A 261393-nucleotide genomic window follows, 5' to 3' on the forward strand; every position below is an offset into this window, starting at 1 on the left:
CTGGGCTTTGACTAGGCCATTCCAAGACATTTAAATGTTTCCCCTTAAACCACTCGAGTGTTGCTTTAGCAGTATGCTTAGGGTCAATGTCCTGCTGGAAGGTGAACCTCCGTCCCAGTCTCAAATCTCTGGAAGACTGAAACAGGTTTCCCTCAAGAATTTCCCTGTATTTAGCGCCATCCATCATTCCTTCAATTCTGACCAGTTTCCCAGTACCTGCCGATGAAAAACATCCCCACAGCATGATGCTGCCACCACCATGCTTCACTGTGGGGATTATGTTCTTTCTCGGGGTGATGAGAGGTGTTGGGTTTGCGCCAGACATAGTGTTTTCCTTGATGGCGAAAAAGCTCAATTATAGTCTCATCTGACCAGAGTACCTTCTTCCATATGTTTGGGGAGTCTCCCACATGCCTTTTGGCAAACACCAAACGTGTTTGCTTATTTTGTTCTTTAAGAAATTGCTTTTTTTCTGGCCACTCTTCCATAAAGCCCAGCTCTGTGGAGTGTACGGCTTAAAGTGGTCCTATAGACAGATACTCCAATCTCTGCTCTTTAGTCTCTTTGTTACCCCTCTGATTAATGCCCTCCTTGCCTGGTCTATGAGATTTGGTGGGCAGCTCTCTCTTGGCAGGTAGGTTGTGGTGCCATATTCTTTCCATTTTTTAATAATGCATTTAATGGTGCTCCGTGGGATGTTCAAAGTTTCTGATATTTTTTATAACCCAACCTTGATCTGAAATTCTCCACAACTTTGTCCCTGACCTGTTTGGAGAGCTCCTTGGTCTTCATGGTGTCGCTTGCTTGGTAGTGGTAGTGGTGTTGCAGACTCTGGGGCCTTTCAGAACAGGTGTATATATACCGAGATCATGTGACAGATCATGTGACACTTAGATTGCACACAGGTGGACTTTATTTAACTAATTATGTGACTTCTGAAGGTAATTGGTTGCACCAGATCTTATTTATGGGCTTCATAGCAAAGGGGGGGCACGCACCACTTTTCTGTTTTTTATTTTATGTTATTTTTCTCATTTCACTTCACCAATTTTGACTATTGTGTGTCTGTCCATTACATGAAATCCAAATAAAAATCAATTTAAATTACAGGTTGTAATGCAACAAAATAGGAAAAACACCAAGGGGGATGAATAGTCGCTCTGGATAAGAGCGTCTGCTAAATGACTTAAATGTAAATGTAAATACTTTTGCAAGGCACTGTATGATACAAAATGCAGATTTTGTATTTATTTTGATTGCACTGGGTTTTTAAGCATCCTGACCTTTAATTCATAAATAATCTCATATCTATTTTCATCATATGGATGGTAATAAACAAAGGAAAGTGTTGTTTTCCAAAGCCTATTGGTAATTTCATAAAATACAAGCAGCTATTGACAATTCATCTTCAAAAAAATATATATATCTTTGAATAACAATGATGCAGACATTTCAGCAGTTTAATGAAATATTCTGTGAAAATAGCATTTGTGCATGACCTGAAAAACAAATAAAAAAGAACAACAAGCAATACTATTGCTCTGTGTTGTAACTGCAAAAAGATTTTCATTCATGTAGTTTTGCTATTTAGGTTTGTATGCAGTGCTGAACATGTTTGTACTTCTGACTAAATGTGTTGTCATTTTTAAATGTTAATTTATGCATATAACATCGTTTGAAAGAGAAGTCATTCCTACAGGGTTGTTTATGTCTGATCAGATACCTATAAAGGGACAAAAACAAAGACTGATGCATGCTCCCCTGCTTTGATTGCAAGATGCAATGCCACAGTCCTGTACCCTCCCTCCCTCAGACAGAATCACTCAGCAAACGTCTCAAACATTGACCACAATGATGAGTCAAAAACCTAGGGCTTGTCTTCATCACAAATGCCTTGTCTTGTAACCATAAAAGCAACACAAGCGTTCATTGTTACAGGCTATGTGTGATTTTAATATGCAGCACGGTGAGGAGCTGATAGCCAAGAGCAGGGAGAAAAGATGGCTACCGTTCACACACTCCACTTCCCCTGCTGCTGAGTGAAAAACACTGATTACTGATGGCATCTGTCATGAAGAAAGATAGGCGTCTTCTCTTGTAACAAATTAGATTAAATCATTATAAAAAAAACAACTGCCTATGTAGGTTGGGACTTTGTGGTGTCCCTACTAAGCTATTTAAAATAAATCAAATCAAAAGACTCAGGTAAAAATTTACGAGAGTGTGGGACTGTTCCCTGAGAACAATAAATGGTGGGCAACAGCCTCCAATAGCATTAACATTAACCATAAATTACAGAAACTGTAAAATGATAAGCATAAGAAATTAGTACCTGAAAAAACTTCCCTTCCTTATGCTGTGGAGTTTCAGTTATATTATAAACAAAATAGAGGACATGCTAATAAGATAAACTAATCGGGTTAGGATACAACTGATGGGTCTGAGATGATGGTGATTACATCTGGTTATAGCCTTTCATATGTCACAGCTATGCAAAACCTCTCTGCTTGCATGCTTGCTTGTGTGCTTAGGGTACCTTGTCATTATAATAATAATTAAATCATTGTCCATATTGTAAATAACATCATATATTGTAAATAATAGTGTGGTAGTGTTTTGTAGCCACATCACTGTACATTATATATTCGTTTGTCATTCTTAGCCTATATTTTGGGGGGGGGGGATGTTCTGGCCTGGGCCCTTGGAACTGCATTCTTGAACAGCTGTGTGTATTCTGTGCACATAAAGGATTACCATGATAGAACAGTATCTCTATTAGGCTGCTACCTTATTCATGCATAAAACATCTGCCAAGTAATCCTGTTAGGCTACCTTTCTTATGAAAAAAATATTCCACGGCAATTAAGCTAATAAGATAATGATTGGTAGCCTGCATGTTTTAAAACGTGCATTAAGCTTACCTTTTCTGTTCTCAGTTTCTTTGCCGTTGTGACAGTGTCGTCATTCTTCCTCACAACAATAGCGCTGCCCTTTATTCCACAATCCAAACCGTTTTGGGTAATGTCTTCCATTCTGCCCCCTGCACAATGACACGGATTCGCTTTGCTTCCGAGGGTGCACAAATGGTCAGGTACAGAATTTAAGACGGGACTTCTTTGACCATCATGTTTCTCTTTCCTCGTCCTGAAAGCATCCCTCTCCCTTTTCCAGCCTCTGATTAGATTTTTTCCCTTTTTTTCCTCTTTGCCTTTGGCGCATGAAACGGTTACATCACTCGACTTTGGGTTGCTGACCGCCTGGCCCAGTGCTGAATTCATTTCAAATGCCTCTATGGGGCGTCCTCTCAGCGATACCACACAGTGCGAGGACCGACGGCTCAAAACCCTTAGAAGTTTTGCTTCTTTTGAATCTATATTTCCTCGATTCCTTGCTGAAGTGTCCCTGGATTTGAACGGAGGGAATTGTTAGTCTGTCTGATAAAGCAGGTGCGTTTGAACAATTGGACAGCTCCTCACAATCCGTCATCGTCCCATTTTTCCTTTAAAAAATCCACTAATCTCCTGTCTTTGTCGATCTCTCCTCAAATCAGCATTCAAGTCAATTCTCAAATTGCCAACCGCAGTCACTGACGGGAGTAGTAGGCTGCGTGTCAGCCTAGCTGGTTAACAGTCTATTCTATTGTGAAATTGACTGACTTGAATTATGACAGAAAAACGGTGATACCCCCTGACTTCACAAAAGGAAGTCATAGTCAGATGCCTTCTATCCTGTATAAATTGTCAATAGGCTACCTTTGGTTCAGTGTAGACCTACAGTATATCTCATTTAATGAATAGAATATTTAAAAAACATCCAAAAGTACTGTGGTGTAATATACCCCATAGGGGTTATGAGGACACCTCCTGTTGTGCAAAATTGCTCAATGTATCCTGCCATAGCCCGATTGGGTCTCAAACCTGCTCATAATTCATAAAGATCGATTCAATACACCTGTGTCGTTCAGTCTAGTTGCTAGTTGGGCTCTGTGCCTTCTGTCAGACCTTTGCCATGCTTTGCTATTGTTCCCTATCCCCTGAATTAGAAATGTGAACTAATAGTGAATAAAAGTGGAAGATTATTGCTCAATATCTCCCCCCATAAGCCTGGGTTTGCCTGGGTAAGCGTATTTGGGGGGTATCCTGACTGGGACTTGAAACTGGGTGTCCTGCAACTGTCAGTCAAACACCTTAGCCATTACATCAAGAAGTCCTAACCTCTTGACAAGGACACTGGGGGTTGTGATAGGGCCGCTACAATTGTAACACATATGATTTCACACTGTTGACACTGACATGCAAAGAATTCTGTTTGTGAGATTTCTATACATTGACTTATAGCTTATTAGCTACCAACATGGCCAAATGAGTATTCTACAGAAAAAAGGGTTTGACCTCTCCCTAGTGTGCCTCATGGAATTGTCATATTGAGTCTACCATATTGCCCGGCCAACCACTTGACAAGAATTCCCCTCTGTCTACCAAGCCTCGCATCCAAGCAACTGTGTCAAACCACTTCTAAACTATAGATATTTTTCTTCTCTTTAAGCCCATCACGCTCTAGAATAAAGCTCAACAGTCAACAGCTAGCAAACCGTTAGATTCACCGCTCAAATAGGGAAGTATCCAGGGATGCCTAACAAAACAATACCTGTCAATAGTCACCCCTGTTGTCCCTATAGCAGGGATTTTAAGTACTGATTCAATATTGACTGTGTGTAGATATGGCTGTTCTAACATTACTGTACAGAGGAAACCACAATTGACTGAATTGATGTATAAACTGTTTTAGCACAATTACACTTCGCTTTTGGTATTTATTACTTACAGTGAAGTGAAAAGGCTTTACTCCATTCCATTTAAAACAATTATTCTAATTTATCATTATGTTGGTTGTCACTGTAGTCCTTTCCTAAACATTGATAACTATATTAATGAAATGCCAGTAAATCATTGAAGTTAACATCTTCAAATTGCCTTTGTCTGAGACCAGGTGTACATGAACCTGTTAACATTTCCAATGCTGCCTATGAGTGGTCAATCACTTACTAACTTATAACAAATATGGAGCAAGACTCAGTGGTTTTAGTTCAGTTGTAAGATCACTTATGCAGAAGCCCATCCGAGCAGTCTTTGAATTGCAACCTCCTATCTCTTCAATGGAGAAATATCTTAACTAAGATAAGATAATATCTTATCTTAACCCTTGCCTGTCCGCCTACCCCTGGGTTGGTGTTGTAACGGTATGTTATTTGACCTTTTTCAGTGTGTCTGTTTGATGTTTTACATCTAACATAAGAAAACCCGTAACATCATGCTACGTTTCTGAGATGATCATCCCTTTCCTCCACATGTTTGTATGTGCTAAATGGCGAGATTATCAAAACTGGAAGTCTTCTGTATGATTTGTATGCACATCAGCATAATGCCAATACGAAACTATACAGAGGGTTATTTGTATTTCAAAGTACAATGGGTCAGCCTGCCATCTACTGTAGGTTTACACAATACACACTAGTTGAAGGGACTTTGTCTTCCATCTCAGTTCAGTAAGCAAATATCACGGTAGTCTAGGCCTACTTATTAGGCATATTGTGTTGGGTCAGCTATAAAACGATCTTATGCATTTTCAATATGGCCAAAATACTTTCATGGGGCAGGTGTGATACAGTATGAAACCCACACTGATGCAAACATTATTTTGTATCACATAGTTTGAACTTAGATAATGACCTAAAAACATGATCGACTTTGACCCAAGATAGGCTACCATATTCCATTGGATATTGTAGCCTCTGCTACCTTATTGGTGCTGAGGTGGCTTTCATCTCAATGGTCACTTGCTCAGATAGGGCAGGTGAAATATGCCTAAGGTGCAGGTCAGCAGTAGACCTATCTCTTGAAGCGAACAATGATAACCAAACAACCTCAAAACTATTTAGCGGCACCCGAGGAAGTTAGAAAACGTACTAAAGGAAACCTCAAGAATGACGCAAGAGATTATTAGTACGTTTATGTTTCCATCATTTTAGCTAAAAAATAGGCTACCTTATTTCGATCAATTTTACAATGTAGTCAAATCAATTTTTACGTGGTTTTAATGTTTTATTTTGATTTCGAACAATGATATTAAGAATAACTGAATGAACCTTTCCATATTTGTATGTCATTTACTTCCCATTGAGATTGTGGTGATGAGCTAATTGTCAAATATGGAACAATATGCGCAGGATAGCCTACAACGTGGTAACAACAACTCTTATCATTGTAATAGCCTACTCTTTATTGACTTCATTAATATCTTACAGTGCAGATGCAGAAAATGTGGGAGAGGACAAACATAGCAGAAATGGGAAACCTGCTTCTGGTCAAACACTGACAATAGACATTGAATCTGGAAGAAGAAAACGAGCACTTGGGAGGTATGAAAACTGCTCAGATCTTTATTTTAACACTTGCCACAACTTGTTTTTACAACTGTCAGTTTATTTTGGAGTTGTAGTATGGGCTGCTGCATAAATACTACCAATAAGTTACACATTTATATCTAAGTATAACTGTAACACTTGAGCCATAGGATATCATTTCTTATCAGAGCAATGTCACATACTCTGTATAGTTCTCTTTATTAGACCGAAGACATTCGACCACTCACTACTGTCACAAATCAAAGTGATGATGAGGACGAAGTCTCAGTATAATCAGTTTAGCTCTCCATGATTATTACACTGGGGTGAAGTTTCCCCTAGGTACAGATTCATGGGGAGCTTCACTCTCGACCAATTATCACAGGAAGTCATCTTTCACTAACAATGGTAGTGAAGGAATTAGAGAGAATTGTCCTCGTTGTTAGTAATGCCACTTCTTGAACTGAAGATAATGTAGCATTCTAATAGTGTTGGTCCTATTTCAGCTCTCCAAGACCATTGGTGACCTGTCGTTCAGGGCAGGTGAGGCAGAGCCCCACTTGTTTTGAGCCCCACCTGTTTGGGGGGTTGCCTGTTTTGCATTTTATTTTTACGTGTCACATATCAGTTTGCAACCAATGTAAAAAAATTATAATAATTGAGTTAATAAAGCTGCATACAATCATTTTCTATTTTTTGCTTTCTTGAGTAAGGCAGGTGTTTCAGCCTAGCTCAGTGCTTTCTGTGGCGGTGGGGCAGCCAGCGGAAAATAAGGAGCGTAGGGGTTGGTAATGTTCTCTAGTTGCGTCAGTGATTGGCTCAGTGTTCTGTCACTCATGGGGACACTACGTCACCGCAAAATCTACAGGGAGATCTCGAAAATTCTAGCCCCTGGGTGCTGCCATAGATTTACATTAGAAGTACCCATCCAAGAAGGCTCAGGGTCATTGGCCACAGATAAAATGACGTCAAATCACGTAGCTTTGATCAGACTGATCATGTCAATATCATACTTTCAAAATCTTAGCTAGCAAGCTAGACAAGCAGTCATCATCATGAGTCAAGTTGACAATCTACTGGCAAATCCTTTTCACCCCTTGTCATATGAAGAGAAATTATAGAAAATGTATCGTGCTTATCGGCCATTGGACATAAACATTAACACAACAAGTTGGAAATCGCAAATTCAACAATGAGGAATCAGCGGCTAACTGCAAGCGTTGCTAAGCAATCACTAGCCTGCTATTCAGTGAAGTGGGTGTGTGGTCCAAGTCTGGGTTTAAGGGTCTCTTTTCCAAGCTTAAAAGAATAAACATTCACATACAACACCATGGGTCAGAAAAGGTTGAATACATTGGCCATGCTGTCAACCCAGCATGATTTCTGCCGCGTTCAAAACAACTGGAAACTCGGAACTGGGAAAAAAACTGTCATCCAACTCGGAATTCCAAATGGGGAACTCTGGCCTCTTTCTAGAGCGCCGACCTGAAGATCACTGACGTCATGATTCAACCTTTCAACCGAGTTCCCAGTTGTCTTGAAAGCACCATAAATCCAGAGAATGCCAAACTTTGATTAGAAAGTTTGATGAGAAAATTTGCTGCGCCACCTTCCTGTTCAAGTGAGCACAGGCAGAGTTGCAAAGAAAAAGCCATATCTCAGACTGACCAATAAAAATAAAAGATTAAGATGGGCAAAAGAACACAGACACTGGAAAGAGGAACTCTGCCTAGAAGGCCAGCATCCCGGAGTTGCCTCTTCAATGTTGACGTTGAGCAAGTAGCTCAGTGTCTCATGAAACACATTCCAGACACTGGTTATTGCTAGCATTATCAAACTGTGATTTGACAGAGAAATATCAGCTAACTGTAACAGGAACAGAAACAATAACACCTAGGGAAAGAACCGAAGGGAGTGACATATATAGGGAAGGTAATCAGGAAGGTGATGAGGTGCTGGAACCTGACAAGCCGGCCGAGGCGCGGGAGCCTGCCGAGCCGGCTGAGTCGCAGGAGCCTGCTGAACTGGCTGAGGCGTGGGAGCCTGCCGAACCTACCGAGTCTTGTGAACCTGTCGAGCCAGCTGAGGCATGGAACTTGACGTTCCGGCTGAGGCATGGAAACCTGACGAGCCAGCTGAGGTATCTACGGTTGCTACGGCAGCGACACTCGGACCCAACATCTCCTACACTAACAAAAAAAAAGAAAACACTCCCTGATGCTTCCTTTTGGTGAGGCGTTATTCTGTAATGTGTATGCTGAGAGTCGGGAAGAAAGTTCAGGGAGGGAATAATTTAATAAATAAACGAACTTGGACAAAACAAGAAACACGAGTAACGTACAGACATGAAATAACGGAACAGAAACAATAACGCCTAGGGGAAGAACCAAAGGGAGTGACATATATAGGGAAGGTAATCAGGCAGGTGATGGCGTCCAAGTGAGTCTGATGAGGCACTGGTGCGTGTAACAATGGTGACAGGTTTGCGTAATAATGAACAGCCTGGTGACCTCGAGCGCCAGAGAGGGAGTATACGTGTGTCACGACTTCCGCCGAAGTCGGTCCCTCTCCTTGTTTGGGCGGCGTTCGGCGGTCGACGTCACCGGCTTTCTAGCCACCGCCGATCGACTTTTCATTTTCCATTTGTTTTGTCTTTGTTTTACACACCTGATTTCAATCCCACAATTACTGTGTCATTATTTAACCCTCTGTTCCCCCCTGGGTTTTTGGGAGTGATTGTTTATTGTATTTTCAGTCTGTCATGGTGTGTGTGTATTTGTTACTTTATATATTTGACATTTTGAGTAAAAGTACGTTAATTACTCATATCTGCTGTCCTGCGCCTGACTCTCTACACCAGCCACACATAGGACCCATTACAGAATCCCTCACCACATGAAAACAAACATCCACAGCATTCGACCAAAATATAAGAACCTCACAAAAACCCATGGGGGAACAGAGGGTTAAATAATGGATTGAAATCAGGTGTGTAAAACAAATTAGTGCAGTCAAATCGACATTACAAACATACCTCTGGAACTTGGAGTTCCAGAGGTTCTCAAACTTGGAGACATGTCCACCTGCAGGGGATATGATATGTGTAGCTCTGGGATTAGTCACCCTCTACAGATCTAACAGCAGATAACAGATAAGGTTGCATCTACTTTTGTTTTGGAGCAAGTTGTTGTTGCAAACGAGTGTCATGAAACACATGCAAACATTGGCTCTTGCTATCTTCAGCACAACTGTCATTTAATAGAGAAATATCAGCTAGCTAGTCTAGCTAACTGCAGCTATCCCGGCTATGGCTAGCTATATAGCCCTGAATCAGGACGAGTGGTGGTTTATTATTCAGTTCTGCCTGCTTTGACGTTCTTTAGAACTGAATAATAGACCACCACTCATCCTGATTCAGGGCTATATAGCCTAAGCCTACACAGCTATTTCGCCGACTAACATGCGGGCGACTATAAATATCTATGGATTAAAATACAACAGCTCTCTAACAGAGGCCCAGGTTCATATTCAACTTTATTGTGTAGATAAAGACATGTCAACATTTCCTACCACGCTAGTTTATTCAGCTACAATTCCTTCACATCCCCAGTCCTCTCACTCAGTTCGTCAACAGCCACCGGTTCCTTATGGGGGCCTGGGGCAGCCAATGGCTCAAACATATAGGGCCGGGGGGAGATGTCCTCAACTTCAAAACCTCTCTCCTTAGCAAAGCTAGCTTCACTGACATGACATCACTACTGCTACTCTCCATGATTGTTTGTGGGGTGGCAAGGACACACCCAAGAAACACCCACATCAAACCGCACCCCCAATGCAAATCTCGTTTGGCTCCTGTCATGGCCGACAGCATTTCTTGAGGAGCAAGCAAAAAAATGTGGCCAAATCAGCAGGTGCAGTTCCCCTTTAATGAGCATTGGCGAAAAGCAAGGCCAAATCAGGAACTGTAGTTCTCCTTTAAAACCAGAGGAATGATAGGGCAAAATCTAAATAGACATACAAAATGTAATTATTTTTTCATGAGGTGGCCATAAACAATAACTGGTAATGTTTCATCTGGAACTCAACTTTCTGGTAAAATAGTAATAAATTGCTGAGATATACCAACTTTTGAGGACACAAGCTCAAGTACATTGCCTTCAGATAGTATTTACACCCCTCTACTTTGTCAACATTTTGTTGTGTTACAAAGTGGGATTAAAATGGATTTCATTGCACTTTTTTGTCAATGATCTACACAAAATACTCTGTAACGTCAAAGTGGAGAAAAAAATCTAACATTTGGAAAAATATTATGAAAAACAAAACACTAATATATCTTGATTACATACAGTTGAAGTTGGAAGTTTACATACAATTAGGTTGGAGTTATTCAAACTCGTTTTTCAACCACTCCACAAATTTCTTGTTAACAAACTATAGTTTTGGCAAGTCGGTTAGGACATCTACTTTGTGCATGACACAAGTAATTTTTCCAACAATTGTTTACAGACAGATTATTTCACTTATAATTCACTGCATCACAATTCCAATGGGTCAGAAGTTCACATACACTAAGTTGACTGTGCCTTTAAACCACTCAGATAATTCCAGAAAATTATGTCATGGCTTTAGAAGCTTCTGATAGGCTAATTGACATCATTTGAGTCAATTGGAGATGTACCTGTGGATATATTTCAAGGCCTACCTTCAAACCCAGTGCCTCTTTGCTTGACATCATGGGAAAATCAAAATAAATCAGCCAAGACCTCAGATAAAGAATTGTAAACCTCCAAAAGTCTAGTTCATCCTTGGGAGCAATTTCCAAATGCCTGAAGGTACCATGTGCATCTGTACAAAATATAGTATGCAAGTATAAACACCATGGGACCACGCAGCCATCATACCACTCAGGAAGGAGACACGTTCTGTCTCCTAGAGATTAACGTACTTTGGTGCGAAAAGTGCAAATCAATCCCAGAACAACAGCAAAGGACCTTGTGAAGATGCTGGAGGAAACAGGTACAAAAGTATCTATATCCAGAGTAAAACGAGTCCTATATCGACATAACCAGAAAGGTGTGAGAGACAAGAACAAAAATCACTATGCTCTCTCTCATCCCAAAGCTAACCTCAAATCAGCTGATCACACAAGAAGGCGTCAACAGAAGAGTAACTGCCAAAAGAGCGCAGCCCAAATAGGGCTTGCCTATAGCATATTATATTTTAAATATTTGCATGTAGTCTATCTAGGTCTTTAATGTCCTCGTTTTAATATAACAATCCTGTATATTTTGAAGCCACTGCTCCAAAACCGCCATAAAAAAGCCAGACTACGGTTTGCAACTGCACATGGGGATAAATATTGTACTTTCTGGAGAAATGTCCGCTGGTTATGTTTGGAGGAAAATAGGGGAGGCTTGCAAGCCGAAGAACACCATCCCAACCGAGAAGCACGGGGGTGTCAGCATCATGTTGTGGGGGTGCGTTGCTGCAGGAGGGACTGGTGCACTTCACAAAATAGATGGCATCATGAGGGAGGAAAATTATGTGGATATACTGAAGCAACATCTCAAGACATCATTCAGGAAGTTAAAGCTTGGTCACAAATGGGTCTTCCAAATGGACAATGACCCCAAGCATACTTCCAAAGTTGTGGCAAAATGGCTTAAGGACAACAAAGTCAAGGTATTGGAATGGCCATCACAAAGCCCTGACCTCCCATAGAAAATGTGTGGGCAGAACTGAAAAAGCGTGTGTGAGCAAGGAGGCCTACAAACCTGACTCACTTACACCAGCTTTGTCAGGAGGAATAGGCCAAATTCGCCCAACTTATTGTGGGAAGCTTGTGGAAGGCTACCCGTAACGTTTGACCCAAGTTAAACAATTTAAAGGCAATACTACCAAATACTAATTGAGTGTATGTAAACTTCTGACCCACTGGAAATGTGATGAAAGAAATAAAGGCTGAAATAAATAATTCTCTCTACTATTATTCTGACATTTCACAATCTTAAAATAAAGTGGTGATCCTAACTGGCCTAAGACAGGGAATTTTTACTAGGATAAAATGTCAGGAATTGTGAAAAACTGAGTTTAAATGTATTTGGCTAAGGTGTATGTAACTTCCAACTTCACCTGTAAGTGAGATAAGGAAACATTTGTTATTTAAAACAATGTATTTGACCCCTTATTTTTGGCACCAAACAGTCTCCATATATACTTCTATACATTTTTAAACTTGTACCGGGGGACCTTTAGACCAGTCCATTAGAATCTCACCTTTCCACAGAGGGATCATATTAGTGTCTAGCCCAAACTGTTTGGACGCTACAGACAGAAATTGGTAGATCGGCTGTACCGACTTCAGAGGAGTCCCAACATGCTTGTGGGAATCATAGAGCAAAATGTAAAACACCATTGTGTTCGTGAGAGTCTCATCTTTGCACAGAGTCTGATCTTTTCATAGTAGTTTGTAGGCCAAACCGTTCAGACGCGACAGGCGAATTTGTGAGAAGACAGATTTTTGGGATGTCTCAAGCTCTGTCACCTTTCATTGCAGATGCGGAAGTACGACATCGGCGGATGAGGTAGATTGAGACGCATCCAACGCAAAAAAAACAGATACACTATAGATACAAAAGTATGTGGACACCCCTTCAAATTAGTGGATTCGGCTATTTCAGCCACACCCATTGCTGACAGGTGTATAAAATCGAGCACACAGCCATGCAATCTCCATAGACAAACATTGGCAGTATACTGGCCTTACTGAAGAGACTTTCAACGTGAAAAATTCATAGTATGCCAACTTTCCAACAAGTCAGTTCATCAGATTTCTGCCCTGCTAGAGCTACCCAGGTCAACTGTAAGTGCTGTTACTGTGAAGTGGAAACGTCTAGGAGCAACAACGCCTCAGCCACAAAGTGGTAGGCCACAGAAGCTCACAGAATGGGACCGCCGAGCGCGGAAGTGCCTAGCGCGTAAAAATAGTCTGTCCTCGGTTGTTTGCAACACTCACTACCGAGTTCCAAACTGCCTCTGGAAGCAAAGAGCATAAGAACTGTTCATTGGGAGCTTCATGAAATGGGTTTCCATGGCCAAGCAGCCACACACAAGCCTAAGATAACCATGCATAAGGTCAAGCATCGGCTGGAGTGGTGTAAATATTGCCACCAGTGGAAACGCTCTCTCTGGAGTGCGTTTCCGAATCACTCTTCACCATCTGGCAGTCCGACGGACAAATCTGGATTTTGCGGATGCCAGGAGAACGCTACCTGCCCCGATGCATAGTGCCAACTGTAAAGTTTGGCTGAGGAGGAATAATGGTCTGGTGCTGTTTTTCATGGTTCGGGTTAGGCCCCTTAGTTCCAGTGAAGGGAAATCTTAACTCTACAGCATACAATCACATTCCAGACTATTCTGTGCTTCCAACTTTGTGGCAACAGTTTGGGGAAGACCCTTTCCTGTTTCAGCAGGACAATGCCCCTTGCACCAACCGAGGTCCATACAGAAATGGTTTGTCGAGATTGGTGTGGAAGAACTCGACTGGCCTGCACAGAGCCCTGACCTCAACCCCATGGAACACCTTTGGGATGAATTGGAATGTTGACTGTGAGCCAGGCCTAATCGCCCAACATCAGTGCCCGACCTCACTAATGCTCTTGTGACTGAATGGAAGCAAGTCCCTGCAGCAATGTTCCAACATCTTGTGGAAAGCCTTCCCAGAAGAGTGAAGGCAGCCAAGGAGGGACCAACTCCATATGTATGTAGGCCAGCCCATGATTTTGTAATGAGATGTTCGACAAGCAAACTTTTGGTCATGTAGTGTATCTCTAGTTTAAACTGATGGATTTTTATGGGGATTTTTTTATTTTGCTAATTCGATTTCCTGCGGGGCGCAGGCATCGACTCTATGACACTATTATTGCGAACAGAGTAAGCACATGCAATTAATTATGTTTTACTCCTGAAATGATTTAGGCTTGCCATAAAAATGGGTTTGAAGACTTATTCACTCAATACATTTCAGCTTTTCATTTTGTATTCATTTGTAAACATTTCAAAAAACACAATTCCACTTTGCCATTATGGGGTATTGTGTGTAGGCCAGTGTCACAAAATCTCAATTTAATCCATTTAAAATGCAGGCTGTAACACAACAAAATGTTGTTATCATCTATGCATAGTCACTTTAATAACTCTACCTACATGTACATATTACCTCAATTACCTCGACTAATCGGTGCCCCCGCACATTGACTCTGTACCGGTACCCCCCTGTATATAGTCTCACTGTTGTTATTTTACTGCTGCTCTTTAATTACTTGTTGCTTTTATTTATCATTTTTATTCATATTTTTTTTCTTTTATTTAAACTGCATTGTTGGTTAGGGGCTCGTAAGTAAGCACTTCACTGTAAGGTCTACACCGGTTGTATTCGGCGCATGTTGACTAATACAATTTGATTTGATTTGAAAAGGTCAGAGGGTTTGAATACTTTCTGAAGGCAAATATTACGAATGTGAAAATATGAAACATAGGGCTTGAAATGACTGAAACGCTTTATAAATATATTAACAATCAAATTATAAACAACTTACTATAAAATATCACCTTTTTTATAACTGTAAAATAAATATGATTATACTTCGTCACAGTTATACTTCATATAACAAGACGACAGAGAATTTTCTTCTAAACGTTCACTGAGCGGTGCAGAGATGCCATTCAAATGTGTTATCTTCAGCTTGAAGCACTAAATGATTTTGTCTGTCTGTGACCGAGAGAAAATGGTATTGTTTTAATTCTATACAATTATTTAGTATTTTTCAATTTTGAGAGCTCTAAATCTGGCTGAGAATATCACAGCAAGATGAAACCACAACGGTTGGTTTTGCTAGACTGTCACCTTTCATACAGTATGCCATCTCCCAGGCTGGGTGACAAGAGTTCAGAGGAAGAACAAATCAATTCTTTGTCTAGATAGGCCAGAAAATGTGACACATCCCTCCCTATGCAAATGTATGGTCTGAAACCTGACACTTCAAGTTATCTCCGCTGAGAGAGTGGAAGCGGAGACTAAACAGATGGGGCTTTCTGGCACTATAAAGCATGGGGCCCAGAGCCTGAGGAGGCAGATATGGAGCTTGGAAGGATGGAAAAAGTGAAAGTTTTGTTTTTATTTTTGTTCATGTATTTTTTGTTGTGTGGATTAAGTTAGTTTTCCTACACCATGTATGGATTTTATTTTTACCTTGTTTTTTCAACCCCGTCCAATTGGTGGAGTCAGTACACCCTTTTGGTATGTAGTCTGCCATAAAACCCACAGAACAAGAAGCTGCTCATGTTTCAAATGCATGAAAGCCAGTGAGGGTAGTGGGAGTTCTTCAAAAAAATAAAATAATTAATGGCTAGATCAGTGGTTCTTAACCTTGTTGGAGGTACTGACCCCCACCAGTTTCATATGCGCATTCACCGAACCCTTCTTAATTGGAAAAATGGCTCTCTTCACCTTGAATTCAGCGAGCGTTGTGTTCTTGTATTGTCCATCTCCATGCAGCTTAAGGAAGTGTTCTCTTAGTTTTGCTGGTGCTAGACTAGAATTGCTCAACTTGGCATTGCAAATCATGCAGTTAGGACGCTGACTCTCATCACGTTCCGTTATACATGTGAATCCATATTGTAGATATTCGTCCGACCACTTTCTTTTTTTGCTCGACATAGTTAGTATGAAGGGATTAAAATATTAAGAAAGAAATCACACGACGTACCATCACGACAGTCACAATTCGACTACTGAGCGCGCCAAATTCCCTGCAGCACAGATAGGCCAAGCGATGTTGCGTGATCACCTGCAGCCAATGATGGCGAAGCGGGGCGTGTCATCACGAATCATATGAGTCGGGTGTGTGTCTTGACCTCCGCCGAACCCCTGAGACTGACTCACCGAACCCCTGGGGTTCGATCGAACCCAGGTTAAGAACCACTGGGCTAGATGATTGAACAGTGCACCAAAAGTACTAGCTACTGTGATTTCTGAAATGCAGAGCCTGTTGATGGAGCATTTTTTAAATCCCTAAATTATACTTTTGTTACATTGTTTGCTATCTCAGTTGGTTAGCTAGCTCTGTTTATTGACCACCACACATTGCTAGTGCTAGCTAGCCACTTAATTTAACTTGTTTTCTCAAAATGTATGTTAGCTAGCTAAGTTAGACATGTTATGAATACAACTGCTGTCGACATCAGGATAATAGATTTGAGAGCAATAGTTAGTTCAAAAAGTGGTAGATACCCAGCCATCACCATGTCTTGAGACATCTTATGACATATTAATGAAGATGTCTTGAGACGTGTTAGAAAATGAAGACGTCTTTGAGACAGTTTACAGACAAGTATTGGAGATACCAATGTACTGAGACATCTGTCTTAAGACGTCTCAAGATATGTATAGTTGTTTTATTAGTCAGTAATACTAATCATTCATTCTAGAACCCTCATGCACATTCATATAACACATTGTACTGCACACCAAGTGTAAGTTAAAAATGTATTGACCAAAATTACAATTTCAGCAGCAACAAAATAACATGTGGTAAATGGGGTAACGTATAGAGCTCCAAACAACACCTTTAAGTCTGTACAGACAGAACACAGCAATAACAATACCACATATACCCTGCTATTTTCTTGTACTTGAATTATGAATAGCTCATCTGAAGCAGAAAGCTGGAAACAGGAGACAAAGGTCTGTGAGACATAGATTTAATCCAAGACACATGAAAAGTGGGATGTAAAAGGAGGGTACGGGGCAAAAGAAGAGGAACAGCAGAGGGGCCAAGAATCTTGGAGATGGGGAAAGGGACGATAAAACAGGGGGTGAAAGTTTGCTGGACTTCACCCGGAGGGGCAGATCCCGAGTGGCCAGCCATACCCTCTGCCCGAGACGATACCAGGGAGCCAGGGTCCGGTGGCGGTCCGTCTGTCATCGATACCTGGAGGTCGTCTTGAGAAGAGCTGACGAGCTCTCTTCCAGGTCCGGCGACAGCGACGGATAAACATCTGGGCAGAGGGTATGCCAACCTCTTCAGAGGGTATGCTGCACCTTACAGACTTGATTCTCTATTCCCCAACTGAGTGCCGTCGCCAGACATGAAGTGGGAAGGTCTCAGGGTTCGAGGGAGTAGCCGCGGGGCTATAGCGGCGTGAAAGTGCATCTGGCTTGACATGGTGCTGTCACACCCTGATCTGTTTCACCTGTATTTGTGCTTGTCTCCACCCCCCTCCAGGTGTCACCCATCTTCCCCGGTGCATTTATACCTGTGTTCTCGGTGTGTGGCCAGCTCAGGATAAGACCCAGATGCAGACAGTTCGAAATAACAAATGTTTATTTAGAAAACAGGGGGCAGAAAAATGACAGGTCAATGACAGGCAGAGGTCAGTAATCCAGGGCAGAGTCCGTAGGGTACAGAACGGCAGGCAGGCTCAGGGCAGGCAGGGGTCAGTAATCCAGGGTAGTGTTAAGAGGTACAGAACCGCAGGCAGGCAGGCAGGCAAAATGGTCAAAAACCGGGAGAACTAGGCTTGACGAGACAAGACGAACTGGAAACAGACAAACAGAGAACACAGGTGTAATACACCGGGATAATGTGGAAGATGAGCGACACCTGGAGGGGTGTGGAGACCAGCACAGAGACAGGGGAAACAGCTCAGGTGTGACAAACATATGAGGTTGGCATCCCTGATCAATAAAACAAATCAATAAAATATATTTAGTTGTAATTTATTTAAAGGATATATTTGATGTAATATTTAAATGTATTCTCTATTTAATAAAACTGCACAGAAAATACCAGAATTGCAGTCACCTGTTAACAACTTTATGTCTCATGAATTCTTCAGACATCTTAAAGGTCCAATGCTGCCGTTTTATCTCAATATCAAATCATTTCTGGGTAACAATTAAGTACCTTACTGTGATTGTTTTCAATTAAAATGGCCAAAAAGAAAGAAAAATAGCTCCTTGGCAAAACGTTATTTCTCAAGCAAAAGGGCTGGAACTTTCTTTCTCATTGGTCTATTAACTAGTTTACTGCCTGGTGATATCAACAGGCAGGTCAAAATTCCATCCCACCACAATAGGCATAAATTTCAGGCAGCAGTTTTAGAGAGCATACCCATAGAGATACTAATAGAAGCGCACGAGCATTCTACCAATTCAGCTCGAATATGGGAAATGCTAATCTAAATAGAAAATTTAGGGATGCAATTGTGTCTTGGCACAATGATATAGAAGAAGAATCGTTAGCTCAATACACCAGCGTATTGATGTTAGCGTTCTATCAGCGTAATCACACTAACAGTAATATTTGTGAAGTAATTTGAGTATGTAGTATTCTTATTGGTCTTAAATTGTAAATTATTTGTTTTAACTAAGTATGACAAATGTGTTGCTTGCGCTATCTTTATGAACGCCATAGTATATCATTGCATCGAGCTAGTATATGAACTATATGCTATTCAACTACCCAGTGTTTGTTGACTTGTTCTATTCACGTCAATCTTAGCTAAATGTGTTCTCAATGGGCATTGTTAAATGGGGGCATGGAAAATTCGCTCAGGCTATTTTGTTCGGATTCCAGAGCACTGGTTTGAATGTACCAGAGCGCAGAATAACTTATGCATTTACGAATGCTCAACACCGGTTGAATATGGCTGGTGTCAGTAGACATTAGGGAAATAACGTAATTTAAATTATTGCCAGCAGCACAGTTAGTCACCAATGTTTTGAATAAACATGAAAAAATCCTAACCAGCTCTGCTAGGTGAGTAGAATGGAAAGTGAAACTGTATTCTATTTCTTGTTTGTGTCTGGAAATACTGTAGCGTTAGCTAGCAAGCTAGCCCACTTTAGCCAGTTTGGGTGCTTGACTGCTTTGTGGCAAGAAAAGTAGTATATTTTATGAATCAGAGAGTTTGGATCAACCCTGCTCCTTAGCAGATGTTGGGGTTGAATAATCCTTGTGAGAATCAAGGACAGTGGATATTACATAACATATTACAATTGGCAGTATATATGGGCAAGAGCACGAATGATGTTTACAAATAGTCAAACTTTGTATCACACCGGTGAAAGAGTAGATTTGGGGTTCTGGGATTCTCTGCCTCAAACCCTATTACAGGGGCTGAGTCACTGGCTTACTGGTGCTTTTCCATGTCGTCCCTAGGAGGGATGCGCCACTGGAGTGGGTTGAGTCACTGACGTGATCTTCCTGTCCGGGTTGGCACCCCCTGTTGGGTTCGTGCCGTGGGGGAAATCTTTGTGGGCTATACTTGGCCTTGTCTCAGGATAGTAAGTTGGTGGTTGAAGTTATCCCTCTAGTGGTGTGGGGGCTGTGCTTTGACAAAGTGGGTGGGGTTATATCCTGCCTGTTTGACCCTGTCCGGGGGTATCGTCGGACGGGGCCATAGTGTCTCCTGACCCCTCCTGTCTCAGCCTCCAGTATTAATGCTGCAGAAGTTTATGTGTCGGGGGCTAGGGTCAGTCTGTTATATATGGAGTATTTCTCCTGTCTTGTCTGGTGTCCTGTGTGCATTTAAATATGCTCTCTTTAATTCGCTCTAATTCTCTCTCTCTCTATCTCTCTCTCTCTTGGAGGACCTGAGCCCTAGGACCATGCCTCAGGACTACCTGGCCTGATGACTCTTTGCTGTCCCCAGTCCACCTGGTCATGCTGCTGCTCCAGTTTCAACTGTTCTGCCTGCGGCTATGAAACCCTGACCTGTTCACCGGACGTGCTACCTGTCCCAGACCTGCTGTTTTCAACTTTCTAGAGACAGCAGGAGCGGTAGAGATACTCTGAATGATCGGCTATGAAAAGCCAACTGACGTTTACTCCTGAGGTGCTGATCTGTTGCACCCTCTACAACCACTGTGATTATTATTATTTGACCCTGCTGGTCATCTATGAACATTTGAACATCTTGGCCATGTTCTGTTATAATCTCCACCCGGCACAGCCAGAAGAGGACTGGCCACCCCTCATAGCTTGGTTCCTCTCTAGGTTTCTTCCTAGGTTCTGGCCTTTCTAGGGAGTTTTTCCTAGCCACTGTGCTTCTACACCTGTATTGCTTGCTGTTTTGGGGTTTTAGGCTGGGTTTCTGTACAGCACTTTGTGACATCAGCTGATGTAAGAAGGACTTTATATTACTAAATTTGATTTGATTGATGCAATATGTAGTGAATTTGTTATTGCCGTGAAACTCATATACCAAACATCGCCACATTAGTAAACTATGTGGTAGAGCAGGGTCACAAGGCATTAAATGGTAAAGTACAACCAGCGAAACAAGAAATAACATATTTTGGGGTTTCGAGAAAACCCAAGTAGATTTAATCTCATGAGTCAATTTATTTAGTTTTACTCTAAAATAGATATATTGAGAACTGAAGTTATGTTTGTTTTGACTATAATTTTTTTACATTTTGTTCACCTGGTAACGTAACATTAGACGGAAAGACAGAGGTAGAGTATAGTAAAGATTCTAGAGGGCTTTCTGAGTTTAAGGGAAGAGATGTAGACCAGTGAAGGTAACAAAGGAGAGGAAGTCAATTAGAAAGTAAGAATTTCGCATTTTAATTGTTTGGATTGATTAAGAATTGGCTGATGTATTTTCTACATTTGGCGCATTACAGGTTCATCTTAAAATAATAGATGTTTAATGAGTGTGACACAGAGGTTGTTATAAAAATATAGAGTAATATTGTTAGGGTAGACTACATGTAAACATTTTCTTTTTCTAGTAAGGAGGGAATTATCATGGTTTGGTTTCTTTTATTTTCTAAACCTTACGATGGGTGACAGTGATGAAGACATTGATATAGAGGATTGATGTAAACTTAATGAGTGTTGACATTAATTGGTCTAACAGAAAAAGTAACACTTCTTTGAAGGGTTTGAATGACCGCTGACCTCTGTCCTGACTTTCTATTGTGGTTTGATCTCCCTCACTGGAATGCCGAGTGACATTGGATGGTGATTTAAAGGTCATATTTAATACTAATTTGAAGGTAATTTGTAATACTGATAATTACGGAGAAGTTTTACAACTAATAGGACTACGAGAAGGATAGACCTGTCTCTAGTCTATTTTTCCATTTCTTGAATCAAGTTATGGGTAACATTTTTTCTTTATGGAGTTATTAAGGCTAGTAATTCGAATTGGATATGCAGAGTTGTTGTTTTTACACATTAGTCACTATGGTGAGTCATGTGTCAAAATGGGGGGAATTACACATTTATGGAGGTTTTGGATTGAAGTTTACACACCTTGAGTGATATAGGAAGGAGTGTATTTTGCATTGTTGTGTTTTTGTTTTGATAAATCTCACCAGATCGGGTCTGCTGGATGATTGGGATAATTTCCTGATCCTATGACTCTGCGATGAGGTTGACAGTATGTTAATGTGAAACGTTGTTTAAACAGAATGTGATATTTTTCACATTTTTCTTTGACATGTGCTTTAAAGATTTGCATTAAGAATATCGGTAGTAGTAATAATTTGTCATACAGTAGATCATTTGTTTGGATTTCTTGAAATGCTTGTCTGGATTTCCTGAATCAGAAATGAACTGAACTGAATTGTTGTTCTGATTTGTCCTTTCTCGAGGTTATAGTGGAGATGGTATCTAGATGCATAGGAAGAATAATTTGACCAAATGGTGTGGACCTCAAAACCCCCTCTAACCAGCTGAAGAAATGGCGTTCACTACTGCCCTGTCCTGCACCACTTCTATCGAGAGAACTGAGTCTGAGCCAGCAACCGGTGTACAGCATCCAGTTGAAGTAGTAACTGCCTTTTTCTCTCAGGAGTAAAACAGAAGTCCACTTGGAGTGAGCATGGAGAGAGAGATCTGTTCTCATATCGTTGGTATACTTGTTTGGCAACTGACAAGACATAATGAGTTGTGGTGGGGTTCAGGTGAGACATTGAAATTGGGACATTATCATGGGCCATCCACTTTGAACTGTGAAGCTGTCTGAAGAATGAAGAAATGCCAGAAGATTGAGTGCCGGAGAGGGGAGGGGGTTGGTCAACTGTGCCCGTAATTGATTTAGAGTTAATTGGGTTAATTATAAGGTGATTATATTGTATGTTAATATAAATGTATTTTTTCTGCCAGATTTGGTGTGTGTTAAGTTGTGTACTATGTTGAGACTATTCTCAGAGTGAAACTGATCCTAATCTACTTGATTTATATCCATTGCCAAATTGCAATTTTTGATGATAAAGATAATACTCAGGAACTATAGCAGGTTTATGCTAAGGTTATGATGGAATTATACATAGTGGAATCATGATGCTTGACCTGGGTCATGTTCATTAGGCACTAAATAGAATAAATGTATTTTAAAGCCTTTTAATTTTACTTTTAAGCTGAGAGAATTCTCAAATGGGGGAATGTGATAGAAAAATTACATATTTACCTGATTTGTTTAATATTAATAGTTAGCGAGTAATAAGTTAACATATAGGACATTTCTGTTCTGTTTAATTATGTTTTTGTAAAGAGATGGTTCCCACTCCAGCTTCCTGCAGTTAGTCTGCTAGAGATAGCTTGAGCTGACAATGACTTGATGATAAAAACCTAAAAGCCAGCATTCCATAGACAACTTGTGGTGTGTGTGATCCGAGATAGAGAGAGCCTGGAAGAGTTTAGAGCAATGACTCATTGTCTCATCTTCCTGGCATCTGGGAAACTAAGCCGGGTTAGGGGTAAAACACCATACTGTGTAGATAACCAAGGTGGCTTATGGGAAGGTTAGAAATGACTGACTAAGCATTTTTTAGGGCCTATATAATATCAGTTTTTTCATCTTGAGTTAGGCTCTCAGCCTAACAGTCAGTCAATACTGTTGGGCTGACGGTTTCATTATTGCAATAATTAATCGATATAAAATAATAGATGATTGTTTGAAGAAATTACCAAGTATCTCTCATTTCCACGACAGTTGTCAAACAGCTCTTATACTAAAATGGCATTATCATTATTTTCACAATTTCACACTTATTCCAACCTCATAGTGTGGAAATATACACTATGTGCACTAATTTGCTTACATCCCTGTGAGTGAGCATTTCTCCTTTGCCAAGAGAATCCATCCACCTAACAAGTGTGGCATATCAAGAAGCTGATTTAAACAGCATGATGATTACACATGTGCACCTTGTGCTGGGGACAACAAAAGGCCAATCTAAAATGTGTAGTTTTGTCACACAGCACAATTCCATAGATGCCTCAAGTTTTGAGAGAACTTGAAATTGGCATGCTGACTGCAGGAATGTCCACCAGAGCTGTTGCCAGAGAATTTAATATTAATTTCTCTGCCATAAGCAACCTCCAAAATAATTTTTGAGAATTTGGCAGTACATCCAACTGGCTTCACAACCGCAGACCACATGTAACCATGCCAGGCCAGGACCTACTCATCCAGCTTCTTCACCTGCGGGATTGTCTGAGACCAGCCAGCGGGACAGCTGATGAAACTGTGGGTTTGCACAACTGAAGAATTTCTGCAAAAACTGTCAGAAACCGTCTCAGGGAAGCTCATAGGCATGCTCGTCGTCATGCGGTTTGCTGATGTCAATGTTGTGAACAGAGTGTCCCATGGAGGCGGTGGGGTTATGGTATGGGCAGGCATAAGCTATGGACAACGAACATAATTGCATTTTATCGATGGCAATTTGAATGCACAGAGATACCGTGACAAGATCCTGAGACCCATTGTGTGCAATTCATCCACCGCCATCAACTCATGTTCCAGCATGATAATGTACAGCCCCGTGTCGCAAGAATCTGTACACAGTTCCTGGAATCTGAAAATGTCCCAGTTCTTCCATGGCTTGCATACTCACCAGACATGTCACCCATTCAGCATGTTTGGGATGCTCTGGATTGATGAGTATGACAGCGTGTTCCAGATCCTGCCAATATCCAGTAACTTCGCACAGCTATTGAAGAGGAGTGGGACAACATTCCACAGGCCACAATCAATAGCCTGATCAACTCTAAGCGAAAGAGATGTATCGTGCTGCATGAGGAAAATGGTGGTCACACCAGATACTGACTGGTTTTCTGATCCACACCCCTACTTTCTTTGTAAGGTACTGTATCTGTGGCCAACAGATGCATCTCTGTATACCCAGTCATGTGAAATCCATAGATTAGGGTCTAATGAATTTACTTAAATTGACTGATTTCCTTATATGAACTATAACTCAGTAAAATCTTTCAAATTGTTGCATGTTGCATTTATATTTTGGTTCAGTTAGATAACATATTTTTTTCTAAGTGTAGGAGAAGGAATGAGGATCACTGCTCCAACCACTATTAATTAATTTACCTGAAACTGGCCATGCAGGTCCTGATAGGCTTCAGAACTTTTTGCATGTCAGGTTGAGAAGCATCTCGACACGCTTGCAAAATTAACACAAAGAATACATTGTTATTGTTCTGTAAAGTCTGATATTTACATGAAGTGAGGCTTGTGTCACGATATTCTGGAAACATATTATTACCACAACTAATGGTGCCGCTTGTTAAAACAATTGTAACATTATGATAAGATGTATTTACGTCTTGTCGGGCTTAGGTGATACCCATCTTGTCTTTTGTGATCTCTCACCTGAAACAAACCGATAAGGAGGGAGATACCAGGCAGCAAAGTGAGGAATACCCCTCTCTCAGTCATGTCTTTGTCTGCCTTGACAACTCTCATCCTTTCCCAATCCAGAGTGTGAGATTTGAAAACCCCCACCATCTGAAGAATGTTCACCAAAAAACTCATCCTGCACAAGCCAGAGTGCTGCAATCTGTCTTTCCCTGAGATAAAGAAACCATTGTTTCTAAAGCGTACAAAACAATAATATTGTGATCATTTCCAATAAGGTCCACAAATTGAAAATGGAGACACTCACCATTTCTATCTATGCGGACTGTGTGAAGTCCATTTATTCCTAACAAAGGCCGTAATTAATTTGCCAGAACTGTACATAATTATGACATAACATTGAAGGTTGTGCAATGTAACAGGAATATTTGGACTTAGGGTTGCCACCCGTTCGATAAAATACGTAACGGTTCCGTATTTCACCGAAATATTAAACGTTTCATTTTCGAAATGATAGTTTCCGGATTTGACCATGTTAATGACCAAAGGCTCGTATTTCTGTGTGTTATTATGTTATAATTAAGTCTATGATTTGATATTTGATAGAGCAGTCTGACTGAGCGGTGGTAGGCAGCAGCAGGCTCGTAAGCATTCATTCAAACAGCACCTTCGTGTGTTTTGCCAGCAGCTCTTCGCAATTCTTCAAGCATTGCGCTGTTTATGACTTCAAGCCTATCAATTCCCAAGATTAGGCTTGTATAACCGATGTGAAATGGCTAGCTAGTTAGCGGGTGCGCGCTAATAGCGTATCAAACGTCACTCGCTCTGAGACTTGGAGTAGTTGTTCCCCTTGCTCTGCATGGGTAACGCTGCTTCGAGGGTGGCTGTTGTCGATGTGTTCCTGGTTCGAGCCCAGGTAGGAGCGAGGAGAGGGACGGAAGCTATACTGTTACACTGGCAATACTAAAGTGCCTATAAGAACATCCAATAGACAAAGGTATATGAAATACAAATTGTATAGAGAGAAATAGTCCTATAATTCCTATAATAACTACAACCTAAAACTTCTTACCTGGGAATATTGAAGACTCATGTTAAAAGGAACCACCAGCTTTCATATGTTCTCATGTTCTGAGCAAGAAACTTAAACGTTAGCTTTCTTACATGGCACTTTTACTTTCTTCTCCAACACTTTGTTTTTGCATTATTTAAACCAAATTGAATATGTTTCATTATTTATTTGTGGCTAAATTGATTTTATTGATGTATTATATTAAGTTAAAATAAGTGTTCATTCAGTATTGTTGTAATTGTCATTATTACAAATAAATTAAAAAAAATTAAAAAAGGCCGATTAATCGGTATCTGCTTTTTTGGTCCTCCGATAATCGGCATCGGCGTTGAAAAATCATAATCGGTCGACCTCTACTATGCACACTAGGTAAGACCTGGGTGGACCATCCCCTGTATTTTGGTTAGTGCGCCAGTTGGTGCTAGTTAGGTAAGTTGAAGTTAAGGTAGGAGAGGGTGCTCTAACTTTTCCTTTCTTTGCTTTGGTTCCGTCCAGCCCCTTTTCCCCAAATTACCATGTGAAGGAAATAAATTCCCTGTAAACGGTAATATATTCTACCTCTGTCATCCTTACCCGCACCTGCAGTCACATACCTCTTTCACTCCACGGGGAGTTGCGTGTAGCAGGGTGTTGCGTTCCCTCCTCCAAGAGCCGTGCGTAACATAATGGGGGCTCATCCGGGATCCATTAAACCCACCGGACCCTGCTGCTCTGTGCTCTCTGTGATTGGTGATTGAGGTGTGGTGATAGGTTGTGAGTTTGGATGACTGGTTTAGTTTGCGTGTGTTAAGTAGGCTGCTGCGTACAAAATGGCTGCCTCAGCAGTCTCACAGTTTATTGAAGTGCCCTCTGTTGATCGGTTGATGGGGTTGCGGAAAGTAGACCTTTGTGCTACAGCTGACCATTATGGCTGAGCTTTTGGTGCTAGTCAGGGAGGGTTTGGTGAGAACACATTTTCTCGTTGAAAGATGACAAGAGGGAGGCTTCAGGAGAGGAGACGGGTAGACCTTCCGATGCAAAGTCGGAGGACGACGCGGAGGAAGAGGTTGTTTGTACCCCCTTTACATTGCCCCGATTTGACCCTTTATCTTCTGCTTCAGGTCGTTCAGACGGGACCGCTACGCTTATGGTGAGGCTGGCCCGTTTGGAAATGGCACAAAAAGATAAAGAGCGAGATAGACAGATGAAGTTCGATTTAGGAAAATGGAAATCGACAAGGAGGTTAGGATCCGACAACTGGATTGGCCACTCAAGGTTTTGCCGCTCCTGTTACAATGTAAATTGCTCTCTCCCTGGAAGACAGTTTACAGGACGATGTAGTTAAAACAACCGTGTTGCGGGCTTTTGAGTTGGTGCCTGAAGCTTATAGGCAACGCTTCAGGAACCACAAAAAAAACTCTCACCGTACATTTGTTGAGTTTGCTAGGGACAAAGTGTCTCTGTTTAATCGCTGGTGTTCAGCCAGCAAAGCTAACACCTTTGCTGATATTCGGGAGTTGATGCTGTTGGAGGATTTTAAAAGCAACCTGCCTGATAGAATTGTAGTTAATTTAAATGAACAGAAAGCGGCGACATTGCTTTGACACACAAGACTGTCTTTGGTGCTCCTCGTTTTGAAGGCCGAACGATTACGTCATCAGTGCCTCGTTCGGGTCGCTTTTCCTCTGACAACCCTAAGCCTTCGCACGAAATCCGTAAATGTTTTTACTGTCACCAAAAGGGTCACGTGATTGCGGACTGCCCGGCTTTGAAAAATAAACCCGAACAGTCCCTGTCACCATCCCCTAAATTAAAAAGCGTGGGTTTAGTCCAGTCTTTGGCTCGTCCATTGGACCGAGTTATTGATTCAGCATTTGGGAAACTGGATCCTATCTATGCTCCGTTTAGCTCTGCCGGTTGTGTTTCCTTAACTGGAGAACAAGTGGCTCAAATGTCCATACAAATCTTACGAGACACCAGGACGGTGCAGTCAGTAATCATTACTGATGCTTTACCCTGGTCTCCTGAAACGTATTGTGGCTCGCATGTCATATTGCAGGGTATAGAGACAAAAAACGTACCATTACACTGGGTCCACTTAGTGTCAGACTTGGTATCAGGATGTTTCCGTGTTGGTGTAGTGTCTACACTGCCAGTAAAAGGAGTCACATTGCTACTAGGGAATGATATCGCTGGTGGTAACGTCACTCCTGTGTTAGAAGTAGTAAACAACCCAGAAATTAAAACTACAGATGATAAATTGGTTCAAGCATTTCCCCATGTTTTTCCTGCTTGTGTGTTGATGAGGGCACAATCTCGCAAGCTGGGAGATGTGGTGTATTTGTCTAGTTCCATTTTTGAGAATGTTGAGGTAGAAGACAATGTACCGAGTAATCCTTCTGCAATGCCGACTGTTTTTACCCCGTAAAAACTAGGGCAGGGGAAAGCGAAATCGCGCCCCAATTACATTAAATTATTTTGTCTGTCACCCCCGAGAAGGTGATTGAATGTCAAAAAGGAGACACCAGTCTTCGCAAGTGTTTTGCTTCGGTAATTTCTAAAACTAGGGAGACCGCCTACTTTATGGAAGCAGGAGTTTTGATGCGTAAATGGGCAGCTCATAACACAGTTAGTGACTGGAGTGAAGTGTGTCAAGTGGTTGTTCCTACACCGTTCCGACAGCAGGTGCTGTCACTCGCCCATGACCAGGCGTGGTTCGGACATTTGGGGATCATAAAGACTTATAACCGAGTCCTTCGACATTTCTTCTGGCTAGGTTTGAAGTCGGACGTGGTCCAATTTTGTAAAATATGTCATGTATGTCAACTCCCTGGGAAACCGAATCAAACAGTTCCTTGTGCGCCGCTCTGCCCGATTCCTGTGGTGGGGGAACCATTTGAACGAGTGATAATCGATTGTGTAGGTCCGTTGCCGAAAACCAGGTCAGGTAACCAGTTCTTACTAACAATAATGTGCAGTGCTACACGATACCCAGAGGCTATCCCTCTCCGTACTATAACGGCTAAGACTGTGGTGAAGGCACTAGTGAAGTTCTTCTCTACGTTTGGACTCCCTAAAGTAATCCAAACTGATCAGGGATCCAACTTTATGTCAAAACTGTTCTTGTTCTCAAATTTGTTAAAGACATTGTGTATTTCCCATCAGGTCTCTAGTCCGTATCATCCGGAGAGTCAAGGGGCCCTCGAATGCTGGCATCAGACGCTAAAGGCGATGCTACGCAAGTATTGCATGAATACCAGTACCGATTGGGATGAGGGGGTGCCCTTTGTCCTATTTGCTATCAGGGAAACAATACAAGAGTCCTTGTGTTTGAACACACCCCATGGGGTCTGCTAAAAGTATTGAAGGAGCATATCCTATCTCCTACACCCAGTAGCGCCCCTACAAATGTGTTGGATTATGTCAATAAGATGCGGGAGAGACTGCACGTCGCATGTGTGTTAGCCCAAAAGTCTCTCTCCTCGTCTCAAAAACGCATGAAATTACATAATGACAAAGAGGCTGTTGGCCGTTCTTTGGCACCGGGGGATCAAGTTTTAGTTTTGTTACCAATCCCTGGCTCATCTCTGTCGGCACGTGTTTCTGGGCCATATCTTGTGGAAAAGAAACTCCCTGACACCAATTATGTGACAAAGACCCCAAATCGTAGGGATTCTTCCCGTGTGTGTCATGTTAACATGCTGAAAGCATATTATGTGAGTGACTCTCCAGACAGCTCCTCAGATAAGCTGGTCCAGTGTGGCTGCGGTGGTGCTGAAGCCTGGCTGGGACCTAGAAGAGGATGAGTAGGACGGGTTAGAGTCCCGCCATACGTTACAGCAGTGTGAACGCTAATGTAATTCGGAGATGCTGAAAAAGTTACCCTCTCAAATGTAACATTTGGATAACGATCAAACTAATGATCTTATCCTATTGATACATTGTTTTCTCAATGTGTTTCAGGATGTTCCAAGTCGCACGTCCATCTTGGAACATGATGTGGATGTGGGGAACACTGCTCCTATACGTCAGCATCAGTACCGGGTAAATTATGGATAGGGGCAGTATTTTCACGGCCGGATAAAAAACGTACCCGATTTAATCTGATTATTACTCCTGCCCAGAAACTAGAATATGCATATAATTATTAGCTTTGGATAGAAAACACTCCAAAGTTTCTAAAACTGTTTGAATGGTGTCTGTGAGTATAACAGAACTCATTTGGCAGGCCAAAACCTGAGAAGATTCCTTACAGGAAGTGCCCTCTCTGACCATTCCTTGGCCTTCTACACTCTCTTTATTGAAAACTGAGGATCTCTGCTGTAACGTGACACTTCCTACGGCTCCCATAGGCTCTCAGAAGGCGGCAAAACGTTGAATGATGCCTTTGCAGGCCATGGCTGAAAAACATTAGCGCATTTGGATAGTGGTCGATCTGAGAACAATGAGACTGCACGAGGAGACTCCATGTTTTTATTTTCAGTCTTTGAACGAAAACAACGACTCCCGGTCGGAATATTATCGCTTTTTTACGAGAAAAATCGCATAAAAATTGATTTTAAACAGCGGTTGACATGCTTCGAAGTACGGTAATGGAATATTTTTAAATGTTTTGTCACGAAACGTGCCGGGCGCGTCACCCTTCGTCACCCTTCGGATAGTGTCTTGAACGCACAACAAAACGCCGCTATTTGGATATAACTATGGATTATTTGGAACCAAACCAACATTTGTTATTGAAGTAGAAGTCCTGGGAGTGCATTCTGACGAAGAACAGCAAAGGTAATCCAATTTTTATTATAGTAAATCGGAGTTTGGTGAGTACCAAACTTGGTGGGTGTCAAAATAGCTAGCCATAATGGCCAGGCTATCTACTCGGAATATTGCAAAATGTGCTTTCACCGAAAAGCTATTTTAAAATTGGACATAGCGATTGCATAAAGGAGTTCTGTATCTATAATTCTTAAAATAATTGTTATGCTTTTTGTGAACATTTATCGTGAGTAATTTAGTAAATTCACCGGAAGTGTTCGGTGGGAATGCTAGTTCTGAACGTCACATGCTAATGTAAAAAGCTGGTTTTTGATATAAATATGAACTTGATTGAACAAAACATGCATGTATTATATAACATAATGTCCTAGGAGTGTCATCTGATGAAGATCATCAAAGGTTAGTGCTGCATTTAGCTGTGGTTTTGTTTTTTGTGACATTATATGTTAGCTTGAAAAATGGGTGTCTGATTATTTCTGGCTGGGCACTCTGCTGACATAATCTAATGTTTTTCTTTCGCTGTAAAGCCTTTTTGAAATCGGACAGTGTGGTTAGATAAAGGAGAGTCTTGTCTTTAAAATGGTGTAAAATAGTCATATGTTTGAAAAATTGAAGTTTTTGGATTTTTGAGGAATTTGTAATTCGCGCCACGCCTATCATTGGATATTGGAGCAGGTGTTCCGCTAGCGGAACGTCTAGATGTAAGAGGTTATTAACACTAAGAAAAGGGAGGTAATGAAAAGGGAGGTAGCTTATTTATTACAGAATGACATGGCAAAACCAAGTAACAGCTCCTGGTGTTCCGTGTATTCTTGTTCCTAAACCTGACGGTACGTCCCGCTTATGTACGGACTATCGTCGCATAAATGTCATTACAAATTCTGATTCTTTTCCTCTACCTCGCTTAGATGACTGCATTGATAGAATTGGCTCTGCTGCTTACATAAGTAAGTTAGACTTGCTAAAAGGTTATTGGCAGATGCCTCTGACCTCTCGAGCTTCTGACATCTCGGCTTTCGTTACGCTTGATAACTTCGTACAATACACTTTGATGCCCTTTGGAATGTGAAATGCACCTGCTACTTTTCAGCGCCTAGTTAACATTGTGTTCGTGGATGTGCCAAATTGTACTGTTTACCTTGACGATGTGGTGACTCATTTGTCTACTTGGTCTAATCATCTCGCCACCTTGAAGTGTGTTTCAGCGGTTGGAGAATGCTTCTTTAACTTCTTTCGGATCATTGGGATGCTAGCGTCCCACCTCGACAACATCCGGTGAAATTGCAGAGCGTGAAATTCAAAAAACAAAAGTAATAAAATAAAAATACAAGTGTTATACACCATTCTTTAGCTTAGAATCTTGGTAATCGAACCGCTTTGTCCGATTTACAATAGGCTTTATGGTGAAAGCATAGCATTTGACGTCTGAGGACAGCGCCTCACCCACTTCCTGCATTAAAGTCCAATGACCTCAAAAAACAATTTTACTGGGTGGATTGTCCTCGGGGTTTCGCCTGCCAAATCAGGTCTGTTATACTCACAGACATTATTTTAACAGTTGTAGAAACTTTAGAGTTTTCTATCCAATACTACCATGCATATCCTAGCTTCTGGGCCTGAGTAACAGGCAGTTTACTTTGGGCACCTCTGTCATCCAAACTTCCGAATACTGCCCCCTAGCCTTAAAAAGTTAGCCCTCAATTTGGCCAAGTGTGAGTATGGGAAGGCTACTGTGACTTACTTAGGGAAGCAGGTGGGACGAGGTCAAGTGCACACAGTAACTGGCAAAGTGGAAGCAATTGTTGCTTTTCCTGCTCCCACGACTCACCGCCAGTTGCGCAGATTCCTGGGGATGGTAGGGTACTATCGTACGTTCTGTAATACATTTTCGACGGTAGTAGCTCCCCTTACATCTCTGCTTAGTCCCAAAGTACCATTTAAGTGGTCCCAGGAATGTAACTATGCTTTTGAGTCCGCCAAAGCGCTACTTTGTAGTGCTCCAGTGCTTGCCGCCCCCAACTTTGACAGACCTTTTAAGTTGGAGGTAGACTCTAGTATAGTGGGGGTGGGTGCAGTTATCTTGCAGGAAGATGAAGAGAGAATGGATCGGCCTGTCAGTTTCTTCTCCCATAAGTTCAACTCATGTCAGTCAAGGTACTCCACCATTGAACAAGAGACACTTTATTGCTAGCCTTACAGTTTTTTGAGGTATATGTGGACTCCAGTGCCTTGCCTGTACTGGTCTTCACGGACCATAATCCTTTGGTGTTTTTGAAGCAAATGTACAATCAGAACCGTCGCCTTATGCGGTGGGCTCTGATTGTACAAGGATACAATATACAGATTAAGTATGTGAAGGGTTCGGCGAATGTAGTTGCCAAAGCTCTATCAGGGGTTTAGTAACTGGGGATGCGTGTTGGTTTTTTATTGTTGCAAACTGGGAGTTTGCAGGTTTTGGGGTGGGCGTGTTACTTAACCTGTTTCTGTGTTTTGGGTTTGTTTGTGTATATGTACGTGTATTTCAAGAAATGGCTTCCTGGATTCAAAGCAGCTGATTGGTCGGCCCCATCGACAATTGGAGGTCTGATCCCTCCCTCTCGTTAGGGGATACAGCTGTCGGCAATTACAAACTCCTGCAGCTGGATATAAGCCACTGTTCCTTTGTTAGGGGAGAACGCTTCTGGGTATGTCCTGTATTGGTTGTTGCGCAGAGAGCTTCTGGGTATGTTCTGTATTGGTTGTTGCTCAGAGAGAGCTTCTTGGTATGTCCTGTGTTTCGTTGTTGGTCTGTATATTTTTGTAAAGTATTTTGTAGCCGGTCCTGCTGACGTTTGTGTTTGCCATAGGACTGTGTTTTTGATTAGTGAAATTGTTCACTTTAAGTTTGTATTAGTCTGATTCAGTTGTTCCCAGGGACGAAGGGGAAGGCACCTTGGGAGTACTTAGGCAAGACGCCTGCGGGCATACATATAGCCGTTGTATGTACTATGTCTATGCACACTAGGTAAGACCTGGGTGGACCATCCCCTGTATTTTGGTTAGTGCGCCAGTTGGTGCTAGTTAGGTAAGTTGTGGGTAGGTAGGTAAGGTAGGAGAGGGGGCTCTAACTTTTCCTTTCTTTGCTTTGGTTCCGTCCAGCCATTTTCCCCAAATTACCACGTGAAGGAAATAAATTCCCTGTAAACGGTAATATATGCTGCCTCTGTCATCCTTACCCGCACCTACAGTCACATACCTCTTTCACTCCACGGGGAGTTGAGTGTAGCAGGGTGTTGCATTCCCTCCTCCAAGAGGTGTGCATATCACACATTTTCCCATGCTTGTTCAATGAACCATAAACAATTAATGAACATGCACCTGTGGTACAGCTTACAGACGGTAGGCAATTAAGGTCACAGTTATGAAAACTTAGGACACTAAAGAGGACTTTCTACTGACTCTGAAAAACACCAAAAGAAAGATGCCCAGGGTCCCTGCTCATCTGCATGAACGTGCCTTAGGCATGCTGCAAGGAGGCATGAGGACCGCAGATGTGGCCAGGGCAATAAATTGCAATGTCCATACTGTGAGATGCCTAAGACAGCGATACAGAGACACAGGGCAGACAGCTGATCGTCCTCGCAGTGGCAGACCACATGTAACAACACCTGCACAGGATCGGTACATCCAAACATCACACCAGCGGGACAGGTACAGGATGGCAACAACATCTGCCTGAGTTACACAAGGAATGCACAATCCCTCCATCAGTGCTCAGACGGTCCGCAATAGGCTGAGAGAGGCTGAACTGAGGGCTTGTAGGCCTGGTGTAAGGCAGGTCCTCACCAGACATCACTGGCAACAATGTCGCCTATGGGCACAAACCACCCGTCACTGGATCAGACAGGACTGGCAAAAAGTGCTCTTCTCTGATGAGTCGCGGTTTTGTCTCACCAGGGGTGATGGTTGGATTCGTGTTTATCGTTGAAGGAATGAGCGTTACACTGAGGCCTGTACTCTGGAGCGGGATCGAGGTGGAGGGTCCATCATGGTCTGGGGCGGTGTGTCACAGCATCATCGGACTGAGCTTGTTGTCATTACAGGGAAGACATCCTCCTCGCTCATGTGATACCCTTCCTGCAGCTTCATCCTGACATGATCCTCCAGCATGACAATGCCACCAACCATACTGCTCGTTCTGTGTGTGATTTCCTGCAAGACAGGAATGTCAGTGTTCTGCCATGGCCAGCGAAGAGCCCAATCCCATTGAGCACGTCTGGGACCTGTTGGATCAGAGGGTGAGGGCTAGGGCCATTCCCCCCAGAAATGTCCGGGAACTTGCAGGTGCCTTGGTGGAAGAGTGGGGTAACATCTCACAGCAAGAACTGGCAAATCTGGTGCAGTCCATGAGGAGGAGATGCACTGCAGTACTTAATGCAGCTGGTGGCCACACCAGATACTGACTGTTACTTTTGACCCCCCACCCCCTTTGTTCAGGGACACATTATTGCATTTCTGTTAGTCACATGTCTGTGGAACTTGTTCAGTTCATGTCTCATTTGTTGAATCTTGTTATGTTCATACAAATATTTACACATGTTAAGTTTGCTGAAAATAAACACAGTTGACAGTGAGGACGTTTCTTTTTTTGCTGAGTTTACCATCAAATATATACTGCTCAAAAAAAGAAAGGGAACACTTAAACAACACATCCTAGATCTGAATGAAAGAAATAATCTTATTAAATACTTTTTTCTTTACATAGTTGAATGTGCTGACAACAAAATCACACACAAATAATCAATGGAAATCCAATTTATCAACCCATGGAGGTCTGGATTTGGAGTCACACTCAAAATTAAAGTGGAAAACCACACTACAGGCTGATCCAACTTTGATGTAATGTCCTTAAAACAAGTCAAAATGAGGCTCAGTAGTGTGTGTGGCCTCCACGTGTCTGTATGACCTCCCTACAACACCTGGGCATGCTCCTGATGAGGTGGCGGATGGTCTCCTGAGGGATCTCCTCCCAGACCTGGACTAAAGCATCCGCCAACTCCTGGACAGTCTGGTGCAACGTGGCGTTGGTGGATAGAGCGAGACATGATGTCCCAGATGTGCTCAATTGGATTCAGGTCTGGGGAACGGGCGGGCCAGTCCATAGCATCAATGCCTTCCTCTTGCAGGAACTGCTGACACACTCCAGCCACATGAGGTCTAGCATTGTCTTACATTAGGAGGAACCCAGGGCCAATCGCACCAGCATATGGTCTCACAAGGGGTCTGAGGATCTCATCTCGGTACCTAATGGCAGTCAGGCTACCTCTGGCGAGCACATGGAGGGCTGTGCGGCTCCCCAAAGAAATGCCACCCCACACCATGACTGACCCACCGCCAAACCGGTCAGGCTGGAGGATGTTGTAGGCACCAGAACGTTCTCCACGGCGTCTCCAGACTCTATCACGTCTGTCACATGTGCTCAGTGTGAACCTGCTTTCATCTGTGAAGAGCACAGGGCGCCAGTGGCGAATTTGCCAATCTTGGTGTTCTCTGGCAAATGCCAAACGTCCTGCACGGTGTTGGGCTGTAAGCACAACCCCCACCTGTGGACGTCGGGCCCTCATACTACCCTCATGGAAACTGTTTCTGACCGTTTGAGCAGACACATGCACATTTGTGGCCTGCTGGAGGTCATTTTGCAGGGCTCTGGCAGTGCTTCTCCTGCTCCTCCTTGCACAAAGGCGGAGGTAGCGGTCCTGCTGCTGGGTTGTTGCCCTCCTACGGCCTCCTCCACGTCTCCTGATGTACTGGCCTGTCTCCTGGTAGCGCCTCCATGCTCTGGACACTACGCTGACAGACACAGCAAACCTTCTTGCCACAGCTCACATTGATGTGCCATCCTGGATGAGCTGCACTACCTGAGCCACTTGTGTGGGTTGTAGACTCCGTCTCATGCTACCACTAGAGTGAAAGCACCGCCAGCATTCAAAAGTGACCAAAACATCAGCCAGGAAGCATAGGAACTGAGAAGTGGTCTGTGGTCCCCACCTGCAGAACCACTCCTTTATTGAGGGTGTCTTGCTAATTGCCTATAATTTCCACCTGTTGTCTATTCCATTTGCACAACAGCATGTGAAATTTATTGTCAATCAGTGTTGCTTCCTAAGTGGACAGTTTGATTTCACAGAAGTGTGATTCACTTGGAGTTACATTGTGTTGTTTAAGTGTTCCCTTTATTTTTTGAGCAGTGTATTATAAACCCATAAGCTCAAACATCACCATTGTTATTTAGTTTTCAAAAGTAGAGCACTCTTAGTACAAAACAAAATGTGTGATAATGAGAAATTTGCTGTGTGACGCATTCTCATAATAATGTTATTATATGTTTTTCTAATGGATTTATTTTCTCATGCCCCAAAGTTCTTCAGTAAACATCCAATGATCCCTAAACTCTATGTAATGCAATGGAAGCAAGATATGAAGAACCAGAGACTCTCGCTAAAGCTGAGGCCATCATTTCGCGAGGCATCTCCTCTCCATAATAAAAAACAACATTGTTCTTTATTGAAATTCCATACATTGTGAAAGGTAAGACGTTCAAATGTGTTACAATTTGTAAAATTACATATCATTTTTTGTAACCTAAAACATCACAAACGAATAAACACAAACAAAATATTATATTAAAATACATGTGAAAACCTTAGTATCAGTAGACTTCCTGACGTTATTCTCATAGAGCATATAATTAAGTGTTGCAAAGTCATTTAACTCTACCTAAAATATTGAGTAGGATGTATTTTTCTTTAAAAAATATATTTTTTATGGATATGTGCATAGCAGACAGGAGTATACAGTTTCCTATGGGGAAAATGAAGTTATTCTATATTTGTTTATCCCTCCCTGGGCAGAATGAGGCACTGGCTGAGGTTCCTCATGGACCACAGGAGGAAAGCCTGTGTTTTGAGGGCTGCATGCATCTGTGTCATGGCCAGGACAGAGGTGGGGTATTACAGCACTCTGCATTCAGTGCAACACAGACAGGCCTTGAGGCTCACAACGCCTCTCACTTTTTCAGGTACAACAGTTGTGGTCACAGCTCGCCAACTGTACCAGCCTCCCTAAGAGAATAGGGGAATGTTTGGAATGGAGTCAGATATTCCCTCAATAAATATGTAAGGAAATGTCATTCCCCAATGTTCTTTTCTTTAAACATCTTACAGCTTGAAATAGTTTACTCTTATGTAATGAGCTCTTTGTGGTTGCAGAATTGAATGTGTCTAAAAGTAATTATACAGATCCTTATCGTGAATACCAACCCTTATAAGAGTATCCTGTCAGACTGCTTGGGTTCCTTCAGTCTTGTACATGTTCATCCATTAGGTGGCAGTAAGCAACCACTTTGTTGGTCACAGTAGGAGGTGATGTACATCTATTGTCACTTAACCAACCATGCAGTCTTGCAAAGCAGTCCTTCTCACCTCAAAATCATGTATTGTGAGTTTCAGGACTACAGACAGCAACCTGAAATGTCATGATGATACTTCTGGGGTCGCTTCCACTTGGACAAAGCATTTCTACACTTCTGACCATGATTGAAATTGTCTGAGCTGCCACATTGTTCACTCAGAGGGTTGGACATGGTGGTATCTAGTATAGACAAATACTGGTACTGTGCCATTGTGGACTCGATGGACAGACACACTTGCTAAGAGGCATCACTTTTCACTTAATTTTTCTTTCTAAATTGATGTATGATGCAAAGGGATATAATGTCCAGAGTTCAGCTTCAGAAACAGAAAATGTATTTTAGTAAGTAAAAGTAAATTGAGGACAACTCAAAGTTATTCTTACAAGCAATTGATTGAAACATTCTAATGCTGAATTGTTAAAGTATTGAAACATTAATACAATTCTTATATGGACACTGCCCTCTTTGTTTCAGAAATATGATGGCGGTTTTTCAATCAATTTACCTGCAATGATCGACTTGCATTGTTATTACAGTAGTATTAGCCTACACAGTCATCTTCCCCCCTACTTTATTTTTCAGTTGGCTAAATAAAAATAGAGTCCTTACTTTTGTTTTATAGAATCATTGTATGGAGAGCTTTTCTATTCACAATCATCAAGTACCAGACAGTGAAAGACTGTTGTTGTTCACTATGCTAATGTGGTTGCAGTACTGACAACATTGTGTTCCATTGACTAGGGTCTGAATATGAATGCATGAGTATTTGAGAGTGTGGGGCTTGTAAGATTCCTTTGTTTTTATTGAGTATAACTCATAATTATTGAACGTAGGTCATGAACTATACATTTTTTATTTAACTCAATAATTCTACATAAATAAAAGAAATACTATGCATATCTGTCTACACTGTAAAACATAGAATTAGTTCTGCTAACTAAAAATGTTTGAGGAAAGCGATAGAACCATTCGAGCGACCCAACTCAAAATATTCGTTATGGTTATCTTTTTAAGTTGTAATTACGTAACTTTTTTTGTTTTATGAACTTTTGTACACTAATTTGCATTATGTATTCTGAATTATAACGATTGAAGTTACTTGAACATTAATATTTGTTGTCTAAAACATACACATTTAGGGTCCCTTCTACCTATTAACTTTCATTACTCATTTTTTTTCAAGTATTGTAAATTTGTTAAGTCAAGTAAGCATTTCTGATTAGTATTGTTCAGTGGCCGTGTCTTAATGTTTAACATTGTTTTATGTATTTCACGATTTGTAATTTTAACCCACCTTGCAGGCATTGTTGAGCACATTATTGAACGTCAATTTGCGCAACGGTTTTGATATCCGTTCATCATGATCCATTACACTTCATAGCGCAACGAACTGTTTAATACTATTTTAGAAATATAGTTATCTTTCTTCAAACATGCATACAACATTGAGTAAAAGTATCATAAAGTCCAAAAAATGTAATTACCCACAATCCTCTATTAAAACGAGGGAAGTTGTTGCAAGAACATAAAATTATTAAGTATTCATAATTTGCGTATCAACACAACAAAAATAAATCAAGTGTGTTTTACTCAAATATCAATGTGTCTAACTAATACTTTATCATTATAAGTAAAGACGTAAAACAATAGAATCAAGTAAGAACAACTTTTTGAATAAATGTTAAATTTACTTTAAACTATTAAATAATCCTAACTTGCAAAAATGTTCATTTTAGATTAGCAGGACAAAGATAAATAAAGTTATATAGTTACTCAATGACCTTATATTTGTTAACATTCCTCACAAAAAATGAAGTGCTAACATTTTTTATTGACATCTGAGTGAGTACCACTTATATGATTTGATTTCTACAGACAGTTGGAGATGTTTGAGTAGCCACGACTCAATTTATTTAATGAGTTAGGGAGTTATAGTAAGGTTTACAATGTAGCACTTGTTTTCTATTGGAATCAATAGTGAAATAGTTGCCTGACTAGAGTTCTGTGAATGAACAACTATACAGGATAATAAAATATTAATTTCACATACATTCAAAACTAATAATCTTAGTGGGGTGTCTGCGGTTGAAAAGCGCACACGAAAAGCGCATGGACAAATTTGCCTGTTTGCTCCCTGGTGCTGCCCTGCGACCTCTAGACCTCGTGTTGGCGGGTGACGTACTCAGAGTTGCTAATTTCTCAGAACATTCAACCCACACTCGAGGCATCACTGTTGGGGTCCAGAACAGGAGAGCGTGGATTGGGTAGATCGATGCCCACGGCGCAGCTTTGGCTTGAGTACTGATGCATACATTGCTGAAGGAAGGAATTTAAATGGTCCTTTTTAAAACAATTTTCTGCAATACATCTGATTATACAGTGATAACTACTCAGTGGACATGTCATCACCTTCAGGTCAGAAACCAGCTCTCAAGACAGCGGGTTCAGGGCAAAGCAGGTTTCAGGTGACAGAGGTAACGGAGTTAGGACCCGTCACATCTGGAGAGCGCACATCGGGAGGGACTGATGGAACTACGGGTACGACTGGTAGTAAGGGGTCGGCAGGTGGAGAGGAGTCCAAAGGGAGATTTAGCGTAGTCAAGTTTCTTGATTCAGGTGGAATAGGGACGGACGGATCTGATGTGGCTCAGAATGGTGACACTGTCAGGAGCACGGGCAGCCATCGTTCATCCGCAAGCGGTCATACTAACATTTCAGATACCCACTCAAATACGTATTATATGCGAACATTTGGCCATAACACAATTGATGCTGTCCCAAACATCGATTTCTACCGACAAACAGAAGCGCCTCTTGGAGATAAATTGATACGGCCAACTCTTTCGGAGCTACACGATGAGCTTGACAAGGTATGTAACCTGCTACCACCTTCTGTTTTGACGCGGCACTACATCGCTATTTACCAGACAGGTGGGGATTGATAGCGCACGCCTTGAGATAGCCTATATTGGTGCCAAGTGTATAAAAAAGTCTAAAAACATGGGGGTATATTGTGTAGATGGGTGAGAAAAATTATGAATTCAGGGTGTAACACATCAAAATGTGGAATACGTCAAGGGGTATGAATACTTTCTGAAAGCACTGTATGTAAATCTATAGTGCATCCTTACCAGGGGCGAAAATCTGATATCAACTTTGGAGGGGACAATTACATGAAATTTTCTCAAGACCAATTCCTGAGGGGGACACCAAAAGTAGTGCTGTAACACATAGCCTACATTGTAATATGGTAAATGTATATTGAGGAACCAAAGAAATAAGGTGTTTGCCGTACTCCTAACTACCGGTACCCAAAACTACACAACTAATCACAACAGCAATACCATTGCCTTTAACAAATCTTAGATCACTCACCAGTTTAAGTTGAGAGTGGGGGTATCCATGGCATTTTCCAATTATGTTCCTATTTTACAAGTCAAAAAAATTGAGAACCTTTCATAATGTTGCCAAACAAAGACTCAACAAACTTACCTGAGACTCCCTGTCTCTGCCAGTCTGTCCCTGCATATCTGTCCCCAACTCTGCTGTCTGTGTGCCATCTGTTGCCTGCTCTGACATCATTGTGAAACATTTCCATTAGAATTTCATTTCTTTCTTATGAACATTTTATCAACTAGTCTTTGAGATATTAGGTTACTAGGGTTCTTACTATGTGTTTTGGTGTATTGAAAAATACTCTGATGTCCGTCTTTTATTTTTCTGCCATTTTTCTACCTGGCTGGCTGGCTACACACACACACACAGTGTGTAGGTTATTTACAGTAGGAGATGGGCTTCTATCATCTTCTATCATTCTATTTGGGCTTCGATCTAAAAGGTAGCTAGCAAATGTGAAACGGATTAAAATGACAAGAGTTGACAGCTGTATGAGTTCACCATTTACACAACATATGCTGCAACCTTTTGTAATTGTAATAGTTTGTTTCATATTGGCTGGCTTCCAACAATAGCTGAATTTGCAGTTTCAGTGGTGTTTGCTATAATCTTTGCTACCCGGGTTAAATAAAGGTGAAATAAAATAAATAAATAAAAGTTCCCTTGCGACAATTTAGCTTTTGCAATGAGACCATTAAATATATTTAAGACAATGGTAGAAGAGAGTGTAGTTCTGTTCAGTTTGGACTTCAGTTTATCGCTAACCTTATCACAGGGACTTTGAAGCACTAACTTACATCATCTGCATGCTGATCTTGGAATAAATTGACGATAGCAAAGATTCCATCTTTGACGATGCCACATAAATGGAATAGGTACTAGCTAGCTTAATAGTTAATATTTGCGCGCTAGCTCTGCATATTCAGCTAGTGTGTGTGCGCGATTGACTGGATTAACCTTAAGTCAGTTACGTTCATTGAGTGCCTTTCAGACAGTAGACATGACCCCTCTGTTACCTTGCCAACTAAGGAACTGGCAGTGGATCAAACCATTGTGAGGCAAAGGGTGGGGGGATCGCAATCTTTTGAAACTTAAAAACGCGCTATTAAGTGTCTATAATCAGCACAATTGCTTTCATTGCGTATTATTAATATTATTTAAATTACATAGTTATGTTTCAGTGATATATTGGGGGGGACAAATCATATTTTTCCCAGGATGGGGGGGTCGTGTGTCCCCCGTCCCCCCCGGGATTTCCACCCCTGATCCTTACATTCAGCCTTAGTGACACTGTACCACAGGAACAGACTAGGACCTAAAATCCACCTGTGCATTTATAACACACTGGCCCATTTTTTTCCTAGAGGCCCCCATTCTGGCCCATTGTTTTCCATGAGGCCCCTCGTTATTACCCAAATAATAGCCATTCTGCACCAAAAAATCTACATTTAGACAGATACACTGGCATTTGCCAGAATGCCCTATGGCCAGTCATTCGATGCTGTATCACAACTGCCAGTGTAATGTGTCTATGCTAAGCTGAAGTGACCTCGTCTGTCACAATCACAGCATTCCCTTCCACAGGGACATTTCTTCTCCTTTGCAGTCCTTTGAATGGACAGCGTGACATCAGGGGCATGACCCACACATTTTGCTCAGACAATGCTCTCTCTGACCATGCCCAAACCCTGATCACCGGCTAATCTTGGCAACTGACAGCCTTTGCAGCCACCAACAAACAATGCTGCCGTGGTTCCCTCTCCCTTCCCTATACTCAATGGTCCAGTGTCCCAGTCTCTGGTCTCTAACACTTTATAGCCACGCTATCCTGTTGGATCACTCACATGCCTCTCATGGGGGCAGGTCACTAGTAATGGAGGACAGAGTATATACATCAGTCCATCCCACAGGCCGAAATATTGTAACATCTATTCAAACCACAGGTTCTATATCTAATATTCTAGATATTACACAATGTTTATGAATACAGTAGAAGTTGGAGTCATTAAAACTCGTTTTTCAAACACTCCTCAAATTTCTTGTTAACAAACTATAGTTTTGGCAAGTCGGTTAGGACATCTACTTTGTGAATGACACAAATAATTTTTTTCAACAATTGTTTATTTCAAGGCCTACCTTCAAACTCAGTGCCTCTTTGCTTGACATCATGAGAAAATCAAAAGAAATCAGTCAAGACCAAACATTTTTTAGACCTCCACAAGTCTGGTTCATCCTTGGGAGCAATTTCCAAACGTCTAAAAGGTACCACGTTCATCTGTACAAACTATAGTACGCAAGCATAAACACCATGGGGCCAGGCAGCCGTCATACCGCTCAGGAAGGAGACGCGTTCTGTCTCCTAGAGATGAACGTACTTGGGTGCGAAAAGTGCAAATCAATCTCAGAACAACAGCAAAGGACCTTGTGAAGATGCTGGAGAAAACAGGTACAAAAGTATCTATATCCACAGTAAAACGAGTCCTATATCAACATAACCTGAAAGGCCGCTCAGCAAGGAAGAAGCCACTGCTCCAAAACCGCCATAAAAAAGACAGACTACGGTTTGCAACTGCACATGGGGACAAAGATCGTACTTTTTGGAGAAATGTCCTCTGGTCTGATGAAACAAAAATAGAACTGTTTGGCCATAATGACCATCGTTATGTTTGGAGGAAAAAGGGGGAGGCTTGCAAGCCGAAGAACACCATCCCAACCGTGAAGCACGGGGGTGGCAGCATCATGCTGTGGGGGTGCTTTGCTGCAGGAGGGACTGGTGAACTTCACAAAATAGAAGGCATCATGAGGAAGAAAAATGATGTGGATATATTGATGCAACATCTTAAGACATCAGTCAGGTAGTTAAAGCTTGGTCGCAAATGGGTCTTCCAAATGGACAATGACCCCAAGCATACTTCCAAAGTTGTGGCAAAATGGCTTAAGGACAACAAAGTCAATTTATTGGAGTGGCCATCACAAGCCCTGACCTCAATCCTATAGAAAATGTGTGGGCAGAGCTGAAAAAGTGTGTGTGAGCAAGGAGGCCTACAAACCTGTCTCAGTTACACCAGCTCTGTCAGGAGGAATGGGCCAAAATTCACCCAACTTATTGTGGGAAGCTTGTGGAAGATACCCAAAATATTTGACCCAAGTTAAACTATTTAAAGGGAATGCTACCAAATACTAATTGAGTGTATGTAAACTTCTGACCCACTGGGAATGTGATGAAAGAAATAACAGCTGAAATAAATCATTCTCTCTACTATTATTCTGACATTTCACAATCTTAAAATAAAGTGGTGATCTTAACTGACCTAAAACAGGGAATTTTTACTAGGATTAAATGTCAGGAATTGTGGAAAACTGAGTTTAAATGTATTTGGCTAAGGTCTATGTAAACTTCCGACTTCAACTGTACATGCATACCTGCATGTCAAAGGTTCCATTTCCATTTGCAGAGGAAACAAAAACTTCCCAAGTCTGATATGGAGTGATATTAGTGCCAACGTAAGTTGAATTTGATTATTGAATTGTATTGCACAAATGGAACTGAATTGTACTTGAAAGGGGAAAACTGCAATTGCTATATCCATTTTTACACTCTTAAATTAAGGCTGAGGCTAGGAGACCGGATCGAACCGTCCCATTCCACCCTCCGTTCCCTACGTCGATTTGAATAAGCATTCCAAAAACATACAGTGTATACACTCCCGTTCAAAAGTTTGGATTCACTTCGAAATGTCCTTGTTTTTGAAAGAAAAGCACATTTTTTGTCCATTAAAATAACATGAAATTGATCAGAAATACAGTGTAGACATTGTTAATGTTGTATTGTAAATGACTATTGTAGCGGGAAATGGCTAATTTTTTGTGGAATATCTACATAGGCGTACAGAGGCCCCTTATTATCAACCATCACTCCTGTGTTCCAATGGCACGTTGTGTTAGCTAATCCAAGTTTATAATTTTAAAAGGCTAATAATGGGCCTCTGTACGCATATGTAGATATTCCATAAAAAATCTGCCGTTTCCAGGTACAATAGTCATTTACAACATTAACAATGTCTACACTGTATTTCTGATACATTTTGTGTTTATTTTAATGGACAAAAAATGTGCTTTTCTTTCAAAAACAAGGACATTTCTAAGTGACCCCAAACTCTTGAACGGTAGTGTATTTTGTAGGCTAATATAGGACTACATGATCAATATGTAGCTGCAACCTTTTCTGTCTGTTGTAACTAAGGATATTGCAGTAGCACAAACATAAGCACGAGTCAGACAAATGCATTTAGCCTACATGAAAACATCACATGTAACATGTAGCAAATTTTATTTAACCTTTAACTAGGCAAGTCAGTTAAGAACAATTTTTTAACGCTGGCCAATTGTGCGCCATCCTATGGGATTGTCAATCACAGCCGGTTGTGATACAGCCTGGAATCAAACCAGGGTCTGTAGTGACGGCTCTAGCACTGAGATGCAGTGCCTTAGACCGCTGCACCACTCGAGAGCCCTGTCTACACATTGCATTGGGGCAAAACAATCTGTGTTTTAACCATAGATGACATGCAACTGTTATTTTGCTTCTCAGTGATCATGCAACACAGAATGATTTGATAGATAGTACATCATTGAAATTCGCCCGAGTAGCCTATTCCATCTCTAGGCTGCCGAACTAGCACATGCGCAGAAGGTACGGTTGTTTAGCTATCAGAAAGAACTCCAGATAATCCAGTCATGCAGCCACTCCCTTAAATGAATGACATACCCAATGATTCTTGAAGAAGATAACTTAGAAATGCCTCATGAGCTTAGTTCAACTGTCATACCCCATCAGAACCCAAAATATAAGCTTGTTTTTCTCCATTGTTTGTAAATATGCAGACAATGCAAAACAGGGTTACAACTATTATTCTGAAAGCATTGATGGTCAGTCCTTTCATTCATAGCTATGTCTATGAATTTGAAAAGGATAAATTACATTTCTCCAGCCCCATCCCTCAGCTGTTAACCAAAACAGTGACGGGGTGCCCTTTGTTATTGTTTGAACTTCCGATTTCAGTTCAGCAGAAGATCCACATTATAGCAAATAATATGTTGCCACTTTTAGGGTTAAAGGTAATTTCCAATTGAGTTGACATATGTGACTCAACACCTGGATTCGGTTTTATGTAGCAACATTTGAAATTGTGTTGGATAAAAGTAGAGAGCAACAAAATGGGGAGGAACAATGGGAACCATTTGAGGAACAATAGGAAAGTAATTCTGCTTTGAAAGTTGATTAACTTGTAAACTCACTTTTGAGAAATTGGCCTTTGAATGTTTTGGTATCTAGCGAAGAGCTCTTCTTTGTCTACACCCATTCAGCATCGTTCACACCATCTTAAGCTTTAGCCCCTCCCAACTTGTTTCGCTCTCGTAGCGCACACTTGACGTTCTGGCTGATGATTTGTTTACCTATGGATAACATGAAAACAGCCTAAGCAGCTCTGCTGGCAACAATTTCTTTAGGCTTTTTTGCAGATGTTTACTGACACCGGCCATATTCAACGGGTGTTGTACACACATCACGTAACGTTCGCTAACAAGCCAGCCAGCTAACGTTAGCTAGTTAAACAACAATGAACAGTGCCAACAATGCAACAATACAAATAATAACGTTGGCTAGGGAGCCAGTCAGCTAACGTTAGCTAGCTAGCTAACAGTACACTTTAGCTTAAGACATATAGCTAGCTAGGTAAACAATGAACCTAGCTAGGTAAACAAAGTGTAAGTTCACACACATAACGTTAGCTAACGAGCCAGCCAGCTAACATTAGCTAGCTAGCTAACAGTACACTTTATCTTAAGACATGTAGCTAACTAGCTAAGTAAACAATGAACCTAGCTAGGTAAATAATGTTTAAGATCACACACGTCACGTAACGTTAGCTAACAAGCCAGCCAGCTAACGTTAGCTAGTTAAGCAACAATGAACACAGCTTGAAATGAAACCACTTTCTGTCGAAATTTGAAACGTGTAATATCTGAAAATGTAGCTAGCTAATGCTAGACTATCTTACGTGTATACATCATCATGCATGATGGACGCATCTCCCTGTCAAGAATGCCATACCACGGTTGTCATTAGTTTGAAGATGTAATCTGGAGACAGGTGTTTTCTCCATCTATTTAACTATCATACTCTAATTCCATTGATTTCAAAACTTGATCCTCCAGAAAGCGGAGAGCAACACTTATGCAGGTCACAATACATTTTTTTTAAAAAAGCTGCTTTCGACAGGATTACCGACACAGACTGACGAGCTCAAAATAATAGATAGAAGCCTTCTATGACAAATCAATCCGAACTCATCTCTCGGCATGTCCAGGCCACTCAATATCTTAGCCAATCATGGCTAGTGGGAAGGTTGCAAACTTTTTCTGTGGTTTAACCAACAAGGCTCGTAATTTAACAATTGTATTCGTATTTACAGATGGCATACAAGTTTGTTATGAAGGCACATGAAAGTTCATATGTTCGAGAAGGAATATCTTCCTAAAAACGCATTTTGATAAAATCAATATTTTATACGTTCATACGGCTCTCGTTTCATGAATCAGGTCACATATACAGCGAACGCAAACTTGGAAACGTTGCCTTTAAGATGATCATAGGCAATCGGATTGAATCTAGCCCTTAATGTTTGTCAGCATTTGTTATGTGTGGTATTTTTCAGGAGCCATTGGATGAGGATGGCTTTCCTATTGGGGAGGAGTCTACTCTTGCTGAGGAGGCTGCAGCCAAAGAAGGAACAAAGGAACAAGCAAAGGGAGGCACCATCAAGTTTGGCTGGGTCAAAGGTGTCCTGGTTAGTGTGACCAGAACTGGGAACTAAACAATTTGTTGTCTCTGGCCCAAACATCCCGTTTTTTTCTTTTAGAACGATTCAAACTCTACCATGTTCTCCTTATTGCTCTGTGATGAATCATTGAATTGCACATCAATGTAAATCCTTTCAAAGACATCCAACACAAATCTAAAAACAAGCTTTCAAATGAATGGTTTCCCCCCACTATAGAAGTATGTGTTGGTAACATGAATGTTGTCACCTGTGTGTCTGTGTTTTCAGATACGTTGCATGTTGAACATCTGGGGTGTGATGCTCTTTATTCGCATGTCATGGATCGTGGGACAGGCAGGCATTGGTACGTAGGTGTTGACTTATGTTCAATCAAGACCAAAATATTTAAGGTTTCAAACCTCATAGTGTTGCTTGAGCATTGGGCGCGTTAGTTTTGCATCACCAAAACCCCTTTCAGGGTTTGTTCATTTTAGACCATTCCATTGGTCTTAAAGTGAAATCTCCACCCACCTGGGGCACCAGGTGACACAAAATAAACGCACCCCTTGTTGTAAAGTTTGTTATCATAAAATTGTATACTTGCAGGTATATTATTATTATGCTTTTTGACCAAGTGGGCCTACTAACATGTTCTATAACTAGGGCTCAGAGTTTTTCCAGGTCAGGTAAAACAAATTCCTACAGGCCTTTGTCACAATCGATTTTACCTGTAAGCATGATGAGAAAGTTATCTACTAAAAGATCATTTGCTCATCTTTTTTAACAGGTCTGACATGTGTTATTATTCTGATGGCAACAGTTGTAACCACCATCACTGGACTCTCCACCTCAGCCATAGCAACCAATGGGTTTGTGCGAGGAGGTAAGGGAAAGCTTTATTCCGGATGAAATGCTAATATATTAACAATGCATTAGGATCCTGTAGCAGAATTATAAAAATGAGGTATTAGAAGAGATTTTAAGGAGTATTAATTTGGTAAAGTCATTGAGATCCTTCATGATACCGGGATTAGATCTGTAGAGCACTGTCGACAGAAGCGTCATGCCCGTACAGAAGGGCATGTGCCCCCTCAGTTGGCTTTAGCTAACCCAGAAAGGTTCCCAATCTCCCAACCTCATAACTAGTTACCAAAAGCATTTCAGCCTATCGATCAAGTTAAAGTAGCGGGCAAGGTTGGTAGACTTTCAATTTCTAGAAAAGCAAGCAATAACTAAACGTACTGAATAAGACTCACATTCCTTTCAATCTTTTACCCAGATTTCCTCTAAGATGTGAGAAGCAGAGAAGCATACAGTGAGGGAAAAAAGTATTTGATCCCCTGCTGATTTTGTACGTTTGCCACTGACAAAGAAATGATCAGTCTATAATTTTAATGGTAGGTTTATTTGAACAGTGAGAGACAGAATAACAACAAAAAAATCCAGAAAAATGCATGTGAAAAATGTTATGAATTGATTTGCATTTTAATGAGGGAAATAAGTATTTGACCCCTCTGCAAAACATGACTTAGTACTTGGTGGCAAAACCCTTGTTGGCAATCACAGAGGAGGTCAGACGTTTCTTGTAGTTGGCCACCAGGTTTGCACACATCTCAGGAGGGATTTTGTCCCACTCCTCTTTGCAGATCTTCTCCAAGTCATTAAGGTTTCGAGGCTGACATTTGGCAACTCAAACCTTCAGCTCCCTCCACAGATTTTCTATGGGATTAAGGTCTGGAGACTGGCTAGGCCACTCCAGGACCTTAATGTGCTTCTTCTTGAGCCACTCCTTTGTTGCCTTGGCCGTGTGTTTTGGGTCATTGTCATGCTGGAATACCCATCCACGACCCATTTTCAATGCCTTGGCTGAGGGAAGGAGGTTCTCACCCAAGATTTGACGGCACATGGCCCAGTCCATCGTCCCTTTGATGCGGTGAAGTTGTCCTGTCCCCTTAGCAGAAAAACACCCCCAAAGCATAATGTTTCCACCTCCATGTCTGACGGTGGGGATGGTGTTCTTGGGGTCATAGGCAGCATTCCTCCTCCTCCAAACACGGCGAGTTGAGTTGATGCCAAAGAGCTCCATTTTGGTTTCATCTGACCACAACACTTTCACCCAGTTGTCCTCTGAATCATTCAGATGTTCATTGGCAAACTTCAGACGGGCATGTATATGTGCTTTCTTGAGCAGGGGGACCTTGCGGGCGCTGCAGGATTTCAGTCCTTCACGGCGTAGTGTGTTACCAATTGTTTTCTTGGTGACTATGGTCCCAGCTGCCTTGAGATCATTGACAAGATCCTCCCATGTAGTTCTGGGCTGATTCCTCACCGTTCTCATGATCATTGTAACTCCACGAGGTGAGATCTTGCATGGAGCCCCAGGCCGAGGGAGATTGACAGTTATTTTGTGTTTCTTCCATTTGCGAATAATCGCACCAACTGTTGTCACCTTCTCACCAAGCTGCTTGGCGATGGTCTTGTAGCCCATTCCAGCCTTGTGTAGGTCTACAATCTTGTCCCTGACATCCTTGGAGAGCTCTTTGGTCTTGGCCATGGTGGAGAGTTTGGAATCTGATTGATTGAGTGCTTCTGTGGACAGGTGTCTTTTATTTAGGTAACAAGCTGAGATTAGGAGCACTCCCTTTAAGAGTGTGCTTATCTTAGGTGGTCAAATACTTATTTCCCTCATTAAAATGCCAATCAATTTATAACATTTTTGACATGCGTTTTTCTGGATTTTTTTGTTGTTATTCTGTTTCTCACTGTTCAAATAACCCTACCTTTAATATTATAGACTGATCATTTCAAGAGGTATGCAGAAAAATAGACATATTTTTTATATAGAACTAAGCAAAATGATTATGGCTCTAGATTGCAGGAAAAAGCTGTTTCAGACCACCCCCCAGCCATCCTTACGTATTTGTGCCCCCTCAGATTTTTGTGGTGCCAGACGCCCCTGGCTGTCGACACTGTGGATTTTAAAGGCAATGTTCCTGCATTCGCGGAGATCACACTCACAATAAACGTAAAAAATGTCAGCTCAATCGGAAATTACCTTTAAAGTCAGACATAGTGTGCCGAGCATTAACACGCTTGAATTGTGATTCTGGTCTAACCCTAGTGTGTTTCTGGTGTAACCCGTCTGTAATTCTTCCTCTTATCTTAGGTGGAGCATATTACCTCATATCAAGGAGTTTGGGCCCTGAATTTGGCGGCTCCATTGGTCTCATCTTCGCCTTTGCTAATGCTGTGGCTGTGGCCATGTATGTTGTGGGCTTTGCTGAAACTGTCGTTGAGATGCTTAATGTAAGGAACATTTGATATGCCTGTATAGTGAACGTTGATTGGATCGCTGTGTGCCATGTTGACATTTTACATAGCAACAACAGTAACAGCCTTGGGTGATTGTTTTCTGATTGACAGGATGTAGATGCCCTAATGACAGATGAGCTCAATGATGTCCGTATAGTGGGCACCCTCACTGTCATCCTGCTTCTGGGCATCTCAGTGGCAGGGATGGAGTGGGAGGCGAAGGTAAGACCCACAGAGCAATGCACTGTCACACATAGTAACACAAGGAACCCTTGCTTTACTTTAGACTCTTGCCGTAGTGACTTTATGGAACTTCTGGCAGATAAGCGTGTTGAAACTCTGTACCACTCATGACCCAACTTTCCCTTCCAGGCCCAGATTGTGCTGTTGGTCATTCTTTTGGCCGCCATCTTCAACTATTTCATCGGAACCGTCATCACCATGGAGTCAAAAGAGCCCAAAGGCTTCTTTGGCTACAAAGGTTTGTCTGATAGTTCAACTATGCACTCATTTCCATATCCCAAATTGTAATTCTCCTTCTGTTGAACATGCATTACATTAATCTAATCTCAGATCTGTTTGTGCTTTTGCCTACCTAGGAGTTGGCAAGAGTGCAGAAACAGACTGGCACACAGGCTAGCATTATATTTAATGGCTTACGACTGCCCCCATTGAATCAAGATGAAATTCTCACGTTGTGTTCTTTTTCATCCGAAGCGGCTATCATGATGGAGAACATGGGACCGGATTTCCGAGACGGCGAGACATTCTTTTCCATGTTTGCCATTTTCTTTCCGGCTGCAACAGGCATCCTGGCAGGTGCCAACATCTCAGGAGACCTTACAGTAAGACCTTGGCTTCTCTCAAAGGTCCAAAGCAGCCGTTTTATATCAATATCAAATCCTTTCCCAGTAACAATGAAGTACCCTACTGTGATTGTTTTCAATTAAAACGGTCAAAAAGAAACAAAAATAGCTTCTTAGTAGATAGCAATTTCTCACCCAAGAATTTTGCAAAGACTGTCTGTGAGTGGTCTGAGTAGGGTTGCAAAGGGAGGGTATTTTACTGGAAACTTTACCAGTAAACTCCTGGAATTTTGGTATATTTCAAGGATTTTATGTAATCTATCAAAATACTTCTAGTGGCCCTTTTGGGTAGATTATTTTTTATTTTTTGAAATTGAATCTTTATTAAACTTATCACGTGTCTGCAATTATCTCTGGCCCTCTCTCTGGACTTATCACATGTAAAATATATGAAATAATTAATTAAAAAATAGAATGACAAAGCTGTAAAACATTATCCTAAATATAAACCATCAACTTAGTGAATACTATTGGTGTTTGATATGAGGGTTTCAGCATTTAATATCCTTTATATTTATTTTATTATGCCAATGTTTTTCTTGTCAATGTTTTGGCGTCAAACTGGTGGCAGTTGTGGGGAAAGTAAATAGTTGGATGAGTTGCAGAGGTACAGTAATTGAAAATTGTTGTTTAGATGTTGTTTTTATTAATTAGGCTATTTTCTCTTGGACCAAATTGTCTATCTACTACAAACTCATGGACAATATGGACACAGATATATATATATAAGAATACTATATATGAATACATTTGTTTTAAGTTATTCCAGTATAAATTACCAAAGTTACAATAGATTGCCATATATTTTCTCTTAATTACCAAAATTACTGAAGATTCTGGTAACCTTGATAAATTACCGGTAGCTTTGCAACCCAGTGGCGAAAAAAGTACCCAATTGTCATACTTGAGTAAATGTAAAATACGTTAATAGAAAATGACTCAAGTAAAAGTGAAAGTCACCCAGTAAAATACTACTTGTGTAAAAGTCTAAAAGTATTTGGTTTTAAATATACTTAAGTATCAAAAGTAAATAAAATTGGTAAAATGTACTTAAGTATCAAAAGTAAAAGTATAAATTATTTCAAATTCCTTATATTAAGCAAACCAGACGGCACCATTTTCTTGTTTTTTTTAATTTACGGATAGCCAGGGGCACACTCCAACACTCAGACATAATTTACAAATGAAGCATTTGTGTTTAGTGAGTCTGCCAGATCAGAGGCAGTAGAGATGTCCAGGGATGTTCTCTTGATAAGTGCGTGAATTGGAAAAATGTCCTGTCCTGCTAAGAATTCAAAATGTAACAAGTACTTTTCAGTGTCAGGGAAAATGTATGGAGTAAAAAGTACATGATTTTCTTTAGGAATGTAGTGAAGTAAAAGTACAGCTACTCCAAAAAACAACTTAAGTAGAACTTTAAAGTATTTTTACTTAAGTACTTTACACCACTGTTGCAACCCTAGGTCTGAGTGGGGAGGAGGAAACTGAAAACTCACTGTTATTGGCAGAGGTTTGGAACTCACTTTCTTATTGGTCAAATAACTAATTTACCGCCTGGTGATGTCACCAGGCAGGCCAAAACTCCATCACACCAAAACAGGCAAAAATTTCAGGCGGTCTTTTCAAACAGCGCTTACACTAAAAGGGCATTATCATTATTTTCACAATTTCACATTATTATTTCAACCTCCATAGTGTGGTAATATATATGAAACACAGGAATATCATGTTTTTGAATTCACTGGAACTTTAAAGGAATACTACTGTACACTCAAACTACATTTTTGCATTTTGTTCATTAGTCCACTGTTAATATAATCCCTAGAAAGGGTGCATGTCAGCAGTGAAGTTTTCAAGATGGAGCACTTTCAATATAGAGCAAAAACTGTCATGCGTTTTTAATGTATTCACAACAAAACATTGAGAAATATGTTGTTCTGTCCCCCTAGGATCCTCAGTCAGCCATTCCAAAGGGCACTCTTTTGGCCATCCTTATAACTGGAATTACTTATGTGGCAGTGACTGTTTCTACTGGTAATCTTTCTCTTTATAAAATGAACATGAAGTTACAGTAGCAAGACAAGTACACTGTTTAATATTATTAAAAATTCCACAATTAGTTAATTGAAGATTCAAGTTAATATTCTCATCCTTTCTTACAGGATCTTGTATCCTTAGAGACGCCACTGGCGATCACAATGATACCTCCAGTGTCAGTGACTTGAACTGCACGGATGCTGCCTGCACACTTGGTTATGACTTCTCGATTTGTAAGGAAGGAGGCTGCAAATTTGGGCTTATGAACGATTTCCAAGTATGTCTGGGCCTGGGGTAATGTGTAGGATTATCTTAACATTGACATTAACATGTACCTCCAATAATGGTTAACCTCACATGATGTAACAAAGTTTAGCCAGAGAGCCTACAACTTAAAGGGATAGTTCACCCAAACTACAACACTGCATATTGGTTTCCTTACCCTGTAAGCAGTTTTGTTTACCTGGTCGCTGTCAGGAAGAAAACCAATACGTAATTTTGTAATTTAGGTGAACCATCCCCTTTAAAATAGTCTCACGCATTATAACCCCCACCCCGATCCTGATTGTCATTCGAACTACTGGTCGAAGCAGGTCTCCTACCTCTGCTGAAAGTTGACCTCTAGTCTAGCACAATGCTCTGCTTGGATGTTTTCAGATATGCTTTTTTCCAAAAGGAATTATTCTTTAAAATAGTCACCTGGCATAGAGCCTTATAAAAGAAGGTGTAACCTTATATGATCCTTTAACACCATGGTAGTTGTTTGATGTGGAAAGCTGAGAATTTGATTTGGGTTAGTGTTGGGCAATTTAGTGATAAAATGGGCTGCAAAAAATTATTCCATCTCTCATGGCAGTTCAGAAGCTGCATTTCCCTCACTACGCTATTCTCCTTCCTGCTTGAATTTTTGACAATAGATGTAGGGGCTTGCAGTGTTAGTTAGTGGTAAACAATGGGAGCTGGGATAATAGTGCTTGTGTTGTGAGTCACAAGGCATTCTCTAGGTCTTGAATGAGACCATTGACAGCAACCACTGTGCGTAGGCACCCACCCACTTTGTGCCACTGATATCATAGGCAAGTGGTACAGGGTTACCCAGTACCAAAGCCAAGTGCACTTACATGGCATTAATGACAAAGGCACTTGTCGATTGGTTTGCACAGCAGACATAGAGTTGAACAATACACCTTGCTGTTGTTTTTTTTTGTTTATTATGAATACACACTGCAAGCCTTTTACAAATTGGTCATGGTTAGCACTGATCTTTTTGTATTTTCTTATGCCTTGAGGTGTTTTGCCATGACTTTGCATGACTTTCTCCCCACTACCACTAATGGCTTAGCACCCCTATGGTACCCTCTATAACATGACCTTTGTTTTTGCATTTCAATCTTTTCAATAGCTGTAGTTTAATCTCAGTTCATGAGAGAATGTGTGTGTTGCCTGATATCATTGAAGGTGCCAACTAATGAAGTAACGTCTAGGCTTGTTGTTGGCTAGGTCATGAGTTTGGTGTCTGGGTTTGGACCTCTGATCACTGCTGGTATTTTCTCGGCCACGCTGTCATCAGCCCTGGCCTCTCTCGTCAGTGCCCCAAAAGTCTTCCAGGTGAGAACCCTCCTTCGGTATTTGTTATATTTCGAGTATTTTCGTGGAGTACATTTTTAGGGCCGGTTTCCCAGACACAGATTGGGCCTGGACCTAAAAGCATGCCAAAGGAGAATATACTGTATATACATTTGTTCATATGGGCAGAATATTGTATGAAATAAATAAATAAAAATGTGACAGCTGGCTGGTCGCTCTGTGATCAATAAGCTACCATTTTCTCGATATGAAAAGGAGACAAAAATATAACTGACCTGCACTGCACATAGGAGTGTCCATATGACTGTGAGATGATTGACCAGTAGGCAAAGTGCGAATGTTCTGAAAGCTTCCTTCGAATCAATCATGAATACAATAAGAAACCCATTGACCCCTTATGGAGCATCAGTTGGACAAAAGTCTTGCTGAGTCTATGAGATGGTGCACTATTAATGGCAGCAAATGTTCATATTATCAAATGTTCATAATGATCATTTAAGCCATGCCGTGAAAACAGTTTTTATGGGAACACAAATCCAAAATGATGTATGCAACTGCAAAATAGAATGCTTTAACCAAAAGTCACCTAACTTGCGTGGTTCTTCAATAGGCTATGGGTAGGCTAATTTACCTGCTTGTTAGATGTGCATTTGGTATCCAGCTGTTAAGTTAGGCCTAGTGTTATTGTCAACCATCATCAGCTGATCCAGTAAATATTTTTCTGAATGACAGTCAAGTGGCAAACAGCTGTTGTGAGATAGCATGCGATGCAAAAACAGTTATGTTGATTATCTGCTTGATTTGCAGCAGGGTCTACAAGATGTAACAGAGAAAGCATCAAGGTAATGAGTTAATGTTTTCATATGTTTCTGTGCATCGGATTGGACACTGAAGGCTATTGTGTGCAATTGTGTAAGATAGCCTAGGCAAACACCCTAGGCTATGTTGTATTTTCCTATCTATCATTCAGGACTTTTAATGAAAACAAATGAGTAGCCTAGTGGGCTTGTAAACAAACTGATTTGGTGAATTTGAATGATGTAAATAATGATAATGATGGGGAGACCCCAATAGTAGATGGACTCCGATCCCTTTAATCATAGAGGCTATTGTTACTTTGTGTCTCTAAAATCATAATGTTGCTATTGCTATTGTCATGTGACAAAGAGTATTTTTTCAATTGAAACAACCAAATATCGGCCTTTTTCACATGAACTGTTTACTGTCATAAATTCAGTAGCCTATGCTACAAAATATTATATTCTGCCCATAGCCTAAAGAACAGCTACATGATTTAATGAAAAGCAGCAAATAAACACAACATTGTTTCACATTCTTTAATAAAAGACTCAGAAACAGAAACAGGCAATAGGCTACAGCTCGCTTCACAGTTTCCCGCCAAATAGGCCTACAAGGAAACTCTATATATCTCGACGACCTTGAGTGTGCGGGGGTCTGTATGCAGCGTAGTACATTCCACAAAAAGTTTTGCTCAACAAAAAGACACGTAAGCGGCTTAATCTGTGTCCGGGAAACCGCCCCTTAGACATTATTTTAGATATCGAATATTATGTCAAAAACGAGTATACGATATGTCCTGTCAATTGAATTGGATGTTAGACCTTTCCCGCTTTATACGCTTGGATTTGGTATCTCAATGTGTATGTGTGGCTGTTTAGGCTTTGTGCAAGGACAACATCTACCCAGGCCTCCATGTCTTTGCTAAGGGATATGGAAAGAACAATGAACCTTTACGGGGCTACGTCCTCACCTTCTGTATTGGTCTGGCCTTCATTCTTATTGGTACGTTTTTTGTACATTATTGAGCATTATGGGTAATGAAGTCATTCTAGTTTCCAAATTGGCCAACAAACTGATTACTACAGTGTACAAAATGCTTGAAAAGATCCACTTCATTCTCTCCCTGTCACTCATGTATTAGTCTATTTATAGTTTTATTTGTGATTTCTCCCCTTAGCTGAGCTGAATGTCATTGCTCCCATCATTTCAAACTTCTTTCTGGCCTCATATGCCTTGATCAATTTTTCTGTGTTCCATGCATCTCTGGCCAACTCTCCAGGTAAGGATTGGTTTTGATATATGTACTCTCCGATATGCTCACTGTCTTTTCATTCAAATTAGTTGTAGCCCTTTACACTCGTAGCCATATACGGGTTGAAAATGGCAGATTTGACTGATAAAGCCTAAATTGGAATGCAGTAACATGCTATACATCATCACGGTAACCCAATTTCAACATAGACAAACCTTGTGTAAAATATGTTGAATTTGTACCTTTAAAACAATGTCAGATCTTCAACATTATATCCACTATCAGAAAAAAACAATAGGCTGGGCAGCACCTCCTACTGGAGAATTGATCTATAGTTACCCTTTGGTTTCCCATCCTGGGTTTTAATCAAGCCCTGCTATGATATTTGTCACTGATTATTACCAATGTACTATCATAAGGAATTAATTGTTTAGAGATCTCCACTTCCAAACAAATAGATTCACTGTTGCTATCGAAGTCATTCCAAAGGGTAGGTTTAACAAAGCAAATGAACCAATGTGTTTCAAGCTCTGGTTTATTTAACATGTAATGATATTTAGTGATATTGAATTGTGGTTGGTTGTCATCTACATTTTTATTTTTACGTTGTTTGCTAAACTGATATCAGACACAAATGAATGCCAGAATTACATGAAAAACATTTAAACTGGTGGAGGTCCAAACAGTTGGTGCTCTACCCTGAATGACAGGTCACCACTGAGCCACTGGCTCAGATGCAACTATCCAAGCAGTAGAAACAGCTCCTTTAAAAGCTGATACTTGGTTGTGTTGTCAACCAAACGCAATTCAATATTTTTTTTGTAATACAGTAAATAAATAGCCTAAAGTCAAAGCTATCTTACAAACTAATGTAACATTCAACCTTAAAATGAGAAAGACATTTATGGCCACATTTTCAAATCAAATTGTAATGGTCACATACACATATTTAGCAGATGTTACTGTGGATGTAGCAAAATGCTTGTGGTCCTAGCTCCAACAGTGCAGTAATATCTAACAATTCACAACAATACACACAAATCTAAAAGTAAAATAATGAAATTAAGAAATATATAAATATTAGGACGAGCAATGTCGGATTCACTAAAATGCAATGTCGGATTGACTAAAATACAGTAGAATAGAAACAGTATATACATATGAAATTAGTAAAGCAGTATGTAAACATTATTAGTGACTAGTGTTCCATTATTAAAGTGATGAGTGATTCCATGTCTATGTATATAGGGCAGCAGCCTCTAAGGTGCAGGGTTGATTAACTGGGTGATAGCTGGCTAGTGATGGCTTTTTAACTGTCTGATGGCCTTGAGATAGAAGCTGTTTTTCAGTCTCTCGGTCCCAGCTTTGATGCACCTCTACTGAACTCGCTTTCTGGATGATACTGTAGTGGGCCGTGGCTCGGGTGGTTGATGTCCTTGATGATCTTTTTGGCCTTCCTGTTACATCGGGTGCTGCAGGTGTCCTGGAGGGCAGGCAGTGTGCCTCCAATGATGCATTGGGCAGACCACACCCCCCTCTGGAGAGCCCTGCGGTTGTGGGCGGTGCAGTTGCCATACCAGGCAGTGATACACCCCGACAGGATGCTCTCAATTGTGCATCTGTAAAAGTATTTGAGGGTCTTCGGGGCTAAGCCAAATTTCTTCAGCCTCCTGACCACACTGTCTGTGTGGGTGGCCCATTTCAGATCGTCAGTGAATGTGTACGCTGAGGAACTGGAAGCTTTCCACCTTCTCCACTGCGGTCCCGTCAATGTGGAAAGGGGCGTGCTCCCTCTGCTTTTTCCTTAAGTCCACGATCAGCTCCTTCATTTTGTTGACGTTGAGGGAGAGGTTATTTTCCTGGCACCATTCCACCAGGGTAATCGTCATTTTTGGTAATCAGGCCTACTATGGTTGTGTCGTCTGCAAACTTGATGATTGAGTTGGAGGCGTGTGTGGCCACGCAGTCACAGGTGAACAGGGAGTACAGGTCGGGGCTGAGTATGCACTCTTGTGGCCCGTCAGGAAGTCCAGGACCCAGTTGCACAAGACGGGGTTCAGACCCAGGACCCCGTGCTTGATGATGAGCTTGGAGGGTACTATGTTGTTGAAGGCTGAGCTATAGTCAATGAACAGTATTCTTACATAGGTATTCCTCTAGTCCAGGTGGTATAGGGCAGTGTGCAGTGCAATGGCGATTGCATTGTCTGTGGATCTATTGGGGCAGTAAGCAAATTGAAGTGGGTCTAGGGTGTCAGGTAAGGTAGAGATGATATGATCCGTAACTAGCCTCTCAAAGCACTTCATGATGACAGAAGTGAGTGCTACAGGGTGATAGTCATTTAGTTCAGTTACCTTTGATTTCTTAGGTACAGGAGCAATGGTGGACATCTTGAAGCAAGTGGGGACAGCAGACTGGGATAGGGAGAGATTGAATATGTCCGTAAACACTCCAGCCAGCTGGTCTGCGCATGCTCTGAGAGCACGGCTAGGGATGCCGTCTGGGCCAGCAGCCTTGCGAGGGTTAACACGCTTAAATGTCTTACTCACGCCAACCACGGAGAATCAGAGCCCACAGTCCTTGGGAGAGGGCCGCGTCGATGGCACTGTGTTATCCTCAAAGAATGTGTTTAGCTTGTCTGGGAGCAAGACATCGGTGTCCGCGATGTGGCTGGTTTTCCCTTTGTAGTCCGTGATTGTCTGTAGACCCTGCCACATATGTCTCTTGTCTGAGCTGTTGAATTGCGACTCCACTTTGTCTCTGTGCTGACGTTTTGCCTGTTTGATTGCCTTACGGAGGGAATAACTACACTGTTTGTATTCAACCATTTTCCCAGTCACTTTGCCATGGTTAAATGCAGTGGTTCACGCTTTCAGCTTAGCGCGAATGCTGCCACCTATCTACGGTTTCTGGTTTGAGTAGGTTCTTATAGTCACAGTGGAAACAACATCCCCTATACACTTCCTGATGAACTCAGTCACCGTGTCCGTGTATACATCAATGTTATTTTCCGAGGCTACCCGGAACGTATCCCAGTCCGCTTGATCAAAACAATCTTGAACCATGGATTCCAATTGCTCAGACCAGCGTTGAATAGATCTTAGCACAGGCACTTCCTGCTTGAGTTTCTGCCTATAGCAAGGGAGGAGCAAAATGGAGTCGTGATCTGTGTTGCCGAAGGGAGGGCGGGGGAGGGTCTTATAGGCATCCCGGAAGAGAGAATAGCAGTGGTCGTGTGTTTTCCCAGCGCGAGTACTACAGTCAATGTGTTGATAGAACTTCGTTAGCGTTTTTCTCAAATGTGCTTTGTTAAAATCCCCAGCGACAATAAATGCGACCTCAGGATATGTGGTTTCCAGTTTGCATAAAGTCCGGTGTAGTTCCTTGAGGTCCGTCGTAGTATCGGCTTGGGGGGGAATATACACGGCTGTGACTATAACTGAAGAGAATTCTTTTGGGAGGTAATACGGTCGGCATTTGATTGTGAGTTATTCTAGGTTGGGTGAACAAAAGGACTTGAGTTTCTGTACGTTATCACAATCACACCATGAGTGGTTAATCATGAAACATACACCACCACCCTTCTTCTTCCCAGAGAGTTCTTTATTCCTGTCTGCGAGATGTACTGAGAACCCAGCTGGCTGTATGGATGGGGACAGTATATCCAGAGAGAGCCATCATTCTGTGAAACAGAGTATGTTACAGTCCCTGATGTCTCTTTGGAAGGAGATCCTCGCCCTAAGCTAGTCTACTTTATTGTCTAGAGACTGAACATTAGCAAGTAATATACTCGGAAGTGGTGGATGGTGTGCCCGCCTCTGAGTCGGACTAGAATGCCACTCCGGATACCTCTTCTCCGCCGGCAGATTCTTGGAGGAGCCTCTAGGATAAGTTCAATTGCCCTGGGGGGTGGGAACAAAGGATCCAATTCGGGAAAGTCGTATTCCTGGTCGTAGTGCTGGTGAGTTACCGGCGCTCTGATATCCAAAAGCAATTTCCGGCTGTATGTAATAACACAAAAAACGTTCTGGGATAATAGTGTAAGAAATAACATACAAAAGAAACTAAATACTGCAAAGTTGCTAAGGAGCTAGAAGCAGAGCTGCCATGTCTGGGGACACCATCTTGCTGTTTTGAAGTTGAGGTTACTGTAACTATACATTTCTTCTTATGTAATCATATACAGTGTGCATGTTCAAGATTGCATGCTAAGGTTGTGTCAGGTTTGTGGATATTTTCACAATTGCTGTAATAATCTGTGAGTAATCTCGAACAGCATTGATCCTTGCACCATGTACTTTTAATGTCCCCTCAACTGCAATCCAGGTCATTTGGTTATAAATAAACAAAATATCTGACATTGTCTTCCCATTTGAATTTTGCTGTGCTTTTAAATGGTTGAAAGCGCAGTGATAGACATTTGGGTGACAACTAAACCAAATATCTGACATTGTTTTTCCATTGGAATTTGGTTGTGCTTTTAGATGGTTCAAAGCACAGTGATAACGAGTGGCATGTATTCATGGATGCCAAGGGAACCCAGGCTTCCCCCCCCAAAATGGAATATGCTTTGTGGACTTCACTGGACAGAGGATGTTCTCTGGTTTGGTGATGAAACAAAGGTGTGGTTGAATTTATTCTGCCACTGTGTCTTCTTATTGTCTCGACCTTTAGGCCTGCAGTTTGTAACAAGTGTCGTCATGGAGAGAAGACCAAGGCGCAGCGGGAATGTGGATACTCATAGTTTAATTAAAAAAAGGAGTAAAGCATCCACCGGACAAAAACAATACACGACAGCAACAGTCTTGCAGGCACACAAAACGCAATGCAAGAACAACTACCCACAACCCCAAAGAAAAACACACACTACTATATAGGACTCCCAATCAAAGGCAACTCAACACACCTGCCTTCAATTGGGAGTCCTAATCACCAACACAACACTTAACACACAAAAACTGCCACGTCCTGACCAAAACTAATACAATTGCTCCCTCTGCTGGTCAGGACGTGACACAGTTGAAGTTGGACGTTTACATACACTTTAGCCAAATACATTTAAACTCAACATTTTATCCTAGTAAAAATTCCCTATCTTAGGTCAGTTAGGATCACCACTTTATTTTAAGAATGTGAAATGTCAGAATAATAGTAGAGACTGATTTATTTCAGCTTTTATTTATTTCATCACATTCCCAGTGGGTCAGAAGTTTACATGCACTCAATTAGTATTTGGTAGCTTCCCACAATAAGTTGGGTGAAATTTGGCCCATTCCTCCTGACAGTGCTGGTGTAACTGAGTCAGGTTTGTAGGCCTCCATGCTCGCACACACTTTTTTCAGTTCTGCCAACAAATGTTCTATAGGATTGAGGTCAGGGCTTTGTGATGGCCACTCCAATACCTTGACTTTGTTGTCCTTAAGCCATTTTGCCACAACTTTGGAAGTATGCTTGGGGTAATTGTCCATTTGGAAGACCCATTTGCGACCAAGCTTTAACTTCCTGACTGATGTCTTGAGATGTTGCTTCACTATATCCACATCAATTTTCCTGCCTCATGAAGCCATCTATTTTGTGAAGAGCACCAGTCCCTCCTGTAGCAAAGCACCCCCACAACATGATGCTGCCACCCCCGTGCTTCCCGGTTGGGATGGTGTTCTTCGGCTTGCAAGCCTCCCTCTTTTTCCTCCAAACATAACGATGGTCATTATGGCCAAACAGTTCTATTTTTGTTTCATCAGACCAGAGGACATTTCTCCAAAAAGTACGATCTTTGTCCCCATGTGCAGTTGCAAACCGAAGTCTGGCTTTTTTTATGGCGGTTTTGGAGCAGTGGCTTCTTCCTTGCTGAGCAGCCTTTCAGGTTATGTCGATACAGGACTCGTTTTATTGTGGATATAGATGTACCTGTTTCCTCCAGCATCTTCACAATTTCCTTTGCTGTTGTTCTGAGATTGATTTGCACTTTTTGCACCAAAGTATGTTAATCTCTAGGAGAACACGTCTCCTTCCTGAGCAGTATGATGGCTGCCTGGTCCCATGGTGTTTATACTTGCGTACTATTGTTTGTACAGATGAACGTGGTACCTTCAGGCATTTGAAAATTGCTCCCAAGGATGAACCAGACTTGTGGAGGTCTACAATTTTTTCTGAGGTATTGGCTGATTTCTGTTGATTTTCCCATGATGTCAAGCAAAAAGTCACTGAGTTTGAAGGTAGGCCTTGAAATACATCCACAGGTACACCTCCAATTGACTCAAATTAAGTCAATTAGCCTATCAGAAGCTTCTAAAGCCATGACATCATTTTCTGGAATTTTCCAAGCTGTTTAAAGGTACAGTCAACTTAGTGTATGTAAACTTCTGACCCACTGGAATTGTGATACAGTGAATTATAAGTGGAATAATCTGTCTGTAAACAATTGTTGGAAAAATTACTTACATGCACAAAGTAGACGTCCTAACCGACTTGCCAAAACTATAGTTTGTTAACAATAAATTTGTGGAGTGGTTGAAAAACAAGTTATAATGACTCCAACCTAAGTTTATGTAAACTTCTGATTTCAACTGTAGGTTGTAATCATATTGATCAACGTCTCAACCAAATATTACACAATTATATCCACGTTGAAATTATGTGGTGTGCCCAGTGGGCTGGCTCTTCTCTTCACAGCGCTGGATGGGTTTTGACTGACAGCCATTCTGAATTTGAGCACCTAGTGCGACAAGAGCACCTAGTGCGACCTAGTGCGACAAGAAGTTGCCCCCATAATTGCGTAACTTAAAAAAAAAGTTGTTGTCTGAGTGAGGGAAATGCTGCAAATTAAGAGGACTATGTATTTTGCTAAACACCCATGAGTCCAAATGTGCAATTCACATTTCCATATCATAAAACTCAAGTTCACCGCGGCACACACACCTGAATGCAGTCAGTCATGACTCTTTTCTATGCGCACCAAAATTATTATCTGTTTCCCTGAATTGCTTTGTGTAAGCTTAACACTGTAATATCGTATTTTATAACTTAGGCATGTTGGCAATAGAACAAGCTTTCAAATGATTCCCAACTGACCCAGATTGCGATTTATAATGGACCATTTTTGGATTGTGTAAACAACAACAGTAATTGTGTGATGGCGGGGATGCAGGGTTGTGTTCAAAACCTACAAGCGTGCTTGCTCTAGATACTCAACGGCACAGCTAGGAGTGTTCAAAAAGGCACCTTATAGTTGAAGACTCTTCTTTGAGTCATAAAAGTGCATTAAAATTACTTAGGAAATGTGCACACTTTGGAGAGGTGTTTGGCCACTTGGCGACACTAGTTCGTCTTCTCACTCAAACCTTTGTAATTTTTTGTCTTTCCAGGAATATTCTTATCATGTATCCCGAGTATTTTCAGATTTCGTTATCAACAAATGCGGTGAAAAGTACAATAAATGTAAAATGCACATAAATTCAACAGTGTAATGTTTGGATCATCATTGTATCAGGTGAACTGTCTTCACCTTTGGTCTAATCATTTTCCCATTATCTCCAAACAGTTCCCTTTCAATGGCTACCATGGTTATGCAAATGCTTTTACATTTCTTCTGTAAGAAACATTTCAATTCAGCCCTGTCCATATAGGCCAATTCCCACGAGTGTAAAGGGTTAAATGACTTTCTAACTCTGCTGTTGTTACACACTGATGTCACTACATATATATTCCCAGTACGTGTTTTGTCAATATGAATTTATTGTTAATGTTTTGTTCTACCGTACATTGTGCTCTCTCCCTTCTAAACAGGATGGAGGCCAAGCTTCAAATATTTCAATAAGTGGGTCTCGCTGGCTGGAGCCGTGCTTTGTTGTGCTGTCATGTTTGTTGTAAACTGGTGGGCCGCCCTTATGACCAATATCATTGTCTTGGCTCTCTATGTATATGTCAGCTATAAGAAACCAGGTAAATGGTCCTCTTCTCACATAGTATTTGAGTGTATCTGGGACAGAAAACTATAGCCAGTCTTTTCTCTTTGCTGTAAGAACACTGTGTTGATGTCGGCTGTTGTTACACTTCTGTTCAATATTCGTCTCTAATCTATTGTTTAATTTTTTCTTCATTCTTTTTCATTTTATTCTCGCACAGATGTTAACTGGGGCTCCTCCACTCAAGCCTTGATCTATAACCATGCCCTGACACACTGCCTCCTTCTCACTGGTGTAGAGGACCACGTCAAAAACTTCAGGTAGCACAGCAGCAGGTCCTTTAGAGGAGCATCAGCGTAACTGTTACACATCATACTGCACACTACTAAAAAATACCCACGTAATATGGAATGAACCTTACACCTTGACGTTGTGTACTTCAGCAACAACATTCAATGTTCAACATCAAGGCCCATTTATACCAAGTGTCTCAGAGTAAGAGTACTGATCTTCGATCAGGTCCCCCTGTCCATTCATTATCATCTCAAATGCAAATTCGGAATCTTAAATTACTCTTTACCTTTATCTTAAATTACTCTTTTATTTCAGTTTTTATAAATTTGAACAAAAACTATACATTGTACAATGCTCCACAATATGTGAAAGTGTATATCTTGGTATTGTGCTTCCAATGAGTGGTATTATACAGTGGATGGTTAGCGGTGTTATGGTGCGTGCATAACCATGCGGTAACTCATTTACCACATTTGGGGAAAATACACCTGAACAGCCCTACACAACTGGTAATTACGAGTTAAATCAGCCATGAATCCCATTGTGACAGGGGGAGCTTGTTGTGTGCAATTGAATGCAAGATTCACAAAAGAAAATGAACATGTATAATTTTTGTAGTAATTTAAATGCATTTAAATGCATGTTAGTGCTTTTGGTATGCCTTTAGGATGTGTCATGTACAATAAAAATGCATTCTGACTAAATATATTTTAGCGGCGGCAACCTATTAGAAGTATTGGGGGCGTGGCTTGTTGGGGGTGTAGTGCTTTTTGGCCTCCAACGAGACGGATTGTCAAGCCAGTAAAAAAAAAGCTAGAGTCTATATTTTCGCCCTGCAGAAATCTAATTAGTATAGTAAAAAAAATACCATAAAAAAATGTCAGTTTAAGTTTTTGTTGCATTTGTCGCACTTCTGCATCTGCGGTGAAAGGTGACACAGCTAGAGTGGTGTTTGTCAGACCTTGAGACATCCCAAAAATCGGTCTTCTCACAAAACTCTCACGAACACGATGGTGTTCTTCGTTTTGCTCTACGACACCCACAAGCGTCTTGAGACTTGTCTGAAGTCAGTACAGACGATCTGCCAACTTCTGTCTGTAGTGTCCGAACAGTTTGGGCTACACACTAACATGTGCAAAGGTCAGAATCTCACGAACAAGTACATGACGGTTGTTTTGCTCTAGGATGCCTACAGGCCTCACAAGACTCGTCTGAAGGTACCCCGGTACCAGTTAAAAAAATGAATGGAAGTATATGTATAAGGAGACTGTTTAGTGCTAAAAATAAGGGGTTAAATACATGTAAAAAAATATATAATAATAACTCATGTTTCCTGATCTTCTTATATCTCTCAGCAGGGACATAACTAGAGATTCATGGATAGGGGGCTAAGCCTCTTTTAGGGGGGTCTGGGCTTACTCTCACTTATACAGCTCACATGTTGATCTCTGCCTTGCACAGAAGCCTCTCTTTCTGCATGACCCTTTAAGATATCATGAACAAAATGTATTTATGCCTAACAAAAGTAAAACATATGCTGTCATATGCTGTCCAAATTTAACTGAAAGCTTAATATCTACTTGCTTTTTTTATCACTAACCTCTCTCAGCCCTGTCAGCCTCCAGCTTCTTTCCCTCATTCTTGTCTGCTGTGTTTTGACATGTATTATTATTAAACTCATATTTACAATAACTCAAGGCTTAATATGTGTTAATCAGTTTCAGTTTGAATATGTTTGTTTGAACTGGTAAAATCTTAATTTTTCACCGGATTGGCCTTCGACAGAGCTGCTGGCACTGTCGAAGGAGAATATCCGTATATCCTCGAAGAAGAATATCCGTATATCCATTTAACGTTAGTCGTTAGCTAGCCTACAGTTGAGAAATTGAGGATAATACAATGACATTGTGATCAACACTATGTCACCTTTTCTAGACATGACCTACTGATAATTGTTTTGCAATGGTCTACTGAATGAAAGCAATTGAGTATGAAAAGATATGTGCATGATGTTACGTCATCTGTCTCATTTATAGCCTGGCACAGATAGCAAAACTACATTAAATACAATGTTAATTAGATATCATCGCCACATAACTTATGTTGAATTTAAAAGACACCGTTAACAATCTCGCAACGTCTGTTACACTGTAACTTACAGGCAGCCTCACTAAATCCGTAAACATAGGCACCCTCATAGATATCATCCTGACCAACTTGCCCTCTAAATACACCTCTGCTGTCTTCAACCAGGATCTCAGCGATCACTGCCTCATTGCCTGCGTCCGTAATGGGTCCGCTGTCATGCGACCACCCCTCATCACTGTCAAACGCTCCCTAAAACACTTCAGCGAGCAGGCCTTTCTAATCGACCTGATCTGGGTATCCTGGAAGGATATTGACCTCATACCATCTGTAGAGGATGCCTGGTTGTTCTTTAAAAGTGCTTTCCTACCCATCTAAAATAAGCATGCCCCATTCAAAAAATGTAGAACTAAGAACAGATATAGCCCTTGGTTCACTCCAGACTTGACTGCCCTTGACCAGCATAAAAACATCCTGTGGCGTACTGCATCAGCATCGATTAGCCCCCGCGATATGCAACTTTTCAGGGAAGTCAGGAACCAATATACACAGTCAGTTAGGAAAGCAAAGGCTAGCTTTTTCAAACAGAAATTTGCATCCTGTAGCACTAATTCCCAAAAGTTTTGGAACACTGTAAAGTCCATGAAGAATAAGAGCACCTCCAGCACTGAGGCTAGGAAACACTGTCCCCGCTGATAAATCTACGATAATCGAGAATTTCAATAAGCATCTCAACAGCTGGCCATGCTTTCCACCTGGCTACCCCTACCCCGGCCAACAGCTCTGCACCCCCCGCAGCAACTTGCCCAAGCCCCCCACTCCCCCCGCTTCTCCTTCACCCAAAACCAGATTGCTGATGTTCTGAAAGAGCAGCAAAATCTTTACCACGACAAATCAAACGGGCTAGACAATCTGGACCCTCTCTTTCTAAAATTATCTGCCGCAATTATTGCAACCCCTATTACTAGCCTGTTCAATCTCTCTTTCGTATCGTCTGAGATCCCTAAAGATTGGAAAGCTGCCGCGGTCATCCCCCTCTTCAAAGGGGGAGACACTCCAGACCCAAACTGTTACAGACCTATATCCATCCTGCCCTGCCTTTCAAAAGTCTTCGAAAGCCAAGTGAACAAACAGATCACCGACCATTCTGAATCCCACCATACCTTCTCCGCTATGCAATCTGGTTTCCGAGCTGGTCATGGGTGCACCTCAGCCATGCTCAAGGTCCTAAACGATATCATAACCACCACCAAGAAAAGACAATACCTTGCAGCCGTCTTCATCGACCTCGCCAAGGCTTTCAACTCTGTTAATTACATTTACATTTACATTTAAGTCATTTAGCAGACGCTCTTATCCAGAGCGACTTACAAATTGGTGCATTCACCTATAATATCCAGTAGAACAACCACTTTACAATAGTGCATCTAAATCTTTTAAAGGGGGGGGGGTTAGAAGGATTACTTTATCCTATCCCAGGTATTCCTTAAAGAGGTGGGGTTTCAGGTGTCTCCGGAAGGTGGTGATTGACTCCGCTGTCCTGGCATCGTGAGGGAGCTTGTTCCACCATTGGGGTGCCAGAGCAGCGAACAGTTTTGACTGGGCTGAGCGGGAACTGTGCTTCTTCAGAGGTAGGGAGGCGAGCAGGCCAGAGGTGGATGAACGCAGTGCCCTTGTTTGGGTGTAGGGCCTGATCAGAGCCTGAAGGTACGGAGGTGCCGTTCCCCTCACAGCTCCGTAGGCAAGCACCATGGTCTTGTAGCGGATGCGAGCTTCAACTGGAAGCCAGTGGAGAGAGCGGAGGAGCGGAAGGACTGGTGCACTTAATCACCGCATTCTTATCGGCAGACTAAATAGCCTTCGTTTCTCAAATGACTGTCTCACCTGGTTCACCAACTATTTCTCAGAGTTCAGTGTGTCAAATCAGAGTGCCCGTTGTCCGGACCTCTGGCAGTCTCTATGGGGGTGCCACAGGGTTCAATTCTCGGGCCGACTCTTTTCTCTGTATATATCAATGTCGTCGCTCTTGCTGCTGGTGTTTCTCTGATCCACCTCTACGGAGACGACACAATTCTGTATACATCTGGCCCTTCTTTGGACACTGTGTTAACAAACCTCCAAACGAGCTTTAATGCCATACAACACTTCTTCTGTGGCCTACAACTGCTCTTAAATGCTAGTAAAATGAAATGCATGCTTTTCAACCGATCACTGCCCGCACCCGCCCGCCCGACTAGCATCACTACTCTGGACGGATCTGACTTAGAATAAGTGAACAACTACAAATACCTAGGTGTCTGGTTAGACTGTAAACTCTCCTTCCAGACTCACATTAAGCATCTCCAATCCAAAATTAAATCTAGAATCGGCTTCCTATTTTGCAACAAAGCCTCCTTCACTCATGTTGCCAAACATACCCTCGTAAAACTGAGTATCCTACCGATCCTTGGCTTCGGCAATGTCATTTACAGAACCGCCTCCAACACTCTACTCAGGAAATTAGATGTAGTCTATCACAGTGCCATTCGTTTTGTCACCAAAGACCCATATACTACCCACCACTGCGACCTCTATGCTCTCGTTGGCTGGCCCTCGCTACATATTCATCGCCAAACCCACTGGCTCCAGGTCATCTATAAGTCTTTGCTAGGTAAAGCCCCGCCTTATCTCAGCTCACTGGTCACCATAGCAACACCCACCCGTAGCACGCTCCAGAAGGTATATTTCAAAGGCCATCCCCAAAGCCAACACCTCCTTTGGCTGCCTTTCCTTTCAGTTCTCTGCTGCCAATGACTGGAATGAATTGCAAAATTCACTGAAGCTGGAGACTTATATCATATCTCCCTCATTAACTTTAAGCATCAGCTGTCAGAGCAGCTTACCAATCACTGTACCTGTATACAGCCCATCTGTAAATAGCCCACCCAACTACCTCATCCCCATATTGTTATTTTTTTTGTTGCTCTTTTGCACCCCAGTATCTCTACTTGCACATCATCATCTGCAAATGTATCACTCCAGTGTTAATGCTAAATTGTAATTATTTCCACTATGGCCTATTTATTGCCTTACCGCCCTAATCTTACTGTATATAGATTTTTCTATTGTGTTGACTGTACGTTTGTTTATCCCATGTGTAACTTTGTGTTGTCGTTTTTGTTGCACTGCTTTGCTTTATCTTGGCCAGGTCACAGTTGTAAATGAGAACTTGTTCTCAACAGGCCCACCTGGTTAAATAAAGGTGAAGAAAAAAAAAAAAATAATAATAATATATATATATATATATATATATTTGCGACCAAGCTTTAACTTCCTGACTGATGTCTTGAGATATTGCTTCAATATATCCACATCATTTTCCTGTCTCATGATGCCATCTATTTTGTGAAGTGCACCAGTCCTTCCTGCAGCAAAGCACCCCCACAACATGCTGCTGCCATCCCGTTCTTCACGGTTGGGATGGTGTTCGTATTCGTTGACAAAGCTTTGATTATGACCAAAGTCTATAGTAGTGAATACTCTCTCTCTCTCTCTCTCTCTCTCTCTCTCTCTCTCTCTCTCTCTGTTCAACTTACCACACATTCACAACGTAGCCTATCTGCATGAATTCGTTGTGTCAGAGCCTTTTCCTGTCCGTTTACTGTTAGCTAGCAGTCTCAAGGCACAGAAGTAGCTAACGTTAACCAAAATGTTAGCTACAACTAGGTCTAACAGTCACAAGCGCGTGCAGCAGCCTCTGCAGCAGCAGCCTCCCCCAGGCCCTAGTGCCCTCCTGATAAGTTTAAGATGTGATGGAACGGTTGACAAAACAAAAAAAATATCACAGAGAAAATATATTGACTGATATATTGATTCATTTAGGGGGGGCTAATGAACAGGCCTAGCAACATCCCTGTCTCACTTCAGAACAAATTTCCTTTAGATTTTTTGGGGGACTGTTGTAGTGAATCTGTTATTCAGTGCGTTTGTATGGACTAATAGCAGTAAGGCCCATAATTGTTTTTCATCAAACAATTTTTGGGGATATTTTTTTTATACTTCAAGCAGTCTTAAAATTCCAAATCAAAGAGCTAAATGATCCTTGGTATGACCTTCTTAAAACAGTTCCATATAGCTTAGTAGACAGGGCTTAGACTTTAGGGGGGTTTAATGTGTCATGCTGTGTTCTGTGATTTAAAGGTTAAGTTTGTACACTGCACCTACTAAAGTTTCATTGCATTTTGTTACAATATGATTTGGCACAGTTTGTATATTTGCCAATTTTTAAGTGCCTGTTGGAATATATTTCACAAAACATTTCCAAATAAATGTTTTAATATATTTACCTACTATATATGTAAAAATATATTCTAAAATACATTCTTTCATGTATTTCAGAATGTATATTTAAAAGCATTTTCTGATCCATTTAACTGATATTGAGATTTAAATTTTACACACATGTGTATATATAGATTTGACTGTAAATACAATACTTAATATTTGTTGGAATGTATTAAAATCTAGTAAATACATTTAAAAGAAATACATTATTTGGCCAATTTAAAAAATTTCACATGTATCCTGAAAAATGTATCGATTATTATTATTATTTTTTCATATGGGATAGACCCCAGTGTCTGGTGATGACTGGATACCCCAATGCCCGGCCTGCTTTACTCCATCTGGTAAACGCATTCACTAAGAACGTAGGCCTTATGGTGTGTGGCCACGTCCGCACGGTACGTATCATTACAAGCCTAGCCGCTAAGCCTTATCAACTACAAAGCATCTCTGTACATACATACACAGTATACATCTTACATATAGTTTACAGCTTACTCATATTTTGATTGTTTTCATTGTCCTAAGGTGTCCCGTCGGCCAAACTTCAAGGAGATGTCTCTTGATCATGCCCGCTACCAGCGCTGGCTGCTGAAGAACCGCATCAAGGCCTTCTACACCCCTGTGTTTGCTGAAGACCTGAGACATGGAGCTCAGTACCTTTTACAGGTGATTGTTCTGCATTGCACTGCTATAATATGTGGTGTATCCTCAGTGTGGTGTCTGCCTAGCCTGGTACCAGATCTGTTTATGCTATCATGTTAAGTCTTTTTCATGACCAGGAGTGGAAAGGAGTGGCATGATGGCACAAATGAACTGGTTCCAAGGCTCTTGTCTATCATGATCTTTGGCACATTGAAAATCACCATCTAGCCTTGATACAGGAGATATTGGCTTTGAATATCGATAATCATTGAGTATTACTGGCATTTTAATTTATTTATTTTACCAGGCAAGTCAGTTAAGATCAAATTCTAATTTACAATGACGGCATAGGAACAGTGGCTTAATCTGCCTTGTTCAGGGGCAGAACAACAGATTTTGTCAGCTCAGGGATTTGATCTTGCAACCTTTCAGTTATTGGCCCAATGCTCTAACCACTAGCCTACCTGCCGCATAAGGAGGTAGTTATGACCACACTTTGTGCACGTCGTTCAAGGGATTTTTATTGAAAGCGTCATGCCCGCTACCAGCGCTGGCTGCTGAAGAACCGCATCCATGTTGATGGAAAATTAAGTAATTTTTTTCATCTTCAAGGCTACAGGTTTGGGGCGTTTGAAGCCCAACACACTTGTAATGGGCTTTAAGAACAACTGGAGTGATGGCGAGATGAAAGATGTGGAAATGTATATCAACATCATCCAGTAAGTGTATCTAGTTTGACTGACTACATGGTTTGCTCTAGGGTGAAGTTTTCCCTAGGTACAGATCTAGGATCAGCTTCCCCTTCCCAATCCTGACCTTAACCATTAGACGGGAAAATGCTAAACCCAAGATCAGCATATAGAGGCAATTTCAACCTACATCGCATGCTTTCCTGAGGAAATCATGATTGAAATCACTTTAGCCATCTATGGTTATACTATATTCCCTCTTCAGTGTTAGTAACACGTTGTGCGAATGTGTTTCAGTGATGCCTTTGACTTGCAGCATGGTGTTGTCATCATCAGACTACAGGAGGGTCTTGATATCTCCCATATTCAAGACCCAGGTACAGTATTGTGTCATGCTGTGTTCTTCATTTGCCCAGGAACACTCATTCAACACACTCATTCCTCACAATGAAGTTTAACATTCCTTAGTAGTACAGACATAAAGTGGATAGTTTCTAGCTGTTCTATGGATTTTTTCACAGTAGTAAGGGTGCATCCGAAATGGCACCATATTCCCTGTAGTGCACTTATAAAGCGCTGAGATTTATTTCTGTTATTATTACTTCTTTTGACCAGAGGTCTATGTAATGCACTATATAGGGAATAGAGTTCCATTTCAGACGCAGCCTAAGAACTAGATAAAGTGCTCTGAGATTTGCCTGATCGCCCCTTCTCCAGATGAGCTCCTGTCATCCCATGAGAAGAAGGACGTGGGTATGAAAGATGTAGTGGTGTCTGTCAACATGGTTGGTAAAGACTCCGAGGACGGTAACTCCTTTCCTCCATCCCTGATCACCAGTGCTCAAAACAGCCCTCTCATTCTCAGAGGTAATCTTTAGACTAGAATGAGTATATAGGCACAGTGCTTCACAGGTAATGTTGTAAAACATAAATACTCAGATTAGGCCTATTCATGTCTTGAAGTCCACTTTTAGTCCTGTTGACTTATCCTGGGTTCAGGAAACCAGCTCCAAACAACCATAAACAGGCCTATCTCACACTAAAGTAATTCATGTCTACTGTTTATGCTCTGTTGAAAAGCTACAATGTGTCTTAGTCAGTCCCTCCAGGATTTTCTAAATCAACAATTCCCTGTATATTATGCAAGGGATTGCAAATTTGACCAATCACTGCACTATTTCCCGCACAAAACAGTCAAATCATCACAATATTATGTCATAAAACTGACCCATCACTGCAGTACAAAAAGAGGGCTCGCAATTTCAACCAATCACCACATTATGTGGTTCAATCAGCGACACGTCAAAAAACTTTTTCCCTTAACAGCACATTTTCCAAACAAATTTGACAAATTCAGGCCATTTGGGGGCATGTGCTCAAACAAAAAAAGAGCATCCCCCAAAATGTTTTCGCAACCATGACTCGTTGAGCCATTATTAAAAAGAGCGGAAAGCAGCACAATCTGATGAATAAAGTATTTTGCAAAACTATTTTGAACTGGAATAAATGCTGCACTTACTAACAATGACCAACACAGTTCCAGTCAAAATAGAAGATTGTATGAAATACTGCAGCCTACTATATCCAACCAAACTCCATTTGTTGCCACAACCACTATCATGTATCTTAGTGGTTTTCAAAAAAGAGTGGTACAAAACGTGCAACCCCTGCGCACGCACATGGACATGTGTACACCAGAACACACGCGCACAATCGCTGCGCAAATGTATCCTGTCAGTACTGCCATACTGACAGCATTTTCAAAAACGCAAGATAGGCTACAGAAATATACTGTGTTTTAAGCTGAAAGGAGCTGAAAGTCATTCATGTTAGCAGCCAATGTCAACTAGGGATATATCACGTCACTTCTCTGGAGTCCAGAGCAAGCAAAATCATATGGCCTACTTGTAGCAGAGATTGCAGGATCAGATGGAAAGCATGTTCTGTCTGCACTGTGCCATCACTTTGGAGGGCAGCCTCCCTGCACAGCGAAAGAAAAGGGGGATACCTAGTTAGTTGTACAACTGAATGCATTCAACTGAAATGTGTCTTCCGCATTTAACCCAACTCCTCTGAATCAAGGAGGGGCTGCCTTAATCGACATCCACGTCATCGGCGCACAGGGAGCGGTTGTTGGCCAGCTGGGTATCCCTGTTCTTCCTCACAAATATTGTAATACATTTGCCAGAATATGTTACCAGAATATGTTACATCTTCATCCCATAATATTGAAGGCAGTGCAATGTTACAGCTGCTTATCTTTAAAAATCCAAACTGTGCCTATCTGAAATATGAAAATGATCAATCGAATCAGCAGGTTAGCATATTGTTCTGGCAAAGATGAGTCAGTAGTAGATTGCTAAACTGTATTTTATTTGGATGATAAATGTAGGCCTACTCTGTTTTTGCCCAGGCAAAACTGGCTTGAGTAAATGAAACAAGTTATTTCTGGTCACTAATCTGAATATGTGCAGCGTGCCCGACTTTGCGTGCCAATGCTGAATCAAGATGTGCAACATTTTAGTTCTGAAGCATATAGGAGAATTTACCGATGACATGTAGGCAGTGGGTTCAGAGCAAGAACGACCAAAAATGTATACAAAAAAACTGGAAGGGCAAATGGGCATGTGCTCTGCACAGATAGAGCCCTCTGTGCATGTGCCTTGTTGCCATACAAAATGCCAGAATTGCCACAGCAAAATCGAACATTTTTGCCCGCAAATATCACAATAAAACTGTGAAATCATGGAGGCACTGCCTAGTATACAACTGTGCATGCCCAGCTAGTGAGACATATTTTCCTATGGGAAATTCTAACAGTCCACAGTCAATTACCATCTTTGATAATAACTGTGTGACTGCCTTTGATGTGGTTGCTCCCCAGAGACGAAGAGAAGTGCAAAGCCACTGAGCCTCACAGACCAAAGGCTTCTGGAGGCCAGCCAGCAGTTCAAGAAGAAGCAGTGCAAAGGCACAGTGGATGTGTGGTGGCTGTTTGATGATGGAGGTACCGTATGGCAAGTCAATGCTGTGATTATATTATTAAGCACCAAATGAACGAAAACTGACTAAAATAGGCATTATATCCAATAGGAAAAGCACATTTTCTGTTGCAAAACGTTTTGCTACAGTGAGCCCCAATGAATATGACCCAAGTGTCAACAATCAGATTGGACCCCAAAGAGTCGTCATTTCTTACCATCAACCCTTATTTATCTGTTCCAAATGTTACAGGCTTGGCTCTGTTGATTCCGTACTTGCTCACTGAAAAAAAGAAGTGGAAGGACTGCAAAATCCGTCTCTTTATTGGTGGGAAGATCAACAGGATTGACCATGATCGCAGGGCGTGAGTTATCGATCCTTCAGTCATGATGTGAGGTTGAGGAATCTATAATATAATATATGCCATTTAGCAGCTGCTTTTATTCAAAGCGACTTACAGTCATGCATGCATTCATTTTTTGTATGGGTGGCCCCAGCCGAAATCGAACCTCCGATCCTGGTATCGCAAGCGCCATGCTCTACCAACTGAGCCCCATAGTCTGAAAAATGTAGATTCTTTCTCCTGTTTTTTAATAGAATGGCTGCTCTACTCAGCAAGTTCAGGATAGATTTCTCTGCGATCTATGTGCTCGGGGACATCAACACCAAGCCAAAGAAACACAAGTAAGATGCCTGCTGTGTCAAGATCATGTTCTATTTACATACTGTATAAATATATATTTTTTAAATGTATTTTCAGATTTGATTGATCAGAGAGAGAGGGTAACAGTAGGGTAAGGTTGTATCATAGGGCAGTAGACCAGATTCAAACCTATGCCAACACTGTAGATATGGGGCTGGAGGATGCGGCATTACCACTAAACCAGCCAGGCCCCAAGATCATGTTCAAGATTAAGTCATTTATAGGTCACTGAGAAGCCTCCGTCAAAGAAACTGTGCAATATGTGAAGTACAAAGAAACCCATTAGCCTAGGACTATAATAACAATGTAATCATAATTATAATGCAATAATAATGACGTTCATTCTGTGTACCGTTTACCTGTCTTTTGTAGTGTGCTTAGCTTTGAGGAGATGATCGAGCCATATAAGCTAAAGGAGGACGACATGGAGCAGGATGCTGCAGAAAGGTTGAAGGCTGAGGAGCCTTGGAGGATCTCAGACAACGAGCTGGAGCTCTACAGGGCCAAGGTCTGGATCTTTAAAAAATATATATTTTTAAGTTAATTTCTGAATTTATTGAACATATATAGAGGGAGGATGACACTGGGGAAAGTTAGAGGTTGTGTCAAAGGGCAATTGGCCAGATTCTAAGCTATATTGACGTCGAAGACGTGTGTGGGAGGCTACGGCAATACCGCTAGACCAGCCCGGCCACAAAGGTCTGGATCTTACTGCCACGCAGTGGGGCAAATACAACCTGCGTCCACTGTCCTTTACTTATTACAGTGTACACCACAGGAATCTGAATAGAATTTTGAATGGAATACTTTTCTACACTTTGTAAAAATTCTTTGCTTTGATTTCTCATACAGGTTGCACAAGTAAACACATAAGCCTTGTTTTAGTCGCATAGAGCATACAGTGCTACACAGTAAGAAAGTAAGAAAGCCTACAGGGTTTGACCATATGTCGTACTACAGTCCCTAAACATTGGCAGTATAGAAAGCTATTTGAGAGGGTGCCATTGCCTAGTGTCCTAGGAAGGAACAAGATATAATTTGAGAATCTAGCCTTTGATTCAACCTCAGCTAATATATATAAATATATATAACTAATATAAGCTGAGTTGTTCTTATTTCTTTTTTTCCCAGACTAACCGACAGATCAGATTGAATGAATTGCTGAAAGAACACTCAAACTCAGCAAAACTCATCGTTATGTAAGTAGTTATATTACATTATGTCTAGAACACAAATATAAAGTGATGGTATTGAAATGGACTTTTGGATCTATTTAATACTTCTGACCGACTGACTTTCTCTCTGTCCAACAGGAGCATGCCATTGGCCCGGAAGGGAACGGTGTCCAGTGCCCTCTACATGTGCTGGTTGGAGACTCTGTCGAAAGACCTGCCTCCTATTCTCCTAGTACGAGGCAACCACCAGAGTGTCCTTACTTTTTACTCTTAAAATTCCTTGCACTCTCCATTTAACTGACCAAAACTGTTATATTAGGAATTTATAGAATGGGGTGGGGGGGTGGGGTTAAAAAGTGTGCTTAAAGTGCATGTTATGGATATTATGGAACTAATTGTGTACTAATTGCATTCGCTTTACATCAAGTATTAGTAGAAGTAGGCTAAAGTACCATAAATGGTCTGTCATAACAATTCACAAGTACAGTAGGCCTAATTGTAACGTCACATAACAATACCGTGGAGTGTCTAAATAAACACATTTTGCTAATCTATGTAGTTATACACTAGTCTGGGTACCAGTCTTTTTAGCTATCATTCCAGTCATTGCCACTCCTTTCCAGCTAAACACACCTGTACTGAGATTTGGCATATGACACAGAGTACAAAGAGTGTAATGTTACCTAAACAGACTAGTACCCAGGCTAGTTACACATGTAGAATGCAGGTCACATCCTCTTGGAGCCTCAAGACTTGTGTTCAATGCTGTGGTGAACTAAATTATTCCATGATAAAATCACACACCAGTTAGCTGACTTGAATGCAGTCAGAAGTGTTTTTATTTATATATAATGCTTCTTTGAAATTACATTTAGTCAACTAATATGTAAGGGATGGAGGGATATAACAGGCCAATGAGAAATTGTTGTGGCTGTTTGTCTTTATGTATTATTTCACACCGGTTGGTTTTCATTGCCCCCTTGATGACGATAGCTAGATTGTTAGTATTATCTGAGATTGAAATATTTTCATTTTACATTGTGTTTCTTAAAAATGTTGAATATTTGTTTGGTCAATAATTAATCTTCCATTAGATTTTTTTTGTATCTGAACAATGGTTGTTTTCTGTGTGTTGTCTTGTCTTGTCTTTTTGATGACAGTCGTTACATTTTTTATTTAAAAGGTAAAACAATCTTTAAAAGCAAAGCCTCTATATTCTTAAATAACATTGTTAAAGCCTATTTTGTACATTATGAAATTAACATCAACCACAAACAGTCAGTAGCCTATTGTGTGATTTGTAATCTGGTCAGGCCACAAAATAAATCATGCTCACTTGCAATACTAGGATTTGTGTAGTACGTCAGTCTGAAATGTATTTTGTTTCTGATGAATTTGTATCAATGAAGCATAACATTGAGTAGGCATACGCATCAAAAGCCTTGGAAAATAAGCGCACTAAGGCTTAGACTTTGGGCCAGTTGGATAGTGTTTGAGTGTAATAAGCATGTCTTGCCACCGTCGCTGTTGCATTTGCTCCTGAATCGTTTATTCAACCATTTGGGCCAGTCTCATGAGGACTACAGACCGCAGGCAGGCACGTACCAAGGTTAGTAGTTGAAAGTGCCTTATTCCGTTGGTTTTATCGAATGACACTCGATATAGGCTACATGTCGGGTGAAAGCTATAATTGTTTTGCGTGATAAGTTGCATTTGTTTATATATATTTCCTCTCGTATCGCCTATAGCTTAAACATGGAGTTGTGACATAACCGGAGTCCTGTAGCCAAAATAATAACATTTGTCAAAGGCATTATTATAGTTGTCGGACAGGCAGCAATACATTTTAATAATCTTGAAATATCCATGTGTTTAAAAGCTTGCAACATATCTTTTGAAGGGGCTATGGCTACCAAATATAAACAAAGTTACATCATGTGAAAGGGCATTATTACATTTGATTGACGTCGGATGGACCAATGAGAATGTGGAAAAACACCTACTGTAGCTGTTAGTCTGCACTTCGTTGTTTTATAGCTGAATTCTACACTTGCTACTCTGTCATGTTGTGGGGTCATAGTCCCATTCACTACGAGAGTTTGCGTTAACACAGCGTCGAGTTCTGCAGCAGACTTTTCTTAATTTCCACAGAATTACACGTGGTGGCTAGCGGAACCATTGCGGAAAATCTAGCTACAATTCGACAATAAATCTACTTTCTACTGAGCAATACATTACATGATGTAATACAAACATGAATTGTGTTATCAGATAGTAATTTTGCCCTCGTAGAACTTAGATTACAGCGGCTAGAGTTCCATGTATGGAGGTTCTGAGTACTGCTGTTTTCCCGTTCTACTTGATAATTAATGCACCCACCTGGTGTCCCAGCTCTACTAGTCCACGATGGGAAGAATGGCATAATTTTTTTTCATATACTAACTGGCCACTAGACTACAGAAACTATAGCAATGGAATAGCAATAACTAACGTTAGCAATGGGAATATGGTATGAGAGAGAGGGGGAAAAAATAACAAGTCATTGGCTGCTTAGATTTCATTTTTATACGTTTTTCCTTTAAAAACAACAAAGAACCTCTCTCCTAATATAAAGTCGAACACTCTCCACCCCATTATCTGTTTTCTCTTCACCACTCCTCTCCTACCTTCCCCTAAATGTTTTCTCTCCTTTCTCTTCTGAAAAGTAAAAAATTGTGTCTGCAGATGGATATGTTAGACCTATCCCTTATGAACTTGTGGAGATGTTTGGATAGGCTTAGGTAGTATGATAATGGCTGAAACCCTAACCCTTGTTTGATTGGCTAGTCTGTAGCAGTGGCGGTTCTAGACCATTTCAACTGGGGGGGCCAAGCTGGGGCCAGTTGAACTGTTAAAGGCGCCAGTTACGTTAGACGTTATTGTTGCCATATCGTTTTCTTCACTGCGTTGCAGGCATTAGCAGGCAAAAGACCATGTTCATAATCATTCAACAATTTATTTGCATTTCTATTATAATTTGAATTTGCATTACATATTCAGTATCAGGTCACATCAACTGTATTCTCCGTTTGTGTTTTTTTGCAAAAAGATCAGCAAATTCATCTAGACTCAAGGCCTTTGCCCTCCTTGACTCAATACTTAATAGACCTAAATTGCTTAATCTGTCATCTGACATTGTGGACCTGAGATACGTTTTCACCAGCTTTAGTACAGAAAAACTCCGTTCACAAGAAGCAGTACTAACAGGGATTGAAACAGCTATCTTGCACAGTTTAAAGAGCTCAAAGAAAACTTCTTTATAAGGCTCAATGAATAATGCCAGCTCTACTACACTGGAGAGTCTCGGCATGCCACTCTATTTTCCTTTGTAAAATTCTTCTGAACTGATGTAGTTCATGCCCCAAGTCCTCAATATTTGATTCATACATTCTAGCAAATGGAAACATGGACCTCTCTGAGAAAAACATCACTTGTAGGGTTTAGAGTTTGGATGCCATTCATTATGTCACAGTTTTTGCTAGGGAACCTTCTGTTAAGCTCATTGAGCATATGATCTAAAACAGGGTAGAAAAGGGTTGTACGAAAACGGCCTTTTTCTTGTTCTGAATCTGACCCACTGTAATGAGTACACAGTCTCCATTAAATTGAAAAAAAGCTTAGCTTTTTTTTCAGCTGTGTTCAATACTTCATTCCATAGGTCATCAAAAAATGACTCATCCCTGTAGTCATTAAAAGTTTGAAGTAAGGCTTCAACTAAATCAACAGCCTTTGACAGGTCAAGTGATGAAGACGGTAGCATATCTGATAGAAATGTTGCTTCTCCAAACACTTTATGGAGTGTAACAAGGCACACAATGAATTGTAAATCTATCTGTGCAAGCAGACCTCGTGCCTCAACAGATCTGTCACCATTGTGTTCTTGGACTATGTCTTGCAGGACTCGCTTAATGGCAGGTAATCAATCTATCCATAATAGTGTGTAGAGCCATATATCGACATGCCCAGCGAGTGTCACTTAGTCTCTGAAGCTCTCTAGGTGCACCTGGGTACATCTCTTTTTGTATGCTAAGCCATTTCTGATGCGCATATGACCTAGATGTGAAGATGTAAAGTATTTCTAGTAAGGAGAAGAACTGTCCTACCTCAGGGACAGCTTTGACTGTATCCACTAAAACTAAGTTTAGACAGTGTGCACTGCAGTGGATGTAAAAGGCATGCTTTGCTTGTTCTTTAATGCGTGCCTGGACGCCTGAATGCTCATAACGGAAGCACCGGCACATGCTTGGCCTACTCATAACGGAAGCACCGTCACATGCTTGGCCTACAAGGTTGTTTTTGTATTCAAGACCATGACTTTCTAATATGTGTATGATTTTGTCAGTAAGCCCTGCTGCATCTAGTCGATCAGCCGATTCAAAGTGGAGAAAGCTCTCATGGACAGCTCCTCTGAAATAGTACCTGAGTACTAGAGATATCTGCTCCTTTTTTTACATGTTTTGTTTCGTCTGCCATTATGCTAAAGACCTCACTGTCTTTCACTTCTTCTATAATTTTTGTTCGAACCATGTCTGCCAAACAACTCAGAACCTCATTCTGAATCCCTTTGCTTGTATATTTTGCATTATGAATGGAAGTCAACCTTTTTTTCACAGTTGTGTCATGCTTAGCTATTGTTTCTAGGATTGCCATGAAGTCCCCTTTGTTATCTGACTCTGCAGACTCATCGTGTCCTCTTTGGGCAATGTTTTGTGTGGCTGTATGTAGTAGTACTTCTATTGTTTTAATATAGTCCTGATTTTCTTGAACCTGTTTGTTGTGTTCCTTGTTTAGGGCATTTACCAGTGTTACTTTTTACAGCTTTCTGATAGCCTCTCCATGTAATCATTGCTTGTTTGTGCTGCTCAGACCTTGCATGAATTGCAAATCCCCCCTCTTTGTAAGTTGCCTTCTTCCAGTTGTTAAAACCCAATTGTGAATCAAATACAGTCTCTGAGACTTTGGGAGGGCTAAAATGCCTGCAGGCGTAACAAAACACAGAGTCAGATTTTTTTGAATATTCAAGCCAGGGGTGGATATGGCACCAGGCCGCCTTGAAGTTCCTCCTCCGGTCCCCCATCAGAGTTCTCGGGTATATGTTCATCATTGGCTGCACCGGTGGCTCCTCCAGGGATTTGCTGATATCTGCCAAAGAAAAAATATATAATTAAAAGTATCTATTAGGGTAATTTTAGATATACCATTGCCGTTAGGCAACTTCTGAAATCCATCTGATATCTATATCACAAGCCCAATAGCATGTTAAATAAGAATTCATTTCAATCACAAACCGACTAATTTCTATACACCATATAAACTGACTAATTGCACTGCACTACAAACCTGATGGTCCACTGCATGTGGACGCACAAGGCTCCTCTGTTGGTGTCTCACTCTCAGCCTCTACCTCAGCCTCTCCATCTGTCTCACTTTCCTGCTCTACTATGCCTTCAATCTGTCTCTCCAATGGACAAGTCTTCCTGCTTTTTCTCTGCAGGCTCTCTGCTCTCTTGCTCTCTCTACACCTGAACCATCTGACTCTGTCTCACTGTCTGCCTTGCCTTTTCGTTGGAAGAAGGACATGATGTCCTTCTTTCTCTTCATTTTGGTGAAAACTAAAGAGCAAAAGCAATGGGGACCACGCTTATTAATTAATTTACTTAAAATAACTGACTTGCTAGGTAACTACCCTTTATGTCTAACCGTTTTACGTTACAATGTGTTTACGGAGTGTGGTTTAAGTAAAAACACTCTGCACCATGAGTTTGTTGATCATATACTTTAACCTTTTTCATACTGCCACAAAGTAAAACGGCCAGGTTAAGATAAGCTGATCTAAAGTTACACTTCTGTAATGCATTTAATACAAATACAACATATTAACAATTTTACTCACCTCTATATTTCCTTCTTTGTGCTTGAACTATAATATTCGTGCGGAATTTCTTACAACTTCTGAATAGAAAAAAAACTTGCAGATGCATGTGGTACTATACTTTTGTGTTCCGCCTAAAGCCGTCCCTCTAGAAAATGTGTGGGTTAAATTAGTGTTCCGCGTTGCCACTGTCTAATAACGGATGTAAAAAAGAACGATAGCAAAAATCAGTTATGTAAAAATTATTTCATACTCCACATATAGGGGGGCCACAAGGGGGTCCAAAATTGTTGTCACAGGGGCACTGCCCCCCCCAGAACCGCTAGTGGTCTGTAGTCCTAGATGTGCTTTATCAGCTGTATTTAGATGTGTGGGTGGGTGTGTTAACTCCCACTGATGTTTCTTTTTTCTTTTTTTAACATTTTTGCGCTTTTTTCCTGTTCTGTAAGGGACAGACCACACCACAAATATAACAGAATTTTAACAAAGAGTTTTCTTTGCCAGAGGCCATATTGTAGAATGGAAATGTTTAATGTACCATAGATAGTTTTGTATGATTATCTTTATTTTTATAGTATTCTGGAATTATTTCATTGTCTACAGTATGGTCTGGTTTCTCGGACTCAGATTACACCTTGTCCTTGACAAAAAATCATGCTCAATATAAAATTGTTTATTTGTCCTGGACTAGGCTTAAGACAGAAGAGGAGAAGAAGAGGGTGAGATGGAATATACAGTGTTTAGCTTAGGTACAAGCATGCTAGGGGGTGCGGAGAGGGGCTAGGGGTAGGCATGCCCAAGGGTTCTCAGCCCCAGTCCAGGATCAGTAGCACGTCCAGGTAGGCTTGGGCTAGGCACATCCAGGTGTCATTAGATGTAGAAAGGGACAAAAGAAGGGGGTTAGTGGGAACATGCTTAGGTACATCAGATAAGACACAGTACACCAGCTGAGGCAAGCTGATCAAGGCCCCTAGAAAAATATAAACTATTGCAGCATAAACACCGGAGACTGGGACAGGGGGACCGAGAGACAATGTGGCCCCTTCCAACGCCACCCCTGCTTGCAACAAGCCAGGGACTCATCCCCCGTAATAGTCAGTGGTATGGAATCCCAGTTGAGAGTGGGGTACTGACCAAGCAGAGACAGCAAGGATAGTTCATCAGTCCAGTACCTTGGGACCTGATGCCTCTCTGCTTGGCTCTCAGCATTAAGGAATTAGTGAACTAGCGCCCTGTCCAGGGGTATAGGCTACTTGTACATCAAGCTGCCTTACATGACAGAAACAGGAGATAGGCTTCCGCCCACCACATATGGGCCGTTCATGCTCAGACAAGGATTATTTTTCCAAGGCTTAGGTACGTAACATTACAAGACTGAAACATCCAATTCTCTCACATAAGAGGTCTGTAGAAAAAATCCCTGTATTCATCTGTTTTCTTAGATATTGGGGAAACAAGGAGTCCTGCATCTTGTGGTTCTCTTCTGTTGTCCCTTTCTAACACATACCCTTCTCAACCTTTCACCTTCTCTCATCTCTCCCTTCCTGACAGACATCCCCTCCTCCCAATATCAGTCAATCATAATCAACTTCATTGTGATCGGGAGTCCCTTAGGGCGGTGCACAATTGGCCCAGCGTCTTCCGGGGTTGGCCATCTTTGTAAAATAAGAATTTGTTCTTAACTGACTTGCCTAGGCAAATAAATAAAATAAAAATTGTTGTAAACCTTAGCTAACATACCATTTGTGTTTTCCTCTTCTTATCATTCGCATGTTTATCCTTGCCCTGGCAGCCAGCCTGGTGGCAGGCGTAGGTTCTCCTACCGACCACCTTGAAGGGGTTCCATCATAGGGAACATATTTGAGTTCCCAATGCAAGTTTTCACGATGCGAGATCTGAGAAGTTAAACAAATGACACAAGTTAGAATAGCAGTTAATCTTTATAGCTAGCTTGATGTATAATCTAAATCAATAACACACGTCTGTCTACTTAGCTAGCTAACGTTAGTCAATGGAGTTAGCTAGCTAGCTTACTAACGACCTGGATCAGGGGTGCCCAACTAGTCAATCACGATCTACTGGTGCTTGCCAGTTGATCGTGAGATGATTAAGCATCTACTAAAATTCAGCCACACAAATCAATGCCTATAATCTCTTTCTGTTTTCATTTCGACAATCCTCCATTCACAGCAATGTCTGAAAAGTCACGTGATTTACATAAAATATGACCAGTCCCTGCCCACATATTGACGCATGCCTAGTTAGGGCGGTCAAATTCTGCCCACCAACTCCAAGTCGAGGTAACGGTGGTGCCAGGCAGGTAGCTAGCTAGCTAACTTTGTAGCCAGATTCATTCTTAAATTGTTCTTAAGTTGTGTGGTCGACAGCAGCAATAATGAGTGAAGGGAAGGATACAACAAACCAGAAAATGTATCATTTCCACAAGGAATGGGAGGAGGATCATTTTTTCGGCATGTCAAACTCAAAATGTGTGTCTCATCTGCCATAATAGCATCGCTATCCCAAAGAAAGGTAACATAGAACAACATTTTAAAACCACACACAAAACCCAGGAAAGAGATTTTCCAGCGAAGACTGAATTACGAAGAAGAAAGGTACAAGAACTAAAAAAAATCTATTGGCATCGCAGGAGTCCATTTCACAGGGCCTGTGACCAAAGGGAAGGCGGCACCCATAGTATCTTATCGTGTGAGTCGCGTTCTTGCTAAGCATAAAAAGTTGTTCAAAGATGGGGAGATGATCAAGGAAGCATTTATTAAGGCTGCAGACTTGCTGTTTGGGGATTTTAAGAATAAGACTGAAATTGTGGCTGCCATCAATGACATTCAGTTGTCCAGAAATACGGTGACAAGAAGATGAGGGAATAGCGGAGTACCTCGAGGATCAACTGAAGAAGGATATTGACAACTGCGAGTGTTATTCCCTCCAGTTTGAACAGTCCACAGATATGGTAGATGTGGCACAGTTATGCATTTGCATCAGAATGGTATTTAACAACATGAGTTCAAAGGAGGAACTACTCGCCATTTTGCCACTGAAAGGACATAAACTCAGGAAAAAAGAAACATCCTCTCACTGTCAACTGCGTTTACTGCGTTTATTTTCAGAAAACTTAACATGTGTAAATATTTGTATGAACATAAGATTCAACAACTAAGACATAACCTGAATAAGTTCCACAGACATGTGTCTAACAGAAATGGAATAATATGTCCCTGAACAAAGGGGGGGGCCAAAATCAAAAGTAACAGTCAGTATCTGGTGTGGCCACCAGCTGCATTAAGTACTGCAGTGCATCTCCTCCTCATGGACTGCACCAGATTTGCCAGTTCTTGCTGTGAAATGTTACCCCACTCTTCCACCAAGGCACCTGCAAGTTCCCGGACATTATGGCCTACCCCTCACCCTCCGATCCAACAGGTCCCAGACGTGCTCAATGGGATTGAGATCCGGGCTCTTCGCTGGCCATGGCAGAACACTGACATTCCTGTCTTGCAGGAAATCACGCACAGAATGAGCAGTATGGCTGGTGGCATTGTCATGCTGGAGGGACATGTCAAGATGAGCCTGCAGGAAGGTTACCACATGAAGGAGGAGGATGTCTTCCCTGTAACGCACAGCTTTGAGATTGCCTGCAATGACAACAAGCTCAGTCCGATGATGCTGTGATACACCGCCCCAGACCATGATGGACCCTCCACCTCCAAATCGATCCCGTACAGGCCTCGGTGTAACGCTTATTCCTTTGACGATAAACGCGAATCCGACCATTACCCCTGGTGAGAGAAAACCGCGACTCGTCAGTGAAGAGCACTTTTTGCCAGTTCTGTCTGGTCCAGCGACGGTGGGTTTGTACCCATAGGCGACGTTGTTGCCGGTGATGTCTGGTGAGGACCTGCCTTACAACAGGCCTACAAGCCCTCAGTCCAGCCTTTCTCAGCCTATTGCAGACAGTCTGAGCACTGATGGAGGGATTATGCGTTCCTGGTGTAACTCGGGCAGTTGTTGCTATCCTGTACCTGTCCCGCTGGTGTGATGTTTGGATGTACTGATCCTGTGCAGGTGTTGTTACACGTGGTCTGCCACTGCGAGGACGATCAGCTGTCCGTCTCCTTGTAGCGCTGTCTTAGACATCTCACAGTACGGACATTGCAATTTACTGCCCTGGCCACATCTGCAGTCCTCATGCCTCCTTGCAGCATGCCTAAGGCACTTTCACGTAGATGAGATTCCCAGGTTCCCTGCTTTCTTTCTGTGTTTTTCAGAGTCAATAGAAAGGCCTCTTTAGTGCCCAAAGTTTTCATAACTGTGACCTTAATTGCCTACCGTCTGTAAGCTGTTAGTGTCTTAACGACCGTTCCACAGGTGCATGTTCATTAATTGTTTATGGTTTACAAATGAAGATCTGTGAAGTTATTTGTATTTTTACAAATTATCTTTGAAAGACAGGTTCCTGAAAAAGGGACATTTCTTTTTTTGCTGAGTTTACAAGGGGCGAAGATATTTTAAGCTTTTATGGAGTTTTCTAACAAATTCCAACTGCCCTTTTGTAAGCTTGTCTCCATTACTACTGGTGGGGTAGTAATGAAGGCCATCTGAACCATTATAAACAGGAGACAAGAGTTACATTTGTTGTAAACAAAAAGTTTAAAGCGTAGGGACAGAAGGGTGAGATCGAATTTAATCAAGGAGTGATATAAATCTAGGTCAGGTGTGCCCAACCTTCTTTGATGTGAGATCTACGTTTTCATTTGCCAGCCTGATGAGATCTGCCAGTTTCTAAATCTAAACCAACCAACAAAATGTATGAAATTTAACTTCCTATCTTTGGTGTGACTTTTGGCATTGAGTGGAGGCAAGTAGTTTATCATAGTCAGGGCTGTAGCAGCTTGTTGCAAGTCTCAGGCCACAAGGTGGTCATCAGTCATAGTAGATCTGTACTTGGACGTTATTATCTTCATGTGAGAAAAATGCAGACTCACAGAGGTAGGTTGAACCAAAAAGGGCTGATAAGTTGAGAGCACATCTTCTTATGTTGGGATACTTCTCCTCTAGCAGTAGCTCCCAGAACTCTTCCTTCATCTCAGTGGTTGCCCTGGATTTCAGCTGAATGTCATTTTTTAAGGGTGAGAATTTCAGTTTCTGCTATAGTTGTGTCCAACTGAAAAAGTGATCCCATTTTGGAGGCAATGACTTCCACATTTATGTCTGTGCCAAACGGAAAGCACATATAAGTGGCAATAGGCTCAAGTGATGCGAAGTCAGGGAAACGACTATGAAACTCCGATAAGATGCTCTGGACTTGCTCCACGTAACGTGCACTGTCAAGCTGTGTTGTGTTGAAAGAAGTGCAGGTCCTTACGTTGCAGCTTTCTTGTGAGCAGTTGTAGTTTGCATTTAAAAGTGTTCACAGAGCTGATCATGTCGATTACATGTTTGCCTTTTCCTTGCAGCTGTAAATTTAAATTCATTAAGCATGTAAGTTAGGTCAATGAGAAAAGCTAAATCCAGGAGTCACTGTGTGTCCTCTAGCTGTGCATATTCTGCATGTTTGGAGACCTTGAGAAACTCCTTGATTTCAGGCAACAACTCACTGAATCTCCCTAGAAAATGTACCTTGGCTCAGCCACCGCACATCCGTGTGCAGCACCAGGTCTGTGCGCTCCGCTTCAGTCTTTTCTAAGTAAGTGCGAAATAGCCACCGCTGTACGCTTCTTGCTCGAATAGAACACACAATCTTCATCGCAACATCCATCACCTCTTTCATGTTTAACATCTTCCCGCACAAAGCTTGCTGATGAATTACGCAGTGATAACTAAAAAAGTCCGGGAAAGAATCATCCCGTTTGCACAATGCAACGAACCCACTAATGCTGCATACCATAGCAGGTGCCCCATCGGAAGTAATGGAGACAAGCTTACAAAAGGGCAGTTGGAATTTGTTAGCAAACTCCATAAAAGCTTGAAAAATATCTTCGCCCCTTGTATGTCCTTTCAGTGGCAAAATGGCGAGTAGTTCCTCCTTTGTACTCATGTTGTCAAATACCATTCTGATGAAAATTCATAACTGTGCCACATCTACCATATCTGTGGACTCGTCAAACTGGAGGGAATAACACTCGCAGTTGTCGATATCCTTCTTCAGTTGATCCTCGAGGTTCTTCGCTATTCCCTCACATCTTCTTGTCACTGTATTTCTGGACAACTGAATGTCATTGATGGCAGCCATAATTTCAGTCTTATTCTTAAAATCCCCAAACAGCGAGTCTGCAGCCTCAATAAATGCTTCCTTGATCATCTCCCTGTCTTTGAACAACTTTTTATGCTTAGCAAGAACGCGACTCACACGATAAGATGCTTATGGTTTCCGCCTTCCCTTTGGTCACAGGCCTTGGTCACAGAAAATATAACTGCTGCGCTGCCAGTAGATTTTTTTAGTTCTTGTACCTTTTTTCTTCGTAATTCATTTTTTGCTGGAAAATCTCTTTCCTGGGTTTTGTGTGTGGTTTTAAAATGTTGTTCTATGTTACTTTTCTTTGGGATAGCGATGCTATTATGGCAGATGAGGCAAATACATTTTGAGTTTGACATGCCGAAAAAATGATCCTCCTCCCATTCCTTGTGGAAATGATACATTTTCTGGTTTGTTGTATCCTTCCCTTCACTCATTATTGCTGCTGTCGACCACACAACTTAAGAACAATTTAAGAATGAATCTGGCTACCTGCCTGGCATCACCGTTACCTCAACTTGGAGTTGGCGGGCAGCATTTGACCGTGCTAACTAGGCAATAGAGGTCGACCGATTTATGGTTTTTCAATACCGATTATTGGAGGACCAAAAAAGCCGATATCGATTAATCGGATATTTTTTGTAAATATAAAGGGAAAAAATAAAGGGAACATTTAAACAACACGATGTAACTCCAAGTCAATCACACTTCTGTGAAATCAAACTGTCCACTTAGGAAGCAACACTGATTGACAATAAATTTCACATGCTGTTGTACAAATGGAATAGACAACAGGTGGAAATTATAAGCAATTAGCAAGACACGCCCAATAAAGGAGTGGTTCTGCAGGTGGTGACCACAGACCACTTCTCAGTTCCTATGCTTCCTGGCTGATGTTTTGGTCACTTTTGAATGCTGGCGGTGCTTTCACTCTAGTGGTAGCATGAGATGGAGTCTACAACCCACACAAGTGGCTCAGGTAGTGCAGCTCATCCAGGATGGCACATCAATGCGAGCTGTGGCAAGAAGGTTTGCTGTGTCTGTCAGCGTAGTGTCCAGAGCATGGAGGCGCTACCAGGAGACAGGCCAGTACATCAGGAGACGTGGAGGAGGCCGTAGGAGGGCAACAACCCAGCAGCAGGACTGCTACCTCCGCCTTTGTGCAAGGAGGAGCAGGAGGAGCACTGCCAGAGCCCTGCAAAATGACCTCCAGCAGGCCACAAATGTGCATGTGTCTGCTCAAACGGTCAGAAACAGACTCCATGAGGGTAGTATGAGGGCCCGACGTCCACAGGTGGGGGTTGTGCTTACAGCCCAACACCGTGCAGGACGTTTGGCATTTGCCAGAGAACACCAAGATTGGCAAATTCGCCACTGGTGCCCTGTGCTCTTCACAGATGAAAGCAGGTTCACACTGAGCACATGTGACAGAGTCTGGAGACGCCGTGGAGCACGTTCTGCTGCCTGCAACATCGTCCAGCATGACCGGTTTGGCGGTGGGTCAGTCATGGTGTGGGGTGGCATTTCTTTGGGGGGCCGCACAGCCCTCCATGTGCTCGCCAGAGGTAGCCTGACTGCCATTAGGTACCGAGATGAGATCCTCAGACCCCTTGTGAGACCATATGCTGGCCCTGGGTTCCTCCTAATGCAAGACAATGGTAGACCTCATGTGGCTGGAGTGTGTCAGCAGTTCCTGCAAGAGGAAGGCATTGATGCTATGGACTGGCCCGCCCGTTCCCCAGACCTGAATCCAATTGAGCACATCTGGGACATCATGTCTCGCTCCATCCACCAATGCCACGTTGCACCACAGACTGTCCAGGAGTTGGCGGATGCTTTAGTCCAGGTCTGGGAGGAGATCCCTCAGGAGACCATCCGCCACCTCATCAGGAGCATGCCCAGGCGTTGTAGGGAGGTCATACAGGCACGTGGAAGCCACACACACTACTGAGCCTAATTTTGACTCAAACAGGAAGTAACTGTGCTAAGGACTATGGGAATATGGCAGAATACAAACAGAGTAGTCATTCCCTCCGCAAGGCAATCAAACAGGCAAAACGTCAGTATAGAGACAAAGTGGAGTCGCAATTCAAAGGCTCAGACACAAAATGTATGTGGCAGGGTCTACAGACAATCATGGACTACAAAAGGAAAACCAGCCACGTCGCGAACACTGACTCTTGCTTCCGGACAATTACATGTTCTTTGCCTGCTTTGAGGATAACACAGTGCCATCGACGCGGCCCTCTCCCAAGGACTGTGGGCTCTTCTTCTCTGTGGCCGGCGTGAGTAAGACATTTAAACGTGTTAATTAACCCTCAAAAGGCTGCCGGTCCAGCCAGCATCCCTAGCCGCGTCCTCAGAGTATGTGCAGACCAGCTGGCTGGTGTGTCTACGGACATATTCAATCTCTCCCTATCCCAGTCTGCTGTCCCCACATGCTTCAAGATGGCCATTGTTGTTCCTGTACCCACGAATGCAAAGGTAACTGAACTAAATGACCCGTAGCACTCACTTCTGTTATCATGAAGTCCTTTGAGAGACTAGTCAAGGATCATATCATCTCCACCTTACCTGTCACCCTAGACCCTCTTCAATTTCAATACCGCCCCAATAGGTCCACAGATGATGCAATCGCCATCACACTGCCCTATCTCATCTGGACAAGAGGAATACCTATGTAAGAATGCTGTTCATTGACTATAGCTCAGCATTCAACATCATAGTACCCTCCAAGCTCATCATTAAGCTTGAGGCCCTGGGTCTGAACCCTGCCCTGTGCAATTGGGTCCTGGACTTCCTGACGGGCCGCCTCCAGGTGGTGAAGGTAGGAAACAACACCTCCACTTCACTGATCCTCAACACTGGGGCCCCACAAGGGTGCGTGCTCAGCCCCCTCCTGTACTCACTGTTCACCCATGACTGCGTGGCCAAGCATGCCTCCAACTCAATCATCAAGTTTTCATAGGACACAACAGTAATAGGCTTGATTACCAACAACAACGAGACAACCTACAGTGCGGAAGTGAGGGCTCTGGGAGGGTGGTGCCAGGAAAATAACCTCTCATTCAACGTCAACAAAACAAAGGAGATGATCGTGGACTTCAGGAAATAGCAGAGGGAGCACCCCCCTAACCTCATTGACGGGACAGCAGTGGAGAAGGTGGAAAGTTCCTTGGCGTACACATCACTGACAAACTGAAATGGTCCACCCACACAGACAGTGTGGTGAAGAAGGCGCAACAGCACCTCTTCAACCTCAGGAGGCTGAAAAATTTGGCTTGACACCTAAAGCCCTCAACTTTTACAGATGCAGAATTGAGAGCATCCTGTCGGGCTGTATCACTGCCTGGTACGGCAACTGCATCGCCCACAACCGCAGGGCTCTTCAGAGGGTTGTGCTGTCTGCACAACACATCACCTGGGGCAAACTTACCCTAACCCCAAAAAGATCATCAAGGACAACAACCACCCGAGCCACTGCCTGTTCACCCCGCTATCATCCAAAAGGAAAGGTCAGTACAGGTGCATCAAAGCTGGCACCGAGAGACTGAAAAACAGCTTCTATCTCAAGGCCATCAGACTGTTAAATAGCCATCACTAGCACAGAGAGGCTGCTGCCTATATACACAGACTTGAAATCATTGGCCACTTTAATAAATGGATCACTAGTCACTTTAATAATGTTTACATATTGCTCTCATCTCATATGTATATACTGTATTCTATACTATTCTACTGTATCTTAGTCTATAACGCTTTGACATTGCTCGTCCATATTTATATATTCTCAATTCCATTCCTTTACTTAGATTTGTGTGTATTGGGTATATGTTGTGAATTTGTTAGTGCAGCAATATCTAACAAGCATTATCTGTCGGAACTAGAAGCACAAGCATTTCGCTACACCCGCAATAACATCTGCTAAACACGTGTATGTGACCAATAAGATTTGATTTGATTTAAATCGCTCTGGATCAGAGCATATGTATGATACTATTCCTATCAAGTGGGTTAACCCTATTGGCACGAGGCATAGTGTGTTTGCCTTTCACGCCACTGACCTGGTTTTACTTCCTTGTACTGCCGTTTGCTACATTGGTGTCAGAAGTGGGATGGTGGCCATGCCGCCATCAGAACGCACGGCTCGAACGTGCTAGGGGCCTGAGTAGTCGAAGCACAGCTGCTTGCATTTAAGTACAGAGGGGGCCGTGTAGCAAACCTTGCTATCTGAGCCACGTTACAATTCCCAAAAAATGGGTTAACCCTATTGGCACGATTTGTAGGCTGTTTGTCTTTCACGCCTGCGACCCGAGTTGTATTACCTGCCCCACCGTTTGCTACAATACCAAAAGGCTAAAATATCATGTTGAGGTCGGTAGGTGTTGTACAATGGTTGTTCAGTATTATTACAAGTTGTACAACTTTTATTTTATTTTTTAATTGCGTTGTTGAGCTAGCCTCACTTTTTAGAAAAAATAAATCTGTTATAAAGTTAATTACATTTGTATGGCCTTAAGGACATTAAAATGATCATGCCTACAACACCACAATGCAATGAATATTTGCATTATTGTTTTCAAGTGAGTACAATTCTAGTATAGGCTGTAAACTGCAGTGAAAGTGTAATTTGAATAATGGCACAAAATCCCTGTTATTTGAATGTTTCATTCCATTTGGACAGTTGTGAGTCTACTCTTGGCAGATTAGAACGTCTAGAAGGGCACAGTGCAGGAGTCTGTATTTTTACTACTGATACTGATGTGCTGTTTGTTGCCGATCATCATTCTCCCAAGTCGTCCTATATAGTGCAGCCACATAGGCCTATGCTTCCAGCAGGCCCAGTTATTCATGAAATCTGAACACCATTCTGCCTCCTTCCCGATCTGAGCAGCTATTCCTTGACCTAGAACCTAACGCTTCAATATAGCCTACATATTTGTTGTTTACCTTTATGTGTGGCATAAACACAACCAGTCAAAATGTTTTAATCTGATTAGGCTACTTCAGAAGTCTCCTGTAGGCCACCTGCACATGTTCATCCACTCTACTCTAATATAATTCTAGCATCCAATCTGCGGACCAGCCATTCGATGAATGGAAAGAGACATCTGTTACACCAAAAAGTTTGACATTCACAAATTGTCAAGCCAAACCTTCGATACTGAGTAGGGAGTGATGTATTTTCTTTTTGTCGAGATAGGGTATGTCAATTTGATTGTGGTGTTGAAACGCAAACCATGAAGAAGCGCTCAAAGTCGGTAATCGGTATGCAGTTATGCATTGCTTATGGTTGTTGTGGTGCATTGGCACAGATACCTGATGGTGGAAAATCGTTGCATATATTTTATATAATTATAAATATAGCATCAAAATGTTGAAAATCGGATTTCTCCCTGCAGCCGGCTCTGATCAAAGTGTAATGAGACAGGCAGCGAGAGTGAGGTCGTCGGTGGTGATCGGCGAACCCTCAATCATCTGGCTCGTAGCCCTGTGTGGAATCGACTGTGCCACAAAACCATGCTGAAATGGTCAAGTCAATATCCTCGTTTATAAACACAGGGTTGCTACACTTATTGTTATTTGTGGTGGTAATCATTCATTTTGAGTTAATTCTGAGGGGGGAGCGTTTTCAATTTTTTGAGAGTAAAAGGGAAGGGTCATGTTAAAATATTTTAACATTGGAGAGTAGGGTTGGGCGACAAATCAATATCAATACGGTGGCAGTGATAGCCATGGAGAAGGAGCAGCTTCCAACAAAGAAATTATTGATAAAAAGGGTTAAACTGTTTCAGTAATTTGGAAGTGGTTTGGCTTCTTGAAGTCCGACAAAGAGCAGAGCAATGTCCGGTGCAAATTGTGCCGTAGACCGGTGGCTACGAAGTCTGGTAATACGACAAACCTTTTTCAACATCTGAAGCAAAATCACTCTTCAGAACATGCAGGAAGTTTGAGTTTGCGCCACTGTATTGATAAACGCCCCTCAAGCACCAGCCAATCTAGGCATGTTTGCCCGATAAGCAGTCAACACTGACAGCGTTTATGCCTTACAGGCAAACATTGAAAAAACAAAGACATCACTTATGCTATTATGCATTGCATTGTTAAGGACATGCTACCAATTAGCATAGTCAAAAAGGAAGGTTTCAAGAGGCTTATCAATTTAATTGACCCCAGGTACGTGCTCCCTGGCCGCAAACATGGAACAGTTTTCCTTAAAGTATAATTTTATGTGTAGCTCACATAATAAAAAAAAAATTAACCTTTATTTAACTAGGCAAGTCAGTTAAGAACAACTTCTTATTTACAATGACGGCCTATCAGGGAACAGTGGGTTAACTGCCTTGTTCAGGGGTGGAACGACAGATTTTTATCTTGTCAGCTCGGGGATTCGATCTAGCAACCTTTCGGTTACTGGCCCAACGCTCTAATGCTCAGGCATTAGGCATTAATATCGTGATAATTATCGTTGTCGAATGAAAAAATATAGATATCGTGATAATTTATTTGCCATATCGCCCAGCCTATTGGAGAGGGTGGTGCATTTTTTTGGGGGGGGGGGTTTTGTGGTGCATTTTTGGGTGGTGCATTTTTTTGGGTGACAGCTCCAGCCAAGCTTTCCCTTAAGGGTATAACATTACAATAGTATAGCTAATAGGCTATGTGTTTGTAGATCGTCTGAGGTGAATGAATTTACAGCAGCCAAGGTGATAATGGAATTTTAAAGTTGAATTAATTGTATAGAAATTCAGCAAATGTGCTTCAACTTTCCAAACCCAAATTACGACCCTGAATATCAGTCAGTTAATATGATCTTCATGAATTATGAAGCCGTTGTGCTTTATGTGCTTATTTTGATTACATAAATGCTTCAAAATACTGAAAAAGTGTCATCTGTAAAAGAAAAGCGCTCTACAAATGTAATTTATTATTATTGTTAGCTGATGAATATTATCTCATAGAACAAAACATATAAACTCTCCTAAGCCTGTGTTTCCACAGACCTTATTTTCGGCGTTTATCCAAAAACCCTCCAAAACCCCATTCATTTCCCCCATAGACTTTGGCCAACGAGCCATAGCGGAGTTAGCCTCCGTTGGTGCTTACAAAAAGACGCCATTACTATTGCTCTTTATGCCGCTTTCACGTGTTAGTCAGAACTAGGACATTTCCAACTTGCTAACTGGTTGAACTCGGTACAACCAGTTAGCAAGTCGGAAATGTGTGAGGTTCCTAGTTCCGACTAGCACGTGAACGCGGCATTAATCCCAGTCAGTAAATTGCTAGACATAGGCAAATTGATGTAGGCCCACTTCTTTCATTCAGTCTCAAGTAACCGAATATCACATAAACACATGAGTAAAGATTTGTTTAATTTAACCTTTATTTATACAGGAAGTCCCATTGAGGTCAGAATACCTATTTTACAAGGGAGACCTGGCCAAGAAGGCAGCTCAATAAAAACACATACAGTATATTAAACACATGGCAGTGCATACACAGCATAGCAAAACATAAAATAAACTATCATAATGAATGTTCTATCATATTCATACAGGTATACTATCACACTCAAATGGCAAATATTCAGATGAGTCCCAAAGAGGAGCTGTTGGAGCGATTCCTGGATTATGCTTCCAGGGGAGACCTGGCAAAACTCTCAGGGATGATCTCTCATTCCAGCTTTTTGGTCAATGAAAGTGGGGAGAATGGCTGGACTGCGTTGATGCTAGCTGCAAGGAATGGACACACTGATATTGTAGACAACCTACTTTCAAATGGGTAAATATCAAAACATACTGAACAAAAATGACATGGATACATGAGATTATTACAGCTGTTTTTATATCGTCTAAATATTACTTTCTAAGTAAGTTAGTGAGAACTATTACTCCATTGTGTATGTTTTTGTTGTCACAGGAGATTGTAGGTCTATTAGGATAAAATCATATTTCAAACAAGTAATGATGCTCTCATGGAATGTCATTCTTGAACACTACAGATATATCATAGAAATCAAGTTGGCATGGGATGCATTTGTTTGTTTATGTTTTTATGGTGGCTCACTTTAAGTATTCACATCTTAGAGAGTGTGCCTTTAAATGTCTAAACATATGGTTAAAATAACAGCAGGGGTGTATTCATTAGTGCACACCGCAGAAAATGTTTCCCAATGGAAAAAGTCTTGTAATGAAAACAAGAGTTTCTATTATACGAATTCAGGTATGTCCCTCCCCATTTTGTCCTGTTTGCTTCCGTTTGGTTCCTAGTGAATACACCCTAGGTTAATTACCTGATAACAGATGATTAACCGTGTAAACATGAAGATAACACCCTAATTAGATGTACTGATCACACTTCTCTTTCCCTCAAGGTGTGATAAGTTTTTAGTCAATAAATCTGCTCAAACTGCTTATGACATTGCCAAATTCTGGGGACACCGACATATTGCCAGGTTATTGGCAAAGACTGAGAACAAATGTCAACGGATTCTACCCAGCGACAGAATGGAAGAGCATGAAAACTACTTCAACAGAGAAGTTTTCAACAGAATGAGTGAAAAGAGGCCTGACAGCAAGTGGCTAGAAGCAAAACAGTCTTCTCCAGACACAGTGTTCATCTTGTTCTTTAACTTGAACCCTCTTGTGTCTGCTTCCGAGGAGAGCACAGCCCATCCAGGTATAAAACTGTGTAGACTTGATGCAAGCTCGGTTAATAAAGAACTACTTAAAAAATCTGGAACAACAGTCATCTTCCTCGGGGTAGAGAAGCAGAGAAGCTCCTCATCCTCTCCTCCAAAAGAAGGGAATGAACCCACTGCTTGGTTTGCTCTCAATACTGATGACAATCCCATGGATCATCTCCAACTCACCAATCCAAATAGCTTCTTCCTCAAACCACCCATGCCAGGTCTTCTGAAACTTAGTGAGGCTGAGGCTGGTGAGTATTTCTCTGGGAGTTTCTTCATCAAAATATTATTAAAACAGCATACAAAATGTGGACTTACAAACCCCCTCCCCCCTAAAAAATGTATGATCCCTTTTCCCCTCAGGAATCATTGCTCAAGCCAGCTCTGTCCTTGCTTGGCACAACCGATACAGCTTCTGCCCAACATGTGGGAGTAACACTAATGTGGAGGAAGGAGGCTATAAGAGGACCTGCTTCAACAAAGACTGCAGAAGCCGACAAGGCATCCACAACACTTGTTACCCACGAGTTGGTAAAGAGCCTCCTGTTTTTGTATTTGTTAATTGAAAATGAACTACTGCATGTTTTTTCTTTTAATCATTATTATAATGTTCTAACCTCAATATCAGGTCAAAATGACCTGACTTATGTAATGTTATGTGTCGTGTTATCCATACAGATCCTGTGGTGATCATGTTGGTCATTCACCCAGATGGCAACCAATGCTTATTGGGCAGAAAGAAGACTTTTCCTGCTGGGATGTTTTCATGTCTTGCTGGATTCATTGAACCAGGTAGTTGATCTCAACACACTAAACGAAACACTTAACATTTACTCTGATTTTGGAGTGTGCAGATAGATGCCAGTGACATCTCTCTATGCAGGTGAGGCCATTGAGGATGCAGTAAGGAGAGAGACGGAGGAGGAGAGTGGGGTCAAAGTGGGTCCTGTTCAGTATGTGTCCTGTCAGCCCTGGCCAATGCCCTCCTCACTAATGATTGGTTGCCTGGCTGTTGCCATGTCAACAGACATCAAAGTCGATGAAAAGGAAATTGAAGAGGCTCGTTGGTTTACACGGCAACAGGTAAATGCTAGTTTTCCTAATCTGTGATTTACATGTTATAACATAGGCCTAGATAGAAACAAAGCATCACCTGAATGTAATAAGAGGCGATTGAAGTCATGTAAACTATGTCAGTGAACTTGTATTATTACAATGTATTAACTCAGTGCTATGTCTGTGTAATGCAGGTTATAGATGCCATTGTCAAGGGAACAAAACCAACCTTTACCATGCCACCAAGACAGGCCATTGCACACCAGTTGGTGAAACATTGGATTGGTATGAGCTCAAATCTTTAAACCGAATGAAGGGCACTTCTCCAGGATGGATTGCACCACTAAATGTAATTTATAATGAAATACAATAGATACATCTATTAATTAATTATCAAAACATTCTCATGTCTGATTTTCCATCCAATCAAAGTAGTGTTTACTATATCACATTTAAGACATTTTAATGGTTGTGTAACATTGGCATAAAGTGGTCAAAGTAGATTTGATTTTATCTCCACTATTCCACTGTGCCTTAGATATGAACACGACTAATCTATAATTTTATATGGAATACTTTTCATCATTGCAGTATTTTAATTGGATAAAAGTATGTCAAGAAAAAGTAGGCATTTTAAAGCGATAATTGACCCCCAGATAAAAATGAAAGTCCAGTCAATTTTGTGAAAGCCTATGTTCTAACAGTGAGTACAATAAAAATCTTCCCCATGATTTAACTTCTAAGTGGTCCGTCTGTGAAATTAGGAAATCGTGTAGGAGCGTGTCATGGCTACATGGTTCTCGTCACTGGAGATAGTGTGTTATCACATTTCATAACACTTAGAAAAAAAATACCTAACTAACGAGTCACTGACAAAAACCAAAATGAAACAAGTGGGGTTTTAGGGGGAGTTCTGAAAGATGTGGGGTTGTCCACTGAAAGTTGACAAGTAACAACAACTGGAACCTAAAAGACACCCACCACGAGAGCCCACTAAATTTGCCTAAGAGGCACAAAAAAATAAAATAACACCAAACTTATACAGGAAGCAAACCAAACAGTGGAGCAAAACGAAAACAGGGATGATCAGATAAAGGATTGTTTGTCTATAAATCAAAAATAAGGAGCACCAACTAAAAGTGGTAACCCTCCACATCTCTCAAGAACACTAGGTCGGCACAGGTGTAACACATAATGACTAACGAGGTGACACCAATCGGTGGCCCTACGTGCTAACGAGCTATACATGCTAAAGTCCAACCTCAAAACATAAGAGGAATAAACAAAGCCTGTTACATTATGAAGAACAGTAGCACTTAAAATGGTTTACATTTACAAAATGTAAATGGAAAATCTAGGCTTGTTTATTGAGAATATTAAAACGGCATTCATTTAAGACGATCCATATTGAGCATTTTATTGCTGAGAAAAAGTGTTTTCAATTTACTCAACATTGCTTGGGGTGTTCTCTAAAAATGCTATTTTTAGAGAATCCCCAAGAGTATGCTTGTTCTTTATATAGTCAAAATTGCATTGTATTTGGGTGCTTTCTGGAAGTAAGCTACCCTGGCCATTCTCTATGTGGGCAACATTGTTAAACATCAGGGAGAAATCCCTGTTCTCTCTGTTACTTTTAGGAGTATTTTCAATGTATTCTGTATTTTGCGGAATAAAAATATGTTTTATATTGAGGGTACTGTGAGATGAACCAGGGTTAAAAATCCCGTCCTCTCTCACAGGTGGCCTTTCTTGCCCCAGCTCAACAAAGCCTTTCTCTCCTGAGAGATCAGTGACTAAGAACTCCTCCAGCTTCAGTAAATTCTTCACACGGTTTTTCTGTTGGGGGAAATGTACATTATACACATTAGACTGTGGTCTAGGGTTTTAAGGAGCTTAACTAACACAACACAACACTCCACTCTCTCTTTGTACACAACAATTTCCGACATGTGGTGCATGTCCCAAATGGGAGATGAAACCGTGCGTGGCCATGAAAATTACCTCATGATGTGACTCCAAAAGCCATCGTCCAGCAACACTGGCCCCAGGATTAGCAATTTTTGGAAAGAAATATGTTTTGTAGCTGCAGAGAAAAGAACACAATAATAATATGCACAGTGTGTTTAAACTAAATATGCAGTGTGGAATTATAGAGAAAAGGCCTTAACCTTCGACATGACACAAGCCCTTAACCTTTGACATGACACAGCAAAACACCAGTCTCAACGTCAACAGTGAAGAGGCGACTCCGGGATGCTGGCCTTCTAGGCAGAGATGCAAAGAAAAAGCCATATCTCAGACTGGACAATAAAAATTCAAGATTAAGTTGGGCAAAAGAACACAGACACTGGACAGAGGAACTCTGCCTAGAAGGCCAGCATCCCGGAGCCGCCTCTTCACTGTTGACATTGAGACTGGTGTTTTGCGGGTACTATTTAATGAAGCTGCCAGTTGAGGACTTGTGAGGCGTCTGTTTCTCAAACTAGACACTCTAATGTACTTGTCCTCTTGCTCAGTTGTGCACCGGGGCCTCCCACTCCTCTTTCTATTCTGGTTAGAGCCAGTTTGCGCTGTTCTATGAAGGGAGTAGTACACTGCGTTGTTCGAGATCTTCAGTTTATTGGCAATTCGTCGCATGGAATAGCCTTCATTTCCCAGAACAAGAATAGACTGATGAGTTTCAGAAGAAAGTTCTTTGTTTCTGGCCATTTTGAGCCTTTAATCGAACCCACAAATGCTGATGCTCCAGATACTCAACTAGTCTAAAGAAGGCCAGTTTTATTGCTTCTCTAATCAGAAACAACAGTTTTCAGCTGTGCTAACATAATTGCAAAAGGGTTTTCTAATGATCAATTAGCCTTTTAAAATGGTAAACCTGGATTAGCTAACACAACATGCCATTTGAGCCTATATAGATATTCCATAAAAAAATCTGCCGTTTCCAGCTACAATAGTCATTTACAATATTAACAATGTCTACACTGTATTTCTGATCAATTTGATGTTATGTTAATGAACAAAAAATGTGCTTTTCTTTAAAAAACTAGGACATTTCTAAGTGACCCCAAACTTTTAAACGGTAGTGTATCTTGATTGTCCCCCGAAAGGAAATTATGGTGCAGCATAAAAAAGCCAAATACATACATACATACATACAAAAACATACACAGCAAATATACAGAGACAAGCGGAAAATAAGAAAAGAAAAACCCGAATTAGAGTGCCATTTTTTTTCTATTACTCTTGGTGATATGTGTATAGGCATTATCTGATTGGCCATCACGTCATTCATATACAGATGTTGGATCTTAATTTGATAACACTTTTAGTGCAGATCATTTTCCTGCGCAGCAGTAAATGCAGATGAGCTTCATGATTTACATAAATTCACTGAAAACCTGCACTAACACAAGGTTATATTAACACTATTGCACTTTTCATGAACAGTTGCCTATTTTTGTCCAGCTAATAGCCTAACCATTGATCAAGCAACATTATGGACTAAATGTTAAAATCCTGTTGCTGCATGATTATTTTGCTACGACAATACTGGTCAAATTAAGATCCTACACCTGCATACACATAACCCGAAGGACAGTCAGATCAGGCCTATTCACATATCACAGAGAGCAACAGGAAAAAACAAGCATCATCCCTGATCATTAATGACAAAGAGCCTAGAGCCTTATGTTATGATACTGATGAAGCTAAGTACACATAAGCAATGAGAAAAGCAAAAGCAATGTGTAGGTTTTAATTATGAAGAAAAATACAAAAATGTATGACTTACACAGTTCTGGATAAGATGAAGAAAACTCCAAGGCCAAGGGTAAGCAGGACGATTAGACAGACGGTGAATATTATTTCATTATGTTCTGAAAATGGAACAAGTTTCATATACTCAGACTTATGTTAATTTTGTAAATCAAAACCAATGTGGACAAAATAACATTGTATTTAATATTCCACCAACATTATAATGAGGTATGCATTAAAATACACCAATGCACAAGCAAGCAGCTTTGGACCGAATCAAGCCTGTAGCTAGATGGGATATTTAAAATTGCCCAATTCTAATGATATTATACACTACCATCTTGATACTGTAAGGCTTTCTGACTAATCATATACACTACCGTTCAAAAGTTTGGGGTCACTTAGAAATGTCCTTGTTTTTGAAAGAAAATCAAAACATTTTGTCCATTAAAATAACATCAAATTGATCGGAAATACAGTTTAGACATTGTTAATGTTGTAAATGACTATTGTAGCTGGAAACGGCAGATTTTTAATGGAATATCTACATAGACGTACAGAGGCCCATTATCAGCAGCCATCACTCCTGTGTTCCAATGGCACATTGTGTTAGCTAATCCAAGTATATCATTTTAAAAGGCTAATTGATCATTAGAAACCCTTTTGCAATTATGTTAGCACAGCTGAAAACTGTTATTCTGATTAAAGAAGCAATAAAACTGGCCTTCTTTAGACTAGTTGAGTATCTGGAGGATCAGCATTTGTGGGTTTGATTATAGGCTCAAAATAGCCAGAAACAAAGAACTTTCTTCTGAATCTCGTCAGTCTATTCTTGATCTGAGAAATGATGGCTATTCCATGCGAGAAATTGCCAAGAAACTGAAGATCTCGAACAACGCAGTGTACTACTCCCTTCACAGAACAGCGCAAACTGGCTCTAACCAGAATAGAAAAAGGAGTGGGAGGCCCCGTGCACAACTGAGCAAGAGGACAAGTACATTAGTGTCTAGTTTGAGAAACAGACAACGTACAAGTCCTCATCTGGAAGCTTCATGAAATAGTATCCGCAAAACACCAGTCTCAATGTCAACAGTGAAGAGGCGACTCCGGGATGCTGGCCTTCTAGGCAGAGTTTTGCGGGTAGTATTTAATGAAGCTGCCAACAAAGAACTTTCAGAAGAGAAAGTTCTTTGTTTCTGGCAATTTTGAGCCTGTAATTGAACCCACAAATGCTGATGCTCCAGATACTCAACCAGTCTAAAGAAGGCCAGTTTTACGGTTTCTTTAAACAGAATAACAGTTTTCAGCTGTGCTAACATAATTGCAAAAGGGTTTTCTAATGATCAACTAGTCTTTTAAAATTAGAAACTTGGATTAGCTAACACAACGTGACATTGGAACACAGGAGTGATGGTTGCTGATAATGGGCCTATGTAGATATTCCATAAAAAATCAGCCGTTTCCAGCTACAATAGGCATTTACAACATTAACAATGTCTACACTGTATTTCTGATCAATTTGATGTTATTTTAATGGACAAACAATGTTCTATCAAAAACAAGGACATGTCTAAGTGACCCCAAACTTTTGAACGGTAGTGTATGTTCTCAACAATACTGTACTTAAAGAAATACTTACCAAAAATATGTGTTTTAATAGGAATAATTTCTCTTGAAATGTTGTCATTAGAAGTCTCCGCCAGTAAATTAACAGAATAGCCTGTGTTTGCGCGAAGTTTGAAGAATGTGTGCTGCCATACATCTGGCCAGACAGGGATAGCTGAGATGGTGAATAGAATAGCAATTGATCTGTCTGTATATCAACAATAGTTTCAAGACTGTGATTGTTAACCCAGGCAAAACAATGACTTTATCACGTAGGACCAAATCCTAACTTGAAATCTAACATTCATGCAAAATCCCTCAAATATATAAATTCAAACTGTACAAGTGTAGCAAGTTTCATGCTTAATGAAAAAGTAAAAAAATCACAAATCGCCTGGACTAATATGTAAATAGAGGAAATGCTCTTACATTCGACCTGTATCTCCCCCAGGCACAGTATCACTCTGTATTTGAGAACCTTGTGGTGAACCTCCTTTCTCTGCCACTCCCACTGTACAGTCACTGTGTTTTTAGTCACATCCACAACATGCATTCCGACTGCACCTAAAAGCGCTGAAGCAACATAGCATTGGAGGCTCGTGAGGGGAAGACATCTCATAATATTTTACCTTTAGTTAGTTAAGAACAAATTCATATTTTCAATGACAGCCTAGGAACAGTGGGTTAACTGCCTTGTTCAGGGGCAGAACGACAAATTTGCACCTTGTCAGCTCAGGGATTCGAACTTGCAACCTTTCGGTTACTAGCCCAACACTCTAACCACTAGGCTACCCTGCCGCCCCAAGTTAATTGACCTAATATCTGACCAATTACACAAGGTGAAAAGCCTTGCCCCTTCAGGGACTACTGTAATAGGCTAGAAAGAAGTGAATGGAATGGGATCAAATACCTGGAAATCATGTGTTTGATATTCTTCCATTCATTCCGTTCCAACCATTACTCTGCGGCCGTCCTCCCCAATAAAGGTGCCACAAGCAGCCTGTGCGACATATTCTAGGAATAGTAGGAACCCCATTTCACATAAACAATAAGTGAATAAATGTTATGACTTTAACATTAGCCCTACTTACTTCCGTACTCTAGGTTGGCAATGATTGACTTGGGTGGCCCACACAGTTGATTAGATATGGGGTAAACATTGATTCTATATGTTGTCCCAGGCTGAAGATGGTCTGAAACAGAGGTGCATGCATTTGCACAGTCAACGTGTCTTATTGCGATCGAACTGTGATACATGTGGTATCAATGCTTTGTCTACTTCATCACCATGCATGCCCATGCATTTACCTTTCAAGACTGTTGATCTGGTGGAGCCATTCACTCGTTTCCAGTGACTGGATGTGGGATGTGCAGCATCAGTGGCCCATTCATTGGCAACCTCACTAACTGGCAGGGATATGTGTCCCACATCCCATTGAAGCACTAGCCTATCATCTTCAGAATTCACCCAAAGTCTTCTCACTGAGGGTAGAGCTAACACCAACATCCACTGTTTAATAAGTTAATTGACCTAATATCTGATCAATTACACAAGGTGAAAAGCCTTGCCCCTTCAGGGACTACTGTAATTCATGTCAGTAATGTAAAAAACCTAACTAAACAGTTTTGATTTTTGAATGAATAGTTCAAGGGCAATCTAGAAAAATACATCTAACATCGCTGGAAAATAATTTGACTTAAAGGCTGGAGACAGAGGGCTTATGCATCTGCCATTTCTCACTTCCCTCTCAGGCTTCTACAGAAATGGGTGATATTGACACAAAAAGGATATTGCACAATTTTGCCAGGGGTGGAGGAGTCTAATCAACCTGATGGTTGTTAAGATTAGAGACTTCTTCTCTACCTCATTTTCTCAGAAGTACATTACCATTTATCACGCATTTAGCCTCGTGACAAGCGGTTATTCGACTAGCGCAGAGATTTGGTTCTGGGTGTTGAGATTATCACCCATTAAAATTAAAAAGTCAAACACCTCTGTAGTCACTATCAATTCATGAAAACAGACATTTAACTCACTCTGATGAAGACTCAGGTCAATCTTTAGATGAGAGTAAGGAGATCCACCAGCGCTATTGTACGCCATAACTGTGACCTCGAACTCATCCTCGGTCACCACAAGGACCACCTTCAGATCTGTGGTGTTAGTGGTCACACTCAGAGAGGGGTGCTTTGTTTGTGTGTAGCTCACTTGGTACCCAAGAATATGTCCGTGAGCATCATAAACATCAAGGGCCTGAAATTCAAAAACAAATACATTTTTAAAAGTTAAATGGCCTATTCAGATTTAAGAATATATCTATTGATTGGATAATGTATGTACCTTCACTGAAATACTATTAAAAACAAATACACATACAGTACCAGTCAAAAGTTTGGACACACCTACTCCTTTAAGTGTTTTTCTTTATTTTTACTATTTTCTGCATTGTGGAGTAATAGTTAAGACATCAAAACTATGAAATGACACATATGGAATCATGTAGTAACCAAAAAAGTGTTAATCAAATCATAACATATTTTATATTTGAGATTCTTCAAAGTAGCCACCATTTGCCTTGATGACAGCGTTATACACTTGGCATTCTCTCAACCAGCTTCATGAGGTAGTCACCTGGAATGTATTTCCATTAACAGCTGTGCCTTGTTAATTTGTGGAATTTTTTTCCTTCTTAATGCGTTTCAGCCAATCAGTGGTGTGACAAGGTAAGGGTGGTATACAGAAGATAGCCCTATTTGGTAAAAGTCCAAGTCCATATTATGGTAAGAACAGCTCAAATAAGCAAAGAGAAATGACAGTCTATCATTACTTTAAGACATGAAGATCAGTCAATCTGTAAAATTTCAAGAACTTTAAAAGTTTCTTCAAGTGCAGTCGCAAAAACCATCAAGCACTATGATGAAACTGACTCTCATGAGGACCGCCACAGGAAAGGAAGACCAAAAGTTACCTCTGCTGCAGAGGATGAATTCATTAGAGTTACGAGCCTCAGATTGCAGCCTAAATAAATGCTTCAGAGTTCAAGTAACAGACACATCTCAACATCAACTGTTCAGAGGAGACTGCGTGAATTTGTCCTTCATGGTCGAATTGCTGCAAAGAAACCACTGCTAAAGGACACCAATAAGAAGAAGAGACTTGCTTGGGCCAAGAAACACAAGCAATGGACATTTGACCGGTGGAAATCTGTCCTTTGGTCTGATGAGTCCAAATTTGAGATTTTTGCTTCCAACCGCCATGTCTTTGTGAGATGCAGTGTATGTGAATGGATGATCTCCGTATATGTGGTTCCCACCGTGAAGCATGGAGGAGGAGTGGTGATGGTGTGGCGGTGCTTTGCTGGTGACACTGTCTGTGATTTATTTAGAATTCAAGGCACACTTAACCAGCATGGCTACCACATCATTCTGCAGCGATACGCCATCCCATCTGGTTTGCGCTTAATGGGACTATCATTTGTTTTTCAACAGGACAATGACTCAAAACACACCTCCAGGCTATGTAAGGGCTATTTGACCAAGAAAGAGAGTGATGGTGCTGCATCAGAGGACCTGGCCTCCACAATCACCCGACCTCAACCCAAGTGAGATGGTTTGGATGAGTTGGACTGCAGAGTGAAGAAAAAGCAGCCAACAAGTGCTCAGCAAATGTGGGAACTCCTTTTAAGACTGTTGGAAAAGCATTCCTCGTGAAGCTGGTTGAGAGAATGCCAAGTGTGCAAAGCTGTCATCAAGGCAAAGGGTGGCTACTTTGAAGAATCTAAAATATAATACATATTTTGATTTGTTCAACACTCTTTTGGTTACTACATGATTCCATATGTGCTATTTCATAGTTTTGATGTCTGCACTATTATTCTACAATGTGGAAAATAGTAAAAATAAAGAAAATCCCTTGAAGGACTAGGTGTATCCAAACTTTTGACTGGTACACTATACATACATACGTACGTACGTACGTACACGTACATACATACATATAAACCTTAACACAGCAAACCTACAGTTTTTGCTCATCATTATCAAGGGTGTCTATCATTTCGGACCCCACTATACATACAGTTGAAGTCGGAAGTTTACATACAGAATTTTTACTAGGATTAAATGTCAGGAATTGTGAAAACTGAGTTTAAATGTATTTGGCTAAGGTATATGTAAACTTCCGACTTCAACTGTACATGACTGAAAGGTCAATCAGATAAGGCCTCAGATCGGATTAGATGCTGACTTTATCAAATCTTGAGTATAGATTTCGACAGCAAGCTAAAAGTAGAGGATAAACCGAAGAGCAATGTTTTAAACTCAAATTACCTTCCACATAAGCATAAGGTGATGAGGTCCTTGTTTGTTCACCATCTCCATATGATAACAGATATCTGGCGGTCTAGAGGGTGCTGTGAAAACACAAAAATAAGACCTAGCATGATGTGGCAGTATCAGGAACCCTTGTGCACACATCTTATTCTGGCATCCATATGTTGTTTTCAAATGTAGCTTTGTCACACACCACTGAACTAACATACTTGCTGATTCCATAAAGTCTATTTCCCATGATGTAGCTATCCAGGGTAGTTGACAGTCTCAGTAAGGTTTCGAAATGTTGAAGCATGTGTAAGGAATGACTTGGATATATCATTCATTTTATTACCACTCTCCTGTGTTGTCCCAGTTGTCTCCATGCTCCAGTCACTCCAGTGACCAAATGACAAAATACAGGAAACGGCAATGGTGTAGCTGCTGAAAGGCTTGAGGCCTTCAATCGTGTAGACTGCTTTTTCAGCGTTTGCCACAAGAACATAGGCTGGGATCTGGTGTGAGAGATGGCAGTATACCACTGTGTCTCTGTCCCAAAAGGCACCCTATTCCCTACATTGTGCACTTCTTTTGAAAAGAGCCCTATGGGCCCTGGTTAAAGAAGTGCACCCTATAGGGAATAGGGTGCTATTTTGGACGTAGTCTGGGTTCAGGCTTTAACTACCCAAATAAATGTAACATTGGATTAAAATATGCATCATATAACAACATGTGCACTGTCAGAGACTTGAAGATTTCTGGATAGTGAGGTGAAAGCAGAAGAGAATGAAGTCAATACCTCAGTCCATTTGTCAGTGGTGGCCATTCGGTAACGGACTCGACATCTAGTGTGCAACTTGCTGATCCCCCATGTCACCTCCAGTGAGTTGTCAGAGCCATTGACTGATGTGATGGTAGGACAAGATGCTTTTACTGTTCCATTTAGCAAAAAGAGAACTAAATGAAAGGCCAAATTCACATCCCCTCTTACTGTCCCCACATTCCTCACAATCATAGTAAAGAACAGAAAAAAACAACACCTCACAGCACATCGCAGACTATGAGGAGACACACACACACACACACACACACACACACACACACACACACACACACACACACAAAGCCTGTGTAACTGATGACTCACCATTATATACGGCAGCTACAACAGCAAGTGAAGTCACTGCTATACTTAACAAAGAGCTGCAGTTTGTTTTAGAATGGGTGGAAAGTAATAAGCTAGTCCTAAATACATATAAACAATTTTAAAGCCTACAGGTCTACAGGTTTTCGTTTTATCACACCTGAAAGTGCTGCAAAGAAAGACATAGGCAAATTAAAGTTGGCCCAGAACAGAGCAGAATGGCTGGCCCTTAAATGTACACAGAGGGCTAATATCAAGCACATACGCACGCCAATCTCTCCTCGCTCAAAGTAGATTGACTGCATCACTACTTGTCTTTGTAAGAGGTACTGACGTGTTGAAAACACCGAACTGTCTGTTCAAGCAGCTAACACACAGCTCAGACACCCATACTGTACATACCCCACAAGACATGCCACGAGGGGTCTCTTTACAGTCCCCAAGTCCAGAACAGACTCTGAGAAAGCCATGACTACATGGAACTCTTCCACATCAAGTAACTCAAGCAAGCAGTAAAATCAGATTTAAATAACAGATAAAACAACACCTCAAGGCACAATGCGGACTGTGAGGAGACACAAATACACAAACGCACACACACGCACACACTGGAATGTTTTGGTATTGTGGATTTTATGTAGTACATTTGTAATATTAGAGCAATAATGTAATGTATGATGTATTGTTTTACTTATGATGTAGGCTGTTGGTGTATTTTGTTGTGGTGTAACTGTTTTAACACTGTTTGGACCCCAGGAAGAGTAATGGTGATCCTAATAAATAAAACATTTTTTAAAAATATATTCCATAAATGTATAAACCAATTTATAAATGCATTTATCGATTCAAGATTCAACAAGACACCTGTTAATAATTGAAATAAACAACACATGAAAAGGTGTCCCTCATCTCAAATGATGTGCTAAAATGAGCAATTAAAGGGTTATTACTTGCTTCCAGTACTGCCACTTCGTAGGGCTCTGACCACGACTCCATTCCGTTCATGTTGTTCTTCATTTTTAAAGTTACATTCATTCGTCCACCAAGGTTGAAGATTCCCATACAAGAATAAATCGGAGTGGTCCTGAAATTAATATTAATAATAAATAAGACAATTTTAAATGTCAATGCTGTCACGGTAAGCATTGTTTCTGATGTACAGTATTTTGTCCAGCAGAAACGGAGCATAAAAGGACACCCAGGTGATGGAGCAATTCAACATAGGTGCAAAGTCAATTGATATAACATTGATTACGCTTGATCTAAAAATGTATGTCTCAATAAAGTATAAAGGTGCAATATTTAAGATGTACTTACTGACTGAAAATGAGAGAGTGCATGCTTTCTGCATTGACGTTATATTGCTGACTCCAAAGGCATTGAGGATACGGAGTCAGAGCATAGTCAGTGAGTAGAAAAAAGCATGATATATTCACCCTTTCTGAAAATGGAGGCAAATGGAGAAACGAAAAGGCATTGGAGTACTAGAATTATTTGAAGATTTGACATCAAGTCAGAAATGCATAAAACATATGATAGAGGAAACCAGAGTCATGAGAGAATATTTTGCTATAAGTAGATACGGTACCTTCGGAAAGTATTCAGACTTATTGTTGACTTTTCCACATTTTGTTAGGTTACAGCCTTACTCTAAAATTGATTCAATTGCTTTTTTCCCTCATCAATCTACACATAATACCCCATAATTACAAAGTAAAAACAGTAGAATTTTTTTGTTGTTAATTTATTAAAAATAAAAAAACTCTATCACATTTACTTAAGTATTCAGACCCTTTACTCAGTACTTTGTTGAAGCAACTTTGGCAGCGATTACAGCCTAGAGTCTTCTTGGGTATGACGCTACAAGCTTAGAACACCTGTATTTGGGGAGTTTCTCCCATTTTTCTCTGCAGATCCTCTCAAGCTCTGTCAGGTTGGATGGGGAGCGTTGCTGCACAGCTATTTTCAGCTCTCTCCAGAGTTGATCGATCAGGTTCAAGTCCGGGCTCTGGATGGGACACTCAGAGACTTGTCCCGAAGCCACTCCTGCGTTGTCTTGGCTGTGTGGTTAGGGTCGTTGTCTTATTGGAAGGTGAACCTTCACCCCAGTCTGAGGTCCTGAGCACTCTGGAGCAGGTTTTCATCAAGGATCTCGCTGTACTTTGCTCTGTTCATCTTTCCCTCGACCCTGACTAGTCTCCCAGTCCCTGCCGCTGAAAAACATTCCCACAGCATGATGCTGCCACCCCCATGCTTCACTATAGGGATGGTGCCAGGTTTCCTCGAGACGTGACACTTGGCATTTAGGCCAAATAGTTCAATCTTGGTTTCATCAGACCAGAGAATCTTGTCCTGTGCCTTTTACTGAGGAGCGGCTTCTGTCTGGCCACTCTACCATAAACGCCTGATTGGTAGAGTGCTGCAGAGATGGTTGTCCTTCTGGAAGGTTCTTCCATCTCAACAGAGGAACTCTGGAGCTCTGTCAGAGTGACCACCGGGTTCTTGGTCACCTCCCTGACCAAAGTCCTTCTCCTCTGATTTGCTCAGCTCTAGGAAGAGTCTTGGTGGTTCCAAACTTCTTCCATTTAAGAAGGATTGAGGCCACTGTGTTGTTGGAGACCTTCAATACTGCAGAACATTTATGGTACCCTTCCCCAGATCTGTGCCTCGACACAATCCTGTCTCGGAGCTCTACGGACAATTCCTTTGACCTCATGGCTTGGTTTTTGCTCTGATATGCACTGTCAACTGTGGGGCCTTATATGATTGGACAGATCATGTCCAATCAATTTAATTTACAACAGGTGGACTCCATTCAAGTTGTAGAAACATCTTGCTGAGGAAATCTTTTATTTAATACATTTTAGAATAAGGCTGTCACGTAACAAAATATGTGAAAAGTCAAGGGGTCTGAATACTTTCCGAAGGCACTGTACATTACTTTTAGTCTCAGCAAATGTACTCTCTCTCAAAGTAGTAGTAACAGTACTAATAAATGTACTAGTTCTAGTAAAAGTACTAGTTAAGTAACTAGTTAAACAATCTGATATCATGAAGGTGAAAGAGTCAACTTCCTACCATGAGACACATGAGTTCTGGGGACACAGTCACTATCATCAGTGACGCATACGCGGTTATCATTGTCACATCGCTTCAGGTCTTTCCTCTTTACAGTTAACTCTGGACATATAGAATTGGAACAGAAACATCTTAAATTTACGATTTACGTCTATTTTTGATTTACATTTGGTTGAGTTGTCAACTAGTGTGAATTATATATAATATAAAATCAACAAAAATGTCACCATGTTACTGGATTTAGGTTAAAAGTTGGGTGAAATAAATATGAAATTCCCTTATGTTGATTACTTTTTGCAATCCAAAGAGTTTTCCATGTTGATTCAATGTCATCATATAGATTTTTTGTTGTTGAAATGACATGGAAACAACGTTGATTCAACCAGTTTTATCCAGTGGGGAGTGCCATATAGGACCCTATTTCGTACATAGCATACTACTAGCTCTATGGGCCCTAGTCAAATGTAGTGTACTAAGAGTGGTAAGAGTTCCCTGGATGTCATGCCAACCCTATCACACATATGTATGTTTCCGTATTCATCTTTATGTACAGATGAATAAGTTAAGTACACTGAACTAAAATATCAACGCAACATGCAACAATGTCAACGATTTTACTGAGATACAGTTCATATAATGAAATCGGTGAATTCAAATAAATGAATTCAGCCCTAACCTATAGATTTCACATGACTGGGAATACAGATATGCATCTTTTGGTCACAGATACCTTAAAAATGTAGGGGCTTGTGACCACAATTTGCCTCATGGAGCATGATCTCCTTCCATCAGGCTGTTGATTGTGGCCTGTGGATTGTTGTCCCACTCCTCTTCAATAGCTGTGCGAAGTTGCTGGATATCGGCGGGAACTGGAACACGTTGTCGTACACGTCGATCCAGACCATCCCAAACATGCTCAATGGGTGACATGTCTGGTGAGTTTGCAGGCCATGAAAGAAATGAGACATTTACAGCTACCAGGAATTGTGCACAGATCCTTGAGACATGGGGCCATGCATTATCATGCTGAAACATGAGGTGATGGCGGCGGATGAATGGCACGGCAATGGGCATCAGGATCTAGTCACCGTCTCTCTGTGCATTCAAATTGCTTCGTTGTCTGCCCATACCATAACACCATCGCCACCATGGGTCGCACGTTGACATCAGCAAACCGCTCACCCACACAATTTCATATACGCTGTCTGACATCTGCCCGGTACAGTTGAAACCGGAATAAATCCGTGAAGAGCACAGTGTGTCAGTGGCCATCAAGGTGAGCATTTTCCCACTGAAGTCGGTTACGACACCGAACTGCAGTCAGGTCAAGACCCTGGTGAGGACGGCGAGCATGCAGATGAGCGTCCCTGAGATGGTTTCTGACAGTTTGTGCAGAAATTCTTCGGTTGTGCAAACCCACAGTTTTATCAGCAGTCCAGGTGACTGGTCTCAGACGATCCCGCAGGTGAAGAAGCCAGATGTGAAGATCCTGGAATGGCATGATTTCACATGGTTTGCAGTTGTGAGGCCGGTTGGACGTATTGCCAAACTCTCTAAAACGACATTGGAGGTGGCTTATGGCAGAGCTCTGGTGGACATTATTGCAGTCAGCATGCCAATTGCACGCTCCCTCAACTTGTGGCAATGTGCAAAAACTGCACATTTTAGAGTGGCCTTTTACTGTCCACACATTTTAAGACGACTACCATCATTCCTGTTCCCAATAACTCTAAGGCTTCATGGCACAATGACTACTGCCCTGTAGCACTGATATCTGTAATCATGAAGTTATTTGAAAGGCTGGTTAAGGCACACTTCAACTCCATCATCCCAGACACCCTTGACCCACTCCAATGTTCATACCGCCCCAACAGATCCATAGACGATGCAATCTCAATTGCACTCCACACTGATGAAAAGAATACCTATGTGAGAATGCTGTTCATTGACTACAGCTCAGCGTTCAAAACCATTGTCCCCTCCAAGCTCATCACCAAGCTTAGAACCCTGGGACTGAACACCTCCCTCTGCAACTGGATCCTGGACTTCCTGAGGGTAGGCAACATCACCTCTGCCACGTTGACCCGCAACACGGGGGGGTTGTGCTTAGTCCCTTCCTGTACTCCCTGTTCACTCAACACCATCATCAAGTTTGCTAACGACATGACGGTGGTAGGCCTGATCAATGGCTATGATGAGACTTGGCAGTGTGGTCAGTGGCAGAACTAGAGTTTTATACATGGGGTAGCCAGGGGGTGGCCAAGGCTAATTCAGGGGGTCCATAGACCATAACAGAAAATGTGTGTGTAACCCTAACCTGGCATCTAAGGACCATGAATGAATCCAATGATTGCTGATTAGAGGTAGAAGTGATAATTCACTTAACACGGAGATCTTCAATTTGGCAGATAGTGTGGTCCAAAAGGGTTACTTCACTAGATTTCTTTGACATACTATGAATAGTCAGTGTCTCAACCTCGGAACTGCGGCTAAATTTCTTTCTCGCTCTCTCACACACACACACACACATATACACACACACACTGTGTACTGTGCTCACATACTGGAGAGACTTGGGTCACCCTGTTTTCATGAATATATAATCTGGATCTATATTTTAGGAAAATAAAGCTCAAGCACCAAGGAGATAAGATAGCATTTGTGTGTTACATAAATTGCATAGTTTATTTTCAAAAAAGTACATTTACAAAAAAAAACACACTGCAATTTGACATACCAGATATCAAGCAGAAACTAGAAAAAATATTACAAATGTACCGTATCATAATTATGCTCATATATATTATGTTAACTAATAGCAAATAAAAGATTTCAAATTGGTCTAATCAAGAACAAATTAAATCTGTGTGACATGATACACTTTATATTTATCATTTTAGAATGTAAGTGTGCTAGCTTGTACACAGTGCAGGTTTTAATCATGACCAGAGGGACCTACTAAGTGCCAAATTATCCTAGGTAGATTTAAAACAGCATAATTCTGCGGTTCTGGTGAGAACTGGCAAAATGTTTCACAAACTCATTAATGTTGAAGGAGTGTGCCCTCCTTGACTCAACACTGAGAATTCCGAGATGACTTAACCTGTCATCAACCATTGTTGTCCTAAGGTGGGTTTAAATCAGTTTTAAAGCTGAGAAGCTTCTCTCGCAAGAAGCACTGCAGACTGGTGTAACAACAGAAATAGCTCATGGAAGATGTCTTTATAAGGTTATAGAAACACAACAAAGTCAAGGAGAGTAGACGGTCTGTCCCTTCCACTTTGAAATCTTAAGCTTGTTTTAGGCTGTCAGTTACACACTGTTTGTACACTTATTTTGCAGTGCTCTGCCATCTCTTCAACCTCTTTCCATAGTTCTCCAAAGTAACCCTCACTTCTGTAGTCCTGTAATGTGTCTGTAAGGGCACGTACTAGATCCACAGCCCTTGCTAGGCCAAGAGAGCTTGATTGGAGCATGTCAGAAAGACATTTGGCATCACCAAGCACTTTATAAAAGGTAACCAAAAGCCCTATGAAATGTAAATCTATCTGAGAAAGAAGGCCCCTTGCCTCCACTGATCTGTTACCACTATTTTCAAGTGTAGCACTGTAGCACTCTCAGAACTGCTGGAAGCCTGTCCCTCAGATTACGGCATGCCATGTATCTGCATGTCCACCTTACATCCGTAAGTCTCTGCAGTTCCCTGGGCTGCTGCTGTGGACACAGCTCTTTCTGAACTGCAAGCCACTTGAGATGAACATACGAGCCAGATACAAAGTTATAAAGCTTCTGCAGGAGAGCAAAAACGTGAACTGCCTCAGGCACTGATTTTACAGCATCGACAAGAACCAAATTCAAACAATGCGCATTACAGTGCACATAAAATGCTAATCTTGCACTCTTTTTAATCCGTGCAGACACACCAGAATGCTTTCCGCTCATGACGGATGCACCATCATAGCCTTGCCCCACAAGATTATTTCTGGAGTCCTGACCATGTTTTCAAGGCAATCAATTATCATTTTTGTGAGACCTGCTGCATCTAAGCTTTCGTGGATGGCCCCATTGTAATAGTACCTCACAACTAAAGACATTTGTTATTTTTTCTTTACATTTTTGGTTTCATCTGCAATTACACAAAAAACGTCACTTTCTTTTACTACTATTATTTAACTTTGTACCACCTCAGCTAAGCCCTCAAGAACTTTGTTCTGGATTTGGTGGTTTGTGTACTTAGCATTGCCACATGCATTCATCCTTTTGTCTTTGAGAGGGTCATGCTTTGCTATTTCTTCTAAGATTGTCAAAAAATTACCCTTGTTGTGAGGGTCATCAGATTCGATGACCTCTCTGTGCTATATTTTGGGTGCCAGTTAATAGGAGCACATCTGCAATTGTTTTAATGTAAGTACAGTTTTCCTCCACTTTCTTTTTCCGGTCCTTATTTATGACATCTAACATTGATGAGTTGCTTTCAATAGCCATTTTATGCTGATTCCAAGCATACATAGCATTGATATGATGCTCTGGCTTCGAATGGAGCTCAAACCCAGAATCTTTAAACAGCGCCTTTTTCCAGTTACAAAAACCTGACTGATGTGAAGGCAGATTCAGCTGTATTGGGCAGAGAAAAATGCCTACAGGCGAAACAATAAGTCAGATCTTGACTTACAGAATATTCAAGCCATGAATTGTCCTTATACCAGGAGCTGTTAAAAGCCCTTTTCCTAGTACCATGCTGAGTTTTGGGAAATGTTTTCAAATACAGCTGTGCAGGACCCTCTTATCTGGATCTTGAAATACATGTTAAATAATGTGTCGTAGGGTGTAGACCAAAACGCAGCGGGAAAATGTATACTCATCCTTCTTTTATTTAAGGACAAAGAAGGAAAACCAAAAACAAACATGTATACACAAAAACACGACGACAAAGAACAGGCCGGTAAGGCACAAAGCTATACACAGCAACAATCTCCCACAAAATCCCATGACAAACAAACTCCTAACTATAGGACCTTCAATCAGAGGCAACGATAACCAGCTGCCTCCAATTGAAGGTCCAACCCCAATTAACTAATCGACTAGACAGAACATAGAAATACACTAGCATAGAACATAGACTAACAAACCCTGGACCACATAAACCAAACACCCCTCTACCTAAATACATAGCCCGAACCACATAAAACAAACACCCCCTGCCACATCCTGACCAAACTACAATAACAAATAACCCCTATTACTGGTCAGGACGTACCTCACACAAATAACCAAAAATAACCCCCAAAACAAAATAAATCCCAAAACTACATGGAAGGGAGGGTGGCCACCGTCAACGACGGTGCTCCTGCAACACCCCCTCTTTCCCCAAATACTCCCCCCTCAGGAGGTGGCTCAGGAGATGGACGCAGACCCCGCTCCACCCCTGGCTCACTCCGCTCCCATAACATCTCTACAGCGATGTCCCTCTCCGTCGACCCCGGACCGTAGGGCGACTCTGGGAGCTCCGGACCATAGGGCGACTCTGGGAGCTCCGGACCGTAGGGCGACTCTGGGAGCTCCGGACCGTAGGGCGACTCTGGGAGCTCCGGACCGTAGGGCCGTCTCTCCTGGTTCCGGACAGTGGGCCGTCTCTCCTGGTTCCGGACAGTGGGCCGTCTCTCCTGGTTCCGGACAGTGGGCCGTCTCTCCTGGTTCCGGACAGTGGGCCGTCTCTCCTGGTTCCGGACGAGGCACTGTTGCCGGAAGTTCCGGACGAGGCACTGTCGCCAGAAGTTCTGGACGAGGCACTGTGGCCGGAAGTTCTGGACGAGGCACTGTCGCCGGACACTCTGGACGAGGCACTGTCGCCGGACACTCTGGACGAGGCACTGTCGCCGGACACTCTGGACGAGGCACTGTCGTTGGAAGCTCGGGACGAGGCACTGTCGTCGGAAGCTCGGGACTGGGCTGATGCACTGGAAGCCTGATGCGTGGGGCTGGAGGTATCAGACTGGAGACACGCACTTCAAGGCTAGTGCGAGGAGCGGGAACAGGACATACTGGACTGGGCTGATGCACTGGAAGCCTAGTGCGTGGTGCTGGTACTGGATATACTGGGCCGTGGAGACGCACTGGCGGTCTCGATCGCACCTCCTGCACAACCCGTCCTGGCTGGATGGAACTAGTAGCCCTGCACAAGCAAAGTGCTGGCACAGGGCGAACTGGGCTGTGCAGGGGCCTGATGGTTGCCGTGCGTAGAGTGGGCGTAGGGTAGCCTGGACCTAGGAGGCGCACCGGTGACCAGATGCGCTGCGCAGCCATCCTCCTTCCAGGCTGGATGCCCACTCTAGCACGGCACTTGCGAGGGGCTGGGATCACTCACACCGGACTGTGCGTACGTATGGGCGAGATCGTGCGCACTTCCGCATACTCCGGCGCTCTCTTCTCCACCTGCTTCCCAAAAAAAGCACGGGGAGCTGGCTTAGGTCTACTGCCTGGCCCAGCCAAACTACCCGTGTGCCCCCCCCAACAAATTATTGGGGGTGCCTCTCGTGCTTCCCCTTCGGCGCATACAATGCCTCATACCGGCGCCGCTCCGCCTTGGCTGCCTCTATCTCCTCCAGTGGGCGACGGTATTCCCCAGCCTGATACCAAGGTCCAGCCCCGTCCAGAATTTCCTCTCATGTCCAATTCCCCTGATAGTCCATATAATTTATCCGTTGCTCCTTACCCCGCTGCTTGGTCCTTGGTTGGTGGGAGATTCTGTCACGGTTGTCGTCGGGTAAAGTGGACCAAGACGCAGCGGGGAAATGTGCACTCATCTTCTTTTATTTAAACGGAACAAAGACGGTAAACCAAAATAAATACGTACACAAAAAAAAAACACACAACGACTAATAACAGGCCGGTAAGGCAACAAAGCTATACACAGCACAATCTCCCACAAATACTAAAACAAACACATACCTATTTATAGAACCCTCAATCAACTAAACATAGAAATACAAATAACTAGACTGAACATAGAAATACATAAACATAGAACAGTTCCCAAAACCCGGAATACTAAATCAAACACCCTACAACTAACAATAACAAATAACCTCTATTACTGGTCAGGACGTGACAATACTGAACAAAAATATAAATGCAACATGCAACAATTTCCAATATTTTACTGAGTTACAGTTCATAAGAAAATCAGTCAATTGAAATAAATGAATTAACCCAGCCAATCAGAAATAATTATTTTTTCCCCACAAAAGGGCTTTTTTAAAGACAGAAATACTGCTCAACACCCCCCTTTCTGTGTGTATGGAACATTTCGGGGAATTTTTATTTCAACTCATGGAACAAACACTACATGTTGCATTTATATTTTTGTTCAGTGTATTTCATGATATGTAGCCTAACGTGCGCAATGTGCCAAATCAGTGATTTAATGCATTTTTTATTAGGTAAGCATTAGAAAAAGCCGCCTCAATATTTGCAGAGGTAGGCGGTAATATCTCTTTAGGAGCTGATCCGTCGTCAGTGTCGTGAAATAAGTATGTTAAGGTAAGATGTGAATGGATGAAGCTGACAGCAGCGCTCCCTTTCTTTCGATCCTATCAGTATCAACACATGATCCGACAATGCACTAAGCAACCGTTCTCTCTGCATGGTGTTTTCAAATACGCATGTTACATCTTCGGCGGTCGTAGGAAAGATACATCGTTAAAACACTTGTAAGCCTGAGTTCCATCGCTATCGGGGAAACCGGACCCAGAGCAATAAATATTTAGAATGTAGTATTTGAAAAGTATTTACCATGAAGTTGGCGCCTCTCAGAGTGTTCTTCCGTATAACAAGACATCATAACTGCAATGTAAGTATTTCAGTAAAACAAATGCTATATTAAGTGCAAATGGAAATTAGACTAATTAGTATCCTTACTTTGGAGAAGAAAAAAAACACTTTCCAACACCAAACACCACTGTTTTGTGTCAATATATGTCAGGCTTAAATGCAATGCACAACATTACTCAGCATTATGATTATAGCTTCCAGATAAAACATCTACTTTAACAAGTAGCCTACTGTAACATGAAGGAAATATAACGGTGTAAATGCACTTACCATGAGAAAAGGTTAATAGGCAAGTAACTATCCAGGAATGGTTTACCCTGTACACTGTAAATGCAAAAAAACATGCAAATAAAAAAAAAATGCAAATAATTACATTCATGGGGCAATTCAAAGTTGCCAAATTGCAAGCATCAACTCTTTTTACTCACTGTCAGTATAAAAACTATACTTAGTGACTTACATAATAAAAAGTCCATTCTGAGTAATATTTTGTGACAAAGTTGAGCCAGTGAAGTAGGAAGGCGGTAGCTGAGGTTTTATAGAGGATATTACCCCATATCTGTTAGTCATAACATCCATACCATATCTACTAGAGCATCAAGCTCTTGCATCACAACAGAAACATTAAAACGTTTCACAAGACTACAAAGAACATGCAGATTGGGCATTATTGTTGTTGTGCATAGATGCCATTAACTTTTATTGATGTATAGTCAGTGGTGTAAAGTACTTAAGTAAAAATACTTTAAAGTACTACTTAAGTAAGTTTTTTGGGGTATCTGTACTTTACTATTTATATTTTTGACTACCTTTACTGCATTCCTAAAGAAAATAATGTACTTTTTACTCCATACATTTTCCCTGACACCCAAAAGTACTTGTTACATTTTGAATGCTCCTTAGCAGGACTGGAAAATAGTCCAATGCACGCACTTATCAAGAGAACATCCCTGATCATCCCTACTGTGTCACACCCTGATCAATTTCACCTGTCCTCGTTATTGTCTCCACCCCCTCCAGGTGTCGCTTGTTTTCCCCAGTGTATTTATCCCTGTCTCTCTGTGCCAGTTTGTCATGTTTCCAAGTCAACCAGCAGTTTTTCCGTTCTCCTGCTTTTTCCTTTTTCCTAGTTCTCCCGGTTTTGACCCTTGCCTGTTTCTGAACATTGTACCCGCCTGCCTGACCATTCTGCCTGCCTTGACCACGAGCCTGTCTGTACCTCCTGGACTCTAAACTGGTTTTTGCCTGTCCATGACCATTTTCTTGCCTACCTCATTGGATTAATAAACATTGTAAGACCCCAATCATCTGCCTCCTGTGTCTGCATTTGGGTCTCACCTTGTGCCTTGATATACTGCCTCTGATCTGACGGACTCAATAAGCACAAATGCTTCATTTTGTAAATGATGTCTGAGTGTTGGAGTGTGGCCGTACATTTATTTTTATTTTTTTAATGGTGCCGTCTGGTTTGCTTAATATAAGGGATTTGAAATTATTTATACTTTTACTTTTGATACTTAAGTATATTTTAGCAATTATATTTACTTTTGGTACTTAAGTATATTTAAAACCAAATACTTTGACTTTTACTCAAGTAGTATTTTACTGGGTGACTCACTTTTACTTGAGTAATTTTATATTAAGGTATCTTTAATTTGACTCAAGTATGGCATTTGGATACTTTTTCCACTACTGTGTATAGTACGTGGAATGTCTTAGGTATGCACAAAGCGTTTTAGTTACAAATGTTCAACTTTCTTCCAGCTATTCAACTTGTTTTCAATATAAACTGAACAAAAAGATAAATGCAACAATTTCAAAGATTTTACTGAGTTACAGTTCATATAAGGAAATCAGCCAATTGAAATAAATAGGTTCTAATCTATGATTTCACATGACTGGGAATACAGATATGCATCAGTTGGTCACAGTTGAGTCACATTTGTTTTTCTGAGTGACTCGTTATTTTAGTAATTCGATTGATCTGCTGGCCTCATTCTCCAGCAGGATTTAAAGATTCTGTATTGTCAGTCGGTCAGCACAGCCTCCACAGACATCAGGGCTTTCATACTTCTTGACCTTAGCGGAGCAGAGCTATTGTGAAGTTGTCAAGGAAGTGAGTTTGTGTTTATACAGGACGTACCACCCCCTCCTACCGTCAACCAATCATGCCTATATGGAGCCCTCTGCATTGTTACAATTTGAGAGGCACACGCGGTACGGAGCTTGATCATGTCATTTCCGGTCACAACTTGTAGACTTGTTTACGTGCTGCTGTGCGTTTTGTTGCTAACCTTACTTTGCTACCTGACAACTTTACGGTTTTTACTTTTTAATTACCGTTTATATTTTTAGTTTTTCCCTCACTCAACTTTATTTTCATTCAACTTTTTCACTCCGGACGCTTTATCTGGACGTGGTTCGTCAGGACCTCCACCAGCCGAAGCTAAATAGTAACATTAACATGATGCCTTCTAATTGCAGTCGCTGTACTCATAATATACAGGAGAACGATCGCCTTACGACGAGGATAGCTGTGCTGCAAGCCCAGCTTCAGACGCAATCGTTAGGCAAGGGAAGCCTCCCACCATTAGCTCTGACAAATTGAAAACCCTAGTCATTGTTATCCACGTCGGCACCAACGATGTTAGGATGAAACAGTCAGAGGTCACCAAGCGCAACATAGCTTCAGCGTGTAAATCAGCTAGAAAGATGTGTCGGCATCGAGTAATTGTCTCTGGCCCCCTCCCAGTTAGGGGGAGTGATGAGCTCTAAAGCAGAGTCTCACAACTCAATCGCTGGTTGAAAACTGTTTTCTGCCCCTCCCAAAAGATAGAATTTGTAGATAATTGGCCCTCTTTCTGGGACTCACCCACAAACAGAACCAAGCCTGGCCTGTTGAGGAGTGACGGACTCCATCCTAGCTGGAAGGGTGCTCTCATCTTATCTTCGAACATAGACAGGGCTCTAACTCCCCAAGCTCCACAATGAGATAGGGTGCAGGCCAGGCAGCAGGCTGGTAGCCAGCCTGCCAGCTTAGTGGAGTCTGCCACTAGCACAGTCAGTGAAGTCAGCTCAGCTAACCCCATTGAGACCGTGTCTGTGCCTCGACCTAGGTTGGGCAAAACTAAACATGGCGGTGTTCGCCTTAGCAATCTCACTGGAATAAAGACCTCCTCCATTCCTGCCATTATTGAAAGAGATTGTGATACCTCACATCTCAAAATAGGGCTACTTAATGTTATAGATCCCTCACTTCCAAGGCAGTTACAGTCAATGAACTAATCACTGATCATAATCTTGATGTGATTGGCCTGACTGAAACATGGCTTAAGCCTGATGAATTTACAGTGTTAAATGAGGCCTCACCTCCTGGTTACACTAGTAACCATATCCCCAGCGCATCCCGCAAAGGCGGAGGTGTTGCTAACATTTATGACAGCAAATTTCAATTTACAAAAAAAACCCTCAGTTTTCGTCTTTTGAGCTTCTAGTCATGAAATCTATGCAGCCTACTCAATCACTTTTTATAGCGACTGTTTACAGGCCTCCTGGGCCATATACAGCGTTCCTCACTGAGTTCCCTGAATTCCTATCGGACCTTGTAGTCATGGCAGATAATATTCAAATTTTTGGTGACTAATATTCACATGGAAAAGTCCACAGATCCACTCCAAAAGTCTTTCGGAGCCATCATCGACTCAGTGGGTTTTGTCCAACATGTCTCCAGACCTACTCACTGCCACAGTCATACTCTGGACCTAGTTTTGTCCCATGGAATAAATGTTGTGGATCTTAATGTGTTTCCTCTTAATCCTGGACTATCGGACCAGGATTATAATCTACTCAGACCCCAACCAAGGATCATCAAAAGTCGTGCTATAAATTCTCGGACAACTCAAAGTTTCCTAGATGCCCTTCCAGACTCCCTCCGCCTACCCAAGGACATCAGAGTACAAAAATCAGTTAACCACCTAACTGAGGAACTCAATTTAACCTTGCGCAATACCCTAGATGCAGTCGCAACCCTAAAACAAAAAACATTTGTCATAAGAAACTAGCTCCCTGGTATACAGTAAATACCCGAGCTCTGAAGCAAGCTTCCAGAAAATTGGAATGGAAATGGCGCCACACCAAACTGGAAGTCTTCCGACTAGCTTGGAAAGACAGTACCGTGCAGTATCGAAGAGCCCTCACTGCTGCTCGATCATCCTATTTTTCCAACTTAATTGAGGAAAATAAGAACAATCCAAAATGTATTTTTGATACTGTCGCAAAGCTAACTGAAAAGCAGCATTCCCCAAGAGAGGATGGTTTTCACTTCAGCAGTGATAAATTCATGAACTTCTTTGAGGAAAAGATCATGATCATTAGAAAGCAAATTACGGACTCCTCTTTCAATCTGCGTATTCCTCCAAAGCTCAGTTGTCCTGAGTCTGCACAACTCTGCAAGGACATAGGATCAAGAGAGACACTCAAGTGTTTTAGTGCCATATCTCTTGACACACTGAAAGAGCTGCTTCCTGTGCTTGGCCGTCCTATGTTGAACATTATAAACATCTCTCTATCCACCGGATGTGTACCAAACTCACTAAAATTGGCAGTAATAACCTCTCTTGAAAAAGCCAAACCTTGACCCAGAAAATATTTAAAAAACTATCGGCCTATATCAAATCTCCCATTCCCCTCAAAAAAATTAAAAAGCTGTTGCGCAGCAACTCACTGCTTTCCTGAAGACAAACAATGTATACAAAACACTTCAGTCTGGTTTTAGACCCCATCATAGCACTGAGACTGCACTTGTGAAGGTGGTAAAAGACCTTTTAATGGCATCAGACCGAGGCTCTGCATCTGTCCTCGTGCTCCTAGACCTTAGTGCTGCTGTTGATACCGTCGATCACCACATTCTTTTGGAGAGATTGGAAACCCAAATTGGTCTACACGGACAATTTTTGGCCTGGTTTAGATCTTTCTGTCGGAAAGATATCAGTTTGTCTCTGTGGATGGTTTGTCCTCTGACAAATCACTGGAACGAACTACAAAAATCTCTGAAACTGGAAACACTTATCTCCCTCACTAGCTTTAAGCACCAGCTGTCAGAGCAGCTCACAGATCACTGCACCTGTACATAGCCCATCTATAATTTAGCCTAAACAACTACCCCTTCCCCTACTGTATTTTTTTATTTATTTATTTTGCTCCTTTGCACCCCATTATTTCAATTTTGCACTTTCTTCCACTACAAATCTACCATTCCAGTGGTTTACTTGCTATATTGTATTTACTTTGCCACCATGGTCTTTTTTCGCCTTTACCTCCCTTATCTCACCTCATTTGCTCACATTGTATATATACTTACTTTTCTACTATATTATTGACTGTATGTTTGTTTTACTACATGTGTAACTCTGTGTTGTTGTATGTGTCGAACTGCATTGCTTTATCTTGGCCAGGTCGCAACTGTAAATGAGAACTTGTTCTCAACTTGCCTACCTGGTTATTAAATAAAGGTGAAAAAAATAAAATAATCATCTGTAAATTTCGGTGTTCCTCAAGGTTCCGTTTTAGGACCACTATTGTTTTCACTATATATTTTACCTCTTGGTGATGTCATTCGGAAGCATAATGTTAACTTTCACTGCTATGCGGATGACACACAGCTGTACATTTCGATGAAACATGGTGAAGCCCCAAAATTGCCCTCGCTGGAAGCCTGTGTTTCAGACATAAGGATGTGGATGGCTGCAAATGTTCTACATTTAAACTCGGACAAAACAGAGATGCTTTTTCTAGGTCCCAAGAAACAAAAAGATCTTCTGTTGAATCTGACAATTAATCTTGATGGTTGTACAGTCGTATCAAATAAAACTGTGAAGGACCTCGGCATTACTCTGGACCCTGATCTCTCTTTTGATGAACATATCAAGACTGTTTCAGACAGCTTTTTTCCATCGATGTAACATTGCAAAAATCTGACATTTTCTGTCCAAAATTGATGCAGAAAAATGTATCCATGCTTTTGTCACTTCTAGGTTAGACTACTGCAATGCTCTACTTTCCAGCTACCTGGATAAAGCACAAAATAAACTTCAGTTAGTGCTAAACACGGCTGCTAGAATCTTGACTAGAACCAAAAAATGTGATGATATTACTCCAGTGCTAGCCTCTCTACACTGGATTCCTGTTAAGGCAAGGGCTGATTTCAAGGTTTTACTGCTAACCTACAGAGCATTACATGGGCTTACCTACCTATCTTTACGATTTGGTCCTATCCATGTGAGAGACGCAGACTCGGTCTCGACCTTAAAGTCTTTATTGAAGACTCATCTCTTCAGTAGGTCCTATGATTGAGTGTAGTCTGGCCCAGGAGTGTGAAGGTGAACGGAAAGGTACTGGAGTAACGAACCGCCCTTGCTGTCTGTGCCAGGCCGGTTCCCCTCTCTCCACTGGGATTCTCTGCCTAAAACCCTATTACAGGGGCTGAGTCACTGGCTTACTGGTGCTCTTCCATGCCGTTCCTAGGAGGGGTGCGTCACTGACGGGATCTTCCTGTCCGGGTTGGCGCCCCCCCCTTGGGTTGTGCCATGGGGGAGATCTTTGTGGGCTATACTCGGCCTTGTCTCAGGATGGTAAGTTGGTGGATGAAGATATCCCTTTAGTGGTGTGGGGGCTGTGCTTTGGCAAAGTGGGTGGGGTTATATCCTGCCTGTTTGTCCCTGTCCGGGGGTATCGTCGGACAGGGCCACAGTGTCTCCCGACCCCTGCTGTCTCAGCCTCCAGTATTTATGCAGCAATAGTTTGTGTCGGGGGGCTTGCCTTCTAGGCAGAGTTCCTCTGTCCAGTGTCTGTGTTCTTTTGCCCATCTTAATCTTTTATTTTTATTGTCCAGTCTGAGATATGGCTTTTCTTTGTATCTCTGCCTAGAAGGCCAGCCTCCCAGAGTCGCCTCTTCACTGTTGACGTTGAGACTGGTGTTTTGCGGGTACTATTTAATGAAGCTGCCAGTTGAGGACTTGTGAGGCGTCTGTTTCTCAAACTAGCCACTCTAATGTACTTGTCCTCTTGCTCAGTTATGCACCGGGGCCTCCCACTCCTCTTTCTATTCTGGTTAGGGCCAGTTTGTGCTGTTCTGTGAAGGGAGTAGTACACAGTGTTGTACGAGATGTTCATGGAATAGCCTCCATTTCTCAGAACAAGAATAGACTGATGAGTTTCAGAAGAAAGTGCTTTGTTTCTGGCCATTTTGAGCCTGTAATCGAACCCACAAATGCTGATGCTCCAGATACTCAACTAGTCTAAAACAACAGTTTTCAGCTGTGTTAACAATTGCAAAAGGGTTTTCTAATGATCAATTAGCTAATCCAAGTTTATCATTTTAAAAGGCTAACACAACATGCCATTGGATGGTTGCTAGTGGTTGCTGATAAACAAGGACATTTCTAAGTGACCATAACCTTTTGAACGGTAGTGTAAATATCAAACCACTGTCAGAATATGTCACGCCCTGACCTGAGAGATCCTTTTTATGTCTCTATTTAGGTTTGGTCAGGGTGTGATTTGGGTGGGCATTCTATGTCTGTTTTTCTATGTTTGGGATTGCTTTGTTTTGGCCGGGTATGGCTCCCAATCAGGAACAGCTGTACATCGTTGTTGCTGATTGGGAGTCATACTTAGGCAGCCTGTTTTTCCTTTGGGTTTTGTGGGTGAATATTTTCCTGTTTAGTTTTGTTAACCTGACAGAACTGTTGCTGGTCGTTTTTTGGTTTATTTTTGTATAGTGTTCATTCGGTCCATTAAAATCATTCACGATGAAAACATCCTCCGCTGCACCTTGGTCTCATTTTGACGACGGCCGTTACAGAATACCTTAGTATTTCATAAGTTTAACATGTAGCAAATATAGAATACATTCAGAACAAAACGCTGATAACAGTGTACAAATTAATCTAATTAGCTACAGTTGAAACCGGTTTATAAATTATAGTGTACATCAGCTGACTAACTGGAGCTGGCCAGCAACTGCTACAGCATCAAATTGTATTTGACACATGCGCCGAACACAACAGGTAGACACTGTAGACCTGGCAGGTAGCAGGTAGCCTAGTGGTTAGAGCGTTGGGCCAGTAACCAAAAGGTTGCTGGATCGAATCCCCGAGCTGCCAATGTAAAAATGTGTCATTTTGCCCCTGAACAAGGCAGTTAACCCACTGTTCCCTGGTAGGCCGTCATTGAAAATAAGAATTTGTTCTTAACTGGCGTGCCTCATTAAATAAAAGGTTTAAAACAAAGTAAGTTCAATGCTTACTTACAAGCCCTTAACCAACAATGCAGTTTGAAGAAAAATAAGTGTTTAGTAAAAAATGTAAATAACATAGTTAAAGAGCAGCAGTAAAATAACAGTATCACGGGGGGTAGCCATTTGATTAGCTGTTCAGGAGTCTTATGGTTTGGGGGTAGAAGATGTTAAGAAGCCTCTTGGACCTAGACTTGGCGCTCCGGTACTGCTTGCCATGTGGTAGCAGAGAGAACAGTCTATGACTAGGGTGGCTGGAGTCTTTGACAATTTTTAGGTCCTTCCTCTGACACTGCCTGGTATAGAGGTCCTGGAATGTAGGAAGCTTGCCCCATTCATGTACTGGGCCATATGCACTACCCTCTTGCGGTCAGAGGCCGAGCAGTTGCCATACCAGGCAGTGATGCAAACAGTCAGGATGCTCTCGATGGTGCAGCTGTGGAAATTGAGGATCTGAGGACCCTGAGGGGAATAGGCTTTGTCGTGCCCTCTTTTTATTTTTATTGAACCTTTATTTGGGCAAGACAGTTAATCTACAGGATTGGTGGGTCCCCCTCGGGATGGTTGAGCTAACGTAGGCTAATGTGATTAGCATGAGGTTGTAAGTAACAAGAACATTTCCCAGGACATAGACATATCTGATATTGGCAGAAAACTTAAATTATTGTTAATCTAACTGCACTGCCCAATTTACAGTAGCTATTACAGTGAAATAATACCATGCCATTGTTTGAGGAGAGTGTACAGTTATTAACTTGAAAAGTTATTAATAAACCAATTACGCACATTTGGGCAGTCTTGATACAAAGTTTTGAACAGAAATGCAATGGTTTATTTGATCAGTCTAAAACTTTGCAAATACACTGCAGCCATCTAGTGGCCGAAATCTAAATTGTGCCTGGGCTGGAATAATACATTATGGCCCTTCTCTTGCATTTCAAAGATGATGGTACGATTTTTTGTATTTTTAAATGCATGATTTTTTTCTTTGTATTATCTTTTACCAGATCTAATGTGTTATATCACTCCTACATTTCCACAAACTTCAAAGTGTTTCCTTTCAAATGGTATCAAGAATATGCATATCCTTGCTTCAGGTCCTGAGTTACAGTCAATTATGTCATTTTAGGCGAAAATTGAAAATTGTCCGGTCCTTAAGAGGTTTTAAGAACAAATTGTTATTTACAATGACGGCCTACCCCGGACGACGCTGGGCCCATTGTGCGCCGCCTTATGGGACTCCCAATCACGGCCGAATGTGATACAGCCTGGATTTGAACCAGGGACTGTAGTGACGCCTCTTGCACAGATGCAGTGCCTTAGAACACTGCACCACTCGGGAGCCAGCTCTTCACAACTGGCTTGGTGTGTTTGGACAATGATAGTTCATTGGTGATGTGGACATCAAGAAACTTGAAGCTCTCAACCTGCTCCACTACAGCCCCGTCGATGAGAATGGGTGCGTGTTCGGTCCTCCTTTTCCTGTAGTCCACAATCATCTCCCTTGGTCTTGGTCACGTTGAGGGAGAGGTTGTTGTCCTGGCACCACATGGCCAGGTCTCTGACCTCCCTATAGGCTGTCTCATCGTTGTCGGTGATCAGGCCAACCACTGTTGTGTCATCGGCAAACTTTGGCATTTGTTGTGTTAGCTTGAAAGCTTGTGACTTGTACTCGTCGGGAATGTTCAATGTCAATTAGCTAGCTAGTTTCTAACATAACAGCTTCCTAGTTATCTGTAGCAATCCGATTATGTTGACAATTGTGTAGGTAGTGTCTTATTGAACACTTTGAGAAGTAATTACCAACATTGTCAAAATCTATTTTGACTGCAGCTTTCTTCGTTGGGAAAAAATACATGTAATTAAAAGAAACGGACAGGGACCAATGGCCAGCATCAATGGGTGTAACTTGACATCAAGAAATGCCGATATAAGAAAACGCCCCAAATTGCGTCCTTCAATTACACTCTTCTCGTTTAATGCCCTGTGCGTGTAATTCGTCTTCTTCACCACAAGGTGGCTGGTGTGTAATAAATGGTGGCATTAGAACTCCCTTAAAACCCCGTATGTTATTGTTGTAGGCCAGCTAGCTACAGCGCTTCGTCGCCGGTAAAATTCTACCGCACGGAGGGATTTTAATCCACTCTGATTCCCTTCAGTTAATACTCTGTTCGCCTGTTTACGAGACTTTGGTTTTATATATTTTACCATGATTAGAAAGTAGATAGGTCATTAGTTCAGAATTTTAGAGTCATTACTTTGCCGGGACAGGAGCAGCTAACAAGTCAGCCAGCTAACTAGTTAGCTAGTCAATTTAGCTAATACATTTTTTTCCCCGATCAAGACGTCGATTGATACCACGGCTGTCATGGAAGACAAATCTTTTACGAAGGAATTAGATCAATGGATCGAACAACTAAACGAGTGTAAACAACTTACGGAGAATCAAGTCAGGAGTCTCTGTGAGAAGGTAACTTTAACTAAACCAAATTTGTTATATTAGAGCTGAAATTATTGTTCGACGAGATTAGTTGGCTAGTTGAACGGTAGCTAACAATAGGTAGCTAGCATAGCTAACTAACAGTAGCTAGCTAGCTTCAAAGCATACTTGCTAACGATTTAGCTAGCTAACTCTCGTTAGCGGGAATTGGGCCTAACCATTCAGCTAGCCAAACTGAAGCCTACATGGAATGACAAAACTATCCAGATGATTAACACCAAGATGACTAACCACAGTTAACGTACTTATTCAGAACGCCCTTCAATCCAATCAATATTTATGAGTGTGCAAGGCTAGCTATCTGATCAACAATTTCGCTGGTAGGACAGGGCCTTCTGTTAATGATCTAGCTAAATGTACATATTGTCGTTTTCAGGCCAAGGAAATCCTTACCAAAGAATCAAATGTGCAGAAAGTGCGATGTCCGGTCACAGTTTGTGGGGATGTTCATGGACAGTTCCATGACCTCATGGAACTCTTCAAGATTGGGGGGAAATCTCCTGACACCAACTACCTGTTCATGGGGGATTACGTGGATAGAGGCTACTACTCAGTGGAAACTGTCACTCTTCTCGTCACATTAAAGGTATGCTTTTCACAACTCACTTTACACAAAGGTGTCTAGTGCACCAAGTTATGATGATTATTCACTGTTGATCAAGTAGCTAAGACCTATATATGATGACAGATTACTTTTGGTGAAATGTTACAGGTCCGGTACCAAGAACGAATCACAATTCTGCGAGGAAACCATGAAAGCAGGCAAATCACACAGGTGTATGGCTTCTATGACGAGTGCTTGAGGAAATACGGCAATGCCAACGTGTGGAAATCCTTCACAGACCTGTTTGACTATCTCCCACTAACTGCACTTGTAGATGAACAGGTATTTTTGGTTTGTTTCCCTATTAAATCTGCATGTGTACAGTTTCACCAACTCAATATGTGAATAGTCAATGTTTAATGGAAGTGAGTATGTTCTATTTAAATCCTCCACACTAACTGCTAATTTCTAATCCAAACTGTACTTTTATATTGCCAGATCTTCTGCCTACATGGAGGCCTCTCTCCTTCAATAGACACTCTTGATCACATACGGGCTCTGGACCGCTTGCAAGAGGTCCCACACGAGGTAGATATATTATGTTGCACAGAGAGCATAGGTGTCATTCTAAAAGTCTTTCATGGCGCACCAGCATTAACTGTGTTCTTTTTCTTTCAGGGTCCAATGTGTGACCTTCTGTGGTCAGACCCAGATGACCGTGGTGGCTGGGGTATCTCCCCTAGAGGTGCTGGCTACACCTTTGGTCAAGACATCTCTGAAACCTTCAACCATGCCAACGGACTCACCCTTGTGTCCCGTGCCCATCAATTGGTTATGGAGGTACAATATAACTTGTTAATCTGCTTTTACATTTTCAATCAAAGTTGTATAATACTCTGAGTCAGTATTCACAATTTCCCCACCTTGTGAGAAAACACAGGAGTTCAGACTGCCAGCAAAAAAGCCCCATTTACATGTTGCTTATGAGTGCATTTCACACTACTTTGGGATTAGGATTGGTTTGTAAGGCTCCTGTGGATGTCCTGCTTAATGTTTGTGTCATCGCAAATCAACTGCAATATACTTCAACCAGAAAGGTTATTTGGCTACTTTGCTAGTCTGTCAAGCTTTAGCATTCTTACTAACAGCGGCATTCAAAATGGGTATTTTGCAATGATCAACCAAATAATCTTAGCGACCATTCAATAAATAATCAAGACTTTAAGCGTAATGACAACCCAAAAAATGGTGTATATCTAGGCAAAATTGAATGTGCGCAGATGGCGACCGGCATTTGGGTTCCCACAAGGTGGCCATTGTACTTGTTTATGACGTGAATAACAACTTGGAAGTATTTCTTTCTAATTGTTATTACCAGGGATGTTTGGAGACCTGCCACATCGTTAGGATTGTATATTATACAAGGGTGCAAACAATGCCTTACGACTGGTTCTTTATTGTTTTTCTTCAGGGATACAACTGGGGCCATGACAAAAATGTTGTCACCATTTTCAGTGCACCAAATTACTGCTATCGCTGTGGCAACCAGGCAGCCATCATGGAGCTGGATGATACACTCAAATATTCTTTGTAAGTATGAGGATTTCTAGTGACTTTCCTACTATTCAAATTGTGTAGATCAGACATCCAATGTTTGCACAAAAGTGTTGAGCAACAGAAAACAATCTGACCATATTTTCTTTCTCAATCCCCTTCAGCCTACAGTTCGACCCGGCTCCTCGACGCGGAGAGCCTCATGTGACTAGACGCACCCCTGACTACTTCCTGTAAATGTTTGAAGCCATCCTTGTTCAAGTACTGCACATCTAGATTTGAATATACTGCACAAGAGGGGTTTAATAAATGCATTCTACAGAAGATAATGGTATAGGAAACCTACAAAATAATAGCAAGAACCCCCTCTGCAGTTTAGAAAATGCTGTCATAATGCTGTGCTGATAAACATTTACAATACATGTTTAACTTTTTTTTTTTATACATGTTTTAAAGTGATTGAATAATGAAAGTACCAACATGGACCAAAATGTGCCATAAAATCTTAAGACATGTAAAACTTGCCTTTTTTTTTTATTTTATTTTTTACTTCAATAGAATACTATTTGGCCAATGTTGCTACAGATTGTACGCAAGATGTGATAACCAAGTGTTTTGTGGCCATTACAAGAAAGCCCCATACAAACCAGCCCATAGGTTTAACTAACCTGTTCTTGTTGACACTTTCTTCATTCATTTCAGCGTAATATTTTTTTAGCACCGTCAGTTTCTATAAAAAAAAAGCTAACAAAGATTAAATCCATGTTTTGTACCACTCTGTGGTTCCTCACAATCTTAACTGCTGCATATCTAGCATTTCCAAGCACCTTTGCAGGAACTAGTTGTTTCTAAAGTGTGACCAAGACAAAGCTCTACACACATGCAAGAGGCATCTCACTTGACACAAAACATGAATGTAATATCTTTCTGAATTCTCTAGTTTTTATAGAAGCAACTGGAAATTGACAGTTTAAGGTCCTTTTTTTTTCTCACTGAATTGAGAACGAAGAAAGTATCTCCAAGAACAGGTTAGTTAAATCTATGGGCTGGTTTGTATGGGGCTTTCCTGTAATGGACACAATCTTTGGTTGTAGACCAGCTAATGTTATCTGTAGCTACTCAAACTGACTATGGTATGAAATATTTTTTTTGCTGTAAATTTAGATTCCTGAAAGTCATTTAGCTTCTTAGGCCAAGTGGCATTCATAAAGATGACTTGCTCTGCTGAACATCTCAGCAACCTTATAATTTGAATAAAGATAATGAACATTTAACGGTCCTCTTATTGTCAGTTATCACTCAGGTCAGCTTTACAGTTTACTGTTTCAGTTAGTAATGAGGCTGGAATAAGGGTACTGGAGGGCTTTTTACATTAAGCCACACTGAGCTGGGGTAAGTTTCCCCAAATGATGGAAAGGACAATGGAATTAAAATATATCCTTTCACACTGAGGCTGACAAACTTTGCTGACCCTATACTGTTTCCTGACTATCAAGTTACCACACTGCTTTTTGGCTATACCCCTTTATCCATTTATCGCAATCAAGGATTGTAGTAGTTGGTTTTGCTCTATCCATGGTTATAAGTACCAATCAAGTGCCTCGATGGCAAAAGTGGAAATAAAAAATCCACTAGCAGGAACTAGCAAGCCCTGAGCACAGTTGTGGTAAAATGTCCTTTATCAGACTAGCCTTATGGCATTTTTCAAGAATGAGCATAAAAGCATTAAATGGGGAGAAGACCAAGTCTGGCCATGTGAAGAAGTGCAGCTATAGTGGGGGGGTAACTTTGGTCAGGGTCACCCCAACTGGCACACCATGAATAGAGGGACGTTGATGGCCAGCAATTTTGTAGCAGTGGTAATGGCCAAGCGCGTTGCTCTGTCGCTGCTAAAAAGTGGCCTGAGATCAGTTGTTGGATGGGGTGTTGTCCTCTTTGTTATGCCTCCCACTTTACAGGTCATCAAAAAAGCTACTGGGATGGATGTGCAGGAGTCAGGGCTTTGTGTCATGGGGTCAGGAATACTGGGTGCCTCACTGTATGGTCTGGCGGGCACCACAGCGGGGGTGGAGGTCAAGTGTCTGTATGGTGCAAGGGACCTTTCCATTGAAGAGGCAGTGAAGTTGAAGGATTTTTTATATCCAGGAAGAGGGAGGGTCTTATAGCCTCTGAAGATCATCCTTACTGGCACCAGGTCCAAGGGCAGATCCACATCACTGGAAGGCACACTTGCTTCTTTATTGTGTGGACCACCAAAGCCACCATCACCATGCCTATCCAGCGTGACAACCTCTGGCAGACTACAATAGTTTTCAAGGACCACATACTCCCAAAATTGGCACTGCAACAGTGAACATCTGTAAATATCTTGTGTTATGGCACAAATCAGTTTTTGTTCTTCCCTTGATTTTATTCCAATAATTTTTTTGTGTGGGGGGGCACAGCATTAGCGTTTGTCGCGCCTCCTGTACCTGTTTTCAGGGAAGCCAGTGATCCAAAAATATTCCACAGTTCATACACACACACTAGGCTCACAGAATGGGTTATATTACATACAAGTTTTGCTCAAAGCAGCCAACTAATGTAATGTAGTTAACGTAAGTCCAATCACAAAGACTGGTCTGAGTGGTCTCAGTTTCATTCAGTAGTACAACACAATTCACTTTGCATTTTATCATGGGCACAGTCGGAATTTATATCCGTGATGTTTAAATTATTTCTTGTTCCCTTTGTTGTGGAGAGCTTCCTTTTCTGGTAAATGCAGGATGGTAGAAACATCACTTCCATCAGATCTCCTTGCTGAGGGTGGCGTTCATCATGCACTGCTTCTCGTGGGGTGAGCCTAATGTTCTAAAATCAAATATTAGTCACATGCACCGAATACAACAGGTGAAATGCTTACTTAACGAGCCTCTAACCAACAATGCAGTTAAAAAAAAATACAAATAAGAAATAAAAGTAACAAGTAATTAAAGAGCAGCAGTAAAATAACAATAGCGAGACTATATACAGGGGGGGGTACTGGTACAGAGTCAATGTGTGGGGGCACTGGCTAGTCCAGGTAATATGTACATGTAGGTAGAGTTATTAAATTAAAGTGACTATGAATAGATAACAACAGAGTAGCTGCGGAGTAAGGGGGGGGGCAATGCAAATAGTCTGGGTAGCCATTTGATTAGATGTTCAGGAGTCTTATGGCCTGGGGGTAGAAGCTGTTTAGAAGCCTCTTGGACCTAGACTTGGCGCTCTGGTACCGCTTGCCGTGCGGTAGAGAGAGAACAGTCTATGACTAGGGTGGCTGGAGTCTTTGACAATTTTTAGGTCCTTCCTCTTACACCGCCTGGTATAGAGGTACTGGATGGCAGGAAGCTTAGCCCCAGTGATGTACTGGGCCGTACACACTACCCTCTGTAGTGCCTTGCGGTCGGAGGCCGAGCAGTTGCCATACCAGGCAGTGATGCAACCAGTCAGGATGCTCTCGATGGTGCAGCTATAGAACCTTTTGAGGATCTGAGGACCCATGCCAAATCTTTTCAGTCTCCTGAGGGGGAATAGGTTTTGTTGTGCCCTCTTCACAACTGTCTTGGTGTGCTTGGACCATGTTAGTTTGTTGGTGATGTGGACAACAACGAACTTGAAGCTCTCAACCTGCTCCACTACAGCCCCGTCGATGAGAATGGGGGCGTGCTCGGACCTCTTTTTCCTGGAGTCCACAATCATCTCCTTTGGTCTTGTTGGTGTAGCTGTGTAGCTGTGATGCAACTTCATAAGCGCCATAAACACTTGATCCTCAAATGAGAGCATCTCGACCCTCCACATGGCAAAGTAGACAACCCATTCCTTGTAATGTTCCAAGTATTCAACAACGATGTTGAACATGTCTTTGTCTGGAAGTCCTATTTCCATCCTAAGTACTTTATCAGACAGCTGTGATGCTGAATACCTGTTGCAGGTATACAGCTGATTCTCCTGCGCTAATGTTTCCTCAAGATGCCTCAGTGAGAACATACTACAACAGTGCAGACAGCAGCTTCCTACACTTCGTCTGCCATGGTGGATGAGTCTGGATCCTCCTCTTCCGCCATGGTGGATGAGCCACCTTTTCTGGTAAATACAGGAACATTTGTCTTTCCCAACAGAAAATGGCAGCTACAGACCCAAGTGTTTTCGGTTAGTGTCTGAAAGACACTTTTTTTTAAATTTGACTAGCTAGCTCGGCTGATTACTAAATGGTAACATATATTTAAATACCGTAACCCACAGACTTGACTATAGTAACAGTAAAATAGACTGGGCTTTGGTCTATCTGCACATCTAAAATCCTACTATGTGGATCAGACATTTCTGCTGATATTGAGTAATTATCTGGAATGCTCAACTAGATGATCAGGATAGTGTAGGTTGCTATTTGCTCGAAGAGGTGAAGAATTCCGATGAGCTATACGACTGTACTTCGAATTCTCAAGAGGAAAGTTAAAACCCTCAGCCATGAGGGCACTGAGGAGAGCCAGCAAAGGGACTGACATGCAGGGATGTAAAACGCAAGGATTTTGGGCACTGGCCAACAGACCATGATTTCTACATTCTGGTCCCAAATCTGTGGCATGCAATGTTTATAAAGGAAAAAATTCACTGCTGTGTCAGGCTATTTTGGCACATTGTCTACTAGCCCAGTCTGAAAAGTACTAGACTCGGGCTAACTTAATTTCCATCCCTGCTGACATGCATAACTGACTTCACAGGTCCTTTGATTAGTCATGTACAACAGATGAACTCGTGGTACAAACCATGTGTGTTTCGTATGGGAAAACATTGAGCCCACAAGTCATGTGTGAGAAAGCTAGCCAACCTGGAGATATGTTGCTAGTTAGTTAACATTACCTCACCGTTCGTGTAGTCAGACTTTTCTATGTGGTGACATGCTAGCTCAGGGTTTCCCAAACTCGGTCCAGGGGCACATTTTGGTTTTTGCACCCAGGGGGTGCTCAGAAAATGGTGCCGGCCTAACGTTAGCTAGCAAGTCTGACTACACTAACTTTTGAGTTAACGTTAACTTGCTGACTGTCTCACTAAAGACTTGTCAAGTAAAAGGTCACAACAGATGCACTTGTGGAACAAAACCTGTTTCTGTGTTTTGTATGGGGAAACATTTAGCTAATGTAGCTAACTAGACAACCAAGGTGCCTAACTAACTAGACCACCAGGCAATGTTTAGCTAGCTAGTTAACATTAGCTCACCATTCGTGTAGTCAGACTTTTGTAAGTGGTGACATGCTAGCTAGCCAACTATCCTTGCCATGGTGCCGGCCTAACATTGGCTAGCAAGTCTGACTACACGAACGGTGAGTTAACGTTAACTAGCTAGCTAAATATCCCTTCCCTGGTGGGCTAACGTTAGCTAGCATGTCACCACGTGAAAAGTAGCTGGCTAACTCACTAAAGACTTGTCAATAAAAAGGTCAGTCATTATGTTAGCCTATGTTGTTTTTATTTTTACTTTAAAAAAGGTAGGTAATGTATGTTGTACACGTAACTACAGTCGGTGGGTATCTAGCTAATTTTCATAAACACCTAGCTAACCACAGGTCTTTGACCTAACCAAAATAGCAGCTAGCAAACAGGGCTTACCTTATCACACAGTTCCAGCGATGCCTCCCGAAAACAGAAAATGATAATATGCAAGTGTGCTTATCGGAGTAGCGGTTACAATCTGGTACATAGCACAGAACCATCCTTGCTTCTGATTAGTGGAGAGACCTAACTAATGTTAGCTAGTTCACTACAAAAGGCCAGGCAGAGGGTAATTCAAAAAAGGTGAGTAATTAAAACATGCTAAAGTAGCTAGCTAGGTAATTTGAAAAAATACTAAACAAGAATACACACGAGAAACACAATAACAATGATTTAACAGAGAAACTAAAAAGGCTATAATATCTACTTGCTAGGCTACATGCTACTAGTCAATGAGTTTGCATTGAGAAATTTGCTTGAGGGATGACGCCAAAGCTTACGACAAGATGTGTAGTTCTGTATGGTAACCACATTGTTATATCTAGCCTAGCTGTAGAAGAACGCACATCTGCACGGTTTCACATTGTACATCACTCTGTCGTTTAATGACATGTGCCACTCATCCTGACAACCCATTCATCCGTAAAGCAGCACACTGTCGTAAACCATAACAACGTATAGTATGACGTACAGCACGTCGTACCATACATAACATTTCCCCCCCCTTTCCAAAACCAGGGACTGGTACCATATATAAAATGTCCATAGGGCAAGAACCTAGAGTGATACCTGTAAGAAATAAAATATTAACCCTTAAACGGAAGGACTCTCCAAACTAGCCAGTTCAGTCCATTAACCTGGAGGTTGACTAAGACACCTACCGGAGCCTAAGAATGAAAAGAGGTTAAGTAGTCCCCCAGACGAGCAGGGCGAGTTTGTGCCCGCATAGGCCTTTCTTCAACCGCCACCGCTTGTGGCTCTGGCCCTTGGGGAGCCCACAGAGGCTGGGGCTCGGGTGGTAGTGGTGGGGGAGGTCCATCCGGTGGCGTCTCTGGCCTGCATGTCTGTTCTGTGTGCATTCGTATTCCTTGAGGGGCAGGGACTTTTCTGAGGCGGCTGGCGTGCCAGCGTGATCCATTGCTCAACATGAATGTGGCGGGCCCCAGTTGTCGACTGACCTGCAGGGGGTCTGACCAGAATGAGGCCATTTTGTTGCACCGCTGAGGCCGTCGGGCTCGGACCCAGTCAGACACTTGGATGATCGACTTATTCACCCTGTGTGCCTTGTCAAAACGCTGTTTAATTTCTCTTTGGTGCCTGGTCACTGCCTGCTTTTCTTGGGTGCACCTAGTCGCCGGTTCTGCAACTCTCTGTGTTCTGAGTCTGTCCAGTGGCAGTTCCATCTCACGACCTAGCATGAGAGATGCCGGGGAGGCCTGTGTTGTTGTGTGTTTGCTTGCTCTGTAGTGCATTAGCGTTTGGTTCAAAGCAGTTTGGAACGTGCACCCCTGGACCAGGTGCGCTCTGATGCCGTTCTTCAGCGTTTGGTTGAAGCGTTCCACCCCTCCGTTAGCTTGTGGGTTGTAGTAGGCCGTGCGGATGTGTTTGATTCCCTTGTTGCTGAGATATGAGGAGAACTCGGCAGAGATTAGCTGGGGCCCATTGTCCGTGGTAAGGGTGAAGGGCAGGCCCCACCTTGTGAACAGGCTGTCTAGGATATCCACGATGGCCTGTGCTGTGACAGTTCCGACAGGAACCACTTCTGGCCACTTAGAGTGGAGGTCATACACCACCACCAGGAAGCGCTGATGGTGAGGGACTGCGTGACCATGGATCTCGCCACAGATGTCCAGTTGGATGTGCTCCCAGGGGCAGAACGGCCATGCGAGAGGCTGCATGGGGGGTGGGGCGGACTGTCCTGTTTTCCCACTGAGGAGGCATGCAGCACAATCCCTGACCAGGGCTTCAATGTCGTGGTCGATGCCTGGCCACCACACAAGGTCTCGACATCGCTGTTTAACCTTCACTATGCCCAAGTGCCCCTCGTGCGCCATGGATAGAACAAGCGCACGCAGACCACTTGGGACCACAGTGCAAAACCCTCAAGAGACACAGACTTCTTCCCAGCAAGACAGTTCGTGCTTCACCCTGGCGAAAGTTGCCAGCTCTTCCGGCACGTGTGCTGGCCATCCAGTGCGTATGTAGGTGCGCAGGGTAGACAGTGTGGGATCCTGTTCCGATGCTTGCTTCAGCTCCTCCAGTGAGACGACTGACTGAAGAGGAGCGTAAAGCATTTGTACGAGCTCTGTTTCGTTGTCGTCTGGCAAGACGGTCGGAGTAGGAGCGTCAAAGGAGCGTGAGAGGAGGTCTGCCACCACGTTATCCCTCCCTGGAGTGAACTTCAGCTGATAGTCGTACTGTCTGAGGCGGTCGGCCCATCTGTGCTGCCGAAGTGGCTTGTGGCCAGTTCCTGATGCCGACAGTAGCGTTGTGAGGGACTGGTGGTCGGTTCGGAGCGTGAACAGACGGCCATAGAGGTAGAGGTGCCACCTTTCGCACGCCCAGACACAGGCCAGTGCTTCTCGTTCGCCCACAGAGTACCGTTGTTCTTCTGGGGCTCAGGGCCCTTGAGGCGAAGGCGACGGGCCTCTCAATGCCATTCTGCAGCTGTGAGAGGACAGCTCCTAGTGCTCCAGCTGAGGCGTCACATGTGACAATGGTGGGGCAGACGGGGTCAAAGTGGGCCAAGACTGGGGCTGTGGTGAGCTGGCTCTTCAGTGAGCGGACCGCGTCTGAGCAGGCTGCCTTCCAGGCCCATGGCTCATCCTTCTTGAGGAGCTGGCGAAGGGGCACTGTGGTCTGGGAGTAGTGGGGCAGAAACCGGAGGTAGTAGGCTGTCATGCCCAAGAATGATGCCACCTGAGAGGCTGAGGTCGGTTCCGGGATCCTGTGGACGGCTTCAATGTTCGACATGAGTGGGGCAATGCCTTTGGCCGACAGGCGGAACCCCACAAACTCAACGGCTGGAGCGGCAAAGGTGCACTTTCCACCGTTAAGGGTCAGGTTGTTCTGCAGTAGAGCGCTGAATACTCTGTGGAGTCGATAATCATGGATGTGGAGGTCAGGACCGTGGACCACGATGTCATCCAGATAGACCGCCACCCCAGGTATTCCAGCGAGGATGGTGCTCATCACCTTCTGGAAGCAGCTGGGGGCGGAGCTAAGTCCAAAAGGCATGCGTGTATATCTGAACACGCCAGCATGTGTGACAAAGGTAGTGAGATCTCTGCTAGCTGCATGGAGGGGTACCTGAAGATAACCCTGACGAAGGTCAAGCTTCGTGAAGATCGTGGAGCCATGGAATTGTGCGGTCAGCTCCTCAGCTGTAGGCAAGGGGTACTTATCCGGGACAACGGCCTTGTTCACAGCACGAAGATCCACGCAGGTCCGGATTCCACCTGACTTTTTGGTTGCAATGACTAAGTTTGAAATCCAGGGGGCAGCGTTGACTGGCTCAATGATGCCTGCATCCAACTGTGCCTGGAGATCTTTTGTGACGTCATCACGCAGTGCAAAGGGAATGCGTCGCAGGGGCTGCATGACTGGGGTCACTTCCGGATTCACTAGGGTCCTGTGAGTAAAGGCTGTGAGGCAGCCCAGTCCATCAAACAGAGTTGGCCAGTTCTGTTGCCATGTGCAGGTAACCTGGTGGATAGCTGACCCACTGTCATCTCTCAGCGTGAATCCCAAGCCTGTGAAGAGGTCGAGGCCCAAGAGGTTGGCACCCCGCTTTGCAACATGAAATGTGAATGATGGCAGATGCTTGGTGCCGTAGTGTACTGGGACCTGGAGGGTGCCTACAATGTCTATCTTGGATCTACCGTACCCACACAGGGCAGTGGAGGGCTGTTGGAGTGGTAGGTGACTGAAAAACTTGTAGTAAGTGGCAAGGTTGAGCAATGAGACCGCAGCGCCAGTATCCAGCAGCAAAGGCAAACCCACCTCACCCAGCTGCACAGGGCATGTCCTGAATGACACATGGTTGGTGGAGACAGTTCGGATTTCCGTGTGTTCATGTTGAGAGTGAGATGAAACTAAGGGCCTGTGCTGGGTGGAGCTAGTAACTGGGGCAGAACGACACACTTTCGCAAAGTGATTGTATTTTGAACAGTTCTTGCATATTTTCCCACAGGCTGGGCAGTTTGAAGCCCTTGAATTGTGAGAGCTAGCCCCACAGTTGCCACAGTTACTTCTGTTCGTTTGTCTGTGTGCCTGCTGCACGGGCATGCCGGTGTCTGTGTCCATGCAGCTATCAACGTGGGAGGCCATGCGCAGCGCGTGATCGTTGTAGTGCGCCTGCTCGGGCTGAAGCTGCTGTGTGAGAATGGCTGGGGGCCGAGTGTATGCTGCAGATCTGTCTGTTAGCATAGTAGAGCATTCCAACGCCGCTTCAACCTGGAGTGCTATTTTAATAGCTCCATCTAGTTGTAAATTATCCGATTCCAAAAGCAGTTTCTCCGTTGTCTTTTCACATAACGTCCCCTCTATCAACTGATCCCTGATGATCTCGTCCTGAAGTGTCCCATAGTTACAAGAGCTTGCCAAATCCCTCAGATTAGCCACGTAGCTTTGAATGGACTCACCCGGCCGTTGGTGTCTCTTCCGTAGACGGTAGCGACGGAGGAGCACTCGCTCTTTCCCAGCGAAGTGGTTCCGTAGGAGGCTGACTGCAGCAGTGAATGTAGGAGCCGATCCAAGCGCTCTGAAAATCCTCTGTCCCTCTGTACCGAGGCAGTGACGGAGCAGTGCTGTCCTCCGCTTGTCGGAGATTGTAGAAAAGTCCATAGCTTCGATATAAGTGTTAAAGCTATCAAGCCAGTTATTCCACGGGACTGGAGGTTCGCTAGGCACGGCGAGGAATGGTGCCGGCGGTGGTAAACTGAATTCAGCCATCTTCGTCGCCAATGTGATATCTAGCCTAGCTGTAGAAGAACGCACATCTGCATGGTTTCACATTGTACATCACTCTGTCGTTTAATGACATGTGCCACTCATCCTGACAACCCATTCATCCATAAAGCAGCACACTGTCGTAAACCATAACAACGTATAGTATGACGTACAGCACGTCGTACCATACATAACACACATTAGTGCCTAATTAGCATTTTGTTTTTGGGGGTGTAGTTACAGGCCAATATATTAATAAAAGTTACCTTGTCCGAGAGAGATTTGCGCAGTTATCAAAACGTCACGCCAGGGTAAGCCTACACAAAACAGACCTTAATATGAAGTAGTTCTAAACATGGACAGATTTAGTGGTCTTCTCCCCTTTTAATGCTCTTATGCTCATCCTTGCAAAATGCCATAAGGTCAGAAATAGACACCTAAGTCGACATACTGTACAAACAATTATCTAGGCTAAGTAAAACAATTTTTTTGATCTACTGCTCTGCTAACTATCTAGCTAAAGTGTAGTCAATGGCTAGCTAAAACAGGACGCAAATTCATGAATTGGGCACAGGTCTCTGGGCATGCTGGTTGGGTTGGATGGTGAACGGTAGCTGACAGTGTCAGCTAGAGATGATGTGCAGGAGATTCCTGCAGGAATTTGTAGTCTTGCTGAGGTCTTCTCTGTTGCTAATTAGCATTTTGAATTATTGAGAGTAAATTGAGGCGAATATATTGAGAAAACTCACCTTGTCCGAGAGAGAATTACATTGCTATCAAAACGTCACGCCAGGTGAAACCTAAATGAAACACAGTAGTTCTAAAATTCCAGATGCAAAAATGTATAGGGAAAAAAACGATTGGAACCATCTCCGGGTTTTACTGATGAGCTTTATGGGTATTAAGACTCATACTGTGGTACTCAATGACTGTACAGTGCATTTGAAAAATATTCAGACTGCTTGAGTTTTTCCACATTTTATTACGTTACAGCCTTATTCTAAAATGGATTAAATTGATTATTATTTTTTACGGAAATATCACATTTACATAAGTATATCGACCCTTTACTCAGTATTTTGTTGAAACACCTTTGGCAGAGATTCAAGCCTCAAGTTTTGGGTACAACGCTACAAGCTTGGCACACCTGGGAGTTTCTCCCATTCTTCTCTGCAGATCCTTTCAAGTTCTCTCAGGTTGGATGGGGAGCGTTGCTGCACAGATTTTTTCAGGTCTCTCCAGAGATGTTAGATCAGGTTTAAGTCTGGGGTCTGGCTGGGCCACTCAAGGACAGTCATTGTCCCAAAGCCACTCCTTTGTTGTCTTGGCTGTATGCTAAAGGTTGTTGTCCCGTTGGAAGGAGAACCGTCTCCCCAGTCTGAGGTCCTAAGCGCTCTGGAGCAGGTTTTCATCAAGGATCTCTCTGTACTTTACTCGGTTCATCTTTCCCTCAATCCTGACTAGTCTCCCAGTCCCTGCTGCTAAAAAACATCCCCACAGCATGCTGCGGGGATGGTGCCAGGTTTACGTAGGGATGGTGCCAGGTTTCCTCCAGACGTGATGCTTAGCATTCAGGCCAAGAGTTCAATCTTGGTTTCATCAGACCAGAGTCCTTTAGGTGCCTTTTGGCAAACTCCAAGTGGGCTGTCATGTGCCTTTTATTGAGGAGTGGCTTCTGTCTGGCCATTCTACCATAAAGGCCTGACTGGTGGAGTTCTGCAGAAGGTTCTCCCAACTCCAAAGAGGAGCTCTCTTAGTGACCATCGGATTCATGGTCACATCCCTGACCAAGGCCCTTTTCCCCCCGATTGCTCAGTTTGGCCTGATGGCCAGCTCTAGGAAGAGTCTTGGTGGTTCCGAACTTCTTCCATTTAAGAATGATGCAGGCCACAGTGTTCTTGGGGACCTTCAATGCTGTAGACATGTTTTGGTACCCTGCCCCAGATCTGTTCCTCGGCACAATCCTGTCTCAGCGCTCTATGGACAATTCCTTCGACATCATGGCTTGGTTTTTTTCTCTGACATGCACTGTCAACTGTGGGACCTTATATAGACAGGTGTGTGCCTTTCCAAATCATGTCCAATCAATTCAATTGACCACAGGTGGACTCCAATCAAGTTTTAGAAACATCTCAAGGATGACCAATGGAAACAGGATGCACCTGAGCTCAATTTTGAGTCTCATAGCAAATAGTCTGAATACTAAATAAGGTATTTCTGTTTTGTTTTTTAATACATTTGCAAAAAATTCTAAAAACCTGTTTTCGCTTTGTCATTATGGGGTATTGCGTGTAGATTGATGAGGATTTAAAAATATATATATTTTAGAATAAGGCTGTAACGTAACAAAATGTGGAAAAAGTCAAGGGGTCTGAATACTTTCCGAATGCACTGTATACAGTTGAAGTCGGAAGTTTACATACACCTTTATCCATATGAACCAAGACATCTGTGGCTACACAATAATTAATCACATTCCTGAGTTATATAAAAAGCAGAATACATGAATAATTTGTTTAAAGTATTATAGGTTTTCATCTTTAACTACAAATGCGAATTCAAAATGGAATCAGAACACACAGTTGAAGTCGAAAGTTTACATACACCTTAGCCAAATACATTTAAACTCAGATTTTCAACAATTCCTGACATTTAATCCAAGTAACAATTCCCTGTCTTCGGTCAGTTAGGATCACCACTTTATTTTAAGAATGTGAAATTTCAGAATAATAGTAGAGAAAATGATTTACTTCAGCTTTTTATTTCTTTCATCTCATTCCCAGTGGGTCAGAAGTTTACATACACTGAATTAGTATTTGGTAGCATTGCCTTTAAATTGTTTAACTTGGGTCAAATGTTTTGGGTAGCCATGCACAAGCTTCCCACAATAAGTTGGGTGAATTTTGGCCATTCCTCCTGACAGAGCTGGTGTAACTGAGTCAGGTTTGTAGGCCTCCTTGCTCGCACACACTTTCAGTTCTGCCCACAAATTTTCGATGGGATTGAGGTCAGGGCTTTGTGATGGCCACTCCAATACCTTGACTTTGTTGTCCTTAAGCCATGTTGCCACAACTTTGGAAGTATGCTTGGGGTCATTGTCCAATTGGAAGACCCATTTGCGACCAAGCTTTAACTTCCTGACTGATGTCTTGTCCACATAATTTTCCTGCCTCATGAGGCCATCTATTTCGTGAAGTGCACCAATCCCTCCTGCAGCAATGCACCCCCACAACATGATGCTGCCGCCCCCGTGCTTCACGGTTGGGTTGGTGTTCTTCGGCTTGCAAGCCTCCCCCTTTTTCCTCCAAACATAACAATGGTCATTATGGCCAAACAGTTCTATTTTTGTTGCATCAGACCAGAGGACATTTCTCCAAAAAGTACGATCTGTGTCCCCATGTGCAGTTGCAAACCGTAGTCTGGTGTTTTATGGTGGTTTTGGAGCAGTGGCTTCTTCCTCGTTGAGCGGCCTTTCAGGTTATGTCGATATAGGACTCATTTTACAGTGGATATAGATACTTTTGTACCTGTTTCCTCCAGCATCTTCACAAGGTCCTTTGCAGTTGTTCTGGGATTGATTTGCACTTTTCGCAACAAAGTACGTTCATCTTTTGGAGACAGAACACTTCTCCTTCCTGAGCGGTATGACAGATGTGTGGTCCCATGGTGTTTATACTTGCATACTACTATTTGTACAGATGAACATGGTACCTTCAGGCATTTGGAAATTGCTCCCAAGGATGAACCAGACTTGTGGAGGTCTACAATTTTTTTCCTTAGGTCTTGGATGATTTCTTTTGATTTTTCCATGATGTCAAGCAAAGAGGCACTGAGTTTGAAGGTAGGCCTTGAAATACATCCAAAGGTACACCTCCAAATGACTCAAATGATGTCAATTAGCCTAAAGCCTAAAGCAATGACATCATTTTCTGGAATTTTCCAAGCTGTTTAAAGGCACAGTCAACTTAAGTGTATGTAAACTTCTGATCCACTGGAATTGTGATACAGTGAATTATAAGTGAAATAATCTGCCTGTAAACAATTGTTGAAAAAATTACTTGTGTCATGCACAAAGTAGATGTCCTAACCGACTTGCCAAAACTATAGTTTGTTAACAAGAAATTTGTGGAGTGATTGAAAAACGAGTTTTAATGATTCCAACCTAAGTGTATATGAACTTCTGACTTGAACTGTATGTGAATGGACAAAGTCATTGATCACGTGACACCATTCATTCATATGTGAAGACTCCAGGTACAGTGAGGGAAAAAAGTGTTTGATCCCCTGCTGATTTTGTACATTTGCCCACTGACAAAGAAATGATCAGTCTATAATTTTAATGGTAGATTTATTTGAACAGTGAGAAACAGAATAACAACAAAAAAATCCAGAAAAATGCATGTCATAAATGTTTTAAATTTATTTGCATTTTAATGGGGGAATAAGTATTTGACCCCCTCTCAATCAGAAAGATTTCTGGCTCCCAAGTGTCTTTTATACAGGTAATGAGCTGAGATTAGGAGCACACTCTTAAAGGGAGTGCTCCTAATCTCAGTTTGTTACCTGTATAAAAGACACCTGTCCACAGAAGCAATCAATCAGATTCCGAACTCTCCACCATGGCCTAGACCAAAGGGCTCTCCAAGGATGTCAGGGACAAGATTGTAGACCTACACAAGGCTGGAATGGGCTACAAGACCATTGCCAAGCAGCTTGGTGAGAAGGTGACAAAAGTTGGTGCGATTATTCCCAAATGGAAGAAACACAAAAGAACTGTCAATCTCCCTCGGCCTGGGGCTCCATGCAAGCTCTCACCTCGTGGAGTTACAATGATCATGAGAACGGTGAGGAATCAGCCCAGAACTACACGGGAGGATCTTGTCAATGATCTCAAGGCAGCTGGGACCATAGTCACCAAGAAAACAGTTGGTAACACACTACGCCGTGAAGGACTGAAATCCTGCAGCGCCTGCAAGGTCCCCCTGCTCAAGAAAGCACATATACATGCCTGTCTGAAGTTTGCCAATGAACATCTGAATGATTCAGAGGACAACTGGGTGAAAGTGTTGTGGTCAGATGAGACCAAAATGGAGCTCTTTGGCATCAACTCAACTCGCCGTGTTTGGAGCAGGAGGAATGCTGCCTATGACCCCAAGAACACCATCTCCACCGTCAAACAGGGAGGTGGAAACATTATGCTTTGGGGGTGTTTTTCACTAAGGGGACAAGACTACTTCACTGCATCAAAAGGAAAGATGGACGGGGCCATGTACCGTCAAATCTTGGGTGAGAACCTCCTTCCCTCAGCCAGGGCATTGAAAATGGGTCGTGGATGAGTATTCCAGCATGACAATGACCCAAAACACACGGAGGAGTGGCTCAAGAAGAAGCACATTAGAGTGGCCTAGCCAGTCTCCAGACCTTAATCCCATAGAAAATCTGTGGAGGGAGCTGAAGGTTCGAGTTGCCAAACGTCAGCCTCGAGACCTTAATGACTTGCAAAGAGGAGTGGGACAAAATCCCTCCTGAGATGTGTGCAAACCTGGTGGAAACGTCTGACCTCTGATTGCCAACAAGGGTTTTTCCACCAAGTACTAAGTCATGTTTTGCAGAGGGGTCAAATACTTCCCTCATTAAAATGCAAATCCTTTTATAACATTTTTGATATGCGTTTTTCAGGATTTTTTTGTTGTTATTCTGTCTCTCACTGTTCAAATAAACCTACCATTAAAATTATAGACTGACCATTTCTTTGTCTGTGGGCAAATGTACAAAATCAGCAGGGGATCAAATACTTTTTTCCCTCACTGTATAACATACGCTGACTTTCCTGGTACAACCAATATTTGATACTAACCGGTAGTTTTTGTTAAATATCTAACAGGAGTTGCTAGATCAGTCGGTGGATTCTATCAAGCCTTGTTGATACAAGCACAAGTCAATCAGATTGCCATGGGGAGAACAACTGCCCCTTCTCATTGAAGCCACGTAATTCAAGGGTGACTTGCAGGCATTGTTTATGTAACAGTGTAGGTTCCGTCCCTCTCTTCGCCCCAACCGGGGCTCGAACCAGGGACCCTTGTACATCAACAACTGACACCCCACGAAGCATCGTTACCCATCGCGCCACAATAGCCTTTGCAAACGCAAGGGGAAACCCTACTTCAAGTCTCGGAGCGAGTGACGTCACTGATTGAAACGCTATTAGCGCGCACCACCGCTAACTAACTAGCCATTTCACATCGGTTACACTTACAGAAAACAGGATCCAGCAATACAGTGAATAGAAAAATGTCAATCTTTGTGGTCAATCTTTGTGTAAATAAATACTAAATATTTCGGCAATCATGTTACCAATAATTGTTTCTAATACACGAGATGTATATCCTTGAACCGATTATTTAAAATTGCACAAAGTAGAGGATAATGTAGTTGTTACTGGCAGCATGCAGTACCCCGGTCAGCCTTCAAATGGAGCTATTCAATGGGCGGTGGCAGCACTGAGCCCAAGTTCAAAATCTACTTCTTGGAGTAAGCTCAAACTGCGCATGTTATGTCTCCATGAGACGCCATCATTTCAGAGCAATGAGTTCTTATAAGAACGGTTTGTATAATGAAGTTAGTTTGTATAATGAAGTCGGTTAAAATGGCGTCTCATGGTAACATAACATGTGCAGAGGGAGCTACTCCAGTAAGTATATTTGAATCTAGGTTCAGTTTGTCTACATGACATTTTAAAAACAATGCAGATATTGGCGTATACCTATTTTGGGTTAAGACAAGTAACTATGAGTATGGGCAAACGTAATGATACGCTTGCAAGCTGAGTTTTAATAAGACATCCGATTACCACTTAATTTACAAAGATTGTTTTTATTATAGCTAATAAATAATCAAATCATTGATGGATCACGAAATAAAATAAATTCATGTCTCTCGTCTGCCCCGGCTAGCCAATCGGCATACACGTCATCACACTCCCTCATCTGATTGGTCGAGTAGGTGGGTCTTCTGACTTTGTGGCTGTTGTAACTAGTGATGACCACCTGCTTTTCTGTGCTCGTATAAAAAACAAGGCTCGCGAGACCGTGGCGTGAACTGGATCTACACGCTTGCGGACTTTTTAAAATTTTTACTCTGGTTACTGACTCCTTTTGGATTTTGAACCAAAACTACCGGTTAGTATCAAATATTGATAACCCGAATGTATGTACCCCATAAAGTAGCGAAATGCATAGTAATCTAGCAGTTAAACTAACGTTGTTGCACTCAGTTTGGCTAGCTAGCTGGCTTGTTGTAGCTTTCTAACGTTAAATTGCTAACTTAGTTAGCTAACGTTTGCTATTTAACCAAAACAAAGAGAGAAAAGAATGATTGTTAGCTAACTTATTTTCTTAAATTATATAAAGTTAACTTGCAATTGAAGGCATTGCCCCGCGAGTGACAGTTAAATAACATGGGTTTCACTGCTAAATAACTAACGCTAATAGTTTGCTTGCTTGCTAACAACATTGAGTACCGGTACATCGTTTTTTAACTATACAATAAGGAGTAGTAGGGTTTGAACCTGCGACACCTGATGTTATAGGGAAAGCTCACTTGTCTTGGGCCAGGGTCCGGTTTCCCAAAAGCATCTTAAGGCTACGTTCATCGTTAGACCCTTAGTAGGAGCATTGTTACATCTCCGAGCTGTTTCCCGAAACCATTGTGCTGTTGAAAACGCTCGTTTTTTAACGACTGCGTCAGACCGCTCGTAGAACAGTTAAGTGGGTCATTAGATGTTGTTTTCCCTTTCGCGTCACTTTATTCTAAGATTTCCCCTAAACACAAAATTAATGTTATGTCTTTGTGTGACCCCCCCCCCCCATAACTTCAGAACGAATGTGATATCATAGAGCTCGTATTCATAATTCTATGTGTGACAGTGACTACAAATACAAAGTTTCCCATTTCGTTGCATAACAAGAGAATGATATGAAGACGCTTAAAACGAAAACCGAGCTGACTTAAAAATGAATGCAATGTGTAACGTGTGCAATGTTGTGCCAAATCTAGATTTTTATTAATCAAATTTTATTTGTCACATGCGCCGAATACAACAGGTGTACACCTTACTGTGAAATGCATACTTGCAAGCCCTTAACCAAGAATGCAGTTAAAGACATAGAGTTAAGAAAATATTTACTTAATAAACAACATTTAAAAAAATCGAATCAAAAAGTAACACGAGAAAATTACCTAACAATAATGAGGCTATATACAGGGGGTACCAGTACCGAGTCAATGTGCGGGGATAGAAGCTGTTAACCGTGAAATGCTTACTTACGATCCGAGTTAGATGACTCTGGATTTAAAAAAAAAAAAAACGTTTTAACATGAATATTGCAATTAAGGGCTTCAACAGAGAGGAAGAGGAGACGTGACGGTTTACTCCACCCAACATCTGTCCACGAAAATAAGACCATGAAATGAGGTAGTTAGAGACTGTAGAATTTTTTTAATTGCTATGTGAGGCTTATTTGAATAGAAGGGATATCTTCACGGATGAATCCCGGTTTCAAATCTACAGGGCAGATGGCAGACAAAATGTATGGTGTCCTGTGGGTGAGCAGTTTTCTGAAGTTGTGAAAATAGTTCCCCATGGTGGCATTTGGGTTATAGTATGGGCAGGCATAAGCTACGGACAACAAACACAATTACAATTTATAGATGGCAATTTGAATGCACAGAGATACTGTGACAATCCTGAGGCCCATTGTCGTGCAATTCATTCGTCGCCATCACCTCATGTTTCAGCATGATAATGCGCGGCCCATGTCACAAGGATCTGTACACAATTCCTGGTAGCTGAAAATGTCCCATTTCTTTCCATGGCCTGCATACTCAACAGACATATCACCCGTTAAACATGTCGATCCAGAGCATCCCAAACGTGTATGACACTGTTCTCCAGCTCCCTCCAATACCCAGCAACTTCACACAGCCATTTGAAGAGGAGTGAGTCAACATTCCACAGGCCACAATCAACAGCCTGATCGAAGGAGATCGTGCTGCATGAGGCAAATGGTGGTCACACCAGATACTGTTTTCTGATTCAAACCCCTACATTTTTAAGGTATCTGTGACCAACAGATGCATATCTGTATTCACAGTCATGTGAAATCCATAGGTTAGGGCCTAATACATTTATTTAAATTGATTTCCTTATATGAACTGCAACTCAGTAAGGTCTTTGAAGTTGTTGCATTTTATATTTTTGTGAAGTGTACCTTGGAAAGATAACTGCCCCATGCTTATCCGCCCATGCATAGGCTATAGCCTGTTCTATTTAATTGAGACCACACGTGCCTGATCTAGCAGGTATGGCTACTGAACTTAAAGCAGCAAGAATAACAATGACACTTGCTACGTTTTACCTTTTAGGTGGACGATTTGCAGGCAGAGACAAATGGTTAATACTAGGGATGCACGATATATCGGTGAACATATCGGAATCGGACGATATTAGCTAAAAACGGCAACATCGGTATCGGCCAATGTCTAGTTTAATGCCAATGTGCAAAATCGATGTCAAAGCTGACGTGCATACCTATGGTGGCATTTGGGTATCTGTGACCCACCTATGTGAAATAAGCCACAAGTGGAATTTGCGGTTTGCCTTCAAAATAAAAGTATGTCATTGACAGTGATGCAAATCGTATAATTATGCCATATTTTTATCTTGAAGGCTAACCGCAAAGTCCACTTGTGGCTAATCCTTATTGTGGCTAGCTTCACATAGATGGGTCCGACCACCATTAATCAAATAAGAACTGTCTTATACACCTAGCTATATAAACTCAGCAAAAAAAGAAACATCCTCTCACTGTCAACTGTTTATTTTCAGCAAATGTAACATGTGTAGATATTTGTATGAACTTAAGATTCAACAACTGAGACATAAACTGAACAAGTTCCACAGACATGTGACTAACAGAAATGTGTTCTTAACTGACTTGCCTAGTTAAATAAAGGTAAAAAAATATATATTTAAAAAAATTTGCAAATCGGTGGCAAAAAAATACCGATTACCAATTGTTATGAAAACTTGAAATCGGACCTAATTAATCGGCCATTCCGATTAATCGGTCGACCTCTACTCCAGAGTACAGGCCTCAGTGTAACGCTTATTCCTTCGTCATTACATGCGAGTCTGACCATCACCTCTGGTGAGACAAAACCGCGACTCGTAAGTGAAGAGCACTTTTTGCCAGTCCTGTCTGGTCCAGCGACGGGGGGTTTGTGCCTATAGGTGACGGTGAGGACCTGCCTTACAACAGGCCTACAAGCCCTTAATCCGCCTCTCTCAGCCTATTGCGGACAGTCTGAGCACTGATGGAGGGATTGTGCGTTCCTGGTGTAACTCAGGCAGTTGTTGTTGCCGCCATCCTGTACCTGTCCCGCAGGTGTGATGTTCGGATGTACCGATCCTGTGCAGGTGTTGTTACACGTGGTCTGCCACTGTGAGGACGATCAGCTGTCCGTCCTGTCTCCCTGTAGCGCTGTCGTAGGCGTCTCACAGTACGGACATTGCAATTTATTGCAGTCCTTATTTATTGCACAACTGCAGTCCTCATGCCTCCTTGCAGCATGCCTAAGGCACGTTCACGCAGATGAGCAGGGACCCTGGGCATCTTTCTTTTGGTGTTTTTCAGAGTCAGTAGAAAGGCCTCTTTAGTGTCCTAAGTTTTCATAACTGACCTTAATTGCCTACAGTCTAAGCTGTTAGTGTCTTAACGACCGTTCCATGGGTGCATGTTCATTAATTGTTTATGGTTCATTGAACAATCATGGGAAACAGTGTTTAAACCCTTTACAATGAAGATCTGTGTAGTTATTTGGATTTTTACAAATTGTCTTTGAAAGACAGGGTCCTAAAAAAGAGACGTTTCTTTTTTTGCTGAGTTAGCTAGCTAACTATAGCTACTGAAACAGATTGTCTTTTTGCTATTTTTTGGGGGAAGAACTTTGTTTGCATCCATGAGCTAGCTAGCTTTTTTTTGTGACCAGTACTGTAGATGCACGAGACAACTTTACCAGCATCATAGCATACGTTTCGATGAATCGTTCTGACATATCAAATACGAGTGATAGTGTAATAACTACGTAAAAAAAATTAATGAACGCGCTAAATTATGTGACGTGCAGTCATTCATGTCCTGATTGGTCAAAAAGCTTATTTGACACATCAAATACTGTTAAATTGTATACTTTTTGACATGCAAAGACCCAAACGGCGTTCCATAGAAATCCCGGTTGAAAATGAAACCACTGAACAAATGAACAACGAAACAGCACAGCAAGTAAGTGAAAGAAATAGCTTTTGATGATGTTTTACTGGTAATGGGGACATGCGTAAATGCCAACAAATTAACTTTTTTGTGTGTGTGTAACCTTTATTTAACTAAGCAAGTCAGTTAAGAACAAATTCTTATTTACAATGATGGCCTACCCCGGACGACGCTGGGCCAATTATGCGCCGCCCTATGGTTTTGAACCAACATTTTTAAATATTGGCTATCGCTATCGTTTTTTTTTTTTTTTGCAAGGAAAATTTTGGGCCGACATGCTAGTTAATACTTATTGAAAATGAAAAGTAGCATTGCATTGTGCCTTTTCCTTTTCAATGATTACATGTTTCTTTTAATTAAGTAAAAAATTGCCGCTTGCGCCGAATACAATACTCACCATGAAATGCTTACTTACAAGCCCTAAACCAACAATGCCGTATTAAGAAAATATTTACTAAATAAGCTCAAGTAATAAAAGTAACACTAACGTATATACAGGGTGTATTTCATGCTATGGGCAGTCAGACGGACGAAATTGGGATGAAAATATTATTTTTGGTCCCACAGTTTATTTGGAAACTGTCGTCCTTCTGCCTTCTATTCATTAGCCTAAAGAACTATTCACATGGGAATAGTATTAGATAATGTTGGTTATGTTATTCCAGAGGATGATTGGACAGGATAATAAAATAAAAAAACTGCCCTATTGTAATTATTATTTTTTTAAATAAATTGACAGTTATGACAGAAGCCTGGGAGTTTTTTCTAGGGGTGAAGATATTACAACTCCAGGCGATAACAGGCTACCCTGATAAATCGAGCTTGGTTCCCAAGTTTGTAAACCATCTTTGGTACAGTGTCACCATATTTTAATTGAGGAAGTGTGATCATAATCATTAGGATATTTTAGTGATCCGCAGTAGAATACGCCCTAAATGCCCCCCAGCCTTCAGATTATATGCGTTTTAGGCTATGTATGAGAAAGTGAACTTGTAATTTCCAAACGTTTAGCTCAGTTGCATGCTGCATTGCGATCTATTAACACAAAAAGGTTGCATTAAACTGGTCATAATATTTTTTTATTATGCATTTGGCGATGTTCAATAAATTCGCACAAAACATAAAAGCATTACATTTGAAAGTTGATACATGTAGACCCTTCATATATACAGCAGACTATGCGCAGCACATTATCAAATCAGTTGTTTTCTTGCTCAAACCGCAAGCAACACCGGTCAAACTCAGACATTTCTCTCAAAACACAGGGATATCGATTCACACGAGACTAAGTTCAAGTCTAGATCCATAAGTCTCCTTAACAGCTTCTACCCCAAAGCCATAAGACTGCTGAACTTTTTTTTTACGCTGCTGCTACTCGCTGTTTATTATCTATGCATAGTCACTTTACCCCTAGCTAAATGTACAGTACATATTACCTTAATTATCTCGACTAACCTGTACCCCCGCACATTGACGCTGTACTGATACCAACCACGCCACAATGATCTCTGTCGGGATCCGCGGGAATGCAACCCTCTACAGGGAGACCACAATATTACGTCTCTCAAGATGCATCCAGCACAGATATTGCAAAGCAGTTGGGGGCAGCAGGTTTGACAGTTGGGTCAAAGTTAGAAACAAATAAAAATACACACTTTGTGGGGAAGGGTAGAGCAGTAGGAATATAGAACTTCTGCCTCCAACTATGATATTGAGAAGAAACAGCCATTGCCATGCTTTAAACCAGATGTGTCGAACTCACTATACTTTAAAATGACTAAAACAAAATTGAAACCGTGTACAAATAATTGACCTATGTTTCTTGACTGTGTCCAGCTCACTAATACGCACAGAAATTATAGCTAGATCGTCAGGGAGTATCTAAAATTCCCAAAATGATAGAGTATATTGTGTACATTTTTACAGCGAGGACATATAATCAATTGTCGGTACGGCCCTCCGGACCTCGTTAAAGACCAAATGCGTCTTTAACGCAAGCTGGCTCAACATCAAAAGCATAGCCACCTTAATTATCTTGTTTCTGTGGTTAACCGTTGTGCACATACTTCGCCTGGCTGTTAACTAGGATATGTCACCGGCATCTAGGGCTGGGCGGTGTACCGTATTTAAGCAATAAGGCATGAGGGGGTGTAGTCACGGGCAAGGGCTGTTCTTAGGCACAGCGTGGTATATTGGCCATATCACAAACCCCCGAGGTGCCGTATTGCTAGTATAAACTGGTTACCGACGTAATTGGAGCAGTAAAATAAATGTTTAGTCATAGCCATGGTATATGGTCTGATATACCATGGCTGTCAGCCAATCAGCATTCAGGGCTCGAACCACCCAGTTCATAGCTTACTATATACCGGTATTGGTGCACCGACTGGTTTGGGTTTTGACTAGAACGGTATTTCAATGTTTGGTTTGTTAAATGTGATATGCAACTCCGGTGCATGTAATGTCAGTTTTTATAGTTTACTCTACTTGGGTCCTCTTTCTCCCTCTCCTGCTTGCTGCATGCAGCTTCCCAAGCCCTGCCCCCTATCACTCGAGAGAGTAATTGCTCAAGCACTGAGTCATGAGCACTTGCCGTTCACTCTGCAGTCTGCATGGTCAGATGCCACAAGATGTTGGTGACAATAATGCTGCTTTCCACAAGCGATCTATAAATACACAATTCGTTTGTGTATCATACTATCTGCAATCTACTGTCTACTAGTTTATTTTCTTAGCAAGTTGTGGCTAAAATAAATTGTATTAGATGCTAATCGCTAGTTAGCTGGCTAGCTAGCTTTCTAAAAGTTGGAGCAAGCGTAGCTAACTAATACAGCCTAGTGCTGGTGTAGGCCTAGATAAGCATGTCGTTTGTGCAACGTTAGTTAGCTATATCAGGTAAGAAAACAACATGTTATGTAACATCTAATTAGGGTCCCCTGGAAACAGTGACCAACACATTGGTTCCTACCCTGTAAATAATTCCTCCCTGCACTATTCGTTCGTTTTTGTGCCAAGCATAAATGTATTAAAGATGCTACCCACTATATTCCAAATGTATAATAATGATATTTCCATGCTTCCAACAGTTCACCAATTAACTAGGCCTAGATTTTTGGCCCATATAATGTGGCAATGATAACAATAGTGCAGAAATTGATATAAATGCTGGAAATTATTTGAACAGTATAAAACAATCCAACTTCAATCAAAATGAATAAAGCTTATTGAAATCACTTATTTGCAAAGTATTCAGACCTTTTTCCACATTTGGTTACGTTACAGCCTTATGCTAAAATGGATCCAATTATTTAGTTTTCCTCATCAATCTACACACAATACCCCATAATAACAAAGTTAATTTTTTTTTCTCGAAATTCTTGCAAATAAAGATGCCTTATTCACATATGTATTCAGGCCCTTTGCTATGCGACTCGAAATTAAGCTCAGGTGCATCCTGTTTACATTGGTTATCCTTGATGTTTTAACAACTTCATTGTAATCCACCTTTGGTAAATTCAATTGATTGGACATGATTTGGAAAAGCACACATGAGTCCATATAAGGTCCCACAGTTGACAGTGCATGTCAGAGCAAAAACCAAGCCATGAGGTCCGTAGAGCTCCGAGACAGGATTGTGTTGAGGCAAAGATCTGGGGAAGGGTACCAAAAACGTTCTGCAGTATTGAAGGTCCCCAAAAACACAGTGGCCTCAATTCTTCTTTTAATAGAAGAAGTTCGCAACCACCAAGGCTCTTCCTAGAGCTGGCCGCCCGGCCAAACTGAGCAATTGCGGGAGAAGGGCCTTGGTCAGGGAGGTGACCAAGAACCTGATGGTCACTCTGACAGAGCTCCAGAATTCCTCTTTGGAGATGGAAGAACCTTCCAGAAGGACAACCATCTCTGCAGCACTCCACCAATAAGGCCTTTATGGTAGAGTGGCCAGACGGAAGCCACACTTCAGTAAAAGGCAAATGACAGCCCGCTTGGAGTTTGCCAAAAGGCACCGAAAGGACTCTGACCATGAGAAACAAGATTCTCTGGTCTGATTAAACCAAGATTGAACTAACTCTTTGGCCTGAATGCCAAGCGTCACATCTGTAGGAAACGTGGTTGCGGCATCAGGATGTGGGGATGTTGTTCTGAAGCAGGACTGGGAGACTAGTCAGGATTGAGGGAAAGATGAACCGAGCAAAGTACAGAGAGATCCTTGATGAAAACCTACTCCAGAGCACTCCGGACCTCAGACTGGAGCGAAGGTTCACTTTCCAACAGGACAACGACCCTAAACACACAGCCAAGACAATGCAGGAGTGGCTTTGAGACAAGTCTCTGAATGTCCTTGAGTGGCCCAGACAGAGCCTGGACTTGAACCCAATCTAACATCTCTGGCGAGACCTGAAAATAGATGTACAGTGAAGCTCCCCATCCAACCTTACAGAGCTTGAGAGGATCTGCAGAAAAGAATGGGAGAAACTCCCCAAATACATGTGTGCCAAGCTTGTAGCAGCATACCCAAGAAGACTCAAGGCTGTAATCTCTGCCAAAGGTGCTTCAACAAAGTACTGAGTAAAGGGTATGAATACTTATGTAAATGTGATGTTTTAGTTTTGTATTCTTAAAAATAAAACAAGTTTTTGCTTTGTCATTATGGGATATTGTCTGTAGATTGAGGGGGAAAAATGATTTTATCCATTGTAGAATAAGGCTGTAAAGTAAGAAAATGCAGAATAAGTCATCTGGTATGAATACTTGCTGAATGCACTGTATGTCTTGCCACCCTAGGGTCATTAAGTACTCATAAAGCATATTTAGACCTTTTTTATTATTTAAAAACACTAAATACCATCATTCCGTGCAACTTTTGGAAAAATAGGGTAAAATTATATTTGGGCTATATCGCCCAGCCCTATCAGCATATCTGTGTTACATTACAACAATGTAATAACAGATGCTGATGACAGATCCCAGTCTGGGCTATGAAAGTAGCACAGAGCTATTTCAGGTTTTTCCAAACAGTATTCTTCAAAAAACCAACATTGTTACACACAATTTTTTTTACAAAGAGCACTTGATGTACAGTCATTCAATACTGATTTTAACCACATGTCTTCTCTTATAATCTTCTGTAGGACTGTGATATGGACTTGTGAGGAATGAGATGGCAAAACCTTATGGATGTCTTGTTGCATTACAAAGGCACAGATGGCAGCTTGAAAGTCTTAGTGGACAAAACAGAAAAGGCCTTGGAGGACTTCCCCTGTCGTGTTTTGCCTATATTTACACCATGGTTCCCACCTGAAAGTGACAAATTGCTGCCAATTAGACCCTTAAAGTCACCGCCGATTATTTCTCTGGAAGATTTGGAAAATATCCAAACACATCTGCAGTCTGCGGAGCCATTACTAACCTCCCATCCCTGTGCCGAAAGCATTCAGAACTTGGCTCTAACCAGTTTGGGAAGATCCACCTTGCATGTACAGGCATGCTCTAAGATTGGAACGTCAGCACAGCATAAAGATACTCTCCATAGTGAGAGGGAAGTGAAAAGATCATGGAGTGTTTTTTCACAGAGAGGTTTATACATTCACAACACTCTAACATTCTCCAAACAATTCCACAAGGTTGTTTGGAAGCACGGACTTCACATGCGCCAGAGAGCAAAATGGGTTATTGACAAACTGAACTTTGTCACTGGAGACATAGAACATACATGGAGAGGACTGAACCGGGCCATCAGGAACTCCATGCTTCCGACTTGCAATGCCAACATTCAGAGGGATCTGACACAAATCTGTGTGTTCTGCGATGTATTATACTGTGAATATGTTGGAAATTATTTAAAGGAAGAATTTCAAGTCACTGGACAGATCACTTTATTTGTTCATAGACTTGGAGACATTTTCACTTTATAGAAATTAGTGATTGTCAGAATTTGATCCGTGTGTCACTCAATTTTTTTTTTTACTGTAGTAGGCAGGTTTCCATTGACCCAGGTGTATTCGATTTTAAAGTAATGTCGCAACAACAAAAAAATCTGAGACTTGTGATTGAAACGGCATATAGAGGAGACATTTTATAAAGATCTACAACATTTTTCTCCATTTGACAGTGGTAATGGATTATTCTTCAGTCGAACTTTTGTTATTGCGGCAAATGATGCTGGAAACTGTTTTTCGAATAAATGATTGCCAAATCATTTGGAAGGTACGCGGGGAACGTGATGTCACCATGTAACTATAAAGCTCCACTCCTCAATTGAATTCTAAATGCCTACGTCTTGAAAAATAAACATCATTCAACTATAAACATGTTTTTTTGCAGGACACTGCTTGTCCTAACTTTCAAGAATGCCTGAATTGCTTCACCTTGCTTTTCTGGTTGGCTGGCAAGTTTCACCAGCCAATTATTTCAGTTCTATAGGAGTGCAAGTTTTCCCATGGCACAGACCGTTGCACATGATAAGTATTACAATATGGCAAATATTAGTTAGTTACGGCATTCTATCCATGCTGGCTTTCGCGGGCTACCTAAGACATAAAACAGAAAGGTGGGAGGGCATACAGTCTGTTAACAATTTATTAATGTGCAATTTGCCAAAATGGGCAATGGAAACACTTCAACTACATTTTTATTCGACATTTCCATCCAACCATTTAATGCTGATGAATAACCTGACCCATGAAAAAAGTCATGACTATATGAAATCAAATTTTATTATGCCAATATATTGTTCAACATGGTGGGATCTTTTTGTGTCAGTCAAATGTATTATGCAAGAAATGGTGGTGGAAACACCTTGATGCGCCAATATTAATATAATAACCATCATATTGAAGTAAACTTGGAGTCATGCGACGATATGTTGTGTGGTCCTCCCACTAAGACTCGGGAAAGCATGCAGTTTATTAGGCTACAGATGAAAGAAGTTATGATAACCTTCACAGGGTGGTAAAAGTACAAGGTGATGAGCTTGATGCTCCTTTCCAATAAATATCGAGGGTCTTACTCTGACAAGATGATCGGTGCTTGGCTGCCGTTTTGACAAATGCAAATAATAAAACTCTTATCTATAATAATCTCAATGTAGGTAGCCTAGCCGCACTGTAGCTGTTGGCTAGAGCGCATGTGCCAAGACCAGAGTGCGTACATTTGCTATATCACCAAAAGTTTTTGCGACAAAACCATCCAGTAGAGTTGAAAATGTTATGGAAACCCATTTAACTTGTATTTTTCATTCTGTACATGAGAATTTAACAGCAATAGTTTATTTTTATGTGCAGTATCATCACCCACAGCCTTTTATCCTCAAAGTCAATTAGACGGAATCATCTGGTAGGAATATGCTCATATTGTATTATTCAGATTTTAGAAATATATGCATCAAAATCTGCCGCAAATTGGATGGGAATCTAGCTACTGTAGGTTTTTGCGAAAGTGTTACTTCATCGGCACAATACGTTTTTGCGTGTGTACAGTTGAAGTCGGAAATTTACATACACTTTGGTTGGAGTCATTAAAACTCGTTTTTCAACCACAAATTTCTTGTTCACAAACTATAGTTTTGGCAAGTCGGTTAGGACATCAACTTTGCATGACAAGTAATTTTTCCAACAATTCTTTACAGAAATATTATTTAACTTTTATAATTCACTGTATCACAATTTCACTGGGTCAGAAGTTTACAAACACTAAGTTGACTGTGCCTTTAAACAGCTTAGTAAATTCCAGAAAAATATGTCATGGCTTTAAAAGCTTCTGGTAGGCTAATTGACATAATTTGAGTCAATTGGAGGTGTACCTGTGGGTGTATTTCAAGGCCTACTTTCAAACTCAGTGTCTCTTTGCTTGACATCATGGGAAAATCAAAAGAAATCATCTAAAAATGGTAGACCACAAGTCCGGTTCATCCTTGGGAGCAATTTCCAAACGCCTGAAGGTACCACGTTCATCAGTACAAACAATAGTACACAAGTATAAACACCATGGGACCACGCAGCCATTATACCGCTCAGGAAGGAGACGCGTTCTGCCTCCTAGAGATGGACGCACTTTGGTGCGAAAAGTGCAAATCAATCCCAGAATAACAGCAAAGGACCCTGTAAAAATGCTGGAGGAAACGGGTACAAAAGTATCTATATCCACAGTAACCAAGTCCTATATCGACATAACCTGAAAGGCCGCTCAGCAAGGAAGATGTCACTGCTCCAAAACTGCCATTAAAAAAAAAAGCCAGACTATGGTTTGAAACTGCACATGGGGACAAAGATCGTACTTTTTGGAGAAATGTCCTCTGGTCTGATGAAACAAAAATAGAACTGTTTGGCCACAATGACCATCTTTATGTTTGGAGGAGAAAGGGGGAGGCTTGCAAGCCGAAGAACAAGTCGAAGAACACCATCCCAACCGTGAAGCACGGGGGTGGCATCATCATGTTGTGGGGGTGCTTTGCTGCAGGAGGGACTGGTGCACTTCACAAAATAGATGGCGTCATGAGAAAGGAAAATTATGTGGAAATATTGATGCAACATCTCAAGACATCAGTCAGGAAGTTAAAGCTTGGTCACAAATGGGTCTTCCAAATGGACAATGACCCCATACTTCCAAAGTTGTGACAAATTGGCTTAAGGACAACAAAGTCAAGGTATTGGAGTGGCCATCAAAAAGCCCTGACCTCAATCCGATAAATTTGTGGGCAGAACTGAAAAAGTGTGCGAGCAAGGAGGCCTACAAACCTGACTCAGTTACACCAGCTCTGTCGGGAGGAATGGGCCAAAATTCACCCAACTTATTGTGGGAAGCTTGTGGAACGCTGCCTGAAACATTCTCGACTATTATTCTGACATTTCACATTCTTAAAATAAAGTGGTGATCCTAACTGACCTAAGACAGAGAATCTTTACAAGGATTACATGTCAGGAATTGTGAAACTGAGTTTAAATGTATTTGGCTAAGGTGTATGTAAACTTCCACCTTCAACTGTATATTATTTAATATCCACTACCGTTCAAAAGTTTGGGGTCACTTAGAATTTACTGTTTTTGAAAGAAAACCTTCTTTTTTTTTTCCATTTGAAATAACACCAAATTGATCCGAACTACAGTGTAGACGTTGTAAATGACTATTGTAGCTGGAAACGACAGATTTAAAATAAAAAATGGAATATCTACATAGGTGTACAGAGGCCCATTATCAGCAACCGTCACTCCTGTGTTCCAATGGCACGTTGTATTAGCTAGTCCAAGTTTATTATTTTAAAAGGCTAATTGATCATTAGAAACCCTTTTGCAATTATGTTAGCACAGCTGAAAACTGTTATTCTGATTAAAGAAGCAATAAAACTGGCCTTCTTTAGACTAGTTGAGTATCTGGAGTATCAGCATTTGTGGTTTCAGTTACAGGCTCAAAATGGCCAGACAAAGAACTTTCTTCTGAAACTCGTCAGTCTATTCTTGTTCTGAGAAATGAAGGCTATTCAATGCTAGAAATTGCTAATAAACTGAGGATCTCATACAACACTGTACTACTCCCTTCATAGAACAGCGCAAACTGTCTCTAACCAGAATAGAAAGAGGAGTGGGAGGCCCCGGTGCACAACTGAGCAAGAGGACAAGTACATTAGTGTCTAGTTTGAGAAACAGACAACTTACAAGTCCTCAACTGGCAGCTTCATTAAATAGTACCCGCAAAACACCATTCTCAACGTCAACAGTGAAGGGGTGACTCTGGGATGCTGGCCTTCTAGGCAGAGTTCCTCTGTCCAGTGTCTGTGTTCTTTTGCCCATCTTAATCATTTTTTTTTATTTTTCAGTCTGAAAATTGCTTTTTCTTTGAGTCTCTGCCTAGAAGGCCAGCGACCCGGAGTCGCCTTTTCACTGTTGACGTTGAGACTGGTGTTTTTGCGGGTACTATTTAATGAAGCTGCCAGTTGAGGACTGGCAGCTTGTAGAAGAGTAGGGAGGTAAGCAATAAATAGGCCATAGAGTCAAAATAATTGCAATTTAGCATTAATACTGGAGTGATAGATGTGCAAGTAGAGCTACTGGGGTGCAAAAGAGCAAGAGTGTAAGTAATAATATGTGGATGAGGTAGTTGGGTGTGCTATTTACAGATTGGCTGTGTACAGGTACAGTGATCGGTAAGCTGCTCTGACAGCTGATGCTTAAATGCACCTACAGTGCCTTGCTACAGTATTCATCCGCCTTGACATTTTTCCTATTTTGTTGCCTTTACAAACCCCCCAAAAACTATTTTAATTCCAGATTGTATCTATTGATTTACACATGTCTACCGCTTTGAAGATGCAAAATAGTTTTTCTTGTGAAACAAACATGAAATATGACAAAAAAACACAGAACTTGAGTGTGCATAACTATTCACCCCCCCAAAGTCAATGCTTTGTAGAGCCACCTTTTGCAGTAATTACAGCTGCAAGTCTGTTGGTATGTCTTTATAAGCTTGGCACATCTAGCCACTGGGATTTTTGTCCATTCTTCAAGGCAAAACTGCTCCAGCTCCTTCAAGTAGGATGGGTTCTGCTGGTGTTCAGCAATCTTTAAGTCATAACACAGATTCTCAATTGGATTGAGATCTGGCCTTTGACTAGGCCATTCCAAGACATTTAAATGTTTCCCCTTAAACCACTCGTGTTGCTTTAGCAGTATGCTTAGGGTCATTGTCCTGCTGGAAGGTGAACCTCTGTCCCAGTCTAAAATCTCTGGAAGACTGAAACAGGTTTCCATCAAGAATTTCCCAGTATTTAGCTCCATCATCATTCCTTCAATTCTGACCAGTTTCCCAGTCCCTGCCGATGAAAAACATCCCCACAGCATGATGCTGTCACCACCATGCTTCACTGTGGTGATGATGATCTCGAGGTGATGACAGGTGTTGGGTTTGTGCTAGACATAGCGTTTTCCTTGTTGGCCAAAAAGCTCAATTTTAGTCTCATCTGACCAGAGTACCTTCTTCCATATGTTTGAGGAGTCTCCCACATGCCTTTTGGCAAACACCAAATGTGTTTATTTATTTATTTTCTTTAAGCAATGGCTTTTTTTCTGGCCACTCTTCCGTAAAGTCCAGCTCTGTGGAGTGATGGCTTAAAGTGTTCCTATGGACAGATGCTCCAGTCTCTGCTGTGGAGCTTTGCAGCTCCTTCAGGGTTATCTTTGGTCTCTTTGTTACCTCTCTGATTAATGCCCTCCTTGCCTGGTCCATGAGTTTTGGTGGGCGGCCCTCTCTTGGCAGGTTTGTTGTGGTGCCATACGCTTTCTATTTTTTAATAATGGATTTAATGGTGCGCCGTGGGATGTTCAAAGTTTCTGATATTTTTTTATAACCCAACCCTGATCTGTACTTCTCCACAACTTTGTCCCTGACCTGTTTGGAGAGCTCCTTGGTGTTCATGGTGCCGCTTGCTTGGTGGTGCTGCTTGCTTGGTGGTGTTGCAGACTCTGGGGCCTTTTCAGAACGTGTGTGTGTGTGTGTGTGTGTGTGTGTGTGTGTGTGTGTGTGTGTGTATATGCGACTTCTGAAGGTAATTGGTTGCACCAGATATTTAGGGGCTTCATAGCAAAGGGGGTGAAAACATATGCACGCACCACTTTTCCGTTTTTATTTTTTTATTATTTTTTGAAACAAGTTATTTTTTTCATTTCACTTCACCAATTTGGCCTATTAAAATGTATGTCCATTACATGATATCCAAATAAAAATCCATTTAAATTACAGGTTGTAATGCAACAAAATAGGAAAACCGCGAAGTGGGATGAATACTTTTGCAAGGCACTGTATATGTTTTGATTAGGTTTGTATCACAACTAAAGTGGCCAAATAAGCACATTAATCTACTTTATAACCGGTGTAGAGCCTTACTGGCACACAGTTTCAAGTTTGGGGAAGAACATTTTCACCATAAAAATGCTCAATGATAATAAAGCATTACATGCATAATGGGGTTTGCGGTCATTTTTGAGAACAGTGTTTTCCTGCTAATTGATTTCATTTTTCACACATTCTTGCTTATAATGTGAAGAAATAGCCTAATAGTTTTACCTTTTTCAAGCTAAATGTTCTGATCTGTTGCATCAGCCTCATTGCTTTTAAATATTTTTTTTTATGAGAGTGGTTGTATTAGTTTGGGATCTATCGCATCCCACAACTGTCCCAGAGTATGTTTGGAATATTTATTTATTGCACAGAAGGACAAGTTGACCAATAGAATAGGTCATCTTTCATACTATGGGGGATAGTAGCTTGACATAGGCTAGTGCTTTTGCTGTTTGTTAGGCCTACTCATCTTGTTGGCTGACAAAGTAAATGTCGACGTCTTCAATATGCACCTCGGAATTCGATACGAGGGACGCGCACATTTGCGTCCCTGATATGTCTTTCTTCACGTGTAGCCTACTTAGCTGAGATACCTTTGAAAAGGACCCCATCACATGATGGGCGTTAGCTAATAAGAATTGAGATATCTGAGAGAGCCATGTGAGTGAGAGGTGCTTCGGAGCACGGCAGTTGGGAGAAGGGAATTCTGATTATTAAATTCAGCCCAAGGTTAGTTCCACTAGTAGCCTATAGACTTACTTGTTGGCAAGTGTCTTCACTGACATTTTCAACCTCTCCCTGTCCGAGTCTGCAATACCAACATGTTTTAAGCAGACCACCATAGTCCCTGTGCCCAAGAACACTAAGGTAACCTGCCTAAATGACTACCGACCCGTAGCGCTCACGTCTGTAGCCATGAAGTGCTTTGAAAGGCTGGTCATGGCTCACATCAACACCATTATCCCAGAAACCCTAGACCCACTCCAATTTGCATACCGCCCTAACAGATCCACAGATGATGCAATCTCTATTGCACTCCACACTGCCCTTTCCCACCTGCACAAAAGGAACATCTATGTGAGAATGCTATTCATTGACTACAGCTCAGAGTTCAACACCATAGTGCCCTCAAAGCTCATCAATAAGCTCAGGACCGTGGGACTAAATGCCTCCCTCTGCATTTGGATCCTGGACTTCCTGACGGGCCACCCCCAGGTGGTAAGGGTATTTAACAACACATCTGCCAAGCTGATCCTCAACACGGGCACTTCAGGGGTGCGTGCTCAGTCCCCTCCTGTACTGCCTTTTCACTCATGATTGCACAGCCAGGCACGACTCCAACACCATCACTTTTGCTGATGACACAACAGTGGTAGGCCTGATCACCGACAACGATGAGACAGCCTATAGGGAGGAAGTCAGAGACCTGACCGTGTGGTGCAAGGACAACAACCTCTCCCTCAATGTGATCAAGACAAAGAAGATGATTGTGGACTACAGGAAAAAGAGGACCGAGCACGCCCCCATTCTCATCGACGGGGCTGTAGTAGAGCAGGTTGAGAGCTTCAAGTTTCTTGGTGTCCACATCACCAACAAACTAACATGGTCCAAGCACACCAAGACCGTCATGAAGAGGGCACGACAAAACCTATTCCCCCTCAGGAGACTGAAAAGATTTGCATGGGTCCTCAGATCCTCAAAAGGTTTTGCAGCTTACATCACTGCCTGGTATGGCAACTGCTCGGCCTCCGACTGCAAGGCACTACAGACGGTAGTGCGTACGGCCCAGTACATCACTGGGGCCAAGCTTCCTGCCATCCAGGACCTCCATTACCAGGCAGTGTCAGAGGAAGGCCCTAAAGATTCCAGCCACCCTAGTCATAGGCTGTTCTCACTGCTACCGCACGGCAAGCAGTACCGGAGCGCCAAGTCTAGGTCCAAGAGGCTCCCAAATAGCTTCTACCCCCAAGCCATAAGACTCCTGAACATCTAATCAAATGACTACCCAGACTATTTGCATTGCCCCCCATTTACCTACATGCACATATTACCTTGACACCGGTGCCCCTGCACATTGACATTGACATTGAGTCTGTACCGGTACCTCCTTGTATATAGCCCCGCTATTGTTATTGAATGCTGCTCTTTAATTATTTGTTATTCTTATCTCTTACTTTTTTTGGTGATATTTTCTTAACTGAATTGTTGGTTAAGGGCTTGTAAGTAAGCATTTCACTGTAAGGTCTACAAAAATGTATGACTTTACCATAGAGACAAGATAATCAAACTGACTTTATATTGCATTCAAAGGCTTCCGTAACTGGCTTTATCGCTGGATGTGAACCCTGTTGCCATGCTCGCCAGAGTGGTAGAATGCAATGGCAATGGGCTACGTTAGTGTGCCTGGAGAAATTGTGGTATGTGTCAGCTAGTGTGCTCTCTGGGTTAATCAGAGATGCCCTCTTTACCAAGCAGGGGAGAACTCAGTACATTAGCAGATTATCTGTTTTCAATATTATACTCATTTTCCTTAACTACAGTATCTCTATAAGATTCATGAATTATATTTGTTGCTTTCCTAACTGTATGTAATGACATCAATATATACACTTGTGTAGCCGCTTACCCAATCAAATATATTTTTACCCTCCAGGTTCTCCATCCCACAATGGAAGCAGAACGAGTGAAGCGGTTCTGTTAATAACAAAATCACACAATTGCTGAATGGTTCCTTAATAGCCCCCTTTATCATAATTTGATGTATGTTTTCATAGTGGAATTCATTATCAGGGACTGTCAGTCCTAGCATCTAGAGCTCTGTTTAAGAGTTTGGTTACGTTTCCCCATCATTCAACTTTAGACCTTTTGTCTCATGAAGGTTGTGAGACCGAAACTTTTGTATACTGTAGCAAGTTATGCACCTCTTCTCTTTGTTGTTTGACCACAAAACCCCTCCCACATCACCAGAAATAATTAGTGGCCATCTATTCAATAGAGGCTCGTGACTATTCTTTTTACTGGCTTTTCACAAATGTAATTTGCATGATCAATTTACAATCTCAAACATGTTATAGAAATATACTTGTCTGCAATTAATAATTTTTTATTGACATTAGAATTGGTAAAAAAAATATAGGGGGGGAAGCTGTGGATTTTTGTCCATCCTTCCCCGTTTTCAGAATATATAATTTTCATAGTCATGCCATGCTTTGTGTAAGAGCTATGGAAGATTGAAAGCAACAACAAAAAATACAATATACAATGAAATGTCTCTTAAAAAGTTTTGGATTTTTGTCAATCCTCCCCTTATTCAGAATATCTTCATTGTCATGGCATGCTTGGTTCAATAGCTATTGTTGAGAGAACAGAATATCCACTACTTTTTACCTCGGTCATAAACCCTGACTTTGTGGCTGTGTTAACTAGTGACGACCGGCTAACTAGCTGCACTGCGGTTTGCTACTAGCTGTTACTGCACCCGGATGCATTTTCGATATCATAGCTAGCTATGTCGCATAGTTTGGAGACCGCGTCTATCCTGCACTTCCCAATGAAATCTGATCTTTGTTTTTTCTGAAGATTTTTTCTGAGGAAAATAACAATAAGGTAGCTATTCAACTAACGTTAGCTAGCTAAAGTAGCCATCTGCCAAATCTGATCCGAGGCAGTGGAGGTCCCACATTTTCACGGGCCTGTGTATGCCAGTTAACGTTAGCTAATAATGTTACATACGAACTAGCTACACAACGAGTGGCATGGCTTCTTTAATCTAAATGTTTTTATCATTTGTATTTTTAAATTACTTTTGCGTTTGTCCTTTGGATGGTGTGTGCACCCGGATTTGTGGATGTGTATTAATAGACGTAGCTACCCGGCTAGCTAGTAACGTTAGCTACTTCCCTTCTCCCCAATCCCCAGCTAGACTATTGGTGTATAGCTAGTACAGTATGTCCAAGCTAATAGCTATGTCACGAACAAAGACATTGGATAAAGCAATGTGGAACTTATATAGTTTCAAGTATACAGTAACTTTAGCTAGATATTAACGTTTCTTATTCATAGACAATCACCGTTTTGTTGGTGATTTTGAAATCATTGAAAACGTTAGCTTGTAAACCAACAAATGATTTCAACAATCTAGCTACCACAGTTCTTCAATTTTGATTTCTGAATATACATTTTGTCTCCATCCAGGACAGATGCTTTCATGGGACTACAGATGCCGATGCCTTTGATGGGATTGTATTGCATGAAGCATAACGAGGGTGTGTTGAAAAACAGGACAGAACCTTAACATTAACATTTGGAGGTGCTGAATCTGCATACTTTTGGGGGGGAAGAAGATCTGCATAAAATGGAGATGGAGGAAACATGCGTTAGAAAGAATATAGTCAATTTTTAACCTCGGGCCAAATCTTATTGGTCTTAAATTGTGTATTGGGAAACAGATATCATATATCAAGATGACTTCAGAAGGATACCAATACAGAGCACTGTATGACTATAAAAAGGAGAGGGAGGAGGACATTGATTTGCATGTAGGTGATATACTTGTGGTGAGCAAGGGTGCTCTGCTGGCCCTAGGCTGCCCTAATTGGGCTGAAGAAAAACCAGATGAGATTGGGTGGCTGCCAGGATTCAATGAGACAACTCATGAAAAAGGTGACTTCCCCGGGACTTACGTTGAGTTTGTGGGAAGAAAAATAATTTCACCACCAACACCAAAACCAAGGCCACCTAGGCCTCTTCCTTCCACATCAGATCTAGCCAGGACAGATTCAGAATCAGAGGGTGAGTAGTTGTACATAAGGTTACATTGCTGATGATGTTTTTATCTTGTCGATTTTAAAGTACTGTACAACCAATTTTGATTTTAAATTACTGTGACCAATCTTTTTGCACTGTTGATTATGAATGTTATTGTGCATAGACATGAATTTCAGGCTCTAGTTTGTGTTTCAGCTCTTCCTTGGCTTGCTGTTTCATCAGTTTGAGTTGGTTACAACTAGTATTAAGCACTGAGCTGCAGATGTGCTGAATACGGATCTATGAAAACGCTGATGTGGAGGATTAGAGTGCATCATAAGCTTTTACAAAGGAAGCTTTAGGGGCAAACAGGAAATGCTTGTGTGTAACTGTGATCTGATGCTAATAATTTACTGTAAGGCAGGCCTATACCTACAACAGTGCCGTAACTCCGCAAGGAAAATGAATATCTGTGCAGGCTTGTTAGATGTGACACAACCATTGCTGTGTGTAAAAATAAATAAAGAATTATTCATTTTAATTGAATGCCTATAAAGGAAAGGTGAGCAAGATGGGTGTTTTGTTATCAGGTAACAATCAACTGTCCGGTAGCAGTTTAGAAAGTTTCAGGTACGTCATCTTTCTGTTGTGCAGGCTTCATGTTGCCAGATCTGCCTGAACAGTTTGCTCCTCCAGAGACTGCATCACCCATCCTGGTCAAGCTTTTGGAGGCAATAGAAGGCAAAGGTAAGAAGAGACCGTGGCCTGGTGCATGGGAGTGGTTAACGATGGTGAATGTTTTGAAATTACATTGAAATGGTTAATCAAATCCACCTCCTGATCCTATTTTCTGTCCTGCAGGTTTGGAATGTCCAACCCTTTATAGAACTTTCACAGCAGCTGGTGGGCTGGATATGAGACAGTTCACTGACTGTGGTGAGTGAGTGGCAGATTGTGCCTAATGTGGTGGTTCATTTCTTTACTATCAAATGAGGAGAGACAAACTTATCACACAAGTCAGTTATACTTAAACTAAATCTTTAATCACTTATTAATAAGGGAGCAGGTCAATACAACGCACACATATAAAGTGAATCGATTGAGTGCTCTACGATAATGATGGCTGGTTGACGATTTACGCTCAGATGATACGTTGAGAGCCCCGAGACAAAAGTACAAAGGTATTTTATAGCCAAGATACACCCCTTCCAACCTACATGACGAATAACAGATATAGAATGGGTCACAAGGTTAAGATTTGTATGAAAGATGCCTATAATACATAGCAGACAGTATCTGCTGTGTCAACAGTTTTCATTGTATAGAGACCAGTGTCTGGCCCCGTATAGAACAGAAACATTAACTCTGGAATGCTCTTTAGGTTTTATCACCCAAAGACATTGTAAATCTCCTGTCAGTGTTATCTCCCAGAGGCCCATCCTCAGTAGAACACACAATAGTTAATAACAGAATACTCTATTCTGTTGCATAAAACAGCCATTTGATGCAATAAAAGTATTATAACATAATCTTGCAATTTTTCCACCATACTACTTCTCCCATTTTTAATAGTTCTTTAGAAATATGATTTTCTTGACCAAGTGATTGTTGTAACTGTAATTTGTTGCGTTCATCTCTACCATCTACTAAGTTTGTTGATGCATTTATAGATTTGGAGCCTTTGGACCTACAGTCGCTATGTGATGGCCTTTGGAGATACCTGCAGGATTTGCCTAATCCAGTTGTTCCCACCTCTCTCCAAAGTGAGATGATTCATGCAGCGCAGGGTAAGACCTGATAGATATAAAACTAATAGAATCCCTCAAACCAAATGTATGCTCAAGAAGCGGCCCACGGACCAAATCCGGCCCGCAAGCCGGTTTTATGTGGCTCACCATACAAATAAAGTTATAGTATGTTGTGGCAAGTTTTCCAGGGCAATGTTGTGCAGTACATTTGAATAGTGGTTGTCATTGATTTAATCTTTACCTTGTGTGACTGTTTCTTCTTTTCATGCTCACAGAGGTAAAGGATCCAAAGGACTGTGCCCAGTTGTTGCGCAGAATAGCCAGCTCACCTACCCATCCGCCCCAATACTGCCTCACGTTCTACTGCCTCATCAAACATTTCTGCCGAATTTCTCAGAACACCAGCAAAAACCAACTCTGTGTCAGAGATTTGGCAGAGATCTTTAGCCCTGTGCTTTTCAGGCTTCAACCAGCAAGGTCAGTATACAATTACAATTGAAATACTTTATTTATCCCACAAGGGGCAATTATGCTGACAGGAATGCTTTTATGTACGAGGGCAGTATAAGAACAACATGTCATAGAGACAGTAACACTCACAGTAACTGTAGAATGTGAACAGATTGTTTTTTGTGTGTTTAAATACACATACCAATTTTATTTAACCTTTATTTGATCAAGGAGTCATACTGATACCAAGGTCTCTTTTACAGATGAGCCATGAATTACATAAATTACACACATCAAAATATAAATGCAAGCAGAAAGAGAAAACACAGTCATAAACAACAAACATATTAATCCGTAATAAGAGCCTCAATCATCTTTCTGAATTGGCCTAGAGGCACGAGAACATCATATAATAAGAACATTTTGAAGATTGTTCCACAAATAAGGTGGAAGAAAACCAAAGGAATTTCCAGAGTTAAACATCCCTAAGACCAGGTGTGGTAACTTGTATGTCTGAAGTTTAGTAATGATGTTAGGTACAGTGGGACTTTTTGCAAAAGGGCTTTATAAATGAAAACACAGTAATGTATCAATCTACGTGACATCAGAGGGCCAACCAACTTTCTGGTAGAGAATGCAGTGATGAGTACAACAATTGTTGCCCGTAATAAAGCGCATGATAATTTGCATCTAACGGCTTTAATGAAGTGGCAGCTGCATCCATATGTAGATGTCTCCATAGTCTAGAACCGATTGGAACGTCGACTGAATAATCTGTTTTCTACAATTCAGCGAGAGGCAGGACTTATTTCTATAGAAGAAGCCCATTTTTATTCTCAGCTTCTAAACTAACTCATCAACATGCTATTTAAGACAGATTTTCATCTATCCAGATGAACAGATATTTGTAAACAAGGACACGATCAATATGGACCCCATCTAAAGTACATATGCTTAAATCATCAAATGTATTTTTATGCTCTCTAGAATTACCTGCTTTCAGAACTAATTTCAGGTCAATAAAGTTTTTCTGTAATACATTGAAGGAAGACTGTAATTCAGATAGTGCCTGGTCAACCGTGGGGGCAATGGCATATACAAAAGTATAATCGGTATACAAGTACAGGTTACAACTTTTTCCAGACAAGTCGATATTGTTAATGTAAACGGTAAAAACTACAGGACCCAGAATCGACCCCTGCGGCACACCTTTCGTAATATCCAGGAAGCCAGATTTAACACCATCAGTAGATATACATTGAGTAATATCTGTCAAGTAATTTTTAAACCAGTTACATGCATCCTGGTCTAGACCAGTTGAGGAAAGCCTCTGAATTAGCAGTGAGTGATCAACAGTATCGAAAGCCTTTGACAGGTCAATGAACTAAGGATGCAGCAGATAATAAATGTAACCATTTCCTATCTCTCAGCTGTGAGGCCAGCCTGGATTCCCTTATCAAGATTCTAGAGATCTTGGTGAACAGTGAATTGAGTGAAACCCAGGCTGCTCCAGGTAATACAAGTCATATTTTTTATGTTTCATATTTGGAATTGAATGTGATTTTAATGTCTGCTGAACTAACAACCGTTAAACTGGTTCTACAATGTAAAAGGCAATTTCCACATCCATTGGTACATTCGACTTAATAATTATTATTATCATCACCATTCATACATAGAACAATTTATTTTCTCTTATTCAACATGCTGACTCCGAAGCTTGATGCGCAGTCCTTGTAGCGTATTTCTATGCTGAGGCGTAAGCGTTCCTATTATGCACACCCAGAATGACAGACATAGGACACACACAGAACTCTGACTACCTGGGAAATATGAACAAAGAAACCATACATTTAAATTAAATGAACAGAACTTCTACCTTATGAGTTTTGCAAGCGTTCATGTGCACAATAAACGTACCACCCACTCAGAGGGTAAGAAAATATATCGTATGAAAGAGATGTCCAAGTTTTGCAATAATTGGTACGGGATGGAATGATGAAACGCTACCAATTGTTGTAGGATTAGATGGAATATATACACTGCTCAAGAAAATAAAGGGAACACTTAAACACAATGTAACTCCAAGTCAATCTCACTTCTGTGAAATCAAACTGTCCACTTAGGAAGCAACACTGATTGACAATAAATTTCACATGCTGTTGTGCAAATGGAATAGACAACAGGTGGAAATTATAGGCAATTAGCAAGACACCCCCAATAAAGGAGTGGTTCTGCAGGTGGGGACCACAGACCACTTCTCAGTTCCTATGCTTCCTGGCTGATGTTTTGGTCACTTTTGAATGCTGGCAGTGCTTTCACTCTAGTGGTAGCATGAGACGGAGTCTACAACCCACACAAGTGGCTCAGGTAGTGCAGCGCATCCAGGATGGCACATCAATGCGAGCTGTGGCAAGAAGGTTTGCTGTGTCTGTCAGCGTAGTGTCCAGAGCATGGAGGCGCTACCAGGAGACAGGCCAGTACATCAGGAGACGTGGAGGAGGCTGTAGGAGGCCAACAACCCAGCAGCAGGACCGCTACCTCCGCCTTTGTGCAAGGAGGAGCAGGAGAAGCACTGCCAGAGCCCTGCAAAATGACCTCCAGCAGGCCACAAATGTGCATGTGTCTGCTCAAACGGTCAGAAACAGACTCCATGAGGGTGGTATTGAGGGCCCGACGTCCACAGGTGGGGGTTGTGCTTACAGCCCAACACCGTGCAGGACGTTTGGCATTTGCCAGAGAACACCAAGATTGGCAAATTCGCGACTGGCGCCCTGTGCTCCACAGATGAAAGCAGGTTCACACTGAGCACATGTGACAGAGTCTGGAGACGCCGTGGAGAACGTTCTGCTGCCTGCAACATCCTCCAGCATGACCGGTTTGGCGGTGGGTCAGTCATGGTGTGGGGTGGCATTTCTTTGGGGGGCCGCACAGCCTCCATGTGCTCGCCAGAGGTAGCCTGACTGCCATTAGGTACCGAGATGAGATCCTCAGACCCCTTGTGAGACCATATGCTGGTGCGGTTGGCCCTGGGTTCCTCCTAATGCAAGACAATGCTAGACCTCATGTGGCTGGAGTGTGTCAGCAGTTCCTGCAAGAGGAAGGCATTGATGCTATGGACTGGCCCGCCCGTTCCCCAGACCTGAATCCAATTGAGCACATCTGGGACATCATGTCTCACTCCATCCACCAACGCCACGTTGCAATACAGACTGTCCAGAAGTTGGCGGATGCTTTAGTCCAGGTCTGGGAGGAGATCCCTCAGGAGACCATCCGCCACCTCATCAGGAGCATGCCCAGGCGTTGTAGGGAGGTCATACAGGCACGTGGAGGCCACACACTACTGAGCCTCATTTTGACTTGTTTTAAGGACATTACATCAAAGTTGGATCAGCCTGTAGTGTGGTTTTCCACTTTAATTTTGAGTGTGACTCTAAATCCAGACCTCCATGGGTTGATAAATTGGATTTCCATTGATTATTTTTGTGTGATTTTGTTGTCAGCCCATTCAACTGTGTAAAGAAAAAAGTACTTAAGATATTTATTTCATTCAGATCTAGGATGTGTTGTTTAAGTGTTCCCTTTATTTTTTTGGGCAGTTTATTTGCCACATTTAAATGTGTGAAAGCAACAGCAAAAATGTCAACAAGCGAACAAATCGCTCTCCACTGGCGAAAGTTTGGAGAGCTCAAGGGGAGCGTCTTTGCCACAGTAGGCTAATCATTCATTTTAATAACAAATTCCAAATGCAACCTTCATGAGGAAAATGATAAATTTAAAGCGATTTTGACATACCAAAAGACCAGTAGGCCTATGCTAGTAATTGTTACTTGATTCCCAATTGCTGGTAGGTAAACAGTTAATATTCTTGATCACCAAATAATTGTTTGAGCATCATATTTATTTCTTATGGCAATCCTCTCTCCCTACATTTTGACATTTGCACTGCACCCAATCCTATATATCTACAGCAAATCAGCAAACTCTTCGCTAGCTCACCTGACCTGTGTTGATTGACAGTTAGCTGGTCCGATCAGAGGGCCGAGTGTGCGTTTTTACTAGCGAATCTGTTCCATGTTTTTTTTGCTATGGAGATGCTGTGGCTACTGTCTCTGGCTGTGTGGAGAGTTTGAGTTTGTTTTATTTTTACAGGGACAGTGCACATTAATCAACGTTTCAGTAAAAGTGCTGGTTTTAGCCAGCCTGCTAATTTTCAACCGCAGTCCCTGGGCAGGTTATTAAAAATAATTACAGTACAGACAATCAATGAGCAGTGAGCACACGCAGAGCAACATAGGACAAGCAAGACATGGCATACAGACAGAGCAACATAGCACAAAAGCAACAAGACAAAATTCATAAAAGCAACAAAGTGTTTCCACACCTCACAAGCTAGACAACATGGAAAGCGGCAATACACAGCTAGGGATTATGTTCACAAATCTAATTGACCTTTAGCGATGTCTTCATGTTTTTTTGTGAAGGTGTGATAGGTGGTGCAGTTATGTTTGTCTGATGGCAGTGTATTCCAGACATGGGAAGCTCTCACAGAGAAAGTGGATTTACTAAAGGTGCTTTTCCTTAAGGGAACTATACAGTCACCTCTCATGGCAGACCTTGTGGCTCTGCTGCCGTATGTTTGGGTTTTCTGTTTACAAAAATACTGAGTGGAGGGGGAGCCAGGCCTTTTAGGATCTTGAATACAAGACATGCGTCAGTGTATTGCACAAGATTTTCCCAACTCAGGAGCTCATGCTTTCTGAGGATGTAACAGTGATGATGGCTATTGGGCTTCCTATCAAGCACTTTGAGAGCCTGTTTGTAGACAGACTGAATGGGTTTTAATGTTGTACAGCAAGCTTGGGCCCAACTAGTCAAGCAGTATGTTAAGTGGGGGAGTATCATAGATTTGAAGTACAGTTTTGCTACCTCTGTAGTCAAACAAACAATTTCGTATAAATCGGAAATTAGCTAGGCTCAATTTGGTTATTTGAATTACCTATTTCACCTGCATTTTAAAAGAGAGGTTAGAATCAAGTATGATGCCAAGGTACTTAAAATCAGATACCACCTGAAGCTTCTCCCCTGACACATAGACATCTGGCTCAGTATCATCTGTTGCCCTCTTTGTGAAGAACATGCAGACAGTTTTTTTTCACATTGAGATGCAAACACGAGTCACTGAGCCACTTTGTAACCTGGACCATTACAGTAGTGAGTTCTTGTGCAGCTTGTTTGCTCTTTGCATGCACATATATCACTATCATCTGCATACATTTGAACTTCAGACCCAGTACAGACAGAAGGCAGATCATTAATGTACAGGCTGAACAGGAGGGGCCCCAGTATTGACCCTTGGGACACGCCCACATCATAGCTAAGAGTGGGCGACAGCTCAGTGCTCACTCTGACACTGAGTTCTGCCTTCAAGGTATGATTTAATCCATCTCAAGGCATCGGGGGAAAAGTTGAACTTGGACAATTTTGTGATGAGAATCTCATGGTTGAGTGTCAAAAGTAGAGGTCAACCGATTATGATTTTTCAACGCCGATACCGATTATTGGCAGGCCAAAAAAGCCGCTACCGATTAATCGGACGATTTTAGTTTTTTATTATTATTTTATTTATTTATTTATATATATATATATATATTATATTAAGGAACCACTAGTATTATATTAAGGAACCACTAGCTTTCATATGTTCCCATGTTCTGAGCAAGGCAGTTAAACATTAGCTTTCTTACATGGCACATATTGCACTTTTACTTTCTTCTCCAACATTTTGTTTTATTTGAGGCTAAATTGACTATTGCTGTATTATATTAAGTTAAAATAAGTGTTCATTCAGTATTGTTGTAATTGTCATTATATATATATTTATATTTATTTATATATCTTGGGAGTTGATAGGCTTGAAGGGGTAGGTATAATTTGTGGAACGTTCCAACAGGAATCTGTTCCAAAAAAACGTAAAGTAAAAGGTTGCCAACCAACAACGCATACAAAGTAGCAACGCATACAAACCTAGCTAACTAGCTGCCGAATAGGCATCAACTCACCACGTAGCTTATTCTTAATGTTTGTCCATAGGCAAACAGACATGTGAGGACAGACATTTTTCGGAATAAACGTGATGAGTGAAAAACGCTATGAAATAGACCACTCCCTACCCGGTATCTTATTCTGCCGCTATACAACTGTGTATGCGTTGTTTTTTGGAAACCTTGTTATTTACAAAGTTTTTGGAATAGATTCCTGTTGGAACGTTCCACAAATTATACCCACCCAGGTTGAAGTCATAAACAGCGCAATGCTTGAAGCACAGCGAAGGGCTGTTTGAATGAATGCTTACGAGCCTGCTGCTGCCTACCACCGCTCAGTCAGACTGCTCTATCAAATCATAGACTTAATTATAATATAATAAACACAGAAATACGAGCCTTGGGTCATTAATATGGTCGAATCTGGAAACTATCATCTCAAAAAAAAATATATATTTCAGTGACATACGGAACCGTTCCGTATTTTATCTAACGGGTGACTAAGTCTAAATATTCCTGTTCGGCATTGATGTTTATGGTTAGGTACATTGGTGCAACGACAGTACTTTTTTCGCAAATGCGCTTGTTAAATCAACACCCGTTTGTCGAAGTAGGCTGTGATTCAATGAAAATTAACAGGCACCGCATCGATCATATGCAACGCAGGACACGTTAGATAAACTAGTAATATCATCAACCATTGTGTAGTTAACTAGTGATTATGTTAAGATTGATAGTTTTTTATAAGTCTAATGCTAGCTAGCAACTTACCTTTGCTTCTTGCTGCCCTCGCGTTACAGGTAGTCAGCCTGTTAATCCTTGTGGAGTGCAATGTAAGGCAGGTGGTTAGAGCGTTGGACTGGTAACCGAAGGTTGCAAAAACGAATCCCCCCTGAACAAGGCAGTTAACCCCCGTTTCTAGGCCGTCATTGTAAATAATAAGAATGTGTTTTTAATCTGACTTACCTAGTTAAATAAAGGTGTAAATATTTTTTTTAACGGCAAATCGGTGGACAAAAATACCGATTACCGATTGTTATGAAAACTTGAAATCGGCCCTAATAAATCGGCCATTCCGATTAATCGGTCGACCTCTAATCAAAGCCTTCCTTAGGTCCAGAAACACAGCCCCAACAATGCCCCCTTTGTCCATCTTGGACTTCACATTTTCCAGAAGAAAGCAGTTGGCCGTTTCTGTGGAGTGTTTCGCTCTGAAGCCAAACTGCATGGAGTGTAATGTGAAGGGGCTGTTGTTGAGGTGGGCAATCAGTTGTTCTGCTACACACTTAAAACAAACTTTTTTTATTCTAATGGGCCTGTAGTTACTCATGTCAGCAGGGTCACCCGATTTTAAAGATGGTCGTTATTATGGCCAACTTCTATACCCTTGGAAACACCCCCAGACCAATAGATGTGTTGGTGACCTTAGTAATGGGGCCAATGAGTAACTCTTTGTAGTTTTTAAGAAAGGTAGAGTCCAGCCCAAACACATCTTTGGCTTTAGATTTCTTTAGTGAGCTAATCACCTTGTTCACCTTTGACTCAGAAACCTCCCTTATGATGAAGACAGGTTGAGCGTCATTTACTAGCACTGAGCCCAAGAAACCAGTGGAGGGTTTCTGTGTCAGTACCCTGACAGTCAATAAAGTAGGAATTGAAGGCTATTGCTATTTCGACTGCATCCTGTGTTAGATTGTTATTCACTATGATTTATAGTCTTTTTGCAGTGTTACTATGGTCTTTCCCTGTAGACTTTTTTAGATTTTCCCAGATCAATTTAGAATTTCCCTTTGCTTCACCAATTATGTTAATAAAAATGTTTGCCTTGGCCTGTGATTTCTTTCATCACCTTATTTCTCAACACGTCTGTCATGCTCTAATTTGGATTTTAGGGCTGTTTTTAGAGCATAATCTCGTTCTTCCATCAATTTCCAGATTTCTCCATTTAGCCAAGGAAGAGTGCTCTTTTGGCCAGGTTTGGATTAGATTTTTTTTAGGAAACCATTTATTGTAGTCAGTCTGGATTGTGGATAGGTTTTTCTATCAGCTTCCACATCGGTATAGGACAGATCATTCCAGTTAATTCCCTTAATTGCGTTTTCAAAATAATTTAATTCACTCTTAGGTATTCTTAGTTGATCCGGCTTTCTAACAATAGAGAGGTTAAACCTGTTCTTAGAAAGCTTTCTGGCTATAAGTGTCTGATTATGATCAGATAGCCCAAATCAATGTGTTTCAGAGCAGCAAGTCAGCCTGGTTGGCCCTTTAACTAGCTGTGTAAGGTCAAAGGTATTAGTGATCCGTTTGAGGGTTTTCCTACAAGACTTGTCTTCATAATTAATGTTAAAATCTCCCATTTAAGATGACCTTTTTCCCAAAATCACAATCCCTAAGCATGTTATTAAACTTATCGAAAAAACACACTTTTGGTGGAAGGTGGTCTATACATTCCAATAAAGGTGAAAGACATTTGAGGAGACAGTGTAACGTTCAGGCCAATACATTCTAGTTCATTATCACATGACCACTCAATTTGTTTACATCAGATATGTTCTTTAATGTAAATCATCACACCCCCTCTTCCTTCAATCCTGTCTCCTGAAAACATTGTAGCCAGGCACAATCAAAGCAGCATATGGAGAGTTTTTATGGAGCCATGTCTCTGAAAGGCAGAGGAAGTCAAGGTTGGAGTCTGTGAGAAGATGTTGAATTTGATTAGTTTTTGGAATGACACTACGAATGTTCAAATGCCCCCCTAGTAGTCCCTTGGGCTTAGCTCGTGGGTCCCAGATGACTCGAGAGTGATTGACACGTTGAAAAAAGTTACATTTTCTGTGTTTTCTGACGGCTGGGTTTAGGCCGTTTTTGATTAGGGGCAGTTCAGTAGCGCAATTAACTATCCCTCCCGCTTGCACTGGATGTGGGGAACTAATTAGAACAGCTCGCATACCAGAAACAGAGTCAGGGATTGCATATAGCGACTTGGGTATGTTTGAAGAGTCAAATTCCATCCTGGAGTCGAGTGAAACCATGGGACCATAGTACTCACCCACTTCTGTAGCGGCGACGATCAGTGGACAAGGCCATCCACTGCTTTCCACTCCGGTGAGTATCGCTGGCTCTGTGATGTTAGGCCCAGGATTGAGTTGCACATCCCCGGAGAGCAGGAGGGTAGTGAACAGGTAGTTTAACTTCTCTAGGGTAGGGGGCAGTATTTTCACGGCCGGATGAAAAACGTACCCAAATTAAACGGCATACTACTCGGGCCCAGGAACTAGAATATGCATATTATTTGTACCGTAATTTCCGGACTATTGAGCGCACCTGAATATAAGCTGCACCCACTGAATTTTAAAAAATATATTATTTTGAACATAAATAAGCCGCACATGTCTATAAGCCGCAGGTGCCTACCGGTACATTGAAACAAATTAACTTTACACAGGCTTTAACGAAACACGGCTTGTAACAAAAATAAATAGGCTTTAACGAAACACGGCTTGTAACAAAAATAAAAAATTTGCAGTAAGCTTTAGTTGTCTTTTTGCACTGAGTCAATTCCTCACGCTGCTGTTTCCAACGTCTTGTCATCGACTCATTAAGACCAAGCTCCCGTGCAGCAGCTCTATTTCCTTTTCCAACAGCCAGATCAATCGCCTTCAACTTGAAAGCTGCATCATATGGATTTCTCTGTGTCTTTGCCATGATGAGGGAGACAAAATGACTACCGTAATCAGAATGATGGGAAGTTTGAGAGCGCTCGATTTCATCTAAACAGTAAACAAAAAAGTTGTTTGACCTTAACCCGTTCGGCAATTTCATTGGTCTAATGAAAGCTTCATGCCGCCAAAAAACTGAGCACGTCACAGAATGTTTTTTTTTTTGAAAAATGTTTTGAAAGCGGGATAAATCCATATATTAGCCGCGTCATTGTTTAAGCCGCAAGGTTCAAAGCGTGGGAAAAAAGTTGCGGCTTATAGTCCGGAAAGTACGGTAGATTTGGATAGAAAACACTGACGTTTCTAAAACTGTTTGAATGGTGTCTGTGAGTATAACAGAACTCATATGGCAGGCAAAAACCTGAGAAAAATCTAACCATGAAGTGGGAAGTCTGGTGCTTGTAGTCCTTTCAAGTCATTGCCTATCGAACACAGTGACTTAGGGTTCATTGTGCACTTCCTAAGGCTTCCACTAGATGTCAACAGTCTTTAGAAAGTTGTTTGATGGGTCTATGATGAACAGAGAGCGAACAGAGGAAGTTGGAAGTTGTTGACTCAGGAAAGCAAATTAGTTCATTGGCAGGCGTTCACGTGAGAGTTACCTGTGTTACAAAACATTTTTCAAGACACTGGAATCGTCCGGTTGGAATATTATTGAAGTTCTAAGTTAAAAGCCCTAAAGATTGATGCTATACAACGTTTGACATGTTTGAACGAACGTAAATATAACTTTTTGTCATGACATTTTGGCCGTGCTTCCTACACTTGGAGTAGCTTACTGAACGCGGAAACAACAAGGAGTTATTTGGACATAAATTATGGACTTTATCGAACAAAACAACATTTATTGTGGACCTGGGATTCCTGGAAGTGCCTTCTGATGAAGATCATCAAAGGTAAGTGAATATTTGTAATGCTATTTATGATTTTAGATGACTCCAAAATGACGGGTATTGCCTGTTGTATTTTTCTGAGCGCAGTACTCAGATTATTGCAAAGTGTGCTTTCCCCGTGAAGCTTTTTTGAAATCTGTCACAGCGGTTGCATAAAGGAGATGTTCATCTATAATTCTTTGAATAACAGTTTAATATTTTATCAACGTTTATGATGAGTATTTTTGTAAATTGTTGTGCTGATTCACCGGCAGTATTGGAGGCAAAATATTTTCGGAACATCACGCGCCAATGTAAAAGGCTCTTTTTGGATATAAATATCAACTTGATCGAACAAAAAATGCATGTATTGTGTAACATGATGTCCTAGGAGTGTCATCTGATGAAGATCGTCAAAGGTTGGTCCATAATTGTAGCTGAATTTCTGGTATTTGTGACGCCTGTCCTTGCTAGGAAAATGGCTGTGTGGTTTTTCTTGTGTTGGAACTGTCCTAACATAATCTAACTTTATGCTTTCGCCGTAAAGCATTTTTGAAATCGGACAACGTGGCTACATTTAAGGAGACGTGTATCTTTAAAATGGTGTAAAATAGTTGTATGTTTGAGAACTTTGAATTATGACATTTTGTGGTTTTGAATTTGGCGCTCTGATTTTTCACTGGCTGTTGAATAGTGTGAGCTGTGCTAGCGTCCCACCTGCCCAAGAGAGGTTAACAGTTTCCGATAAATGTTGGACTTGTGTTTGTTATGCCTAAGCGGTTCAGTGGAATAGGGAGCGAGGTAGACTTGGCCATTATTCAGAACATTATGGTATGCTGTGTACTGTCCGTTCCCATGGAATGTTGAACCAATGTGTTTGGTGTTGATATTCTCTGCCAGTAGATTGATTGTGTCATCCCAGCAAGGACGCACTGAGATTATCAGTAGAGCAGCTACAAAACTGACAATCATGGCAATGTACTGGAGATAAAACACATAATTGCGCTTTAAATCTTTGCATGAGTTACTTAGCTGGGGTCGGCGTACACCTGATGTTTTAGATAAAATAACAGCATTCGTAGGCAATGCGGCACCTGCTGCACCACCCTCCCTTCCGCCATTTTAGAACACCAGTAATCCACGGAGACTCTGTGCCACAATGAGTGACAACTTTACAAAATCTGACCAGATAATTTCAAGTCATCAGTCGAGTCCCGAGTTGAGGCTCCAAGTCAACCACTGTTGTGTCATCGGCAAACTTTATGATGGTGTTGGAGTCGTGCCTGGCCAGGCAGTCATGAATTAACTGGGAGTACAGGAGGGGACTGAGCACGCACCCCTAAGGGGCCCCCGTGTTGAGGATCAGTGTGGCGGAGGTGTTGTTACCTACCCTTACCACCTGGGGGCGGCCCGTCAGGAAGTCCAGGATCCAGTTGCAAAGGAAGGTGTTTAGTCCCAGGGTCCTTAGCTTAGTGCCCTCAAAGCTCATCAATATGGTGTTGAACGCTGAGCTGTAGTCAATGAATAGCATTCTCGCATAGGTGTTCCTTTTGTCCAGGTGTGAAAGGGCAGTGTGGAGTGCAATAGAGAGTGCATCATCTGTGGATCTGTTGGGACGGTATGCGAATTGGAGTGCGTCTAGGGTTTCTGGGATAATAGTGTTGATGTGAGCCATGACCAGCCTTTCAAAGCACTTCATGGCTACAGACGTGAGTGCTATGGGTCGGTAGTCATTTACGCAGGTTACCTTAGTGTTCTTGGGCACAGGCAATATGGTGGTCTGCTTAAAACATGTTGGTATTACAGACTCAGACAGGGAGGTTGAAAATGTCAGTGAAGACACTTGCCATTTGGTCAACGCATGCTCGGAGTACACATCCTGGTTATCCGTCTGGCCTTACAACCTTGTGAATGTTGACCTGTCCCTTCCACGGGACGGTTGAGCTAACGTAGGCTAATGTGATTAGCATACGGTTGTAAGTAACAAGAACATTTCCCAGGACATAGACATATCTGATATTGTCAGAAAGCTTAAATTCTTGTTAATCTAACTGCACTGTACAATTTACAGTAGCTATTACAGTGAAAGAATACCATGCTATTGTTTGAGGAGAGTGCACAGTTTTGAACAAAGTTATTAATAAACAAATTAGGCACATTTGGGCAGTCTTGATACATTTTGAACAGAAATGCAATGGTTCATTGGATCAGTCTACAACTTTGCACATACACTGCTGCCATCTAGTGGCCAAAATCTAAATTGCAGCTGGGCTGGAATAATACATTATGGCATTTCAAAGATGATGGTACAAAAAAATACAAAAGAACGGTTGGTTTTTTTCTTTGTATTATCTTTTACCAGATCTATTGTGTTATATTCTCCTACATTCCTTTCACATTTCCACAAACTTCTGTGTTTGCTTTGAAATGGTACCAAGAATATGCATATCCTTGCTTCAGGTCCTGAGCTACAGGCAGTTAGATTTGGGTATGTCATTTTAGGCGAAAATTGGAAAAAAGGGGCGGATCCTCAAGAGTTTTAAAGGTCTTACTCACATCGGCTATGGAGAGCGTAATCCAATCCCACAGTCGTCCGGAACAGGTGATGCTCTCATGCATGTTTCAGTGTTACTTGCTTCGAAGCGAGCATAGAAGTAATTTAGCTCGTCTGGTAGCTCGTGTCACTGGGCAGTTCGCGGCTGTGCTTTATTTTGTAGTCTGTAATAGTTTGCAAGCCCTGCCACATCCGACGAGCGTCGGAGCTGGTGTTGTACAATTCAATCTTAGTCCTGTATTGATGCTTTGCTTGTTTAATGGTTCGTCGGAGGGCATAGCGGGATTTCTAATAAGCTTACGGGTTAGAGTCCCGCTCATTGAAAGCGGCAGCTCTACCCTTTAGCTCAGTACGGATGTTACCTGTAATCCATGGCTTCTGGTTGGGTTATGTACGTACGGTCACTGTGGGGACAACGTCATCGATGCACTTATTGATGAAGCCGGTGACTGATGTGGTGTACTCCTCAATGCCATCGGAAGAATCCCGGAACATATTCCAGTCTGTGCTAGCAAAACAGTCCTGTAGCTTAGTTGGTCATCTGCTTCATCTGACCACTTTTTTTATTGACCGAGTCACTGGTGCTTCCAGCTTTAATTTTAGCTTGTAAGCAGGAATCAGGAGGATGGAATTATGGTCAGATTTGCCAAATGGAGGGTGAGGGAGAGCTTTGTACGCATCTCTGTGTGTGGAGTAAAGGTCATCTAGAGTTACTTTTTTTCCCCCCTCTGGTTGCACATTGGTAGAAATGAGGTAAAACGGATTTAAGTTACCCTGCATTAAAATCCCCAGCCACTAGGAGCGCCGCCTCTGGAAGAGCATTTTCCTGTTTGCTACATAATTTTTTTGTGTGAGATGTTACCATTAGGCTGTATAACATATTTTCATTGTGGGTATTTCTATATGGATGTGCATTGTGATGATTAGGCTATGTTACATTGATAGCTCGGCAGATCAGATGAACTGCAGCGAAGTACTACTATTACACACAGGAGTAGTTATGGTGTACAGAGGCGTACTTCTTTTTGGATTTAATATCTTTGCTTTCAGGCCTCATTTTCTCAGTTTTTGATTTATTTAGTCTGTCATCATAATATGTTGATATTGTTACATTAAAACGTGGCCAAATAACACATTTCCACTCTTTTTTTCTCTCTGGTCATTATGTTAATGCAACAAAGTGTAGCTACTTAACTGGTAATGCAGTAGTTGACACAAATAAACCAAACAATAGCCTACATGTAGGTATTAGTTTTGAGCCATTACACTCATATTGTTATGAACCGTTGCAATTTTTGGGGGAATTTAAGCCTGTTTCTCATAGCTTATAACTATCCTCCTCACTCACTTGATGAAGTCAACTTAAATTTCACAAGTTCAGAAAAGGTAAGTTATGCACTGTGAGACTGCAAATTGACAGCTTCATTCTCTCTTCTTGCCGCAGCTTTGCCCCCGAAACCACCAAAGGCCACTACCCCAGTTCCAAACAACGGGTTCAACAACAACATGGCCTTGCAAGACGGGGAGTGGTACTGGGGAGACATCTCAAGGCAAGCCCTGATGATCTTAATGATAATTCAATTAATAATGAATGAATGGTCAGTGTCTTGTGATGGAAGTCTCTTGGTTTCCAGTTTGATAATGAGTCCTATTGGATTTGAAGAAACTGTAGCATAACCCTTCGTTTTCTTGTAGGGAGGAGGTGAATGAGAAGCTGAGAGACACAGCTGATGGTACGTTTCTGGTCCGAGATGCATCCACCAAAATGCATGGAGACTACACACTGACTCTGAGGTACGTTGTGAATCGCATGGCTGCTAAATTAATATGGAACTCTTAATATCCTGCTCTGTCTAATGCAGGGTTTCTGTTAACCGGTAATAGCCGATTTTTAAATAAAATAATTGAAAAGCCAATAAATAAAATTGTCCATAAGAAAAGAAAAAATTCCTTAGCAAAATTATGCTTTTTAGCCTATTAATTGATGGAAATACCAGTCGATGGAAAGACATTTGACCAGTCATGCTTATCTGTCTGTAAGTTAGTTTGCATAATTGAGTGGGATTAAATTGGCAGCATACAGATAAAGAGCACGAGAGCTGCTACTACAGCTCGTTCCTTTCTGCTGGAGTGAAACGTGCTTTTATAACCTCCATCAATGCGCATCAATTTTAAACGCAGTCGCATGTTAAATCGTGGCTATCAAAACTGTTTTTAAAAATAGCAAACTTATTTTTCAACTGGTCATTGACGTACGCTTCCCATTTTGCCATTCAAGTGCACAGGCAAGGGTAGGCAGGCTTCAGCGTGTCACACCACTTTGCAATGAGCTAGGGGCAGTATGCATTTTAAAAACAAACTTAATTGTTTTAATCATTATTGTTTTGCTTCATATTATGAGGCATGTTTTACCTTGCTTTGAACGTTCTGATCTGTTGCATCAGCCTGATTTGCTTTCTAACATTTTTTTTATGTAGCTAAACTGGTTGTATAAATTAGGGATCCCACAACTGTCTGAGTCTGTTTGGAATAGGCTAGAACTGCAAACTGACCAAGAGAATAGGTAAACTTTTCTACTATGGGGAATAGTAGATTGACATAGGCTAGTGATTTTGCTGTTTGTAACTCGTCTTGTTGGCTGAGGAAAAGTGGCAGTTATTCTAACGTCTTCAAAGTGCGCATCAGAATTTGGTTAGGAGGACGCACACTGTTGCATCCTAGAGTTGCATGTTCTGTTAAGATGAATTACCATAATCTAAATGTGATTTCTGTCATTCTGAGCACCGTTGGTGGACGCCCTAATCACACAATGCATATGGGTCCGGTATATTTCTCAAATGTCCGGTAAATTTAAAATGAAACCCTAGCCTAAAGACACATGGACATTTTCAAACTTCCCTTTTTGATCTCGCTCATAGGAAAGGAGGAAATAACAAACTGATCAAAATATTCCATCGGGATGGGAAATACGGCTTCTCAGACCCACTGACATTCAACTCGGTGGTTGAGCTCATCAATCACTACAGACACGAGTCCTTAGCCCAGTACAACCCAAAGCTGGACGTGAGACTGCTTTACCCAGTGTCAAGGCTCCAGCAGGTAAGGGTGCCTCCACAATTCAAACACAAATGGAAGCTACACATATTCGAAGATAAGAGATCCCTTGGTCTGATTATTCTATGAGCACAGTCAGTGCTTCATTTTCATATCCGGCATTTGAGTGTCACCCAGAACTTTTTTTGCCAGATGACCGAATGAGATTTGTTCCTCTAACTGCTTTGTTGTCTCCTGCAGGACCAGGTTGTTAAAGAGGACAACATTGAAGCTGTCGGTAAAAGGCTGCAGGAGTACCACCTGCAGTTCCAGGAGAAGAACCGAGAGTACGATCGTCTGTACGAGGAGTATACAAGAACATCACAGGTGAATTGCTATTGTCATTCAATTGTGATTGAATTGTTTCTGATTGTACTGTATCCAACCTCCGGTTCTTTGTTTTCCTCAGGAAATTCAAATGAAGAGAACAGCCATTGAGGCATTCAATGAAACCATTAAGATCTTTGAGGAGCAGTGCCAAACCCAAGAGCGCTATAGCAAGGAGTACATTGAAAAGTTCAGGAGAGAGGGTAATGATAAAGAAATCCAAAGGTAATAATGAAAATTATACATTTTTATCTTTTCAACCAAAGATGTAGCTAACACAAATCACAGTTCAGTTCTATGATAAAGTGGTTAATATCTGTTAGGGATGTATCGGTGAGCGTATCAGAATCGGCCGCCATTAGCTAAAAATGCCAGCATCGGCCCGATGTCTAGTTTAACGCCGATGTGCAAAACCGATGTCAAAGCTGACGTGCACACCAATATAACGTAAGTAGATGATGTAATGACGCCACAAAAAATACAGCGCTACACAGAACAAAAGCAGAAAAATACTAAGTGCATGCTTCCAACAAGTTCAATTTGAGCAGTCATTTGCAAGAGTAAGAAAATTTCAGCGAGACAACTCAAAGGCGAAATGCATTAACGCCAAGATGATGGAATTCATTGCCCTTGACAATCAACCGTTCTCTGTCGTGGGTGATGTTGGCTTTCGCGACTGGTCGAGCACCGGCACACACTACCAAGTGCGCTATTTTTCAGATGTTGCCCTACCGGAGTTACACAGTAATAGCGTCACTGCTATTAGCTTCACAACATACTATGGAATGCCATTTGGGTCTTTTGCGTGTCAAATAACACTATTTGACAGTAACACTATTTGATGAGTTAAATAAGCTTTTAATTTGACACGCCAAAAAGCAGTTCTATTATAGAATGTTGTGTGTTCTGAATTTGCACGTGCAAGCCAAGCGCCACCCTACTATCAGTAGCACTGTCAAAGCTGTCCAAAAAGTCTGCAAACAAGCAAACACCGCGTTGGTAATAAAGCATTATTTGTTCGACCGCAACTTCTGGGGTAGCTAGCTAGCTTTAGCTTGGTACCTAGCTAGCACCAATACAACCAGCCTGAAAACAATGACCAGTCGAAACTTCAGTCATTTTCATTATTCTTAGCAATGATTTAGGAATCCTTGTAAGTATTAGCTAGGTAGCCACTTGTTGTTAACCTATTGAAATTGAACCTTAGTTCATGAAATAAATAGCCAGCCAGCTACTTAACCCTGTTGCCCAAAGTTAATGTTATAAGCAGCCAGCTAGCTTCATCTGGCTAGCGAGGCTCGACGGGACCGGGTTATGTGTTGTTAAGCTAGGCACAATAGTGGAATTTGCGGTTTGCCTTCAAAATAAAAGTACCTCCTTTGAAAGTGATGCTGAAGGTTACAATTGGTGGAATCATTCCATATTTAGACTAGATAATGTTAAACAAGGTTGGATTGTGAAGCAATAAAATCAGTCTCAGTCTACTCGGTGACACCCACAGAACACAACTGAAGAGTTTACACAAATATTAGCGTTGTAGCTCTTATCGCGGGACTGTGACTGTGAAATCACCTCCCCAGTCTGCCTATTGCATGTATTGACATTCATATTGTACAGCTTTACGTAAGGATTGGGGATCAATGAAATGGGTTATTAGTCTACTCAATACCCAAGCTATTTTTTCCCAACATCCTCAGTTATCGGACTCCAAAATATCCACGCAGTATGGTTTTTCTCGGGAATAGTGTTCAATATTTATAGGTTGACGACAAATGTCTCAATTCAGTTGTTTCAGAGTCCCGCAATAAGAGCTACGACACTAATGTTCTCTGGGTGTCCCTGAGTAGACTGATACCCCATGCCGTTGATCCACAATCCATAGGTAATACTGTACAGTGAAATAAGTATGCCCCTCCCCCAATGCAATTCTAAAGTAAAATACATTGTGTGATTTCAACAGATTTTTGTCAAATTAACAAATTGTCTTTAGTTGGTTTTATATAACATTCCAACCTTGTTTAGCATGATTTATTCAATTATGGAATAATTCTACTATTTGTATTCATTTGCATAACTGTCAATGACATACTTTTATTTTGAAGGCTAACTGCAAAGTTCACTATTGTGTCTAGCTTCACATAGATGGGTCCGACCACCATTAATCAAATAAGAACTGTCTTATAAATTAGGGTTATTTTAAATGGTGACACCTAGCTATATAGTTAGCCAGCCAACTATAGCTACTGAAACATATTGTCTTTTTGCTATGTTTTGGGGGAAGAACATTGTTTGCATCCATGAGCTAGCTAGCTAGCTTTTTTTTTATGACCAGCAATGTAGTGACTCCTCTTTCCCTGAGATGCAGTGCCTTAGACCGCTGCGTGTGCGTGTGCGTGTGCGTGTGCGTGTGCGTGTGTGTGTGTGTGTGTGTGTGTGTGTGAACTATTTTAACTACTAGAATCCTTAAAAGGCCGCTACATTTTTAAATATCAGTTATCGGTATAGTTTTTTTTGGCAAGGATAATATCGGCTATTGGCCAAAAATGTAATATCGGTGCATCACTAATGGTAATAGTAAAGTAGAAGTTTGTATACCCACAGAATCACTGGGGTTTTGTTGATGCCACAACTACTACTTCACTGTTGGAGAAGCCAAATGTGCCATTCTTATTGAAGTACAACAGCTGTCTCATATATTGACAATAGGTGATATATTTTTGACAAGAATTGTTTCTCCTAGAATCATGGGAAACTACGACAAACTGAAATCGAGAATAAGTGAGATTGTGGACAGCAAACGGCACCTGGAGGATGATCTGAAAAAGCAAGCAGCAGATTACAGGGAGATCGATAAGAAGATGAACAGCATCAAACCTGATCTGATTCAGCTCCGCAAGACCAGAGACCAATACCTAATGTAAGTATAGACCCAGTCTTTGCTGTTATCAAATATCTTGTCTATTATGTCCCGTTACTAAATGACTGACATTAAACCTTTTTTATTTTCTTATGGTAGGTGGCTGACACAAAAGGGAGTGAGGCAGAAGAAGCTGAATGAATGGTTGGGTATCAAGAATGAAAACCCAGAGGAGTAAGTATCCATTTCCCACGCTTTTACTTTGGATTGTTCTTTAAAGATCCACTTCAAAGTTTTGACTCCTTTTGCATGTTTCTTTTTAAAGGAGTAATTCAAACAGAAGTTAGTGTCGTATAAAACTAATGTGATTATTGTATTGCAGTGAGTACTCAATGGTTGAAGATGATGAGGACCTCCCACATCATGATGAACGTTCGTGGAGGCTAGGCAACATCAACCGGCTACAGGCAGAAGCTCTGCTCCGGGGGAAGAGGGACGGAACATTCCTGGTCCGGGACAGTAGCAAAGCTGGCTGCTACGCCTGCAGTGTTGTGTATGTATCTAATAATACAAGTTTGCGGGGTGCTTATATTTGTCCTGTTAATGGAAGTTTTTTTTTTTGCATATCCCAACTCCCCCGTGAGACACCCGCAAGGAGTGGGGTCACGGCAAGGGTCACTATTGTATAGCACTGCTGTTGCAATTAGGGTTAAGTGCCTTGCTCAAGGGCATAGCGACAGATTTTTAGGCTACCTAATCACCCTGAAAACATTTCCATATGAAGACACATGATTTGAGTTTAGTGTCATGATATTTTAAGACCTAAACACTCATTTTTCATAGAGTTAATCAATCTTATTTAATGAGATCCGATTATTCAGTGTTAACATGTTGACAGATTTTATGATGTTAATTTGCAGCATTAGTATTGAGTGTGTATTGGCAACGTGATTAGCATATTGATTAGAATTGTCATGCTAGATCATATTCATAATAAACTGATTAACCTCATGCTACATATTGAGGGAGACTGAAGGAAGAAGGAAAAGTTGACCTTGGTGTGTTTCTAAATGATCAAGTTGACAACGTAACAAAACCAGGCCATTCGTTATTTTCGGAACCATGTAAAATAGTCCATACATGGAATTTGGATGTATTCTGAACTTGATGTATTCTAATTTAAAATGCCTTTCTTTGCAGTGTGGAGGGTGAGGTGAAGCATTGTGTTATCAACAAGAGTCATACGGGCTATGGATTTGCAGAGCCGTATAACCTGTATGGCTCCCTAAAAGAACTAGTCCTGCACTACCACCACACGTCACTCGTACAGCACAATGATTCTTTAAATGTCACGCTCGCCTACCCAGTTTACACACAGAAGAGGCGGTGATGAACTCATGGTGAGGACTTGGACTTCATGATGGACAATCAAGACGACTTCTTTGGAAATGCAAATGCCTAGGATGGTATCAATTAAAAAAGTGAAACATTTTTGACATATTGTGTTTGACATATTGGAAATTTCAAAAATCAGGAGATGGAGGACGGAGTCCTTCCCTTTATGGTCCTCGTTTTAAACTTTTTTAAATTTATTTTTAGCTTTTTCCTTTGGATAGCCATGATTACGTATGTGTGAGTGAGCATGGTATGTGCAGTCAAGCCTACTAATTGAAAAAAGGAGGAGAGACTTAAAGCAGCATGTGACATTTTAAGACGGGTTTTTCAGACACAGATTAAGCCTGGTCCTGGGCTAAAATGCATGGTCAATGGAGAGTCTCCATTGAAATTGCTTTTTAGTCTCGGACCCGGCTTAATCTGTATCTGGGAAACTGCATTTTCAGTGTTCGCATTTAACTGAAATGTTTGGCTTCCAATACCAAAATCTTCATTCAACATCCTGACACTGTCAAGTGTAAGTTTTTGTTATGCTATAATTTTTTTTTTTTTTATGATTATTGGCCATCAATGTAGGCTACCTATTAGCTCGACATGGTGTGGGACATTTTTCATTCTCTACTTCTACACACAAGACTTTGGTTTACACTTTGTCTGTAAAATGTTAAAAGCATTCACATTAGAGTAATTTTAAATGTATTCAAAAAAAATACATATATATATATATATATATATATATATATATATATATATATATATATATATATATATATATATATATATATATATATATATATATATATATACACACACACACACACACACACACACACACACACACACACACACACACACACAGTACCAGTCAAAAATGTGGACACCTACTCATTCTTTATTTTGACTGTTTTCTGTAGAATAATAGGGAAGATATCAAAATTATGAAATAACACATGGAATCATGTAATAACATTATTTTTTTAAAGAATCTAAAATACATTTTAGATACGTCAAAGTAGCCACCCTTTGCCTTATTGACAGCTTTGCACACTCTTGACATTCTCTCAGCCAGCTTCACTTGGAATGCTTTTCCAACATTCTTGAAGGAGTTCCCACATATGCTGAGCACTTGGCTGCTTTTTCTTCACTCTGCGGTCTAACTCATCCCAAACCATCTCTATTGGGTTGAGTTCGGGTGATCTAATGCAGCACTCAATCACTCTCCTTTTTAGGGGCGGCAGGTAGCCTAGTGGTTAGAGTGTTGGGCCCGTAACCGGAAGGTTGCTGGATCGAATCCCTGAGCTGACATGGTAAAAATCTGTAATTCTGCCCCCGAGCAAGGCAGCCACCCGAGTTAAATGTGGAAGACGCATTTCAGTTGAATACATTCAGTTGGACAACTGACTAGGTATCTCCCTTTCCTTCTTGATCACATAGCCCTTACACAGCCACGCGGTGTGTTGGGTCGTTGTCCTGTTGAAAAACAAATGATAGTCCCACTTAGTGCAAACCAGATGGGATGGCGTATCGCTGCAGAATGCTGTGGTAGCCATGCTGGTTAATTGTGCCTTGAATTCTAAATAAATCACTGACAGTGTCACCAGCAAAGCACCATCACACTTCCTCTCCCATGCTTCATGATGGGAACCACACATGCAGAGATCCGTTCACCTACTCTGCGTCAAACAAAGACACGGTGGTTGGAACCAAAAATCTCAAATTCGGACTCATCAGACCAAAGAACAGATTTCCACCGGTCTAATGTAATTGCTTGTATTTCTTGGCCCAAGCAGGTCTCGTCTTCTTATTGATGTCCTTTGGTAGTGGTTTTCTTGCAGCAATTCGACCATGAAGGCCTGATTCATTCACACAGTTTCCTCTGAACAGTTGATGTTGAGATGTCTGTTACTTAAACTCTTTCAAGCATTCATTTGGGCTGCAATCTGAGGTGCAGTTTAAATGAATTTACCCTCTGCAGCAGAGGTAACTGGGTCTTCCTTTCCTGTGGCGGTCCTCATGAGAGACAGTTTCATCATAGCGCTTGATGGTTTTTGCGACTGCACTTGAACAAATTTTCCGCATTGACTGACCATGTCTTAAAATAATGATGGACTGTCATTTCTCTTTGTTTATTTGAGCTGTTCTTGCCATAATATGGACTTGGGTCTTTTACCAAATAGGGCTATCTTCTGTATACGACCCCTACCTTGTCACAACACAACTGATTGGCTCAAATGCGTTAAGAAGGAAAGACATTCCACAAATTAACTTTTAACAAGGCACACCTGTTCATTGAAATGCATTACAGGTGACTACCTCATGAAGCTGGTTAAGAGAATACCAAGAGTGTGCAAAGATGTTATCAAGGCAAAGGGTGGCTACTTTGAAGAATCTCAAATATAACATATTTGTATTTGTTTAACACTTTCTTTGCTTATTACATGATTCCATGTGTTATTTCATATTTTGTCTAAGCTATTGTTCTACAATGCAGAAAATAGTTCAAATTAAAACCCTTGAATGAGTAGCTGTGTCCAAACTTTTGACTGGTGTGTGTGTGTGTGTGTGTGTGTGTGTGTGTGTGTGTGTGTGTGTGTATATGTATGTGTGTATATATATATATATATTTATTTCCTTTTGACCCAGAAACCTTGTGCAAAGATGATTTGTTTCTCTAATTATTTTATGTCGTATTATTGTGTTACTAATATTCCCTATTGTGAATGCATATAAACCACCCTATTTCCTCATAGAAAGGCCAGTGAAGTATTTGTAGTCCCTGAGAGAGAGTAAATGTCATTCCTTGATTCTGTATTTTCTGTATCAGAAAACCTTTACTTAGAATTCTTTAGTTGCAACTGTTACATCTTTTTTCTTGTGTAATTCATGCCATGCCTGACTTGATATGACATAGGGAACATTAAAGCACCAAATTCATGAAATATAATTTAAATTAGTTATGTTTTTACTTACATGTATTTGCCAATTGAGACAATTTTATGCTTCAACAGTGCAAATACGACCTACACAGATTGATCAATATGGCAAGACACAAGTATAGGAACAAAGTGGAGGAGCGGGTCGGACACGAGGGCTTCTAACGATCTCGGATTACAAAAATAAAGCCGGACACACGCCGCCCTACCTGATGAGCTAAACACCTTTTTGTCACACTTCGAGCATAGCTAGTCTGAGCATCCGAGGAGAGCCTCTGAGGATGAGGGCTACATGCTTATGGTCTCCATGGAGGACGTATGTGTGTACATCGCATTCGGAAAGTATTCAGACCCCTTAACTTTTTCCACATTTTGTTACGTTACAGCCTTATTCTAAAATTGTTATTTAAAAAAAAATCCTCAATCTACACACACTACCCCATAATGCAAAGTAAAAACAGGTTTTTAGAAAATGTTGCTAATTTATAAAAACAAAAAAACATCACGTTTACATAAGTATTCAGACACTTTACTCAGTACTTTGTTGTAGCACCTTTGGCAGCGATTAAAGCCTCAAGTCTTCTTGGGTAGGACGCTACAAGCTTGGCACACCTGTATTTGGGGAGTTTCTCCAATTCTTCTCTGCAGATCCTCTCAAGCTCTGTCAGATTGGATGGGGAGTGTCGCTGCACAGCTATTTTCTGGTCTCTTCATAGATGTTTGATCGGGTTCAAGTCCGGGGCTCTGGCTGAGCCACTCAAGGACATTTAGATCACTAACCTTCGATGAGGATTTCTACTTCAATTTGTCGGCGGCGAAGGAAATACTGCTCATCTCGGACTAGGCCCAAATCCCTGATACTAGAAAAAGGAAGAGGCAGAGTTATAGAGGCCTGCGTCTTCTACCTTTCTGTCTGAGGACTACACAGATGAGCTGGCAGACAGAGTCATGAATCGAGTGCAAGAAGAGAGCGAGAGTATCCGTGACTTTGCATACAGTTACTACTCCTTGTGCAGACGGTGGAAACCTGGCATTGAGGAGGAAGAGGTCATTAAGTTGATCTTGGGAAAAAAACAACCCTCTACTAGCCTATCAACTCAGTCACCACTGTAGATGGACTGGTTAGACTGGGACAGCCATTCGAGAATGATAGTGAATGTCAACAGCAATATAAACAGAGAAAGAAACAGACACCCAAACAAATACCCAAGCCATGCCATCGATCCCGGAGTCGCTGTTAGTAGTTGGTCAGCGGGTTTTGGTAAAGAGGTGTGTGCTTCACTTGTTGTGTGCTTGTTGTAAGTAGTGATGTCGTCAGTAGTAGTCTTCAATAGTTTTGTGGTTGGTCAGTAATTCCTGTCAATAGTTGTAAGTAGTTTTGGTAAATAGGTGTTTGGTTGTTGTTGTGGTCAGTTGTTGTGTGGGTAGTAGCTGTGGTCAGTAGGTATGGTCTGTGGTGGTCAGTGGTTGTGGTCAGTAGTTGTGTGGTTGTGGTCTGTTGTAGTGGCCAGTAATTTTGGTCAGTAGTGGTCAGTAGTTGTGTGGTTAGTGTTCAGGTTCGTTTCCTTGTTCCTTGTCAATCATTGGCGAAATTAGCATTATGACAATATCTTTAATTAAATCATTCAAAAACCTTTATTAATGCAATTGCAGACAGAAGTTGGCAACAGGAACATAACGCATGTTTCCGAGTAAGTTCTGCAAAATATAAAAGGTCCCAAGTTATTTTATTAAACCTGAAGTCCAGCCCTTGTGATGTCACTGCATACGTCATTACTATCTACTCATCAGACCAAGCCCATGCATACACAGCTATATAAACTTCCAAGAGAGATACAATAGTTCCAGTGTTTTCTAAGGCCTAGGCAATAAATGTCCACTCCCCAGAGTTGATTTATTGTGGAATGTCGGACTAGTCTCTTATCTCCAACACTCCCCTGCAGAGTTCTGTCTCAGTCACACATTTCTCAGAGGGGTCTCTTTTATAAGAGGCAGAAAGACTAGAATACAACTGTGGAACAACACTAAACCTCTATAATGAATATATATATATTGTTAATCTGTAGTCTAAATGTAAGGAGGGCGGGGTCTTATAACCCCTCCCCTTCTATTAATACAACATAAGCATAATCAATTATTATAATACATCAAACATTTGGTAGAGCCCCTATCATGACGCCTAGGCGAACTCCTCACCTTAGTAATTGTGTGCTTGTGGTTAGTAGTTGTGTGATTGTGGTCAGTAGTTGTAGTCAGTAGTGTTCAGCAGTTGTGGTCATTATTTTAATGGTTCAGGAGTTATGTAGTTCAGTAGTTGTGTGGTTAAGTAGTTGTGGTTCAGTAGTTGTGGTTCAGTAGTTGTGTGGTTGTGATCATTAGTTGTGTGGTTTAGTAGTTGTGTGTCAGTAGTTGTGGTCAATTGTTTTGTGGTTGTGGTCAGTAGCTGTGTGGTTGTGGTCATTAGTTGTGTGGCTGTGGTCAGTAGTTGTGGCCAGTAGTTTTGGTAAATCAGTGTGTGGTTGTTGTTTTGTGGTTCAGTAGTTGTGTGTTCAATAGGTGTTACTGTGGTTATTATCTAAACTTCAGTTCAAATATGAAGCGAGTGAACAGTGGCAGTTGTTGTTTGAGGCAGGCCTGCTCCCTCCATGGCCAGTGTGAGAAATATACCAACAATGTTTTATGTTTTAATACTAATTATAAAGTGGGTGGTTCGAGCGATGAATGCCAATTGGCTGACAGCCGTGGTATATCAGAATAGCAATAAGGCACCTTGGGGGTTTGTGATTATTGTCCAATATACCACGTATAAGGGCCGTGTCCAGGCACTCCGCGTTACATCTTGATTAAGAACAGCCCTTAGCCTTGGTATATTGGCCATATACCATACCCCCTTGTGCCTTATTGCTTAAATAAATACTGCACTCTGACCGACAACTTGTTTGCTAGATTCATGATAGTGTTAGAAAAAGCAAGGAAAGGGATTTTCAAAACGTGATGTAGTTTTATTGGGATTTGCAGCTGTTATTGGTAAATAATGAATATGGTCATTAGTTGTGTGTTCAATAGTTGTCAGAAGTAGGGTTGTAACAGTTTTGACTTAACTTGAGTTTATTCGGGGTGCCAGGTAGGTTATGCCGACCAGAGAAAATATGGATTTCTCCTTTTGTTGTGAGTTGATCTCATTTGACAGAGTTAAGTCTACACCAATACAAAGGACTCATGTAAATGTCAATATAGAAATACACTTTTCATAAACCCTTAAAACAAATAACAAATGTCACAACAGTCTCAAAATAATAACAACCTAGGTTCACTTGTAAAGTCCTGCACCTCGGGCATAAAAAAATAACCTGGCCCAGTAAATGGTTGAGTGAACCCCAAGTGACCTCAGTCACTCAATTGTCCTCAATAAACAGTGCATACAACAAACTTTGATCCTTTCTGCTTTAATCCTTGAGTGGTTCTGCCACCAGGGAGTAGTTTGACACGAACCGATGGTACCATCCTGCCATCCCAAGGAACCGTTGAAGGGCCTTGAGGGTGGTTGGCAGGATCTACATGGATGCCGCCAGAGGGCACAATATGGCCAAGGAAATTCAGGGAGGTTTGGCAGAAGTTACTCTTCTTCATGTTCAATGTCAGACCGGCTTCTCTAAGCTTGTCCAACACTGCCTGAAGATCTTGAAAGTGTTTTTCTCTGGTCTGGGCGTAGATAATAACACTATATATTCCAGGTAGGCAAAACAGATCTTCGCTTTGAGCTCACCTAATGTAATCTCTATGACTCTGGAAGGTGGCAGGCGCATTCTTTAATCCAAAAAACAGGAATGTTTTGTGCTTCAGGAGTCCGGTGCTTACCAGGTGTTAACTGTACCGGAGCAATGGCAGAGAAGACTGCCACACTTGGACCCCAATCATGTAACTGTGTAGCTTCTGCTTGGAAGAAATGCTTCTCGCTCTGATTGTGTGGAAACCAGTAGTGCGATGTCCATCTGGACACCACTGAAGCACATGAAATCAATTCCCAACACGACAGGAAAAGCAAGGGTCTTGGAAGGCACAATAACAGAAGGAATCATGTAGGAGTGGTTACACAGGCGGAATCCCACCTCACTCCATCCGAGTGGTCTTTAAGCCTCACCGTCAGCCAGATATAATGGACCTATTGTCCATGGCTTCATGTTGTATTGTGGACCTTTCACCTCCTTTCACAGCTTCTCATTGAGCAGCGTGTAGGATGATCCAGTGTCCAGGATGGCTCTTCCTGTCCAAGGGCCTATGGACAAGGGTAACACCAGCTGGTGCGGTATTGGCTGAAAGGAAGGGGATGCCGATGGGTGGGCGTAGGCAGTGACTCTTGGGGTTTCAGGTCTGGTCAGAGCACCCAGAGTAGAATGGTTGTTCTTGTGATGGGAGTTAGGTGTGTTGGCCTGTTGTGACTTGTTGTACAGATTGTGGTTTCTGGAGGAGTTTACTTGATGCTGATTTGGACATGTAGCTGGAGAATGTCCCGCTTTGCTACATCTCCAACAGAACACACCACAACTACTGACAAACACACACAAATAGTGACCACAACCACACACATATTTACCAAAACTACGGACCACAAATCACAAAACTAATGTCCACAACAACTGACCACAGTTACTGACCACACAACTACGAAACCACAACTACTGACCACAACCACAAAATCTACTTACCACAACTACTGATCGCTACTGACCACAAATATTTACCACAACTACCTACCACAACTACTGAACTGCACACCTACTTACAACTACTGACCACAACCACACAACTACTGACAATGACTACTGCCCACATCTACTGACCACAACCACATAACTACTGACCCCAACTACCGACCACAGTTACTGACAACTTATGACCACATTTACTGACCACAACTACTGAACCACACACATACAGTTGAAGTTGGAAGTTTACATACACTTATGTTGGAGTCATTAAAACTCGTTTTTCAATCACTCCACAAATTTCATGTTAACAAACTATAGTTTTGGCAAATCGGCATGACACAAGTAATTTTTCCAACAATTGTTTACAGACAGATTATTTCACTTATAATTCACTGTATCACTATTCCAGTGGGTCAGAAGTTTACATACACTAAATTGACTGTTCCTTTAAACAGCTTGGAAAATTCAAGATAATTATGTAATGGCTTTATAAGCTTCTGATAGGCTAATTGACATAATTTGAGTCAATTGGAGGTATTTCAAGGCTTACCTTCAAACTCAGTGCCTCTTTGCTTGACATCATGGAAAAATCAAAAGAAATCAGCCAAGACCTCAGAAAAAAATTGTAGACCTCCACAAGTCTGCTTCATCCTTGGGAGAAATTTCCAAACGCCTGAAGGTACCACATTCATCTGTATAAACAATAGTATGCAAGTATAAACACCATGGGAAAACGCAGCCGTGATACCGCTCAGGAAGGAGACCCATTCTGTCTCCTAAAGATAAACGTACTTTGGTGTGAAAAGTGCAAATCAATCTCAGAACAACAGCAAAGGACCTTGTGAAGATGCTGGAGGAAACAAGTACAAAAGTATCTATATCCACTGTAAAATGAGTCCTATATCGACATAACCTGAAAGGCCGCTCAGCAAGGAGGAAGCCACTGCTCCAAAACCACCATAAAAAGCCAGACTACAGTTTGCATCTGCACATGGGGACAAAGATCGTACTTTTTGGAGAAATGTCCTCTGGTCTGATGAAACAAAAATAGAACTGCTTGGCCATAATGACCATCGTTATGTTTGGAGGAGAAAGGGGAAGGCTTGCAGCCAAATAACACCATCCCAACCGTGAAGCACGGGGGTGGCAGCATCATGTTGTGGGGGTGCTTTGATACAGGAGGGACTGGTGCACTTTACAAAATAGATGGCCTCATGAGGTAGGAAAATGACATGGATATATTGATGCAACATCTCAAGACATCAGTCAGGAAGTTAAAGCTTGGTCGCAAATGGGTCTTCCAAATGGACAATGACCCCAAGCATACTTCCAAAGTTGTGGCAAAATGGCTTAAGGACAACAAAGTCAAGGTATTGGAGTGGCCATCACAAAGCCCTGACCTCAATCCCACAGAACATTTGTGGGCAGAACTGAAAAAGCGTGTGCGAGCAAGGAGGCCTACAAACCTGACTCAGTTACACCAGCTCTGTCAGGAGGAATGGGCCAAAATTCACCCAATTTATTGTGGAAGGCTACCCAAAACATTTGACCCAAGTTAAACAATTTAAAGGCAATGCTAATTGAGTGTATGCAAACTTCTGACCCACTGGGAATGTGATGAAAGAAATAAAAGCTGAAATAAATCACTTTACTATTATTCGGACATTTCACATTCTTAAAATAAAGCGGTGATCCTAACTGACCTAAGACAGGGAATTTTTATGAGGATTAAATTTCAGGAATGGTGAAAAACTGAGTTTAAATGTAGTTGGCTAAGGTGTATGTAAACTTCTGACTTCAACTGTATACATTGGCATAAATGAGCACAATATAACTCACCAACAGTACCTCTTAAAACCGTTCAAGCTAGTTAGGCCAAACCAAATTTCATATGTTCAGGTAATCCTAACTTTTCATCTACCTACTTTTTTTCAACTATAACCAGTCACCACCATCACTACTGTAACATTTTTTAAAACCATTCATACTTTAAAACTGATTTGCGTTAAATAGTAAAGTAAATATTTTTAAACTTATACCATAAAAATAATTTTTGTCACACCCTGATCTGTTTCACCAGTCTTGTGCTTATCTCCACCCCACCTCCAGGTGTCGTCCATTTTCCCCATTATCCCCTGTGCATTTATACCTGTGTTTTCTGTTTGTCTGTTGCCAGTTCGTCAAGTCACGTCAAGCCTATCAGCATGTTTTTTCCCGTAATCCTATTCTCTCTAGTCCGTGTTCACACATCTGTGATTTGAACTGTCTGCATCTGGGTCTTATCCTGAGTCGTGATCGTACGAACTGACCATGACTGACCCAGCAGACTCGGTACAGCTCCGCAATGCCACCATTGGGAGACACGAGGAGTTACTTCAAGGTCTTATGGGAAGGACTCCAGACCTTGGCGGAACGCCACGACCGTATTTTCCATACATTGCTGGAGCAAATCTGAGAATTTGCCAGCCAATACCATAACCTTCCAGCCTCTCAGTAACCCCACTGTCAGTGGCGCGTCACCTAAGCCCACCCTGCCTTCGCGAGAACCCCGCTTACCTCTTCTGGAACACTTCGCTGGAGATTCACAGACCTGTCGGACATTTCTTTCCCAGTGTTCCCTCATCTTTGAGTTACATCCCTCTTCTTTTCCATCGGACCGCTCGAAGGTAGCGTACCTTATAACACTGATGTCCGGGAGGGCTCTTGCCTGGGCTACGTCGGTGTGGGAGCAACAGTCCACCATGTGTTCATGGAGGAGGTGAAGAAAGTGTTTCATTCTCTGTTGTCAGAGAGAGAGGCTCCTTGGAATCTACTCCGGCTACACCAAGACTCCAGTAGTGGGGCAGACTATGCGGTCTATTTCCATGTTGGCCCGCCGAGAGCGCCTGGAACCAGAAGCCCTGTTCGACACATTCCTTCACAGGTTATCGGAGGAGGTAAAAGACGAGCTTGCACCCCGGGAGCTGCTCATTGATCTCGACTCTCTCACCGCCTTGACCATCCTTATCGATGGGCGACTACGGGAACGTAGGAGGGAGAGGAGGTCTGTTCCCACTCCCCCTGGCTCATCCATGGATCCCACTTCGCCTCCAAGGAATCCCAGAAGTCAAAGGCATCTACATTGCCAAGAGAATCTGCCAGCTCACCTCCTCCGGAGCCTTTGCAACTTAGCAGGGCTAGATTGTCTCCTGCCAAATGGTTACACAGACTTTAAACCCAGAGCTGTCTGTATTGTGGGACTACAGGTCATTACATTTCTACCTGTCCTGTAAAAAGGCCCAGCTCGTCAGGAGGTATGAGTACGCTGGTGGACTTTACGGAGAATGTCCAGTCTCCCCTTACTCATACCCCTCTCCATGCTGTCCTGCTGTGGGGTGGCCGGTCCAAATCTCTCCGGGTACTCATTGACTCGGGGGCTGACAAGAATTTTATGGACACTACCCTGGTGTCTGAGCTGGGAATCCTCACTCAACCCCTCTCCATTCCCATGGACATCAGAGCGCTTGTTGGGCATTCAATTGTCACCCACAACACGGTTCCTATCAAACTGTGAGTGTCAGGCAACCACAGCGAGTCAATCCAGTTTCTACTTATAGAATCCCCTCAGGTATCTGTGATGTTGGGGTTTTTAGGGCTCAAGAGAGACCATCCCCTTGTTGACTGGACTGTGGGTTCGATCAAGGGTTGGAGCCCTTTCTGCCACGATCATTGCATGAAGTCGGTGCAGCCTGCCCCGGGACATCTTCCTGCGGGCTTGGGAAAAGCCCTGGACCTCTCTGCCGTTCCCACGGAATACCAGGACCTCTGGGGGGTTTTCAGCAAGGCCCATGCCACTTCGCTTCCTCCGCATCAGCCCTATGACTGTGACATCAACCTTCTACCGGGCACCACACCACCTTGGGGACGGCTTTATTCCCTGTCGGGTTAGGAGACCAAGGCGATGGAGTCTTGCATTGAGGACTCCCCTGGCTGCAGTGGGTATCCATCTTTCTGCCTCCCCCGCCGGTGCAGGGTTCTTCTTTGTGGAGAAAGACACATCTCTGCCCCTGTGTATCAACTACTGGGGCCTGAATAACATCACGGTTAAAAACCATTACCCGCTTCCACTCATTGCCTTGGCTTTTGAGCCTCTCCAGGGGTCTACCGTCTTCTCGAAGTTGACCCCTCGGAACGCCTACCATCTGGTACAGATACTGGAAGGGTACGAGTGGAAGACCGCCTTTAACACGGCTAGCAGGCACTACGAATACCTGGTGATGCCATTCGGACTGACCAACGCTCCTGCTGTGTTCCAGTCCCTGGTTAACGACATTCTCTGTGACATGTTGAACCGGTTCGTGTTCATCTACCTCGATGACATCCTCTTTTTTTCCTCGCTCGGCTCAAGAACATGTCCGACAAGACCTGCGCCGTCTTCTCGAGTACCAGCTGTTCGTCAAAGCGGAGAAATGTGAATTCCATCGCACTACCATTTCCGTCTTTGGATACATCATAGCTGCAGGCAAAATACAGATGGATCCTGGAAAGGTGAGAGCGGTGGTGGATTGGCCTTCAGAGTGGGGGACTTCTGTCCCAGCGTTCTGCCTAGGACCTAAAGCTGCATCCCTGCTCTTTCCTCTCCCATCGTCTCAACACCACGGAAAGAAACCCCGACGTGGGTAACCGAGAACTACTCGAGATGAAGATGGTGTTGGAGGAGTGGAGGCACTGGTTAGAGGGGGTGGAACACCCATTCATAGTATGGACAGATCACAAGAACTTGGAATTTCTCCGCACCGCCAAGCACCTCAACTCCAGGCAAGCTCGATGGGCCCTGCTATTCACTCAATTCTATATTTCACCATCTCCTACCACCCGGGGTCAAAAGACCAAGTCCGAACATTTTAAAAACTTTGAAAGTTTCTTCAAGTGCAGTCGCAAAAACCATCAATCGCTATGATGAAACTGGCTCTCATGAGGACTGCCACAGGAAAGGAAGACCAAGAGTTACCTCTGCTGCCAAGGATAAGTTCATCAGAGTTAACTGCACCTCAGATTGCAGCCCAAATAAATGCTTCGGAGTTCAAGTAACAGACACATCTCAACATCAACTGTTGAGAGGAGACTGCGTGAATCAGGCCTTCATGGTTGAATTTCTGCAAAGAAACCACTACTAAAGGACAACAATAAGAATAAGAGACTTACATGAGCAATGGACATTAGACTGGTGGAAATCTGTCCTTCGGTCTGATGAATCCAAATGTGAGATTTTTCGTTCCAACCGCTGTGTCTTTGTGAGACACAGTGTAGGTGAACGGATGATCTCTGCATGTGTGGTTCCTACTGTGATGCATGGAGGAGGAGGTGTGATGGTGTGGGGGTGTTTTGCTGGTGACTTATTTAGAATTCAAGGCACACTTAACCAGCATGGCTACCACAGCATTCTGCAGCAATGCGCCATCCCATCTTGTTTGCGCTTAGTGGGACTATCATTTGCTTTTCAACAGGACAATGACCTAACACACCTCCAGGCTGTGTAAGGGCTATTTGACCAAGAAGGAGAGTGATGGAGTGCTGCATCAGATGACCTGGTCTCCACAATCACCCGACCTCAACTCAATTGAGATGGTTTGGGATGAGTTGGACCGCAGAGTGAAGGAAAAGCAACCAACAAGTGCTCAGCATATGTGGGAACTCCTTCAAGACTGTTGGAAAGGTGACACTGGTTGAGAGAATGCCAAGAGTGTTCAAAGCTGTCATCAAGGCAAAGGGTGACTACCTTGAAGAATGTCAAATATAAAATAGATTTTGAGTTGTTTAACAATTTTTTGGGTTACTACATGAATCCATGTGTGTTATTTCATAGTTTTGATGTCTTCACTATTATTCTACAATGTAGAAAATAGTAAAAATAAGTAGGTGCGTCCAAACTTGACTGGTACTGTTGTCGTGTCTTTGGCTATGCTGGATTAAGTGATATGACATGCTATTCTATAAAATACTTTCTCTGTAATTAATATTACCTGATTACATTACATTACAACGGAACGATTTGATTAGTGTAATGTTAGCTAGCTACATAGTTGTCTTTGCTGTCTTTGTATCAAAGATAAAGGTGTAGCTTTGAGAAACTAACAAGGTTAGCTAGCCAGCTGTATTCGTTCGCAGCGACGCCGTTTTCCAAACAAAGTCAACACCACAGCCACTGCTAGCTAGCCAACTTTACCAACTAGCAGTACTGTAGAAACTAAATACATTACAACGGAACGATTTGATTAGTGTAATGTTAGCTAGCTACATAGTTGTCTTTGTATCAAAGATAAAGGTGTAGTACAGAGTAACTATCGAGGTTAGCTAGCCAGCTACATTTTCAAACAAAGTCAACAACGCAGCCACTGCTAGCTAGCTAACTCTACCAGCTAGCAGTACTGTATTATTTATCATTTTAGTCAACAAGATTTTTGCAACGTAAGCTTAACTTCCTGAACGTTCGAGATGTGTAGTCCAGTTGTGTAGCTAGCAGGACTGACTTTGTGTTAGCTAGCCAACGTTTAATTACTTCTGCGTTATGAAAGGAACTAGACATGGACACGAATGATCCATTGGTAGTTTGTTGTAACCAAGTATTGGTGCTAACCGTGTGTTATTGGATGCTAGCATGCTAGTTAGCTATGGCGTCATAAACTAACAGGGTGGGTTTCACGGAAGAATACTGTACCAAGTTATCTAGCTGAATAAATTAAGTTTGAGCCTATTCCTGGAAACATTGAACCACTGTAGTTTACATCAATTATAATTTCTAAAGTGGAAGTTGGAAAAGTTATATTTGAGTGTTTCAGTGAATGGTTAGTGAGGGAGGCCCTGCTCTCTCGCTTCCCCAGTTGTTTAGTTAATTTTCATTCCAATCTCCTTTGCATTAGCGTAGCCTCTCCTGTAGCCTGTCAACTATGTGTCTGTCTATCCCTGTTCTCTCCTCTCTGCACAGGCCATACAAACGCTTCACACCGCGTGGCTGCTGCCACTCTAACCTGGTGGTCCCAGCGCGCAAGACCCACGTGGAGTTCCAGGTCTCCGGCAGCCTCTGGAACTGCCGGTCTGCGGCCAACAAGGCAGAGTTCATCTCAGCCTATGCTACCCTCCAGTCCCTCGACTTCTTGGCGCTGACGGAAACATGGATTACCACAGAAAACACTGCTACTCCTACTGCTCTCTCCTCGTCTGACCACGTGTTCTTGCATACCCCGAGAGCATCTGGTCAGCGGGGTGGTGGAACTGGAATCCTCATCTCTCCCAAGTGGACATTCTCTCTTTCTCCCCTGACCCATCTATCTCCTCCTTTGAATTCCATGCTGTCACAGTCACTAGCCCATTCAAGCTTAACATCCTTATCATTTATCGCCCTCCAGGTTCCCTTGGAGAGTTCATCAATGAGCTTGACGCCTTGATAAGTTCCTTTCCTGAGGATGGCTCACCCCTCACAGTTCAGGGTGACTTTAACCTCCCTACGTCTACCTTTGACTCATTTCTCTCTGCTTCCTTTCCACTCCTCTCCTCTTTTGACCTCACCCTCTCACCGTCCCCCCTACTCACAAGGCAGGCAATACGCTTGACCTCATCTTTACTAGATGCTGTTCTTCTACTAATCTCACTGCAACTCCCCTCCAAGTCTCCGAGCACTACCTTGTATCCTTTTCCCTCTCGCTCTCCTCCAACACTACTCACTCTGCCCCTACTCAGATGGTATTGCGCCGTCGCAACCTTCGCTCTCTCTCTCCTGCTACTCTCTCCTCTTCCATCCTATCATCTCTTCCCTCTGCTCAGTCCTTCTCCAACCAATCTCCTGATTCTGCCTCCTCAACCCTCCTCTCCTCTCTTTCTGCATCCTTTGACTCTCTATTTCCCCTATCCTCCCGGACGGCTCGGTCCTCCCCTCCTGCTCCGTGGCTTGACGACTCATTGCGAGCTCACAGAACAGGGCTCCGGGCAGCTGAGCGGAAATGGAGGAAAACTAGCCTCCCTGCGGACCTGGCATCTTTTCACTCCCTCCTCTCTACATTTTCTTCCTCTGTTTCTGCTGCTAAAGCCACTTTCTACCACTCTAAATTCCAAGCATCTGCCTCTAACCCTAGGAAGCTCTTTGCCACCTTCTCCTCCCTCCTGAATCCTCCTCCCCCTTCCCCCCTCCTCCCTCTCTGCGGATGACTTCGTCAACCATTTTGAAAAGAAGGTCGACGACATCCGAACCTCGTTTGTTAAGTCAAACGACACCGCTGGTCCTGCTCACATTGCCCTACCCTATGCTTTGACCTCTTTCTCCCCTCTCTCTCCAGATGAAATCTTGCGACTTGTGATGGCCGGCCGCCCAACAACCTGCTTGCTTGACCCTATCCCCTTCTCTCTTCTCCAGACCATTTCCGGAGACCTTCTCCCTTACCTCACCTCGCTCATCATCTGCTGCCTTTGATACTGTGAACCATCAGATCCTCCTCTCCACCCTCTCCGAGTTGGGCATCTCTGGCGCGGCTCACTCTTGGATTGCGTCCTACCTGACAGGTCGCTCCTACAAGGTGGCGTGGCGAGAATCCATCTCCGCACCACGTGCTCTCACCACTGGTGTCCCCCAGGGCTCAGTTCTAGGCCCTCTCCTATTCTCGCTATACACCAAGTCACTTGGTGTATAGCTCTGTCACTCTGTCATATCCTCACATGGTCTCTCCTATCATTGCTACGCAGACGACACACAATTCATCTTCTCCTTTCCCTCTTCTGATAACCAGGTGGTGAATCGCCTCTCTGCATGTCTGGCAGACATATCAGTGTGGATGATGGATCACCCCCTCAAGCTGAACCTCGGCAAGACGGAGCTGCTCTTCCTCCTGGGGAAGGACTGCCCGTTCCATGCTCTCGCCATCACGGTTGACAACTCCATTGTGTCCTCCTCCCAGAGTGCTAAGAGCATTGGCGTGACCCTGGACAACACCCTGTCGTTCTCCGCTAACATCAAGGCGGTGACCCGATCCTGTAGATTCATGCTCTACAACATTCGCAGAGTACGACCCTGCCTTACACAGGAAGCGGCGCAGGTCCTAATCCAGGCACTTGTCATCTCCCGTCTGGATTACTGCAACTCGCTGTTGGCGGGGCTCCCTGCCTGTGCCATTAAAACCCTACAACTCATCCAGAACGCCGCAGCCCGTCTGGTGTTCAACCTTCCCAAGTTCTCTCACGTCACCCCGCTTCTCCGCACACTCCACTGGCTTCCAGTTGAAGCTCGCATCTGCTACAAGACCATGGTGCTTGCCTACGGAGCTGTGAGGGGAGCGGCACCTCCGTACCTTCAGGCTTTGATCAGTCCCTACACCCAAACAAGGGCACTGTGTTCATCCACCTCTGGCCTGCTGGCCCCCCTACCTCTGCGGAAGCACAGTTCCCGCTCAGCCCAGTCAAAACTGTTCGCTGCTCTGGCACCCCAATGGTGGAACAAGCTCCCTCACGACGCCAGGACAGCGGAGTCAATCACCACCTTCCGGAGACACCTGAAACCCCACCTCTTTAAGAAATACCTGGGATAGGATAAAGTAATCCTTCTAACCCACCCCCCCACCCCCGAAAAAAATATATAGACGTACTATTGTAAAGTGGTTGTTCCACTGGATATCATAAGGTGAATGCACCAATTTGTAAGTCGCTCTGGATAAGAGCATCTGCTAAATGACGTAAATGTAATTAAGCTAATCATGTAAATGTAATTAACTAGAAAGTCGGGGCACCACGAAAGAATGTTTATAGAGCTGGTATCTTCCGAATAAACTCTTAAAGACCTAGTAATATTTTACATCAATAGCAGTCAATATTATTCGTCAACTTATTTCAGTCTCATCTGAAAGTTGTAAATTATTGGTTATCTTCACAAACCCTGGCTAACAAGTTGAATCAGCAATACAAAATTGGGTTTAATTATTTATTTACTAAATACCTAACTAATCACACAGAATTACATATACACAGAATGCAAATGATGTCATACAGAAAACGTCCCTGGTGGACGGAACCTGTATGACGGCTGGTTACACAAAGAGAGAGGGTTGGGCTTGCTTGAAAGAGCGGGAAGACTGAGGAACAAAGGGAGAAGCTAAGCTTTCGTAAATACAGTATCTTATGCATTCTAAATTACTGCCGATTTGGAAAAGGGAAATGCAATAAATATTTACTCTGAGCTGTGCTTCGGTAGGTTGGTCGTAGATGCTGGTCGTGTTGCCCAACAGAGATCTTGCTGTCCTCGGAAGAATGTCTCTGGTGGTAAATTGGATACGTTGTAGTATCCTTTCCTAGCTCACGTTAACAGCTGCTGTTGCTAACTCAATGGCTAGGATGTCTCACTTCTTTAGTGAATAAGAGTTCAAAGTTCATACCATTCAGAACCAAAGCTCACGCTGAGGTTGGCTTAGTTCTGTTGTTGACATGTTAGTCCTTTTTAACGTATGGACCGTCGTCCTATCATCCTCGGAACAGAAGGTTACATTTTCATCAAGGACTTATATAGTGGAGGGAGAGAAGGGTGTGTTTCATAGTTTATAACCCATGTCTCTTCACAGGGGCGGGCCACAGATTGAGCAGGGCTCTAACCTTATGAAAACCCAATTCTCTCATTTGGAAGCTAAAATTGCATTTAATCTTTTCACAAATAGTTTCATATTCAAACATTTAAATTGCACAACAATTCCATGTGAATCTGATAACTAGAATGTGTAGACTTTCCCAGATACAGTTTATGTCGTCCTGTCATCAGTCATAATGTCTCAGATGACAACCGAACTGACATCATATTCATTAAGTACCAACGCATATTTTCCACTGGTTCTATTACCGCAATATGGTTCCTTTCCCCCCACTTGTTTGATGTTCCCAGACTCTCTATGTTTAACAAAGGCTATTCAAGAGTCCTTCAGTAGAGTCAGAGAGAGAGGGAAGGGAGAAAGGTATTTATGGGGGGGTCATAAACCTTACCCACAGGCCAACGTCATGACACTGTATATGAAAATAAGCAAATGCATAAAACAATATTTATTTAGTCAATGTAAATAGCCTATCATTTTTAGGTAGTTAATTGGAAATATAATTTTTCTCGCTCATGCGCTATAGGTTATTGATCATTTGATTGATATCACACAATACATTGTAGGTGCACTTGATCTCCCGTGCCCAGCACAGAATTGCACTTGGCTTACATTTTGACTCAGAAAGTGATCACGACTAAGAAAAGGATGGTGACCACTGTTCTAGTCTTTATAGGCTGTATGGCCTATTATTATGCTTATTAGCCTATAATTTAAGCTTCATTTTATGGTGTTTAATATGCAATGTGTAACCTAATGCAAACCTGATCTACTTTGATTGGCCTCACTGATTTGAGTGTTGCGAGTGCATGCGTGGAGCACATGTAATCGCTGTAATTCTGCCAAAAAGTTGTATTTTGAAATAGAGCTCAAGGTGTCATTGTTAAGAGTTGTTTAGCAAGGATTGGTGATTTAGAAACTGCAGAAACTGCACTTTTGGAGACTACACTGAACAAAAATATGAACGCAACATGTGAAGTGTTGGTCCCATGTTTCATGAGCTGAAATAAAAGATCCCAGAAATGTTCCATATTCACCAAAAGCTTATTTCTCTAAAATGTTGTGCACAAATTTGTTTACATCCCTGTTAGTGAGCATTTCTCCTTTTGCAAGATACTCCATCCACCTGACAGGTGTGGCAAATTCAGAAGCTGATTAAACAGCATGATCATTACACAGGTGCACCTGGTGCCGGGGACAATAAAAGGTCCCTCTAAAATGTGCAGTTTTGTCACAAAACACAATGCCACAGTCTCAAGTTGAGGGAGCGTGCAATTGGCATGCTGACTGCAGGAATGTCCACCAGAGCTGTTGCCAGGAATTTAATGTTAATTTCTATACCATAAGCCCCCTCCAACATCGTTTCAGAGAATTTGGCAGTACGTACAACCAGCCTCACAACTGCAGACCATGTGTAACCATGCCAGCCCAGGATATTCACATCCGGCTTCTTTACCTGCGGGATCATCTGAGACCAGCCACACAGACAGCTGATGAAACTATGGGTTTGCTTGATTGAATAATTTCTGCACAAACTGTCAGAAACCGTCTTAGGGAAGCTCATTCGCGTGCTCGTCGTCCTCACCTGGGTCTTTACCTGACTGCAGTTCGGTGTCGTAACCGACTTCAGTGGGAAAATTATCACCTTCGATGTCCACTGGCACACTGAAGAAGTGTGCTCTTCACATATGAAGCCTGGTTTCAACTGTACCGGGCAGATGGCAGACATTGTGTATGCAGCGTGCTAATGTCAACATTGTGAACAGAGTGCCCCATGGTGGCTGTGGGATTATGTTGTGGGCAGGCATAAATTATGCACAATGAACACAATTGCATTTTTTCGATTTCAATTTTAATGTACAGAGATACCGTGACGAGATCCTGAGGCCCATTGTTGTGCCATTCAACTGCCGCCATCACCTCACGTTTCATTTACATTTACATTTAAGTCCTTTAGCAGACGCTCTTATCCAGAGCGAATTGGTGCATTCACCTTATGATATCCAGTGGAACAACCACTTTACAATAGTGCATCTAAATCTTTTAGGGGGGGGGTTAGAAGGATTACTTTATCCTATCCCAGGTATTCCTTAAAGAGGTGGGGTTTCAGGTGTCTCCGGAAGATGGTGATTGACTCCGCTGTCCTGGCGTCGTGAGGGAGCAGCGATCTGTACACAATTCCTGGAAGCTGAAAATGTCCCCGTTATTCCATGGCCTGCATACTCATCAGACATGTCACCCATTGAGCATGTTTGGGATGCTCTGCATCAATGTGTATGACTGCATGTTCCAGTTCCCGCCAATATCCAGCAATCTAGCACAGCCATTGAAAAGGAGTGGGACAACCTTCCACAGGACACAATCAACAGCCTGATCAACTCTATGCGAAGGAAATGTGCTGCATGGTGCTCACAACAGATACTGACTGGTTTTCTGATCCACACCCCTACCCTTTTTTAATGAATTTATTGATTTCCTTATATGAACTGTAACTCAGTAAAATCTTAGAAATTGTTGCATGTTGCGTTTATATTTTTGTTCAGTGTAGTTTGGGAAAAGAGGTTAGTTAAGAGATGGCAGAGTTATTGATAAATGTGACTCGTTTCAGGATTCTAGGCATATGTCGCGCGTCACTACTTCACAGGAGAGGCATTTGAACTTAACATTTTTTTTTTTATCAAAATGCATTTTTTGGCTGAAATGCCTTCTGGAACATGTGAACTTTCATGTGCCTTAATAACAAACTTGTATGCCATCTGTAAATTACGAGCCTGAGATAATGGATGGGCTGGACATGCCGAGAGATGAGTTCAGATTGGTCTGCCATGTAGCGCGCTTCTGTCTATAACATGAGCTGGTCAGTATTTGTAGGTAATTCTTTCTAACGCAGCTTTTTTTTAATGATATCAAAGTGTTGATCTCCACTTTCTGGAGGACCAAGGTTTGAAATTAGCGTAAGGCCCGGTGGAATTTGAATATGATAGCTACACTGCTGTGTCTGATAATCCTCTAACCTTAAAGCAGCACAGGCTATTGTAGGACAGCTAAGCATGGAATATGGCATCCCCTAATATCACTCAACACTCTCTGATTATCATATCGGATTCCCTAAAGTTTTTCCAGTCCTTCTCAGATCAGGGATATACACATGATTACATGGACTAGCCACGGACTAGCCATGGGGTTATGAGATATTAGAGTGCACTTTTGCTTCTGTGATTAGTGATTAGAAGTACTTTAATACGATTGTCAGTGTAAGTTGTCCTGAGACGCCCTTTGCGTTAACATATTGCTCGTAACAAAATCATGGTCTGTTACATGTAGCATATGCGTCGAAAGTGATATCGCCTAAATTGTGGAAGTTTTATCACTCATAGCAGGATGGAGATTGCATATTTGCAATCAAAGGCCAGAATTTTCTCAGAGGGAGACAAAAAGAACACACATAAAAGGCTGTATAAAACACCCGTCTCTGGATTACATCTTCAAATTAAAGGCAACCATGGCCTCTGTGACAGAGAGGTAGAAGTGTCTATCCATGATACGGGTAAGATAGTCTAGCTAGCTACATTTTCAGATATTACACATTTCTAATTTTGTCAGAAAGTAGCTGGTAAATTCGCTCTTGCTATCTACTCCGATTTCAGAGCACTCTCATCTGAGCGTGCCAGAGCGCAGAATAACTGACACATTTGCGAACGCTCAACACCCGTTGAATATGGCCTGCAAAAAAGGGTAATTAAATTGTTGCCAGCAGCACAGTTACAGTCATAACATAAAAACAGCCTAGCCAGCTCTGCTAGGGCGAGTAAAATAGTCAGAGTGAGCTGTTCTCCCATGTGTCTGGAAGTAGCTAGCAAGCTAGCCAATGTTAGCTTGGGATCAACCCTACTCCTCAGCCAGAGCATCCAGTGTGCGCTCTGAAATTACGAACGGACAATTTGACAAAGCACTCCAGATTGAATTTACAAATACACCCGTAGTATAAACCAGCCTCTATTCGTTACTGCCCCCTAACCTGTTATGGCTAGGGGGCAGTATTTTCACGGCCGGATAAAAAACGTACCCGATTTAATCTGATTATTACTCCTGCCCAGAAACTAGAATATGCATATAATTATTAGCTTTGGATAGAAAACACTGTTTGAATGGTGTCTGTGAGTATAACAGAACTCATTTGGCAGGCCAAAACCTGAGAAGATTCTGTACAGGAAGTACACTGTCTGACCATTTCTTGCCCTTCTTGATTATCTCTATCCATTACAGAGGATCTCTGCTGTTACGTGACACTTCCTACGGCTCCCATGGGATCTCAGAAGGCGGCAAAAAGCTGAATCGTGGCTTTGCAGGCTCTGGCTGAAAAACATTAGCGCGTTTGGATAGTGGCCAGTAACAGTACTATGAGACTCAGGCTCGTGCACAAGAGGATAGCATGCTTTTATTTTCTCTCTCTTTGTACGTTTACACGCTTTCCCGGTCGGAATATTATCGCTTTTTTACGAGAAAAATGGCATAAAAATTGATTTTAAACAGCGGTTGACATGCTTCGAAGTACGGTAATGGAATATTTCGAATTTTTTTGTCACGAAATGCGCCGTGCTCGTAACCCTTATTTACCCTTTCGGATAGTGTCTTGAACGCACGAACAAAACGCCGCTGTTTGGATATAACAATGGATTATTTGGGACCAAACCAACATTTGTTATCCTGGGAGTGCATTCTGACGAAGAACACCAAAGGTAATCAAACTTTTCTAATAGTAAATCGGAGTTTGGTGAAGGCTAAACTTGCTGGGTGTCTAAATAGCTAGCCCTGTGATGCCGGGCTATCTACTTAGAATATTGCAAAATGTGCTTTCACCAAAAAGCTATTTTAAAATCGGACATATCGAGTGCATAGAGGAGTTCTGTATCTATAATTCTTAAAATAATTGTTATGCTTTTTGTGAACGTTTATCGTGAGTAATTTAGTAAATTGTTAGTAAATTCGCCGGAAGTTTACGGGGGGTATGCTAGTTCTGAACGTCAATGCTAATGTAAAAAAGCTGTTTTTTGATATAAATATGAACTTGATTGAACAAAACATGCATGTATTGTATAACATAATGTCCTAGGTGTGTCATCTGATGAAGATCATCAAAGGTTAGTGCTGCATTTAGCTGTCTTCTGGGTTTTTGTGACATTATATGCTAGCTTGAAAAATGGGTGTCTGATTATTTCTGGCTGGGTACTCTGCTGACATAATCTATTGTTTTGCTTTCGTTGTAAAGCCTTTTTGAAATCGGACAGTGTGGTTAGATTAACGAGAGTCTTGTCTTTAAAATGCTGTAAAATAGTAATATGTTTGAGAAATTGAAGTAATAGCATTTCTAAGGTATTTGAATAACGCGCCACAGGATTCCACTGGCTGTTACGTAGGTGGGACGATTTGGTGCCACCTACCCTAGAGAGGTTAACAGTGATCTTGGTCAGAACAGCCGGCTTGTACCACCTTTCACCGAAAAGGTGGGTAGGCAACAACACATCGGCCACAGTGATCCTCAACATGGGGGCCTTTCAGGGGTGTGTGCTTAGTCCCTCCTGTACTCCTTGTACTCTCTGTTCATGTCAGGAATCCCGCTTCCTGAGTCTGTTTTCTGCCTGAGCTGACTGTTTTTTTGTTTTGGAGTCTTTTGTCTGAGGTTCCTGAACGCACCCTGTCTGGTTGCCAGGCGACGAAGCTAGGCGGGAGAACTTTTGATTACCCGCACCTGCATCTCATCAACCATCTGCACACCTGGTCCTGATCATCACCTCTTCATAAGCCCTGGCCTGACATCCATTCCCTGCCGGATCGTTAGCAATGAACAGTATGTTGTGCCAGCGTATCAGCCTCATGTTTCCTGAGTTTGTTTTGTTATTCTGTACTTGTTGCCGGTTACTCACTCCCGTTTACTCTGTCTACAGTCATTCTCCCGGAACATTCAACTCCCTTGCCTGGCCGTCGGTGGATTCAGTGACTTCAATGGATCAACCCATTCACTCTCATCAACTCACCTCCGCTGCCGTTCCGTCTCCTGGATTATTCAATTTACACATCAAGACAACCAATAAATACTCACCTTCATTTTACTCACCTTGTCCTGGTCTGCTTCTGGGTTCTGTCTTAGAGAATCGTGACAGTTCACCTACGACTGCATGGCCAAGACACCATCATTAAGTTTGCTGACGACACAACGGTGGTAGGCCTGAACACCGACAATGATGAGATGGCCTATAGGGAGAAGGTCAAAGACCTGGCAGTGTAGTGTCATGACAACAATCTCTCCCTCAACATGAGGAAAACAAAGGAGCTGATCGTGGACTACAGAAAAAGGAAAAAGAAGCCGAACACGCTCCCCATTCACATCAATGGGGCTGTAGTGGAATACATTTTTGACCATCAAATCATCTTTAAGCTTAATGATTTTATCAATATCACCTTTAGAATTGTCTGTGAATGTACAGAAACTGTCTATACGACCCCTGATTAGATCTGTCACGCCCTGACCATGGAGAGCCCTTAGTTCTCTATGGTGTTGAGGTCAGAGCGTGACTAGGGGGTGTTTTCTTATTTCTATGTTGATGTGCTTGGTGTGGTTCCCAATTAGAGGCAGCTGGTAATCGTTGCCTCTAATTGGGGATCATATTTAGGTAGCCTTTTTCACCACCTGTGTTTTGTGGGATATTATTTTGTGTTTGTGCATGTGCACCACGTAGTCACGTTTCGTTGTTCGTTTATTGTTATATTTTGTTTTGTTAAGTTTCACTTTGGAATAAAGATGTGGAACTCCAATCCCGCTGCGCCTTGGTCCGTCACTCCACACGACCGTGAAAATATCGGTATAATCAGTGATTGATATAGAGGGTGACTGGAGGCCCTTCATAGCGAAATCACTGATATCAAATAACTTAGCAAATGCTCCAGCATCCTTTTCTTTATGCGGTCTCAGAGAGAATAAAGTAGACGGCATCGGTCAAAATCGTGATTTATGACCCTATGTCCGGCTGGGGCGTACATGCCCAAATAAGGGCATCCGGTCAGGACATCCTGGCGGGGAGGTGTCACGTGGTTAGGGTCATATAGTTGCATCTGTCACGTGTTAGAGTGTGTGTTATTTTATATCTATAATTGCATCTCTTTGAAGTGGTCATAATGATTGATGTGTAAGGACCTCATTGAACTGGGGGGGGTTGTGTTTGAACATTTCAAAGAGGATGGCCCCCACACCCCCCTATTTTATTGCTCTTAGGGTTGTTGTCTATGAATTAGGAATGTCCGGGGGGCTATGTGTTGGAGGCAGACGTCTTATAAATACGCCCCAGACACACATGCGGCCCCAGAACACTAAACAAGATTTAAAAAATAAACATGGATTTTGGTAAAGCAGTGATGACCGAAACAACGGAAGCAGGACCGCGGTTGAAACATAGAGAAAAGACCCAGTATAAAGCAACAATATACGACGCACCAAAAAAGCAGTTTCTATGTGTGTGTAGAACCCAAATACCGCCCGCAACTGCACTGAAAGATCAAGTGATGATGTCTAATGGACAGCACTGGGGGTATCAGTTTGATTACCTGGCCCGTAGAGTGAAACTCTATACTGTAGCCGAAGGTGGAGAATATACAGACCAGACTTTAGGAGTGGACTATGGGGCTGAAGACTGGTCAGTTTTTCGCAAGGTTTTGTGTCCCGAACTGAGAGTTATCACCAAGGGGTATAGCTTGTTCACGGGCTACGAGACCCGTTGGAAAGGTACCCCAGACTCCTCAGGAAGAGTATTTCACAGGGTGAAAATACAGAGAAAGAATGGACTTCCATGTGGATGCGTGGAGTTCTATATCAGCAACGAGGAAACCCGCAACCAAAACATTCGTGATGGTGGCCTGACTAGGGATTTCAGGTTGCGCATGCTTATTCCTTTTAAAAGTTGGGATCTAATGGAGTTGAGCATGTTAGAGTTGTTGGACGTTCTTTTTGTACAGAGCCAACAGTGGCAGAGCATTGCTCGGCTAAGGAAGTGCATAATATATACGAATCCTGAGGATTATGATTCAAAGGAACCCCAAGAAGGGTCATCCTCCGAAGAAAACTAAGTACGCGGCTGCGCTAACCATGCCCTGACCCCCCAAAGGCCTGGTTCTACAATAAAAGGAGGTCCCTTAAAGCCTCCACTTCTTCATTTCAGCATATACCATGGATATTCCTACAACATACCTGGACTCTGAGACGTCATGGGGGCCAGACCCTAAGGACTGTATGCCTCGCAGCCAACCATTTTACTCCCCCCAGCCAAGACCCGCGACACCCCCTACATGTCCACAGCCTGAGGATGTGTTTGATGGGGTGGTCAGTACTATTTTTGTGGACACCATCAAGGCCTCTGTAGCCACACTTTTAAACGTGGTGATTGGAGAGTATATACGTGAAAAATGCATCGGTTGTGAGATCAATCACCCCAGCCAGCGCCGGCATCCGTGTTTATACGAGCCCCCAAAATACTACTTCTTCAACCATTTTGAGGAGCTGGTGAAAAGATTGTGGTCCTGCAGGTTTATACCTGCGCTGGTCAGAGCCCTGGAGTCTATGGGTCTTGTGCCGTCTATTCCCAGAGTTTACGGGGTAACCGAGGCTTTCCTACATGAACTGAAGGAGGCGATCTACATCCACGAGAAACTCAAAGAAATCCGACACAACCTGGTGGACGACAACAAATACCGGGAAGCTGTGGTGGAGGACGTGATGACTTTCTGGCTCAACAAAACCCCAGAGACCGAGTGACAATACCTATTTGTTATTTAGATGTAAAGCAATGGGGAACTATATACATACGTTGTTAGAGAGAATAAATATGTTTTTTCTTTTGAGAGAACTTACAAATGTGATGCATCAAATTATTGAAAATAAAGTGAACAATGTATAGTTTTACACAACCCATAATACATGGGCTAATGTAGAGCGTGTGCTAAAAATGGAGCAAATCATGAATCATGTACGACATACGGGCGAGAGTATGCAATGGACACAACTGGTCTCCCGTCTTGTGGATGATTCTGAAGAACTAGAAACAAACTTGTCTAAGATTTTACTTTATTTGTTTGAAACCCCATTTAATTGTAACATGTATCACATTTGTTGTTTATATACTTATATAGCTGATGTGTGTGTTTTAAAAATTCAGCGACACAAGCCTGTAAATCTAAACCAAATATACAGGGTGTTGCATGCTGGGATCGTTGAGAAAACGGGGACAAGTATCCTGCAACGAATCCTAAATTGTCTGTATATGTAATACATGATGTTTGCAAAAATAAAAATACAAAAATGAACCTGAAATGTTGTCGTTATTTGAAAGTGGCTCATTAACGTTATTGTACCTCAGAAAGGCAGGAAGGATGGCGGAGCAGATGTTGAAAAACGTGTATTACACCCCCTCTAACCCTGGGTCTTATGGGGGTAAGGAGCGTTTACAGAGAGCTATAGCCGAAGGAACAGGTAGCCAGTTAGGCGTTGCTCAAGTGGATGATTGGTTAGCCGCGCAGGATGCTTATACTCTGCATAAACCTGTACAAAAACAATTTCCAAGAAATATAGTTTTTTCTACTCATCCCTTGTCCCAGTTTCAGGCGGATCTATGTGACATGCAGGCCCATGCAGATAAAAATGATGGATATCGATACATGCTAACGGTTATAGATATTTTCTCTAAAATGGCCTTTGTAAGGGTCTTAAGAAATAAGAGTGGGGCAGAGGTGACCAGGGCCTTTGGCGCTATCTTGAAGGAAGCAGGAGTCCCCAAGAAAGTGCAGACTGATGGCGGAAAATAATTTTTTAATAATACTTTTCAGAAACTCATGAAGAAGCACAATATAGTACATTTTGCCACAGGCTCGGATTTGAAAGCTTCAGTTGTCGAATGCTTTAACAGAACTCTGAAGGAGCAGATGTGGCGATATCTTACAGCTCACAACACGCATAGATATATCAAAATAGTTCAAGATTTAGTAAAGGGTTACAACTACAGCTACCATAAGAGTATAAGGATGAAGCCCGCAGAGGTCTCTTCTGAAAACTCTTTTCAAGTCTTTAAAAATCTGTATGGTTTGTTCCCCCTTCGCCGTAAGAATAATATTGATTTTAAATTCATAGTGGGGGACATGGTACGTATATCAAAGTTGAGGGGTGTTTTCGACAAGAAATATGAGCAAGGTTACAGTTGCGAAGTGTTCACCGTTACCGAATGTCTACCTCGCATACCCCCTGTCTACAAATTAAAAGATTATGACGGGGAGCTTATAGAGGGATCGTTTTATGAGAAGGAACTACAGAAGGTACAGATGGTTAAAGACAAAGTCTTTCACGTGGAGGAGATTCTAGATCATTAGAGAGAAAGGGGTAAAAAATGGGTGTTGGTCCGTTGGGAAAAACTGGCCCGAAAAGTTTAACAGTTGGATTTTAGAGCAAGATGTGGTGGAGGCATCGGGGGTTAACTTAAACCCTCAGGCATGATAAATACAACGTCATTTGCATGTACACAGGAGTGCATCATGGAACACAGTGGCTTCTACCTGACCCTCCCCAGTAATGCGTCTGCACACATATATCGTAAGAACCAAAGTTCGAATTATACAACCAATTTTCCAAAGCCTATAGAGTTATCCGAGGCCTGGGAAGTAGGTCTCAGCGAGATTACATACCCCCACAGCTGGTATAATATCAAAGAGAAGGACCGGGATTTTTATTGCAAAAGGATATCGGAACCTGCGAAACTTCAAAAGATTAAAAAAGGGTTCTATAGAACCGTCGACAGGATCGTCTCAGAGTTGAATGAACTCCTAACCCAGAACAATACGGAAATACTCTTGAGCTACAACCCTATTCATAAACGTGTACAAATCTCAAGGACTGCGGATAGGGGTATAAAGACCACCGGTAATTTAGCCTACATGTTGGGGCTGGTTCCCAATAAATGGACGTATGTGAAAGATAAATTAGCCCCATTCCCTGCGGATATACATGCAGGGTTTTACAACATATTTGTGTATACTGAAATCATATCATATCAGAGGGTAGGAGGCAGTTGTGTGCCCCTCCTGAGAACAGTTCACATAGAGGGAAAGGATGGCGGAATAGTCACTGTCATTTACAACAAGCCACACTACGTACCTGTAAGCAAGAAATATATTGAGAACATTCTGGTTGACCTTAAAACGGATCAGAACGAAAACATCGAATTTACTTATGGTAAAACGATTGTAAAACTCCACTTTAGGCCCTCCAAAGCCTCTCTACATATATAATATATTATTAGTATTATATATATTATTATTTTTATTACATTTTTTATAAACATAATACAAATAAATTAAAATGGTTATGGAACACAACCACCATCTCGACCCTAACCGCTACGTCTCATACTATGTTGATCAAGTGGGTAATGGATTACCCGGCTATCATGGATCCCCAACCATGTACGGTTCAGGGATAGGCGGTATATTTCGTAACCTCTTTAGGATAGTTTTACCGTTTATAAAGAGAGGCCTCAGCATAGCCAAACCGCATTTAAAATCAGCGGCTAAAAATATAGTAAGTGAGGTTGTAGCCAATGCTATGAACCGAAGGGCGTCACCAGATGCCGAGCATCAAGAAGGCTCGGGGCTTATGATGTTGTCTCGAAGACCAAAAAAGAGACCTCCGGGTATAAGACGCAGGCCAGCCCCTAAAAAACAGAGGTTAACCGTTAAAAGAAACTCAGTAAGTCAAAGATGTGGTAAAGTGAGGAGGTCTGGACCTAAAACGCCAAAAAGAACACTCGGAAGTATTTTCTAAAAGAACCAAGAAACATGGCTCTTTTGCACCGCATGTCCTCTGAAGCTATAAAGACATAGCTCGATCTTTTCACGGCCCCCTTAACCCAACATTCAATAGACAGGTCCAGTTATGTGGAAATAGCCCCACTCTCGGCCATTACCGACAACGGGCCTATAGAATTTTTCATACCAGGCCACGGTGACAACTATCTGGACCTAAAAAACACCTTGGTGCATTTATGTCTAAAAGTGACCAAAAGAGATGGTACTAATATTGCAAACGATGCCAAAGTGAGTCTCATTAATTACCCCTTGGCCACCATCTTCTCCCAAGTGGATGTGACTTTGGGTGAACGCCTAATCAGTCAAAGCAGTGCCACATACCCCTATAGGGCCATCATGGAGTGTTTACTCAACTACTCCGAAGACACTCTCAAGACACAATTCAGTGCCAGGCTGTTTAGCAAGGATACTGCAGGAGTCTCTATGGAATCAATAGACCCTTCCACCGGTGCAAACAAAGGACTGGAGGCACGCCCTCGCTACTGTGTCGATTCTCGAGAGTTTCATCTACTAGGCCCTATACACTCTGACATTTTCTTACAAGAACATTTACTCTTTAAATTCGGTTGATTTAAGACTCAAATTAACCAGGGCCAAGGATGAGTTTTGTCTGATGTCTGCCCAAGACGGTGACTTTAGTTTAAAAGTGTTGGGGGCAACGCTTTTTATTAAAAAAGTGTCTGTATCTCCGGCAGTTCGTCTGGGTCACACACAGGCTTTGATGAAAGGAAATGCCCTTTACCCTCTCCAAAGAATTACCATGAAAACCTTTAGCATACCTGTGGGCAGTAGAATCTGCAGTCAAGAAAACCTTTTTCTAGGCCCTTTACCCCGCTACGTGGTTATAGGTTTGGTTGATCACGCCTCTAATACGGGCAGCTTACATAAAAACCCATTTAATTTTCAACACTTCAATGCAGAGTATGTAGCTCTCTGTCAGGACGGACGTCAGGTCCCTCCTAAGGCTTTCCAACCGCAATTTAATAACAACATATCTGTGCGAGAATTTTACAATCTACTCCTGGCTACCGGGAGGCATCTAAAAGATCTCTCTTTACCTACTGACAGAAATTATTTTGCAGAGGGTTACACATTGTATGCTTTCAATTTATCCCCTGATGATGACACCTCAGGAAGTCTGTCTGTGGTGTCCCAAGGTAACCTCAGGCTGGAAATGCGTTTCCGTACACCTTTAGCCTGTACAGTTAGCATGACTGTTTATGCGTGCTCTGATTCAATCTTGGAAGTGAATGCCCCTGAAGACAGGTTTTAGTGGATTATTATTAAGGATCGTTGAGCAAAGACATGAATACCCAAGAGTTGGAGGGGCTCATGACCCGCTTGATTGGAAAACAATTTTATGGAGTGTGGGCTTGTGATGAATTACCTATTGAGAAATGGCCTGAGCGGCCGGCCATGTTTATTGTCAATACCCATCCTAAACACATGCCGGGTGAACACTGGCTAGCTGTGACACTAGAAGATGAAAGAGGAAGAAAAATCTAAACTTTTTTTGATTCCTACGGCTTTCCCCTCGGTTTTTCACATTTTCCCAAATCTATTAAAGATTTTTTGACCAAAAACGGATCAAAGATCTACTACAGCATCAAACAAGTGCAAGATAACCTTTCCACTACATGTGGTCAACACTGTGTATTCTACCTGTGTCAAAGAGCCCGTGTAGTTTCTTTTGAAGATGTTATGTCTCTTTATAATGATGATTTAAGAAGTAATGATATAGTTGTAGATTGTTTTGTTAGAAAATATCAAAAGTGTTCAAATATGTGTCCTTTAAGACCGTGTAATCAAGGCGTATGCTCACGTCAAATGTTTCAAGAATGCCACAAATGTTAAATTGCTTAATTTTTCTAATAAACTTTATTGAATTTAATCATAGTCGTTCAAAAGTCATTCAAAATTAATTCAAAAGTCTAACCACCCCGAGAGATCAAGATTAGGAAAAGGTCCGGAGGCGTTCATGGGGCTAAATGAGTCATCATCATCCCCTTCATAGGGGGGAGGATTTGTTGGGGCATCTTTAGGGGTGCTGTAGCTCGGTGAAGGGTTTTGTTTTAAAGCTTGAATCTGTTGACGAAGCTTATGGTTAGGTACCCCCGTGAGGGGAATGTTGAGGATTGCCAGGGCCTTAAGAAACTGACGCCACCCTGGTGGTCTTCTGTCATCAGCAACCTTGTGGGCTGCCGTGGTACTTTTAAGCAAGTCAAGCATATGGGAACCCTTGACAACAGCGCCCTGAAGGATAAACTCTCCTTTGTCATTCCAAGTAGCGGTCCCCTTTGAGTCTTTTAGCTTGTTCATAATGTATCTAGCATTTTTCCTGTTACGTGCCGGAACATGTGTCAACATGTCATGCATAACATTATCTTCAACAGGCATTTGATCTTCAGCCGGTAAGATCGTGGGTACAGGCATTACAGAGGCATGGCTCTTTCTAGGCGCGTCATCTTTTAAAGGTTCAGGTAGGGAAAGCGTTAAATGGTTGGTATCTCTCTCACCTTGTTTTACCAAGGTCAAATACCTTTGCAAGAGGTTTGTGTATTTTTTAACCTTATCATAGGGGTTCAATCCTTTTCGGTTCAAAATATCCTTCATGGCCGTATCCAAATCATTTTCCGCTGTTTGTCTGATATTTTCAGGACCCTGCATTTGTTTTTTAAGTCTATCCAACTCTTGTTGAGGCACCAATTACAATTTATTTGCCATCACACTCTGTGTTCAACCCCCACGCCTGGCAGCAATAAGGCTGGTGATGAAGGGCACCACTATAGTTAGCAACGGCAGAAGAAAACCCCCAGACTGTTGTAGGCTATGTCTTTTCTTTCGAAGACTGGCTCTTTTATTGGCAAAGAGTTTGATCGCGGTCTTTTGTCTCTTTAATTTTTTTAATTGGGTCAGGGTGAGTGGAATGCGCCCTTTGAGAAGATTCAAAGCAATCTCACATAGGGATAATATGAGATCTGAAGAACAGTGATCCAAGATGGCCTTCCGTTCTTTAGCTGTAGCCCCAACTAGGCTTCTCAAGAGGGGCAGGTTTCTTTTTAAATGCAGAGACATAGCGGTTACTTTTTAGGAATGTACGCAGCCGGCCACTCCCACGGGAACAGGCCTGTTTGGAGCCTCAGGTGTTCTGGAGTATTTGCTTTTAAATCCACGATTAAATAAGAAAATGGCGCTTTGGTAGCGTCCTCATAGCTATCCATAAAATAGGATTTCCTTCCCAGGTACATCTGCTGAGCTAGAGTGTTAATTTGTAGTTTGTCTCTAGGGTTTTTGAACAAAACCATGTAATTGGCGTTCAAACTAATGGTACGGCTGTTTTTACCTTGGTGAAACACATTCTGCACCAAGTAAAGCACGGACAGGTTTCTATGATGAGTATATTGGGTAAAAGCTTGTGCAATTTCAGAATGTTCGCTACCTGCAAATAACATATTGTCCAAAACCAGCAGATTGTTTTTATGAGGAGGTAAAAGTTCATCATCAGACAGGGATTCAGATATTCCTTCAACAAACTTGATTTTTATTTTCTTCAACAATTCATCATACATAGGTTGATAACATGAATAACACCACACAATATTGTCAGGCTTCTGAGATAACACATGTTCAGAATTCTCTAAAATACTTTTTACAAAACAAGTTTTACCACTGTTGGAGGGGCCTGCAATTAAGGCCGAAAATGGTAGTTGCAACCTGGGGTCAAAACCTTCTACAGCAGCCATTATATCTTAAGCTTTAAGACACACTGGGGCTTGTAGCGTAAGTCAGTAGCCAAAGGGCAGTGTGGTCCCGTTAGGTAAAAGCAGTCTCTTGTCATAGACTACCCTGAATCTTTTAGTAAGTGGGGCATTCCTGAGATGGAAGCCCTTTTTATCCCTAACAATTTTTTTGTAGGAGCTCAAAATCTCCAAGTCACTATTCCGATCGTTTATGAACCCCTCGACCAAGCGTGTGATTGATTCCAAGTTTACAGGCGGGGCATTTTCGTAGTTTTGAGTCACGCCTTTGGCTTTCAACACCACGTGATTGTCTTTAGTCCTAAAAGCATAGCTTTTGGGCCCACAGGAGGACCATTCTGTGATATGGTCGCCATCTTTGAGTTCACTCGTTAAACCACCCAGATAGTTGCTAAGTGGGGGGGTCCAGTCACCCTGTTTGCTTACATAGACCACAGAGTCTGTGTCATGGTAAAGAACCCTCCTCTGAAGCTGCTCCGTGAGGGCGTACAGTTCAAGTCGGCCATAGGCCGTGGTAAATGCTGCAAGAAACACATTTACATTACCCGGGGGTAGAACCCACTTCTTGTTACGTCTCCATTGCACCAGGGCAATGTCTTGACTCAAGAATGAAAAATGTGAAATTTCGTATTGGTCCGAAAAAAACGAATTCCAAAAATTCTTCGGGGTCTTTAATGATCGACGTTGTTAGCATATTGCATCTCTGCGAAAGTTTCCCCCAAAGCAAGTTTAAGTACAATTTCGACACATTTCGTTTGGTCTTGTTGACCTCTATTCGGTCAGAGTCAAGAAGTATGCCTTCTCTGTCATGATAGTCTCGAATGTACTGGTCTTTGCTCTCTTGATCTGTGACCGATGCAGGATAGCCTGAAGCCATTTGCTTGCATCTCAAGAAGGTCTTGATGTACTCTTTAAAAAGAGTGTCTGATTTCCTGGAAAAGTTCCACACTTCAAAGATTTTGGCCACACGATACCCCTTCTCTAGAGCCTTCGTGAATTCAGGTGTAACCCAGACAGCTGTAAGGGCTCTTTCCTGATCTGAGTGATCACAAGGCTTTTCCTGGTTGTTGTTTTCACTGCAGGTGTGACATAGGGGAAAGAAAAGTTTTCCTTGAGGTCCCTTGTAAGACAACACTGGTATAAACAAGCCCCTAGGTGGGTAGACAGTTGCTTTGATCAGACCAAAATAGTTTTCGGGTAAGTCAAAGTCGCGGTGAATAATTTCAGGATGCCCCATAGGATAGCATGAGGAACTCATTACATGAGGATAAAGAGATGTAAAATCTACATAACCTATTGTCTCGTCTGGTTGCGCTACATACCGCAAGGTCAAAGCATTGGTACAGCCACCATACAGGGCCTGTCGTGGCTCCAAGGGTTCGGGTGTGTCAAAGCTGGAAAGGAAAGCTTGAACATGAGGATCAGACTTTTTGAGTGCGGTCCACTCATGCTCCCACATAATATTCACTTTCAAACCATAAGTAGCCTGTAAAGATTCCAATTTGTCTTGAAACTCTAGGTACATTTCACCAAAAGTATTTTGGGTTAGGACACACAAGGCCTGTGGCTCAAAGCAAGATTTACAACCATGGAAGAAACAACCGTTGTACTCAAACACGGTCTCAACACCGTCAATCTGTGTGTATCCATCTACATGATAAGGCCCAAACGCCTTCTCACCCCTATTCAAATCATGTTGAATAAAAATGTCTTTATCCTGGGCCAAGTACTCCAACCACTGAATGGAGCCACTAGAGTATGACTTGAATTGGCGTCGGTAGTTGTCAGGCAAGGGGATAGCTATAGATGCTGGAGGTAGAAAGTGTGTACGATAGGTTTTCATGCATGCTGATGCAATAGTTGTACATCTCCAGGGGTCAATGCCTGCATCTTTGATGACCTCTGCTCTGAATCTGAGGCACCCCTCGCGAAGGATAACCACGTCGTTGTCACAGTATGACTCCATCTCTTTGTGGAAATCAAAAGTGCTGTGACATACTGTTTCGTACCATGTCATGAATCTCTCTCGCTCTTTGGGAGACATTTGATCACAAACATACATTTCGGGTCTCGGATTAGATCCTATATAGTTTAGATTCTCCTCAGATGTAAAAAAAATGGGGAAACCAACCTTTCACAGAGTTCTCAAAACCCAAGGCCTCATTTGAGCCAATCTCATGGGTAAGAAGCTTAAACTGTCAATGTATCTCTGGTTGAAAGCGGGGTCTACAAAACACAAGATTTTACTACTTGAGCTATGACACTGGGTGCAACGCCTTGCTGTATCAGAGGGTTCAAAAGAAGGTACGAATCATATGCTCTAGAATTGTGCGCTATAAACGTGAAGTTTCTGTATTGGGGTTTTCTGAAGTGTTTTAGAAAGATGAGTGCACAATTGGGTCCCTCGGCTGACCACTTATCCCCCTTGAAAGTCATGGTAGATACAAAAATAGGCAAATGAACCCCTGATTGCTGATTAGTCTCAAAATCATAAAAAACGTATTTCTCTGAATGTTCATCTTCAGCCAAGGGTTGAATATAACACTCGTGTGGCACTTCTTGAACCACTTCAGAGTCTCTGCTTTTCAAAGGCCCTTTACAGATTGGGCAATGTATGATTCCACACACATGAGGTTTAGGGCTGTCTATTTTAAGGTTGTAATTCCATTGACATTTTGGACATTTCCTGTTAATATCACAACTGCTTACAGATTTACAGGCCTTGGGGTGCCATGTTTCAATGTTGTGTTTTTCATAACAGTAGGCCAAACGGCATGTCCTGTGACAATCGGCACAGGGTGTCAGGTTTAAGGGCTGCATCGGACAATTTTCATCCAGACATACGGAACAGTTATAACGGCACGAGTGCCCCCCCCCTTTCGGGTGTAGCCGGTATGACAGGCTGGACACACATACGGTGCGCCTAAAAACGCTCCGATGTTGGTAACTGCATAGTAATGGTCGTTTTGCACATAAAAGTACAGAATCTGAGGATGAGGTTGGGGGTTGTTTTGGAATTTCAAGAGAGAAGCATTAGCTCTACTGTGGTACAAAACCACAATCTTGATGTTAAGAAAGTTTTCAAATTTGACTATGTCAGAGAATGCCACTGCATCCTGCATGCCCAGACCAACAGCATTTTGAAGCTCTCTAGCCTTTTGTAACGCCTCTAGATCCATACATCCAGGGTTTAGTAAATGTGCTAGGCCTATTGCAAAGCATAGCTTATTACCGGGATTGTGAACGTAATGGCATGCCATTTTATTGTTTATGATTTCTGATTGCATTAGGCTATCAAGTTTCCTTCTCTGACCCCCACCACCCAGGGGTTGCCGTATTATTTGCACTATAAGCTCTAGCGACCTATCGGCTATGATGGATAAATTTGATTGAACAAGTCGTTCCAGCAGGGCTATAAATTGTTCAAGATCTGCTTCACCATTGGGTAAAATAAGAGATACAGTGTTTTGCATGCTATCTCCACAAATTTCCAACTGTAAGACATCACGAGGTTCTCCATAATCTCTTGCCCTTTCTAACAGTTCATTCAGTTTCCAAAATCATCACGTAAAAAACCTCATAATCGAGACTTTGATTCATCCATGTGAAATTGAAAAACTGTCTAATCTCTGTATTGCTGAATTTATTTATGTACACAACCCTGACACTTCTATCAAGACCATCTCCCTCCTGATTTATTAGACAATTTTCCAATTCCTCAAAAACATCATATTGAGTTACAGACTCTTCTGACATGGGAGTTAATGGCGGGGTTCCGGTGTAGAAGATCTCAGGCTCTCGTTCATCTGGTTTATTAAAAAAACTAGGGCGGGCGGGATTTGCGATAATTGGTTTTCATAGGTTGTTCCTGACTCGTTCATATGTTTAATTATTTCAATTAGGTCGGCGGGAATTTGGGAAAATAGATTTTCGTCTATCGGAATTATGTCTGATACCCCACCCTCGTTCATCCGTTCAATTAAAGCTTGTAGATCGGGGGTATTTTCGCCAAAAGGCTTTCAACTGTCTCAATTATTGGCACGTCCATTTCGGTAACTGTTTTTACCGCCGGTATTTGCGTTTTTTAAATGGTTTGTTGCTTAACAAACGGGGCATTGTTCTACGCCAGAAGGATAGATCCTGACCGTATTGCCGCTCGAGTAAATCAACCATTAGTTTGTGTAGCAAGACATTTCTGGATTTTAGAGCCTTTGAAAAGGCATTGATAAACCCAGCTTGGTCTATTTCAGGTTTGGGTGTTTCTACATAAGAATTAGAGGACTCAAGAAGATTGGCTGCGTTACAGAATATCCTCTACCTCAGGAATGTCATTTAAAACGTTGAAATCATCCGGTTTCGTTGTTTTATTGTGAATGTCTGGCGCGCCGAAATCCTCCGCGTGTTCTCGGTGTGTATGGTCTTCTGTGCCGTTATACGCCGGGGAGGAGTCTGAAAGAAAATAATATATACATAAAATAGATTGACCTCTTATGGCTAGGGGGCAGTATTTTCACGGCTGGATAAAAAACGTACCCGATTTAATCTGATTATTAGTCCTGCCCAGAAACTAGAATATGCATATAATTATTAGCTTTGGAGAGAAAACACTCCACAGTTTCTGAAACTGTTTGAATGGTGTCTGTGAGTATAACAGAACTCCTATGGCAGGCAAAAACCTGAGATGCTTCTGTTCAGGAAGTACCCTGTCAGACCTTTTATTTTCTTTCTTTGACATCTCTTCCAAAAACTAAGGATCTCTGCTGTTACGTGACACTTCCCACGTCTCCAATGGAGTCTCAGAGCCCGGGAAAAACAGGAATGACGTAATTCAAAGCCCTGGCTGAAACAAAGGAGAGCAAAAGCTAAGTGGTCACTCAGTGGACTAAGCCTTACGCTCGCGACCCGCCCCGCCCCCGGCTTTCGGTTTTTCTCTCAGTATACAGACAGGAAGATTCCCGGTCGGGAATTTCGTATACATTGTTTGTCTTCAGAAAGGCAGTGAGTTGCAACAGCTTTTTCTAACATTTTTGAGAGGAATGGGAGATTCGATATAGGCCGATAGTGTTTTATATTTTCTGGGTCAAGGTTTAGCTTTTTCAAGAGAGGCTTTATTACTGCCACTTTTAGTGAGTTTGGTACACATCCGGTGGATAGAGAGATGTTTATTATGTTCAACATAGGACGGCCAAGCACAGGAAGCAGCTCTTTCAGTAGTTAAGTTGGAATAGGGTCCAGTATGCAGCTTGAGGGTTTAGAGGCCATGATTATTTTCATCATTGTGTCAAGAGATATAGTACTAAAACACTTGAGTGTCTCCCTTGATCCTAGGTCCTGACAGAGTTGTGCAGACTCAGGACAACTGAGCTTTGGAGGAATACGCAGATTTAAAGAGGAGTCCATAATTTGCTTTCTAATGATCATGATCTTTTCCTCAAAGAAGTTCATGAATTTATTACTGCTGAAGTGAAAGCCATCCTCCCTTGGTGAATGCTGCTTTTTAGTTAGCTTTGCAACAGTATCAAAAATACATTTCGGATTGTTCTTATTTTCCTCAATTAGGTTGGAAAAATAGGATGATCGAGCAGCAGTGAGGGCTCTTCGATACTGCATGGTACTGTCTTTCCAAGCTAGTCGGAAGACTTCCAGTTTGGTGTGGCGCCAATTCCATTCCAATTTTCTGGAAGCTTGCTTCAGAGCTCGTGTATTTTCTGTATACCAGGGAGCTAGTTTCTTATGACAAATGTTTTTCGTTTTTAGGGGTGGAACAGCATCTAGGGTATTGCGCAAGGTTAAATTGAGTTCCTCAGTTAGGTGGTTAACTGATTTTTGTCCCCTGACATCCTTGGGTAGGCAGAGAGAGTCTGGAAGGGCATCAAGGAATCTTTGGGTTGTCTGAGAATTTATAGCACGACTTTTGATGCTCCTTGGTTGGGGTCTGAGCAGATTATTTGTTGTGATTGCAAATGTAATAAAATGGTGGTCTGATAGTCCAGGATTATGAGGAAAAATATTAAGATCCACAACATTTATTCCATGGGACAAAACTAGGTCCAGAGTATGACTGTGGCAGTGAGTAGGTCCGGAGACATGTTGGACAAAACCCACTGAGTCGATGATGGCTCCAAAAGCCTTTTGGAGTGGGTCTGTGGACTTTTCCATGTGAATATTAAAGTCACCAAAAATGTGAATATTATCTGCTATGACTACAAGGTCCAATAGGAATTCAGGGAACTCAGTGAGGAACGCTGTATATGGCCCAGGAGGCCTGTAAACAGTAGCTGTAAAAAGTGATTGAGTAGGCTGTATAGATTTCATGACTAGAAGCTCAAAAGACGAAAAAGTCAGTTTTTTTTTTGTAAATTGAAATTTGCTATCGTAAATGTTAGCAACACCTCCGCCTTTGCCGGATGCGCGGGGATAATGGTCACTAGTGTAACCAGGAGGCGAGGCCTCATTTAACACAATAAATTCATCAGGCTTAAGCCATATTTCAGTCAGGCCAATCACATCAAGATTATGATCAATGATTAGTTCATTGACTACAACTGCCTTGGAATTGAGGGAATGAACATTAAGTAGCCCTATTTTGAGATGTGAGGTATCACAATCTCTTTCAATAATGGCAGGAATGGAGGAGGTCTTTATTCTAGTGAGATTGCTAAGGCGAACACCGCCATGTTTAGTTTTTCCCAACCTAGCTGGAGGCACAGACACGGTCTCAATGGGGATAGCTGAGCTGACTTCACTGACTGTGCTAGTGGCAGACTCCACTAAGCTGGCAGGCTGGCTAACAGCCTGCTGCCTGGCCTGCACCCTATTTCATTGTGGAGCTAAGGGAGTTAGAACCCTGTCTATGTTCGTAGATAAGATGAGAGCACCAGCTAGGATGGAGTCCGTCACTCCTCAACAGGCCAGGCTTGGTCCTGTTTGTGGGTGAGTCCCAGAAAGAGGGCCAATTATCTACAAATTCTATCTTTTGGGAGGGGCAGAAAACAGTTTTCAACCAGCGATTGAGTTGTGAGACTCTGCTGTAGAGCTCATCACTCCCCCTAACTGGGAGGGGGCCAGAGACAATTACTCGATGCCGACACATCTTTCTAGCTGATTTACACGCTGAAGCTATGTTGCGCTTGGTGACCTCTGACAGTTTCATCCTAACATCGTTGGTGCCGACGTGGATAACAATATCCCTATACTCTCTACACTCGCCAGTTTTAGCTTTAGCCAGCACTATCTTCAGATTAGCCTTAACGTCGGTAGCCCTGCCCCTTGGTAAACAGTGTATGATCGCTGGATGATTCGTTTTAAGTCTAATACTACGGGTAATGGATCAGAGCTAATGGTGGGAGCCTTCGGCGTCTCAGACCCCGTATCGGGAGGAGTAGAGACCAGAGAAGGCTCGGCCTCAGACTACGACTCGCTGCTTAATGGGGAGAACCGGTTGAAAGTTTCTGTCGGCTGTTGAGCATTGCTACAGCATTTCCCTCCAGAAGCCATGAGAAAGTTGTCCGGCTGCGGGGACTGTGCGAGGGGATTTATACAACTATCTGTACTTACTGGTGGCACAAATGCTGTTTCATCCTTTCCTACACTGAAATTACCCTTGCCTAACGATTGCGTCTGAAGCTGGGCTTGCAGCACAGCTATCCTCGCCGCAAGGCGATCGTTCTCCTGTATATTATGAGTACAGCGACTGCAATTAGAAGGCATCATGTTAATGTTACTACTTAGCTTCGGCTGTTGGAGGTCTTGACGAACCATGTCCAGATAAAGCATCCAGAGTGAAAAAAGTTGAATGAAAAAAAGTTGATTGAGGGAAAAACTAAAAATATGAACGGTAATTAAAAAGTAAAAACCGTAAAGTTGTCATGTAGCAAAGTAAGGTCAGCAACAAAATGCACAGCAGCACGTAAACAAGTCTGCAAGTTGTGACCGGAAATGATTGAGTGGGCCTGGGTCCTGGTGGTGTATTGATGTACACTATCAGTCAAAAATTTTAGTACACCTACTCATTTTAGCATTTTTCTTTATTTTTACTATTTTCTACATTGAAGAATAATAGTGAAGACATCAAAACAATGAAATAACACAAATGGAATCATGTGTTAAAAAAAAGTGTTAAACAAATCTAAATATGTTTTATATTTGAGATTCTTCAAATACCACCCTTTACCTTGATGACAGCTTTGAAAACTCTTGGCATTCTCTCAACCAGCTTCATGAGGTAGTCAGCTGGAATACATTTCAAGTAACAGGTGTGCCTTGTTAAAAGTTAATTTATGTAATTTCTTTCCTTCTTAATGCATTTGAGACAATCAGTTGTGCTGTGACAAGGTGGGAGGTGGTTTACAGAAGATAGACCTATTTGGTAATAGACCAAGTCCATATTATGGCAAGAACAGCTCAAATAAGCAAAGAGAAACGACAGTGCATCATATCTTTAAGACATGAAGGGCAGTCAATACGGAACATTTCAAGAACTTTAAAAGTTTCTTCAAGTGCAGTCGCACAAACCATCAAGCGCTATAATGAAACAGGCTCTCATGAGGACCACCACAGGAATGGAAGACCCAGAGTTACCTCCGCTGCAGAGGATGAGTTCATTAGAGTTACCAGCCTCAGAAATTGCAGCCCAAATAAATGCTTCACAGAGTTCAAGAAACAGACACATCTCAACATCAACTGTTCAGATGAGACTGTGAGTCAAGCCTTCATGGTCGAATTGCTGCAAAGAAACCACTACTAAAGGACACCAGTAAGAAGAAGAGACTTGCTTGGGCCAAGCAACACAAGCAATGGACATTAGACCGGTGGAAATTAATCCTTTGGTCTGGCGTCTAAATTGGAGATTTTTGATTCCACCCGACGTGTCTTTGAGAGACGTGGTGTGAGTGAACGGATGATCTCTGTGTATTTCCCACCGTAAAGCATGGAGGAGGAGGTGTTATGGTGTGGGGGTGCTTTGCTGGTGACATTGTCTGTGATTTATTTGGAATTCACGGCACACTTAACCAGCATGTCCACCACAGCATTCTGCAGCGATACGCCATCACACCTGGTTTGGGCTTAGTGGGACTATAATTTGTTTTTCAACAGGACAATGACCCAACACACCTCAATGATGTGTAAGGGCTATTTTACTAAGAAGGAGAGTGATGGAGGACTGCATCAGATGACCTGGCCTCCACAATCCCCCGACCTCAACCAAATTGAGATGGTTTGTGATGAGTCGGACCGCAGAGTGAAGGAAAAGCAGTCAACAAGTGCTCAGCATATGTGGGAACTCCTTCAAGACTGTTGGAAAAGCATTCCAGGTGAAGCTAGTTGAGAGAATGCCTAAAACTTTTCACCGGTAGTGTATAAATAAAATTGTACTTTGAGTGGTGATGTTAAAGGTTTAAATGATTTAATAGAGGTCAGACTCTCCAACTGTTACGGCTTACTTTAAACTGAGACTCGGCGATATGATGTAATAAGTTGGCCGCATATAGCTGTTTACTTTGTGCATCGCTGACTTTGCCTTTAATACTTTACCTACTGAAAACACATCACATTCATTAAGTATGGGAGTATTTTGCTATAATGAGTTGTGATTTTTTTTGTCAATGTGGGTCTAGACTTTGACTCTCATACTATATAAGATACACAGGGTGAGAACCTGGGCTATTGCTGAGTAGTAGTGAATCGTGCTCATGACAACATCTTTCAGCATTGGCACAAGGAATCAATATTTTGAGTGTGATACAGTGACATACCGTCTGTAGTTTGACAGGGCAGTAAACACATTTTGCCACTGCTGTCAGTCAGGCATTTGCCTACCAGAGAGAGTACACATGACATGATAATGAATGCCCTTCAGACCACCTGTTGGGTGCAAACGGCTGCATGTCAGAAGCATTTGGGGAGCCTTGTGCTCTCTAGTTGTGCTGTATTTACTTAATTTAAATTATCTTCTTGTGTTATATACCTTTTATGTTGACCATTCTGTAATTGAAAATGTTTGTACATGACAAATTGTTGATTTTCCATATAGTGATGTTGAAAGATGGACAACTAGCATTGGTCTTGGAAAATAATACCAGCATGCAAAATTGGCTAGGACTACTCTATAGACTGGCAAGTGGTCGGTACAGTAATAGCTAACAGCTGAGATATTCCAATATTTTAGGCTATTCATTGTGTGAATATGTCACAGTAGTAGTGCTCTGACAACTTGTTCTAACTACACTGAACAAAAATATAAATGCAACACTCAACAATTTTAAAGATTTTACTGAGTTACAGTTCATATAAAGAGATCAGAACATTTTAATAAATTCATTAGGCCCTACTTGGGAGCTAGGCCCAGCCAATTGGAATGAGTTTTTCCCCACAAAAGTGCTTTATTACAGACGATCCCACAGGTGAAGAAGCTGGACGTGGAGGTCCTGGGCTGGCGTGGTTACACGTGGTCTGCGGTTGTGAGGCCGGTTGGACGTGCTTCCAAATTCTCTAAAACAATTTTGGAGGCGGTTTATAGTAGAGAAATGAACATTCAATTCTCTGGCAACAGCTCTAGTGGATATTCCTGCAGTCAGCATGCCAATTGCACGCTCCCTCAAAACTTGAGACATCTGTGGCATTGTGTTGTGTGACAAAACTGCATATTTTAGAGTGGCTAATATGTCTACCAAAACAAGTGGCAGACAATTTCATTGGAATAGAGGTAGATAGATCTATTTCTAATTACCAGTTAATATGTAGAACACACATACACAGTAAATACATTTTCAAAACATGACAGGGATATCACAAAAGTCAGAGACTTATTTCCATTGTGGTCCCTATAACTTGCAAAGCAAAAAATAAACAGGCATATATATATATATATATATATATATATATATATATATATATATATATAAAAAAGGAAAGCAAATGGTGTCTCTAGCCTACTTCAGATAGAAGTAGAGGCAGTTTGGAAAGGCAGGATTGAGCGAAGAGAAGGGTATTGATAGTTACAGCAGCCAGGGTCCGGGAGAAAGTCAGTCTGACAGACAGGCCAGGAGCTCTTCTTCAAGGCACCTTGCCATCTCCAACATTCATTCCCCTATACTTCCTCTGAATGTCTTAGTGCACCACCGACAACAGTGTAGCACCGGCCTGGGTGATGCTTCGGCTGCTCCTGAGGAGGTATCACAAATATATCAGCATAAGTGTCTTAGGCCTTAGTATTTAAAAATATCTACTCATAGCCACTAGCCTATAGTTTATAAAGTGATAAATACCTACATGCCTTCACCGACTGCTTAGGATACTGAATATTTTCCAACAGAAATAAATCAACTTACAAAATCATTTGGCATATTTACCAACGTAATCTACTTTGATATTGTTATACATGATCTCAGTAAAACTTCCTATATTCATACCAATAGTGTCATTGTTCCATGTAGAAATGGCACAATTTATATAGTTGACTTCTGTAGTCCATTTACAGTGATACTAGAATACACTTGAGAAAACTGAACTCCTCGGGTCAGTTTCCAACACTCTTCAACCTGTTTTAACTGCAAGTGTGTACGCTTCGTTCACTTAAGCCTACTTAAGCCTATGCGTAAGCCTTAAACCTAAGTATAGATAATGCTGGACTAAAAAGTATGCTCAATAGTGAATCTTCCCTCAGTGTGAGACAAAACAGGAGTGACCATGATAAAACATGTTTTTTATTGATATCAGAAAAAATACATCACTCTTCACGAGAACAGAGGGGACAAATGCAACACTCCATTATGTGTCATCTGCCTGTTTGGCAAGTTTGCTCTTCCTCAGAAGTTCGTCATTTAATTTCTTCAGATGTTTTGTTCGACTCTCAAGCCTTCGGTGCCATTCGTCTCGCAGCCTATGTAAAGACAAAGGATTATAGTTTTTTTTAAAGTCAGACACATTCCATAAGCCATACGTTTCCAATATTGCTTTAGGCTACTTAATTGTATGTGTATTGTTAGGACAATGGATTTTTTTCTAGCCTGGTTACAGATCTGTTTGTGCTTTTACCTACTCCATTAGCAAGAGAGCAGAAACAGACGGGCACCCAGGCAAAATTTCTTCGACAATTCCTCTAGGACTTCCAATGGGTTTATTATTTGTGACACCGTGCTCTTGTAAAGGATGGCTCTGCCACCTTCCTCACATCTACTTGGCTTATTGCATTTGTTGCTGCTGTGACACTGCTATGGCACTGCTGTGTCTGATAATCCTCTAACCTTCAAGCAGCACAGGCTATTGTAGGACAGCTAAGCATGGAATATGGCATCCCCTAATATCACTCAACACTCTCTGATTATCATATCGGATTCCCTAAAGTTTTTCCAGTCCTTCTCAGATCAGGGATATACACATGATTACATGGACTAGCCACGGACTAGCCATGGGGTTATGAGATATTAGAGTGCGCTTTTGCTTCTGTGATTAGAGATTCTTATGGCCAAGTACTTTAATACGATTGTCAGTGTAAGTTGTCCTGAGATGCCCTTAGCGTTAACATATTGCTCGTAACAAGATCATGGTCTGTTACATGTTGCAGATGCGTCGAAAGTGATATCGCCTAAATTGTGGAAGTTTTATCACTCACAGCAGGATGTATTCCTAATCCAAATATGAAGAAGAAAAGTTCTGCAAAAACATAAATAAATAGACCTTTGTTTCCCTTGAGTACCCTTTCCTCATATCCTGTACAGTATTCTTATAGCACAGAAGTGTATCCCTTCAGAATGTCCAACAATACTTACTTGGTGAGAGCACTATTTTTCTTCCTCATGTCTTCAGTTTCTGTCCTTTGGTCGTGTTTAGCAATTTTTTGTTCCCAGAGATCTTTTATAAAAAGCTTATCATGAATAAGAGCCACATTCATTTCCTAGAAGAAAATACACATCTAATTAGTTAACATGGACTCACTTAAATTCTGTTAGATTTGATTCTGGTTTGAAAAAGCTAAGCAATGTCTCACATTTCTCAATGGCTCAGAAAATCAATGTCAATTATGTTTATTCTTGACAGTAATACATTTTTCATCTTGAACATGTATTTGTATAGTAGTAGCTAGTAGCTACAGTATATGTAGTCAGATATTAGTGATGAGACAATGAGTTCCAACCAGCTGGAATAATAAGAGGAACAGCATGCATAGATCCTTAAAACCAACCTTCTGTGGGTATGAATCTTCTTCTCCCAAAGAGCCTCAATGTCACAGGATGTACTGTGTAGTCCTGTCGTGGTGGATGTGGTGCCGATGAAAGACTCCCCTCTCCCGCGTCCCCTGCTGAGCTTTATTTAAGAGCCGACAACATAAGACCTTCGTGTCATCTGGCCTTTTTGAGAAGAGTTTGGAAGGGAGGGGAAAACATAACGTTACTTCCCTTTGTTACGTCTGATGACATTACGTTTAGAGGGGACCTATAGCACGGCTGTAGTAGTGCTCAGCTCAGCATTAGGGGCCTCCCACACTGGCCTTATTCTAACCACCCCCACTACTCCAATGACACCAGCACCAAAAGAAGGATTGGCTTGTTCTGTTCATTCTGGCTAGATCACATTAGTCATTTGATATCATCCTCTTTTATTCAATTTGAATGGCTCGCGCCACATTTTAAGACGGTGGCCCCTGAGAGGAGAGAGCAGCAAGGCTAGGCTGGGTAGCTGTGGATCGTGTTACTTGGAAAACTGATGTATGTATCAGGTTTTAATTTATGACCAGAAAATCCTTGACATCTTCTTGACAACTCCTTTACTCCTTATGACAACCTCAATGATTGGATGAACTGTTGCACTTGCAATATAAAGACACTGGCTCCGGTCCAAACACTTAAAAGACACACCTTATCCTCTCAGCCCTCAAATTAAGTGGACACTTCTGATGATGTGTCATGACGTCTGACGAGAATAAACTTGCAGGGAAAGGGGCGAGGGAGGAAGGAATGATTTTTAAATGGACCACCCTTGGCCGGAAATTAGTTCATCCCGTGATGATTGTGTTTTCAGCCACCGGGAGCTTGTGGGTGCTTTATATGCACTACAGTCAATTATGAGTGCATGTCTACTTATATTAAATATATAATTAATATAAGCCTACTGTATGAAAGCTAGCAAATTAATTAGCTAACATTTGCCTTCCTAGCTGGAACTTCAGAAGAAGGAAAATGTTTTATTTCTACAATTTCCAAAAGATAACCAAACAAAAACATATTTACTTTTTACAAGATGTGTTTGTGCCGTCATGTGCATTAGTAGCGCAATTTCGAACGTATTTGCATTTGTTTTTACTTACACTTGTATGTTGACTTCTCCATTGATGTTGTTTTTACGTTTTCGCAGACTTTTCTTAGCGGATGTACTATTGTCGCGAATTGAATTATGGGGAGTTTCAGGCCCCGGAGTGAACATAATTGTACACTTGCAAAGCCGACTAAACACAAGGGCTGAGGGGCTTACGTTGCAAACTTCCCTTGCTTGGCTAATCATTTGGACTGCCCTCCAAGATGGTGACATAAGGGCATAAGGTGAGGGTAAGTGGACGAGGGTGTGTCTTTTAAATGTTTGGACTGCAGCCACTGTTTGAAGCTGCAATTGATATTAAGTGTTTTTTGTGTGTTAACTGACTGCCGATGAAGGGTAATAGTATTGGTTCTGAAAATGTTATACTGCCACTACTCCTTTGTTTTAACTCTCTGAAAACAATAGCGCAAGACGACACTCATCCTAAAAAAAAGAAAATGTTTTGATATCCCTACAAATTCTTAAAATTGAATTGCATTTATTTTATCTTTGCTTAAAAACTAGAAGTTTTATATAGTCATCTATGCCATCTTGACATGACTGGTTAATGTATACAATATAGATACATTTCACAATAAATCTGATTCATTAATTGAATTTTACTATTATAATTTCTCCTCTTAGTCCATAGAACATACTTGTTTTCTTTGTATAGTGAACTTAACCTGTCTCAGATGTGTGATAAAGTTTCCCTCATAATGTTGGCCTTACAAACTTTTTTTAATAAACAAGGCTATAAAATCCAAAATAACTTTTCATCACATGGATCTTTTTAATATGAATAGGTTATAACGTCTAAAAAGCTCAATAAATCATTGCTATATAAATCAACCACAACAATCAAGCCGCCACTCACATGCTGAATGAGGTCTAAAATGAAGACAATTGGTATCCCACTCCCATTCCCATTCCCATAGTATTGCACCAGACATGTCCAAGGCAGAACGATGACAACATTTACTTCGGCCAATCAGTGAAAGGGGCACAGAGAACATTGTGTGGAGAGAGAAAGTGATCTATGTTGGCCATGAGGCAATTAACACTGGTGGTCAGTGTAACAAATACTTTTTGGAGAGGGTAGCTGTGATGATAAATGTGATAACACATGTCTGACATTTAATTTCCTCTGGGTGTGACACACTGTACGCCAACGCTATTAAAAATAGGTAACAAGGGTTGTCATGTGGTCTATTTTGGGTACAGCCAGAGCCTTTGCTAACATACTATAATTACACTATCATTCCCATATACTGATTCAGTTGTCTTTGGATACATTTTGGAAGAGTAATCAATCAATAATTACCTCCCTAAGTACAGTTATAATAATATAGGCATCTGAATCAATATTGAATATATCCAGCTATGTGAATGATATGCCAACTCTCAAGGAATTAGTTGGGACTGAGAGTGAAGAGAGCATACATTCACACACTTCAGACTCATCTTCCATTTAAAACAAAAGCACAAGAGACAAATATTTTGTGAAAGGCTAGAAAATGTCTTGTTGATGAAAAAAACATGATTTGAAATAATTCCAAATGACAATAGCGCTGCATTAAAATGAACTCGCATTGCTCCTTTTTTGGATACAGAATATCATAAAATGAAGGTGGATAGTTTGGGAAGTGCAAATTAAACAAAAAATAAAACTGGTATACAGTGCATTTGGAAAGTATTCAGACCCCTTGATTTCTTCCACATTTTGTTACGGCCTTTTTCTAAAATGGATTAAATAAAACATTTTCCTCAGCAATCTACACACAATACCCCATAATGATAAAGCGAAAACATGCTTCTTGAAATGTTTGCAAATGTATAAAAAAAAACAACAGAAATACCTTATCTACATAAGTATTCAGACCCTTTGCTATGAGACTCGAAACTGAGCTCAGGTGCATCCTGTTTCCATTGATCATCCTTGAGATGTTTCTACAACTTGATTGGAGTCCACCTGTGGTAAACAGGTTGACAGTGCATGTCAGAGCAAAAACCAAGCCATGAGGTCGAAGGAATTGTCCGTAGAGCTCCGAGACAGAATTGTATCGAGGCACAGATCTGTGAAAGGGTACCAAACAATGTCTGCAGCATTGAAGGTCCCCAAGAACACAGTGGCCTCCATAATTCTTAAATAGAAGAAGTTTGGAACCACCAAAACTCTTCCTACAGCTGGCCTCCCGGCTAAACTGAGCAATTGGGGGAAAAGGGCCTTGTTCAGGGAGGGGACCAAGAACCCGATGGTCACTCTGACAGAGCTCAAGAGTTCCTCTGTGGAGATGGGAGAACCTTCCAGAAGGACAACCATCTCTGAAGCACTCCACCAATCAGGCTTTATGGCAGAGTGGCCAGACAGAAGCCACTCCTCAGTAAAAGGCACCTAAAGACTCTCAGACCATGAGAAACAAGATTCTCTGGTCTGATGAAACCAAGATTGAACTCTTTGGCCTGAATGCCAAGGGTCACGTCTGGAGGAAACCTGGCACCATCCCTATGGTGAAACATGGGGGTGGCAGTGTCATGCTGTGGGGATGTTTTTCAGCGGCAGGGACTGGGTGACTAGTCAGGATCAAGGGAAAGATGAACGGAGCAAAGTACAGAGAGATCCTTGATGAAAACCTGCTCCAGATTGCTCAGGACCTCAGACTTGGGCGAAGGTTCACTTTCCAACAGGGCAACGACCCTAAGCACACAGCCAAGACAACACAGGAGTGGCTTCGGGACAAGTCTCTGAATGTCCTTGAGTGGCCCAGCCAGAGCCTGGACTTGAACCCGATCGAACATCGCTGGAGAGAGCTAAAACTAGCTTTGCAGCGATGCTCCCCATCCAACCTGACAAAGCTTGAGAGGATCTGCAGAGAAGAATGGGAGAAACTCCCCAAATACAGGTGTTCCAAGCTTGTAGCATCCTACCCAAGAAGACTCAAGGCTGTAATCACTGACAAAGGTGCTTCAACAAAGTACTGAGTAAAGGGTACACACAATACCTCATAATGACAAAGCAAAAACTGTTTTTTATAAATTAGCCAAAATGTATAAAAACCTATTTTTGCTTTGTCATTATGGGGTATTGTGTGTAGATTGATGAGGAAAAAAATGACTAAATCAATTTTAGAATAAGGCTGTAACGTAACAAATTGTAGAAAAAGTCAAGTGTTCTGAATACTTTCCGAGTGCACTGTATTTATCTTTGAAATAAAAGGTGCTAAATAGAACCATCAGTGGCGACCTATCATTCAGGGCAGGTGGGCAGAGCCCCACCTTTTTTTTTTGCCTGTTTTGCATGTTATTTTGTCATCAGCTTGCAAACAATGTAAAAAAAGAATAATCATTGAGCTAATAAAGCCGCATACAAACATGGTCTCTTTTTTGCTTTCTTGACTAAGTCAGCTCCAAAATGCAGGTGTTTCAGCCTAGCTCAGTGCTTTCTGTGGTGGTGGCAGCCAGTGGAAAATACAGAGCGTAGGGTTTGGTAATGTTCTCTAGTTGCTCCTTGATTGGCTCAGTGTTCTCTCACTCATGGGAACACTACTTCACCGCAAGATCTACGGGGAGAGATTGAAAATTGAAGCCCCTGGGTGCTGCCATAGAGTTACATTAGAAGTGCCCATCCAAGAAGGCTGAAGGTCATTGGCCACAGATATAATGCTGTCAAATTGCATTATAACTACCGTAGCTTTGAATGGACTGATCGTGTCAACATCATACTTTCAAAGTTTTAGCTCGCATTCATCATCATGAATCAAGTCCACAATCTACTGGCAAATCCTTTTCATTCCTTGTCACATAAAGAGAAATTATAGATAAAGTGTATCGGTACTCTTTGGCCATTGGACATTAACATTACACAACAAGTTGGATGTCGAAAATTCAACAATGAATGGTTTGGAAGAAATCAGTGGCTAACTGCAAGCGTTGCAAAACAATCACTTGCCTGCTATTCCTGCTATTAAGGGTCTCTTTTCCAAACTTAAATGATAAACATTCAACATTGGCCATGTTGTCAATCCAGCATGACTTCTGCCACGATCAAAACAACTGGAATCTCGGAATTGGGAAAACTCAGACTTCCGTGAGTTCAAGACAATTGAGAACTGAAAAAGACTAGCTCCATTTTGAACGGTCATCCAACTCGGAATTCCAAGTCGGGACCTCGGCCTCTTTCTAGAGCTCTGACCTGAAGATCACGGACATCATGATTCTACCTTGTTTTTTTCAGAATTCCCAGTTGTCTTGAAAGCACCATAAATCCAGAGAATGCCAGACTTTGATGGCAAAGTTTGATGAGAAAATTTGCCCACAAAGGACCACTGCGCCATCTTCCTGTTCAAGTGAGCACAGTTCAACAAGTCCAAATATGTCTTGTATGCTGCTGCATAAATTATGTAATATGCCAGTGAGATATGTATACTGTAGCTAAGGAAGTAACACTAAGTGTATATTGTGTAGTAAGCTGTTAGTAGCCCATGTGCATCACCCTGAAAATGTGGTCCCTTTTATCCTCATAACTTAGCCTACTGTTCTGACTTGGTGGTGCACATGTAGCCTATAGCCTGTTTTAGAGAAATGTCATCATCGAATATTGTAAGAGCTTTCATTGTCGGCTTATATGCCCTCTTTATTTATCCTACAGTTCTGACTTTGTGTACAGGGAGAATACTGTAAGAGTGGCCCATGATCTGAAAACAAAGTTATATTGACTACGTCAGTCCTAGCTCGTTCCTTAATATCTTAATCTAAATTATGAAATGCCTCTTATCCGCTCGTCGTCCCCTTATGCCATAGTTTGTACATCTCAAATGTCATTAGAAACCACATTTGTTTAAGCAAGTCAGCCATATCAGCTATGTTTTTTAAAAGGCAGTAAATGAGGCTGAATTAAGTGTTTCGCTGCCAGACAAGGCTCCACTGATAGCCAGGTGTAGCAGAGGTAAGGTGTTGGGACTGCTGTTGGGATAGCTTTATGTACAATTGAAGTCGGAAGTTTACATACACTTAGCTTGGAGTCAATAAAACTCGTTTTTCAACCACTCCACAAATGTCTTGTTAACAAACTATAGTTTTGGCATGTCGGTTAGGACATCTATGCGTTCTGTCTCCTAAAGATGAACGTATTTTGGTACTAAAAGTGCAAATCAATCCAAGAACAACAACAAGGGACCTTGTGAAGATGTTGGAGGAAACAGCTACAAAAGTATCTTTATCCACAGTAAAAACGAGTCCTATATCGACATAACCTGAAAGGCCGATCAGCAAGGAAGAAGCCACTGCTCCAAAACCACCATAAAAAAGCCAGACTACGGTTTGCAACTGCACATGGGGACAAAGATCGTACATTTTGGAGAAATGTCCTCTGGTCTGATGAAACAAAAATAGATCTGTTTGGCCATAATGACCATCGTTATGTTTGGAGGAAAAAGGGGGAGGCTTGCAAGCCGAAAAACACCATCCGAACCGTGAAGCACGGGGGTGGCGGCATCATGTTGTGGGGGTGCTTTGCTGCAGGAGGGACTGGTGCACTTCACAAAATAGATGGCATCATGAGGAAGAAAAATGATATGGATATTTCGAAGCTCAAGACATCAGTCAGGAAGTTAAAGCTTGGTCGCAAAGGGATCTTCCAAATGGACAATGACCCCAAGCATACATCCAATGTTGTAGCAAAATGGCTTAAGGACAACAAAGTCAAGGTATTGGGGTGGCCATCACAAAGCCCTGACCTCAATTCTATAGAAAATGTGTGGGCAGAACTGAAAAAGCGTGTGCGAGCAAGGAGGCCTACAAACCTGACTCAGTTACACCAGCTCTGTCAGGAGGAATGGGCCAAAATTCATCCAACTTATTGTGGGAAGCTTGTGGATGGCTACCCAAAACATTTGACCCAAGTTAAACAATTTAAAGGCAATACTACCAAATACTAATTGAATGTATGTAAACTTCTGACACACTGGGAATGTGATGAAAGAAATAAAAGCTGAAATAAATCTCTACTATTATTCTGACATTTCACATTCTTAAAATAAAGTGGTGATCCTAACTGACCTAAGACAGGGAATTTTTACTAGGATTAAATGTCAGGAATTGTGAAAAGCAGAGTTTAAATGTATTTGGCTAAGGTGTATGTAAACTTCCGACTTCAGCTGTATGTCCTAACAGTTTGTAGGCACCGTTTGTCACCATTATAGTGCAATTGATGTATTGTTTAGTGTTGTGTTGATTAATGGCTTTGCTGGCATGCATCAAAACATGTTTTGGGGAGTTTGCCCCACCAAGATGTACATGCTAAAATCACCATTGGATGGAATAAATGATGATGAACTTCAGTGTGGTGAAAGTGCACAGTGATGAGCTTGATGCTGCTTTCCAATACATATTGAGGGTCTTATTCTGGTGACATGATGATCGATGCTTGACTGCCATTTGAGAAATACAAATATTCTCGCTCTTATCCATAATAATCTCATCATGTAGACTAGCCAACCCGCACAGCATACCCGCGCTGTATCTGCAAGCTGTTGGCTAGAGCGCAGGTGCCAAGACCAGAGTAGGCACATTTGCTATTTGACAGTTTTTGTGACTAAACTATCAGGTAGAGTTGAAAATGCGATGGAAACACATTGAACTTCAGAATTGTATTCAGTACATGAAAACTTAAGTGAAAAAGTACATTTTGTGTGCACTACCTCATCATGCACTGATTTTTATTCGCAACAAGTCCGTTTGGAGGAAAATGCTCACATTCTCTTCATGTGGATTCCAGAATATTCACATGAAAATCTATTCCCAATTGGATGGAAACCTAGCTACTGATGTTCTTTTCTATACATAAGATCATACATAATTATTGCCTGATGATCTTCTGAACTTCCCAATACCTTTCTGATGCATTTCAGTCACTTCAAACCATACTTCCTTCAGATTGAAATACTGTCAAAAGTACTGTCAGACTGATTTGTAATAGACTGTCATAGCCTCAATTTAAAGAGTAAACATTGGCCATTGATTACATCACTTTTTTACATAGACGTGTCACACATTTTATTAAATATCAAAATGAGGTCTCTCCAGGTGTAGCATAAGACTGGTAACACAATGTATGGGGTCCTCATTACAGTGTAATTAGGGGTTCACAGTAAACTGTGAAACCTATTGTTATTCAAAAACAAATTATTGACCTTGTCAATTAACTCAAGCATAGATTGGTATTTTTTTGTTTTGGTACACTAGAGGACATGAGTAACATGGTCAAAAATAATGGCACCAATTGGCCTATAGGTGGCGCCGTTATAAGCAGTCTCACATAAACCCTCATATCCGCTGCCCCGTTTGACCTAGGGACTTGTTTGTAGGTCTGTCAGGATATATTTTCCTCCATCTTAGAAATTTTTGAAAACCTTTGAAAAACGTATTCTCATGAACCATAAGTTCAAATAACACCAAATGTGTATGTAGGCCCATGGTATATCTCTTAACTTAGTTTGAGAAAAGCTAAGGGATTGGTTAAGAGATGGCTGAGTTATTGACAAATCAAAAATCAGATTTTACGTGTCCATTTAAACCACTGTAAATCCACTCCACAGTGGCCTATCAACTTGTCATCGCTACCATGGGCGTCCCTAAAATGAACCTTTCAACAGCTTCTTATCTCATATTATTTTGGGATTCCTCCAGTCCGGTACATGCGTTGCTTTCTGCAAGTATGGACAACCCCACTGGGCACAGACGTCAGTTCAGTTTTTATTTACATTTGTAAACTAACGTGAATATAACACGAAATCAACAAAAAAGGTCGCCATGTCATTGGATTTAGGTAAAAAAATACTATATTCACTTATGTTGTTGACTTTTTTGAAATCGAATCAGTTTCCACGTTGATTCAGCATCGTCACATTGAATTTCGTTGAAATTACGTGGAAACATTGATTCAACGAATATTTTCCCAGTGGGATGGAAAGTGTGTAACAATTGAAACCAAGGTGTAACATGGCAACCTCATAATGTTGCGAGGGGAAATTACCCCCAAATGCACTATGCTTTTGAAATTGTACCTTTGATTTATAATATTTAATTAATGTGCAACTTTTACAAGTTTTCAACCACAGTGTTCATATTCATAAAATGATCCACATAATGATGTTGAAACTTCTGTTTCTTGGGTCACAGAATGCCTTTTCTTTTTTGGTGGGTGGCCCTTGGACTACAACTCTAAATAATTTTTTTAAACACATAATAAACAGTTATGGTTAAAATTGAGAGATAGTCATTCAGTGCTTGCCAAATTGTGATCCTATTAGGCTTGGTTTAATAATGGTTTATAAATGCACTTTAAATGGGCATAAGACAACATATTTTTTCATCATGTAACCTTGCAAGGGTTTCACGGTTGAAACCCATTCTCATTTTTGGATGAGATGCATTGGTGCATTTATAAGTCACAGGAAATAAGGCTTCATGTCAAGATCTGCCCATCTGTGCAACGCGCTCTAAAAAAGGAAGACCTCAAATGTGCCCACAATTTGTGTTGACACTGACATGAAAGTGCGCAAAGAACCGGGATTGAGACAAAAGTTGTGTGCAAAATCCAGACATAAGAGAATGCTGTGAAAGAACCAAGTGTTTGAGCAGGAAAAAGGAAGATGGCGGAAGTGGATGCCAGGGTTGCAGTAACGGTACGTGGGTAAAATCACTGGGGAAACCAAGCCAGTAAAAAAGCTATATTACAACCTATGTTATGATAATTGCTTTGTTTGCTCTATAACCCATTCGTTCATACACCAACTTGATATTGCCTACAATAAGGCGGAGACAACAAAAATACCCCCCCCAATCTAATCTGCTATGCGGAGGCGATTAAAAGAGTTGAGAAAACAAGTGACTCAGCTGATAATATGGTAGCCTGTAGGCCAAGTAAATGTTTGCTGCCAGTGAAAAGATACCATGTGCGTTAAGGTGGATTTTGTGGCATTCATGCCACAGTTATAATCTGTACAGGTTAAGTGTCAAAGAAACTAGACATTATTGTGGCTGCGTCAGAAATTTCTTTGGGAATTAGGAGTTTACATTGGAGACTTTCAAGGGGTACTGGCGCCAATATACCATAGAAGAAGAAGTGTTGTGGATGAGACAAAATCGTCCATACAGGAGAGAGAATATAGGTTTTTCGAAGCAATTTGTTTAGCTTTTTGGATACAGTAATTGTGCTGGATGATTTAGCACAGGTAGCTAGTTAGCATTTGCCAGCTAGCCAGCCTAGTGTTGGCTAGCTAACGATAGCTTGCTAGCTAGCCAGCTAACATTATCTATGCTAAATCATCCAGCAGAATACCAACAACTAGCTAGCTACGTTAGCTGCCGTTTTTGGTAGGCCTACCAACTAGGCTAGACAGTTGGCCAACTAACTTAGTTAACATCTACACAGAATATACTTTCCATGCTTGCTAGTTTTCTAACCTTGACAGCTAACATTAGTTACCTAGCTAACTACCTAAAGCTGGCAAATAGCTAGCTAGCTGGGCTCTACGGTCAAGTTCTTCCCTGAACCTTGTTCTCAGGGTATCTGTACCCAAGAGTATTGCGTGAGGCACATTCAGCATGTTAACCTTAGGTAGCTAGCTACATGTGTCAACACACCTATATATACAGTCGTGGCCAAACGTTTTGAGAATGACACAAATATAAATTTTCACAAAGTCTGCTGCCTCAGTTTGTATGATGGCAATTTGCATATACTCCAGAATGTTATGAATAGTGATCAGATGAATTGCAATTAATTGCAAAGTCCCTCTTTGCCATGCAAATGAAGTAAATCCCCCAAAAACATTTCCACTGCATTTCAGCCCTGCCACAAAAGGACCAGCTGACATCATGTCAGTTATTCTCTCGTTAACACAGGTGTGAGTGTTGACGAGGACAAGGCTGGAGATCACTCTGTCATGCTGATTGAGTTCGAATAACAGACTGGAAGCTTCAAAAGGAGGGTGGTGCTTGGAATCATTGCTCTTCCTCTGTCAACCATGGTTACCTGCAAGGAAGCACGTGCCATCATCATTGCTTTGTACAAAAAGGGCTTCACAGGCAAGGATATTGCTGCCAGTAAGATTGCACCTAAATCAACCATTTATCGGATCATCAAGAACTTCAAGGAGAGCGGTTCAATTGTTGTGAAGGCTTCAGGGCACCCAAGAAAGTCCAGCAAGCGCCAGGACCATCTCCTAAAGTTGATTCAGCTGCGGGATCGGGGCACCACCAGTACAGAGCTTGCTCAGGAATGGCAGCAGGCAGGTGTGAGTGCATCTGCATTCACAGTGAGGCGAATACTTTTGGAGGATGGCCTGGTGTCAAGAAGGGCAGCAAAGAAGCCACTTCTCTCCAGGAAAAACATCAGGGACAGACTGATATTCTGCAAAAGGTACAGGGATTGGACTGCTGAGGACTGGGGTAAAGTCATTTTCTCTGATGAATCCCCTTTCTGATTGTTTGGGGCATCCGGAAAAAAGTTTGTCTGGAGAAGACAAGGTGAGCGCTACCATCAGTCCTGTATCATGCCAACAGTAAAGCATCCTGAGACCATTCATGTGTGGGGTTGCTTCTCAGCCAAGGGAGTGGGCTCACTCACAATTTTGCCTAAGAACACAGCCATGAATAAAGAATGGTACCAACACATCCTCTGAGAGCAACTTCTCCCAACCATCCAGGAACAGTTTGGTGACGAACAATGCCTTTTCCAGCATGATGGAGCACCTTGCCATAAGGCAAAAGTGATAACTAAGTGGCTCGGGGAACAAAACATCAATATTTTGGGTGCATGGCCAGGAAATTCGCCAAACCTTAATCCCATTGAGAACTTGTGGTCAATCCTCAAGAGACGGTTGGACAAACAAAAACCCACGAATTCTGACAAACTCCAAGCATTGATTATGCAAGAATGGGCTGCCATCAGTCAGGATGTGGCCCAAAGTTAATTGACAGCATGCCAGGGCGGATTGCAGAGGTCTTGAAAAAGAAGGGTCATCACTGCAAATATTGACTCTTTGCATCAACATCATGTAATTGTCAATAAAAGCCTTTGACAAAAACATCTAAAGACACTGAGGCAGCAGACTTTGTGAAAATTAACATTTGTGTCATTCTCAAAACTTTTAGCCACAACTGTTCACTCCTTGGGTATCTTTACTATTTATGTTTTTTGACAACAACTGTACACTCCTTGGGTATCTTTACTATTTATGTTTTTTGACAACTTTTACTTTTATTTCGCTACATTCCTAAAGAAAATAATGTGCTTTTTACTCCATACATTTTCCCTGACACCCAAAAGTACTTGGGCTATCCGTAAATTAAAAAAAAAAGACAATTGTGCAGTCTTGTTTGCTTAATATAAAGAGTTTGAAATTATTTATACTTTCACTTTTGATACTTAAGTATATTTAAAACCAAATACGTTTGGACTTTTACTCAAGTAGGATTTTACTGGGTGACTTTCACTTTTACTTGAGTCATTTTCTATTAAGATATCTTTACTTTTACTCAAGTATGACAATTGGGTACTTTTTACACCACTGAGGCTAGGTCCTTTTCAATGTAAACACTACCTAGCTTATTAAGCACCATTATTAGTATAATACTAGTTGAATAACACAACTAGGTATCTAGGCATAGCTACGGACTAAATCCTAAATAATAGAAATCATGATAATGATGATTACAGAGGAAGGTTTCTAGCTATACTGTCTCTGAGTCTGATGATAGCTAGCTAGTAGGCTAATTGTCTTTGCTAACGTTGCATTATTTTTCTCAAATTTTACCACAGATTTCCACAAGTTCTCAGACTCCAGGATAGGAAAACATTTTTACAAGAAAGAAACAGATGAAGACATAGATGTTTCCATTGTTATTTCTATTGTTGCTTGGGGGAATACATTTCTGTTTTCTCTGAATTACTTAGCTACCTAGGCTACTCACCATACTCTTGGCTGCAGATTTGAATCACCACTAAAATAGTTATTTTTTGCAATTGAGTAAACCCATATCTTTGTTTAATCTAGTTAATCAAATGATTAATCCAATAATACAAATCCTTATTATTTTGTAAGAAATGTAAGGTTGTTTTACATGTTGCAATAAAGTTAACTAGAAGCTCATCTTTTGTTTGTTGGTATTTTCACTCGGTAATGATTAGTAAGTAGGTACTGTATATGGTAATTGCTCATTGGTAACCTATATATGTAGGTAATGTACAATGTAGGTACACAATAATTACACGTAAGTACCCCTCAATGTACACTTCATTTTAACTAGCTAAATTCTGTGTAACACCAGTAATTACGTTGTACTTAGGCAGATATTACATTGTACTTTGCCAGATATTACATTGTACTTTGCCAGCAGCATACCACCCTGCATCCCACTGCTGGCTTGCTTCTGAAGCTAAGCAGGGTTGGCCCCTGGATGAGAGACCAGTTGCTGCTGGAAGTGGTGTTGGAGGGCCAGTAGGAGGCACCCTTTCCTCTGGTCTAATAATAATAATAATATCCCAATGCCCCAGGGCAGTGATTGGGGACATTGCCCTGTGCAGGGTGCTGTCTTTCGGATGGGATGTTAAATGGGCGTCCTGACTCTCTGTGGTCACTAAAGATCCCATGGCATTTATTGTAAGAGTAGGGGTGTTAACCCTGGTGTCCTGGCTAAATTCTCAATCGGACCTTCATACCATCATGGTCACCGAATCATCACCAGCTTACAATTGGCTTATTCATTCCCCCTCCTCTCCCTTGTAACTACTCCCCAGGTCATTACTGTAAATGAGAATGTGTTCTCAGTCAACTTACCTGGTAAAAAATATTACATATACTATTGTGTTTATCCTACCACCTGGATGGAGCTTCCGGAAGCCTCAGGATGGGTAACGTACTATGTAAGTACACATTTTTTACAAGTGTGTACCCCTCAAGATACACTTCATTTTAACTAGCTAAATCCTGTGTAACAACTAGTAATTACACTGTACACTGTACTTAAAAAAAAAAAATAATAATAAATAAAAATATTACATGTACTCTATGGTGTATTAGTGCATTTATTCTCACACTTGGATGGCGCTTCCAGAAACTTAAATTAGGGCCAGGTTGTCAGGATGGGTAATGTACTGTATAAGTACACATTAGTTACAAGTAAGTACCCTGCAAGATACACAGGATTTAGCTAGTTAAAATGAAGTGTAACAACTAGTAATTACATTGTACTTAAGGAAAGATTACATGTACTATGCTTTAAAATAGCATCTTATTCCTCACCTGGGATGACACTGGTATTAGATATGTTTTCTTAAAGGATCCCAACCTTAGTAACAGTTGTTAATGAATCGGATGCAGCTGAGAAGAAGCAAAACAATAAGAAAAAGTAAAGATGTCTGAATACTTTCCGATTTCACTGTATATGATGATCATATGTGGATGCGTGTGCCTGTGTGTAGAGTAAATATAAATGTGTGTGCGTATTATGTTTCTTAGCCTCACTGTCGAGATGGATCACGTGACTGGTGAAGCAACGCACATCCGTGTTGTCTCCGTACTGCTGTACTGTTTGCTGCTACTTGGCTACCTGCAAAACGTTTTTTCTTTTTAATAACTATTTAATCAAACTCTGTATTTAACAAATTTACCAAGGTCTTAGTTTTGTCCTCACAAAACTTTTTTTAACCTGTTGGGGCTAGGGGGCAGTATTTACACGGCCGGATAAAAAACGTACCCAATTTAATCTGGTTACTAATCCTACCCAGTAACTTGAATATGCATATACTTATTATATATGGATAGAAAACACCCTAAAGTTTCTAAAACTGTTTGAATGGTGTCTGTGAGTATAACAGAACTCATTTGGCAGGCAAAAACCTGAGAGATTCCTTTACAGGAAGTGGCCTGTCTGACCATTTATTGGCTTTCTTTGACATCTCTTCCAAAAACTAAGGATCTCTGCTGTTACGTGACACTTCCCACGGCTCCAATGGGCTCTCAGAGCCCGGGAAAAACCTGAATGACGTAATTCAAAGCACTGGCTGAAACACACGAGCGCTTTTGCTAAGTGGTCTATCAGAGGACAAAGGGCTTCATGCTCGTGCACTGTCCGCCCCCGTCTTTCTGTTTTTCCCTCTATTTACAGACACGCAGATTCCCGGTCGGAATATTATCGCTTTTCTACGAGATAAATTGCATAAAAATTGATTTTAAACAGCGGTTGACATGCTTCGAAGTACGGTAATGGAATATTTAGAAAATTTTTGTCACGAAATGCGCCATGCGCACGACCGTGATTTACCATTCTGATAGTGTCTAGAACGCACGAACAAAACGTCGCTGATGGAACATAACGATGGATTATTTGGGACCAAACCAACATTTGTTATTTAAGTAGAAGTCCTGGGAGTGCATTCTGACGAAGAACAGGAAAGGTAAGACCATTTTTCTTATAGTAAATATGATTTTGGTGAAGGCTAAACTTGCCGGGTGTCTAAATAGCTAGCCCGTGATGGCTGGGCTATGTACTTAGAATATTGCAAAATGTGCTTCATCCGAAAAGCTATTTTAAAATCGGACATATCGAGTGCATAGAGGAGTTCTGTATCTATAATTCTTAAAATAATTGTTATGCTTTTTGTGAACGTTTATCGTGAGTAATTTAGTAAATTGTTAGTAAATTCCCCCGGAAGTTTGCGGGGGTATGCTAGTTCTGAACGTCACATGCTAATGTAAAAAGCTGTTTTTTGATATAAATATGAACTTGATTGAACAAAACATGCATCTATTGTATAACATAATGTCCTAGGTGTGTCATCTGATGAAGATCATCAAAGGTTAGTGCTGCATTTAGCTGTCTTCTGGGTTTTTGTGACATTATATGCTAGCTTGAAAAATGGGTGTCTGATTATTTCTGGCTGGGTACTCTGCTGACATAATCTAATGTTTTGCTTTCGTTGTAAACCTTTTTTGAAATCGGACAGTGTGGTTAGATTAACGAGAGTCTTGTCTTTAAATAGCTGTAAAATAGTCATATGTTTGAGAAATTGAAGTAATAGCATTTCAAAGGTTTTGAAAATCTGTGCCACCAGTAAATACAGGTAGGAGTGTTTTAACCCCCTGGAAAGTCCACGTAGCCGGCTTCAGAGTTCAAGTGAAAGCCACATCTCAACATCAACTGTTCAGAGGAGACTGCGTGAATCAGACCTTCATGGTCAAATTTCTGTAAAGAAACCACTACTAAAGGACACCAATAAGAAAAAGAGACTTGCTTGGGCCAAGAAAGACGAGAAATGGACATTAGACCGGTAGAAAAGTGTCCTTTGATCTGATGAGTCCAAATTTGAGATATTTGGGTCCAACCGCCATGTCTTTGTGAGATGCAGAGTAGGTGAACGGATGATCTCGACATGTGTGGTTCCCACTGTGAAGCATGGAGGAGGAGGTGTGATGGTGCTTCGCTGGTGACATGGTCTGTGATTATTTAGAATTCAAGGCAAACTTAATCAGCATGGCTACCAAAGCATTCTGCAGCGATACGCCATCCCATCTGGTTTGCGCTTAGTGAGACTATCATTTGTTTTTCAACAGGACTATGACCCAAAACACACCTCCAGGCTGTGTAAGGGCTATTTGAACAAGAAGGAGAGTGATGGAGTGCTGCATCAGATGACCTGGCCTCCATAATCACCCGACCTCAACCCAATTGAGATGGTTTGGGATGAGTTGGACCCCAGTGTGAAGGAAAAGCAGCCAACAAGTGCTCAGCATATGTGGAAACTCCTTCAAGAGTGTTGGGAAAGCATTCCTCATGAAGCTGGTTGAGAGAATGCCAAGCGTGTGCAAAGCTGTCATCAAGGCATAGGGTGGCTACTTTGAAGAATCTCAAATATAAAATACATTTTGATTTGTTGAACATTTTGTTGGTTACTACATGATTCCATATGTATTATTTCATAGTTTTGATGTCTTCACTATTATTCTACAATGTGGAAAATAGTAAAAATAAAGA

At 41.8% G+C, this 261393-nt stretch overlaps 8 protein-coding genes and 1 long non-coding RNA gene across 13 annotated transcripts in view; 5 read left to right on the forward strand and 4 right to left on the reverse strand.

Annotated features, from left to right (window-relative positions):
• Positions 1–3994, reverse strand: part of znf608 (zinc finger protein 608) — a 14205-nt gene extending 10211 nt beyond the window's left edge. For 2 of the 3 annotated variants that reach the window (XM_029722250.1, XM_029722249.1), the window contains exon 1: positions 2922–3994. In XM_029722250.1, the coding sequence (XP_029578110.1) occupies positions 2922–3278 (357 nt within the window). In that variant the 5' untranslated portion in view covers positions 3279–3994. The remainder of the gene's footprint in view (positions 1–2921) is intronic. The other variant, XM_029722251.1, reaches the window with a different exon arrangement.
• A 36530-nt stretch (positions 3995–40524) lies between these two features.
• On the forward strand, positions 40525–80571 carry LOC115167643 (solute carrier family 12 member 2). The gene is made up of 26 exons (XM_029722252.1): positions 40525–41219; positions 48465–48596; positions 48858–48933; positions 49357–49452; positions 51736–51875; positions 51993–52103; positions 52254–52362; positions 52599–52726; positions 54697–54781; positions 54910–55061; positions 56285–56392; positions 58051–58174; positions 58350–58451; positions 66210–66365; positions 66549–66648; positions 73317–73428; positions 73559–73699; positions 74288–74394; positions 74662–74741; positions 75082–75231; positions 77249–77371; positions 77599–77710; positions 77944–78030; positions 78422–78557; positions 79181–79248; positions 79363–80571. Exons 1-26 carry the CDS (start codon positions 40749–40751, stop codon positions 79496–79498), a joined length of 3342 nt encoding a protein of 1113 aa, XP_029578112.1. The 5' UTR covers positions 40525–40748; the 3' UTR covers positions 79499–80571.
• Positions 80572–80699: 128 nt separating this feature from the next.
• Positions 80700–101862, forward strand: nudt12 (nudix (nucleoside diphosphate linked moiety X)-type motif 12). The gene is made up of 7 exons (XM_029722254.1): positions 80700–80833; positions 98947–99170; positions 99763–100328; positions 100441–100608; positions 100756–100869; positions 100961–101160; positions 101328–101862. The coding sequence occupies exons 1-7, from the start codon at positions 80798–80800 to the stop codon at positions 101436–101438; spliced, it is 1419 nt and encodes a 472-aa protein (XP_029578114.1). The 5' UTR covers positions 80700–80797; the 3' UTR covers positions 101439–101862.
• Positions 83707–85334, reverse strand: LOC115167647 (uncharacterized). Its single transcript, XR_003870521.1, has 2 exons — positions 85157–85334; positions 83707–84405 (listed from the first exon to the last, which is right to left on the reverse strand). It is a non-coding gene; the product is annotated as an uncharacterized LOC115167647 (long non-coding RNA).
• LOC115167645 (interleukin-6 receptor subunit beta) lies at positions 101710–123501 on the reverse strand. The gene is made up of 17 exons (XM_029722253.1): positions 123318–123501; positions 123128–123181; positions 122819–122869; positions 115028–115129; positions 113267–113390; positions 112900–113033; positions 111605–111738; positions 111161–111320; positions 110824–110906; positions 108532–108748; positions 107803–107988; positions 107586–107687; positions 106924–107067; positions 106529–106669; positions 104924–105008; positions 103135–103216; positions 101710–102969 (listed from the first exon to the last, which is right to left on the reverse strand). Exons 1-17 carry the CDS (start codon positions 123331–123333, stop codon positions 102577–102579), a joined length of 2208 nt encoding a protein of 735 aa, XP_029578113.1. The 5' UTR covers positions 123334–123501; the 3' UTR covers positions 101710–102576.
• A 9699-nt stretch (positions 123502–133200) lies between these two features.
• LOC115167649 (serine/threonine-protein phosphatase 2A catalytic subunit beta isoform) lies at positions 133201–137025 on the forward strand. 2 transcript variants are annotated; one of them, XM_029722257.1, is made up of 7 exons: positions 133201–133620; positions 134027–134236; positions 134363–134536; positions 134693–134782; positions 134873–135034; positions 135666–135784; positions 135913–137025. In XM_029722257.1, the coding sequence occupies exons 1-7, from the start codon at positions 133519–133521 to the stop codon at positions 135983–135985; spliced, it is 930 nt and encodes a 309-aa protein (XP_029578117.1). In that variant the 5' UTR covers positions 133201–133518; the 3' UTR covers positions 135986–137025. The 2 variants fall into 2 exon arrangements, with proteins under 2 accessions (XP_029578117.1, XP_029578116.1); XM_029722256.1 differs by having other exon boundaries at positions 134693–135034.
• A 15769-nt stretch (positions 137026–152794) lies between these two features.
• Positions 152795–163849, forward strand: shld3 (shieldin complex subunit 3). Its single transcript, XM_029722260.1, has 2 exons — positions 152795–152900; positions 162669–163849. The coding sequence occupies exon 2, from the start codon at positions 162693–162695 to the stop codon at positions 163449–163451; it is 759 nt and encodes a 252-aa protein (XP_029578120.1). The 5' UTR covers positions 152795–152900; positions 162669–162692; the 3' UTR covers positions 163452–163849.
• Positions 153276–197880, forward strand: LOC115167650 (phosphatidylinositol 3-kinase regulatory subunit alpha). 2 transcript variants are annotated; one of them, XM_029722259.1, is made up of 16 exons: positions 153276–153387; positions 173560–174156; positions 174766–174858; positions 174973–175047; positions 175782–175898; positions 176135–176336; positions 177740–177822; positions 190943–191048; positions 191194–191292; positions 192417–192597; positions 192793–192918; positions 193001–193143; positions 195659–195835; positions 195935–196009; positions 196158–196328; positions 196976–197880. In XM_029722259.1, exons 2-16 carry the CDS (start codon positions 173829–173831, stop codon positions 197163–197165), a joined length of 2166 nt encoding a protein of 721 aa, XP_029578119.1. In that variant the 5' UTR covers positions 153276–153387; positions 173560–173828; the 3' UTR covers positions 197166–197880. The 2 variants fall into 2 exon arrangements, with proteins under 2 accessions (XP_029578119.1, XP_029578118.1); XM_029722258.1 differs by lacking the exon at positions 153276–153387 and adding an exon at positions 172762–172971.
• A 44866-nt stretch (positions 197881–242746) lies between these two features.
• Positions 242747–244429, reverse strand: LOC115167752 (protein FAM240B). Its single transcript, XM_029722386.1, has 3 exons — positions 244247–244429; positions 243834–243958; positions 242747–242944 (listed from the first exon to the last, which is right to left on the reverse strand). Exons 2-3 carry the CDS (start codon positions 243953–243955, stop codon positions 242833–242835), a joined length of 234 nt encoding a protein of 77 aa, XP_029578246.1. The 5' UTR covers positions 243956–243958; positions 244247–244429; the 3' UTR covers positions 242747–242832.
• Positions 244430–261393: the final 16964 nt, after the last annotated feature.

The sequence above is a fragment of the Salmo trutta genome, chromosome 29 (assembly GCF_901001165.1).
Source record: "Salmo trutta chromosome 29, fSalTru1.1, whole genome shotgun sequence".
Taxonomy (NCBI): Eukaryota; Metazoa; Chordata; class Actinopteri; order Salmoniformes; family Salmonidae; genus Salmo; species Salmo trutta.

Coding starts and splice junctions, on each gene's coding strand:
- LOC115167643 (XM_029722252.1), top strand. CDS start 40,749: ATGTCATCACCTTCAGGTCAGAAACCAGCTCTCAAGACAGCGGGTTCA. Junction 52,727..54,696: donor ACATCTCAGGAGACCTTACA/GTAAGACCTTGG, acceptor CTGTCCCCCTAG/GATCCTCAGTCAGCCATTCC. Junction 77,372..77,598: donor GTGGCTGTTTGATGATGGAG/GTACCGTATGGC, acceptor CAAATGTTACAG/GCTTGGCTCTGTTGATTCCG.
- nudt12 (XM_029722254.1), top strand. CDS start 80,798: ATGAGGACTACAGACCGCAGGCAGGCACGTACCAAG. Junction 100,329..100,440: donor ACTTAGTGAGGCTGAGGCTG/GTGAGTATTTCT, acceptor TTTTCCCCTCAG/GAATCATTGCTCAAGCCAGC. Junction 101,161..101,327: donor GTTGGTTTACACGGCAACAG/GTAAATGCTAGT, acceptor TGTGTAATGCAG/GTTATAGATGCCATTGTCAA.
- LOC115167645 (XM_029722253.1), bottom strand. Junction 115,130..122,818: donor TGAGAGGCGCCAACTTCATG/GTAAATACTTTT, acceptor CTATATGTCCAG/AGTTAACTGTAAAGAGGAAA. Junction 106,670..106,923: donor GGGGGAGATACAGGTCGAAT/GTAAGAGCATTT, acceptor TCACCATCTCAG/CTATCCCTGTCTGGCCAGAT.
- LOC115167649 (XM_029722256.1), top strand. CDS start 133,519: ATGGAAGACAAATCTTTTACGAAGGAATTAGATCAATGGATCGAACAA. Junction 134,537..134,692: donor CTGCACTTGTAGATGAACAG/GTATTTTTGGTT, acceptor TTATATTGCCAG/ATCTTCTGCCTACATGGAGG. Junction 135,785..135,912: donor GATACACTCAAATATTCTTT/GTAAGTATGAGG, acceptor AATCCCCTTCAG/CCTACAGTTCGACCCGGCTC.
- shld3 (XM_029722260.1), top strand. CDS start 162,693: ATGAGATGGCAAAACCTTATGGATGTCTTGTTGCATTACAAAGGCACA.
- LOC115167650 (XM_029722259.1), top strand. CDS start 173,829: ATGACTTCAGAAGGATACCAATACAGAGCACTGTATGACTATAAAAAG. Junction 174,157..174,765: donor GACAGATTCAGAATCAGAGG/GTGAGTAGTTGT, acceptor TCTGTTGTGCAG/GCTTCATGTTGCCAGATCTG. Junction 192,598..192,792: donor CAGTGTCAAGGCTCCAGCAG/GTAAGGGTGCCT, acceptor TGTCTCCTGCAG/GACCAGGTTGTTAAAGAGGA.
- LOC115167752 (XM_029722386.1), bottom strand. CDS start 243,955: ATGAATGTGGCTCTTATTCATGATAAGCTTTTTATAAAAGATCTCTGG. Junction 242,945..243,833: donor AAAAATAGTGCTCTCACCAA/GTAAGTATTGTT, acceptor GTCTTTACATAG/GCTGCGAGACGAATGGCACC.